Here is a 257,850-nt window from a genome sequence, read left to right as displayed (position 1 = left end):
GATTATTAAGGATGAGGTTCCGGGGTACTTGGAGGCACATGATAAAATAAGCTGAAGTCAGCATGGTTTCCTCCGGGGAAAACTTGCCTGACCAATCTGTTGGAATTCTTTGAAGAAATAACAAGTAGGATAGACAAAGTGACTCAGTTGATGCCGTGTCCTTGCATTTTCAGAAGGCTTTTGATAAGGTGCCACACATGAAACTGCTTTACGAGCCCCTGGTGTTACAGGAAAGACTCTAACATAGATAAGACAGTGGCTAATTGGCAGGAGACAGAGAGGGAGGCAAAGAGTGGGAATAAAGGGAGCCTTTTCTGGCTGCCTGCCAGTGACCAGTGGAGGGAGGCTTGAAATATATTTAAGGCAGAGGTTGACAGATTCTTGATTGGTCAGGGCATGACGGGATATGTGGAGAAGGCAGGAGATTGGGGCTGAAAGGGAAAATGGATCAGCCATGATGAAATGGTGGAGCAGACTCGATGGGCCAAATGGCCCAATTCTGCTCCTGTGTCTTATGGTGTTATTCACACACACACACACACACACTGCCACTGACACATATTGACACACACACCCATTGACACACTGACGCATATCGACACACACACACCGACACATATTGACACACTGACATGTATTGACACAGATACACAAGCATTGACACATATTGACATATGCACACTCTCACCCATCAACACTGACCCATATTGACACAGATACACACCCAGACATGCTGACACATATTGACACACACAGCCCCATTGGCACACTGACTCATATTGACACAGATACACAAGCATTGACACATATTGACATATGCACACTCTCACCCATCAACACTGACTCATATTGACACAGATACACAAGCATTGACACATATTGACATATGCACACTCTCACCCATCAACACTGACTCATATTGACACAGATACACACCCATTGACACACTGACTAACAGACAGTTTTATTTTACTTCCACATTCAGCTTAAAACAAGCTGTGCCACTCAACAATCCCCGATTTAACCCTCGCCTAATCACAGGAGAACTTACAATGACTGATTCACCTGCCACCCGGTACGTCTTCGGACTGTGGGAGGAAACCGGAGGACCTGGAGGAAACCCTCGCGGTCACGGGAAGGAACATTGACATATCGACACAGTGTCTGACACACCCATTAGCACAAACAGCAGCTCATTTTACTGACACACATACACTCAAACTGACGCCAGTCCACGTGCACAGTCACACTCACTTTCACTCTCAAACGCTCACACGCGCGCACACACACATCAAGTGCTGGAGCTCAGAGCACTCGGGACCAGCCTGGGATGGGGAATGTGGGACAATAATTCTCTCCGACTAATCCGTACTCCAAACATCCCAACAACCGTCCAAGTGCAACAGGCACCCACCCAGGTGTCAAGACATTTACCGCGACAGGTGCCTAAAAAGGACCCGAAAAATCATTGGGGACCCGAGTGACCCCAACCACAAACTGTTCCAGCTGCTACCATCCGGGAAACGGTACCGCAGCATAAAAGCCAGGACCAACAGGCTCCGGGACAGCTTCTTCCACCAGGCCATCAGACTGATTAACTCACGCTGACACAACTGTATTTCTGTTATATTGACTGTCCTGTTGTACATACTATTTATTATAAATTACTACAAATTACACATTTAGTCGGAGACATAATGTAAAGATTTTTACTCCTCATGTATGTGAAGGATGTAAGAAATAAAGTCAATTCAATTCAATCTCATAATATTGATAGAATAAATCAGGACACCGACATGGGACCAAGGAGATACCTCTCTTAGTTCCTCTGTACTTACACCAGGGTTTGGCTCCTGTCCCTCAGAAACTTTCATAACCAGATCAAATTCAGAGTCATTCAACCCATGTATATCGAAATATCGGGTGGCGGGGTGGAGATACGTCTCTACCAAAGGAGGTGGAAGGAGTTCCTTCCCTCCGCTGGCCTACAGGTCACCCTTGGGCGAGGTGTAGCACCTGCTTAGCCCCCCGATCAGGGTGAAGCCAAGGGGGCAGGTGGCGGATGGTCGTACGAGCAGCCGGCGCAGATCACAAGTCCTGGTTATGCGACCACTGACGCCAGGCTAGACAATCTCTGATAGCGGCTGAGGGTCACCCGGCTCGTAAAGACACTGCCCAGAAGGCGGCGATGGCAAACCGAGGAGCGATCGGGATGGCGGAAAGGCGGGCACGGCACCCGAGGAGCGGTCTGAGGATGTGCTCGGGGGCAGGCCGCACGTGTCACCGTGCTCGCAGCACCGACGTGATGCTTCCACCATGTTCAACAGAATCAGAATCAGGATCAATATCATGTCTGGAACGTAGAAAATCTACAGCACATTACAGGCCCTTCGGCCCACAATGTTGTGCTGACCATGTAACCAGAAACAGCCTAGAATTTCCCTACCGTATAACCCTCTATTTCCCTAAGCTCCACGTACCTAAGAGTCTCTTAAAAGACCCTATTGTACGTCATGAAATTTATTAACTTTGCAGCGGCGGCAAAATGCGATACATTGTAAATATAGAATGAAACCCACTAAGTATGTATATGTTAAATAGTTAAATTAAGTAAGTGGTGCAAAAACAGAAATAAAAAGAAGTGAGGTAGTGTTCATGGGTTCAGAGATCGGACGGCGGAGGGGAAGAAGCTATTCCTGAATCGTTGAGTGTGTGTCTTCAGGCTCCTGTACCTCCTCCCTGATGGCAGCGATGAGAAGAGGGCATGTCCTGGGTGATGGGGGTCCGTAATGATGGATGCCACCTTCTTAAGGAATTGCTCCTCGGAGATGTCCTGGATGATACGGAGGCTGACGCCCCAGAGCGACGGCTTTTCCACTTTAAAAACTCCCCGGCACAGGTCACCCATCCTCGTCGGACACGACCATCGTCAACACACAGTATCGAATTAAGCGATGTCATCGACTCACCTATTGATCTGCCAGGGTATAAAACTGTGAAGTGCTTTTGGGTTTGTGAGAGCCTGCAGAGAGGATATAAAGAAGACTACCTACTTGTTGGAATGGAAGCTGGTCGCCTGTCTCATCCGGCGGTGACAGGAGGCCTGTGCGGGAGAGCTGGTAAGCGGGCACTGGACGGCTCCACTCTCCCGACCTCGCAAGTCCAGGTCCAGTGGGACGATCGAGCGTCACAAACCGGGATCTTCCCTGGTTGCAGTGGGTGACCGTGACGTTTTCCGTGCCTCGTCGCGCCCTTCGCTCTCCACACGGGGCGTTACAGAACCGGCTCCCTGGCCGTTGGGTCTCACCCGCCCAGTCCGCATGGAGCCGACTTCACCTGCTGGGACGGGCACATCCCTGTCTCCCCGGGGTACGAGGCCCGCCGGCTACCCTCATCCAGTTCAGCCCGCCTGTCGAAGCGGAGTATCGGGGTGTGGACGCTGTCCTATGCAAACTTGGAGCCACCAGTGAGAGCCAAGTGTCCGGTGGGGTCCGAAGGCGAGTGAGCTGCCCTAGAATGGACGCAACGATCACCCCCCGCCCCACCCTCAGTTCCATGGACACCCCTGTAACGAATAAAGACTTAATTATCACCCGGTTCAGTGTCTGCCCGGTGACTCCGATCACAGCCACGACACCCGCAGGATCTCTCCCGCCGGCCTCCCAAACTCCCCGTGAGCTGCGCACGTGACGGGGCTCCCAGACCGTGGCCGGAGGGCGCACAGAAGTGAGAGGGGTCGGGGTCGGGGTGGGCTGGTAGAGGGAACATGCGCAGGATGCCGGCCGAACATGGAGAAGAGCTAAGGTACCGGTGACCCCTGTTTCCATCCAGGGGGTCAGTGTGGACATGGTGGAGGATTACAAATACCTGGGGATACGAATTGACAATAAACTGGACTGGTCAAAGAACACTGAGGCCGTCTACAAGAAGGGTCAGAGCCGTCTCTATTTCCTGAGGAGACTGAGGTCCTTTAACATCTGTCGGATGATGCTGAGGATGTTCTACGAGTCTGTGGTGGCCAGTGCGATCATGTTTGCTGTTGTGTGCTGGGGCAGCAGGCTGAGGGTAGCAGACACCAACAGAATCAACAAACTCATTCGTAAGGCCAGTGATATTGTGGGGATGGAACTGGACTCTCTGACGGTGGTGTCTGTAAAGAGGATGCTGTCTAAGTTGCATGCCATCTTGGACAATGTCTCCCATCCACTACATAATGCACTGGGTGGGCACAGGAGTACATTCAGCCAGAGACTCATTCCTCCGAGATGCAACACAGAGCGTCATAGGAAGTCATTCCTGCCTGTGGCCATCAAACTTTACAACTCCTCCCTTGGAGGGTCAGACACCCTGAGCCAATAGGCTGGCCCTGGACTTACTTCATAATTTACTGGCGTAATTTACATATTACTATTTAACTATTTATGGTTCTATTACTATTTATTATTTATGGTGCAACTGTAACGAAAACCAGTTTCCCCCGGGATCAATAAAGTATGACTATGATTATGACTAGAAGAGTAAACAGTGGACGTTTTGGGCTGAACCTCTTCATCGAGGCCGGAGAAAGAGGTGAGACATCAGATTAAGAAGGTGGGGGGAGGGGGGAAAGAAGTACAAGGTGACAGGTGACAGGTGGAACCGGGAGAGTGGGACAGGGGGGAAGTAAAGAGCTGGGAAGTGGATTGGTGAAAGAGATAACGGGCTGGAGAAGGGGGAATCTGATAAGAGAGGACAGAAGACCGTGGGAGAAAGGGAAGGGGGAGGAGCACCTGAAGGAGGTGATGAGCAGGTAAGGAGAAGGAAATGGAAATGGGAATGGTGAAGGAGGGGCGGACGATCAATTACCAGAAGTTGAAGAAATCGATGTCCATGCCATCGGGTCGGAGGCTGCTCAGACAGGATACGAGGGGTTGTTCCCCCAACATGACAGTAGGCCTCATCGCGGCAGTTAGAGGAGGCCGTGGACTGACACATTGGAATTGAAATGAACGTCCATCGGAGGAAGATTCCGCTTTTTTTTTGTGGTGGACCGAGAGCAGGAGCTCGGCGAAGCGGTCTGCTGGTAGAATACCGTCAGGGCAACAATCTCACACTCAGCAGGACAAGGAACTGACTGTGGACGTTAGGAAGAGGAGCTCGGGCGGACAAACAGCAGTCCTCAACAACGGAGATCAAAGGTGGTGTGGAATTCCCGGTGAGGCGAGGATGACTGTGGAGGGGCGTAGTCAAAACCCAGACAAGGCAGATATTTGAAGTGAGACCGTGGGAGCCAACCTTGCCCACTGTGGACAAGATAGATGAGAATGACTGTGTAATCAGCCTAGAAGAACACAGCTTCCCTTTACACAGTAGGGGGCGCCAGAGGCAGACGAGATAAGAATAACTGAAGGATGTGAAATCCACCCAGCGACTGAGGACTAACTTCAAAGTATCATCGGCTGTCAGCTTGTAGTTTCTATTGACTTTCAACACCTGTATCATCGGCTGTCGGCTTGTTTCTATTGACTTTTAACACCTGTAACGTGAATGGCGATTTGTCCTTCAAGTTGACTCAAGTTTAATTGTCATTCAGCTATTCACAGATACTCCTGAATACAGCCAAATGAGATAGGGTTACTCTGGGGTCAAGGTGCAAAACGCAATACCAACAGTAACACACAGCACAAAGCACACACAAGATCACAATCACGGAACAGAAGAGTTCCCTGGTGACAACACAGCTTGAAGGACAGTACTCGCATGTACAAGACAACAAACCTGTATAGAATACCAGTAAAATACAACCATGCTGAATATACATATATGTAGTCCGGACTCCCCAGGCCACCGAGATCATCTGTCAACCAGGTCCTGACGCTTACCAGGTGACTCCGTGGTTTTGAGGCCCAGTCTTCACATAAACAAGCACATATGGAATATGAGTAAAAACACAGCCAGACAGATATACAGTCCAGACCCCTCAGTCCACTTGAAATCTTCAGTCGACCACAACTGGCTCGGACACCTCTCCCCCAGCGGCAGGTGAAGCAGGCGACCCCGCGGCTTGAGGCCCCGAGTCCATTGAAAACCTGCAGTTGGCCAATGCAGAGTTCGAGATTACACAACTTACCATGTGGCCAATATCCATAATACATGAACTCTATATAGAAATAGCAGTCTCGTGCCCCGACTCAGGGAGACAGGGGCCACCCTCTTCTCCTTGTGCACAGATAAAATAAAGTCTGGTTGAGTCGTAAGAGATTGTGTGTTCTGGGCCCAGTTAGTTTATTTTATTCTTGGTGACATCGGTGGAAAGCGTGAGCAGCGTCAGGTTCCTGGGTGCCACCATCTCAAAGGATTTATCTTGGGTCCAATGTTGTAAAGATTCTTGAAAATTTCTACAGATGTACGATGGCAGAATACAGCATCAATGGTAAGGACTCTGGGCAGTGTGGAAGATCAGAGGGATCTTGGGGTCTGAGTCCATAGGACACTCAACGCTGCTGTGCAGGTTGTCTCTGTGGTTAAGAAGGCATACGGTGCATTGGCCTTCATCAATCGTGGGACTGAGTTTAAGAGCTGAGAGGTAATGTTGCAGCTATATAGGACCCTGGTCAGACCCCACTTGGAGTACTGTGCTCAGATCTGGTCACCTCATTACAGGAAGGACGTGGAAACCATAGACAGGGTGCAGAGGAGATTTACGAGGATGTTGCCTGGATTGGGGAGCATGCCTTATGAGAATAGGTTGAGTGAACTTGGTCTTTTCTCCTTGGAGCGACGGAGGATGAGAGGTGACCTGATAGAGGTGTATAAGATGATGAGAGTCATTGATCGTGTGGACAGTCAGAGGCTTTTTCTCAGGGCTGAGATGGCTATCAGGAGAGGACACAGTTTTAGGGTGCTTAGTACAGAGGGGATGTCAGGGGTAAGTTTTTTTTTTAACGCAGAGAGTGGTGAGTGTGTGGAATGGGCTGCCGGCAATGGTGGTGGAGGCGAAAACAATAGGGTCTTTTAAGACACTCCTGGATATAACTTTGATATGTGTAACCCTAGGTAATTTCTAAAGTAAGTCCATGTTCAGCACAGCATTGTGGGCCGAAGGGCCTGTATTGAGCTGTAGGTTCTCTATGTTCTACGTACGGCGGAAACTATTCTGCCTCGTTCCATCGCGGGCTGGTGTGGGGCCTCCAAAGCACGGGGAACTCTCGGTGCTACAGAGAGCGGCGGGACAGCCAGTTCTGTCCCACGTACGGCTCTCCCCGCCGTCAAGGAACATCCACGAGGGCCGATGTCTCAGGAAGGTGACGTCCATCCTCAGGGACCCCCCATCCCGGCCGTCCCCTCTTCTCAGGCAGGAGGAACTGGAACCTGAAGACCTTCACACCTCGAGGTTCCCAAACAGCCTCTTTCCCCGCCGCCGTCAGGTTCTGAAACCCGGCTGAAAAGCCCGGGCACGACCTCAGAGAGCATCTCCCTCAGCTTGCACTAATGTCATTATATTTAGCCCACTCCGCCTTTCCACCGCCTTTGTTAATGATCCATTTTCCTGCCTTCGCCTGGTTACATGCTTCCCGTAGCGGGAGTGTCTGGGATGGATGAGCCTCAGAACAAAAGCACGCCACAACCTGGAGCCCAGGGACCCCTTGCTTAATGGCATTGGTCCGCAGAATAAAAAAAGGTTGGGACTCCCTGCTTGAGAACAGAGATGAGGAGGAATTTCTTTAGCCAGAGGGTGGTGAATCTGTGGAATTCATTGCCACAGGCGGCTGTGGAGGCCAAGTCTCTGGGTACATTTAAAACATCGGCAGTTTATTCCCCTCCACAGACGCTGCCTGACCTACCGAGTTCCCTCCAGCATCTTGTGTGTGTGTGTTGCTCTGGATTTCCAGCATCTGCAGAACCTCCTGTGTTTATAAGCTCCAGTTTTCAGATCCTTCAAATCAAATCTCTAAGGGAGGATGTTCGGCCCCGCTGTTGGATCTGGAGGAAACAGGAAGGGTCTGGAAGCTGTGGGCTCCAGTGGCGCAATCGGTTAGCGCGCGGTACTTATACAGCAGTGCAGGCAGCGAGCGATGCCGAGGTTGTGAGTTCGAGCCTCACCTGGAGCACTGATTTTTCATCAGAAATAAAGTCTGTCCGGACCCGAAAAGGGTGAAACAGATGGGGCGACAGTGTCACTTTTTCGCAAAAGGCAGACTGATATTAAATTTAGCACATGACGCTAGTGTCTTTGACAAAATTTTCCATTTAGCTTTGTGATACACTCAGTGGCCACTTTATTAGGTATATCTGCTCATTAACGCAAGTATCTAATCAGCCAATCACATGGCAGCAACTCAATGTATAAAAGCATGCGGACACGGTCACGAGGTCCAGTTGTCGTTCAGACCAAACATCAGAATGGGGGAAGAAATGTGACCTCAGTGACTTTGACCGTGGAATGGTAGTTGGTGCCAGATGGGGTGGCTTGAGTATCTCAGAAACTGCTGACCTCCTGGGATTTTCACATACAACCGTCTCTAGAGTTTGTAGAAAATGGTGTGAAAAATAAAAAAACATCCGGTGAGTGGCCGTTCTGGGGGTGAAAATGCCTTGTTGATGAGAGAGGTCAGAGGAGAATGGCCAGACTGATTCAAGCTGACAGGAAGGCGACAGTAACTCAATGTTACAACAGCGGTGTGCAGAAGAGCATCTCTGAACACACAACACGTCGAACCTTGAGGTGGACGGGCTACAACAGCAGCAAACCACACTGGGTTCCACTCCTGTACCTAATAAAGTGGCCCCCGAGTGTAGCTTAATAACATTTTCACCGAAGGGTCTTGGCCCGAAACATCGCCTGTTTATTCCCCTCCGCAGACTCTGCCTGACCTGCTGAGTTCCTCTGGCGTTTTGCGCATGTTACTCCAGATTTCCAGCATCTGCAGAATCTCGTCTTTATCAATTCTACACTTCCAGAGATGAAAACGTTAATAAAATTTTTGTGTGCACAGATCTGGGGACCCTGCGGAGGCTTTGGAGAGGTTCTCTGGGATGCAGCCTGGAGAAGAGGCTTCCATTTAACATCAGGGAATGTATACAGTATACAACCTGAAATTCTTACTCTTCACAGACACCCGTGAAACAGAAGAACCCATAAAGAATGAATGACAGGAAACGTCCTCCCCCACCTCACACACAAGAGGCAATAAAGCATTAACCCTCCCCTCGCTTGTTCCAGCAGGAAATATCAGTGCCCCCAAAGCAAGCAACCGCAAAGCCCCCGAAAGAGAGACCGTGACCTGCAGTCCAACAAAAACCATTGTTCACCCAACGTTTCGACATACCACAGTCTCTCTCTCTCTCTCACACACACACTAATCGAGGTAGTCACTCCTCAGCATGTGCTACGAGGAGAGGTTGGACGACCTCGGGCTGTTTTTCACTGGAGCGGCGCAGACTGACGGGAGATCTGATGGAGGCTCATAAAACTGTGGAGGGCGTAGAGGGGAAGAGAGATCAGCTTTACGCGTTGCGGGAAAGGCAATCGCTTGTGTCAACGGCCAACGCAGTCCGAGGATGTGCTTGGGGGTGGGGGTGGGGGGGGCAGCCCACAGGCGTCGTCGGACTTCCGCGCCAATGTAGCATGCCCCACAACCCCCCCAACCGGAACCCGCACGCTGTTGGAACGCGGGAGGAAACCCACGCGGTCACGGTGGGCGCATATAAGCTCCTCGCAGACAGCGGCAGACACCGAAGCCCGTGGCCGACGCGGTAAAAGTGCCACGCCAACCACTACTTAAAGTTCTCCCGCCCCCACCGTCGGGGATACGGTCACGGGGCGGCACCTCAAGATGGCAGCGTCCCGCCGGAAGGACCTTCGCCACCCGGAGCGTGCCCTGTCCTCACTCCAGAAGCAGCTTCTTCCCCTCTGCTGTCAGATCCCCCGAATGGTCCTCATGATCTTATTTGCTCTACGTGCTTATATTGTGATTCATTGTTTGAAATTTACAGTAGTTTTATGTTTTTGCAGTTTCTTCGTCTCTGATACAGACCTCTGAGTCCCCGGCTGCCGGGGGCACAACCCTCCCGGGGGCATTGAGGACACTGGTAGGGCAAATGCAAGGAGACAGTACACTATTAAGGGCAAGATCCTGAGCAGAGAGATCTTGGGGTCCAGGTTCATAACTCCTGTAAAGTGGCTGCACAGGTCGATAGGGTGGTGAAGAAGGCTTATGGAATGTTTGCTTCTGTTAGTCGAGGCTTTGAGTTCAAAGGTCAGGAGGTTATGTTACCTTTATAAAATTCTAGTGAGGTTGCATCTGGAGCATTGCACACAGTTCTGGTTACCGCACTCTAGGAAGGATGTGGAGGCTTCGGAGAGGGGGCAGAAGAGGTTCACCAGGATGCTGTCTGGTTTAGAGAGCGTGTGGTGTCAGGAGAGGCTGGACAAACTTGGGTTGTTTTCTCTGGAGCGTCGGAGACTGAGGGGAGATCTGATCGAGGTTTATAAGACGATGAGAGGCATAGACAGAGTGGACAGGGAGTATCTGTTTCCCCAGGGTTGAAATGTTTAACACCAGAGGGCTGGCATTGAAGGTGAGAGGGGGTCAGGTTCAAAGGGGATGTGAGGGGTGAGTTTTTTACTCAGAGAGTGGTGGATGCCTGGTGTGGTGGTGGAGGCAAATACATTAGAGGCTTTTAAGAGACGTCTGGCTAGGCACATGGACGTGAGGAAGATGGAGGGATATGGACATGGAGGAGATTAGTGTTTGGATGTTTTTGATTTACCTTTTAGCTGGCTCAGCACAACATTGTGGGCCGAATGGCCTGTTCCTTAAACATAGGAACATAGAAAATAGGTGCAGGAGTAGGCCATTCGGTCCTTCGAGCCTGCACCGCCATTCAGTATGATCATGGCCGATCATCCAGCTCAGAACCCTGTACCTGCCTTCTCTCCATACCCCCTGATCCCTTTAGCCACAAGGGCCATATCTAACTCCCTCTTAAATATAGCCAATGAACTGGCCTCAGCTGTTTCCTGTGGCAGAGAATTCCACAGATTCACCACTCTCTGTGTGAAGAAGTTTTTCCTCATCTCGGTCCTAAAAGGCTTCTTCCCCTTTATCCTCAAACTGTGACCCCTCGTTCTGGACTTCCCCAACATCGGGAACAACCTTCCTGCGTCTAGCCTGTCGAATCCCTTTAGAATTTTACACGTTTCAATAAGATCCCCCCTCAATCTTCTAAATTCCAGCGAGTATAAACCTAGTTGATCCAGTCTTTCTTCACATGAAAGTCCTGCCATCCCAGGAATCAATCTGGTGAACCTTCTTTGTACTCCCTCTATGGCAAGAATGTCTTTCTTCAGATTAGGGGACTAAAACTGCACACGATACTCCAGGTGCGGTCTCACCAAGGTATTGTTCTGTGCTCCACGATACTTTTAAAACGCGGTGTCGCAAGACAGACCCTCCCCATAAAGCCCGGACTCCAGCCAGCGTTGCTCTCCGGGTCACCGAGGCACGCAAGCCTCCAAACCCTAGCGCGAGGTTGTGGTCGTTTTGGAGGGCACAGAGACTGGCGTGAATTTAACTGGCGTGACGGACTACCGGGATTGGCTCCTGATTGCAGCAGTTTCGACCTGAAGTGCCAACGGTGACAGCTTAACCTTCCAGGAGCGTTTGACGGCCGTGGGCCTGTACTCACTGGAGTTCAGAGGAACAGAGGGGGAAAGCTGTCGAATATTGAAAGGCCTCGACAGGGTGGATGCGGAGAGGATGTTCCCTTTAGTGGGGGCTTCCGAGACCAGAGGACACAGCTTCAGAATAGAAGGACCTCCCTTTAGGACAGAGACGAGGAGGAATTTCTTTAGAGGGCAGTGAATCTGTGGGATTCACGTCCACGGACGGCTGAGGAGGCCGAGTCACTGGGTGTATCTAAAGTGGGGGTGGATAGGGTGTGTGTCAAAGGTCACGAGGAGAAGGCAGGAGAATGGGGTTGGAAGGGATAATAAATCAGCCCTGATGGAACGGCGGTGCAGACTCGACGGGCTGAAAAGCCCAATTCTGCTCCTCTGCCTTCAACAACTCAAGTTGAAACCTCGCGTCAGAACGGAGTCAATGTCTGAAGCCCGGGTGCAGGTCCCGCGTGCTACCGGCTCCCTCCCCCGGTGCGTTGCTCCAGATTCTTCCATCGGCCCTGTTTTGCGCATCTCTCGCAGAATGCAGTTTGCCTTTCTGTTTTGTTTAAGCTGGGTGCAACGGGGCCAATCGTGTTGTTGGCCTGTAAGCAGTCGGCAAGCTCCAGGGATTCCCCGTGCGCCTCTCTCCCCAGCCCCACCACCCTTGGCTGGAGGAGGCGGGCGGATTTAGGAGGGGCTGTCGGGGCAGCCCAGTGGGTTTTGTAGACGGCTGTGCGCTGGTGGCGGAGGGAGGGAGGGAGTGCAGAGGGTGGATGGGGTGCCGACTGAGTGGGCAGCTCGGTCCCACGTGAAACCGAGAAACACTTGCGCTTCCGCAGGGACGCGGTAGTTAGCGCAAAGCTGTTACGGCTCGGCGCGCTGGAGTTCAGGGCTCAATTCCAGCACCGCCTCTTCGTAAGCATTTCCTCCAGAAGCACAGAGAAGTACGGGTAGGTTAACGGGTCATTGTAAATTGTCCCGCGATTTTGCCTGATTTACATCAGTGTTGTCGGGAGGCTGTATCTCTAAATAAAATAAAATGGAAATAAAAATTATTTGGGGCTGCACGTATCCCACACGAGTGCAGGTACCATTTTAGAATCGGGGTTTTAATGTCCCTGAGAATATGCCGCAGAACAACAAATTTCACATCGTATGTCAGTGATGTTGAACCTATTTCTGATGTCACCCTGTACCTTGTGCACGCCGAGGTGCAGGGAGGAGAATCACTTAGAAAACCTACAGCAGAATACAGGCCCTTCGGCCCACAATACTGTACCGAACATGTACCTACTTTAGAGATCACCTAGGGTTACCCATAGCCCTTTATGTACCTGTCCAGGTGCCTCTTAAAAGACCCTATTGTATCTGCCTCCACCACTGTCGCCGGCAGCCCATTCCACGCTCTCACCACTCTCTGCGTAAAAAAACTTACCCCTGACATCTCCTCTGTACCCACTTCCAAGCACCTTAAAACTGTGCCCTCTCGTGCTGCTCATTTCAGCCCTGGGAAAACTCCTCTGACTATCCACATGATCAATGCCTCTCGTCATCTTATACACCTCTATCTCATCCTCCGTCGCTCCAAGGAGAAAAAGCCGAGTTCACTCAACCTATTCTCATAAGGCACGCTCCCCAATCCAGACAACATCCTTGTAAATCTCCTCTGCACCCTTTCTATAGTTTCCACATCCTTCCTGTAGTCAGGTGACCTTGTTACCGGACCCTCAATCCCTGACCGACCCTTGTAGACATGGAATATGTATTTTTATTTTTAGAAATAGAGTGCGGAACAGGCACTTTCAACCCAACGACATCTATTCGACACCAGCTTAATCACAGGACAATTTACGATGTGTCCGGTACGTCTTTGGACTGTGGGAGGAAACTGGAGCACCCAGAGGAAACCCCTGCAGTGTGAGGGGGCGTGCAGCTGAGCTTCTGATCAGTGGTGACCCCCACCCCCAGGAGCTGATGCTGGGGCCTCAAGTAGTGGTCATGCCATTCACTGCCGGTGGTCTTTGCCCAGCAGTTCAGTCGCACCGTGGAGATCTGTGGGGATCTTTGTTCATGGACCACACTGGGAGTATTGTGTTCAGTTCTGGTCGCCTCATCATAGGAAGGATGTGGAAGCTTTAGAGAGGGTGCAGAGGAGATTCACCAGGATGCTGCCTGGATTAGAGAGCATGTATTATGAGGAGAGGTTGAGTGAGCTCGGGCTTTTCCCTTTGGAGCAAAGGAGGGTGAGAGGTGACTTGATAGAGGTGTACAAGATGATACAAGGTATAGATAGAGTGGACAGCCAGAGACTCTTGGGAATGGAAAGTATCGAGGGGTTATGTCAGAGGTAGGTTTTTTACTCAGAGAGTGGCGGGTGTGTGGAACGCCCTGCCAGGGGTGACGGTAGAGGCTGATACATCAGGGACATTTAAGGCACTCTTACATGGGCATACGGATGATGGAAAAAGTGAGGGTTATGTGGGAGGGAATGGGTAGACTGAACGTGGAGCGGATAAAGGGGTCGACACAGCACCATGGGCGGAAGGTCCTGTACTGTGCTGTGCGTTGTTCTATGTTCTCCTCAGCAGGGGCTGATGATATCTTGTCATCTTCATAAGTTTTCGGATGACTCTGCATTGTTGGATGCATCAGTAGGGGAGATGAGGTTGAGTACAGGGCTACGGTGGGAAACTTTGTCACATGGTGTGAGCAGAATTTTCTGCAGCTTAATGTGAAAAAGACTAAGGAGCTGGTGGTAGACCTGAGGAGAGCTAAGGTACCGGTGACCCCTGTTTCCATCCAGGGGGTCAGTGTGGACATGGTGGAGGATTACAAATACCTGGGGATATGAATTGACAATAAACTGGACTGGTCAAAGAACACTGAGGCTGTCTACAAGAAGGGTCAGAGCCGTCTCTATTTCCTGAGGAGACTGAGGTCCTTCAACATCTGTCGGACGATACTGAGGATGTTCTACGAGTCTGTGGTGGCCAGTGCGATCATGTTTGCTGTTGTGTGCTGGGGCAGCAGGCTGAGGGTAGCAGACACCAACAGAATCAACAAACTCATTCGTAAGGCCAGTGATGTTGTGGGGATGGAACTGGACTCTCTGACGGTGGTGTGTGAAAAGAGGATGCTGTCCAAGTTGCATGTCATCTTGGACAATGTCTCCCATCCACTACATGATGTACTGGTTGGGCACAGGAGTACATTCAGCCAGAGACTCATTCCACCGAGATGCAGCACAGAGCGTCATAGGAAGTCATTCCTGCCCTTGGCCATCAAACTTTACAACTCCTCCCTTGGAGGGTCAGACACCCTGAGCCAATAGGCTGGTCCTGGACTTATTTCCTGGCATAATTTACATATTACTATTTAACTATTTATGGTTCTATTACTATTTATTATGTATGGTGCAACTGTAATGAAAACCAATTTCCCCCGGGATCAATAAAGTATGACTATGAGAACTACAAAGAAAATGGGGTGGGGTAGGAGGGTCCGGTGTTGTTAAATGCTAAAGATGGCCATCTTTACAATATATCGGATGGAAGGGTCCCTGACATTTCCGAATGACACCCTGGGGCTCGGACGGTCGATCTGCCTCTCGCTGCCTGAGCTACAACTCTAGCTGGGTGTCAGCTCCATGCTCTCTGCTGTCTTGGGTCCACCAACACATTCTGCCTCTGGCAACCCCGTTAAACTTTCCTCTGTTCACGTTTAAAGGACATCCTATGGTACTAGCCGTTTCTGCCTTGGGGAAAGGGTCGCGGGCTGTCCACTCTATCTATGCCTCTTGTCTCGTCAGAGTGCGATCACACAAGTTGAGTGTGATGTTCTCCCAAGGGGTTATTCCCTTAATGTTGACACCTGTGCATGACTTCGCTTAACGTGGGGGGGGGGGAGAGACATCACACAGTCCTTGACAGATGGGGGCATGGAATGCAAGACGACTCGGGACCCTTCACTGCTGTAGCCTTTCTCCACCTTCACTGCCGCCGCGATGTGTCGTCACCTTCTGCCAGCTCCACCGTTGAGATCTTGGTTGGATCGCTCTTTGTCTGGAACCTCCTGTTAACCTTTCCGCCAAAGGTGACCCTACCAGGAGCCAGTCTCTCTCAGGATCTCACAAGACTCTCCGCCACAACACGGTGATGATCCTCGGAGAATTATCATCTTCGTTCCAGTCCCTTCACCCCCAGGCTTCAGTTTGGTGGCCCGCGTTGGGACCCGGGCTGCGATGTGGTCTGGAGCCCAGTGTAACTGGCGAGACCCGGGCTTGGCAAAGGCGGGTCATTAGACACACAGAGAGACCCAGCTCCTGGCAACAGGCCATTTGGCCCATCACATCCACATTTCTAGAACCTCATGCTCATCGCCGCAGTCCTTAGATCCAAGCTGGAATTGGAGGTCGCAAGGCTGAGGCTAACATAAAACACAGGAGCAGAATTAGGCCATTCAGCCCATCGAGTCTGCTCCACCATTCCATCATGGCTGATCCTGGATCCCACTCAACCCCCATACACCTGCCTTCTTTTCATATCCTTTGATGCCCTGGCCAATCAGGAAAAGATCAACTTCCACCTTAAATACACACACAGACTTGGCCTCCACCGCTGTCTGTAGCAGAGCATTCCACAGATTTACTACTCTCAGGCAAAAAAAAATCCCTCATCTCTGGTTTTATGGGTCGTCCCTCAGTTTTGAGGCCGTTTCTTCTAGTTCTGGATACCCCCACCATAGGAAACATCCTCTCCACATCCACTCTATCTGTGTCCTCTGGTCCTAGACTCCCCCACTATAGGAAACATCCTCTCCACATCCACCCTATCTGTGTCCTCTGGTCCTAGACTCCCCCACTATTGGAAACATCCTCTCCACACCCACTCTATCTGTGTCCTCTGGTCCGAGACTTCCCCACCATAGGAAACATCCTCTTTACATCCACTCTCTCTGTGTCCTCTGGTCCTAGACTCCCCCACTATAGGAAACATCCTCTCCACATCCACTCTATCTGTGTCCTCTGGTCCTAGACTACTCCACGATAGGAAACATCCTCTCCACATCCACCCTATCTGTGTCCTCTGGTCCGAGACTCCCCCACCATAGGAAACATCCTCTCCACATCCACTCTATCTGTGTCCTCTGGTCCTAGACTCCCCCACTATAGGAAACATCCTCTCCACATCCACTCTATGTGTCCTCTGGTCCTAGACTCCCCCACGATAGGAAACATCCTCTCCACATCCACCTTATCTAGTCCTTTCAACATTCACCAAGTTTCAATGAGATCCACCCCCCCTCCCACACTCTTCTAAATTCCAGCGGGTACAGGCCCAAAGCTGCCAAACACTCCTCATATGTTAACCCCTTCATTCCCTGGAATCATCCTCATGAACCTCCTCTGGACTCTCTCCAATGAAAACACATCTTTTCTGAGATATGGGACCCAAAACTGTTGACAATACTCTAAGTACAGCCTGACTAGTGTCTTATAAAGGCTCAGCATTATCTCCTTGCTTTTATATTCTATTCCCCTTGAAAAAAATGCCAGCATTCCATTTGCCTTCTTTACCACAGACTCAACCTGTAAATTGACCATCTGGGAGTCCTGCATGAGGACTCCCAAGTCCCTCTGCACCTCTGATCTTTGAACCCTCTCCCCCATTTAGATAATAGTCCGCACTATTGTTCCTTTTACCAAAATGCATTATCGTACATTTCCCATCACTGGATTCCATCTGCCAGCTGCCAGCCAGTTGGTGAATGGGGAGAGTCTCAGCACAGCAGCAAGAAATGTGGATTTACGCCTCAGTGGGAATGATGTCAAGTCCAGTGCTGGTCTGGGCCAGTCACCTTGAGACAGAAGTTCAAACCCCACCCGGGCTGTGGCTGGATTTAAATTGGAGCCCGTCTTTAGTGAGCAGAAAACCAGGCGAGTGATGATGTAAAACCCATACCCCAGAGTGGGCCAGTGGCTAACGCAGGAGAGGGCAGTGGGTAGAGCCACCGCCCCCCAGTTCGATCCTGACCTCCGGCACCCTTGTGTGAGAGCGCGTCTGGTCGTGTTTGTTTTACTTAGAGCCTGAGGCACCCACCACATCCCTGTGACCGGTCAACCTACGAGCCCGCACGTTGTTGGAATGTGGGAGGAAAATCTCACCGTCACGGAAAGAACAAAGTGTCTGTGTGTGTGTGTGTGTGCGCCCACACGCGCGTGTAGTTTGCACACTCTCCCTGTGACCATGTGGGATCTCCCCCCCTCCCACCCCGTGCTCTGGTTTCCTCCCACATTCACATTCCAACTGTGTGTAAGAAGTTGGTGGGTTAATTGACCACCCCCCCCCCCGTGCGTGGGTGAGGGAGTTGCTGGGAACGTGCGGCTAATAAAATAAAAATATGAAGGTGTAGGGTCAATGTAAAAAAGACCCTAAGACAACGGAACATAGAAACATAGAAAATAGGTGCAGGAGTAGGCCATTCAGCCCTTCGAGCCTGCACCGCCATTCAGTACGATCATGGCTGATCATCCAACTCAGAACCCTGTCCCTGCCTTCCCTCCATACCCCCTGACCCCCATAGCCACAAGGGCCATATCTAACTCCCTCTTAAATATAGCCAATGAACTGGCCTCAACTGTTTCCTGTGGCAGAGAATTCCACAGATTCACCACTCTCTGTGTGAAAAAGTTTTTCCTAATCTTGGTCCTAAAAGGCTTCCCCTTTATCCTCAAACTGTGACCTGTGACCCCTCATTCAGGAATCAGGCCATTTGGCCCATCAAGTCTGCTCCACCATTCTGTCATGGCTGATTTATTATCCCTCTGAACTCCATTTTCCTGCCTTCTCCCCGTAACCCTCGACACCCTGACTAATCAAGAACCTATCAACGTCTGCTTTAAAAATACACAATGACTTCACAGTCCTCTGCAGCCGTCTGTGGCAATGAATTTCACAGATTCTCCACCCTCTGGCTAAAGAACTTCCTCCTCATCTTTGTAAGTAGATGCCCATCTATTTTGAGGCTGTGGCATCTGGTGCTGGATCCCCCCACTTCTCTGCATTCACTCTATCTAGGTCCTCCAGCATTGGTGGGTGTTTCTTGGCCAGCATGAACAGTGGGCCAAAGACAGACAGCAGAGACTGACCCTACGATTACCACCACCTCATAGGGAGGAGAGCCGCTGGTGGATAAGGTCTCCAGGGAGGCGGTTCATGGAAAGCAAAGGGCATGACGAGACAAAGTAGTCATGGTCATCCACTACAAGCAAGGAAGATCCCAATTAGTGACCACTTGTACCACTAGACCTGGACTTCCCGGATCGAGGAAGTGGAACTGCCCCAGTCTACTGGATTTCCACTTTAAAATCTCTCCCACACAGGTTTTCTGTCATCCACCACCTAAATGAACACAAGCACGTCATGGCTAGAGTGGAAAAAAAAACTTTAATTGTTTTTTTTTACAAAAATGGTTGCCATATCTGGACTCATGTCTAAAAACCTCCAGACAAGTGCACTCAAAAATCCCCAAGTGCCACCTTGGGCACCGCCCGACATCCCAATCGAGCGAGTGGGAGGAAACTCTCCCTCGGTGGCGCAGACAAACCGGGAGTATTTTTTTTAAAAAAGCATAAAGGAATTAAAAAGCACACAAAATATTACCACGTGTCAATAATCCTGATATCAAAGCGGTCAGCACTTCTAATTTTCAACTCAGTATTTTTTTTGTTAGAAAAAGAATTCACTGCAAGTTTTTCCCCAAAACACAATCATTCAGAAATTCATTATTGAGGGCCTGGAGGGGTAAAAGCAGGGTTGGGGGGTGGGGGGGGGGCAGAAACAATAAAACAATAAAAAGCTGGAAATCAGATACTATGATTTATGTACATTGCTTTACACGTTGTGCATTATCGGGGGATGCTGGCTACCAGAGGAGTGCATGGTGGTTTCAGCCCCTGCACTCCCACAGCCCAGGTACAAGACCCAGAGCATCCCTTTCTGTCCCCACATGAATCCCTGAAGATTTGAGAAGGGCTTGAAATGGGCCCATGAGAGAGCAAGAGTGCCTGAGAGAAACAGACAGACACACGCACAGAAAATGAGACGCAGAGTATTCAGGAGGCAGAGAGAGAGAGGGAGCACATGCCTGAGAAAGAGAGTGAGTGTGCTGGTGTCCCAGAGAGAAAGAGAGAGAGAAAATGTGTCCATGAGAGCGTCCAAGAACGACTGTGTCTGAGAATCACTGTAAGAGAGAGAACGCCTGTATCTGAGAACGACTGTAGAGAGAGTCCATCCGTGAGAGTGTCTGAGAACGACTGTAAAAGAGTGTGTCTGTGAGTGTTCAAGAACGACTGTGAGAGAGTGTCTGAGAACGAGTGTAATAGACCGTCCATGAGTGTATGGGCTCGAGAAAGAGAATGTTAGTGAGTGTGGGCTAGTAGGCATGCACACCAGTGCATGTGATTAAGTGTGCACGTGTGCCTGCATACTTGTGCATATTATACTCTGGGAGGGGAGAGAATGTGCAAGTGCGTGGTCAATCCTCCAGGACAATGGGCTCCCCCAGGACTGCTGGGCGACTTGCACCAGTGGATTTAACGTTGACTTGCACACACGGTCTCCGTGCAGCCCTCCTCATCTCTGACTGTGTCAAAGCTTTCCGAATGGCCCTGCAAGAGAGAAAGGGTGGGGGAGATCAATTAGTCCCGTTAAAAAACCACGTTGAAGTTGGGGGTTGGGGGGCAAGCAAGACTGGTGTTGTGGACATCCAATGTTGATACGCAAAGCATGGTAACACTTGCGGGGGCTGCCCAAGCAAACCCTCGGGGGGGGGGAGGGTGTTGGTCACTGAAGCAACACGGTGCCGTTCGCTGTATGTTCTGATGTACGTGTGTCTTGGGGGTGGTAGTTTCCTGCTGTCTGCGAGCCTCAGTTTTCTACACCTGTCAGTGTCCTCCTCCCAACCACAACAGTCCACGTGAACAATATCGCTCCGGTTCAGCGAGGTTATCGAGCAGCCGGGTCACACGCAGGTCCAGATTCCCTGTGAGGCTTCCCTCACCACAGACACCGCCTGACCGGCCAATCTGTTTTGATTTCAGATTTTCTGTTGCCAAAGTGTTTCATTTGCCACAATCTGGTTGCTGTTCAATCATCATCGTTCTAGTGAGCTCAACTCTAAAGTGAGATAAGATATAGGAGCAGAATCAGGCCATTTGGCCCTTCTAGTCTGCTCCACCATTTCATCATGACTGATCCATTTTCTCTCTCAGCCCCCATCTCCTACCTTCTCCCCATATCCCTTCATGCCCTGACTAATCAAGAATCTATCAACCTCCACCTTAAACATACGTAAAGACTTGGCCTCCACAGCCACCTGTGGCCACAAATTCCACATATTTACCACTCTCTGGCTAAAGAAATTCCTCCTCAACCTGTTCTAAAAGGATGCCCCTCTATTCTGAGGCTGTGTCCTCTGACGTTAGACTCCCCCACCATAGAAAACATCCTCTCATATCCACTCTTTCCAGGCCTTCCAACATTGATTTCAATGAGGTTATCCCTCATTCTTCTGAGTTCCAGCAAACAAGGCCCAAACACCTCTCATATGACAAGCCAATCAATCCCAGAACATTTTCGCGAACATCTTTTCAACTCTCTCCAAAGTCAGAACATGCTTTCTTAGATCAGGGGCCCACCAGTGCTCAACATTACCATTTAACTAAGGTTAAATATCCCTGGCCCTGGTGAATTTATCTTCTGCCTTTCATTGCCTCTGAATTTTGTACATCCATGAATGCCCTTGGGCCACTGGCTGAGGTGATCAGGTCATGTGTACTGATGTACCCTTTTGAGACCGACACTCCATCACCTAGGCCCTCAACTCCACAAGAAGGTCCACATACATTTGTTCAAAGCCCTGATGCTGTTCTCAGTAACTAGACATACAGAACATGGGACATTTGAGCACAGGGTGGGGAAGCTAACTGAAATGCACTGCATATTCAAAGCCCTAGAGTGGATGTGGAGAGTAGGTTTCCTATAGTGGGGGGAGTCCAGGACCAGAGGACACAGATAGAGTGGATGTGGAGAGGATGTTTCCTATAGTGGGGGAGTCTAGGACCAGAGGACACAGATAGAGTGGATGTGGAGAGGATGTTTCCTGTAGTGGGGGAGTCTAGGACCAGAGGACACAGATAGAGTGGATGTGGAGAGGATGTTTCCTATAGTGGGGGAGTCTAGGACCAGAGGACACAGATAGAGTGGATGTGGAGAGGATGTTTCCTGTAGTGGGGGAGTCTAGGACCAGAGGACACAGATAGAGTGGATGTGGAGAGGATGTTTCCCGTAGTCGGGGAGTCTAGGACCAGAGGGCACAGATAGAGTGGATGTGGAGAGGACGTTTCCTATAGTGAGGGAGTCTAGGACCAGAGGACACAGATAGTGGGTGTGGAGAAGATGTTTCCTATAGTCGGGGAGTCTAGGACCAGAGGACACAGGTGGAGTGGATGTGGAGAGGATGTTTCCTATTGTGGGGGAGTCTAGGACCAGAGGACACAGATAGAGTGGATGCGGAGAGGGTGTTTCCTATAGTGGGGGAGTCTAGGACCAGAAGGCACAGATAGAGTGGATGTGGAGAGGATGTTTCCTATAGTGGGGAAGTCTAGGACCAGAGGGCACAGATAGAGTGGATGTGGAGAGGATGTTTCCCATAGTGGGGGAGTCTAGGACCAGAGGACACAGATAGAGTGGATGTGGAGAGGACGTTTCCTATAGTGAGGGAGTCTAGGACCAGAGGACACAGATAGTGGGTGTGGAGAAGATGTTTCCTACAGTGGGGGAGTCTAGGACCAGAGGACACAGATAGAGTGGATGTGGAGAGGGTGTTTCCCATAGTGGGGGAGTCTAGGACCAGAGGACACAGATAGAGTGGATGTGGAGAGGATGTTTCCTATTGTGGGGGAGTCTAGGACCAGAGGACACAGATAGAGTGGATGTGGAGAGGGTGTTTCCTATAAGAGGGGGAGTCTAGGACCAGAGGACACAGATAGAGTGGTAGTGGAGAGGGTGTTTCCTATAGTGGGGGAGTCTAGGACCAGAGGGCACAGATAGAGTGGATGTGGAGAGGATGTTTCCTATAGTGAGGGAGTCTAGGACCAGAGGGCACAGATAGAGTGGATGTGGAGAGGATATTTCCTATAGTGGGGGAGTCTAGGATCAGAGGACACAGACAGAGTGGATGTGGAGAGGGTGTTTCCCATAGTGGGGGAGTCTAGGACCAGAGGACACAGATAGAGTGGATGTTAAGAGGATGTTTCCTATTGTGGGGGAGTCTAGGACCAGAGGACAGAGATAGAGTGGATGTGGAGAGGATGTTTCCTATAGTGGGGGAGTCTAGGACCAGAGGACACAGATAGAGTGGGTGTGGAGAGGATGTTTCCTATAGTGGGGGAGTCTAGGACCAGAGGGCACAGCCTCAGGATACAAAGACATTCCTTTAGAACAGAGATAAGGAGGAATTTCTTTAGTTGCTACAGATGGCTGTGGAGGCCAAGTGATTGGGTATAGTTAAAAGGGAAGTTGATATGTTCTTTGTTAGTCAGGGTGTCAAAGGTTATGGGGCGAAGGCAAGAGAATGGGGTTGAGAGGGATAATAAACCAGCTGTGATTGAATGGTGGAGCAGACTTGATGGATCTTGAAGCACTTTGATGTTTCTATGCTTATTTGACAAATAAACCTCATCTCTATCACCTGTTACTTACATTCACAGTGAAATGTGTTGTTTGCATTAACAACAACAGTCTGAGGATGTGCTAGGGGCAGCCCACAAGTATCTCAGCGCCTCGAGTGCCAACACAGCACAACCACAATTCACTAACCCTAACCGGTACATCTTTGGAATGTGGGTGGCATCAGGAGGAAATCCACGTGAACATGGGGAGAATGTATAAACTTTTTATTTATTTAGAAACAGCATGGAGTAGTGGGCCCTTTCAGCCCTTTGAGCTGTGCTGTCCAGCAACCCCTGATTTAATCATGGGACCATTTACCATGACCAATTAACCCACCAACTGGTGGGTTTTTGGACTCTGGGAATAAACTGGAGCATCTGGAGGAAACACACGCGATCACGGGAATTGTAAAGCGTTATTTTATAGCTCTGCCCTTGTTTGGCCAGCTCCAAGACCAATGTCCCACCTCACGCGCTCTCTTTCCACCTCATCATCTCCCATCCCACCATATTCAATTGGATTCATTCAAGGAAGCCTGGGATTTTGCTGCTCCCTCCGACCTAACTTTGCTGATTCTCTCACACCTAGTCCCACCTCTTCACCCTCAGGGCACCCACCTGGTATGGTCGGTGGCCACGAAGACAATCGGGTCAGGGGCATCTCCAGGGTTTAACTTCTGCCGTTTCAATGCTGGCTCGCTGCTAACTTGGTCCGTCTTCATCCCAGATGAGAAAGGTCTGCTGGTGGTCAAGTGGGGGCTGGCAGTCTGCAACAACCACAGGGACATCACCAGAATTAGATATTGCTTGCCTTGACACCTCCAAAGGAATGAATGATTATAACAGCATCATGAAGGAGTTTATGAGAATGAAAGGGTTAACGCGAGGAGTGTTTGATGGCTGGAGTTTAGAAGAATAAAGGGTGACCTCACTGAAACCTACTGAATATCGAAAGGCCTAGAGAGTGGACGTAGAGAGGATGTTTCCTATAGTGGGAGGGTCTAGGACCTGAGGGTACAGATAGAGTGGGTGTGGAGAGGATGTTTCCTATAGTGGGGGAGTCTAGGACCAGAGGGTACAGCCTCAGAATGGAGGGGCATCCATTTATAGCAAGGATTATGAGGAATTTGTTCAGCCAGAGGGTGGTGAATCTGTGGAATTCATTGCCACAGACGGCTATGGAGGCCAAGTCATTGTGAATGCAAATATCTAATCAGCCAATCATGTGGCAGCAACTCAATGTATAAAAGCACGTAGACATGGTCAAGAGGTTCAGTTGTTGTTCAGATCAAACATCAGTATGGGGTAGAAATGTGGAATGATTACTGGTGCCAAGTAGAGTGGGTTGGGTATCTCAAACAGCTGATCTCCTAGGATTTTCATGTACAACAGTCTCTAGAGTTTACAGAGAATGGTGCGAAAAACAAAACACATCCAGCGAGCAAAAACATCTTGTTAATGAGAGAGGTCAGAGGAGAATGGCCAGACTGGTTCAAGCTGACAGGAAGGCGACAGTAACTCAGATAACCACATGTTACAACAGTGGTGTGCAGAAGGGTATCTCTGAATGCACAACACGTCAAACCTCGCAGTGAATGAGCAACACAGCAGAAAACCATGAACGTACACTCAGTGGCCACTGTGTGTACATTTGACAAATAAAGCTAATCTTTAAAACCTCTCAATTGCTCCTTGCTATTCCATGAGTTTTGGAATGGGACAGAGGGATTGTGACTTGGACAGGGAGAGTGAATGCCCGGAGAAAGTTGCAACACCAGCTTCCGTTCGAGGATTGTGGCCAGAGTTGAGTAACGATCCCCCAGATACCCCTCACCACTCTGCACCGAGCCCTACAACTATCACGTTTCCACCACACCATGCTATGAGCGAGCATATGAACACCACCTGTGCACTCAGTAACCGCGAAACCAGATACAGAGCTACTGAAAACATTTCCCGTCTACTGAGAATCGAGTTGTTCTTGCAGTTACCCACTGTGAAAGTGGTACTTTGACATATGGGTTGGTCTCTTTGATCTGTCGGATTGGAGTGTAAGACTGTTATTTTTCAGTTTAATTTTTCCTATCCTTTTTTGTATTAGAACATAGAACAGTACAGCACAGGAACGGGTCCTTCGACCCACAATGTTGTACTGAACCAGTTAAAAAGTAAATCACAACCCCCGCCCCCCCAGCAAAAATGAATCCCTCCTTCCTACACAATGTCCACATCCTTCCATCTTCCTCACATCCATGTGCCTATCTAAATGTTTCTAAAAAGCCTCTAATGTATTTGCCTCCACCACCACACCAGGCATCCACCACTCTCTGAGTAAAAAACTTTACCCCTCACATCCCCTTTGAACCTATCGCCTCTCACCTTCAATGCATGCCCTGTGATAGCAGACATTTCAACCCTGGGAAACAGACACTCCCTGTTTACTCTATCTATGCCTCTCATCGTCTTGTAAACCTCTATCAGATCTCCCGTCAGCCTCCGGCGTTCCACAGAAAACAACTCTAGCTTGACCAGCCTCTCGTGATAGCACATGCCCTCTAAACCAGCCAGCAACCTGGTGAACCTCTTCTGCAGCCTCAACATCCTTCCCACAGAACTGTACGTGATAACTCCAGATGTGGCCTAACCAGAGTTTTGTGCTTTATATAATCGCCCATGTGTGTTTAATTGTCCAGTGAATTTTCAGTAATTCTCGTATAGCTGATTCAGTGATCCTTCCTACTGTCAGAAGCTCAGAGAGATTATCTCTATTTGTCACACATACAGAGAAATGCGTTGTTTTATGTCAATGACCAGCAAGTCCGAGGATATGTTGGAGGCAGACCGCAAGCATCACCATGCATCTGGCGCCAACGTGTAATGCCCACAACTCACTAACCCTTACCTGTACGTCTTTGGAATATGGGAGGGCACCGGAACCCACCCAGGCATGGAAGAATGTAACAACTCCTGACAGACACCGATGGAATTTAAATTGAGTTCCTGGTGGCGTAAGGTGCTATGCAAGTCGCTATGATACCGTGCTGCCCAGTAAGGCTCGTCTCACCCACTGTGGTGTGGGAAATGCTCTCAGTTGAAGACAACAATGTGAAAAAACAGTGCATGGCATTAAAATGAAATTGCGATACTGAGGGGGTGATACTTGATCTCTCAACATCTGGTTTGATCAAGAGGCTGTTTCCTACGTCAGTGTATGGTAGGGGACCTAAGGAATGCAGTAGCAACAGTGGGATCCGGGAATACTGATCCATAATTCCTTGAAAGTGGCATCACAGCAAGATAGGGTGGTAAAGAGAGCTGTTGGAACATTGGCTTTCGTAGATCAGACTACTGACTATGGAAGTTGGGATATTATGAAGCTGTGTAGGATGCTGGTGAGGTCCAATTTGAGGTATTTTGTGTGCTTTTGGTCACCTACCTACAGAAAAGATGTAAATAAGATTGAAGGAGTACAGAAAAAAATTTACAAGGTTGTTGCTGGGATTTGAGGACCTGGGTTACGAGGAAAGTTTGAATAGGTTAGGCCTGTACAGTGCTCACATACTTACCATCTGCCTTATGTGAACAGGACTCGAAGCTCCTGAGGGGAAAACAGGAAAAGGAAAATCATTATTAGAAGAATAGATCAAACCACCATGAAAGCTGAACAGGCAAAAACACCCTCCCACCTTCAGAATTAGTCTCTAACAGACCCTTCGGGACCTGCCCGATAGAACGCTAAGTGAGAAAATGTGAAATTTCCCATTACAGCAAGAAAAACAAAAAAAAAAACAGCCAACGACAGAGCTGAGATGCACAGGAACTTGTGTGCCTGAGTGCATGCCTCTCAAAAGGTAAAGGAGGTCACCTTCAAAGATAACAGAGTTATTATGTACCAGGGAAATACTAAATAAAACAGTAGGCTATCTGGACATTTAAGCCTGTTCTGCCTTAAGACCATAAGACGCAGGAGAAGAATTAGCCCATTTGGTTCATTGTTTCTGCTCCGTCATTCTATCATGGCTGATTTATTTTCCCTCTCAACCCCATTCTCCCGGCTTCTTCCTGTAACCTTTGCTATTCTGACTAATCAAGAACCTGCGGATTACAATAGGGTCTTTTAAGAGACTCCTGGATAGGTACATGGAGCTTGGAAAAATAGAGGGCTATGGGTAACCCTAGGCAATTTCTAAAGTAAGTACATGTTAGGCACAGCACTGTGGGCTGAAGGGCCTGTATTATGCTGTAGATTTTCGATGTTTCTAACCCATCAAGCTCTGCTTTGACTTAGCCTCCACAGTAGGACCATGGCTGGTCTCAATCCTCCCCACAGCCCTCAATTCCTTGACCTTTCAGATGTTCCTCTACACCCACATTAAACATCTCTAGTGATCCGTTCTTTACTGCCTTTGGGGAACGAAATTGCAGAGATTCATCACCCCATGACAGAAGTAGTCTTGACAAGCCTGCTTTAAATGACTTACTTTGTAACGACAGCCACCGGCCACTCTTTGGGCACACCCGTTCATTAGTGCAAGTATCTAATCAGCCAATCACGTGGCAGCAACTCATTGTATGAAAGTATGCAGACACGGTTAAGAGGTTCAGTTGTTGTTCAGACTAAACATCATAATGGGGAAGAAATGTGATCTAAGTGACTTTGACCACGGAATGATTATTGGTGTCAGAAGGGGTGATTTGAATATCTCAGAAACTGCTGATCTCCTGGGATTTTCACGTATGACAGTCCCCAGCGTTTACAGAGAATAGTGCAAAAAACAAAAAAAAAGTGAAAACACCTTGTTAATGAGAGAAGTCAGAGGAGAATGGCCAGACTGGTTCAAGCAGACAGGAAGGTGACTGTAACTCAAATAATCATGTATTACAATGGTGGAGTGCAGAAGAGCATCTCTTAATGTGTGAAATGTCGAACCTTGACGTGAATGGGATACAGCAGCAGAAGACCACAAACGTACATAATACAGGGCACAGAAGGTACGTGACAAATTGTCCAGTGAGAGTATCTTGAATAGGGTAATGCACATACCCTCTCTAACATCCTCACAGCATACCATTCTCGTCAAGTCAAAGACAGCTAAGCCCAGGATGATTCCAACAGGAACACAAGAGATTCTGCAGATGCTGGTAATTCAGAGCAACACACGCACACAAAACGCTGGAGGAACTCAGCAACAGGCCAGCCAACATCTACGTAGCGGCATAAACAGCGGACTCTCCTGACCATCCTGATGATGAGTCAAGGCCCAAAATGTTGTCTCCATAGTTGCTGCCTGGCCTGCTGAGTTCTTCTGGTGTGTGCTGCTCTGGTTCCAACAGGAACCCTGATCTTTGGCCAGCCAACCTTTGAAAGCTGCAGGTTCACAGTAACTTACCCTGAACCCCATTCTGCTTATTGAAGCTGCGTTTGCCCAGCAAGGACACCGTTCCACGGTTGATATTCAGCAGAGTGCGGTTCGTCTCACTCCCTTTCAGAATCCTCGGCTTCATTAGACCTCGTGCTGCTGCAGATCAGATGGACACAGTGTGAAATACAAGAGGTGGCTAAAAGAGAGAATCATCAGGGTCTCTCTTCCACCCATCCCAGATATTTTTCAGGACTGCTGCGTACGCAGGGCCCTTAACATTATCAAGGCTCCCTCCCATCCGTCCCACAATCTCTTTGATCCCCTACCATCAGGGAGGAGGTATCGTAGTATTAGGCCAAGGACTGTTAGAATGGAAAACAGTTTCTTCTCCCCAGGCTGTAAGAATACTGAACTCCCTGTCACCACCCGGGTCTTATCACGGGTGAAGCGCCAATAGCGTTATACTGTTTACTTTTTAACTCGAGTCGTAAATGCATCTTATGCTAAACGTTGGTCTTCTGAAATAAATTTTATAATTTATTAATTTGTTGTTGTTCCTCCAAGCCTTGTGGCACACTGGGTGGCAACCTTTTGAGTGTCGAGTTGCTACCTCGACATTCAACCCAGCATGGATAGGAAGTGTGCAAGGAGCCGGCCAGATTTGAACCCAGGCCCACTCACCTCGAAGTCCAGTGCAGATGCTGCCACACCACTGGACCGTGGTAATATTACTTTACGTGTTGTGTGTGCTATACGTACTGTGTTGTGCACCACGGTCCGGAGGAACATTGCTTTGCTTGGCAGCATACGTGTGTAATGTTGAATGACAATAAACTCGACCTTTGAAACATCTGCCCTGGGGAACTGAGATCTGCCTCGCTCCTTCCTACAGCTGCTTTGGGTACTTTATTTTTTAAGTGACCACACAAGAGGGTGGAGAGCACACCCTGTCACATTCTTTTGTTGCAAAGTTTGCAGACGATATGGAGGTAGGTGGAGGGGCAGGTAGATTTGAGGACGTAGAGAAGCTACAGAAGGACTTAGACAGATTAGGAGAATGGGCGAAGAAGTGGCAGATGGAATACAGTGTCAGGAAGTGTATGGTCATGCACTTTGATAGAAGAAATGAAAGGGTTGACTACTCTCTAAATGGAGAGCAAGTACAAAAAACTGAGGTGCAACGGGACTTGGGAGTCCATCTGCAGGATTCCCTAAAGGTTAATTTGCAGGTTGAGTGTGGTGAGGAAGGCAAATGCAATGTTAGCGTTCATTTCAAGAGGACTAGAATATAAATAACAAGGATGTAATGTTAAGACTTTATAAAGCACTGGTGAAGCTTCACTTGGAGTATTGTGAGCAGTTTTGGGCCCCTTATCTTAAAAAGGATGTGCTGAAACTGGAGAGGGTTCAAAGGAGATTCACGAAAATGATTCCAGGATTGAACAGCTTGTCACATGAAGAGCATTTGATGGCTCTGGGTCATCACTGGAATTCAGAAGAATGAGGGGTGAAAGACCTTGACAGAGTGGATGGAGAGGAGATTTCCTATGGTGGGAGTGTCTAAGACAAGAGGACAGTGCCTCAGAATAGAGGGGTATCATTTTGAACAGAGATTGGGATCAATTTCTTTAGCTAGAGAGTGGTGAACCTGTGGAACACAGGTAGTTGTGGAGGCCAAGTGTTTATGTATACTTTAAGGCAAAGGTTGATAGATACTGAATTGGTCAGGGCACAAAGGGATACGGGGAGAAGGTAGGGGACTGGGACTGAGAGGAAAAATAGATCGGCCATGATGAAATGGTGGAACACGTCTCTGAGGCAAATGGCCTAATTCTGCTCCTATATCTTATGGTCTTTTATTCTTACTGTGCTCAGTGGTTTGGAATCATTTATTTGGTTCTCCAACTTAAGTCTGAGAGGTTACATCTACATGAACAACAACTTGCTGGGTATACTTAAAGCAAGGGTTCATAGGTTCTTAATTAGTAACGGCATCCAAAATTACAGGGTCAAGGCAGGAGAACGTGGATGACAGAGATAAATCAGCCATGATGGAATGGCGGAGCAGACTTGATGGGCAGAATGGCCTAATTCTGCTCCGATGTCTTCTGGTCTGAAAAGGACCACACAGTTGTGTCAGTGTTTGTGTGGCCCATTCACTGCCCCTCCCCACCCAGGACAAACGCCACAAACCTTCAGCCTGGTTTAAAGTTCAGGGAAACAACCTCAGGTTCATGTGTTTGAAGAGGTGGAATGGACGTTGTTACGAGAATACACATAAAATTAAGATGTTTGCTGGCCTGGGCTAGCATCGGTGGCATCAGCAGTTGGTCTGCCACCTGCCCTCAGGGGAAGGAGAGATAAGGAACAATGGAGCAGCGTCTGGAGATGTGTAATGAAGGGATGTGGGAGGAAGAGCTGTCTGGAGCGGCTCCCCCCCTTTGAACCCTGAACTGTTTGAAGTGATGGACAGGCGATACCCCAGCAGGGGGATAAAAAGGGACAGGTTCGCTAAGACAGACACACACGCCACCCGAGGTAACGAGACCCTGGAAGCGGTGCGCCTCTCACGAGTGGGTGAGAAGTGCCAGACAACGACAAGGGTGGAAAGGTACGATCAGCGGGAACCCGGTGTGTGTCCGCCCTTGCCTGGGTGCCGGGTTCACTGCAGAGGATCGACCGCATCTGGAGGAGGGGTCACAGTCGGTGACCTCAGGTGACATCACCAAGGACCCGCCCAAATGCTGTTTGTGAGCCATCTCGCTGGTCTGTGAGTGAAGCTGTGCTGAATGATGAGTTGTTCCTATTCTATGTCTCTCTTCCCCCACCTTGTCCATCGCCATGGCAACGATTACTGCGAACTGAACTTTGAGTCATTTTGAAATTGGTCATTTACCCCTAGACAACGATAGAGCTTGATTGATGCTGTTATCTTAATTCTGTGCACATGTGTGGTTATCATTGTTGAATTGTTGCATTTATTATCCTTTCGATTACTGTGTTGCTTGTTTCTTTAATAAAACTTTCTTAGTTCTAGTACTCCAGACTCCAACTGAGTGATCCATTTCTGCTGGTTTGGCAACCCAGTTACGGGGTACGTAACATAAGTGGGGTTCTCGTCCGCGATTTTGAACGCTAAATTTGGGACGGAGTAAATTGATTGGGTTAAAATTCCCGAAAGAAAGAAAAGACAAACAGCAGAAATGGAGGTTGAGGAATTTATAAAGGCGCCGACCTTGGAGGCATTAGAGGATGCCAGGAAATCGGAATTGATAGCTGTGGCCAAACGGGTGAATCTTGCTAAGGTGAAGTCGACAATGAGGAGAGAGGAGATACACAGAGCTATTGTAGAGCACTATGTATCTAAAGGTGTGTTTCCCCAAGGTGAGCTGGGGGAGGTGTCTATTGAAAAACCTGCTGGAGACGCGGTACAGGTACAGCTTGAAAAACTGAGACTCGAGCACGAGTTCCGGGTACGGCAGTTAGAACACGAAGAGAAGCAGTTAGAAAGGCAGGAGAAAGAGAGAGAGTTAGAAAGGCGGGAGAAAGAGAGAGAGTTAGAAAGGCAGGAGAAAGAGAGAGAGTTAGAAAGGCAGGAGAGAGAGAAAGAGGTAGAAAGGCAAGAGAGAGAAAGACAGTTGGAGAGAGAAGAGAGAGAGAGGGACAGGCAGTTGGAGAGAGAGGAGAAACAGAGGGAAAGGGAATTTGAGCTGGAGAAGTTAAAGATAAGGGCCGAGCAGGGGCTCGTGCCGAACCAAGGTGGAGGGTTCCGGGCGACCCAGGAGGTTAGGCTGGTTCCCCCTTTTGACGATACCGATGTGGATCGGTACTTTCTCCACTTCGAAAAAGTAGCTATAAGTCAGGACTGGCCGAGGGATAAGTGGGTTGTCTTACTTCAGAGTGTACTGAAAGGGAAAGCCCAACAAGCTTACTCCGCTTTATCCGCGGAAGATGCCCAGAAGTATGAGGTGGTGAAGGAGGCCATCCTCAGGATTTATGAGTTGGTCCCGGAGGCATACCGGCAGAGGTTCCGGAATGCGAGGAAGCGGTGGGACCGCACGTATTTGGAGTTTGCTCGTGAGATGCAAACATATTGTGAGCGTTGGTGCGCCTCGAAAGGGGTAGAGGGGGATTATGACAGACTGCTGCAACTGATTCTGATTGAGCAGTTTAAAGGTTGTGTCCCTGAGGGTATGAGACCCTACCTCGATGAGAAAGAGGCAGCCACGTTAGCCGCAACTGCTAAGTTAGCGGATGAGTATGCGTTGACGCATAAAATGAAGGTTGCCCCGAGTAAAGGCTACCAGAAGGGTAGTCAGGACGGCGGGGAGAGTCCGCCGGAAAAGTCAGAAAGTAAGCCGGGGACTAGTGAAAAGGATAAGGTAGACCGGGAGCAGTCTGGTAGGAAGTCTCCTGGGGTCGTCTGTTATAATTGTGGGAAAGTCGGACACTTTGCGTCCAGGTGCTTTGCCCCAAGGAAGGAGACGGGGAAAGGAAAAGCGGAAATTTTGAATGGCTGTATTGAGCTGTTAAGCGAACCGCTAGGGAAGGACAGGTCTGAAAAAGTCCAGGAAGGGCGCGAGAGGTTTATCTCGGCCGGACTGGTGTCAGTGAAGGAGAGGTTAAAACCAGTTCCAGTGCGGATCTGGAGAGACACGGGAGCGTGTCAGTCACTAATACTGAAGAGTGTATTAGAGTTTAGCTCAGAGACCCAGACTGGGGAGGTAGAGGTCAAAGGTGTTGGGGAAGGGACAGAGTCAGTCCCTTTGCACCAGATACATTTGCAGAGCAACCTGGTCTCTGGACTAGTCACGATCGGGGTGAGGTCCGAATTACCGATGAAAGACGTGGAAGTCTTGCTCGGTAATGACATCGCCGGAGGAATCGTGTTCCCAGTCGTGAGATTGACGGGTCAGCCTGCCAGCATGGAGGCCCCGCCCGCGATGGTGAATTTGGCTGAAACATTTCTGCCAACCTTGTATGAGACAGGGTGTAGTGAGATAAGAGGTAGTGAGGGAGCTGGGACGGACGTAGCAGTAGCCAGGAAAGAATTTGTGCAGACGCAGGAGCGAGACGAGGGGCTGATGGTTTTTGCAGAGACAGCTCTCTCTGACACAGCCTTGACAAGCTATTGTGCGGATGAGGAAGTGCTAAGGAAGAAAGGGAAATCAAGTACAGCATCCGCAGATGAGGAGTGGGGGGTGGTGCAAAAGAGTTATGGGGATGAGGTTTTTAACATGGCCCACGAGGTACCCCCCGGTGGACATTTTGCGGTGCTGGAGGAAACAGTTGGTGGAATCATGAAAGAGATTTACCGGCTGCCCAGGGGGAAAAATGTTATTGATCATGACCGACGCGAACTGAGACGGTCACCGGCTTTTGATATGCTAACAAACCTAGTCGGTGTTAGCGTGGAAATCAATGAAGCTAGGGGCCCCTTGATAAGAGGAAAAAACCATTTTGAAAAGATTAGGATGGGATCGGTCAGATGGGAGAAGGCTATTGTTTTGGCCAGGTCTACTGATAAGGTCTCTCCCTTAATCCCCGAAGGAGTAATTAAACGACTCGCACCCATGTGTTTGATTGTCCCGAGGAAATGCAAAGAACTGGGACGTTGGGTTATGTCTGTTACAATAGGGCGGCCAAGTAAACAACACCCATATTTTTTGAGTAATTCAGTGACTAAAGGGCTGATGAACACAGAGGTGTGTATTGGCAATTTAACACGGCTGTCTGAAGCCAGCTTGATAGTGAACCTTGGAAAAAATGAATTCGGCCACACGAATGTCACTTACCTGGGAATTGTGGTGACACAGGGGCAGCTGGCAGTGATGCAAGCTACAGTGCAGGCTATCGCTGACCTCCCAACCCCGACAGACAAGAGGGCCCTCAGAAGGCTTTTGGAGATGGTGGGGTACTGCAGGAAGTTTTGCAATAACTCTGCGGTCAATACCCGTCCCCCTCCTACTAAGCCCTTGCGAGGGAAAATTGAGTCGGAATGGGACGACCCTTGTTGTTGTGGTCCGGGACAAAACCAAATGAGAGGTTACATTGGTCGCAATTCATCAGTGTTTTTGGCCACTATGAAGTTTGCTGAGTTGGAGCCTGGTCTAAGGGATTATTAATAACACGTGTAAAAGGAACAGAAAATGTGATGACTGTCTGTCAAGGTGTTGACAGCTTCAAATTCTCTGTATTAGCTAAATAACTGTTAAAGATGTATATTGTGTATGTATCAGATAATGTAGTCATGTTTGTAATTTTTACCTCCCGGTAAAAATCCTTAAAGGGGGGAAGTGTTACGAGAATACACATAAAATTAAGATGTTTGCTGGCCTGGGCTAGCATCGGTGGCATCAGCAGTTGGTCTGCCACCTGCCCTCAGGGGAAGGAGAGATAAGGAACAATGGAGCAGCGTCTGGAGATGTGTAATGAAGGGATGTGGGAGGAAGAGCTGTCTGGAGCGGCTCCCCCCCTTTGAACCCTGAACTGTTTGAAGTGATGGACAGGCGATACCCCAGCAGGGGGATAAAAAGGGACAGGTTCGCTAAGACAGACACACACGCCACCCGAGGTAACGAGACCCTGGAAGCGGTGCGCCTCTCACGAGTGGGTGAGAAGTGCCAGACAACGACAAGGGTGGAAAGGTACGATCAGCGGGAACCCGGTGTGTGTCCGCCCTTGCCTGGGTGCCGGGTTCACTGCAGAGGATCGACCGCATCTGGAGGAGGGGTCACAGTCGGTGACCTCAGGTGACATCACCAAGGACCCGCCCAAATGCTGTTTGTGAGCCATCTCGCTGGTCTGTGAGTGAAGCTGTGCTGAATGATGAGTTGTTCCTATTCTATGTCTCTCTTCCCCCACCTTGTCCATCGCCATGGCAACGATTACTGCGAACTGAACTTTGAGTCATTTTGAAATTGGTCATTTACCCCTAGACAACGATAGAGCTTGATTGATGCTGTTATCTTAATTCTGTGCACATGTGTGGTTATCATTGTTGAATTGTTGCATTTATTATCCTTTCGATTACTGTGTTGCTTGTTTCTTTAATAAAACTTTCTTAGTTCTAGTACTCCAGACTCCAACTGAGTGATCCATTTCTGCTGGTTTGGCAACCCAGTTACGGGGTACGTAACAACGTGGAAACCATCTCTCGGAGATGGCTGTCACCCAGTTTTACTCCCTGGCAGCAGGAAAAGGGCCGGAAACAGAAGGCAAACCACGGCCTCACTGCCACAGTTCAAAAGTCGGCAAGAAACGTACCTAGATCCGCCAAATCCTTCACAATAGTGGCTAACGACGGCCTCGCGACAGGCCGGATCCTGAGTGGCTTTAACGCTGCTTTTGGGAGTCTGACGGCACCTGTGTGGAGGAAAGAAAATGGAAAGGGTTCATGAAATCTCGGAGACAGTGGGAGCTGCTCAGAATGGAATTGCTCTGAAGGAACCGACCATCTGCACAAGAGGCGGATGAAAGGTGCCTGGAAGGAATGCTCTAACCGTTAATAATTCAGCAGGACCAAACAGCCTCCTCTTCTTCCACAGTAGACGTCCAAGGGCTTCTGCCCCAGACCCCACATTAGGTGTACCGGTCTTAACAGATCACACAGCGGGCAGGCACTTTTCTCTTAAACATACAAAGAGGCTCATGCGCAGTACACAAAGAGGAGCATTTGACAGCTCCGCACTCCTGAAGTTTAGAAGAATGAGAGGTGGGTCTTATTGAAACCTATTAAATATTGAAAGGCCTGGATAGGCCTGAGTAGATGCGGAGTTAGTGGGGGAGTCTAGGACCAGAGGACACCGCCCCAGAATAGAAGGATGTCCCTTTAGTCCCTTTTGCCTCCTCTCAGCTGCCTAGCACTTCCCCTGGGTCTCTTCCTCCTTCCCTTTCTCCTATGGTCCACTATCCTCTATCAGATTCCTTCTTCTCCAGCCCTTCACCTTTTCCACCCAGCTGGCTTCACCTATCACCTTTAGCCTCCTTTTCCTCCCACCCCACCTTTTCACTCGATGTCTTTCCCCTTCCTTCTCAGTCCTGAAGAAGGGTCTTGGCCCAAAGCATCGTCTGTTTATTCACTTCTGTAGATGCTGCCTGGCCTGCTGAGCCCCTCCAGCATTTTGTGTGTGTTGCTTTGGATTTCCAGCATCTGCAGACTTTCTCATGTTTATGAGGAGGAATTTCTTTATGCCACAGGTGGTGAACCTGTGAAATTCGTTGCCGTCTGATTGTTGCTGCCTTTCACTGAGTGATGCCAGGTTAAAGAGGTTGGTGATGTCATCCTTCTGACGGCTGGGAACTCACATCCTTCACCCACCTCCTCCCAATATGGGGGCAGCGGGAAGGAACACAAGTAGAGAACTTTGAAAACTTGATCTACTGCTCCGTTTTGGAGTTTAGCCTCAACACAAGCTTCCTCCCACTCCTCTATGTCCCCTCTGTTGGATTAGACCTTATCATGAGAGGCTAGATAAACGGGTTGTTTCCTATGGAGGGCCAGAGGCTGAGGGGAGATCTGATAGAGGCTTGAGCAACACACACAAAATGCTGGAGGAACTCAGCAGGCCAGGCAGCATCCATGGAAAAAGTACAGTCGACATTTCAGGCAGAAACCCTTCGGCAGGACTGGAGAAAAAATGCTGAGGAGTAGATTTTAAAGGTGGGGGAGGGGAGAAACACCAGGTGATAGGTGAAACTTGGAGGGGAAGGGATGAAGTAAAGAGCTGGGAAGTTGATTGGTGAAAGAGGCAGAAGGCCGTGGAAGAAAGAAGAAAGGGGGGAAGCACCAGAGAAGGCAAGGAGATAAAGTAAGGGAGGGAAAAGGGGATGGGAAATGGTGAAGGGACTGAGGGGGCGTTACCAAAATTTCAGAAATTGATGTTCATGCCATTAGGTTGGAGGCTACTCAAACGGAATATAAGGTGTTGTTCCTCCATCCTAAGTGTGGCCTGATCACGATAGTGGAAGAGGCCACAGACGGACATATTGGAATGGGAATGAGAAGTGGTGGGCGGCCACTGGGAGATCTCACTTGTTCTGGCGGACAGAGCGGAGGTGCTCAGCGAAGTTGTCTCCCAATCTATGCCGGGTCTCACCGATATACTGGAGGCCATACTGGGAGCACCGAACATGGTATGTGACTCACAGATGAAGTGTCGCCTCACCTGGAAGGACTGTTTAGGGCCCTAAATGGTAGTGAGAGAGGTGGTGTAGGAGGAGGTGTAGCACTTGTTCCGCGTGCAAGGATAAGTGGCAGGTGGAAGATCAGTGAGGAGGGATGAATGGACAAGGGAGTCACGCAGGGAGCAAGTGGGCGGGCTTCTGCGGACAGAGTGTAGAGGCTCGGTGAAGTGGTTGATTGAAATGTCTCACATCAGAGGGCAAGCATTGAAGATGAGGGGGGTAGGATCAAGGGGGGTAGGATCAAGAGGGGTAAGTTCAAGGGGGATGTGAGGGGTAAGTTTTTTAGTTAGAGAGTGGTGGATGCCTGGAATGTGCTGCCTGGTGTGGTGGTAGAGGCAAATACATTAGAAGCTTTTAGAGACATTTGGATAGGCACATGAATGTGAGGAAGGTGAAGGGATAGAGACATGGTGTAGGTAGGAGAGATTAGTGTTTGGGTGTTTCTGATTTGCTTTTTAGCTGGTTCAGCACAACATTGTGGGCCGAATGGCCTCTTCCTGTGCTGTTCTCCTCTATAATTGTCATTTCCTTGTAGTTTAACTTTTCTCTGCTTGCTTACACTTTTAGATAATTAATTATATATATATAATATAGATAGATAAAAAATGTTTCAATGGTTGCAGTTCCTCTGCATCTTTCTGGTGCAGGTATCACATTAATTGAATAGGGCTATCTTGGTTAACTGTTATCCATGAAAATCCAATGGAATGAGCAACCTGGTACAAGACGACCACTTTGGATCTTTTCTCTGTTCTTTTCCCTGCCACTAGGGTCTCTCTTTCTCCCCCTTGTTCTTTGTCCTTTTTACTCTTAACTAAGTGATCGTGACACAAGTTTTATGCCTCATTCTTGACTTCTGAAGAGCCTCGGATCAAAAACATCAGGATCCAACACCTCTATCATCACGTCCTCGACTCGTCCAATTTCCCTTTTGTTGTTTCTCCCGGGTGTGCAAGTTTCCTCTGAATTCCAAACTGGATTTATTACGACTGCCAAATTTGACCCCTAACTCTGACCTTCCCAAACTGTACCAGACCTCTTTGTAACTATTTATTTCTTTCCAGATACAGCATGGTGACAGACACTTCCGACCCAATGAGCCCACGGTGACCTGTACGTCCTTGGGATATACGTCGCTGGTGCTACGCTACCGTGCCGCCCTGTGACTAACGGATGTTCTGAACAGGGTGGACATTTACCTTACTGTCCTTGCTGTCTGTGTTGTGATCAACAGCATGAAGTGGAAGACCTTTAAAGTTAGAATTAGACAAGAACATACGAAATAGGAGAAGTTGACCCATCAAACCTACTCAGCCATTCAATGATCGTGGCTGATGTGGCCGTGGACTCAGCTCCATCTGCCTATCTTTTCCCCATAACCCTTAATTCCCCTGTAATTCAAAAATCAATCTAAACTGTGCCTTAACTATACTTAACGAGGTACCTCTACTGCTTCCCTGCGCAGAGATTTCCAGATTCACTGCTCTCTGGGAAAAGCATTTTCTCACCTTCATCCAAAATCCATACCCCCAAATCTTCAGGCTAGTCTCACTCACCATTGGAAGCCTCTCGAAGTCCAACCCTACATCTCCATCGTGAGAGACAGGACAAGGCTGGCCAACAGGGCTCTGTTGAAGCTGTACTGACCTGTACAATGGATGCAATGGATTACAGAAACATTGATGAAGCCCAAACATGTCATCGACTCCAGAGGACAATGGAGACAGGAGGTCATCAATGGCCTGTGCTCCACTTAGGAGAAAAGGGCCCAAGTTACCAGCGGAAACAACCTTCCTGCCCCTATCTCATCTATCCCTTTCATAATTTTATGCTCCTCTCATTTTTCTGAATTCTGAGGTTGAGAGCGTGGAACTGCCCCAATGTAACGGCTTTTCCACTTTAAAAACTCTCCTGCACAGGTCTCCCGTCATCATCGGACACGACGGATGCCATCACCACCTTAAAAACTTTTTCTGACAGCTTGCTCCATACATGCACAACCCTCTGTGTAAATAAGTTGCCCCTCAGGTCCCTTTTAAATCTTGCCCTCTCATCTAAAACCTATGCCCGCTAGTCTTTAAGTCCCTTTTCCACTGGGAAAAAGACTGGTGTGTATACACACTATCCTCATGATTTCAAACACACCTACAAGGTGAAAGTACACCTCTGTTTGGTCCTGAAAGAGGCATCAAGTGAACCCTAAATACTCTTCAATAAAAAGCCCCACTTACACTCGGTCTTGATGGCACCGATGTTGACGGGGAAGTAGGGGCGTCGTGCAGCCCTCTGCGGCCGCAGGATGTCCTCGCAGAGCCGCCGGGCGATGCGGGTCAGCTTGGTCGTCTGTAGGAGGAATGTCTGCCGGTTCTTAGCCAGGAGCTTGGAGCTGTTGTAGGACAGAAAGCCTTGGCCGTCCTGGCGCCCACACAGGCCCTTCGACCTGGGCTCCTGAAAGCAAAGCAAAAGGAGCAGAAGGTTCACAATGTGGCAATTCAAGAAAAGACAGAAGACAGAAAGCACCCTACCACAGCAACTAGTCTGCTTAAAGTGTCAAGACATTGTCCATAAATCAGGAGCAGAATTAGGCCATTCAGCCCACTGATCACGGCTGATTTATTTTCCCTCTCAATACTATTCTCCTGCTTTCTCCCCACAACCTCCTGCTAATCAAAAACCTATCAACCTCCGACTTAAATATATCAACCTCTGCCTCTCCCTTAATGATTTTGCCTCCACAGCCGTCTGTGGCAACGAACTCCTTTTACACACCCGCTGGCCTTGGGAAAGCAGCCAACGCAATCGAAGACCTGCCTACTCCCTGGTTATTCCCTCATTTCCCTCTCCTGTTAGGGATAAGACACAAGCTTCAGAACACATACCACCAGGCACAAGGACAGCTTCTACACCTGTTATAGACCTCTTGAACCGATCTCTGGTACAATAAAAATGAACTTGACCTCGTGGTCCTCGGACCTGTTTGTCTGCGAAAGGGTGAGAGCTGAGGTGTCCTGTAGAGACCCAGAGCTACACAAACGCTAATGGGAGCTCCAGAGAACTTGTGCCTGGGAGAGGAAAGAGCTTCGAAGGTGGAGTAACCTGGGGACAACCCGAAAGACTGGCCCAGGACAGAGAAGTCTGGCGAGCTGCAGTCGCTGACCTATGCCCTAGTAGGGGCGATGGGCTTAAGAAGAAGCATTGTACTTTCTCTGTAATACATCCTGCATTGTTTTCTCCTTGTAATACTTGGCATGCTTCTCACTGTGTATTAGTACATGTGAGAATAGTAAGCTGATTATCGAATAAATGCAAGGGAAAAGATGAAAAAAAAACCTCATTGTGTAGAAATTTAAACGTGCCAGAGTATCCAGCATCTGAAAAGACTAATAAATGTCACAACATCAGGATGGAAGATACCCTTCCTCACTCTATCAGGTGCTGGCCAGTCCATTCATTTCACATTCCTTCTCTTGCCTTTCCTAGTTTCATTAAATGCAGGCACACACAGAGGTGGGGGAGGGTGGAGTCATACCTATTTAATGCTCCCGATAGTGTGTGTCCCAAACAGCCTCTGACAACCAAGTCCAGCTCCTGGCCTTCACGTGTGGCTTAGCTACTAAGCCCAGCGGAACCGTTTCTACTGACAGGAGGAAGGGGCAAAGGCAGATTACTTGCACCTTAAAACCAGTCGCTTCGGACAGATGGGGCTCGTCAGCTCGTCTAGAAGGAAAACTCTGATCTCAAACCTCCGCGGCCTTGCAGCCATACCCACTCATGGGGGAAGGCTTTGGCAGTAAGCCCCGAGGAAAAATCCAGAGCTGGAGTCCCTCAGGCAGTTTGACATTGAGTTCAGCGCTGACTAGCAACTCCTGCAACACTGCTGGTGCCAAACTGTATCGGTTTCTGCCATTCCTTTGGGTTCATCAGCTGTGTGGAGAGGGGGAGCCTGCTACAAGGGCATCAGCTTGCTCTCTGTATTGTACTGCCCTGGATGCAATATCTATGGCTGACCCCCGACCAACGAAGGGCCCCCAACAGTAGTCACAGACTTACCGAGGGAAGGCGCTGCTTGTCGCCGTCCAGTGCTGTTGGAGTCTTCAGGCCACCATACTTCTTCCAGTAGATCCAACAGGACGCACACAGCCTGCATTGCATGTTGGGAGGTCCCCAGGCGTACCACTGCTGAGACTGCGTGGCTGGAGGACAGAACGGTTTAATGCAGGTTAGGGTTAGGAAGCACAGAAACCTATGGCTTTGTGTTCATGAACCTCCCCTGCAGGCCTGCCACCCCAGCCCCCATCCCTTGGGGCACTAACCCTTCCAGTTATTGTAGGAGAAACTAACACTGGGCTCGTTGACTGAGTATACCCACTCCCCTCCTCTACATCACCCAAAGTTCTTTGTGAGCTGAAGTACCCCGCAGCGCAGGGAGGAATCATGGGTTTGGTACACTTAGGGATGGCAAGGGAGGAGGGTGGCAGAGTAGTGTAGCAGTGAGCACAATGCTTTGCCATTCCTGCTGGCTGTGAGGCGCTTATATATTCTCCCTGTGACTGCGTGGGTTAGGGTTAGCGAGTTGTGGGCATACTTAGTACCTGAACTGTAACAACACTTGTGGGGTGTCCCCTAGCTCATTCTCAGGCTATGATGTTCGTCAATGCAAATGACGCATTTCACTGACTGTTTCAATGTGGGTGTGACGAGTAAAGCTAACCTTTATCCAATCTTTACCCCCCACCCACACTACCCAGGGGAGTGATTCTAGGTACGGGCACAGGTCAAGGTCCTTGGTCTCAAATTTAAGTTGAAATTTATTGTCACCTCGCTGTACAAAAACAAAACAATGTTCCTCTGAACCACAGTGCAGAACAAGACCTATACACTCAGCAGATCATTAAAAACAAAATATTAACAACTCAGCACTTAAGCCTACATGATCCCTGTTCATGGAGCATCAAAGCAAAATAACCCCTGAGATTCCCCTCACCAACAGGTCTGATCAATTAAGCTCAGCGGAACCATCTCCACCTCCAAGATAGGTTGATCTATTCAACACTCACTACAGGCGTAGCTGATATGACAATAATCTCACTGGTTTGATATGGTGATTTTTCGTGTCTGTTTTCACAGAAGCAGACTGGTCACTAATAGAGTTATCACACAGCAATCCAATTAGTTCCCACTCTTTCCCCATGGACTCTGCCAAATGTTTACACCATTTCACCAAAGGAAGGGAGGGATTCTGCTCCAGGCTCCTGGGTATGGCGAGAAAGCAGATTATGATCTAATAACTATCGCATGGCTGACTGCAGATGCTCCCTGTGGCACAGTAACCATTTTGGGTCACTGCAGCACAGAAACAGGCTCTTTGGCCCATCTAACCCATGCTGCACTGTTATTCTGCCCAGACCCACCAAGCCACACCCAGACCATAGCCCTCCATATGCCTCCCACCCACATACTTATCCAAACTTCTCTTCAATGTTGCAATTGAAGCCGCATCTATCACTTCTGACGGCAGCTCGATCCATACTTGCACCATCCTGAGTGATGAAGCTCCCCTTAAATATTTCACCTTCCACCCTTAACCCATGACCTCTAGTTCTCACCTCACCCAACCTCAGTAGAAAAGCCTGCTTGCATTTACCCCATTTACACCCCTCATAATTTTGTACATCATCAACTCTCCCCTCATTCTCCTACACTCCAGGGAATGAAGTTCTCACCTATTCAACCCTTCCCCATAATCTGTACGAGGAGTGGCACCCCACACAAGCTTCCAATCTGCGCTTTGTAAGGCATCAAAATGCCCGACGCAGGCCTCCCATGGTCTGAGTCGACATTCCCTCCCTCCCTCCATAACTCAGGCCCTCAAGGCCCAGCAACATCCTTGTAAATTTTTTCTATACTATTTCAATTTTATTGATGTTTTTCCTGTCAAAGACAAATGGTCTTTGCTGAAAATATAATTTTACTATTCTTTCTCTGTCTTTTAAAATTTTGAATCTGACACTATGGAAGTTGCAGTAAGGTAACTTCTTGAGTCGGTGGTGAGGAAGGTAAATGTGATGTTGGCATTCATTTCAAAAGGACGAGAATATAAAAGCAAGGATTTAATAGAGGCTTTATAAAGCACTGGTGAGACCCCACTTGGAGTATGTGAGCAGTTTTGGGCCCCTATCTAAGAAAGGATGTGCTGACATTGGGGAGGGTTCAAAGGAGGTTCACAAAAATGATTCTGGGATTGAAAGGGTTATCATACGAGAAGCGTTTGATGGCTCTGGGTCTATACTCACCGGAATTCAGAAAAATGAAGGGTGATCTCACTGAAACCTATCAAATGTTGAAAGGCCCCAAAAGAGTGGATATGGAGACGATGTTTCCTATGGTGGGGTGAGTCAAAGACCAGAGGGCACAGCCTCAGAATAAAGGGATGTCCTTTCAGAATGGAGACGAGGATGCATTTCTTTAGCCACACAGTGTTGAATCTGTAGAATTCATTGCCATAGGTGGCTGTGGAGGCCAAGTCGTTGGGTACGTTTAAGGCAGTGGTTGATAGGTTCTTGATTGGTCAGGGCATGAAGGGATACGGGGAGAAGGCAGGAGATTGGGGCTGAGAGGGAAAATAGATCAGCCATGATGAAATGGCAGAGACTTGATGGGCGAAATGGCCTAATTCTGCTCCTATATCTTATGGTTTTATGGTAAGGGTAAGATAACGTCCACGCAAGGATGGTTTATATAGATGGTGTGCAGTCAGTCCAGGCAAGAAAGATCTTTGACGAGCATAGCTTCTCTTTGTACAGCAGGGGACTGGACCCATTTGGCATATAGAAACAAAATAAGGGTGTCACAGAAGAATGCAAGGCACATGCACCAACTAAAGGACAATTACTTTACTAACTTCAAAGTATCAAATCGGTTGTTAGCTGGCAGTTGTTACTGACTTATCATATTCACTGTGAATGGCAACTGATCTTGCAAATACGGAATTTGAACATACACAGTTTTAACAAATGGTCAGTCTCCGTAATCTGCTAGTCAATCTGTATAAGAATGACATTTCTCTGTTCAGACTTCAGAGCAGCTTGATGACAGGGGCCGGGCACAAATAAATAAAGTGCGATTGAAGAACGAATGAGAGTTTTCAGACTCCAGTTCATCGGTGACGACGACACCACTCTTAACGCACGAGTGCAAATCGCGACCCTCTCCTTCCCCCCAATCCTGGTCTCCAATGCTCAGCGCTATGCACAAACAGCTGGCCGCTTTATGTACTTCAGTGTTTGCATTCCAAAAGCACTTTCCTGATTAGGAGTTGCCAGTGAATGATCTGATTATCACACGAAGTGGCGTACAGTTTAAGCTTTACAATCCATGCAGGACACGATAAGAGGGAAGCCCCAGCAACACCATCTTCACTTACTGTGACAACTCTCGCAAGTCAGGCCAGCGGCTGGCTTCTGGTATCCTGTGGCGCCATTCATCAACCCTCCTTTTGACCCCACGGACACAATCTGATTGGGATTTGGTTTTGTGCTGTGGAATTGGGGGAAAAAGATAAAACAAATACATTGTTGCATTTAGACCACTAGCAAAAGATAGGAAAATAAAAATTCTCCCTGGTTTAGAGGGCATGAGCTATCACGAGAGACTGGACAAACTTGGGTTGTTTTCTCCGGAGCAGTGGAGACTGAAGGAAAGTCTGACTGAGGTTTATAAGATTGGGAGGTATAGATAGAGTAGACAGGGGGGTATCAGTTTCCCGGGGTCAAAATGTCTAATACCAGAGGGCATGCATTGAAGGCGAGAGAGGGGTAGGCTCAAAGGGGATGTGAGGGGTAAGTTTTCTTTTACTCAGAGTGGAGGATGCCTGGTATGTTGATAGAGGCAAATACATTAGAGACATTTGGATAGGCACATGATGTAAGGAAGATGGAGGGATTAGTGTTAGGGTTTTAAAAATTTATTTTTTAGCTGGTTCGGCACAACATTGTGGGCTGAAGGGACTGTTTCTGTGCTGTATTGTTCTATGTTCTAAGTACAAGTGAGAGAAAGCCACAGTAAGTGGGTCAAGATGAGGAAGGAAAGGGTGAGGTGGAACACAAACATTGACAGCGATCATCTGGGTCCCCCGTGCACTTGAGATCTACAACAAACATTGTGGAAACAAAAAGGAGAATCCCCAACAGGGTTATAAACGTTGAGGAAAATATTACAAGTAATGATGAAAAGATAAGCAAATGCAATGTTTGCATTTATTTTGAGAGGACTAGAAAACAAAAATCAAGGATGTAATGCTGAGGCTTTATAAGGCGTTGGTCTGAAAGCACTTAGAGTACTGTGAGCAGTTTTGGGCCCATTATCTGAGAAAGGATCTGTCATTGGAGAGAGTCCAGAGGAGGTTTATGAGATGATCCCAGGAACGAAGGGGTTAACATATGAGGAGTGTTTGCTGTCTCTGGGCCTGTACTTGCTGGAGTTTAGAAGAGTGAAAGGGCGATCTCACTGAAACCTATCAAATATTAAAAGGCCTTTGATAGAGTGGATGTGGAGAGGATGTTTCCTATAATGAGGGAGTCTGGGACCAGAGGCACAGAACAGAAGGATGTCCCTTTAGAACTAAGATGAGGAGGAACTTCTTTAGCCAGTGGATGGTGGATCTGTGGAATTCTTGCATCTCCACAGATGGCCGTGGAGATCAAATCATAGAAACATAGAAAACCCACAGCACAATACAACCATTGAGTATGTTTAAATGAGTTTGATGGCTTCTTGATTCGTCAAGGCATCAAAGGCCCAATTCTGCTCCCATGGCTTATGCCTTATGAAACGTGGTAAGGGATGTGTGCTCCAGTGATTTAGTATTGATGATTCAAGGTCTCAGGATTAATCATTCACTTACTCTCAAAAATAATTGGGGCAGAATATTAGTGACTGGTGCCCACAGATTTAACATTGGGTCAGTAACATCCCCAGGAGGGCACTAACAGCCACAGTGTGCTTTCCTGTGGTAGTTCTAACTTGGGTCAAGGATCAGCTTTACTCATCAAATACACTCCATGGCCACTTTATTAGGTACCAGAGTGGAAACTGGTGTGGTCTTCTGCTGCTGTGGTCTATCCACTTCAAAGTTTGCTGTGTTGAGCATTCAGAGATGTTCTTCTGTACACCATTGTTATAATGCATGGGTATTTGAGTTCCTGTCGCCTTCCTGTCAGCTTGAACCAGTCCGGCCATTCTCCTCCGACCTCTCTTATTAACAAGGCATTTTCACCCACAGAACTGTCGCTCACTGGATGTTTTTTGTTTTTTGCACCATTCTCTGTAAACTCTAGAGACTGCTGTGCGTGGGAAATCCCAGGGGATCAGCTGTTTCTGAGATACTCAAAGCACCCCGTCTGGCACCAGCAATCAGTCCACAGTCAAAGTCATTTAGATCACATTTCTTCCCCATTCTGAGGTTTGGTCTGAACAACAAATGAACCTCTTGACTATGTCTGCATGCATTGAGTTGGTGCTGCATGATTGGCTGATTAGATATTTGTATTAACCAGGTGTACAAGTGTTCCCAATAAAGTGGCCACTGAGTGTACATTTACGTTCAATAGAGTTTACTGTGGGGTGTCAGTCAGGGTGTGACACGCAACTAAAACAGCAACTTTCAACAATTATAAAGAATAAAGAATTATATAAAATAAGTTTAAAAGTTAGGATATGGAATAAAATGTGCATCAATATAAGCATATATTTATACTACATTGCACTTTAAGCCACTTCCAAGCTAGTATAAAAAGTGGTTAAAAGTGTTTACAGTGCAGTGCCTGAGATAATCGATAGAGGGGGCTGGGGGCTAACTAGAATGATTGATCAGATTAAAAGCCTGTGGAAGGCAACTTTTTAAGATGGAGTGAAGTGTGTGAAAGTCCCAGGAGATCAGCAGCTTCTGAGATACTCAAACCACCCCATCTGTCACCAACAATTATTCTGCCGTCAAAGTCACTTCGATCATGTTTCTTTCCCATTGTGGTGTTTGGTCTGAACAACTGAACCTCTTGACCATGTCTGCATGCTTTTATGCCTTGAGTTGCTGCCACATGGTAACCTTACAAGATATTTGCATTGATGAACGGTGTACAGGTGTCCCAAATGAAGTCGTCACTGAGTGCATTTTCGTAGCAGTGTTAATTGAATCATACAAATCTACAGCACGTTACAGGCCCTTCGGCCCACAATGTTGTGCCGACCATGTAACCTACTCAAGAAACTGCCTAGAATTACCCTAGCGCATAGCCCTCTGTTTTTCGAAGATGTTTTTGAGAGGAACTCTAATGAGTCAAGGTGTTAAGGAGAATTCTAACTTTTTTTTAAACTTTAGGATTTTTTTTGCAAGGACTGGGCTTAACGTCCCTCCACAACGATCATACCTCATTGAGCCAGGCCCTTCAGCCCACTGAGATTGCACTGACCATCAAGTGTTCATTTTTACACTAATTCTACCCTCGTAATTCTCAAAATGGTGCAGGGTCTCGGCAGCATCGATGGAGAGGAATAGCTTAAAGAAGGGTGTCAGCCTGAAACATTGACTGTTCATTCCTGTCCATCAGGCTGGTGGCGGTGGTGTAATGGTGTGGGGAACGTCTTCTTGGCACAAACAAGGTCCTTTAATACCAATTGTGCATTGTTTAAATGCCACAGTTTACCGGCAGATTGTTGCTGACCATATGCACCTGTTTATGGTCACAGCCTACCCAGCTTCTAATGGCCACTGAGTGTAAATTATCCTGTCATTACCTCTATGTTTTGGGATCTTGTTGGGTGCAAATTGTTCTACCATTACAGGAATGAAAACATCTGATTATCCAGGTTTTTTTTTAAAAAGTCACTGGAGAAACATTTAATTTATCACATGCTCACAGAAGTCACGATAGTGCAGAAAGCCACTTACTAAGTGGGGATGTAGACCTGCTTCAACTTGCTGTCGGCTTCAGCTACTTTCAACCGTTTCTGCAGTAAAAGGAAAGAAAGCTGATTAGAGACTGCACAAGACAAAAATCGTTCCAGAGCCAAAGAGCAGCTCTTGTGGAAGCCGTCCATGCTTATCTGAGGCTGTGGATATATCCATTGATGTGTCGGAGCCTTACAGGCTGGTGGCGGTGGTGTAACGGTGTGGGGAATGTTTTCTTGGCACAAACGAGGTCCCTTAAAACCAATTTTGCATTGAAAATACCAATCATGTGCCACAGACTACCTGAGGATTGTTGCTGACTATGTGCACCTGTTTATGGTCACAGTCCATCTAGCTTCTAATGGCCACTGAGTGTAAATTATCCTGTCATTACCGCTATGTTTCAGGATCTTGTTAGGTGCAAATTGCTCCACCAATCTTTCCAGGAAAGATGTGTTCACAGTCAACAATGCTGCAGCTAATAGCAACTACCGATGTCATGAGTGACCCTGCAATGAGACTGATCTTAGAACAAATACAGAAAGACCCACACGCACTAAGTGACCATTCGGAGAATCCTCTTTTTATCCCAGAAGATACAAAAACTCATTGATGTTGCCTCATTGCAATCCAGTGATGACCAACCAGATTCCACTAGAGATGCAAGGAGTGCCCTCCAGGGATTTGTGTTGAAGTAGGTTGGGGAAAACCAAGATTGAAAAAAAAATTAAAACAGCCAAATTAAATTGTACAACATCTCATCTTGTCACATCTAATTATTTAGTGAGATTTGATATTAGTGTAATCTTGATGCAAAAAAAGATCTATGCACTTGTAATTTTAATGTGCTTTCATGGGCACCCTGGTTAGATGTGGTAAGGCAAAGTGCATTGGAACAGGAAAGAACTCTGAATGTGGAGAGGTTTTTAAAATGATGCAGGGCGAAGAATTCACCCTCCAAAAAAAAACAGTAGCACTGGCAATGACAATGCAGAAGGGGGTGCTCAAGGAAAACGCGCACCAGTGGGTTTTTCATCTAGAAGGAAGGAGTTAACAGGAAAGGATGTTGTTCCTGGTTATTATTACAATATGCGAGAGCTGGCTTCGGGCCATCACCTGTGCTTTTATCAGATCTTTCAGCTCAATGGAAAGGTGAAAGTGTGGGGAAAATTGGCAAAATGAAAAACAGCAACCGTTACTTGGAACGAATGTTCTTTGTGTGGCAGTAGCACACAGCAGCTACGGTTCCTTTCCTTGGGGCGGCCAGATCTGGTGATGGGGCACCTTGTCAGGCCCAGAGGAGACTTTGCAGAAGTTCACATTATGCACCCATCCTGGGACACTATATATAATGCACCTGCTCACCTGTTGGATGTATCTGTCCGTGGTCTTCCACATGTAATAGAATTGGACGATGCTGGCCAGTGATTTCCAGGGCAACTGTGTAAAGGAGATAAATAATTAGGAAGTGAGAGCAAGTTCACGCGAGGAGAAGTAGGAATCGGAGGCATGCAGGCCATTGTCAGTACGGGCGAATGAAAGGTACAAAGTAAACAACCTTGTCTTAGCCTTAGTAAATTATTCTGAAAGGTGGAACAGATGGGTGACAAATACTATAATCATCTGGCACACAAGAGATTCTGCCAAGGCTGGAAATGTTGAGCAACGAATGCACAAAATGCTGGAGAAACACAAAGTTCAAAAGTTCAAAGTAAATTGTATTATCATAGTACACACATATCACCACATACACCAGTGAAATTCATTTTCCTACGGGCATACTCAGCAAATCTATAGAATAGTAGCTATAACAGGATCACTGAAAGATCAACCAGAGTGCAGAAGACAACAAACTGTGCAAATACAAATATAATTGCAATAAATAATGAGAATGGGTCAAACAATGTTTTTGCCAAAACCTAATGAAATTGAAGTTTTAATTCAAAAAGGGAAAATTAAAAAATTATTTCTTGTATGTATAATTTGATTCAAGAACAGACAATTAAACAAGGAACCCATAAGTCAAAGCAAAAATGGGAAACAGATCTGAATATTATTATTGATGAAACAAATTGGTCAAGACTTTGTCTTGACAGTATGACAAATACAATAAATATTTGACTTAGATTAGTACAATATAATTTTTTACATCAATTATATATTACACCGCAAAAAATAAATAGATTAAATTCAAATTTATCTGATAAATGTTTTCGGTGTAATCAAGAAATTGGTACTTTTTTACATTCTACTTGGTCTTGTTTTAAAATTCAACCCTTTTGGATAAATTTAAGAATCTTATTGGAACAAATTACTGCAATTCAACTTCCACATAACCCTGTATTATTTTTATTAGGTGATATTGAAGGGATAAAACCGAAACTTAAATTGAATAAATATCAGAAAGAATTTATAAAAATTGCATTGGCAGTAGCTCAGAAGACTATAGCAGTTACTTGGAAATCTGATTCGTATTTAAGTATGGATCGTTGGAATAATGAAATGGCTAGTTCTATTCCACTTGAAAAAATTACTTATAATTTAAGAGATAAATATGTAACATTTTTGAATATTTGGCACCCTTATTTACAAAAGATAGGATGGCATATTTAAGTGCTTCGATAAAGACTTTGGTCACTTGGAGAAAGTAACGAATAATTATACCAAATTCATTTTGAATCCCATGGAGCATGTGGAAACCTTCCAATAACCAGGCGGTTCTTTTCTTTTTTTTTTCTTTTTAGGTAGGACTATATATGAGGCGGGAGGGTAGATTCTTTTTTTTTTATGTATTCTTTTTGAAAATTCAATAAAAATTATATTACCAAAAAAAAATAATCAGAATATGAGATAATGAGATAGAGTTCTTAAAGTGAGACCACTGGTTATAGGAACATCTCAATGAATGGACAAATGGGTGTAGTTATCCCCTTTTATTCAAGAGCCTGATGGTTGAAGGGTAGTAACTGTTCTTGAACTTGGTGGTGGAGTCCTGAGGCTCTTGTACCTTCTACCTGATGGCAACACTGGGACAAGCTTGGGCTGTTTTCTCTGGAGCAGCGGAGGCTGAGGGGAGATTGATAGAGGTTTATAAGATTATGAGAGGCATAGATAAAGTGGACAGACAGGATCTCTTTCCCAGGGTTGAAGTGCCTAACACCAGGGGGCCTGCATTTAAGGTGAGAAGATGGAAGTTGAAAGGAGAGGCAAGTTTTTTTGCCACCAGCTAGGCCTCAGCTGATCACTCTGCAACTGGGTCCTGAATTTCTTGTCAGAGCATTCATAGGCAGTGGGACTGGGCCCTCACTTGTACTCCACTACTATCCTGAACACTGGTACACCACAAGGTTGTGTATTGAGTCCCATACTCTACTCCCTCTTCACCTATGACTGTGTACCTGTATTTATCACCAATACCATCGTCAAATTCACAGGTGACACAACAGTGATCGGGTTGATCTCCAACAGAGACGAATCAGCGTACAGAGCGGAGGTACAGAACTTAGAGAGCTGGTGCTCAGAGAACAACCTGTCTCTTAATACAGCAAAGACTAAGGAGCGAATTATCAACTTTGGAAAGTCACGGGATGACGAGTACGCTCCAGTCTACATTAACGGAGACATAGTGGAGAGAGTGTCCAGTTTCAGGTTTCTGGGAATACACATCTCAGAAGACCTTACATGATTCACTAACACCACTACAATAGTTAAGAAAGCACAGTAACATTTGTTTCTCCTCAAGACGCTGAAGGAAGCTGGTCTACCTGAACAGATGCTAGTGACCTTTTACCGCTGCACCATAGAGAGCATCTTAACATACTGCATCTCTGTGTGGTACAGCAGCTGACAGGAAAGCACTTCAGTGGGTCATCTCTTGCGCACAGAAGATCATCGGGACACAGCTCCCAGCCCTGGAGGACACCTACAGCTCTCGCTGCCTAAGGAAAGCTACAAGCATCTGTAAGGACAATGCACACCCATGCAATCATCTGTTTGAACTTCTTCCATCTGGCAGATGTTATCTATGCCTGCACTTCCAGACTGATAAATAGCCTTTTCTCCAGAGCTATAATTGCTCTGAACCAATCTATCAAGCATCATCCATAAATTTGTTATATTGCTACTTTAATACTGGTTTTATGGCTGTCCTGCATCTGAGTTGTGCTTTTGTACTGCTGGATGTTGCTTGTACTGGCTGGTTACTTGATTTATTTATTGTTTTTATATTTTGTTTGTTGTTTTATAGCATTGAGTACGAGAGTTGCAAACTCATTTTCGCTGTATTGGTGCATGACAAATTGTAATGACAATAAAGATATTTCATTTAAACACAGGGAGTGGAGGATGCCGGGAGTGTGCTGGACTTTTAAGGGATATTTAGACAGACACATGGATGTGAGGGAAACTGAAGATATGGACAATATGGACAGCTTGTTGTTGAGCCCACTAGATCAGCTGTGCTGGATTGGGTGTTGCACAATGATCTGGAGGCGATAAGAGAGCTTAAGGTTAAGGAACCCTTAGGGAACAGTGATCACAATATGATCGAGTTCACTTTGAAATTTGAGGAGATATTGTTTCTTGAACAGAAGGAAGATATAAAGTTGCTGCAGGCCCTTTTAGCGGCAAGTAAGAAATCAATCACTAGAAAGCGGCTAAATCCAATATCACCTACATCAGAAGATTGGCACGAAACTATCTTGGAAATATTTAAAATGGAAAAGATGACTTACTCCCTGAGAATTCAAAAAGAAAAATTTTATCAAATTTGGAATAAATGGATTGAATATATAACCCCAAAGCGAGCAGACTTTAGATGACTCTCCTAATGATTTATACTGCTCTTCTCATCAACACAGTAATATCGCTAACGTAAGCACCCCTGGTCTAAATGTTTACTGTTTTTGTTTTTTTTTGGAAAGTAAAGGAAAAGATTTGGGAAAGGGATAAAAAATGATAAAATTAAGTAAATAAGTACATAGGGATTGGATAATTATATTTGGGGGTAGGAGCAAACATGAACAAGTTAGGATATAAACACCTACAATGGTTGTTACATAGGATTACATACAACATCTTGGACCAGAAAGAAATGGTCCAGAAGAGATATATGGAAATTATTACTAATCCACTATTATTACTATTTTTCTTAACAACTAATATCATTACTTAGCCTAATAGATTAGAATTTCAACTGCACATAATTATCTATTTAAGTGTCTAATTTCTTTTTATATCATCTTAATGTGTACTTAGGAATGTATAAATAATTATAGTTTTATACATATATAAAAAAATGGAAAAGGTTATACATGTGAAAAAAGTTCATGATACTTGTGAATTCCTCATCCAAATATAAATAAAAAAATTTAAAAAAAAAAGAAATTTGAGGAGAAACTAATTCCAATCCTTTTTTCAGTGGAATAAAGGAAATTACAATGGCACTAGAGGGGAACTGGCCAAAGTTGAGTGGAAAGGGACATTTGCAGGAAGGGCAGCAGAGCAGCAATGGCTGAAGTTTCTGTGAAAAATGAGGGAAGTGCAAGACAGAAATATTCAAAATAAGAAGAAATTTTCGAATGGAAGAAGGACGCTACCATGGCTGACAAGTGAAGTCAGAGCCAAAGTACAAGTAAGAGGAATCCAAAGCTAGTGGAAAGATAAGAGGATTGAGAAACTTTTTAAAAACTTGCAGAAGGAAACTAAGAAGGTCATTAGGAAGGAAAAGAAGAAATATGAAAGGAAACTTAATATAAAAGAAGATACTAAAAGCTTTTTTAAGTATATAAAGGGTAAACGAGAGTTGAGGGTAGATATACAACCAATAGAAAATGACGCTGGAGATATTGTATTGAGAGACTCAGAGATGGCAGAGGAACTGAATGCATATTCAGTGGAAGACATTTGCAGTCTACCAGACATTCTAGAGTGTCAGGGAAGTGAAGTATGTGTAGTGAAAATTACGACTGAGAAGGTGCTCAGGAAGCTTAATGGTCGGAGGGTGGATTAATCTCCTGGACCTGATGGAATGCGCCCTCAAGTTCTGAAGGAAGTAGCTGGAGAGATTGCAGAGGCAGTAACTATGATCTTTCAAGATTCGATAGATTCTGGCATTGTCCCGGATGACTGGAAAATGGTAAATGCTACTCCACTATTTAAGAAAGGTGGGAGGTAGGAGAAAGGAAACTATAGACCTGTTAGCCTGACATCAGTGATTGAGAAGTTGTTGGAATTGATTGTTAGGGATGAGATTACAGAATACCTGGAGACACGTGACAAGATAGGTCAAAGCCAGCATGGTTTCCTGAAAGGAAAATCCTGCCTGACTAACCTACTGCATTTTTTTGAGGAAATGACAAGCAGGGTAGACGAAGGAGTTGCAGTGAATATGGTGTATTTGGATTTTCAGGAAGTCTTTGACAAGATGCTACACATGAGACTGCTTAGCAAGATAAGAGCCCATGGAATTACAGGGGAGTTACTACCATGGGTGGAGCATTGGCTAATTGGCAGAAAACAGAGAGTGGGAATAAAGGGATCCTATTCTGGCTGGCTGCCGGTTACCAGTGGAGTTCCACAGGGACTGTGTTGGGACTGCTGGTTTATACGATGTTTATGTCAATGATTTGGATGATGGGATTAATCAATTTGTGGCTAAATTTGCTGATGATATAAAGATAGGTGGAGGAGTGGGTAGTGTTGAGGAAACAGAGTCTGCAGAGAGACTTAGATAGATTAGGGGAATGGGCAAAATGGCAAATGAAATACAATGTTGGTAAATGTATGGTCATATACTTCGGTGGAAGAAATAAATGGGCAGACTATTATTTAGGTGGGGAGAGGATTCAAAATGCAGAGATGCAAAGGGACTTGGGAGTACTTGTGCAGGATACCCTAAAGGTTAACCTCCAGGCTGAGTCAGTGGTAAAGACGACAAATGCAATGTTGGCATTCATTTTTCGAGGTATAGAATATAAGAGCAGGGATGTGATGTTGAGGCTCTATAAGGCATTCGTGAGACCACATGGAGTATTGTGTGCAGTTTTGGGCTCCTTATTTTGAAAAGGATATATAATGACATTGGAGAGGGTTCAGAGAAGATTCACGAGAATGATTCCAGGAATGAAAGGGTTACCGTATGAGGAACGTCTGGCAGCTCTTGGGCTGTATTCCCTGGAGTTCAGGAGAATGGGGCAGGGGGATCTCATAAAAACATTCCAAATGTTAAAAGGCCTGAACAGATTAGATATGGCAAAGTTATTTCCCATGGTAGGGGAATCTGGGACAAGAGAGCACGTCCATTTTGAACAGAGATGAGGAGAAATTACTTCAGTCAGAGGGTGGTAAATCTGTGGAATTTGTTGCCACAAGTGGCTGTGGAGGCCAAGCCATTGGGTGCATTTAAGGCACAAATAGATAAGGTTCTTGATTATCCAGGGCATCAAAGGAGATGGGAAGAAGGCAGGAGAGTGGGGATGACTGGAAGAATTCAATCAGTCCATGATTGAATGGTGAAGCAGACTCGATGGGCCAAATGGCCTACTTGGGCTCCTGTATTTTATGGTCTTATGGTCCACCCACCTTAATATTAAAATCTTTCAATGCTATCAACAGGAGCTTTAAAGCACCATTGAACACATCTGCATGGAATGCAGCATCCATCATCAGAGACTCCCATCATCCAGATCATGCTCTCTTCTCATGGCTGCCATCAGGAAGGTGGTACAGGAACCTCAGGATCAGATTTAGGAATAGTTATTACCCCTCAAGTTGAATCAGAAGGGATAACTTTACTCAACTTCATTCACTCCAAAACTGAACTGCTCCCGCAACTTATGGAATCACTTTCAGGAACTCTTCATCTCATGTGCCCAATATTTATTTCTTACTTATTATTATTGTTTGTGTTTTTTTTTGTTTCTTTGTATTTACTTTGAATGCCTGGCAGAAAGTGAAATTCTAGGTCATGTATGTATTTTGATAATAAATTTACTTTGAACTTTGAAAGCTTCATGAGGTCCCCTGAGCTGTTATAATCCATTGAAAAAGGATCTAGTGATTTCCTGGGGTATATGGCGAATAAACTCTTCTCGGGCTTCCTTCCATTGGGACAGACTACAGGGGATTGACTTTGGCACAAAACTACTGTGCCGATGGGTTTTGGCACTGCCTGGTAAAGAAAGCCATCGAAATAAAACTAAAGGAAAAGAACTTTAACAAAGACGAAGGTCTCAATCTAAATAAAAACTGGAATTCGATTATAAACAAGGTGAGAGTGCGGAAACCTGATTGGATGAGAAATAGCCAATCAGGAGGGATGGACTACAGGGGCATAAATACCACCCCTGCCCAGGCATCATCGCTGGAGAAGATGGCTGAGTTTGTCATCGAAACAGTGGTTATAATCGATGCTTGTACACGGCTGGAAGCCCAAGAAGAGTTTGCCATATTCCTATTATTTACCAGATAGCAGTAAAGACAATAGCAGCTTGGAGCAACCTTGCTAAGATCCATAATGTTCAAATACCAGAAACCAAGAAGGCGAAGTAGAGTAGCAGATTGTGTAACACCTTGGAGCACCAGCAGCCATCAGGGTTCAATTCTTGCCACTGTCTGTAAGGAGCTTGCAAGTTCTCCCTGTGACTGCGTAGGTTCTCTCCCGCATTCAAAGGTGCACGGGTTAGGGTTAGTAAGTTGTGGGCATACTATGTTGGCACCAGAAGCATGGCAACACTTGTGGCTTGTCCCGAGCACATCCTTGGACTTTGTGGGCCGTTGACGCAAAAGCTGCTTTTATGTTTCATTATGCATGTGCAACTCTCCACTAACTTCGTTGAACGAGATTCAGTCCGTAGACAATCCCCGTTCCCCTCTTACACCATCTGAATTTCAACATTCTTCTTTCGTTTTTAAAATCACTCAATGCACATTTCTCCAGCCCTCCCAGATTCTGGACTCCTGACCACCCCAGTTTCCGGAGTGGAGCTCAGAGCTCAGGGTTTCCAAACATTTGCTCTCTCTTCCCCCAGCAGCTTTTCAAAACCTGCAAGCGTTTGGTCATCTGCCTCAACTTTCGTTATGCAACCTAGAACATTACAGCACAGTACAGGCGCTTTGGCCCATGATGCTGTGTAGATTGGTTAACCTATTCTAAGATCAATCTAATCCTTCCCTCCCACAGAAGCCTCCATTTTTCCTTCATCCATGTGCCCATGTGACAGTCTCTTAAACGTCCCTAAAGTATCTGCCACTACCAGCACCCCTAGTATCTTGTTTCATGCACCCACCACTGTCTGTGAAAGAAACCTGCCCCAGATATTACCCCTATACTTTCCTCCAAGCACCTTAAAATTACTCCCCCTTGTTGCATCAGCAAGGGAGCTGAGGGGTACTGTAGGAAACTTTGTCACATGGTGTGAGCAGAATTATCTGCAGCTTAATGTGAAAAAGACTAAGGAGCTGGTGGTAGACCTGAGGAGGGCTAAGGTACCGGTGACCCCTGTTTCCATCCAGGGTGTCAGTGTGGACATGGTGGAGGATTACAAATATCTGGGGATACGAATTGACAATAAACTGGACTGGTCAAAGAACACCGAGGCTGTCTACAAGAAGGGTCAGAGCCGTCTCTATTTCCTGAGGAGACTGAGGTCCTTTAACATCTGCCGGACGATGCTGAGGATGTTCTACGAGTCTGTGGTGGCCAGTGCGATCATGTTTGCTGTTGTGTGCTGGGGCAGCAGGCTGAGGGTAGCAGACACCAACAGAATCAACAAACTCATTCGTAAGGCCAGTGATGTTGTGGGGATGGAACTGGACTCTCTGATGGTGGTGTCTGAAAGAGGATGCTGTCCAAGTTGAATGCCATCTTGGACAATGTCTCCCATCCACTACATAATGTACTGGTTGGGCACAGGAGTACATTCAGCCAGAGACTCATTCCACCGAGATGCAGCACAGAGCGTCATAGGAAGTCATTCCTGCCTGTGGCCATCAAACTTTACAACTCCTCCCTTGGAGGGTCAGACACCCTGAGCCAATAGACTGGTCCTGGACTTATTTCATAATTTACTGGCATAATTTACATATTACTATTTAACTATTTATGGTTCTATTACTATTTATTATTTATGGTGCAACTGTAACGAAAACCAATTTCCCCTGGGATCAATAAAGTATGACTGACTGATTTTAGTCACTTCCACCCTGGGAAAAATTCTCTATCAATGCCTCTTTATTAATCACATCTCATCTTCCTTCAATGGTTCAATTTAATATCAGAGAATGTATACGGTATACAACCTGAAAGTCTTGCTCTTCGCAGACATCCACAAAACAGAAAAAATCCCAAAGAATGAGTGACAAAAACCCCAAACCGCCCTCCCCCTCACAATCTACCATCCCCCCTCCCCTTACTTGCTCCAGCAAAAGCACCGAATACCCCGCCACACCACCATGCAAGTAATAGAAAAGCCCCCAAAGAGATCATCATCTCGAATCCCCGTCAAAAAACTACTGTCCATCCCAACACTTCCAAAATCTCAGACAGACTCTCTCTCATTAGTGAAGGAAAAATCCCCAGCTTGCTCAAACTGTCCTCATAAGAGATGTTCTCTAATCCAGGCAGCATCCTGGTAAATCTTCCCTGCACGCTCTCTAAAGCTTCCACATGATTCAAAGCTTCTCGTGAGGCAGCCAGAACTGAACACAATACTCCACATGTGGTCTGACCAGTATTTTATAGAGCTGCAACATTACCTCACGGCTCTTAAACTTAATCCCCTGACTAATGAAGGCCAACACACCATATGCCTTCTTAACAACCGATCAACTTGAGGGATCTGTGAATGTGGACCCCGAGATCCCTCTGTACCTCCGTACTACTAAGAATCTTGCCATTAACCCTGTGCTCTGCCTTGAATATCAACCTTCCACTGAATCACTTCACACTTTTCTGAATTGAACTCCATGTGCCAACTCTCTTATGCGATACAGAAGATGGTTTACTGTAGTTAAGGCAGCAGGAAACAAAAGGGGGTTGAGGAGATGATCTGTGAGGAAGTCAAAGGGTTTCACCCCATTCCCTGCTGCTCGTTTCCCACCAGACTTTACGCCCATTGGCTTACTGACCAGTCCAGTCTACACATCGGCAACAGGCCAAGAGAAGAAACTCACAAAGTCCTGCCGAATGTCAGTGAAATCCTTGCCGTATTTCTCCAGCGCCTCTTCAAAGAGCATGGCCTCAGAGGACGACCACTCCTCCATCTCATCCCGACATAGTACAGGCCCCCCCTGGGGAACGAGAGTTGACATGGCTTTGGCGAGGTCGTAGCAGTTACGTTGCAGCGTATCCATAGCGTGGAACTGGAATACCAACCAGAGACGAAGTGTCAGACAGGAAAGGGCCAGAGTGCATTGAAGAAGAAAAGCAGTCCCTTCTGTTAAACCATTGAGACACTAACGTGATGCATCTGGTCGCAGGTTTAATCAATAAATCACGTGCACAGGGAGGGAGGTGGGAGAATCAGACGGGGCAACCTCGTACCACAGTCACCATTCCAATAACTCTGACCAAAACCTCCCAGCGCGGTCCCAAGAAGTTTCCCCGCCAAGCTGAGGTCGTTTACCAGTGTGATGTCCCTGGAGGCCGCGGCTGCACTCATGTGTAGGCTCGGCTGCCGGATGGAGCTGCTGCAGTCTAACGCACGAGCAAAGGTCCCCACCGCCCTGCCGAGAGAGGATAAGTGAGCTAAACGTACATGAGAAGTCAGCAGACATTTACCTGGACACTCTAGACACAACAATGTTGACCGCAGACTGAAACTATTCCTAGCAAATCCATCTCTCAAACGCCCTCGCCTCTGTCCATCCCTAGGTGTTTGATATGGTGGCTGGGTGTGATTTCTATCCACATGCTGGAGCTGTATTTCTCCAGAACTTTACTGGCTGCATAGCATTTCGGAAATATGTTAGCTGGTTTTGTCTACTGGAACTTATTATTATTTATTGAGATACAGTGCCCTTCTCACCCTTCAAGCTTCGCTGCTGCAATCCCCCGATTTAATCCTAGCCTAATCACGGGACAATTTACAATGAACAATTAACCAACCAACCTTCACGTCTTTGGACTGTGGGAGGAAACCGGAGCACCTGGAGGAAACCCACAGAGTCACGGGGAAAACACACAAACTCCTTAGAGGCAGGGGTGAGAATTGAACCCGGGTCAGGCTAACCACTACACTATCATGAAGGAACAACCTGGAGGAACAAAACTTCATTTTATTCGGGCCATGGGTGAGACCACAGTCGAGTGTCTCCTAGACTGTGGGAGGAAACTGGAGCACCAGAAAAAACCCACACATTCACGGGACGATGTACAATTTGGAAAGATGAGAGGTGTTGTAATTTTTTAAAATTCTCCAAGATTTTAACAGGATTAACATTCTCCCCATGGGCTGGCAAGAACCACAGATTGCACCCAGAAAACACAAAACAAAATATTACCATAAGTTAATAAGGTAAAATAAATCATTCAAAATGAATGTAGTGAGGAGTAAACAGTTTGCTGTCCTAGTGACGAGACCTCGGTGGTGGCAGGGTATTCAATAGTCTCACAACTTGAGGGAAGATGCTGTTACTCAGTCTGACAGTCCTAGTCCTGATGCTCTTGTACTTCCTTCCTGACTGTAGTGGGTCAAAGAGATTGTGGGATGGGTGGTCGGGATCCTCAACAATGTTTCGAGCTTCATATACCACACTCCCAGTAAATGTCACAAATAGTAAGGGGGTGGGGGAAGATAGACAACCGTGATACTCAGCAAAACACTGAGAATATTCAGGGCAGAGTTTTTATTTAGGTGATTTTAGGGTGTGGGGTAAGTGTAGGGAAGTGGTACAGAGGGGGAAGGTCAGCCCTGGAGCAGCGGGTGTGAATGGCTTAATGGCTTCCCTTTCATACACAGGCCATGGCTTTTTCCTCATGGGAGATGGACACAAGCTCCAGGAACTTCAGCACTAACTCAGGCTCACGAGCTAGGGGACTGCTGAACTACAGGGTGAGAGGAGGTAGCAGAACGCCTGTACATGCAAGCTTTAACGCCAGCGGACTCACCGAGCAACAACGAGAAACTGGTCAATTTGCCGATCGGTTAGTGGATTGTCCGGATCCCACACCTTAGTTTCCATCTTCATCTGGTTCCTATTATCAGACTCGCCTGAGAAGCAAATAGAAAAAATATTGTGATAGACTGCTACAGGGCAGAAACAAACTGTTTTTGTACGAGAGTGTTGGATCCAGCAATTTCCTGAACTAGAGGTTCCTTGGAAGTCAAGAGTGAGGGAAAAAAATGGCTGTTTATTAAATTTTATGTAAACAAAGAACAAACAAAGAAAACAAGACAAAAAACAAAGAAGTTGTGGTCGTCTTATAAAAAAATCTACTTCTGTCTAAAAAGATAACAAGATAATCCATGATAACAAATTGCCAACGAAAGAGCTAGATTCAAGTGGTAAGACACCTGCTGCAGAAAAACTAAGAAGCTTCTAGAAAAATACAGAAGCAGCTATACAATTACAGGTCAGTCCACATATGGAATATTGTGTGAATGGTTTTGGGCCAGATATCTAAGAAAGGATGTACTAGCATTGCAGAGGGTCTAGTTTTATGAGAGGGATCCTTGGAATGAAAGGGTTAAAGTACGAGTAGCACTTGATGGCTCTGGGCCTGTACTTGCTGGAGTTTAGATGAATGGTGGGGGGGGGGTCTCATTGAAGCATATTGAATATTGAAAGGTGTAGATAGAGAGGACATGGAATAGACATTTCCAATACTGGGAGAGTCTAGGACCAGAGAGCACAGCCTCAGAATAGAAGGACATTCATTTAGAACATAGATATGGAGGAATTTCTTTAGCCAGAGGGTGATGAATCTGTGGAATTCATTGCCACAGTTGATTGGGTATATTTAAAATGGAGGTGAATAGGTTTGTGATTAGTAAGAGTGTCAAACGTTACTCAATAGGGATAATAAATCAGCTGTGATGGAATGGCAAAGCAGACTCAATAGGCCAAATGGCCTAATTCTGTTCCTATATTTTATGGTCTTATGGAAAATTCACTGAACAATTACATGTATATGGGTGATTATATAAAAATATAAGCAGGCACAAGAAAGATTAAACTATGAGAAAAATAACAATTTTAAACTTTAACCCAACAACAGATTGGGGTTGGCTGCTGAAGTAAAGGGGACTGCGAGATTGTGGATACGTGCATGTATGATTTCCGCTCGTTACCTTCTTTCAACTTGTCAGGGATGTCAGCCTGGTATTTGGGCCCAACTCTTATGTCGCCCTGGTCAGCGATCAGCGTCTTCTGCAAGGGGTCGAACACCAGCGAGTAGTAGAAACAGTCCTGCGGGAGCACAGAAAGCGGCTGACTCAACGAGAAAAATGTACAAGGGCAGGTTAGAGATAGCAGAGCTGTGCAGAACACTTGTCAGTTGTCAGCTAGAGTGGCGGCCAGCACACAACAGGAAGGCTCTGAAAGCGCTGGAGAAAGCACAAGGGAGATTTGGGAGGATGTCACCAGGGCTGGAGAATTAGGATTATAATGAGAGAACAGAAAAAAACAACTGAGGGGACCCTTCATTGAGGTGTATAAGATGACATGGTGTGAACCATACAGATGGACTTCTTTCAGCAGAACATAGGTGTAAATTATAAACACAAGGGATTCTGCAGATGCTGGCAATCCAGAGCAACATGCACAAAATGCTGGAGGAACTCAGCAGGTCGGGCAGTGTCTATGGAGAGAAATAAACTATGAAGGTTCTGGGCTGAGATCCTTCATAAAGACCATCCTTTGCACATCCTGAAGATGGGTCATGGGCCCAAAACGTCCACTGCTTATTCCCCTCCATAGATCCTACCTGAATGGCTGAGTTCCACCAGCATTTTGTGAATGTTGTTTTGGTGTGTGTTGCCAGGTGTAAATTATTTAGTGGAAGGATCACAAGGAAGTTAATTTTTTTTTACATCCAGAGTAGCAGGGACCTGGAAGACACCAGATGAAAGTGTTGGGAGTAAGAAACTGTCATAATATTGTACTAGCACGTGCACCTGACTTTGAGATTATGCCAATGATCGTAAATAGCCACTTGACAGCCAGCATGTGTAAAATGAGGCAAATGGACTTCTCCACAAAGATTCGCTGCCTAACCTGTTGATGATTTTTGCATTTTGTTTTATTTTTGATTTGCAGCACTCTGCTCCTGGGGTAGTTACAAACAATGAACTTTTCATCTTCTGAACTTGCATTCCGAGCTGACCACGTTTGATCATATAGAACAGAACGGTAATAATGACTGTTAATAATAATGTATTTTACCCAGCAAACGTATTATGGTCTGGGTTTGAGAAGGGGTACTGTATTCTCAAGTTGGAGAAATAAAAGTGGCAATGCAGACTGTAACATTAAAACAGCGAGCTGTTGGTCTCCCCTCTTGCTTGGAAAGAATGATAGCCCTCTCTCCCACTGAGAGAGCCTGTGGCATGTCAAAGTGGACTACAGTTTTTGGTGGACTCAACTCTAGACCCTGGTCTCTTTGAGGCTTTGCTATTGCTTGCTCGGTGAGTGGGGGTGGGGTCTGTTGCTTCCTGCTGGATGGTTGGGGAGGGGGCTTTGGGGTTCAAACATTTTTCTGTCATTCACTCTTTGGGTTTTTTTTCCTTCTGTTTTGAAGAGTAAGAATTTCAGGTGTGTTTACATTCTCTGATATTAAATGGAACCATGGAACCACTGGGAACTGAATCAGTGTAGCATAGCTGTCAGTGTAACCCTTTCCAGTTCAAGTGACCTGGGTTCAGCTCCTCTGCTCTCTGTAAGGAGTTTGCACGTTCTCCCCATTTTCGTTCTGGTGCTCTGCTTTCCAGAGACGTATCGCAAAGGCCAAGTCATTGGGTATCTTTAAAGTGGAGATTGATAGGTTCCTGATTAGTCAGGGCGTCAAAGGTTATGGGGAGAAGGCAGGAGAATGGGGCTGAGAGGGATAATAAATCAGCCATGATAGAATGGCAGAGCAGATATAAAGAGCTGAATTGCCTAATTTTGCTCCTATGTCTTATAATCTTATGGGTTATTAAGTTGTGAGCATGCTATGGCGCTGGAAGCATGGTGACACTTACAGGCTGCTCTCAGCACGTCCTTGGATTGTCGACACTTTTCACTTTATTTATTTTATTTAGAGGCACACCGCAGAACAGACCCTTCCGGTCCAACGAGCCTCACTGCTCAGCAACACAGCGAGTTAACACTAGCCTAATCACAGGGCAATTTACAATGACCAATTAACCTACTAAGCCGTATTCTTTGGAATGTGGGAGGAAACGCACATGCGAAAGGGAAGGATGTAGAAACTTCTTACAGATGGCGCGGCGCCCCTTGTGTTTTGATGTACACGTGACAAATAAAGCTGATCCAATAAGGTAATTTATGCGATGCAGCGCCAGTTAGCTGGTGGAAAACAGTCTCAACCCAGCACCAGCAGCACAAAACTCCAGTGGTTTTAGCATCGAGAAATGTCCGAAGCCACTTTTAAGGGTAAAACATACTGACGTAGTGGCGCGAGGTGGGTATTAGGGCAGTCAATCAACGATGTGAGTTTTAAGGAGAATCTTAAAGGAGTGAGGGGTAGAAAGCTTCAGGGAGGGAATCCCAGAAAGGTACGTTGTCAATGAGGCAATGAGTATCCACTGCAAATCATGGATGCTCCTAAGCTCAGCTGCTAAAGGAGGAAGGGTTAGGCATGGCGGTAACAACCCCATCCTGTACAAACCCAGAGCCACACAAAGACCAATGGAAGCTCCGGAGAACTCACCCACAGGACAGGAGGGATCTTCAAGAGTGGACAGAGGACTCTGGCGAGCTGCTGCCAGTGGCCTACACCCCAGCAGAGGTGATAGGCTTAAGTAAGCAAGCAGGTGAGGGAGCACGGGTGGGGATAGGTGAATGAGAGTTAGGTCACAGGCAGAACTTCAGAGGAGGACAGGTTTACATAGGTTCGAAGATGGGTATGTGGTTGGGAGGGTGTTGCATCTGAGATGGGAAGTTACAGAGGCACGGGTGAGGAGTTCATCTACTGGGCTGAAGCAAAGGGATAATTGGTAGATGAAAACCGGAAATCACCTCTCTATCCAGGTATTCGCTCAACTTCTCCGTCTCATTCAACAAGGCCACATTACACTTCCCCCTGAGAAACAAAATGGTACAATTAGACTGATCCAGGTCCGCAGTCAGCTTTGTCAAAATCCTCGGGAACATACACACAAGAGATTCCGCAGATGCGGGAGATCTAGGCTAACAGGCACAAAATACAGGATAAACTCATGATCTCAGCAGGTCAGGCAGCATCTATGGAGGGGAATACACAGTCGACATTTCGGGTCAAGACCCTTCATCAGGACTGGAGAGGAGTAAAAGCCAGAATAAGAAGATGGGGGAGTACAAGCTGTCAGGTGATAGGTGAGACCCGGTGAGGGGGAAGGTGGGATGAAATAAGAAGCTGGGAGTTGATAGATGAAAGAGGCAAAGGATGAAGAAGGAATCTGATAGGAGAGGAAGGTGAACAATGGGAGAAAGAGAAGAAGGAGGGGAAGCAGAGGGAGGAGATGGACAGATGAGGAGGAGAGAGAGTGGCACCAGAATGGGAAATGAAAAGAAAAGTATAGAAGGGAGGATGGAGAACATATTCACCAATCACCTCCCAGCTTCTTACTTCTTCACCCCTCCCCCACTCTCCCACCTTCCCCCCTCACCTATCACCTGCCAGCTTGTCTTCCTTCCCCCCTCCTCACCTCCTTATTCTGGCTTCTGTCCCCTTCCTTGCCAGTCCTTATGAAGGGTCTTAGCCCGAACAGTTGACTGTTTAGACCCCTCTGTAGATGCCGCCTGACTTGCTGAGTTCCCCCAGCGTTTTGTGTGTCGCCATGGGAACACGTCACCAACCTGGACATTCATTTCCAACGGGTATTTAAATATCATTGGCAACAGAGTGGATTCCGTGTTGCCCAGGTTAGGCTTTTGAAAGATGAAGGTTTGTCGGTTCTGGTAGGCACTAAATTGAGATCCTGGCTACACATTACTCAGCGCCAATGGGTTTCTAACAGTTCTAGATTTTTAAATCCCTGAAGCTTTGCACTGCCCTCTCTCTGTAACCTCATCCAGACCTTGTGATCTTATGCATTCCTCCAGTTCTGGTCTCTGGGTCATCCCCAATTTCCATTGGTCCAGCACTGGCAACCACATCTTCAGCTGCTGGAGCATGCTCCCTATATTCCTTTTCTTTCCTTTGAGGCTCCTCAAAACCTATGAATTCAGTCACCACCACCCACCCCCCCGTCCCCCAATACTTCCATTTTTAAAATTTAGACATGTCCTTCCAGTCCAAGAATCCTGCGCCGCCCAATAACACCGTGACCAATCAACCTACTAATCCGTGCGTCTCTAGAAGGTGGGGGAAACCCAGGCATCACGGAGAACGTACGAACTCCATACAGACAGTGGAGAAATTGAAACCAGGTAGCTGGCACTGTAATAGCGTTATTCTAATGTTTCACCCCAAATATCTCCCAAGCAGTCCAGCATCCTTAAGCATGAAGTAAAAAATTGGCCTTTCAGTAATTAGCGTCTGGTTCATAACTCTGAGACCAATGCTATGAAACCAAAAGAAATGATAGCCCAGCAGTTAGTTAGCATGATGCTATTACAGCTTGGGGCGTCAGATTTCAGAGTTCAGCTCTGGTGTCTTCTGTAAGGAGTCTGTACATCCTCCCCATGACTGCCTGGGTTTTCTCAGGTGCTCCGGTTTCCTCGTACATTCCAAAGGTACACTGGCTAGTAGACTAATTGTAAATTGTCTTGTGATTAGCTTGGTGTTAAATAGGTGGGTTGCTGGGTGGGGCAGCTTGTTGGGCGACAGGGCTACATCTCTGAATAAAAGGAGGCTGGTCAGCTTTTTATCTTAAATAAGGACAGGAAAGGGCAAGTAAAACCATGAGCTTGATGCTCATCTCAAACTACAATTGATGGCAGACTGTTTGGGGTACCTAAAGCATCTTATTGAACTGGAGTCAAAAGATTATGGAAGACGACATGACATCTACTACCAGCCAAGACTCTTAAAACATAAGATACTGTGTAAGAAATCTTTCCTCAGGAGCCTTGTGTAATTGGTGGCAAAATGCCTCGGTGAACTGAAAATCGGCAATTGCCAGTAAGTGTTGGTGGATTTGGACCTACTTAGAGACCTGCTACTTGGAGGTCAACTATTGGTCTCCAGGTCCCAGTGGCACTCCGCAAGAATGGTCCCTGCTACTTAACACTTCATTCATACTTTGGAGGAGTTTTGAGAGAGAAGACCTGTAAGTTGGCCTATCGTAGCAAGATACATGCATGAGGCAGGAATGCGGTGGGTGTGCAATGTCAGTAAACACTAGGGTGTGCTACAGGACTGGGCTGGCCTTTGGCTAAACACCAAGTTACATGAGGCAATGATACTATCCCCTTATGTAAACAAATTCAAAGCATCACCAAGAAAGAGTTAGCACTTGGTGCATTACTGTAAGTCTGGAGGACACTTAGTGGTGAGTATTCGAGTGTAATGGAGAGTGTATTGACTGGCTGCATCACGGCCTGGTATGGAAACAATGCTTTTGAATGGAAACTCCTACAAAAAGTAGTGAATTAGGCCCAGTCCATCATGGGTAAAGCGCCTTCCCACCCACTGAGCACATCTACATGAAATGCAGCATCCGTCATCAGGGACCCCCCCCCCCCGCCTTCTCGCTGCTGCCATCAGGTAGAAGGTACAGGAGCCTCAGGACCCACACTACCAAGTTCAAGAACAGTTACTACCCCTCAGCCATCAGACTCTTGAACAAAAGGGGATAATTACACTCACTTGTCCACCTGTTGAGATGTTCCCAAAACCAATGATCTCACTTTAAGGACTCATTATCTGGTTACTTCATGTTCTCGTTATTTATTGCTATTTATTTATATTTGCATTTGCACAGTTTGTTGTCTTCTGCACTCTGGTTGATCTTTCATTGATCCTATTATAGTTATCATTCTGTAGATTTGCTGACTATGCCCACAGGACAATGAATCTCAGGGTTGTATGTGGTGACACATATGTACTCTGATAATAAACTTTACTTTGAACATTGAAGTTAATGCTATGACATTAAAACAAATCTTTATTGACTGTATTTTAAAAGGATGGTTTGTTACGACACATAACAAGACCTTGATTGGACCTCAGCTGAACAGCGTGATCAGTTTTAGTTTCTGTGTATGACGGATAGCCGAGGCTTTTGAAAGATTAATTCCTGGTTTAAAATGCCACCTCATTGCCAGTTTGGCATGGTGACATAGCAATTAGTGTAATCGTGGAGATACATCCAGTCAAGATGGCGCCAGCGTACAACGTTCCCTTCCAGACTGCCCACACAAATATCTTTTTTTAAAAACTTATTTTATGTCTGTTTTCCACCTTAAATGTGTTTCGGGGACTGTTAAAGCCTGCAATTTACATTTTGGAGATCATTTGAGTGATCCAGCGCTTCGCTGTCTCTGAGAAGACTCCATGAAGTGAGCATGTACTTGGTCTCGATGTGAAGAAGCTTCGAGACAGGGCACAAGACAATGTTCGACTCTATTTCACCGGTTAAAGTGCCCATTCATCGCAGATTAAAGCATCCAGGAAGATTGAGACATCGAGGCGAACGTGGAAGACTACTGAGAGTTCAGCACCGACTGCCTTCCTTTTGATTGCTGCCGGAGAAGGAATCAGTGAGCAGCCTATAGCTGTGCGGCTCGCTGTGGCAGGCTGATATGCCTCTCTGCCTCGTGTGGTATCCCTCTCTTTTCTTTCGATGAACATCAGCGATATCTTGATTCTGTGTTTGGAGGATGCTCTACTGCATTTATGGTCTGCGGACTTTTTCAGACTTGTGGGTTTTATATTGTGTTTTAATCACCCATTCCTTTTCTGTTTTGTTGTGCGAAGGTTGTTTTCTGGGGGTCGATGTTCCTGTTCTGTTTTGTGCAGGGAAGGGAGCGGGGGTTTGGGTGTTGATGATTGGGATGCCGTTCTTTTTCTCCTGTGTGTGTGGGGTGGGTTTCATGTTTCTCGCTGAACGACTTTCATGCTCTTTCTTTGCTTAATGGCTATTTGGAGAAGACAAATTTCAGAGTTGTATATGGACACATGCTTTGATAATGAATGAACCTTTGAAACTTTGTGTTACAGTGCCAGTGATCAAGGGTTCAATTCCCGTCACTGTCTGTAAGGAGTTTGTATGTTCTCGCCCGTTTCTTCCCACGTTCCAAATGCCAGAATCAGAATCAGGTTTAATATCACTGGCATATGTCGCGAAACCTGTTAGCACTGTCCTGGATGATGGGGGCCCTTGATGATGGATGCCACCTTTTTGAGGCACCGCTCCTTGAAGATGTCCTGGATACTGAGGAGGATCGTGCCTATGATGGAGCCGACTCTCTTGCAGCTTACTTCGATCCTGTGCCCACCCCATACGAGACGGTGATGCAGCCGGATAGAATTCTCTCCAAAATTGTTACGGAAACAGCATTTATGTATGGGTTAGGAAGTTGTGGGCATACTACGTTGGCACCGGAAGTGTGGCGACACTTGCAGGCTGCCCCAGCACATCATCGGTGTTGCTCGTTGACGCAAATGGCACATATCACTGTATATTTCGAGCTTCACGTGACAAATAGAGCTATTAATGTAAATAAAGCTCCTCCAAGAGGACCACAACCTTGTCGTAGGGTTTGGAGGCTTGCCTGTCTCAATGACCTGCAGAGCTGTGTTGGCTGGAGTCAGGACTTTATGCTTTGGCTCTTGGTAGTGTTACCCATGACAAACAGGTCAAAGGGTAGAGGCCAGAATAAGAGTGGTCCACCAGTCCTCTACGTTTGGGGGTTCAGCTTAGGGCTGACAACCCTGACTGGTAAAAGAAAATTGTTTTGGAAACAGCAATGAAGAATTCTTCTACATCTGAGTGTGACAGTATTCCTGAGTCTACATCTGGGACTTAGGTGACTGACAGTAGTGAAAACTAAGCTACTGATATGATGAAAGAAGCCAAGAATACCGCCAGAGATGGAGGACCTTCATCACTGCTCTAAATGTCAGTGGGCAATAATGGGAAGTAAATAAAGCCCAACTCAAATGAGCTGGTCCGATACACCCCATAGAAAAGTATAGACACAAGAGGCACTGCAGATACTAGAACGATGCTCTCTTTTACCCAGAGTGCGTGCAATGGGCTGCCGGAAACTGTGTGGAGGCAGATACGACAGGGTCTTTTAAGGGACTTTTGGATAGGTACATGGAGCTTAGAAAAATAGAGGGCTATGGGTAACCCTAGTAATTTCTAAGGTAAGGACATGTTTGGCTCAACTTTGTGGGCCGAAGGGCCTGTATTGTGCTGTAGGCTTTCTATGTTTCTATGTTTCTAAATCTACAGCAATACACACAATGTGCTGGAGGAGTTCAGCAGGTCAGGCAGCATCTGTGGATGGGAATAAACAGTCAACGTTTCGGGCCAAGATCTTTCATGAAGACTCATCAGGACTTGTCTGTATTGCTACAGAAAAGTAAGTCTAAGCTTTATAAAATAATAAGATTACATATTCTTTATACATTAATAGCAAGGTGTGGTAATAGTTATTTCATACACCCTCTCTGGATCTTCTCTAGTGCCAGCACATCTTTTCTTAGGTATGGAACCCAATGCTGCTTATAATACTCAAAGTACGGTCTGACCAATGCCTCGTGACTTTCAAAAGGGGTATGGGAGAAAGAGGTGGAGGTGGAATTGACAGGGATCCAACATGGATGGAGGGCCAAGTGGGCTCAGAAAGAATATACTACCCATCACTGACAGGACTTATTGCTCCAATGTCGTTATCACCTTGTCATAAAGCAGTTTATTAATTGGGGATTCCCGGGCCCACTGGAAGAGGTCATTACGTTCTTTAAAGAATCTGTTCCCCTTGAATATGGGCTACCACACAGGAATGACAGGTCAAGTGAGAAGGAAAAAAGGTAGGCTTGCTGCCCTGCCCTGTGTACGAGTACAAGAGCACAGGCTTTGGGGAATGTCACAATTGCAAACAGAAGAGGTTAAAACCGCTCTCTGTGAAACAGTTTTTACATTATTCCACTCTGCACCCATCTGTGCAAGACCAACAACTTCACAGATCCAATCCTCTGACAAGCTATAATTTCTGTGCCCTTCCGGCGGATCACGCCAGTTGACGAGAGTTGCCTGGTTACCTGATGTGTGTGGCCGGTAGCGATTCGAACTGACGAGAAAGGAAGAGCTCTCGGTGTTTGAGCTGATGCCGCTCCTGATCCACCAATGTGGGCTGCTTCGAGTCTTCTTCAAACTCTCCTATAGGAAGACACTCAAATTACACAGAATGTACAGCAGAGAAAGACTATTCGGCCCCTCTGGCTGTTCCAGTGTTATACTCCTCCCACATCTTTCCTCATCATGTCTTTTATTCCTCGCCATATCTTGCAGCACATCGGGCAGCAAACTTGCCATCTCTTTACCATTTGTCTGCTTTTTTTTTTAACAAGGCTGAGTTGCTAGCTCGACACTCAACCCAGCTCAGATGGGAAGCGTGCAAGGAGCCGGCCAAATTCGAGCCCAGGACCGGGACCACTCACCTCGAAGTCTGGTGCCGTCACAGCACCAGCTGGCATTCATCTATCTATCTATCCATCTATCCCTCTCCCTCTCTCACGTTTATTCACCTTCTCTCAAACACACCTCTGCTGTTCACCTTAACCACTCCCGTGATGAGTGGGGGAGCGGGTCCACACTCCCGCTCCCTCCACTCCCCTCTTACCTCTCCATTACCTCCCCTAATGCCTCTTCCCTTTCTGTTTCTCCCACAGTCCACTCTCCCCTTCTAACAAGAGTCCTTCTTCTTGTCATTTAACTTTTCCACCAATGACAGTCTAGCTTTTTCCTTCCTCACCCACCTGGCTTAACCTATCACCGAGCTTGTCCACCTTCCCCTCATGCCCCCCCCAACCTTATTCTGGTTTCTTCCAACTTCCTTTCCAGTCCAGATGAAGGGTCTCAACCCGAAATGTTGACAGTTCATTCCCCTCCATAGATACTGCCTGACCTGCTGAGTTCCTCCTGCACATTCACATTCCTTTCTAGGGAAAGCTGCTTCTTCTGAATACTCATGGATTTGTGAAAAACCCTCTTATGTAGCGGCCTATAGTCCTGGACTTCCCCATATGAGGAAATACTTCCCCCAACTCTACCCTAGATAATACCTTAATTTTAAATCCCTTTATCAAGTCTCTCCCTTGTGATCTCCTCATTCAAGAGGGGAATTTACCAATCTAAACAGTTTGGTGTATTCTTGTAATCAAAATGAAACCAAGTAATTTCTCCCATGCAAACACGAGGAATTCTGCAGATGCTGGAAATTCAAGCAACACACATAAAAGTTGCTGGTGAATGCAGCAAGCCAGGCAGCATCTCTAGGAAGAGGTGCAGTTGACATTTCAGCCCTCCATCCTGACGAAGGGTCTCAGCCCGAAACGTTGACTGTACCTCTTCCTAGAGATGCTGCCTGGCCTGCTGCGTTCACCAGCAACTTTAATTTTTCCCATGCCTCAAAACCACAAGGACATGAACCTAGTTGTGCGACTGATACAAATTCTATTGAAACAGGCACCATTTTTCTATTTTAAGTCATGAATCTACTGAAAAATGTTTCAACAGGAAGCTTTTATTTATTTATTTAGAGAGACAGTGCAGAATTAGCCCTTCCAGCCCACTGATTTAATCCTAATCATGGACATTTTACAATGGCCAATTAACCTACTAATTTCTGGACTGAGGGTGGAAATCCACATGCTCAGAGGACATCAGAACTGAACTCCGAACCTTGATACCCCAAGGTGTAATAGTACCACACTAACCTCTATGCTAACTCTTTAACTTGAACGCTCCTCCCGAATAAAAATGGAGCATTGTGAAAGCTTTGCATAGAATTGAAAGAACATTAACATTGATAAAGCAGTAGTAAAACACACAAGATGCCTGAGGAAATCAGCAGGTCAGGCAGTATCGAGGGGAATGAACAGTCAACATTTCAGGTTGAGACCCTTCATCTGGACTGGAAAGGAAGGGGGAAGAAGCCAAAATAAGATGGGGCGGGGGGGGGTGTGAGGGGAAAGAAGAACAATCTCCAGAAATATAAGGTAATATTTTGGACTGCACTGTACAAGTGAAGAGTAGATTCCAGTTTCATTCTCATCACAAATGATGTCATCTCTGGGTCTAACGACGGCACACACTTCCTCTATTCAGGATGTATCACTCCAGAGCCCAAGTGCAACGTTCTAGGCAGATGAAGTGGTACAGTTGGTGCATTAAATGTTAAAGATTAGCTTTATTTGTCACACGTACATCAAAATGTACAGTGAAATACGTCATTTGCGCCAACGACTAACAGAGTCTGGCGATCGCTGGGGTCAGCCCACAAGTGTCACCATGCTTCAAGCATTAACAAAGCATACCCACAACTTAATAACCCCGACAGTATGCCTTTCAAACTGGAGCTCCAGGAGGAATCGCATGCAGTTGCAGGGAGAATGTACAAACTCCTTACAGTCAGCGGCAGGAATGATAATTGCTGCTGCTGTAAAGCCACTGTGCTAACCACCACACAGCTGTGCAGGCCTGAAGTTCACCCAGAAGGTCCCAGTACTGCTCTCAGATGAGCAAGAGAGCTCACCCTGTTGATTTGGGGCTCGGTTGACATGACTAGACATTATCACTTGGAGCTTGTGGAAACTTACTTGGCATGCCCCTCAGTATCTACATTAACAGTAACATGGGGGGGGGGGCAGTGGTTTAGAATAACCCAATTCTGAGTGAAATGTACAATTAATCCTCAACCCATGCTCGGGGGGAAGCTGTAGTCATGATAATGGACTTGTGCTCTATCATTGTGCCAGTACAGCAACAAGATCAAAGTTTGAGTTATTCACAGATAGGGGGCAAGACAAAGTGACCCACAGCCCCAAAGTGCAATATCGCCAAAATAAATATTCTAAGGTAACTAAATGATAGTGATGCAGTGAGGAGTGGGTTGAGAGTCTCCAGGCTTTTGGTGGTGGTCAGGGGCGGGTGGGTTTGGGGAAGAGAGGGAAGGGTAGTGGCAGGGGCTGTGTACATCGGATGAGGTTGGAAATGGTGTTCCTAGCCCCAGCGCGGTGAAGTCAGGTCACAGGGAGACTGTGCAGTGGTGAAAGGCTGAGTGGAAATCGATATTGTCAGGAATTATCGAAGGTGATCAGTGCCTGTGAATGGAGGAGTTTTTTTTAAATAAGCAATTTTATACATGATGTACATATTTGAAACATACAAAAGGTTAACATGCATTCACGCATGCTAACCCCACCCCCACCCTCTAGTCTAACACGGTTCAATAGTGATGACGTGCCTGGGACGATGTTTATTTGGGGGTGGGGAGGGTGGCGCGAAGAGATTTTAAAAAGTCTTGACATTGGAGTAACAAAGGCCCCTGCTGACCCTGATCAGGAAACCCTGTTTTAAACTGGGCGGAACTTCTCTTCAAAAAAAATGTGTCCTTAACCCTTTGCATGCTGTCAGCCAACAGACTAGGTACGCAGTGTCGTCAGGCGGTGCCCCTGCTGACGGGCCCGGAAACCCCGGGGACCTGAGCCCCAATCCCTCCTGCCACGCCTCTCCGAGCAGAAAAAAGGACTGTGTGTGTGCTGTTAACCCTTAAACCGGAGATCAATACAGTTGTACCTCCCATGCCACACGCACACACACACACACTGCAGGCGAGCTACATCCAGGCCAGCTAAAAACCCAATACGTATCATAACCTTCAGTATCCTGTGCTGCAAGAGGTTCCCTGAACAAAAGCATCTTAAATCTTTTTTTTAAAATAGTCCTTTCAGATTAAAACAGGTTCTCTTCTCATTGCTACCATCAGAGAGGAGGTACAGGAACCTGAAGAGAAAATCTCAACATTTAAGGAACAGCTTCTTTTCCCCCCTGCCATCAGATTTCTGAATGGACAATGAACCAACTTATAAACACTACTTTATCTTATCATTTTTGCTTTCTTACATATACACACCATGCTCATTTTATTAGAAATACTTTCTAATACCCCACTTTGCTCTCAAAACAGCCTGAGTACTTTGTGGTAGGGAATTTAAATGATACTCAATTGATATTAAAGGGTCAAAAGTGTGCCAAGAACACATTCCCCACACCATTACACCACCACCACCAGCCTGACACAAGGCAGGATGGATCCACGGATTCACATTGTTTACACCAAACTCTGACCCTACCACCTGCACGCCACAGCAGAAAGTGAGATTTGTCAGACCGGGTGGTGTTTTTCCAATCTTCAGCCGTCCAGTTTTGGTGAGCCTGTCCCCGCTGCAGCCTCAGTTTCCTGTTCTTAGCTGACAGGAGTGCAGCATGGTGTGATCTTCTGCTGCTGTAGCCCATCCACTTCAAGGTCCGGCGTGCTGTGCGTTCAGAGATGCTCTTCTGCACACCACTGTTGTAACCTGTGGTTATTTGAGCTACTGTCGCCTTCCTGTCAGCTTGAACCAGTCTGGCCAATCTCCTCTGATCACCTTCATCAACAAGGCGTTTTCGCCCACAGAGTTGCTGCTCACTGGATGTTTTCTGCTTTTTGCACCATTCTCTGTAAACTCTAGAGACGGTTGTGTGTGAAAATCCCAGGAGATCAGCGGCTTCTGAGATACTCAAACCACCCCATCTGGCGCCAACAATCATTCCGCGATCAAAGTCCCTTAGATCACATTTCTTCCCCATTCTGATGTTTGGTCTGAACAACAACTGATCCTCTTGACCATGTCTGCATGCTTTTATGCATTGAGTTGCTGCCACATGATTGGTTAATTAGATATTTGCATTAACGAGGTGTACAGGTGCACAGGTGCACCTAATAAAGTGGCCACTGAGTGTTTTTTTTTATCTTGCACTGTACTGCTGCTGCAAAACAACAAATTTCATGGCATATGTCAGTGATATTAAACCTGATTCTGATTCTAAACAGGGAGTAGAGCAGCAGCCGAGGGGATCCGTCAGCATATTAAAAACATATTCAGTCAAGCGTAAAAAAGATCTTTATTTTTAACCACAGCGACAAATTAACTGCTCTGGTGCCTATAGTCTGCTGTGAGTCAAGGCGGCTGTGGTCAAGAGGGACAGGAAGAGGCTGTGTATGATCGAGCTTTCTGCACACGTGGAGTGATCAGGACTGCCCCAGGGCAGAGATCCACCTGGTTTCTTTCCCTAAAGGCAAAACCTGAAATTTCTAAATGACCCATCAGCCTCAAGTATAATTTTTTTTCCAAAAAGGAGCTGTTGGAGGGTGGTGGAGGGGAGTGTCCTACATCCCTTTGTATGGACCAGCGCAACCTGACATCACCCTGATGGAATAACACAAACACAAAATGCCAGAGGAATTCAGCAGGTCAGGCAGCATCTATAGAATTGAACGAACAGTTGACGTTCCGGGTCGAGGCACATATTAGGACTGTAAAGGAGAGGGAGGGGGCTCCAGAGCAGGAAGGTAGGGAGAGGAAAGGGGAGGGGAATGAGGACACGTTACCAGGTGATAAGTGAAGCCAGGTGGGGCGGGGGGGAAGAGGATTGAAGTAAGAAGCTCGGTAGAGACAGGCAGAGAAGGTGAAGGACTGGAGAAGAAGTAATCTGACAGGAGAGTGGACCATGAGAGAAAGGGAAGGAAGGGCACCAGAGGGAGCTGATAGGGAGTTGAGGAGAAGAGGTAAGAGGCCAGAGTGGGGAATTAAAGAAGTGGGAAGGGGGAGGGAGAGAAGTTGGAGAAATTGACGTTCATGCCATCAGGTTGGGCGCGACCTGTCAGGATGGGAACAGGGACAGGACAAGGTGGATTGGGCCTAGCTGGGGGTGTAGGGTATGGAGGGAGGTGATGTTCCCTCACTGAGGCAGCAGTGCTGGTGGCAGGAGGGCATTTACCCTGCACAGAGAGGGAACATGTTGATGAGGCAGGGGTTGTTAGAGAAACAGTAGATGGCTGCCTGGCTGAGTTACCCTCAATATTAAGCCATGTGCATATCCAGCCTTTTAGTATAGGCATAAAGCAGGGGACATTTCTGGGGCTGGTGTTAATCCCTCAACCAAATACGCTGAAAACAGGACCTTTCTACATTACGGGGTAAGTTACTTCCGCAGCGTCACACGTCTATAAGTTCTTTTCCACACATTTATGCCAGCTGGCTTTATATATAAAAAAACAAAAGTATGTTTATTACAAATCACATTCTACAATACTACATCAAACTCAGATATAGTAACAGTGGCAACACAAACACCAACTGGAAGTAAATTAAATTAAAATATTCCCATGTTTATCCCGTGCGGTGCTCAACTGTCCAGGAATACCTCCATGATACCCGTAGACATCGATGTGTCCACTCCACTGTTACCCGGGCATAAACATGCTCCCGGAAGATCAGCAGGGCAGAAACTTCTGCTCCCGCTTCCAGGTCACACCAGGAGCAAGTTGACTAGGACATCCTCATTCCACGTCCCCCCACCCCTTACTGTTCTGGGGCTGCAGTCTCATGTCCCACCATGTTCGGTGTCTGCTGTGCATTCAAAACAATTAAGTGAGGGCTCTGCACAGCTCTAAACGAGGCCATAAGATGTAGCAGCAGAATTAGGCCACTCAGCCCATTGAGACTGCTCTGCTGTTAAGTCATGGCTGATTTAGTATCCTCCAATCTCCACTTTAAATATACCCAGTGACTTGGCCTCCAGATTTTGTGGCAATGAATTCCACAGATTCACCACCTTCTGGCTAAAGAAATTCTTCCTCATCTCTGTTCTAAAGGGACCTCCTTCTGCTTGGAGGCTGTGCTCTCTGGTCCTAGATTCTCCCGCTGAGGGAAACATCCTCCTCATGTCCACTCTATTGAGGCCTTTCAGTATTTGATAGGTTTTAATGAGAGCCCCCCCCACCCCGATTCTTCTAAACTCCAGCAAGTACGGGCCCCGAGCCGTCATCTCTCCTCATACATTAACCCTTTAATACTCAACAACAGGGTAAGTGGGAGCAGAATCACTGGCAAATGTGAAATTTGTTGCCTTTCCGGCAGCAGAATATAATAATAGAAAAAAATGTAAATTAAGAGTATATATACCAAATTAAATAAGTAGTGCTAAAATAGAAATCAAAAAGCAGTGAGATAGTGTTCACGGGTTCAATGTCCATTCAGAAATCAGATGGCCGAGGCGGAGGATGTTTCTGGAGATGAGTCAGGCCCCCAGATCCATCACAATGTTTTTGGTCACTGAATACGAGAAGCAGAGACACCTGGATGTGGTTGAGAATCAACAAGCTGGAAAAGGTGCTTCCCCCCTCTCCTCCACCCCACCCACACAGGCAAGTTAACAGAGAGCTCTGCCATCTGCTTGCTTTCAGCCCACCCCCACCTGCCACAGTGACAGAGGTTGGCGCGTGGGCAGCCTGCCTCCGCCTTTAGCCACCAAGGGGAGTGTCCTGCGTGTCTGCTTTCCTACCAGGAACAACCGGGGGCAAACCACATGAAAGGTCTGTGCTGAGAAGGCAGGCTGCTGAGAGGCTCCACACGCAGACGGTCTTTTTAAACAGCGCAGCCCCCTACAATTAAATATTCTAACATGCCTGGGGCACCAACTGATAACTCCAGAGAGACTGGGCCTATACAGTTCTCTAGAATCAAGCTCCCTCTGCCACAGCCTTCGTGCTACATTTGCAGAGCCTGTTTTACTTAAGACCTGTGTTAATGAACACGAGAAAGTCTGCTGACACTGGAAATCCAGAACAACACACACAAAATGCTGGAGCAATTCAGCAGGTCAGGCATCATCAATGGAGAAGAACGAACAGTTGAGGGTTGTGACTCTTCTTCACGATTGAAATGGAAGGGGGACGAGGAAGGTGAAGGTGACTGGCAAAGCCAGGTGGGTGGAAAGGTAAAAGGGCTGGAGAAGGAGAAATCTGATAGAGAGGAGAGTGGACCATAGGATAAAGGGAAGGAGGAGGTGATAGGCAGGTGAGAAGAGGCAAAAGGCTGGAGTAGGGAATAGAAGAGGGGAGGGGGAGGGGAAAAATAATTACTAGAACGCAAAATGGATTATCACGTCATCAGGTTGGAGGCTACCAAGCCAGAATATAAGGTATTGCTCTTCCAACCCGAGGGTGACGTCATCTTGGCACAAAAGGAGGCCATGGACCAACATGTTGAAATGGGTATGGGAATCAGAATTAAAACATGCGGCAATTGGGAAGTTCTGCTTGTGGCGGATGGAGCAGAGGTGCTAAACAAAGCAGCCAACCCCCAATTTAAGACGGGTCTCGCCAATGTAGAGGTGGCATTGGGAGCACCGGATACAATAGACAACCCCAGCAGATTCACAGGTGAAGTGTCGTCTCACCTGAAAGGACTGTTTGGGGCCCTGAAAGGAGGTGAATGGGCGGGTATAACACTTGGGCTGCTTTCAGAGGGATTAGTGGGGAGGGCCAAATAGACAAGGGGACCACAGAGAAAGCGATCCCTGGGGAAAGCAGAGGGGAGGGGGAAGTAAAGATATGTTTCGTGTCCCTTCACGTGGCAGTGTCTAGCACTGGTCTGCTGATTTTGCTCTCTCTAAAGAATGAGCAATCATCAATTACTCCACTGACTTTCAACATCTCAGGACATTAAATATTTTACATTACAGCACAGTACAGGGCCTTTGGCCCATGATGTGCCGACCCTTTAACCTACCCTCAGACCAACCTAATCTATCTGCTTCTATCACCAGCCCAGGCAGGGCATTCCACACACACACCACTTGCTGTGTAAAAAAAATACTTCTGACATATCCCCTATACTTTCCTCCAATCACCCTAAAAAAAACGGATATCACAAACCTCACTTTCAAGGGGAGTTTGGCTTGGGAGATTTAAAAAGATTAAAAATTAACTTTATTGGTCACATTTACATCGAAACAGGGTGAAATGCCCTTTTGCATCAAATCAAATCAGGGAGGATTGTACCGAGTACCCCACAAGTGCTGTCACACCTCCGGCCCACAACTCACTAACCTTAACCCATACTGTGGGAGGAAACCAGATCACCCAGAGGAAACCCACACGGCCATGGGGAGAATGTACAAGCTCCTTACAGGCAATGGCGAGAACTGAACCCCGATAGGTGACTGGTGGCACTTTATAGCAATGTGCTTATTCCTCCTCACATCTGTTCTGAAGGGACGTCTCTCTACTCTGAGGCTGCGCCCTCTGGTCCTGGACTCCCCCACTATAGGAAACATCCTCTCTGCATCCACCCTATCTAGGCGGGGGCCCCCTACATTTTTTTTTAAATGCCATGGACGCCTGCCATTAACCGACGGAAGAGTGGACCCCAGGTTGGGAACCCCGATCTCAGTCTTGCAATATTCAACAAGGTTTCAATGAGGACCCCCACCTCCACAATTTCTCCAAACTCCAGCGATTTATAGGCCCAGAGCCATCAAACACTCCTCAGGCATTCCCCCCTCTTTCATTTCTGGAATCATTCTTATGAACCACCTCTGGCCCCTCTCCACTGCCAGCGCATCTTTACTTAGACAATGGGCCCAAAGCTGCCCACAATACTCCAAGTGCAGTCTGACCAATTAAATCCCAATGTCACATTCTTGCTTTCACATTCCCGCCAATGCCAACATTGCGTTTGCCTTCCTTACCACCAGTGGTAGCATCATGTTGACAAGCTGTCAGGAGTCAAACAACAAGGGATAAATACAGCTGATTCTCCATTCTCACCAATCTGCAGCAGAAGCATTTGCAAACGGCGCAGTTCACTTTGCGTTTCAATGTGCGTGTGACAAATTAAGTAAATCTTTAAATTATGAAACATACAACAGGGTCTCATTCCAAAGAGAGTCATCGCAACCACACAGCACTGTTATAAAAAAAAAGCACTACACACAGAAACAGGCCCTTCAGCCCATTAGTCCATGCTGAAACCATTTCAACTGCCTTCTCCTATTGACCTGCACCCAGACCATAGCCCTCCATAACATCCCCACTCATACTTATCCAAACTTCTCTTAAACGTTGAAATCGAGCTCGTATCCACCACTTGGCTGGCAGCTCGTACTGTGCTCTCACCACCCTCTGAGTGAAGAAGTTCCCCCCTCATGTTGGATCCATGATCCTGTCTACTGGAAATGAAGGGATCTGAAGTTGGAGGAGATACACACAAAATGCTGAAGGAACTCAGCAGGTCAGGCAGCATTTACGCAAATGAATAAACAGTTGACTCTTCAAGTGAAGACCCTTCATCAGGACGTTGACTGTATATTCAATTCCACAGATACTGCAGAGTTGCTCCAGCATTTTGTGTGTTTGCTCTGCATTTCCAGCATCTGTAGAATCTTGAGCTTATGGGGTCAGAGGCAGTTGTTCCACCTAGTGAACTCCTTTTCTAGATCTACATCCACAACATTTGCTACAGAGCAGGGTTAGGTGGACCTTCAAGAGGACCACAACCTCGTCGTAAGGTTTGGAGGCTTGTGTGCTTCAGTGACCCAGAGAGCTACGTTGGCTGGAGTCAGGGCTTTGTGCTTTGGCTCTTGGTAGGGTCACCCAAAACTGTTACAGAAATAAGCAATGAAAAATCCTTCTACATCTGAGTGCTCTCCAGAAGCTCCACCTGAAACATGCAGGACTGACAGTAGTAACAACCAAGCTACTGATATGATGAAAAGACTCCTGAACACTGACAGAGATGGAGGACCTTCATTGTCGTGCTAAATGCCAGCGGCATTAACAGGCAGCAGAGAGGGGCAGGGAAAACCATTCCCGTAAAGTCACACACTGTTGGAGATGCACACCACAAGTTGGTGAGGGCAACTTATAATTCAGCAACAGCCTGAAATTCATTTCCTCATCCCTCTGATTAGCACTGGGGCAGATTCGCAGACGTGTATTGTTTAAATAGACAGGCCAGCTTGCTTGTGTGGCAGTGGACCTGAGACTTTCTGTAACATTCTGTAGAGGCCTTTGGCATTTAAAAGTTAGGGTGGCATTTTGCATGGAACATGAGAGATTCATCTTGCAGATGCTAGAAATCTAGAGCAATACACACAAGATGCTGGACGAACACAGCAGGTCAGGCAGCATTAGTGGAGAGGAATAAACTAGTTAATATTTTGGACTGAGACACTTCATCAGCACTGGATAGGAACAGGGAAGAAGCCTGAATAAGGAGATGTTGGAAGGGAGGGGGAGAAAAGGGGAAGGAGTTTCATCTGGAAACTTCACCTGAGAACTGTGTCACCAAGAACCAGTCAAAACAGGGAAACCCAACACTAAGGATGGAAAAGCAAATTTTAGCACGAAAGGCTGCAGGTGCTGGAAACCCAGAGTAACACACACAAAATGCTGGAGGCACTCAAAGTCAGGAAAAGTAATAAAGAGTCTACATTTTGTGCTGAGACCCTTCAACAGGGCTGGCTGTATCACTTGCACTACAAACAGGTCTTGATTAAAAGCAGACAAAGCAAATTAAAAAAAAACAATGCAGCGGCCTAACATGGAAATTTACAGCAAAATAGAATTAAATGTCCTTACTAGAGGGAACTGAGCAGCTATGCTGTGCGATGCAGATAGCTTCTCATAACAGAAAACTCTAGGACAAGTTGGTGAGCAAGTCCCAACTTGTTTTACACCATATCATAAAACAATTATAAACATCAACAATGCACGAGTTTGGAGATTGTGTATTGGCAAATTGATTGAGGGGTGCTTTACAGAGAGAAGGCAAACAGCAGGAGTAAACAGGTCATCTTGGTAATGGTGCACCACAGGGAGTGGTGCTTCAACCTCCGCTCTTCTTGGAGATTTTGATGAGTCAACGAGAAGGGAGGAGAGGTAAAAAGGCATGAAGGTAATTACTGACGAGGCAAGTGTGTGGGTGAGAACGTAGCTGGTGGAACACCATGTGAAAAATACAATGCCATTCACTTTGGTGTATGAAGGAAGGTTTATTTTTGAAATGATAACATTAGCAAAGTATTGATGTTGAAGTGGGACCTGGGCATCTGTTTACACAGTCACAGAGCTGATAAATCAGAAATCAGGTTTATTATCACTGACATACACTCAGTGGCCACTTTATTAGGTACATTTGCCCACTTGTTCGTTAATGCAAATATCTAATCAGCCGATCATGTTCAAAGTATATTTATCTCATAACTGTGTAAATCATGTACAACTTTGAGATTCATCAATCTCCAACTCAATGGATAAAAGCATGCAGAAATGGTCAAGAGGTTCAATTCAATGCAACACACCACAAAATGCTGGAGGAACTCAGCAGGTCAGACCATCTATGGAAATGAGTAAACAGTCAACATTTCAGGCCGAGACCCTTCATCAGGATTGGGAATGAAGCGGGGATGGGGGAAGATGCAAGAATAAAAAGTTTGGCGGGGGGGGGGGAGAGACCAGCTGGAAGGTCATAAGTGAAGCCAAGTGGGTGGGAAAGGTCAAAGGCTGGAGAAAAGGTAATCTGATAGGAGAGGGCCGATACTTCAGAACAGGAATTGGAATTAAAATGTTTGGCCATCAGGAAGTCTCACTTGTGGTGTATGGTATTTACAATGGGTCTCACCAACGTAGAGGAGGTCGCTTTGAGACCCCAGCAGATTCGCAGGTGAAGTATTCCTTCTACTTGTTGGGGTTCAGTTGTTGTTCAGACCAAACATTAGAATGGAAAGAAATATGTGGAAGAAATCTGAATTAAGTGACTTTGACCATGGAATAATTGTTGATACCTAACGGGAGTGTTTTGAGTATCTCAAAATGCTGATCTCCTGGGACTATCATACAGTCTCTGAAGTTTACGGAGACTGGTGCAATAAACAAAAAACATCCAGTGAGTGGCAGTTCTGTGGGTGAAAACACCTTGTTAATGAGAGGTCAGGAGAATGGCCAGATGACAGAGAGCGAAGTTCTGCAGGAGCTGACTAAAGTATCAGATACACTTCTGAACTACGATCACTGCAATATGCAGCCTATAATTTTCCTTTAAAAAAATGTGCTTTTGAACAATCTAAACGAACTAGTAATTTTACGATCTCTTGAAGGATTCGGCGAACGTGAATCTCAAGATTGCAGGCACGGCTTCCGCTAGGAGCAGACGCTGCGTTAAAGCCGGAGAGCATAAAACCGACTAGGGTTCAGGGCCGTCTGCCTGTGTTTGACCCATCTCCTTCTCTTAATTCTGCTACTGTTGTGCAGGAAGTGCAGGAGTCTTGGGTCCCACGTCACCAGGTTCGGGAGAAGTTGTTGCCCTGCAGCCATCACTCACCTCAACACTTCATAGACTCCACAACTGTGGACTCACTTTAGGGACTCTGCAGCTCATGATCCCAGCATTATTTATTAATTATTTGCCCTAATTTACACATTGGAAGATGAATGTCCAAGGTACATATCAGGTATACATACTTTAATAATAAATTTGAACTTTGAAGCTGACAGGAAGTCAACAGTAACTCAAATACCACAAGTTACAACAGTGGCGTGCAGAAAGGTATCTGTGGATGGGCTACAGCAGTACAAGACCATGAACATAAACTCAGCGGATAAACTTTATCAAGTACAGCAAGCAACTAATGAAGTGGTCACTAAGCGTGTATTGCAAAATATGCTGGTTTGCAGCAAAGGTACAGTGCAATACATAAAGTAGTGCAAAAAGAAATAGTGAGTAGTCTTCATAGACTGTTCAGAAATCTAATAGCAGAAAGGAAAAAGCTGTTCCTAAAACACTGAGTGTGTGTTTACAGGCTCCTGTAACTGCTCCCTAACGGTGGCATCCCCTCCCATCATCCACCTGCTCTCACCTACTACTCACCAGCTTCCTCTCCTCCCCCTACCTTCTTTTACTAGCTTCTGGACCCTTCCTTTCCACTCTCCGTGAAGGGTCTTGGCTCATAACGTCCACTGTTTATTCCCCTCCATAGGTGCTGTCTGACCTGTTGAGTTCCTCCAGTATTTTCTGTTGCTCTTCAAGGCAGTTCAGCTATGAATAAGCCACCCCCCACCAATTTTCAATGGATTTCTACTGCTTTCCAATCACGTTCTCGCCCAGATCCACTGAGCTCCCCCAGGCTGCATGTTTTACAAGCTTCAGATCCCAGCGTCTGCAGTCTCTCGTGTCACCTTTGGCCTGAACCACTGATGGTGTTTCTCTCTGATCTGTTTAACGTTTCCAACCACGTACAGTTATTACAGCCAGTAGAAAAACTGTGGTGAACGACAGTGAGTGACAGATATTCAGGAGAAACATTGGCCCCGTTGTGCAACTTTGAAAAGAAAAAAAATTAATCAAATCTATTTCTAATGAACTGCTAATAATCCCAAGAGTGTATGTGCGTGTGCGCGCACGTGTGTGTATTTGTTTTTATGTGTGTGTACGTGTATATGTGGGTGTGCGTGTGCGTGTGTGTATGTGTGTATGTATGTATGTGTAGTTTGCTGACCTAGTGATAAGACCTCGGTGCTGGCAGGGTACTCAACAGTCTCAGCCTGAGGGAGGAAGCTGTTACCCAGTCTGACACTCCCAGTCCTGATACTCCTGTACCTCCTTCCTGACAGTAGTGGATCAGAGATTGTGGGATGGGTGGTAGGGATCCTCAACAATGCCTTCAGGCCCTTCACCTGCTTCTGAAACAAACACAACAATGCAGTGCAGCACTACACGGTAGCATAGCAGTTAGCGTTAATGCTATTACAGTGCCAACGACCTAGGTTCAATTTCCACCGCAGAGTTTGTACGTTCTCCCAATGACCTTGTGGGTTTCTTTGCACATTTGGACTAGTGAGTTGTGGGCATGTGATGTTGGCTCTGGAAGCCTGGTGACACTTTCGGGCTACCCAGCACAATCCTCGCTGATATGATACAAATGACGCATTTCATAACCTGTTTCGATGTTTCAATGTACATGTAACAGATAAAGCTAACCTTTTATCTTTTCATAATGCCATTGTTCTTGGTTGGGATCATTTTTAAGTGGAAGAAAACAATAAAATAGGAGGGGCAGTAACCACCAGGCCTTTCAATAACTGCTACACCATTCTCCAGAACCTTGAGTAGAACACGTTTCTCTTAAAGACTAGCTTTATTTGTCACATGTACAGTGAAAAATGTAGTGAAATGTATTGCTTGCATTAATAACTAACAATCCGAGGACGTGCTGGGGTCAGCTCGCAAGTGTCGTCATGCTTCCAGTACCAACACAGCATGCTTAATCTTCACTAACCCCATCGTCTTTGGAATAGAAACTGGAGCAACTGGTGGAATCCCACATGGTCATGGGGAGAACATACAAACTCCTTAAAGACATTTCCAGGAATCAAAACCCAAATACTTTATTTTTTCCCCAAATATGAGAAACTCTGCAGATGCTGGAAATCCAAAGCAACACACAGAAAATGCTGGAGGAACTCAGCAGGCCAGGCAGCATCTATGGAAAAGAGTAAACAGTCGAAGTTTTGGGCCGAGACCTTGCATCGGGACTTTATTTATTTTTAATTTAGTGATAACAACGCAAAATGGGCCCTTCCAGCAACCCACCCATTTAACCCTAGCCTACTCAAAGGAGAATTTACAATGGCCAATTAACCTACTGACCAGTATGTCTTTGGTTTGTGGGAGGAAACTGAAGCACCCGGAGAAAAGCCACATGCACATACAAACTTGCTTACAGAGAACACTGGAATTGAACTCCGAACTACGACGCCCTGATCAGGTAACAGTGTCCTGTTAACCGCTAAGCTAATGTGCCTTTAAAAGGAGAGTGGTCAATGCACAAATGTATCATACTGCCTTGATGGAAGTCGTGGAGGTCCAAGATGTTTGCAAACTGCATTCCTGTTCACAGCTTTGAATTGCATGTGTATACACCCACCGGCACCTACTCACACTTTAACCAAATATCAAGGCATAGGTACTAGACACACAAACCTACATCTACACTTCCTTCCTTGCCTGACCTCCCAAGAATGACGACCAGCAGAAAATTCAGTCACACCGCCAAGTGTACGTGGGGACAGATCCTTTGGTTGAGGGAGAGTTTGAAAGGTAAAAAAATAGAAGCTCGCTGACAAGAATGCAAGCCCATGGATAACTTTGGCAACTGAGGGAATGAAGTTCACTTCCAACAAATCACAACGGAAAGAAACAATGTAATCTGAATGAAATGACCTTATAGAACAACTATTTCATTGATCGAAATTGAACATCCATTTCTCAAACTTCCGGTAATTAATTCAAATACCGGCTTAATTTTTCCATCCCCCACTCTGGCCCCCCAACCTCACCTGCCTATCACCACCCCTCGACTCCCTCCTCCTTTCTTTTCTCCCATAGTTCACTCTCCTTTCTGATCAGACTCCTTTTTTGACTTTAATATATAGGAGCAGAATTAGGCCATTTGGCCCATTGAGTCTGTTCTGCCATTTCATCATGGCTGATCCATTTCTCTCAGTCCCAATCTCATGTCCTGACCAATCAAGAATCTATCAACCTCTGGCTTAAGTATACCCGATGATTTGGCCTTGTGGCAAAGAATTCTTATCCAACACCTTTCCTTTTCCACCCGTCAGGTTTTACTCTGTCCCCTCCACCCACCTTATTATTCTGACTTCTGCCCTCTTTCTTTCCAGTTTTGATGAAGTGTCTCAACCCGAAACGTTAACTATTTGTTCCCCTCCATAGATGCTGTCTGACCTGCTGAGTTCCTCCCGCATTTTGTGTGTTACTCTGGGTTTCCAGAATATCTTGGTTATATCTGTTGCACCACTTTTACAAGTGTTGCAGGCTCCCCGCACAGAGATTACACTGATACAGATGAGAAAACAATGCACTGGAACTTCTAAGACCCGCAAAATGTAGATGAGTTAAAATCTGCAAAGTCTCTTCAGCATAAAACAACTGGATTGAGAGAAACTAGATTAACTTTATTTGTCACAGACACATCAAAACGTGTGTTTTGCACCTTGGCCCCAGAGGAAAGTGGTTTCATTTAGTTGTATACATGTGTATAAATGACAATGAACTTGAACTTAGCCAGTGATTTGTGTCATTTGCTTCCACAACCTACCCAGGCCGAGGATGTGCTGGGGCACAGCCCACTCGTGTTGCCACACTTCCAGTGGCGACAACTCACTAACCCTAACCTGCACGTCTTTGGAAACCTAAAGGGTCAAACTCCTTTGAGGTGGGAATTGGACCTTGATCAGTGATCGTTAGTGTTGTAATGCATTGTGTTAACCACCATACTACTCTGCTGTCCTAGAGTTATAATGCCTGTTCATTAAACTACAGTGTTAAAAAGGGAACACAGATCCACCTCAGCTGAAAGTGGCAAGATATGACATCCCAGCCAATGTACTAGAGAGCAAAGTACATGTGAAGACAATGGCGCCGACAGCAACACCTTTGCTTGAATCTTCAGGAATAGCTCTATTTCTATCTTTAATATTTTTCCCCTTCTTTTGAAGACCCTGACCTGGAGTTACAAGCTGACTTTGGTTCTTTGCTAGAATGGGACCTGCTCTCGGGGTCTCACAACTGACTGCTATTCGATATGCCAAGGACGCAGCCTAGAAGACAAGTGATCCTTCAGGGTTCTGGGGTTTTGTGGCTCTGGAGACGGGCGGACTTGAGGTCAGTGCCACCACAGGAAACTGGCGTGTGGTGGGAGATGGAAGAACGAAAGCAGCAAGCTGGCTGCGTGCCCAGAGACCAGAGTTCTTTGGATGCAGAGCTTGGAAGAAGCGACGCAACAGACTTTTAACATCGTAAATCAGCGAGTTGTTTGTTATGTCTCCCTTCTTGCTGTGAAACAGGGACAGCTCTTTCTCCCTTATTGGGGGGGAGAGAGAGAGAGAGCCAGCCTGTGGTATGTTGAATTACCGGGTGAACAAGTAGTCTTTGAGGTACTGCAAGTCTGTGTCTTCATTGCTGCACGCTTGAGTGCTTGGGGTGGAGGGTGGGTGGTAGTGTGCTGGTGCTTTTTGCCGGGGGGGGGTGGTGTTCATTGCTTTGCTGCTACTTATGCATGGGTGGGGGGAGCTAGGGGGACTTGGGGTTCTAACATTTAACTGTCATTCATTCTCTGGGGCACTCCTCATTTTTTGTGGATGTTGGTAAAGAAAAAGAGTTTCAGGATGTACAGGTTTTCCCTGCCATCCGAAGGTAGAGCGTTTCTATGAAACGGTTCGTGAGCCGGAATGTCGTAAAGCGAAGAAGCAATTACCATTTATTTATATGGGAAAATTTGTGAGCGTTTGCAGACCCAAAAATAACCTACCAAATCATGCCAAATAACACATAAAACCTAAAATAACAGTAACATATAGTAAAAGCAGGAATGATATGATAAATACACAGCCTATATAAAGTAGAAATACTTTTCCACAATCATTGCCGCACTGTTCTCCGTAGCGAAAATCTCACGCAAGCGCTCTCAGCAGAAACACTCTCTCCAGTAACCTTTAAGCTATGAAGCTGCCAAATCATACCAAATAACGCATAAAAATACAGAGCCAATATAAAGTAAAAATAATGTATGTACAGTGTAGTATCACTTACCAGAATTGGGAAGACAGCACCGAGCACACTGATGATGGTGTGTTAGGCTGAGTTGTTGGAGGTTGGGGTGGTACAGTGGCCCCTAACCTCCAGGCTGCCGACCAATACCGATACGCAGAGAATGCAGTGGCAGCCGGAACGCACCCGGCACATCTTTAAAAAAAAAACGCCGAAATAAACAAGCTAATTAATTAGGTGCTGCCTGGCACGTAAATGTCGGCCCAGATCAGAGGCGATGCAATCGGCAATCACCTCTGATCTGGGCTGACATTTATGTGCCAGACGGCACCCAATTAATTAGCTTGTTTATTTCGTCTTTTTTCTTAAAGATGTGCTGGGTACCGCTGCATTCTCCACGGCAATGTATTGGTCTGCAGCCCGGGGGTTGGGGTGGTGGGACACTGGGATGTCATCTCATCGTCGTCTGTTTCCATCAGGGCAGGCAGGTCATCTTCTCCTATGTCTGCCTGCCTCGATGGCAAAGGTCAAGGTTCGTCGTCTGCTGTGTAAGCACTCAACCCATCCTGTAAATATGCCCTAAACCTACGTACCCTTTCAAAATTAAAGTCGTACTTTTCTGCAATCATTGCAGTGAAAATCTCACGCAGTTGCTTCATGTTCAGTTCCTGGACGACTTCACTTTCGGTCCGTTCTCTACTGCATTCGGTTTTGATTGTTATCTTTTCCTCTTCCAATTGCATCAGCTCTTCATCTATCAGTTCTTGGTCATGGGATACCAAAACGTCTTCAACATCATCTTCGTTAACTTCCACAAGCCAAACTCACTTGCTTCCCCAAGCAGCAAGGTTGATCAACACCTCCACTCAATGACCAACACAGCCAGAGATTGTACTGGAGACAGGCCGCCAATGTCGCCACACTTCTGGCACCAACAAAGCCTGCCCACAACCCACTAACCCTAACCCATATGTCTTTGGAATGTGGAAGGAAACCAGAGCATGCGGAGGAAACCCAAACAGTCATGAAGCCAACTTACAAACTCCTTTCAAACAGCGCAGGAATTGAACCCAAATCGCTTGCGCTGTAAAGCATTATGCTAGCCACTCAGCTACCGTGCCCCCTCCCGCAAAAGTCTTAGTCACACACATATAGCTTGGAGAAACACACTCAAAATGCTGGTGGAATGCAGCAGGCCAGGTAGCATCTATAGTTAGAGGTACAGGCAACGATTCAGGCCGAGACGAAGGGTCCGAAACGTCGCCTGTACCTCTTCCTATGGATGCTGCCTGGCCTGCTGCGTTCCACCAGCATTTTGTGTGTTGTTTGAATTTCCAGCATCTGTAGATTTCCTCGTGTACAGCTCGGAGAGCCAGTTTGTAAATCTGGCAGGAGCAAACGATGCTGTGAATGGTGAGGATGGAGTGCTTCAGGAGGGGTGGGGGACAGGCGTCAGAGCAGGAGTGCTGGGGTGGGTGTGAGGTGACACGGCTGCAGACACACCCAGCCCTGAGACGCCAGGAAAGGTCATTTGATTCCAAACAATTGGTTTATTGATCTTTACAGAATGTCTCTCTGGTGGCTTCCTGCTCTCTCCCTCTCTCTCCCCTTTTTCCCCAACCATGATTCCCCTCTCACTGCCCCCTTCCCCCCCTCAGTCCACAATAGAGACCCATATCAGAATCAGGTTTATCATCACTCACATCACGAATTTGTGTTTTTTTGGCAGTGCCATACATAAAATTACTACAGTACTGCGCAAAAGTCTTAGGCACCCTAGCTTCACATAGGCACGGTACTTTATTTCTTTGGAACGCGAGAGGAAACCCACGCGGTCATGGGGAGAATGTACAAACTCTTTACAGATGGCAGTGGGAATGAACCCCAATTGCTGATGCTGTAAAGTGTTGCGCTAACCGCCAACGAGAAAGAGCAAAGAAAGCAATAGAAAGAAGCACGTGTATGGAGATTGGAAGCCAGCATGGCAATATTAAGTAGAACAAAGTTAGATAAAGTCTCAAGGTTTCAATGTATTCAGAGTTGCATTGGGAGCCTAGAGCACAGGTCTAAGAACCGGGGAAAATGGCAAAAAAAACTCTGCCACCTTTGAGCTGATCAGAAACCTTTTGTGAAAGAATTTGAAATGGTAGCAGTGTGGAGGGGCAGAGGGACCCAGGGTAAAATAACTTAATACGAGGGGGCATAATGTTCAGGTGGCTAGAGGAAAGTATATTTACTTAAACAATGCAACTGAACTTGCATCCACCACTTCTGTTGGAAGTTTGTTCCACCCTTGCACCATTCTCTGACTGAAGATGATAGCCCTCAGGTTCCCATTAAATATTTCACCTTTCTCTCTAAGCCTATATCCTTTAATTCTAGCCTCACCTAACCTCAGTGCAAAAAGCCTGCTTGCATTTACCCTATCTATACCCCTCATCTTTTTGTATACCTCTATCAAATCTTCCCCCATTCTCCTACGCTCCAGGGAATAAAGTCCTCACCTATTCAACCTTTCCCGATAACTCAGGTCCTCAAGACCAGCAAATCCTTGTAAATTTTCTCCGCACTCTTTCAATGTTGTTGATATCTTTCCTTTAAATAGGTGACCAAAACTGCACACGCTACTCCAAATTTGGCCTCACCATCGTTTTATAGAATTTCAAAATAACATCCAAATTCCTGTACTCAGTATTTTGATTTATGACAGCCGATACGTCAGGTGCTCTTTTTGCAACCCTGATTTATCCGTCTGAAGTGAAACACCTCACACTAGAAATTTTATGTATTCCACTGTACTGCTGCCTCAAAACAACAAACTTCACGACATACACTCAGTGGCCACATTATTAGGTACATCTACATGTCAATGTGAATATCTAATCAGCCAATCATGTGGCACCAACTCAATGTACAAAAGCATGCAGACATGGCCCAGAGGTTCAGTTGTTGTTCAGACCAAATATCAGAATAGGGAAGAAATGTGACCTCAGTGACTTTGACTGTGGAATGACTGTTGGTGCCAGACAGGGTGGACTGAGTATCTCAGAAACTGCTGATCTCCTGGGATTTGCAGAGAATGGTGCGAGAAACAAAAAACCATCCAGTGAGAGACAGTTCTGTGGGTGAAAATACTTTGTTAATGAGAGAGGTCAGAGGAGAATAGCCAGACTGGGTCAAGCTGATGACAGTAACTCAAATAACCGCACGTTACAACAGTGGAGTGCAGAAGAGCATCTCTGAGCACACAACACATAGAACCTGGGAGTGGATGGGCTACAGCAACAGAAGACCACACCGAGTTCCACTTCTGGACCTATTAAAGTGGTCACTGAGTGTAAATCAGTGATAACCCGTTTCTGAATCATCTGATTTAACACACCCCATCCAAGATGCAGGACATGAAGAGGTGGTAAGTGAGATTGCAGAGGGAATGCTCCTGGTCACACTGTACAAGCATTTGTAGAAGGCATTATTCATCGTAATATATTGCAGGTTAAAAGCAAACATCAGATGGAAAATCCCCACGGGCTTAAATAAATCCTTTTGTATACTATTAGCTGAGAGACACTACAGCATCAGACAAGTCACTGGTGCTGGGTGGAACTCTGCTAAAAATAAAATGTTGTCTGTAGCTGAGATGCTCCTTGAGTTTCCTTACAACACTATTTTTGCAGGACCTGTACACACCATTCTTCCCAAACTACTGCTGGCCTGGATAGAACCACAAGCTACTCACGTGCGTGGTTGTCCGCCAGTCCATTGAGGCTGCTGGAGATGTCCCGTCTCCGGTACAGGCACACAACCTTGGCTTCTACGTTCCCACTGCCGGTCTGCTTAAAGCAAAATAAATAAATAAATCACACTCTGCAACCAATTCAGACGCTCAATTTGATCAACTCCCAGGTTGGAAGGTTGTGGACTCGTGTCCCTTTCCAGGGTGACACTTGGTGTGAGTGGGCAACATGTTACCAGAAGGGCATAGGGCATCTTTTGTACAGTCCGAGTCTCTCAGATGGCAGGGAAGGAGCCCTGAAGCAGGGTCTCGTCTGGCCGAAGATGTCAAGTGTTTGTTCCTTTCCATAGATGCTGCCTTACCTGCCGAGTTCTTCTAGCATTCTGTGTGTGTTATTTTGGATCTCCAGCAGCTGCAGAATTATTTGGAGTTAGAGTGCAGCATAGGCCTCTCCAGCCCTTCAAGCCACGCCACCCAGAAACTCACCAGTTTAACCCGAGTCTAACTATGGGACAACTTACAATGACCTAGCCGGTACATCTTTGGCCTGTAGGAGGAAACTGGAGCACGCGGGGGACAACCTCATGGTTCATGGGGAGAACATACAGACTCCTTACAGAGGACAACAGCATCGAACTCTGAGCTGTAATAATGTTGCACCAACTGTTATGCTACCGTGGCACCCTAGTGCCACGTGATTCTGAAAGGAGTTAATGTGGTCTGAACAGGAAAGTACGTCACTTCAACACAAAAGTTCTAATCTGTGCTGTCCCGCAAGAACTCCATGAGGAGTAATTTCTTGCCAGTGGGTGGTGAATCTGTGAAATTCGTCATCACAGTGTCGCTGAGGCCAAGACACTGGGTATAGTTAAAGGGAAGGTTGATAGGTTTTTGATTAGTTAGGGTCTGGAAGGTTATGGGAAGAAGGCAGGAGAACAGGGTTGCAGGTGATGGATGGCTTCATAGGCTGAATGGCCTAATTCTGGTCCTGGGTCTTATCATGGCTCATCAACATGCTCCTAAAATTATTCACTCAATGCACCAATGCTACCCAGGAAAAGACAGATGCTGGTTGGCATATCAAAACATCTGTGGTAAGGTGGGAGGGTTAGGGTCTGGGTTCAAGACATGAACTTTATTTTATTTAGATGTATAGCATGGAGCAGGCCCTTCTGGCCCAACAAGCAGCCTACTCTCAGAACAATTTACGATGTCCAATTAACCTACGAACCAGTATGTTGTTGGGATGTGGGGGGAGCCCCACACGCTCACAGAGAGGACATGCACGATCCCTACTACTCATAGAACTGAACAAATGCCGACACCCTGAGCTGTAGTGGCGACACACTAACTGCTACACTACTGTGGCACTTCAGCTAGAATGGAAGAACGTTTTTTTTTAAATGACAGATGTGCAGCAGGAACAGCGGGAATAAGATCAAGTTAATTCCCAGGAGAGTCAACAATCTTCCCTTCCTTACTACAGGAAAAACAAAATCGGGCAAGGCAGCAGGTCAGCTGGGAATGCCAACAGCTGGCATGGGAGCAGCAGTGGGAAGGCAATGTGTAAACGCGTAAGCAAATAAAGCAGCAAGGAATGGCTGAATAGGTCCAGGTTTGAGATTAAATGTTGACCTGAAATAGGAGTTTTAATGTAGGGGAAGACCAAAACTAGGGACACAAACATGAGATAAACGCAATTACAAATTTGCAAGGCAATACCTGCAGGGAGTGGTGGTGATAAAACTGTAGGTTTAGTTTTGGTACCCACACCACCAGGCTCAGGAACAGTAGGTTGAGTTTCAGTACCCACAACCATCAGGCTCTTGTCCTGATGAAGGGTCCCTGCCGGAAATGTCAACTGTTTATTCATTTCTATAGACGCTACCTGACCTGCCGAGGTCCTCCAGTATTTTGTGTGCATTGTTCCAGATTTCCAGCATCTGCAGATTTTCTCAAGTTCTTGAACTAGAGGGGACAACTTCAGTCACCCCAACAGTGAACTGTTCCCACACTCTCTGGACTCACTTTCCAGGCCGTCACTTGATATTTATTGCTGATTTATTATTGTTTTTTTTCTTGCTTTTTGTATTTGCACAGTTTCTTTCCTTTTGCACATTGTCTGTTTTGTTGGGTACGGTCTTTTATTAATTCTATTCTGTTTCTTGTGAATGCCCACAAGGAAATGATTCTCAGGGTTGTATATGGTGACATATGTATTTTGATAACAAGTTTATTTTGAACTTTGAATCTGGATGAAAAGAAGGAGAAGGGGACAGCTGTCACTTGATAGGAAAGAGGCAAAGGAGGGGAGAAAAGGCGGCAGGCCTGTGGTTTCATTGGAACATCAATTTTTGCACAAATGAGAGGGGAACAAATAAATGTTTGTTCAGCACAGAACTGAAACCAGCTTTAGTACAAATGTTATGAAGCAATAATTCTTATTCATGGCAATATTATTCTGTGGGTTTCTGTTCATGTGGTCCTTATATAAACATGAGCTTCGGACAAGATGCTGAATTCCAGCTCACCGGAATGCCTGCCTGAACCATAACCACATAATCATTTCCACCACACCGACTGAAGATCAGCTTGACATCATGGCAGTGAACAGTGGCAAATGGGTTACAAGCCACCCACACAGAGCTTTCTTAAAGCTGGTGGAGTGGATTGAAAAACCAGGATTCACGGGCACTTTTAATGTGTTTAGGTGGGCTGGTGTGCAGGGGGAATCTCACGAGACAGCAGTGGCATATCAGGTGAAATGACAGGGGGATAAATATTGCGTCTAGCATGTCAGGGAACCTGCCTTGCTTTTCCAATAGAGACTATGAGAATGCCTACATTTTCTGAAGGGACTGATGACGACACTGGTTTTAACTTCCTTTTGCAGAATCAGTATGTATTGTTTAGTGGTAGTAGTACAGTGCAATACAGAAAAATGTCGTATACATTGCAGTAAAACTTTGAGTGGATCCCTTCAGGTCGGTCCTGGGTGATTGGGGCGGGGGGGGGTGGTGGAGGGTCCTTAATGACAGATGCTGTCTTCTTCAGAAATCCACTTTTGAAGGTGTCCTTGATGGTAGCGAGGCCAGTGCCTGTGATAGAGCTGGCGAGTCTGCACCCTTCTGCAGCTAATAGATTATACCTGTGCGCTAGTGACATTATAGCAAGGTATTTACCAACTGCAAGCTCCTCTTTCATCTTCCATGGCTTATATGATGAGAATAAAAAGTTTGTTATGTGCCGCGTCGTATGACGTGGGCGATCATGGTCTTTCCATGACCACAATTGTTCCTGGCACATTCTTCCACAGAAGTGGTTTGCCACTGTCTTCCTCTTCACGAGACAGCTGACTCCAGCTATTATCAACATGTTTCAGAGATCGTCTCCCTGGCGTAACCAGGACGTGATATGCACCAGCTGGTCATACGACCATCCACCACCTGCTCACATGGTTTTACGTGACTCTGATTGAGGGTGGGGAGTGGGGGGGGGGGTTAAGCCGGTGCTACACCTTGCCCAAGGGTGACCTGCAAGCTAGTGGAGGGAAGGAGCATCTTACACCTTCTTTGGTAGATGTATCGTCACCCTGACACCCAAGATGAAATGTTAAGACTTCCAATATTTTAGTTTTTTTTTAAGTTTATTTAGAGATACAGCATGGTATTGACCACAATACTGACCAGTCCCAAGGGCCACTGGCCACTTGCTGTTAAAAATGTGTCTGTGGACATTAAGACTTGGCGTAGACAGGGCAGAGCTAAGTTTAAATGTAATTGTGATGTGTGCTTTGAGATCAAATGGTGCTCTCTGCCTGCTGACCAGAGAATTCACTGATAGGTGGTTCTGGGGTGACACTGTTTGCCAGCTATCACCGGCTCAATGGAGAGGTGCAACGTAGAGCAGCCACAACCACCAAATGCTCTCTGGAAATAAATCATTAATCTTACACCCGTCTCCCCAAAATTTGAAGAACCTGTACCTTATTTAGTTCCTCTATCCTTCTGATAAGATATGGATTACTTGAGGAGTTTTCAAAGTAAACATAATCTGAAAGAGAATGCAGAGGGACAAAATCAGAAAACACACACTTCGTAGACAAACGTGCTTTATATTCCCCTTGCACTTCATGGAATGGATGGAATCATAAAACTCATCTCCGAATCCCTCACTCCCCTCGATTATTTCTCCAACTCTATCACCCCATCTTTAGCTCTAACTCTGGCTCCACTCCCTACATCTCTCCCCCTCCCAAAACATCCCAGATCGGTCTTGGCTATCTACCATATTAGACTGGTGACAGCTCTTCAAACTGGTAGCAGCAGTCTCCTGGTAAGTGCTTTTGTGATGCTTCAGAAATGCAATATGCTGCTGTGACCTCCTCCCATTACTCCTGGATCCGTTGAGGGTGAAGAGCACCAAGTTCCTCAGTGTGTACGTTAACAGACAATCTAACCCGGACCCACGCTTCCTCAAGGAGGCACAGCAGCATCCACACTTTGAGGAGATTAAGGTGAGCAAGGCTACCAGCCCTCATTCTAACAACTTTCTACAGGAGCACCATCAAGTGCTCCTGTCAGGCTGCATCACTGTGTGGTATGGAAGCTGCAAGACATTGGACCACAGGGCGCTACAGAGAATATTAAAAACCGCCGAGAAGATCATTGGGATCTATTTACCCCTTGTTTGTAACATTTACCAACAGCGTTGTATACGAAGGGTCTGAAATATTGTTAAGGATTCCTACCACCCATCTCACAATCTCTTTCACCTACTACTGTTGGGAAGCTGGTACAGGAGCATCAGGACTAGGACTGCCAGATTAGGTAACAATTTCTCCGCTCAGACTGTGAGACTATTGAATACTCTGCCATCCCAAGGTCTCATCACTAGGACAGCAAGCTGTTTACCTGTGCTGCATACTAGATACACTTTGAATGAGTTTATTCATTTATTTTTGGCAATATTTTGATTTATCTGCTGTGTGTGATATATGCATTGTGGGTGCACAGTGGTCTGGAGGAACATTGTTTTGTTTGGCTGTATACATGTACCGTCATATGACAAATTTGAACTTAATTCCTCAGACACAAACCTTGGAGCCCACATTCATCAACAGCTGATTCCTAATGCTTCCCGCACCTCAGATTCCACAAACACCACCTTACACAGCAAGGTGTCACCCAATCCAAAGTCAGTGACCAGCTTTCTTTCTTGGGAATGCCAAAGACAGAGAATGTGGTATTATGAAAGTTAGCTAAACCACTGGTGATAAGCAATCATACCAGGGGTTTCTACACCATCACCCACCAAGCCATGCGCAGCATTAGATTGATTACATATTCTGCGTTGGGGGCGGGGGGGCACAATAGTGTAGTGGCTAGTGTAATACTTTTCAGCACCAGCTGTAAGATCAGGGTTAAATCCTCGATGCTGTCTGCAAGGACTTTGTACGTTCTCCCCCGAATCGCGTTCTTTCCTTCCAGTGCTCGTTTCCTTCCGCAGTCCAAAGACCTACAGCTTACGCTTAGTGAGTTGTCCTGAAAGTGTGTCGACACTTGTGCATCCTCGAGCGTGTTGGTCATTGGCACAATTCACCGTGTGTTTCGATGTGCACGAGACAAATAAAGCTAATCTTTTATCTATAAGGGAGAATAAAACAAGGTGGACAGGCAATCTTTTGCCTTCCTAGATTCTGCTTGACCTGCCAAGTCTTTCCAGAATTGTTTCTGTTCTAGATTGCAGCATCTAAAGTTCAAAGTAAATTTTATATCAGAGTACATATATGTCACCACATAGAACCCTGAGATTCATTTTCCTGTGGGCAGACTCAGCAAATCCATAGAATATTAACCTGTGACAGGATCAGTGAAAGATCAACCAGAGTGCAGAAGACAACAGACTGTGAAAATGCAAATATAAATAAATAGCAATAAATAACGAGAACATGAGATAATGAGATAAAGTGTCTTAAAAGTGAGATCATTGGTTAGAACATAGAACATATAAATTTGCAGCAAATTACAGGCCCTTCGACTCAAAACGAGGTGACCAGAACTGAACACAGTACTCCAGGTGGGGTTGGACCAAGGTCTTGTATAGCTGTAACATTACCTCACGACTCTTGAACTCAATCCCACGGCTGATGAATGCCAACACACCACACGCCTTAACAGCAATGTCAACCTGTGCAGCAGCTTTGAGTGTCCTATCGACACAGACCCTAAGATCTCTCAGATCCTCCACTCTGCCAAGAGTCTAACCATTTATATTATATTCTGTCTTCAAATCGGACCTATCAAAATGGACCACTTCACACTTATCTGGGTTGAAGTTCATCTGCCACTTCTCAACTGTTCTGCACCCTATTGATGTTCCACTGTAACCTCTGACAACCCTCCAGACTATCCACAACACCCCCAACCTTTGTGTCATCAGCAAACTTACTAAACCACACTTCTACTTCTTCATCCAGGTCATTGATAAAAATCACAAAGAGGAGGGGTCCCAGCGGAACACCACTGGTCACTGGTCATGGTTGTGGGAACATCTCAATGGGTGAGCAAGTGAGTGTAGTTATCCCCTTTTGTTCAAGAGCCTGAAGGTTGAGGGGTAGTAACTGCTCTTGAACCTGGTGGTATGAGTCCTGAGGCTCTTGTACCTTCTACCTGATGGCAGCAGTTAGAAAAGTGCATGGCCTGGCATGCTCACACTCCAATCTTGCATAACAAGTAGTCATTACACAGACATTAGAGCCAAATTCCAGGTGACTCCATGACCCTTTGCTCCTGCACTCTGCTCCACCAGGATGCATCTCAGGTATCCTGCCTACCACTGGACATGGTAGTGCAGTGAGGACCTGTGCAGGTGGCACAGCACAGCACATCCAACAAGGAAAGAAGCTGAACCACAAACACAAAAGATTCTGTAGATCAACACAGACAAAATGCTGGAGGAACTCAGAAGGTCTATGGAAATGAATAGATAGTCAATGTGTCAGGCTGAGATTCCTGATTCAGACAGGAAAGGAAGTGGGGAAGATGCTAGAATAAAAAAGTGGGGGGAGGGGAGGGGAAGGGAAGGAGGACAAGCTTGAAGGAGATGGGTGGAGCTGGGTTGGTGGCAAAGGGCTGGAGAGGGAAGAATGTGACAGGAGAGTGGACCATAGGAGAAAGCGAAGGAGGAGGGAAGCCAGATGAGAAGAGGCAAGAGGTCAGAGCTGGAAATAGAAGAAAAGGGGAAGGGTAAGGAGTTTGTGTTTTTAATCAGGAGAAGTTGATGTTCATGCCATCAGGTTGGAGGCAACCCAGATGCAATATAAGGTGTTGCTCCTCTAACCCTAAGGGTGGCCTCATCGTGGCACAAGAGGAGGCCACGGACTGACAAGTTGGAACGGGAATGGGAATTGGAATTAAAATGTTCGGACACTGGGAAGCTCCGCTTTTGGCGGATGGAATGCCAAATCAGTAGATGCTGGAAGTCTTGAGCAAAATGCTGGAGGAACTCAGTAGGTCAGGGAGCATCAACGGAAGGAAATAATGTCTCTGGCCAAGACCTCTCATCTGGGCTGGAAACGAAAGAGACAGAACCCAGAATAAAATGGGGGGAGGGAAGGAGTACACGCTGGCAGGTGATAGGTGAAGGGGAAGGTGGGTGGGTATAGGTGGAAGTGGTAAGGGGCTGAAGAAATCTGATAGGAGAGGAGAGTGAACCATAGAAGAAAGGGAAGTAGGAGGGGAACCAGAGTGATGATGGGCAGACGAGGAGAAGAGAGGGGGAGGGGGAGTGGTGTGGAAACTACCAGAAGTTAGAGAAAGCGATATTAATGCCACCAGGTTTGAGGCCATCCAGATGAACCACCCTGCTTTCCTGGCCCGCCTTCATGATGACTGCAATTCCTGGCAAATTGCAGGAGAGATAAACCCCACCTACCACAGTTTACCACGTCAGAAAACTAAGACAATATGGGCGAATCAGTATGCCAGTGGTGACTCAGTTAAGGTATTAGTAAGCAATTCCACACTATCCCTTCAGAAGGCTCCCAGGTGAAAAAAATCACTCACTGCGGGCACCTCTACACCCTGTATACACAAGCAAGGACAAACCATAAAGAACCAATGAAGTATTTACATGTCTCTAGTGTCATGACTGCTGAGTTTCACCAACTTGCTTATGACCAGGTATGAGCACTGTCACAAATACCAATGTGATAATGAGCAATACGATACCGGAGGATAAATATTGACTACAGGACACTGGAGAACTCGTCCCTCTTATAAAACAAAAAACACACCACCTGGCCCCTTGTGCCCTCACCACCATTAAGACTATGGTTGGCCCTGCACTTTCCTGGGGGCGTCTGTGGGATTTTATTATCACCCGATGGGGGAATGGAGTGCTGGTTTATAGTTTACCTGGAAGTCAACACATTCTTTGGTAATTTTCTGACAGTATTAGCTTTGAATTTGTTGGCGTGTCTGGAATGGGGTGTTGGACAGATGTCAACTCTGCTGACTCAGACACCAAAGACTGAAAAATGAGTTGAAGGGAAATTGCCAGAGGGAGAATCAAACCAGAAGTTGACTATTGGGGGTGGTAGAAGAAAGGACGTGCAGATGACGAGGCTGAACTCAGGTTGAAGGAGTAACACCTCATATACCGTCTAGGTAGTCTCCAGCCCCTTGGTATGAACATAGAATTCTCCAAATTCCGGTAATTCCCTCCCCCTCCCTTCCCCTATCCCTATTTCACTCTACCCCCTCCCCCAGCTGCCTATCACCTCCCTCATGGTTCTGCCTCCTTCTACTACCCATTGTGTTTTCCCCTATTCCTTCTTCACCTTTCCTGCCTATCACCTCCCTGCTTCCTCTCCCCCGCCCCTTTATCTTTCCCCTTACTGGTTTTTCACCTGGAACCTACCAGCCTTCTCCTTCCTACCCTCCCCCACCTTCTTTATAGGGCCTCTACCCCTTCCCTCTTCAGTCCTGACGAAGGGTTCCGGCCTGAAACGTCGACCGATCTTTTCCACGGATGCTGCCCGACCTGCTGAGTTCCTCCAGCGTGTTGTGAGTGTTGCTTTGACCCCAGCATCGGCAGAGTATTTTGTGTGCAGAGACAGGAAACTACACTACAGTTTATTAACTGGACAGCAGGATCAACCAAGTATTTAAGCCTTACAGTCAGTGACATGGTAGCATAATGCTTTACAGTGCCAGCGATCCAGCTTCAATTCCCGTCTCTCCGTGACCATGTGGGTTTCCTCCTGGTGTTCCGGTTTCCTCCCACATCCCGAAGGCGTATGGGTTAGTCATTAAGTAGTAGGCTTGCTATGTTGGCAATGGAAGTGTGATGACACTTGTGGGCTGCCCCTGGCACATTCACGGACTATGTCGGTCGCTGATGAAAACAACGCATTTCACTGGGCGCATAATAACTAAAGCCAATCACTCCAAACTCATTACTGCCCATATACTCAACAATATTTTATATATAATAAATGTTGCACCCTGGCACGGGCGCTGGGCATTTCTTGGCATGATCTATTCCATTTTTTTCCCTCAACCACCAACCTACGTGCATCACAATCCCTCAGAGCAATTCATCCAGTTATGTGAAAACGCTCAAATTTTAAACAATAGTGTTTTTTTTTAAAAAGAAGATACACAACAAGGAACGGTTACTTCCTGCTGGTTTCTGACCTTGTTTACTGATACTAGCACTGACAGCCAAAAGAAACTTCCAACTATAATTAGCCTCTTCCTCGACATTGGAACCTACAAGGCTCAGAGTACCTGGGCACGAGTTTAAAGGTACAGGCCAGACTAACACTATCACAAGTTACTTGCAAGCATCACAGTAAATAATCTTGGACAAACATCTAACGAGTTGGGAGGTAGAATGGACTCAGGGATCAAGGGTAGATAAAAAAAATACTGGAGGAACTCAACAGGTCAGGCAGCATCGACTGTTGTTACTTTCCACGCCTTGTGGTGTAGTTCTGCCATTTTGTTTGCATTGTCTGTTTTTTTTTGAGGCCGAGTTGCTAGCTCGACACTCAATCCAGCACAGATGGAAAGCGTGCAAGGAGACGGCCGGATTCAAAGCCGGGACCACTTGCCTTGAAGACCGGTGTGGTTGCCACCAGCCAGCATCTATGGAGGGAGATAAACAGTCAGTGTTTCAGGTTGAGACCCTTCTGGACTGGACTGGTGGGGGGGGGGGGGGGGAATTGCAGGACAGAAGAGATGGAAAGCCAGAATAAGAAGGTGAGTGGAGGGCGATGTTCCGTCTGAGGTGTGTGCATACACATATTTTTGCTACCTGCACATAAAGGAATTTAAACTTCACACAAAAGGTCATCACCCTCTACCTTCTTCGCATAGTAAGTATATTTCACGATCGTACACAATCACATTTCCTTCTGTGTTGACAACATGGAGTTTGTGATGATTTGTCTGGAGGTTTAGAACTGGCTTATTTACATTATTGTTATTGAAATTATTCAGTGAGCACGTGTTGTCACTGGGCAAAAAATTGCACAGCACAAGATTTTTGTGCACACTGGTCATTACAAATTAGAGGGAACATTGGTGGAGGGGGAGGACGACAAGCCAGCAGGTGATAGGTGAGACCAGGTGAGGGGGAAGGTGGGTGGGGGACAGGGGGGAAGAAGTGAGACACTGGGAGGTGATAGGTGAGACCAGGTGAGGGGGACGGTGGGTGGGTGGGTGAGAGGAGGGATGTAGTGAGACACTGGGAGGTGATGGGTGAGACCAGGTGAGGGGGAAGGTGGGTGGGGGAGAGGGGGGATGAAGTGAGACACTGGGAGGTGATAGGTGGGTGGGTGGGTGAGAGGGGGGATGAAGTGAGACACTGGGAGGTGATGGGTGAGACCAGGTGAGGGGGAAGGTGGGGGAGAGGGGGGATGAAGTGAGACACTGGGAGGTGATAAGTGAGACCAGGTGAGGGGGAAGGTGGGTGGGGGAGGGGGGGATGAAGTGAGACACTGGGAGGTGATAGGTGAGACCAGGTGAGGGGGAAGGTGGATGGGTGGGGGAGAGGGGGGATGAAGTGAGACACTGGGAGGTGATGGGGAAGGTGGGTGGGTGGGGGAGAGGGGGGATGAAGTGAGACACTGGGAGGTGATAAGTGAGACCAGGTGAGGGGGAAGGTGGGTGGGGGAGGGGGGGGATGAAGTGAGACACTGGGAGGTGATAGGTGAGACCAGGTGAGGGGAAGGTGGGTGGGTGGGGGAGAGGGGGGATGAAGTGAGACACTGGGAGGTTATAGGTGAGACCAGGTGAGAGGGAATGTGGGTGGGTTGGGGAGATGAAGTGAGACACTGGGAGGTGATAGGTGGAAGATGGAAGGAGGAAAAAATATTGAGAATATGATTTTAGAGTCCTAGAAGCAGAGTCCATAGGGTGTGGAATCAGTTCGCTGTTGGGATGAGAAATTATCCACAGTGGTTCAGGAGCCTGATGGTTGAAGGGTAATAACTGTTCCTGAATCTGATGGTGTGGGATTAAAGCTCTTGTACCTCCTTCCTTCCTGACGGCAGCAGTGAGAAGAGAGTATGGCTTGGATGCTGGGTGTCCTTGACGAAGAATGCTGCTCTCCTGCTACAGCGCTCCTTGTGGCGAATGAGGGCAAATCTACAAGGTTGGCATAAAACCCCATCTGGTTCACCATGGCCCTCTCTGACCCATGGAGCATTTGCAGGTCTCACAATTCAAAGACCTGGCAAACCCCAGTTCAGCTATCAGCAATTAAAGATGGGCAATAAATGCCAGTGACGCTCAAATCCCAGGCTAAATAATAATATAATAAAAAAATTCTGTAAGTCTAAAGATCAAACTGGAAAGATAAGCTGAGATAGCTCTCCTGCACACAGTCCAAACCTCTGGTTCAAGACTAGCCTTACTGGATGGGAAGTAGCCAGAGAAATACAAGGAAGTCTAAATCTACAAGGAGTGCTGTCACAGGAAAACAGCGCCCATCAAGAACACGGAGCATCGAAGCCACGCTCTCTTCTCGCTGCTGCCATCAGGAAGGAGATACACGAGCTTTAGGTCCCACAGCACCAGATTCCGGAAGTTATTACCCTTCAACCATCCATCATGAAGGACACTCCCACCTCCCCCAAAACATTCAGGCCATGTCCTCTCCTCTCTGCTGCCATCAAGGTGGTGGAACAGGAGCAGGACTCACACCACCAGGTTCAGGAACAGTTATTCCCTTGAACCAGAGTGGATAACTTCACTCACTCCAACACTGTTCCCACAACCTATGGACTCACTTTCAAAGACTCTTCAGCTCATGTTCTTGATATTTATTATTTCCTTTTTTTTGCTTTTGTGTTTGCACAGTTGTTGTCTTTTGCACCTGCTGGGTGTGGTCTTTCACTGATTCTATTATAGCTGCTGGATTCAGCAACCAATCTCAGGGTTGTATACAAATCACAATCTGGTTTAATATCACTGGCATACGTTGTGAAATTTGTTGTCTTTGTGGCAGCAATACAATGCTATACACGATAATATACAATAAAAACTGAATTTACAGTAAATATATACAAGTCCATTCATATATGAGTGTCCATTCAGAAATCTGAAGTCAGAGGGGAAGAAGCTGATACTGAATCGTTGAGTGTGTGTCTTCAGGCTCCTGTACCTCCTCCCTGATGGTAGCAATGAGAACAAGGAATGACCTAGGTGAGGGGGGTTTCTTAATGATGGATGCGGCCTCTCTGAGGCTCCTTGAACATACCTTGGATACTACAGAGGCTAGTGCCCATGATGGAGCTGTCTAAGTTTACAACTCTCTGCAGCTTACTTTGATCCTGTGAAGAAGTACCCACCCATATCAGATGGTGATGCAACCATTTAGAATTATGGTGACATGTATGTACTTTGATAATAAATTCACCTTGGAATTTGAACTGCGACATCTTTCTTTCACAGAAGCACACGTTGGAGAGTGAACAGTGAAAGTCGGTGAAGATGACATTACATCAGGCAACCAAGGAGTTGCTACTGAGGGTTTAAGTGGACAGGAGGTCAGAGGAACGGTCAGCTCAAATAACGGCACCACTGGATCCTTTAAAGACAATTATACAAGCCGAGTGCTGGGATAAAGTGCCTTTATAGAACAGCCTGGGTTTCCTGCTCGCAAGGCCTGCATAATTCCTTGCAAGTGGCATCACAGGTAGAAAGAGGAGCACACACAAAATGCTGGAGGGACTCAGCAGGCCAGGCAGCATCTATGGAAAAGAGTAAACAGTCAATATTTAAGGCCAAGACCCTTCTTCAGGACTGGAAAGGAAAGGGAACAGGAAGACGGCAGAATAAAAAGGTAGGCAGAGGGGAAAGAAAATAGCTAAAAGAGGATAAGTGAAGCCAGGTGGGTGGGATAGGGATAGGGCTGCAGAAGTGGGAATCTGATAGGAGAGGAGAGTGGACCACATAGTTTTTCAAGGAGGTTACCAGGGAAGTTGATGAAGGCAAGGCAGTGGATGTTATCTACATGGACATTGCCCTGCATGTGAGGCTGGTCAAAAAGGTTCACTTCCTTAGCATTCAGGATGAGGCAGTGAATTGTGGGAGAAACCAGAGAATGTTTGAAGATGGTTGCCTCTCTGATTAGAGGCCTGTGATTAGTGGAGATCAGTGCTGGGTCCATTGCTTGTCGTCAGTATCAACAATCTAAGCAATAATGTGGTTAACTGGATCAGCAAATTTGCACATGAAACCAAGTTTAGAGGTATCGTAGACAGTGAAGAAGGCTATCAAAGCTATTTAATGCAGACAAGTGTGAGGTTTTGCACTTTGGGAGGACCAACCAGGGGAAGGCCTGAAACGATAAATTTTAGAAAACACTATGTACACTAGAACACAGTTAGATTGACACTACCTGGCAGAGAGGAATAACCAACAACATACAGAACAGTTGGATAAAACGTTTAAGGATATGTTTTCATCAAGAAAAACAGGATTCAGCATAGGTCTTACACAATGAACAGGAGGGCACTGAGGAGCGTGGTAGAATAGAGAAATCTGAGAATACAGGTCCATAATTCATTGAAAGTGGAATCACAGGAAAATCGGCTCATAAAGAAAGTTTTTGGCACGTTGACCTTAATAAATCAGGATACTGAGTGTAGGAGTTGGGATGTTATGTTAAACTTGTACAAGACAACGGTGAGGCCTAATTTGGAGCATTGTGTGCAGTTCTGGTCGCCTACCGACAGGAAAGATATTGATAAGATTGAAAGGGCACTGAGAAAATTTAAAAGGATGTTGTCAGGACTTGAGGATCCGAGTTGTAGAGAAAGGTTGAATAGGTGAGGACTTTACTCCCTAGAGCGTAGGAGAAGGGGAGATTTGATAGAGGTGTACAAAATGAGGAGTATAGATAGGGTAAATGCAAGCAGGCTTTTCCCCACTAAGGTTGGGTAAGACTAAAACTAGAGGTTACAGGTTAAAGATGAAAGGTGAAACATTTAAGGGGCATCTGAGAGGGAACTTCTTACTACAGAGGATGGTAAGAGTGTGAAACAAGCTGCCAGAAAAAATGGTGGATGGGGGTTGTATTTAAATATTTCAGAGAAGTTTGAACAAGTACATGTAAAGTGAGGTATGGGGAGGGGGGGGCTACGTTTCGGGTGCAGGTTGACGGGACCAGGGAAATAGTTCAGCATGCGACTAGAAGGCCAAAGGCCCTGTTTCTGTGCGATAGGACCCTATGACTCCTAATGCAAGGGGAAAGGGCATTGCCACCAATCTGCTATGCTTGTGTTGGAGAAGCAGCAGACCGCAATTATGGAAGATTCAAAGCCCCCCCTCTCTAAGCTGTTACTGGAAGCAGACCAGCATTTACAGCTGATTAGTTCGCACAGCCAGACATGGTGAGGCTAAAATCAGAGGTGCATGGCATAGTAGAAAGAGAAACAGAGAATTTTTAAAAATCTAATTTAAGGCCTAAAGAGGATTGACGTTTGATGCATTAATCACCGAATGTCATGGACAGGCACAGGAAAATTTATTTTGTTCAGAGATCCAGCAGGATAACAGGTCCTTCCGGCCTAACAAGCTTGTGCTGTCCAATGACACCCATGTGAACGATTAATTTACTTTGGAATGTGGGAGGAAACCGGAGCACCCAGAGGTTACCTATGCGAGCACGGGGACAAGATACAAACTTGGGAACTGGAATTACAAAGGTGGAGGACTGGACCTCCAGGCAGTGACGCAATGGCAGGGTCGTACAAAGCTCTGGTTTGAAGATGCTGGAATGAACTTTGTGTGCTGTTTTCTTGGATGTTGTGGTCACGCAAAGTGCAACAAATGTTGAAGGTTTAATCTCCATCATTAAGGACCCCATCACCCAGGTCATGCCTTATTCTCATTGCCACCATCAGGGAGGAGGTACAGGAGCCTGAAGACCACACTCAGTGATTCAGGAACAGATTCTTCCCCTCTGCCATCCGATTTCTGAATGGACATTGAGCCCATGAACTCACAACTCCTGTATTTCTATTTTTGCACTACTTAATTTAACTAATTAACACACATTTTTCAATTTTGTATAACTTTGTACTGCTGCAGCAAAGGCAACAAATTCCGCAACACCTGCCTGATTCGGATTCCTGCCCATCAAGCTGTACCACCCAGCAACCCCCCTTTAACTCTGGCTCAATCACAGGGCATTTTTTTTTGATGTGTGCCTGCGTGCGTCCGTGATGATGTCTTTTTCATGGCTTTTACAAGGCGTGGAGCGAGAGAGAGAGACTGTGTGGGACGTCACTCCTCACATAGACGTTTCCGCAGTATTTCCCCCTTAATTTTACCAGGTCGAGTTGCGATCTTGACACTCAATCTGGCACAGATGGAAAGCGTGCTCGGGAGCGGACCCGACTGGTTTCGAACCCGGGTCCGGCGCCGATGTCATTCCGCCACCAGCCGGCCCCACAGGACAATTTACAATGACCAATTAACCTACTTTGGAGCACCGAGAGGAAACCCACGCGTTCAGCGGAAGGACATACAAACATCTTACAGGTGATGTCAGAATTGAACTCTGAGCTGTAATAGCGTCACTCTAGCATAGCCTCCTATATGACCAATTAACCACTAATCCGTATACCTTTGGGATGCGAGCAAAACGTGCAGCGCCCAGAGGAAACTCACGGGATCAAGGGGAGGATGCAGGATAATGTGGAATTGAACCCGGGTTACCGATACTGTAATAGTGTTCTGCTAACGACCGTGCTGCCTTCTTTAACTGATCGCAACAGTCTCCTGCATTCCAAGAACACCTATTTCTTCTCCTGTCTGTCCTCATAACTAAAGTCTCTCATCCCCAGGCGAAAGTGGACCATGAGGAAAAAAGGAAGTGGGGGAGGGTGCCAGGCAGGTGAGGAGGAGAAGAGGAGAGGAGAAGAGGTGAGAGGGGAGCCAGGGTGGGCAATGGAAGAAAAGGGAAGGAAGCGGGGAAAAATTACTGTTATACAAAACTTGTATGGACCTGATGGACTGAGCATCCTCCTGCTCTGTAGTCCTTGTGTGATTCACACTGAAGAGGGCGAGAGGAAACTGGTCCTCACAAAAACTATGTTACATAGAACATAGAATAGTACAGCACAGTACAGGCCCTTCGGCCCACATTGTTGTGCCGACCCTCAAACCCTGCCTCCCATATAACCCCCCACCTTAAATTCCTCCATATACCTGTCTAGTAGTCTCTTAAATTTCACAAGTGTATCTGCCTCCACCACTGACTCAGGCAGTGCATTCCACGCACCAACCACTCTCTGAGTAAAAAACCTTCCTCTAATATCCCCCTTGAACTTCCCACCCCTTACCTTAAAGCCACGTCCCCTTGTATTGAGCAGTGGTGCCCTGGGGAAGAGGCGCTGGCTATCCACTCTATCTATTCCTCTTAATATCTTGTACACCTTTATCATGTCTCCTCTCATCCTCCTTCTCTCCAAAGAGTAAAGCCCTAGCTCCCTTAATCTCTGATCATAATGCATACTTTCTAAACCAGGCAGCATCCTGGTAAATCTCCTCTGTACCCTTTCCAATGCTTCCACATCCTTCCTATAGTGAGGCGACCAGAACTGGACACAGTACTCTTAAATGGGGCCTAACCACAGTTTTATAGAGCTGCATCATTACCTCGTGACTCTTAAACTCTATCCCTCGACTTATGAAAGCTAACACCCCATATGCTTTCTTAACTACCCTATCCACCTGTGAGGCAACTTTCAGGGATCTGTGGACATGTACCCCCAGATTCCTCTGCTCCACCACACTACCAAGTATCCTGCCATTTACAATCGCTGGATTATGAGGTTAGGGTTAATCGGGGCTGTGGGGTTATTTGGGCGACGTGGATCAAAGGGCTGGAAGGGTCGACTCTGCGGTGTATCATTAAATACTCCGACTTTTCATTTTTTTTTCCTAGTCCTGAGGAAGGGTCTTAGCCCGAAATGTTGACTGTTTACTCTTTTCCATAGATGCTGCCTGGCCTGCTGAGTTCCTCCAGCTTTTTTTGTGTTTTGCTTTGAAATTAGCATCTGCAGATTTTCTTGCGTTTGAAATACAAATCTAGGTTGAAGATCTACTTTGATGTATCTGGTCTGGGTAGCACAGGAGGAAAGGGGAAGTACAATTGGATAACATTCTGCATGGGCAACAGGAAAACCAGTTATACCACCTCTCACCACCCAGAAGGCTTGCTAAGAACCCGGTGGACATAACATTGAAGAGTGGTTCAAATATGGAGGAGAGGGGCATTGAGGGCAATGGCCTGGGTGTGATAGATGGGACAAGGCAGAAGACTGGACCAACAGATCCATTTCTGTGCTGTAGCGCTCCATGACTCTATAAGAGTTCAGGCATAGCTAAATGGTTGCAGAATCTGAAGAGCCCACTGTAACACACCATGCAGACCCACACATCAATGACTAAGGACACACCAGAAAAATTATCAAGACAGCACTGAATCTTCAGGAGAGGAAAGAGAGAAAACACAAACTGGGGGGAGAGGGGAGAAGGGAGGTGGATAAGGCTGTCTCTTTGCCATCTACCCCACCCCCCCACCTTTGTCCTAGTTTCCTTCATGGGATCACGTTGAATAACCGTAGCAAACGTACAGATCAAGGCAAATTAGAGCCAGCGGTCATAAACAGAGAATCTGCAGGTGCTGGAAATACAGAACAACACACACACAAAATGCTGGAGGAACTCTAACAGGTCAGGCAGCATCCATGGAGAGGAATAAAATTATGACCTTTTGGGCCAAGATCTTTCATCAGCACTGGAAAGCCCTGATGAAGACTAGATCAGGCTTTGCAGTCCTGATGGGAGGTCTTGACCAGAAACGTTGACTCTCCGTTCCTTTCCACAGACGCAGCCTGACCTGCTAAGTTCCTCCAGCACTTTGTGTGTGTTACTCAGAGTCAATGGTGCTTCATTCAGAACTAATGGAAGGCCGACACCTGACTATACTTGGTGACTGAAAACACCACACTCTGGAAGGAAATAGATGCTCCAGCACAACCAGACTCACCAAACCAGCAAATAGAATGCACACACATGCACTGGGCCCTGCTCGTGCCTAGAAACAAACAAGGCAACCATTTCATGCACTGCGGAACAAGTACAGGAAGCCCTCTTTTCATCCCCATCCTCCCCGATGTGAAACCAACCCAGCTCACTAACTGAGTTAGTCACACGGCGACACCGCCTGCTCCCACTTCACACACAACACATCCCCGTCACGGCCACGCCGGGGAAAAGCAACAAGAGGATGTCGGGGCAGTGTAGCGGTCAGCGTGACACTATTACAGCTTAGTACGTTCTGGAGTTTGAAGCTCAATTCCAGGGCCGTCTGTGAGTAGCTCGTACGTTCCCTTTCCTCCCACAGCCCAAAGACCTGGTTAGTAGGTTAATTGATCACTGTACAGTAGATTGCCCTGTGATTAGGCTAGGGCTAAATAGGAGGGTTGCTGGGTGGTGGACCGGAAGGGCCAGTTCCACGATTATCTCTAAATAACTAAGTACTTCTTTAGCCTTTCCAAAAATATAAAAGTGTATTTACGTATTATTTCTTATAGATTTGTATTCTACATTGCAAAGTACTGCTGCCACAAAAACAAATTTTATGACATGTCAGCTTTGGAATAGAAGCACACCCCTTTAGAACAGAGATAAGGAGGAATTTCCTCAGCTGGGAGTGGTGAATCTGTGGAAAGCAGAAGTTGATAGGTTCTTGATCAGTCAGGATGTTGAAGGTTACAGGGAGAAGGCAGGAGAATGTGGTTGGGGGGAGGGGGGGCTAATAGATGGAATGACAGAGCAGACTCAATGGGCTGAATGGCCTAATTCTGTACCCTTTACCACACCTGATTCTGATTCTCACAGCACATTGTAGGTTACTAGCATTCAGCTCCCACCCCTAAAATCAATTCCTCCCCCTCAACAAGGTTGTGACTCATGACTCCACAGCCACGCCCAGTTTTGTCCAAGGCCATCTAGATACGCAAACCGAGAATGGGCATGTTAACAGCAGTAACCTGAGGGTGTTACAGTCAGACCTGCCCCACGGCCATCAGTCACGCTGCTGTACGAGGCAATGTCGAACACTTAACAGGTTAGGAGTCACTTCTGGGCAATGTACTTTTGGAAGGACGTCAAGCAGGAGCAGGAATGAGAAATCTTCCTCGAATATTCCAAAGCAAAAGGGACTTCATGAAAAGCTGAAAATGCTCTCTTCAGTAACCAAGATTTAGGAGGATTATAATAGACTAGCTTTATTTGTCACATGTACATTGAAACATACAGTAAAATGAGTCGTTTGCAACAACGGCCACCAAGGATGTGCTGGGGGCAGACCACATGTGTCTCCACACTTCCGGCACCAACGTAGCATGCACACAACTTACAAACCTTAACCTGTACATCTTTGGAAAGTACCAAGTAAATTTATTATCAAAGTACGTACATGTCACCACATACAGATTCAATTTCCTGTGGGTATACCTAGCAAATCTATAGAATAGTGACTGTAACAGGATCAATGAAAGATCAGCCAGAGTGCAGAAGACAACAAACTGCGCAAATACAAATATAAATAAGTAGCAATAAATAACAAGAACGTGAGGTAACGAGATAAAGAGTCCATAAAGTGAGCTCACTGGTTGTGGGAACATCTCAATGGATGGGCAAGTGAGTGCAGTTATCTCATTTTGTTCAAAAGCCTGATAGTTGTGGGGTAGTAACTGTTCTTGAACTTGCTGGTGTGAATCCTGAGGCTCTTGTACCTTCTACCTGATGGTAGCAGTGAGAAACGAGCATGGCCTGGGTGGTGGGGATCTCTGATGATAGATGCTGCTTTCCTACCACAGTGTTTCATGTAGATGTGCTCAATGGTCGGAACCCGGAGCACCCAGAAGAACACGCATGGTCTCGGGCAGAACATACAAACTTCTTACAGACATCAGCGGGAATGGAATCCCTATCTTACAGCTATAAGTGTTACGCAAAGTGCTACACTACCGTGCTACCCAATATCCTTACACTGCGGGTTGTCATCTGCAAAGCTGCTTGAAAAGGTGGTTGGAAGTTGAATCGACAGGAACTTTCGGAAAAGCTTTGGTTACATACTCGGAACAAGCAGTCCTTTTAGCACAACTGGCCATTCTGCTGGTGCTTGCACTTGCAACGACCAGTGCTGTTTTATTCCCAAATTATTCACCCAGAACCCTCACATAAACTAGGTCAGAGTCATACAACATGAAACAGGCCCCTCGGCCCAACTGGTCCATGCCATCCAAGCCAATTCCATTTGCCAGCCTTTGGTCCAAGCTCGAATCTGCTAAGGTGCCAGTAGACGGAATGTTGCACTGTTGAAGGGACAATACTGAGAACGTGCTTTACAGGCAGGCGGCCACCCTCCCCCCCAACCAGGTTACGACAGGAGTCTGTCCCTGAGAGATTTTTCCACAAATCTGGAATTGACAGAGGAACACAGAAACAGCGGTGACAGGAGAGTGAAACCATCACCCTTCCTCACTATCTCCAGTGAGTGTGTGGGCCTGGTTAGTGCTCCCTGCTCTGCTTGACTCCATCCAGCACTCCAATTATTGCAGCTCAAGGGGGGCACGGTTGGGAAGGAAGGCTGTGGTCCCACCTGGGCCTGTAGCCCTCCAGCAGCCAGTAGATCCAGCCCACTGGCTTGCCAGACACTTGTTCCTACGACAGCTACCCATAAATGAGTGATGGTAACCCAGCGAGGCCCGTACGTGACTTCTTTCAGTGAGAGTTAAAACAAAGCCCCAACTACCTTCTTGGTTGATGATCAGCAAGGGTGATCTCCTGGGTTACTGGGGCCTAATACAGGTCCTCTCCTGGTTTTGACAGGTTTCTGCCCCCGTGAACTGTTCATAATCGAAACACCCCCATAGTCATACAGCACTACAACACAGAAATAGGCCCATTGACCCATCATTCTGCCTAGTCCCATCGACCTGCACCTGGACCACTGCCCTCCATACCCCTCCCATCCATATATCTAACCAAATTTCTCTGAAATGACCCCAAATTCACCACTTATGCAGGCAGCTTGTTCCACATTCTCACCACCCTCTGAGTGAAGTCATCCCTCCCTCAGGTTTCTTTTAAACTTTTCACCTTTGACCCTTAACCCATGAGCTCTATCACCCAGCTCAGTGGTAAAAGCCTGCTTGCATTTACCCCTATCTGCACCTCTCAGAATTTAGTAAACCTCTATCAAATCTCCCAGTCTTCTATGTTCTAGAGAATAAAGTCCTAACCTATTCACTCTTTCCCTATAATTCAGAGCCAGGCTGTCCTGACTGAGCACTGCTGTGACATTTTCCCTCACTAGTAACACCACCCCTCCTCCTTTCATCCCTCCCGCTCTGTCAGAGGAGTTTCGAGCTGCCAGTCCTGCCCCTCCTGTAACCAAGTCTCACTAATGTCGTATTTCCACCTGCTGATCCATGCCCTGAGCTCATCTGCCTTTCCTACAATTCTCACTGCGTTGAAATATACGCAGTTCAGAACATTAGTCACACCATGACCTTGCACGTAGGCTTAACAACATCTTTCTCCATGACCATTACACACTCTGCTCTGGTGTTCTGGTTCCCATTTCCCCTGCAATTCATGTGTCTACACCTCAGCCCCACATTCCTCACCCGGTACGGAGGGGAGAGGGCCACGGCCACTCGGGATATTTGGTCTGTTTGCTCCCGGGTCTTGCCAAGTTGGTGTGGGATAGTCAAGGGCTCTGCATGAGCCCACTGCCTACCCCTCTTCCGGGATTACATCCGCACCCGGGTGTATCTGACGAAGAAGCCCGCAGTCTCTATGAGCACAATAACGATTTCTGGGAACAGTGGGCCCCCAAATCTGTTGCAGATGGTAATAATCGTATTTTAATTTGAAACTGTACATGGTTTATGAAGAGACAAGACATTCCACAGATGCTGGAAATCCAGAGCAACACATACAAAAAAAAACGCTGGAGGAACTCAACTTCTCTGGAGTTGATGTTTCAGGCCAAGACCCTTCATCAAGACTCACAATAGTTCATGACGTCCTGATTAGTGCATAGTTGTGAACTTTTTTTAAAAAAATCAAAAATTTATTCACAGTCAGAAATGTAGCACAAACACAAAAGACCAGCAAACCTTTCCATCTTTTCCCACTGGTCTTCAAAAACACTTTGGGAATACACGGGTCAAGTATTCATAAACTGGGTGGGGTGGTGGCTAGATTAATTCCTCTACAAACCACTGAAACTGATATACATGCAAGCTACCAATGGAAGAAATGTGATTGAACTGTTCAATGTTCCATATTACAACAGTAACAGCAATGAAGAAAGTTTTTTTAAAGCAGTTTGAACGCCTTGAAATGAAGGGAGAAACCTTTCTGTCATGTGTGAGGTCTGAAAACTGCCCACATGATGGGATAAGATTTCCAGAAGGGTCAAAATTCTGGAGATTTACTGTTTAGATACAAGATAAGGTAGCCACTGCTGGGCACTGCCTGGTGTGCAGCCAGGAAGAAACTAATGAGTTCCATGGGTTTACATTGTACTTGCCTGATTATGAATCAGGTTTACTACCAGTGATAGAAGTCGTGAAATTTGCAGCAGTACAGAGCAATAAATAAAAAGTTACGTTAAGGAATGTATAAAAAAAATAAGTAGTGCAAGAGAAAAAAAAGTCAGACCAGAAACAATTATTCCACAATCTGGTCCTTTCTTTCCAATCCAGGAGGGACAGGATTAAAACGGTGCATGGGCCAGAAATCCTGCATGGAATTTATACCAGTTCTGATCTCTGGAGAGGCCACTAACTTTCCACCATCAACAATACGCGCAGAACCGAACTCACTGACCAGGTTCTCATCTTTGCAAAGTCCTGTCCTAAACCATCCAATCTTCCTAAATCTCCATAAGGCACAGGAGCAGAAACAAGCCATTCAGCCCATCGAGTTATTCCATCACAGCTGGTCTATTAATTCTAATAACCCCATTTTCCTGCCTCCTCCCCGTAACCTTTGATGCCCTGATTAATCAAGAACCTATCAGCCTCCACTTTAAATATAGCCAATGACTTGGCTTCCACAGCCGTCTATGGCAATGAATTCCACACATTCACTAGCCTCTGGCTAAAGAAATTTCTCATCTTGGTTCTAAAGGGACATTCTTCGCTCCTGAGACTCCCGCATTTTTAGAAATATCCTCTCCATGTCCACTCTATCTAGGCCTTTCAATATTCAAATTTTCAATGAGATCCCCTCCTCATTCTTCTAAACTGCAGGCCCAGAGCCATCAAACACTCCTCATACGTTAACCCTTTCATTCCTGGGATCATTCTCCTGAACCACCTCTGGATCCTCTCAAATAAGGGGCCCAAAACTGCTCATAATACTCCAAATGCAACCTGACCAACGCCTATAGAACCTCAACATCACATCCTTGCTGTCTTCTTGAAATAAATGCTAACATGCATTCACCTTCCTCACCTCTAGTTCTGGCAGATCTCCTACACATCTATCTTTACATCTCTCTTGCACTTGAGATTATCGCTTCAAGTGCTCAGGTTGAAGAACAACCACATTATCATCTCCTTCCCCCACAAAATACTCATTAAAACCCCACCTTTCACTCTAGAGTATCAACTGTCCTGCTACACAGCTCAGAAGCAATCTATATCCATTTTCAAGTCAAATCAATTTATTGTCATTTAGCAATATACATGTATACCGTCAAACAAGAGAATGTTTTTCCACACCAGGGTGTAAAGCATATAACACACAATAACTTAGGAAAGTAAGGATTAAACCTACAATTCTATATGAATTCCATATGGAATATTTTGGACCAAGTTCAAAAGTCAAGAAGTTACTTTGCAATTTTATAAAACTCTGGTTACGCCACATCTGGAGTACTGCATATAGTTCTGATTGCCCTACTATAGGAGGGATGTCAAGGCTTTGGAGAGGGTGCAGAAGAGGTTCATCAGAATGCTGTCTGGTTTAGAGGGCATCTGCTATCATGAGAAGCTGGACAAACTTGGGTTGTTTTCTCCAGGCGAGGGGAGATCTGATCAAGGTTTATAAGATTATGAGAGACATAGATAGAGTAGACAGGGAATATCTGTTTCCCAAGGTTGAAATGTCTAAAAGAGGGCATGCATTGAACGTGAGAGGGGGGGCAGGTTCAAAGGGGATGTGAGGGGTAAGATTTTTGCTCAGAGAGTGGTGGATGCCTGGTGTGGTGGTGGAGGCAAATACATTAGAGGCTTTCAAGAGATGTTTGGATAGGCACATGGATGTAAGGAAGATGGAGGGATCTGGATATAGGTAGGGTAGAGGGATTAGTGTCTGGGTGTTTTTGAGCAACACACGCAAAATGCTGGAGGAACTCAGCAGGCCAGGCAGCATCTATGGAAAAAAGCAGTCGATATTTCAGGCAAAACTTCGGCAGGACTGAAGAAAAAAATCTGAGGAGTAGATTTGAAAGGTGGGAGGAGGGGAGAGAGAAACACTAGGCGATAGATGAAACTTGGAGGGGGAGGAATGAAGCAAAGAGCTAGGAAGTTGATTGGTAAAAGAGACAGAAGGCCATGGAAGAAAGAAAGGGGAGGAGCACCAGAGGGGGGCGATGGGCGGGCAAGGAGATAATATGAGAGAGGGGAAAGGGGATGGAAAATGGTGAGGGGATGGGGGAAGGGGAGGCGTTTCTGGGCGTTCAAGAAATCAATGTTCATGCCATTGGGTTGGAGGCTACACCAACGGAATACAAGGTGTTGCTCCTCCAACCTGAGCATGGCCTTATCACGACAGCGGAGGAGGCCATGGATAGACATATCGGAATGGGAAGTGGAATTAAAATTACAACCACTGGGAGATCTTACTTGTTCTGGCAGACGGAGCATAGATGCTTGGCAAAGTAGTCTCACTGATATACTGGAGCCCACACTGAGAGCACCGGACACAGTATATGACCCCAACAGACTCACAGGTCAAATGTTGCCTCACCTGGAAACACTGTTGGGGCCCGGAATGGTAGAGTGTAGCACTTGTTCTGCTTGCAAAGATAAGTGCTAGGAGGGAGGTCAGCGGAGAGGGACCAATAGACAAGGGAGTCACATAGGGAGCTATCCCTGCGGAAAGCAGAAAGCGGGAGGAAGAGAAAGATGTGTTTGATGGTGAGATTGAGTTAGAAGTGGCGGAAGTTTCAAAGAATTATGCATTGAATGTAGAGGCTGGTGGGGTGGTAGGTGAGGACAAGAGGAACCTTATCCCTGAGCAAATGTACACGAATGGAAGAGATGTGGTTGAGGGCAGTGTTGATGGTGGAGGAAGGGAAACCCCTTTCTTTGAAAAAAGACGACATCTCCTTCACTCTAAAATGAAAAGTCTCATCCTGAGAGCAGATGCAGTGGAGACGGAGGAATTGAGAGAAAGGGATGGTGTTTTTACATGTGGCAGGGTGGGATGAGGTATAGTCTAGGTAGCTGTGAGAGTCCGTTGGTTTATAATGGACATCGGTGCATAAGCTGTGTCCAGACATGAGACAGTGAGATCGAGAAAGGGAAGGGAAGTGTTGGAAATGGACCAGGTGAATTTGAGGGTTGGGTGGAAGTTGGAGGCAAAGTGGATGAAATCGACGAGTTCAGCACGGGTGCAGGAAGCAGCACCAATGCAGTCGTCAATGTAGTGTAGGAAAAGTGTGGGACGGTCACCAGTGTAGGCTTGGAACATAGACTGTTCCACGTAGTTGACAAACAGGCAGGCATTGCTGGGACCCATGTGAGTGCCCATAGCTTTCATTTCAAGGAAGTGGGAAGAGCCAAAGGAGAAATTACTTAGAGTGAGGGCAAGTCCGCTAGGCGGAGGGGAGTGGTGGTGGAAGGGAACTGGTTGGGTCTGGTGTCTAGAAAGAAATGGAGAGCTCTGAGGCCTTCCTGGAGGTGTCTGGGACTGGACATCCATAGTAAAAATATGATGGGGGGGGTGGCCAGGGAACCCTAGATGCTGTCTGGCCTGCTGAGTTCCTCCAGCATTTTGTTTTAGTGTGTTGCTTGGATTTCCAGCACCTGCAGATTTTCTCTTGTTTGGGTGATTCTGATTCGCTTTTCAGCTGGTTCGGCACAACATTGTGGACCAACTGGCCTGTTCCTGTGCTGTACTGCTCCAAGTCCTTTGTTGTTCATTTAGTTAAAGGAGCTCAGAAGGAACTGAGGGGACAAGGACATGTCTCGGGAAAACGAAAACTACTGAGAAGGAGCACACCAGAGAGGCAAACCAGAAATAAAATTTTTAAAAAACACTAGAGATTCTGCAGATGCTGAAATCCAGAGCAACGCACACAGAGTGCTGCAGAAGCTCAGGCAGTATCTATAAACAGTAAACCTCTTGGGTTAAGACCCTTCATCAGGACTGAAATCAAGTTAACACTAAGTGTTTTAAATTGAGGCTGCCCCAGTTCCTCACTGGAGCCATAATGAAGCCACTTTAGTTTTACAGATCATCTGACTCTTATCTGATTTTCTGAAGGGGAATTTTCAAGTGCAGGTTTCCTGCTATTGGGCCTTGGGGGTTCTGTCCCCTCTGACAGGAAATGACAAGGCAATCACGTGCGGAGCTCAACTCTGCTCCACCCAGTACACTTTGAAAGCATTTCTGAGTTAAAGTTGAAAGGAAGAGGAGAGAGAAAATTCGCTGCATCTTGAGCAACAGTGGCCAGTTCTCTAAATTCAAAGTTAGGGGCAGCGGAAGGGAAACGGTGGACACGGGTCCAATTTCGACAATTTAATCGAACTTTGGGCAAGCACGTGGAGGAATGGAAGCTTACAGTCCAGGTGCCAGTTGACAGGACGAGGCAGATTAACTGCTGAAATGGACTCAAACGGCTGAAGGGCCTATTTCTGTGCTGCAACAATCTATGACTCTATTACTTCAAATCCAAGGCTGACAAACCCAAGTCCCAACATGCAGGAAAGGGGAGGCTTGGGAAGAGGGTCACACTCCCCAAGCTTTCTCTTTCCCAAAAGGAGGTCAGGTTAACACAAGGCCTACAAACCCTATGGAAATACAACAGGACGCTGTCCTGGGATCCCAGCAATTTTCTGGGTCCATCCCTCACCACCATGCCTTTCACCATCAATCTAATGTTCTCAGATAGCTTCCCCTCTTTTACCAACTCTTGCTAAACCTCATCTCACCCTTGACCCCAACTCCACCAGCCACATTACTCGATGTTCGTCCAACATACCCTCGAACCTCATTCGTTACCACAGTCCTGACCTTCGCCAAAGTAGAACCTGTATTTCTACACACATTACCCAGATTACCATCCCCAACACACACACACACCCCAACCATAGTGAGAATAACACATTACAGGTTCCTGTGTCCCAACACCAGAGTAGTCCTCAGAGATGCCCCTCCTTGTCAAATTCACACAAACCCCATCAACAATTCTAAACCAAACCATTTTCAGAAATCGGTATTACCATGGAAGTAGCAGATCCTCTTCCTCTGCTCAAGGAAAACACCCCCTCCCCTCCACCTGAGGACAGATTCCCAACCCTCCAACCACAGATGCTCCCCTCCACCTGGCACCTTCCTCCCCTGAAACACTCCTTCCCCCTCCCAGCCTGACTTGTTATCCTCTCCCACAATGAAATCCCCCAATCACAAACTCCTCTCTCCTCTCCTCCATCTCAGCTCTCACAACCTTAATTCGTCCAACAAACTTCAGAGGCTTCTCTTCCTGTCCAAGCCGCCCCCTCCAACCACCACATACTCCGCAGGGTGTGACTGTCCCAGTCTACCACAGACTTCTACACCCCGCAACCCTTGCTGAGCCAATGACCCCAGTCACAGCCTCCTCTCACCAGACAAGGCCCCCACAGTCAGAAACTCCCTGTCCAAAAATCTCCTCTCACGCACTTGTACCCACTCAAACTCCCTCCCCAACACTCAGGACCCGGAACACCTCCTCCCACACCCACTTGGGACCCTGACCCCCCCACCCATCTTCTCAGACCCCCGGCAACGCTTTCCCCCTCCATCTACCCACATTCCTCCATTCCCTTAGGTGCCCTTCTTCCTGCTGGGAACCCCAATTCCAGACAACATCCCCAACCCTCAGACTCACTGATATCCCCCACCCACTCACTCTCATTCTCTCCAGACGGCTCGCCCTAACTCACAGACCCCACATTCTCGGGACTCTCAACACCTCTTCCCACTTGGAACAACTCCCAACAACTCCTTCCCCTCTTGGAACCCCGACCACCTCTCTCACCCTCTCAGGAACCTACACTCTGCCCCAAACCATCAGACACCCTGACCCTTCCCTCCCCATTCACTATACCCAATCTGCCTGCTCCCCTCCCGTCCCCATCCTTAGACCCCCTGAACCCTCCCCCCCCACCATCCAAATCTTGCCCTCTCCCAACTCTGGGAAACCACTAACGACACTCCCCAAACCCCTCCTCGGAAACCACATCAACACATACACTCAATCCTCTATTTAACCCCCCCCACCTCCTCAATCACCCACCTCCACCTTCCCCTGGGCTCCTCCAACTCATTCCCCCCACCAAGACACTGCATCGCTACCTTCCCATGGGCCCCCCAACCCACCTTACCGCCTGAGGTCTCCAACTCACTCTACACCTCCAATATCCCTGGGGCCCCACAACGCACCCATTCCACACCCCTCAGGACCCCACACAACCTCCTGTGCACAACTACCTTCCCTGGGGCCCCACAACACCCTCAGATCACTCACACACACACACACACTCTCCCATTCCCCAAAAACATTCCCCACCTCAGGATCCCAGACAACCCACAATGCACCCCATACCCCTCAGAACCCACTCTGCACCCCAAGCACATCCCAGACCTCTCAGGAACCCAGACAACTCACTCTGCACCCCCAATCACACCCCACACCCCTCAGAATCCCACACAACCCACTCTGCACCCCCAATCACATCCCACACCCCTCAGAATCCCACACCACCCACTCTGCACCCACAATCACACCCCAGACAACCCACTCTGCACCCCCAATCAAATCCAAGACCCCTCAGGACCTCAGACAACAAACTCTGCACCCCTAATTACACCACACACCCCTTAGTACCCCACACAACCCACTCTGCACCCCCAAACACACCCCACAGCTCTCAGAATCCCCACATAGCCCACTCTGCACCCCCAAACACACCCCACAGCTCTCAGAATCCCCACATAGCCCACTCTGCACCCCCAAACACACCCCACAGACACCCTCAGGACCCCAGAGAACCCACTCTACACCCCTAGACCCCTCAGGGTCCCGCACAACCCACTCTGCACCCCTAATCACACTCCACGCCCCTCAGGATCGAACACAACCCACTCTGTACCCCCAATCACACTCCAGACCCCACAGGACCTCACACAACTCACTCTGCACCCCCAATCACACCCCAGAACCCTCAGGATCCAACACAACCCACTCTGCAACCCCAATCACACTCCAGACCCCCCTCAGGACCCCACACAACTCACTCGACACCCCCAATCACACTCCAGAGCCCACACAACTCATTCTGCACCCCCAATCACACTCCAGACCCCTCAGGATCCAACAGAACCCACTTTGTAACCCCAATCACATCCCAGACCCCTCAGGATCCAACACAACCCACTCTGCAACCCCAATCACACTCCAGACCCCCCTCAGGACCCCACACAACTCACTCGACACCCCCAATCACACTCCAGAGCCCACACAACTCATTCTGCACCCCCAATCACACTCCAGACCCCTCAGGATCCAACAGAACCCACTTTGTAACCCCAATCACATCCCAGACCCCTCAGGATCCAACACAACCCACTCTGCAACCCCAATCACACTCCAGACCCACCTCAGGACCCCACACAACCCACTCTGTACCCCCAATCACATCCCAGACCCCTCAGGATCCAACACAACCCAGTCTGTACCCCCTTCTCCTGTCGGGACCACCCCACACACACGCATTCTCTCTCTATAACCCCGACCTCCCTCCCCCCTCATTGCTGAATCCGACCCCGACCTCCCTCCCTCTCGCCCCCGCCGGGCCGTCCGGACTCACCTCCGACCCGGTACATGTTGGCCGCCATCGCCACCGTCGCCGCCGCCGCCGCCCGGGGCTCGCTCGCCCTCCGCTGCTCCCGGGCTCCGCTGGGAGGGGCCTCGGGGCCCCCCTCGCCTTCCCTTCCCTCCTGCCCCCTCTTCCTCCTCAAACTGAATCAAACACCCTGCCGGGTCCTCCCTCCCTCCCTCCCTCCCTCTCTCCCTCTCTCCCCTCCCCGGAGCCGGACCGAGCGAGGGCTCCGGGCTCCCGGCGCCCCGCCGCCGCCGAACGAGCGCTGCTGACCCGGGAGCGGGGTTGTGTGTGGGGGGAGAAAGAGAGAGAGTGTGTGTGAGTGTGAGTGTGAACGCGGGCGCGGGGGCCGGGGTGGTCGGGGGCGCGCACACCCCTCCGTCCCTGTCACACGCCGGGCGCGAGCACGCGCAGGGAGGGAGCGCGGCCACCGGTTATCCTCTCCCTTCCCCCCCCTCGGGGGTGAATGGACAGAGTCACGTGCCGGGGGCGGGAGGTAGTTATCGGACGTTCACGCGGGAAAGGGGCCGGTGGTCGCGCGGGGAGGTGGGGGGGGGACCGATGGCCAACGACACGACACGCGCGAGCGTTGGGTTCAGGTTGAAGGGGGGGGAGGGGGAATGTCGGTCACCGGCGCGCGCGAGGGGTCCGCCGACCGTTGAACTGTTGACCGTTGGCGTGCACGCGCGCGTGGCGGGAAGTCCCGGCGGTGGGATTCGCGGACGCGCGCTCCTCACAGTTGTCTCTCGCCTCGCCGCGGCTGCTTATTTGGGCTTTAACTCCCCTCACCCCGTCCACCCGGCCTTTCGTCACGCCCGGCTGTTCCGGGAAGCCGGCGTGCCAGGGGTTAAACTCCCCTCCCCCCTTCCCTCACACTCACACCGGCGGAGGTCATGACCCGGAGCACGTGGTTTGCATGGGGGGGATTAACCCCTTCAGCCCCGGCGCGCAGGCGGCTCCGTCACTGAGCGACACCTCCCCCTCCCCCACCTTCCGATCCCCCCTCCACTCCCCTCCCCCACCCTCCGATACCCCCTCCATTCCCCTCCCCCACCCTCACCCTCTGATCCCCCGCCCACTCGCCTCCTCCACCCTCTGATCCCCCTCCCTCCCCTCCCCCACCCTCACCCTCTGATCCCCCTCCATTCCCCTCCCCCACCCTCACCCTCTGATCCCCCGCCCACTCGCCTCCTCCACCCTCTGATCCCCCTCCCTCCCCTCCCCCACCCTCACCCTCTGATCCTCCCCCACTCCCCTCCCCCACCCTCCGATACCCCCTCCATTCCCCTCCCCCACCCTCACCCTCTGATCCCCCGCCCACTCGCCTCCTCCACCTCTGATCCCCCTCCCTCCCCTCCCCCACCCTCCGATACCCCCTCCATTCCCCTCCCCCACCCTCACCCTCTGATCCCCCGCCCACTCGCCTCCTCCACCCTCTGATCCCCCTCCCTCCCCTCCCCCACCCTCACCCTCTGATCCCCCTCCATTCCCCTCCCCCACCCTCACCCTCTGATCCTCCCCCACTCCCCTCCCCCACCCTCCGATACCCCCTCCATTCCCCTCCCCCACCCTCACCCTCTGATCCCCCGCCCACTCGCCTCCTCCACCTCTGATCCCCCTCCCCTCCCCCACCCTCCGATACCCCTCCATTCCCCTCCCCCACCCTCACCCTCTGATCCCCCTCCATTCCCCTCCCCCACCCTCACCCTCTGATCCCCCCCACTCCCCTCCGATACCCCCTCCATTCCCCTCCCCCACCCTCCGATCCCCCCTCCACTCCACTCCCCCACCCCCGATACCCCCCTCTTCCACCCTCTGATCCCCTCCATTCCCCTCCCCCACCCTCGCCATCTGATCCCCCACGCACTTGCCTCCTCCACCCTCTGATCCCCCTCCCTCCCCTCCCCCACTCTCACACTCACCCTCCGCTACCCCTCCATTCCCCTCCCCCACCCTCACCCTCTGACCCCCCTCCACTCCCTTCCCCCACCCTCACACTCCGTTCTCCCCTCCCCACCCTCTGATACCCCCTCACCCCTCCACCACCCTCCGATTCCCTCTCCTCTCCCTCACCCTCCAATACCCCCTCCCTCCCCTCCCCCACCCTCACCTCCGATACCCCATCCACTCCCCTCCCTCCTCTCTCAGACCCTCCAGTGCTCTTCCCCTCCCCCACTCTCCAATATACCACTCCCCTCCTCCACTCTCTGCTACTCTCCTGTCTTACCGTCCACTCCCCTCCCCCATATGTCCACCACTGCCTCCCCCCCTCCACCTTCACTCCCATCCCCTTCCCCTCACTCTCCCTCCTCCATTCTGCTCCCTGCTTTCCTCCTCTACCCCTCCTACTCCTTTCCCCTCCCCTCCCCCTACTCCCCATCCCCTCCTACTCCTTCCCCCTTCTTTCCCATCTTCCCCTCCCCTCCCTCTTCCTACTCCTTCCCCCTCCTCCCTCCCCATCCTCCTGCCACTCCTCCTCAGCCCCTACTCCTCCCCTCCCTTCACCTCTCCCGCACTTCGTCACCCTTCCCTCCCCTCCCCTCCCTCATAGCCCCTCGCCTACCTCCCTTTCCCCTATTGCCCTACCTTCTTCACCACTCATCCCCTACTCTTCCCTCACTCTCCATCCCTCTGACTCCTACCCCCTACATCCCTCCCCTCCTCTTCCCCCTCATCTCCTACTCGTTCCTCCCTCCTCTCGAATCTTCTCCCTACTCCTCTCCTTCAATCCCCCCGCCCACTCCTCCAACCTCCTTTTCGCCCTCTCCCCCTCTCCACTTTCCCTCCCCTTCTCCACTCTTCCTCTTCCTCCTCCAACTTGACCCCCCTCCCTTTCCCCCTCCTTGCTCCTTCCCCTGCCCTCCCCCCTACTCCTCCACCTCCACCCCCTCCCCCTGTGTTACAGAGACAAGGAGGGGCGTAGTTGCCAGAGAGGTCTACTGAGACCACTACAGAGTGATTCACCACGGACTAGATGGGCTGAAGGGCCTGTTTCTGTGCTGTACTTTTCTATGACTCTGTCCTTCCACTCTCAGGGATGAGATCTGTTGAGTTTCTGTTGCTCTGGGTTTTTACGGGATGGGGCCGCTGGTTGCATGCCAGGCCCTCCTTGATTCACAGCCAGGCTCGGGACCCTCTGTGCTCGAGTTGGATGTTCAGGGTCCTTTATGAATTATTTTTGCTTCCCATTCTTCTTGGTAGGCTTGGAGTAGCCTTGGGTGAGTAAATGCGCTGCGTTCTGTCGACAGCGCAGACTGATGGCGAGGACCGTAGAACATAGAGCAGTACAGGCCCTTCGGCCGCAATGTTGTGCTGACCCTTTAACCTACCCCCAGATCAATCTAACCCTTCCCTCCCACATAACCCTCCATTTTTCTATCATCCACAGGCCTATCTAAGTAAATGTCCCAAATGTATCTGCCTCTACCACCACCTCTGGCAGTACATTCCACACACCCACCACTCTCTGTAAAAGACATCCCCCCTCCCTGATAATTTCCTCCAATCACCTTAACATGATATTGCCTTGTAGTGTGTATATACACACACACACACACATAGACAAACATACATAAAAGCTATAAGAAAGTAAAAGATGAAATATGAGGGTGGACTAGCCAATAATATAAAGCAGGGTTCTAAAAGTTTTTTCAGTTATATAAAGGGTAAGGGGGGGGGTGAGAGTTGATATTGGACCACTGGAAAATGATGCTGGTGAGGTAGTAATGGGGGACATAGAAATGACAGATGAACTTAATGGGTACTTTGCATCAGTCTTCACTGTGGAAGAGTGTCAAGGCAAACTCAAAGGTCTGAAGGTAGATAAGTCACCTGGACCAGATGGACCACATCCCAGAGTCCTGAGAGAGGTTGCTGAAGAGATAACGGGTGCATTGGTCATGATCTTTCAAAAATCACTTGATTTTAGCATGGTCCTGGAGGATTGGAAGATTGCAAATGTAACTCCACTCTTTAAGAAGGGAGAAAGGCAAAAGGGAGGAATCTTTAGGCCAGTTAGCCTGACCTCAGCGGTTGGAAAGGTGTTGGGAGTTTATTATTAAGGATAAGGTTTCAGGGTACTTGGAGACTAATGGTAAAATATATCAAAGTCAGCATGGTTTCTGTCAAGGGAAATCTTGCCGGACAAATCTGTCAGAGTTCTTCGATGAAGTGACAGCAGGGTGGACAAAGGAGAGGCAGTGGATGTCATTTAGTTGGATTTTCAGAAGGCATTTGATAAGGTGCCGTGACAGGAAAGATACAGGCAAGGATAGAGAAATGGCTGACAGGCAGGAGGCAGTAAGTGGGAATAAAAAGGGCTTCTTCTGGTTGGCTGCCGGTGACTAGTGTTTCTAGGGGTCAGTATTGGGACCGCTACTTTTCACATCGTTTGTCAGTGATTTAGAAAATGGAATTGATGGCTTTGTGGCAAAGTTTGCGGATGGTACAAAGATAGGTGGAGGGGTAGGTAGTGCTGAGGAAGCAATGTGATTGCAGCAGGACTTGGATAAATTGGAAGAATGGGCAAAAAAGTGGCAGATGGAATAGTGTTGGGAAATGTACGATGATGCATTTTGGTAAAAGGAACAAAAGTGCAGACTATTATCTAAATGGGAAGAGAAGGTTCAAATATCAGAGGTGCAGAGGGACTTGGGAATCCTCGTGCAAGACTCCCAGAAGGTTAATTTACAGGTTGAGTCTGTGGTAAAGAAGACAAATGCAATGTTGGCATTTATTTCAAGAGGAATCGAATATAAAAGCAAGGAGATAATGCTGAGCCTTTATAAGACACTAGTCAGGCCGCACCTGGAGTAGTGTCAACAGCTTTGAGCCCCTATCTCAGAAAGGATGTGTTGTCATTGGAGAGAGTCCAGGGGAAGTTCGTGAGGATGATTTTGGGAATGAAGGGGTTAACATACGAGGAGCATTTGGCAGCTTTGTGCCTGTACTCACTGGAATTTAGAGGAATGCGGGGGGGGATCTCATTGAAACTTACTGAATGTTGAAAGGACTAGATAGGGTGGATGTTGAGGGGGTGTTTCCTATGTTTGGGGGTATCCAGAACTAGAGGCCACAGCCTCAAAACTGAGGGGCAACCTTTCAGAACAGAGGTAAGGAGGAATTTTTTTTTTTAGCCAGGGAGTAGTAAATCTGTAGAATGCTCTTCCACAGACTGTAGTGGAGCCCAACTCGGTGCATGTATTTAAGGCGGAAGTTGCTAGTTTCCGGATTGGTCAGGGCATCAAAGGATAAGGCGAGAAGGCAGGTGTATGGGGGTTGAGTGGGATCCAGGATCAGCCATGATGGAATGGCAGAGCAGACTTGATGGGCTGAATGGCCTAATTCTGCTCCTACATCTTATGGTGTTATACAGTGCCTTGAAGCAGGGTTGGTGTGTTACCTGGCTGATGCGCAGTATTGGATTTACATCACGCATGCTGCTTAGTGTGAAGGCAGAAAAGTTCCACTTTAGTCTCATCCTACCACGAGACCATCTTCCATATCTTTACATTGTCTAAGTGAGGCTTTTGCAAAGTCTTCACGTGCAAGGAAATCCGTTTTTTATTGAGCGGTGCAGGTGGCGTAAGTCGAACACCATCCCTGTGGTGGAGGTCGCACCCCGCAATGGGGATGTTTTTCAGCAGCAGGGACGCGATTGATGGGAAGATCGGTGCTGCGAAATACAGAGAGATCCTGGAGAAAAACCTGCTCGCCTCTGCCAGAGATTGAAACTGGGGAGGAAGTTCCTTTCACAGCAGGGCAACCATGGAGCGGCTTCAAATGAAAACCAATCTCCTTGAGTGGCCCAGTCAGAGTCCCGACCTCTAACCCGATCGAACGTCTCCGGCAAGACCTCAAGATTGCTGTCCACCGCCGTCCTCCCAACTAACCTGGAAGAATTTTTTGCGGGGAGGAATGGGCAAATCTTGCTCCATCGCATTGTGCGAAGCTGATAGAGACTTATCCAAAAAGGCTGCTGGCAGTACGAGCTGAGTGAGATGGTTCAACTAAGTACAAGGGGAGGAATACATTTTACTTTCTTTCTGGCAAGTAAATATAATCTCATCTTAAAGATCAAGGGCAGATTTGATGGAGGTGTACAAAATTATGAGGGTTTCAGATAGGGTAAATGCAAGTAGGCTTTTTCTACTGAGATCGGGTGGGACCACAACCAGAGGTCATGGGTTAAGGGTGAAAGATAAAAAAAGTTTAAGGGGAACACGGGGAAACTTTTTCACTCAAGAAGGTGGTGGGTGAGAATATGGATCGAAGTGGTGCAAGCGAGCTTCTTCTACATTGAAGAGAAGTTTGGATAGGTACGTGGATGGGAGGGGAATGGAGGGCCCGGATGGGTGGTGCCGGAGCATGTCAATGGTTCAGCCAGGACTAGATGGGCCGAAGGGCCCGTTCCTGTGCTGTACTAGTCTCTTTAGTGGTCCTGTGGTAAGGAATGTCTCAAGCAAAGCATACGCAGTCCTCACATGAACTTTAAGCAGAATAACCAAAAACACGATTTACTGCTGAGCCAAATATTGTTAAAGTCAGATTTATTTAAAATTTTAAAAACCGAAAACAAAAAAAAATACATATTCTGTGCAGTTTACAATCATTTAGTCTCTGTGTACTGTGCTCTGTTCCTTGTGACACGTCAGTGTCCTAATTCCCATATATAAAAAAATACCTCCCAGAACAAAGCACTTTAATTAAAACATAAATGACAACCTGGTAAGAATCAGGACTTTTCTTTTGTTAGACAACAACAAAAAAGACGTCGAGGAATGTTTTGCAGTGTGGCGGACTGCTTCCTGATACTCCGGAGGACAGCCAGTCGCCCTGGGTCTTCAGGGTCCAGGGTGGTTTAGGGGGAAATCGGGTCAGTTCCTGAGCAACACACACTCACAATGGTGGAGGAATTCAGCAGGTCAGGCAGCATCGATGAGCAGTCACCGTTCAGGGCTGAGACTCTTCATGGGGACTGGAAAGGAAGGGGGTGGAAAAGGGGAAGAGGCTCGGTTGAATGGTTGGGGGCACCTGGCCGACCGCCCGCCAGTCCTGTTAGTTAGATGTTAATAGGCCTGGGGCTCTGTGTAAACTCTCTGCAGCCACCACGGCTGGCACGCTGCCCAGGCTGGGCCCTGCCTGGTCATTTCTAAGCGCCCCGCCAGGCTGACCCATACACACACACGCAGCTGTCCAGCTGTCTTCGAGCCCCAGGACACGGGGGGGGAGGGGGTGTTATTGTCAGAGAGGGCTTCCCTAACCCTTTCAAGCAGAGAACAAGAAAAGAGTGAGAGGGCTGGAGAGCAGCAGGAAGCCCTGCATGGGCAAAGCCAAGTACTGCAGACGATTGAAATCCATCCTGCCCCCGCTGTTGCCGGTCGGGGTGCCAGAGGCAGGAGGGAGTTGGGCGGGTTAGAGCTGGTGAGAGTGGGGCAGGCAAAAGGGCACAAGGTGAAAGAGAAGGGGGGGAGCGGAGAGGGAAGGTTGAGATTAGATACAGACAGCAGGGCAGTCACACCCACCCCCCACCACCCAGCCTGAGCCCCTCAGGTGTTGCTGCCCGTGGCGATATCCAGCGAGGAGGCAGAGGCAGAAGAGATGGACGTGCTGCGCTCCAGGCCGCCGTTCAGCACCCGCCACTGCATCACCGTCGTGTCCTTGCCGCCCGTCGAGATGAGGTGGGTGTCGTTATGGGTGAAGCACACGTTGGTGACGTGGCTGCCGTGGCCGCTGTACACGTGACTGGGAGCCTACGGAGAGAACGAGGCCGGGCGTGAGACATTCCCACCAGACGGCGGAGGGGAACAGACCCCTCGACTCTACTCGTCCCACACCAAGCTCAAAGTTCTAGTTTGTTGTCATGTGCACAGCTGTAACGTAAAACTTACTCACCGCAGCACCAGATACACGATGTTCACAACAAAAACATCAATTAAACAAAAAGGCAAAAACTTCTGCAGATGCTGGAAATCCAGAGCAACACAGACAAAAATACAGGAGGAACTCTGCAGGCCTACGGAGAAGATTAAGCGGTTGATATTTTGGATTGAGACCTTCGATGACTTCAAAGGTTTCTGAGGTTTCGAGGTCTATTTACTAACACAGTATACAACCTGAAATTCGTCCTCTTCACAGACATCCACAAAGCAAAAATCCCCATGAAACGATACAAGCGTCAAAACTGTGAAGACTCCCTGCCCCCTCACTTTGCAAAATCAGCAGGAGAAGCATCGACACCCCCCCAGCAGCGCCAACAGAAGCACCAAAGGGTCCATTGAACCCCACCCACACCAGTAGAGGTATCAAAGAGTCCATTGACCCATAGTCCATCAAACCAGCACTTCAGTATCTCTCTCCAGTGAGGGAGAGAGGTCGCTCCTGCAACGAGAACGGTGACCAGCAAGAGCGGAGACTTTCCTCCGGCATTTTGTATGTGTTACTCATAAATTAAACAGTTTGCTTTGCAAGAAAACACAGACAGAACAAAACTAAGTCCTTCGTAGTGCAAAGGCATCAAAGTGGTCATAGCGCTGCTAATTAGTGATGCTTGGTCCAAGAACCGAATGGTTGACGGAGCATCTTGGAGCCACCAAACACAATGTTTGGACAATTTAAGCACCAGGGTGAATCGGAAAGGTCAGCATTAGGCTGAATCAAGGTGGCAGGGTCCAGGCCCCCGAGCATATGGAAACAACTGAAACCATTGATCGGAGGGCAGTTTAGGTGCTGGGCCAGACTGAAAAGGTCAGGATGCTGGGGTTCAGCTCATTGAACTAAGGGTCTATGGACAGGCTCTCTTTGTGGATCTCGTTTCAGATCAGAACGCTATTTGCTTGCGTTTATTGTTTGCACGATTTGTTCTTTTTCCTGCACGTTGGGGTGTTTGATGGTCTTTTTTTTAATGGGTTCTTTGGGTTTCTTTGTTTTGTGGCTGCCTGTAAGGAGACGAATCTCAAGGTTGTATACTGTATACATACTTTGATAATAAATGTACTTTGAACTTTAAAGTAGCTTCTTCTGAACCTGGAGGTATGGCATTCCAGGCTTCTGTATGGGGGCCTTGAGAAGATATTAGTCCTGTTTGTCTGTGTTTGGCCCAAATCCTTCCATCGTGAGAGGTGGAAACGAGTAAGGCTGGCCAACAGGGCTCTGGTGAAGCTGTTTAGGCCAATCCCCTGTACGGTGAGGTACAGAAACTTCGAAGAACTCCAATTATTCCATCAACTCTGGTCAATGGAAACAGGAGGTCACCAATGGCCACTGGTCCACTGAGAGTGGGAGATGAGGGCCCAATAAGAAGAAAACCGTTATGCTATCATACATACTAACTGGGGAATCTTGATTAGGAGATTCCAAGGCCATTCATTTTCTAAGAGTGTCCTTGGTATAATTATCCCTTGGTGCGTTTGCATTCCTTGCAAGGGATGTAGACTTTATGATTTAAAACTCAGAATTTCAATCTAATGAGTACAGAACGGATCACTGAACGTTTCCAAAACGTAGTTACATTGCAGGAAGGTGCAATGATAATAGGATTTCTTGGGGCTTTCTCTCTGGAGCTTAGGAGGATGAGAGGTGACTTGACAAGAGGTGAACAAGCTGATTGACACAAACAGAGTGGACAGCCTGAGACTTTTTCCTAGGATGGCAGGATTAAAATGATGTATTAGCCATTTCCGCTCTGAGAGTTTAATGTGATCAGAGGAAAGTATAGTGTGTGTGGCGGGGGGGGGGGGGGAATGCCAGGCTTAAGAGTTTTTTTTACACAGAGAATGGTGGGTGTGCGGAATGCCCTGCCAGGGGTGGTAGTAGAGGCGGATACATTGGGGCATTTAAGAGGCTCAGGCACATGGATGATAGAACCATGGAGGGCTGTGTGGGAGGGAAGGGTTAGATTGATCTAGGAGCGGATTAAAAAGCCAAAACACACCAGTTATTTTCCTAACCAAACAAACTTGCGCGGCAACTTTCGGAGATGAGTGGATGTGTACCCTGACGCCTGCTCAGCACTGCGCCCTGCAGGCCCGGAGCGGTAACTGCAGGTAGCGAGTGGACGCTGCTCGGCACCGCTCCCTGCTGGCAGGGGCGGAAACTGCAGCCACGTGGACGCTGCAAACCTTCCCCGGCGGGGTAACAAAATCAGACGGCATTTGTGTAAAAGACAGAGGATGGTGAGAATTCAACTAGGAGGTGAGTATAAAAGGAGGGAAGAAGTTATACTTACACAGATTGGACATACGAGGTGAATAATTCTTTGTTCAGGATTAATAAGCAGGCTACGGGTATTTGTCAGGAAGCGGTATTTGCATGAGATGCAAAGGAAACATCTTCCTGTCTCCAGTCTCCACGCTTCATCTCAGCAGGTGGCGGTAACGCACCTTATGTTGGTCTGCCTACCGCCTTTAAACTGCACGACAAGGAGAAACCGACCCAGACTGCCGCTTGGGTCCGGTTTCCATATGCCGCCGCAGGTCGGAAAATCACTCAATACGGTAACCCAGGGAAAGAGGGACAGTGGTTGAGGGAGGAAGAGAGTGTGGGGGGGGGGGGGAGAGAGAGGGAGGTAGAAACAGTGGGGGAGAGGAAGAAAGATAGTGTGGGCAGGGAGGGAGCTAGAGACAGTGGGGGAGAGTGAGATGATCGTTTGTATGTAGGGGTGTTCGTAACTTGAGGACAGCCTGTGTGTTTAGCCAAATCTGACTGTTAAAGCCACAATCCAGAGAGGGATGCTGGAGGAACACAGGGGTTCAGGTCTCCGCCCAGCAAGACAGAGCCTTTTTCCCCAGGGGAGGGGTCTAGACCCATGGGGCACAGGTTTAAAATCGGAGGGGAGGGATTTCAAGATGTGAGGGGGTTTGGCTTTTCACACGGAGAGTGGCAGAGACAGTACGATTACAACAGAACCACACCAAACCATTCCAGGCCAGCAGGGGCTCCGGACCGTCCCGCGCCAGCAGGGGCTCCGGAACGTCCCGCGCCAGCAGGGGCTCCGGACCATCCCAGGTCAGCAGGGGCTCCGGACCGTCCCAGGTCAGCAGAGGCTCCGGACCGTCCCGCGCCAGCAGGGGCTCCGGACCGTCCCGCGCCAGCAGGGGCTCCGGACCATCCCAGGCCAGCAGGGGCTCCGGACCGTCCCGCGCCAGCAGGGGCTCCGGACCGTCCCAGGTCAGCAGGGGCTCCGGACCGTCCCAGGTCAGCAGAGGCTCCGGACCATCCCGCGCCAGCAGGGGCTCCGGACCGTCCCGCGCCAGCAGGGGCTCTGGACCGTCCCAGGTCAGCAGGGGCTCCGGACCGTCCCAGGTCAGCAGAGGCTCCGGACCGTCCCGCGCCAGCAGGTTCCACACCGTCCCGCGCCAGCAGGTTCCGGACCGTCCCGCGCCGGCAGGGGCTCCGGACCGTCCCGCGCCAGCAGGGGCTCCGGACCGTCCCAGGTCAGCAGGGGCTCCGGACCGTCCCGCGCCAGCAGGTTCCACACCGTCCCGCGCCAGCAGGGGCTCCGGACCGTCCCAGGTCAGCAGGGGCTCCGGACCGTCCCGCGCCAGCAGGTTCCACACCGTCCCGCGCCAGCAGGGGCTCCGGACAGTCCCAGGTCAGCAGAGGCTCCGGACCGTCCCGCGCCGGCAGGGGCTCCGGACCGTGCCGCGCCGGCAGGGGCTCCGGACCGTGCCGCGCCGGCAGGGGCTCCGGACCGTCCCGCGCCGGCAGGGGCTCCGGACCGTCCCGCGCCGGCAGGGGCTCCGGACCATCCCAGGTCAGCAGGGGCTCCGGACCGTCCCAGGTCAGCAGAGGCTCCGGACCGTCCCGCGCCAGCAGGGGCTCCGGACCGTCCCAGGTCAGCAGAGGCTCCGGACCGTCCCAGGTCAGCAGAGGCTCCGGACCGTCCCGCGCCAGCAGGTTCCACACCGTCCCGCGCCGGCAGGTTCCGGACAGTCCCAGGTCAGCAGAGGCTCCGGACCGTCCCGCGCCGGCAGGGGCTCCGGACCGTGCCGCGCCGGCAGGGGCTCCGGACCGTCCCGCGCCGGCAGGGGCTCCGTACCGTCCCAGGTCAGCAGGGGCTCCGGACCGTCCCAGGTCAGCAGGGGCTCCGGACCGTCCCGCGCCGGCAGGGGCTCCGGACAGTCCCAGGTCAGCAGAGGCTCCGGACCGTCCCGCGCCGGCAGGGGCTCCGGACCGTCCCGCGCCGGCAGGGGCTCCGGACCGTCCCGCGCCAGCAGGGGCTCCGGACCGTCCCAGGTCAGCAGGGGCTCCGGACCGTCCCGCGCCGGCAGGGGCTCCGGACCGTCCCGCGCCGGCAGGGGCTCCGGACCGTCCCGCGCCGGCAGGGGCTCCGGACAGTCCCAGGTCAGCAGAGGCTCCGGACCGTCCCGCGCCGGCAGGGGCTCCGGACCGTCCCGCGCCAGCAGACCAGCAGGTTCAGAAACAGCTACTTCCCTTCAACTATTCGGTTTTCGAACCAGTTCCCCACCCATCCGAGACACTTATCAGGATCACTTGATACGCAGGGCCCTTAGCATTGCCAACGATCCCTGCCATCCGTCCCACAATCTCTTTGACCCCGCCGGCACCATCAGGCAGGAGGTACTGTAGCATTAGGACAAGGACTGTTAGGATGGGAAGCAGCTTCTTCCTCCAGGACTAGAGATACTGAACTTCCCGCCACCACCCAGGTCTCATCGTGTATGAAGCACCAGTAGTGTTATACTGTTTACTTTATAACTGGTGTCGTAGATCAACGACATGATTGTGGTAGGGTTTGGAGGCTGGCGCGTCTCAATGACCCGGAGAGCTACGTTGGCTGGAGTCAGGGCCTTGTGCTTTGGTAGAATCACCCCCACCAAACAGGGTCAGAGGGCAGAGGTCGGACTAAGAGTGGTCCACCAGTCCTCCAGGTTCGGGGCCGACAACCCTGACTGGTCAAACAAAGACAGCGATGAAGAATTCTTCTACATCTGAGTGGCCGTGGAGAGAGAAGGAGGACGTCCTTTGCTGCCCTAAACGCCAGCAGTGTTATTTGCCGTAAGTACATCTTACGATAAATGTCAATCTTCAGCAATAAAATTTATCATTTGTTCACTCATGAGTGGTAATGTAGGTGCTTGCGGGTTTGATGTACCGTGAGGGTGGACCTTGGTCTGGAGGAACACCGTTTCATCTGCGGGCAGTAAACCTGGACTGGAAGTTGAGCTCAGCGTAGCCACGTTGTGACCACTTTGCACTGGGATTAGAATCGGTTTAATGTCGTCACGTGTACCGAGGGACAGTGAGGAGCCTGTCTCGTTCACACACAGCGCACCGGCGTGAAACAAGGTAAAACCGTGACAGAGTGCGGAACGAAGTGCTGAGAAGGTGCCACGCAGGCAGACGGTCAAGCGGAAAATCAGTACAAAGCAACACACACACAACACGCCCAAGGGACTCGGCAGGCCAGACAGCACCTACGGAAACGAGTGAACGGTCGACGTTTCGGGCCGAGACCCTTTCGTGTGCTTTGCTTGGATTTCCAGCATCTGCAGATTTTTCTCTTGTTTGTGAGGTGATCGTAACGGCGTAGATTGCGAGGCCAAGATGAGGTAGAATGGACGTTGTTTCCTTCTCGTAAGGTGTGTGTGTGTTTTTAAAGTCTGCTTTCCTTCTCGGTGTCGTGTCCCGGACGCTCTGTGTCCGACGCTGCTGGGAGTTAAGTTTCTCATCGCGCCTGCGCGCAGGTGAATGTGTGCGGTCGTCGACAAACTCGACTTGCTAATACTTCAGACAAAACTTGGGCAGGGTATGCGGTTTAGGGGGAGACAAAGTGAATACAAGCAAATGGGGATTAGCGGAATGGTCAGCATGGCCAAGATGGGCCGAAGGACCAGCTTCTGTATTGTACCGTTTTCTCCTCACCACCACCCCCCACCGTCCACCCCACCAACTCTCTCCAATCTGTCTGCAGTCTCTCAGACTGGGAGATAAAACACACATGGATAGACAGAAAGACACACATTTAGACAGGCAGACACACGGACTGACAGACACACACAGATAAACACACATACAGACACACAGAGATGGACAGACACACAGACTGATAGACACGTAGACACACATATAGACACACACACACACACACACAGATAGACAGACAGACATAGACACCATATAGGCAGACACACACATATAGACACAGACACACATATAGACAGACACAGACTGACAGACGCACAGATAGACAGATACACACACACAAACACACACACACCCAGACTCTCAGAAGTAAACACAAAATAATCTGTAGATGCTGGGATCAAAGCAACACTCACAACACGCTGGAGGAACTCAGCAGGCCGGGCAGCATCTGTGGAAACGATCAGTCAACGTTTCAGGAAGGGTCTCGGCCCGAAACGTCGACTGTTCATTTCCACGGATTCTGCCCGACCTGCTGAGTTCCTCCAACGTGTTGTGAGTGTTGACCCTCAGTGGGGTGACTGGAGTTACTGGATATGGATCAGCGATGGGGGAGAGGAGGTGGAGGACGATGGAGCCATGGACACGGTGACACAACGCGCCCCCCCCCCATCACTGAGTCACTGACCTTGGCTTTGGAGCACGGGTACTGGAGACGGGGCAGTGGGAGGGGGTGGGGGGAGAATATAACTGAGTCAAGGACACGACGCCCCTCCCTCACTGACCTTGGCCTTGGAGCACGGGTACTGGAAGAGGTGAACCTTGCAGAAATCATCGGCCACGGCCACCAGCCGCTCGTTGTGGGAGCGGCACAAGGCGTTGATGTCCGTCCCGTCGGAGCCGTCCGGCCAGACCCCTGCAACGAGACACACGAGGGGCGAGCTCGGTTCGTTATCGGCGCACACACCAAGGTACGTTGCAAAGCAGTGTTTCTGACGGGCCCTCCCGTTCGTTTCTGTGCACAAGTTCAGCACGTTGAAAAGATACCGACTGCAGAACGAAGTGTTGTGCAGCTACAAAGAAGAGACAGCGGCTACATCTCACTGGGAGTTTGAGGAGGTTCGGTTTCTCACCAAGGACACTCGGAAGCTTCTACAGATGTACTGTGGAGAGCATTCTGACAGGGTATGCAGGGGCCACTGCACAGGATTGGAATCAACTGCAGAGAGTTGTAGACGCAGACAGCTCCATCGTGGGCAAAATTCTCCCCAGCGTCCAGGACATCTTCAAAAGGCCATATGCCTCAATCCATCATTAACAACCCCCACCACCCAGGACGGGCCCCCTTCTCACTGCTACCATCAGGGAGGAGGTACAGGAGCCTGAAGACACACACTCAGCGATTCAGGAACAGCTTCTTCCCCTCCGCCATCCGATTTCCGAATGGACATTGAACCCATGAACACTACCTCACTACATTTTTATTTTGCTCCTTGAAGATGTCCTGGATTTTTACACATAACCTGTAATTAATTATTTAAACGAACAAGGATGCTTAATCAGCCAATATATACACAAGATGACTCAAATATTATTGAAATATTACACAACAGCTCGATTCAGACAACTTTGTACAATTGATTTTTTTTGAACCGGAGTCAGATATAATATCAGCGGCATATGTTGTGAAATTTGTAAACTTTGCGGCAGCGAAGAAATATAGAAAATGATCTGCGAGTTACAGTTAAAGTCTGTCCCGAGCCTTGTGGCCCATCAGGCCGGTGTTTATGCCGGTTTCCGTGGCGTGAAGCGACTGAGAGTACGAGACTCCCCCCACCCACCCCCCGGATAGGATGCCAGTCTATCTCGAGGTTAACCCCCAGCATTTGCCGGTACCCATTCTCAGCTGGGTGGACTGGAGCCGTGTGTGGTTAAGTGCCTTGCTCAAAGACACAACACGCTGCCTTGGCTGGGGCTCGAACTCACGACCTTCAGATCACTAGCCCAACGCCTTAACCACATGGCCTCGTGCCACCACTGTGAATTACAGTAAATATATATTTAACTAAATAAGTAGAAACAAAAAATACTGAGGTAGTGTTCATGGGTTCAATATCCATTCAGAAATCGGAAGGCGGAGGGGAAGAAGCTGTTCCTGAATCATTGAGTGTGTGTCTTCAGGCTCCTGTATCTCCTCCCTGATGGTAGCGATGAGAAGAGGGCATGTCCTGGGTGATGGGGGTCCTTAATGATGGATGTCGCCTTTCTGAGGCATCGCTCCTTGAAGATGTACACCATACCTTATACTTTTTTGTCGTCAAACAATTGATACTAGAATGTACAATCATCATAGTGATATTTGATTCTGCGTTTCCCGCTCCCTGGATTACGAATTTTAGATATCAAAAATATAAAAAATAGTAAAAATTAGTAAATATTAAGACATTATCATAAATATTATATATATTTAAATATTAAATATTTAATATTTTAAATATTATCATACTTTGATAATAAATTCACTTTGAAATCCGGCAGTAATCTGCACGAGTCCCGTCCCTGCCCACCTCCTGTGGCCCACCCAGCCTGACCACTCACCCTACGGACCCCCCCTTACCGAAGACGTGGAAGCCCAGGACGCAGGTGTACGAGACCCACTCCAGGTCCTTGCACTCGTAACGGTTCCTGATGAGTTTACAGCCCGCTGCGATGTCCCCTGTAACACAGAGGGTCCAGGGTCAGACAGACACACACACAGACGCACAAACAGACAGACAGACGGAGAGAGAGAGACAGAGAGACAGACAGACAGACACACACACACACACACACACACACACACACACACACACATACACCGGGAAGAACAGACTGCAGTCGCCCCTCTTACACTGAACACATGTGGACCAGAGAGGGGAACTGCATAACGGGAGGAGCAGTGAGGAGGGAGCTGCTTACTGTAGGAGAGGCAGGAGGAGGGAGCTGCTCACTGTAGGAGAGGCAGTGAGGAGGGAGCTCCTCGCTGTAGGAGAGGCAGGAGGAGGGAGCTGCTCACTGTAGGAGAGGCAGGAGGAGGGAGCTGCTCACTGTAGGAGAGGCAGTGAGGAGGGAGCTGCTCACTGTAGGAGAGGCAGGAGGAGGGAGCTGCTCACTGTAGGAGAGGCAGGAGGAGGGAGCTCCTCGCTGTAGGAGAGGCAGTGAAGAGGGAGCTGCTCACTGTAGGAGAGGCAGGAGGAGAGAGAACCTCATTCAATCTAGGGTTTTTTTTTTCTGTTTCGTGCGTGTCTGCAAAGAGTAAGAATTTCAGGCTGTATACTGTATACATTCTCAGATATTAAATTGAACCATTGACAAGCGGGAGGGCTGGAGAGAGGCTCCTCAGGGTCCTGGGGTGACGGCAATGCATCGTCCTCTCCACAGGCCACTCTCAGCTGTGGGATCTTGCTGTGCACAACTTCTCTGCCCCGTTACAAAATCCTGCATCAGCTTGGGGAAACCTCGAGATGCAATAAAACATCGAATAGTACAACACAAGAACAAGCCCTCTGGCCCGTCGTGTTGCTCTGAACTAATTTAACCAGTACTTACACAGCTAACTAAACTAACTCCTTCTGACGACATGCCTGTAGCTTGACCCCGGTGTGGGCTGGGAGACAGCGTTCCATGCGTACGAGCAGTGACTGGGCAGTTCCAGTCCCCATCTGCCCACCCAGTCATTCACCAGAACAGGCCCTTCGGCCCGCATTGCTGTGCCTGACCAATCAAGAATCTGCCATCCTCTGCTTTAAATACACCCATCAGCGTGGCCTCCACAGCCGTCTGTGCCAAGGAATTCCACAGATTCTCTACTCTGCATAGAGAAATCCCTCCTCATCTCTGTTCTAAAGGCACAGCCTTGTAAACTGAGGCTGTGCCCTCTGGTCCTAGACTCCCCCACTATAGGAAACATCCTCTCCACATCCACTCTATCTGTGTCGTCAGTCCTAGACTCCCCCACTATAGGAAACATCCTCTCCACATCCACTCTATCTGTGTCCTCAGTCCTAGACTCCCCCACTATAGGAAACATCCTCTGCACATCCACTCTATCTGTGTCCTCTGGTCCTAGACTCCCCCACTATAGGAAACATCCTCTCCACATCCACTCTATCTGTGTCCTCAGTCCTAGACTCCCCCACTATAGGAAACATCCTCTGCACATCCACTCTATCTGTGTCCTCTGGTCCTAGACTCCCTCACTACAGGAAACATCCTCTCCACATCCACTCTATCTGTGTCCTCTGGCCCCAGACTCCCCCACTAAAGGAAACATCCTCTCCGCATCCACTCATCTGTGACCTCTGGTCCTAGACTCCCCCACTATAGGAAACATCCTCTCCACATCCACTCTGTCTGTGTCCTCTGGTCCTAGACTCACCCACTATAGGAAACATCCTCTCCACATCCACTCTGTCTAGGCTTTCAATATTCGAGGCCCTCAGGCACATGAGTGCGAAGGGAACGGAGGGATATGGACATTGTGTCCAGAGAAGGGATTTGGAATCAGGTTTATTATCGCTGATATATGTTGTGAAATTTGTTGTTTTTGCAGCAACAGTACAATGCAAAGACATAATATTAGTTTTTTTGGGTGTCTAATTACCAGATTAACACACACAAAATTCTGGAGGACCTCAGCAGATCAGGCAGCCTCTGTGTAAACAGTTGATGTTTCGGGCCGAGACCCTTCATGGGGATTATTTCACCCAGCGTCTGCAGAGTCTCTTGTGTTTATAATTAGCAGTTTGGAGATTAGTCTCGGATTAGCTTTATTTGTCACGTGCACATCGCCACGCTCAGGGACTTGAGTCGTCGGCGTCAAATCAAATGAGCAAGGATTGTGCAGGGGGGGCAGCCCGCAACTTGCTGACCCTCACCCGTACGCCTTCGCAACGTACCGGAGGAGCCCGGGGGTCACGGGGAGAACGTACGAACTCCTCACAAACAGTGGCGGGAATTGAACCCGGATCGCCGGCGCTAGGGGGCATTTATGCTAAAAGATGCACCATCAGGCCAACCAGAGGGCAGCCTGCCTCAGAAGGACGCGCATTCAGAACAGAAATGCTGAAGAATACTTCGAGGCCGGAGGGTGGTGAATCTGTGGAACTCACCGCCACAGACGGCTGTGGAGGCCAAGACATTTGGGTAGGTATTAAGTAGAGGTTGATTAGTCAGGGTGTCCAACCATCTCGATGGGCCAAATGGCCTAAGTCTGTTTTGCAGTAGATCATATGGTTTTATGTGCAGGCAGAAAGGGTTCAGTTTGATTTTAAATCACGGCACAGAGACAATGGGCTCTGTCCCACACTGTCTGAAACCAACCAACACCGACCAAGATGCTGTAACGCTGCGATAGAGTGGACGTGGAGAGGATGTTTCCTATAGTGGGGGAGTCTAGGACCAGAGGACACAGATAGAGTGGATGGGGAGAGGATGTTTCCTATAGTGGGGTAGTCTAGGACCAGAGGATACAGATAGAGTGGACATGGAGAGGATGTTTCCTATAGTGGGGGAGTCTAGGTCCAGAGGACACAGATATAGTGGATGTGGAGAGGATGTTTCCTATAGTGGGGGAGTCTAGGACCAGAGGACACAGATAGAGTGGATGTGGAGAGGATGTTTCCTATAGTGGGGGAGATATGAACCAGAGGACACAGATATAGTGGGTGTGGAGAGGATGTTTCCTATAGTGGGGGAGTCTAGGACCAGAGGACACAGATAGAGTGGATGTGGAGAGGATGTTTCCTATAGTGGGGGAGTCTAGGACCAGAGGACACAGATAGAGTGGACATGGAGAGGATGTTTCCTATAGTGGGGGAGTCTAGGTCCAGAGGACACAGATATAGTGGATGTGGAGAGGATGTTTCCTATAGTGGGGGAGTCTAGGACCAGAGGACACAGATAGAGTGGATGTGGAGAGGATGTTTCCTATAGTGGGGGAGTCTAGGACCAGAGGACACAGATAGAGTGGATGTGGAGAGGATGTTTCCTATAGTGGGGGAGCCTAGGACCAGAGGACACAGATAGAGTGGATGGGGAGAGGATGTTTCCTATAGTGGGGTAGTCTAGGACCAGAGGACACAGATAGAGTGGACATGGAGAGGATGTTTCCTATAGTGGGGGAGTCTAGGACCAGAGGACACAGATATAGTGGGTGTGGAGAGGATGTTTCCTATAGTGGGGGAGTCTAGGACCAGAGGACACAGATAGAGTGGATGTGGAGAGGATGTTTCCTATAGTGGGGGAGTCTAGGACCAGAGGACACAGATAGAGTGGATGTGGAGAGGATGTTTCCTATAGTGGGGGAGCCTAGGACCAGAGGGCACAGATACAGTGGATGTGGAGAGGACGTTTCCTATAGTGGGGGAGTCTAGGACCAGAGGGCACAGATAGAGTGGATGTGGAGAGGACGTTTCCTATAGTGGGGGAGTCTAGGACCAGAGGACACAGATGTAGTGGATGTGGAGAGGATGTTTCCTATAGTGGGGGAGTCTAGGACCAGAGGACACAGATACAGTGGATGTGGAGAGGATGTTTCCTATAGTGGGGGAGTCTAGGACCAGAGAGCACAGCCTCAGTTTACAAGGACGTTCCTTTAGAACAGAGATGATCAGAAATTTCTTTAGCGAGAGGGTGGTGAATCTGTGGAATTTGTTGCCACAGACGGCTGTGGAGGCCGAGTCATTGGGTATATTTAAAGCAGAGGTTGGTAGATTCTTAATCAGGACGTCAAAGGTTATGGGGAGAAGGCAGGAGAATGGTTGAGAGGGTTAATCAATCAGCCATGATGGAATGGCGGAGCAGACTTGATGGGCCGAATGGCCTTATGCTGTTCCTGTGTCCAATGGTCTTGTGGCCCAGAGTATCTGCCTCCACCGCTCTCCAGGCACCCACCACTCTCTGTGTAACAAAATCTTACCCCTCACATCCCCTTTGAACCGACCCCCTCTCACCTCTGGTGTTAGACTGGGGTAAAAGATGCTGGCTCTGCTCTATCTGTGTCTCTCACAATCTTATAACCCTCTACCAGATCTCTCCTCAGCCTCGTCCACTTCTGCACCCTCTCCAGAGCCTCCACATGCTTCCTATAATGGCGTGACCAGAACCGAATGCAGTGCTACAGACACGGCCTCCCTGCCTGTCCCACACCCAAAGGCCCTTCGCCCTCACCGCAGCTCCCATTAGCCCCCCACCCCACCCCGGTACGCAGGCACTCACAGTAGAGGATCTCGTAGTCTCCGGAGTTCGACATGATGAACCGGCTGTCCTGAGACCAGTCGAGGTGAGTGATGAAGCTGGAATGGCCCTGGGAGACAGAGGGGGAGAGAGAGAGACAGACACGGTTACAAATGGGGGCACAAGTGGCATCCTGCAGTTACCGCCCCATGCCTGTAGGGAGCAGTGCTGAGCAGACACCATTGGCACTGTTCCCCCTGGTACCTGCAGTTACCGCCCCATGCCTGTAGGGAGCAGTGCTGAGCAGACACCATTGGCACTGTTCCCCCTGGTACCTGCAGTTACTGACCCGTGCCTGTATGGAGCAGTGCTGAGCTTCCCCCTGGTACCTGCAGTTACCGCCCCATGCCTGTAGGGAGCAGTGCTGAGCAGACACCATTGGCGCTGGGAGACTGAGTTCAAGAGCCGCGAGGTAATGCAGAAGCTATGAATCTCTGGTCAGACCACGCTTGGAGTATTGTGTTCCATTCTGATCACCTCATAGGTTCCTTAAGGTTGTTATGGCCAGGGAAGGTAGAGGGGATAAGGTCCCGCTACCTATTAAATGCTCCCTATGGCGTGCACCTCAAATCGCCTCTGACAACCCAGTCCAGCTCCTGGCCTTCATGTGTGGCTTAGCTACAAAGCCCAGCGGAACTGTTTCTAGACAGGAGAAGGGGCAAAGACAAGTTATTGGCACCTCAAAGCCAGTCGCTTCGGGCAGATGGGGCTCGTCAGCCGTGGTTGGCAGCTCATCTAGGAGAAAGAAATCTCTGGTCTCCGCTACCTTGCGGTTGCACCCACTGATGGGGAAGGCTTCGGGAGTGAATTCTGAGGGAAAAATCCGGAGCTGGAGTCTCCAAGACAGTCCTACGTTGAGTTCAATGCCGACTGCCAACTCCTGCTGGTGCCAAACTGTGTCGGTCTCTGCCATTCCTTTGGGTTCATCGGCTGCGTGGAGAGGGGGAGCTTGCCACGTGGGGAACCGCTTGCTCCCCATATCATACTGCCCCGGCTTGTGTATCACGTAGAGAACCAGCATGCAACATCGATGGTCGACACTGACCCACAGAGGCCCCCATCACTGGAAGGATGTGGAGGCTTTAGAGAGGGTGCAGAGGAGATTTACCAGGGTGCTGCCTGGATTAGAGAGCGTGTCTTATGAGGAGAGGTTCAGTGAGCTGGGGCTTTTCTCATTGGAGCGAAGGAGGGTAAGAGGTGACTTGATAGAGGTGTACAAGATGATAAGAGGCACAGATTGAGTGGACAGCCAGAAACTTCTCCTCTGGGTGGAAATGGCTGATATGAGGGGGTGTAATTTTAAGGTGATTGGGGGGGAATGTCAGAGGTAGGTTTTTTTTTACACAGAGAGTGGTGGGTGTGGGGTAGAGGCAGATACATTAGGGACATTTAAAGACTCTTAGGTAGGACCCCAAAAGCAGCTGATGAAAAGAAATTGACAGCATTCGAGATGTGGACATACAGACGGATCCTCAGGGTATCATAACGTTGAAAGGAGATCCTGGAAAAGATTGGCACGACACCAATACTTCTGGAAACTGTTATCCAAAGGAAGCTTCGCTATTTTGGACACATCTCAAGAGCTGATGACACACTGGAACGCCCTGTGCTTGAAGGCAGAGCAGAAGGAAGCCGTTCCCAAGGCAGACAGAGGACAACCTGGATCGAGAAGTGGACCAGCCTCATCACCAGAGATGCGAGAGGTCTGACTGCCGACAGATTGCAGTGGGAGAAAGCGGCCGCCGAGGCTCTGGCAGAGTGTGGCACGTGATGACGATGAGGTAGGCACAGGGATGGTGGAAAAAACGGAGGGCCATGTGAAAGGCCCGAGAAAGCATTCCTCTGGGGTGCATCACAACCTGGTATGGAAGTTGTCCTGTCCAAGACCGGAAGAAGCTGCAGAAGATTGTGAACACAGCGCAGTGCATCACACAAACGAATCTTCTGTCCGTGGACTCACTTTACACCGCACGCTGTCGGAGCAGTGCTGCCAGGATAATCAAGGACACGACCCACCCAGCCAACACACTTTTCGTCCCTCTTCCCTCCGGGAGAAGGCTTAGGAGCTTGAAGATTCATACGGCCAGATTTGGGAACAGCTCCTTTCTAACTGTGATAAGACTGCTGAACGGATCCTGACCCGGATCTGGGCCATACCCTCCAAATATCCGGACCTGCCTCTCGGTTTTTTTGCACTTCCTTACTTCCCATTTTTCTATTTTCTATTTATGATTTATAATTTAAATTTTGAATATTTACTATCGATTTGTACTCCAGGGAGCACGAAGAGCAGAATCAAATATTGCAGTGATGATTGTACGCTCTGGTATCAATTGTTTGGCGACAATAAAGTATAAGGGAAGGGTTAAACTGAGCTTGGAGTGGGTTAAGGTGTTGGCACGAGATTGTGGGCTGAAGGGCCTGTACTGTGCTGTGATCTATGGTTTATACAGAGAACGGCAGGGCACTGCGGAGCGTTGTGGATTTTGGGAATACAAACGTATGGTTCTCCGAAGGCAGACGGGCCAGCGAAGGGTGCGATTAGCAGGCTGGCCTTCAACAGTCAGCTCATCGAGCTCAGGATAAGAGGGGAGAGATTTGAACGAGGCCGGGGAGGTTACGCGGAGGATGGTGAGAAGATGCAGGAAACAGCCGAGGCAGGCACAGGAGGCATTTGGGTGGAGGGAGGGGCTTGGGGTGGGGGATTATGGGCCGACTGGGGCTAGCAGCGAGGATGTGGCACCAATTGGGCCGAAGGGCCTGTTTCTCTGCTGTAGCACGGGCAGCGGACCATAATCCTGCCACCGCTGCCGGCCGAGCGGACCGCTACTCCCGGGAGATGTAGCAGGATCCCACCAGAGGAATAATGGCCGAAGTGAGGGTTTCCTCGTTCCTCTTTGTGATTGTAATTTTGGTCCTTGCCCTCCCCACCCCATCTCACAGCAAGCTGTGGGATCTCCTCACTGGTCGGAGGGCTGATGACACTACGGAACTCCCTCCTCGCTGCCCCTGTCATGGCAAAGCACTCCCTCCCCTCCTGCAGTTCAAAACACCCTCCCTGCCTCCCCTCACTTGGGGCGAGGCTCCCTTTCACCTCCCCACTCTAGTCACCCCTCTCTCTTTGCCTCCCTCTCGTTGCCCGTCTCTCATTCATCCCCCCTCTCCCGTCACCCCTGTTGCTGCCCATCCCTCCCTCTCCTGCCCCTCCCTCCCCCCGCCGCCCCCGCAGAGTTCCGCCGCCGTGGCGGGCTCCGGCCCGGCTCGCCACTCACCGTACACCTGCCGTAGCGGGAGTACTTCCGGCCGCTGTCGCTCACGGTGTGCAGGTAAATATAGTTGTCGTGGGAGCCCACCGCCAGGAAGTTCCCGTCTGCCGGAGGAACGGAGAGGAGGTTCAGGCTCGTCGTCCGCTAACTGCGCACACGCGCAGAGCTGAGCGAAACGTCGCTCCTCGGGGACGCAGAATGTACAGTGTGTCACATCCAAGTCATAAGATAAATACAGACAACTATACTGGGCGGTCTGCCATTTTGGTTGGGGGAACTCACTCCCTGACGAGGGATCGCCGGGGGTTCAGGAGCAGGGAGAGGCAGCAACGGGGGGGGGACATTTGGCCTCATTCATCCCCCATTCCCCCCTGTCCCGCTGCCGGGGGGAACCGTGCCTCCTGACTCCAGAACCCCCAGTTCAGTCCTGACGTGCGATGCTCTCTGCGAGTGTGTCTGCGTTGGTGTACAGCGTTGGGACATTCTCCCTCTGACTATTCTGAGTTTCCCCCGGGGCCTCCTGGTTCCCTTCCCCATCCCAGCGACTGCGAGGTTAGTGGGTTAACCAGCCTCTGTCATTTTCATCCCCCGTGAGGGGTAGAAACTTGAGGGAGGTGATGGGACTGTTTCATTCTCAAAACGTATGCTAACTTTGCGTTTGCCTTCCCTGTCACCAACTCTACCTGCAAGGTAACATTTAGGGAATCCTACGCGAGGACTCTCAAGTCCCTTTGCACCTCCAAATTGTTCCCCATTTAGAAAATAGCCCTTCTACCAAAGTGCATGACCATACATTATATTTCACCTGCCACTTCTTTGCCCATTCTCCTAATCTATCCTCCTGCCAACTCCCTACTTCCCTAATACCTTGTAGAATGGGGAAATGTAATGAAGCGGATGTGGAGTGCATGGACTAACTCAAACAGTGGAGAGTCTGGACCCCTGTAGAACGGGGAAAGGTAATGAGGCGGATGTGGAGTGCATGGACTAACTCATCCAGTGGAGCGTCTGGGCCCTTGTAGAACGGGGAAATGTAAAGTGGCAGGTGTGGAGTGCATGGAAAGTGGGGGTCTGGACCCTTGGAGAACAGGGAAAGGTACTGAGGTGGATGCTGAATACATGGACTAACTCAAACAGAGAAGAGTCTGGAGCCTTGTAGAATGGGGAAATGTAATGTGGCGGGTGTGGAGTGCATGGACTAACTCAAACAAGTGGAGAGTCTGGAGCCTTGTAGAATGAGGAAAGGTAATGTGGTGGATGTGGAATGCATGGACTAACTCAAACAGTGGAGAGTCTGGACCCTTGTAGAATGAGGAAAGGTGATGTGGCGGATGTGGAGTGCATGGACTAACTAATCCAGGCAAGTAGGGAAAGTCCCATCACACGCCTGATGTGAGCCATGTGGATGGTGGGAAGTCTTTGGGAAAGTACGAGAAACTTCCTCGCCACAGGATCCCCAGCGTCCGATCTGACTTTGCAGTCTCACTGTGTACATGATACTCCAGGCCAGTTCAGTTCAGCCCCTCCACCATCCCTGCTGTGCGGGGGGGGGGGCAGAATTGTGTGTACACTGATCCTCCTCGAGAGAGAGCCCCCCCCCCAGCCCCAGGACCCTCGCCGACCCAGTCTCGTTCCCCACCCCCAGCCTGTCCCTCCCGACGTGACCACAGACAAGGTGGTGGGGGGGGTAGGAGGTTACCTGGGGAGTACCGGACCACTGACAGCTGCTCGTTACCATCGACTGAAGTCCACACGTCCTCCTTTGTCTGGCAGTCCAACACCACCCACCTGAATGCCGGGGGGGGGGGGAGGAGAGGAGGAAGCAGAGAGATGTGGGAGAGGGAGGGGACGGAGAGGGTTTGGGAGATGAGGGAGAGGGGTGGGAGAAATGGAGAGGGAAAGAGAGGGAATGGGGAGGGAAAGAGGGGATGGAGAGGGTTTGGGAGATGAGGGAGAGAGGGGGAGGGGTTAGGGGGAATGGGGAGGGAGAGAGGGGGATGGAGGGGGGTTAGGGGATGAGGGAGAGGGGTGGGAGAAATGGAGAGGGGAAGAGAGGGAGGGGTTGGGGGAATGGGGAGGGAGAGAGGGGTGGGAGAAATGCAGAGGGAAAGAGGGGGAATGGGGAGGGAAAGAGGGGGATGGAGGGGGGTTAGGGGGATGAGGGAGAGGGATGGGAAAAATGGAGAGGGAAAGAGAGGGAGGGGTTGGGGGAATGGGGAGGGAGAGGGGATGGAGAGGGGGATGGAGGGGGTTTGGGAGATGAGAGAGAGAGGGGGAGGGGTTAGGGGGAATGGGGAGGGAGAGAGGGGGATGGAGGGGGGTTAGGGGGATGAGGGAGAGGGGTGGGAGAAATGGAGAGGGAAAGAGAGGGAGGGGTTGGGGGAATGGGGAGGGAGAGAGGGGTGGGAGAAATGCAGAGGGAAAGAGGGGGAATGGGGAAGGAGAGAGGGGATGGAGAGGGGGATGGAGGGGGGTTAGGGGGATGAGGGAGAGGGGTGGGTGAAATGCAGAGGGAAAGAGGGGGAATGGGGAGGGAGAGAGGGGATGGAGAGGGGGATGGAGGGGGGTTAGGGGATGAGGGAGAGAGGGGGAGGGGTTAGGGGGAATGGGGAGGGAGAGAGGGGTGGGAGAAATGCAGAGGGAAAGAGGAGGAATGGGCAAGGAGCGAGGGGACGGAGAGGGGGATGGAGGGGGGTTAGGGGGATGAGGGAGGGGGTGGGAGAAATGGGGAGGGAAAGTGGGGGAATGGGGAGGGAGCAAGGGGATAGAAGGGGTTGGGGGTTGAGGGAGAGGGAGGGAGAGAAAGAGGGGACAGGGTGGAGCGGGAGCAGGTAGAGGTAGACACCATTTCATTGGGAGGTGAGAGAAGAATAAGCCCCCCCCCATCCTCCCCCTCTAAATAACCTCGCTCCCCCTCCCTCCCGCCCCTTCCCTCACAGAGGGCTCCCAGGAACCGACACCCTCCCCCTCGTCTCCCTCAGTGACACAGCAGTGACACTGGCTGCCCCTCTCTATCAGACCCGCGGGACGGGAGCGAGATCCGTGAGCGTTTGACTGTTACGGGGGGGGGGTGGTGGGGAGGTCACTGCAGCCAAGGGCCCGCATTCCCGGGGTGGGGGGGGGGAGCGTGGGAGGTGAATGGCGGGGAGTTACCTTCCGTCCTGGAGTCCGACCACTACCACCGAGCCACTGCCGTGAAAGCTGGCACAAAGCCCCGTCCCCTGTGGAAGGGTGGGTAGGTTAGTTCCCTCGTACATCTGGTATCGTGTAAACTCCGGCCGGTAACGTACAGCGCGCCGCCGCCAGGGGCTCGCGTTTGCGGCGTTTACACCCTGGGCGCGTGAGTCTACCACACTGAACTTCAGCCAGTCATGATCGGCCCCTCCCTCCTCACTGCCCGCCCCTCATCAGGAGGGAGCCTCAGGTCTCACTCCACCAGGTTCAGGAACAGTTATTACCCCTCAACCATCAGGCTCCTGAAACAGAGTGGATAATAGACAATAGACAATAGGTGCAGGAGTAGGCCATTCAGCCCTTCGAGCCAGCACCGCCATTCACTGTGATCATGGCTGATCATCCACAATCAGTATCCAGTTCCTGCCTTATCCCCATAACCCTTCACTCCACTATCTTTAAGAGCTCTATCTAACTCTTGAAAGCATCCAGAGAATTGGCCTCCACAGCCTTCTGGGGCAGAGCATTCCACAGATCCACAACTCTCTGGGTGAGAAAGTTTTTCCTCAACTCCGTTCTAAATAGCCTACCCCTTATTCTTAAACTGTGGCCTCTGGTTCTGGACTCACCCATCAGCGGGAACATGCTTCCTGCCTCCAGCATGTCCAATCCCCTAATAATCTTATAATCTTATATGTTTCAGTAGGATCCCCTCTCAGCCTTCTAAATTCCAGAGTATACAAGCCCAGTCGCTCCAATCTTTCAACATATGACAGTCCCGCCATCCCGGGAATTAACCTTGTGAACCGACGCTGCACTCCCTCAATAGCAAGAATGTCCTTCCTCAAATTTGGAGACCAAAACTGCACACAGTACTCCAGGTGTGGTCTCACCAGGGCCCTGTACAGCTGCGGATAACTTCACTCACCTCAACACTGAACCGTTCCCACAACCGAGGACAACTTTCAAGGACTCTTCATCTCATGTTCTCGATATTTATTGCTTATTTATTTATTATTATTATTTCCTTCTTTTTGCATTTGTGCAGTTTGTTCTCTTTTGCATGCTGGTCGAACACCCAAGTTGCTTTGGTCTTTCATTGATCCTGTTGTGGTTATTATTCTATGGACTTGAGTATGCCCGCAAGAAAATTAATCTTGGGGTTGTGTATGGTGACATATTTGTACTGTGATAATAAATTTGCTTTGAAGTTCTGTTCTTGAATGTTGAGGAGGGTTGTGGATATTTATTTTGAGACTTAAGTTCCTTTAACATCTGAGAATATATACAGTATACAACCTGAAATTCCTACTCTTCACAGACACCCACAAAACAACCAGCATAGAATAATAACCACAATAAAATCCGAGAGCCCCCAGTGAAAGGATGATAGAACATCAAAGCCCTGAATGCCCCCTTCCCCCACCCTTCACCAAAACGGAGGAGTATAGGGGCTGGAGAAGGTTACAGAGACGGGGAGGGGTGTAGGGGCCGGAGGGGGTTACAGAGACAGGGAGGGGTGTAGGGGCTGGAGGGGGTTACAGAGACAGGGAGGGGTGTAGGGGCTGGAGGAGGTTACAGAGACAGGGTGGGGTATAGGGGCCCGAGGAGGTTACAGAGACAGGGTGGGGTATAGGGGCCCGAGGAGGTTACAGAGACAGGGTGGGGTATAGGGGCCGGAGAAGGTTACAGAGACAGGGTGGGGTATAGGGGCCCGAGGAGGTTACAGAGACAGGGTGGGGTATAGGGGCCCGAGGAGGTTACAGAGACAGGGTGGGGTATAGGGGCCGGAGGAGGTTACAGAGACAGGGTGGGGTGTAAGGACTGGAGGGGGTTACAGAGACAGGGAGGGGTGTAGGGGCCGGAGGAGGTTACAGAGATGGGGAGGGGTGGAGGGGCCGGAGGGGGTTACAGAGACAGGGAGGGGTGTAGGGGCCGGAGGGGGTTACAGAGACGGGGAGGGGTGTAGGGGCCGGAGGGGGTTACAGAGACAGGGAGGGGTGTAGGGGCTGGAGGGGGTTACAGAGACAGGGTGGGGTATAGGGGCCCGAGGAGGTTACAGAGACAGGGTGGGGTATAGGGGCCGGAGGGGGTTACAGAGACAGGGAGGGGTGTAGGGACCGGAGGGGGTTACAGAGACGGGGAGGGGTGTAGGGGTCAGAGGGGGTTACAGAGACGGGGAGGGGTGTAGGGGCCGGAGGGGGTTACAGAGACGGGGAGGGGTGTAGGGGCCGGAGGGGGTTACAGAGACGGGGAGGGGTGTAGGGGCCGGAGGGGGTTACAGAGACGGGGAGGGGTGTAGGGGCTGAAGGGGGTTACAGAGACAGGGAGGGGTGTAGGGGTCAGAGGGGGTTACAGAGACGGGGAGGGGTGTAGGGACTGGAGGGGGTTACAGAGACGGGGAGAGGTGTAGGGCCGGAGGGGGTTATGGAGACGGGGAGGGGTGTAGGGGCCGGAGGGGGTTACAGAGACGGGGAGGGGTGTAGGGGCTGGAGGGGGTTACAGAGACGGGGAGGGGTGTAGGGGCCGGAGGGGGTTACAGAGACAGGGAGGGGTGTAGGGGCTGGAGGGGGTTACAGAGGCGGGGAGGGGTGTAGGGACCGGAGGGGGTTACAGAGACAGGGAGGGGTGTAAGGACTGGAGGGGGTTACAGAGGCGGGGAGGAGTGTAGGGGCCGGAGGGGGTTACAGAGACGGGGAGGGGTGTAGGGGCCGGAGGGGGTTACAGAGACAGGGAGGGGTGTAGGGGCTGGAGGGGGTTACAGAGACAGGGAGGGGTGTAGGGGCCGGAGGGGGTTACAGAGACAGGGAGGGGTGTAAGGACTGGAGGGGGTTACAGAGACAGGGAGGGGTGTAGGGGCCGGAGGGGGTTACAGAGACAGGGAGGGGTGGAGGGGCTGGAGGGGGTTACAGAGACAGGGAGGGGTGCAGGGGCCGGAGGGGGTTACAGAGACGGGGAGGGGTGTAGGGGCCGGAGGGGGTTACAGAGACGGGGAGGGGTGTAGGGGTTGGAGGGGGTTACAGAGACAGGGAGGGTGTAGGGGCCGGAGGGGGTTATAGAGACGGGGAGGGGTGTAGGGGCCGGAGGGGGTTACAGAGACGGGGAGGGGTGTAGGGGCCGGAGGGGGTTACAGAGACGGGGAGGGGTGTAGGGGCCGGAGGGGGTTACAGAGACGGGGAGGGGTGTAGGGGACTGGAGGGAGTTACAGAGACAGGGAGTGGTGTTGGGGCCGGAGGGGGTTACAGAGACGGGGAGGGGTGTAGGGGCCGGAGGGAGTTACAGACACGGGGAGGGGTGTAGGGGCTGGAGGGGGTTACAGAGACAGGGAGGGGTGTTGGGGCCGGAGGGGGTTACAGAGACAGGGAGGGGTGTTGGGGCCGGAGGGCGTAACAGAGACGGGGAGGGGTGTAGGTTGGGGTGGGGGATGAAGCCCCCACATCTCAGGTCGGGGGTCGGGGGTCAGGGTTTGTACTCACCTCCAGCGTCCTGCTCCAGGCCAGTGTGTGTTGCTCGTGGTTCCACACACACACCTGCCTGTCGTGCGCGCAGGTGAGGAACAGGTCGTGGAACGGGTGGGTGGCCAATCCCCACAGCTCGTCCGTATGACCCTGCGGACACCGGGAACACAGAGCGCGGATCAGGAAACGTGCAACAGTACAGGAGCAGGCCATTCGGCCCATCACACCAGTGCTGAACAGAATGCCAAATGAAGCTAATCCTTTCTGCCTGCACAATGTCCGTATCCACTGGCCTGTGTAACAGTCCTTTAAACACCTATACCAGCACCCCCAGCACTCTCTGTGGGAAAAACCTGCCCCTCTCATCTCCTTTAAATTTACCCCTCCTCACTTCAAATACACGCCCTCCGGTCTTAGACACTACAACCCTTGGAAGAAGATTCCGCCTGTCTACTCTGTCAAAGCCTCTCATAATCTTATAAATTCCAATCGAACCTCCCCTCTAACTAACAGGTCTCCCCTCTGCTCCGCCAATCCAGAGTTCGTCCGGCCTCTCGTGAGAGCGCACGCTCTCTAATCCAGGCAGCATCCTGGTGAACCTCTTTCAGCAGCCTCTCGCGAGCCTCAGTGTCCGTCCTGTAACGGGTGGAGCAGGACTGCACGCGATACTCCCGAGTGCGGCCTGGCCGAAGTTGCACACGGCTGTGGAGTGACTTCCCGGTGTTTGCCCTCAACGTACCGACCGGTGAAAGCCCGCCAATCTATCAAGCCACTTTTCAAAAAGAAAATTGAGATACAGAGACCCTTCGAGCTGGGCCTCCCAGCAGTACCCTGGTTTAATTCAGGACCCCGGTAGCTCCTTTGGACTGTGGGAGGAAACCGGAGCACCCGGAGGAAACCCACGCGGTCACGGGGAGAACGTACAAACTCCTTACAGGCAGTGACGGGAATTCAACCCGGGTCTCCGGGACTGTAAACCGTTGTGCTAACCACTACCCCACCGTGCCCCACAACCCCCAGTGATCCTTCTGTTCTTCAGCGCTGTTAAGGGTCCTACCTCCCCTTTACATTTGAACCTTCCCCCCCTACCCCCCACCAAGTGCATCAGCTTTTGCAGATGATCTCGACACTGGGGCGGCTGGTGCCCACGTTCAGGCAGAGGAATGGCGGGTGGGAGATGCCCCTTCTGCCATTCCTCTGCCCACGTCTTCAACTGAGCGTGGGCCCCAGCCTCCCACAGCACCGGGGACATCTTCAAAAAGGCACCATCCATCATTAAGGACCCCATCACCCAGGACGTGCCCTCTTCTCATTGCTACCATCAGGGAGGAGGTACAGGAGCCTGAAGACACACACTCAACGATTCAGGAACAGCTTCTTCCCCTCTGCCATCTGATTTCTGAATGGACATTGAACCTGTGAACACTATCTCACTACTTTTTCCTCTTTTTGCATTAATTATTCATTATTATCACAGATTGCATCCGTGTTGTACTGTCTCTGTACTTTTATATTTGTGTGCTGTAGCACTTTTTTAAAATTCGCAGTTATTTTGTAAATAACACTGTTCTTTGCATTTCTGGTCAGATGCTAAATGCATTTCATTGGCTTTGTATCTGTACTCAGCACAATGACAATAAAGTTGAATCTAATCTAATCTAATTATATGAATCTCACGACGTAGGTCAGTGATGATGAACCTGATTCTAGTCTATATCCCACTGCGTTCCCTGACGGCCCCCCACATTGTCAGCAGCTCTGCCCATCTTGGAGTCGTCTACAAACGTTCCTTTGGAGATGCAGAAGAAAACGGGCCCTTCCGGCCCTTTGGGCACCCACCGATTTAACCCTAGCCTAACCATGGGACCTCTGAACCCATCTTCCGACTGTGTGGGAGGAAACCCGCGCGGTCACGGGGAGAGAGCGTGCAGATTCCTCAGAGGCAGCGAGGGGGAATCGAACCGCGAGCTTTTATCACTGACCACTACACTACCGTGTCGCCCTTACTGATCTACGTTTTCATCCAAGTCAGAGAGTCACAGGACACAACAGGCCCTTCGGCCCATCTAGTCCATGCCGAACTGCTATTCTACCTACTCCCATCGGCGCCCCACCTGGATCAAAGCCCTCCAGACCGCTCCCATCCATGTACCTTTCCAAACTTCTCTTCAATGTTGAAATCACTTCCGCCGGGAGTTCATTCCACTTGCACTGAGTGAAGAAATTGTCCCTCTGGTTCCCCTTAAACTTTTCAACCTTTCACCCTTAACAAACAACCTCTAGATGTAATCCCACCCAATCTCGGTGGAAAAAGCCTGCTTGCATTTAGCCTATCTATACCCCTCAGAATTTTGTGTACCTCTCTCAAATCTCCCCTCATTCTCCCATGCTCCCAGTGAATAAAGTCCTAACCTATTCAACATTTCCCAATAACTCAGGTCCTCCAGTCCCAGCAATATCCTGGTAATTCTCTCTGCAATCTTTCAACCTTGTTCACATCTTCCCTGTAGGTAGGTGACCACATGTGCACACAATACTCCAAATTAGGCCTCACCAAAGTCTTTTACAACTTCATACGTCTTTAAATAATGTAGAGGTCCCAGTTTGGACCGTCCAGCCAGAATAAATCCCAATTGACCACTACTCTGTTTTCTCTGTGGACAAGCCCATTCTGAATCCCATGCGTCTTGATCTTCTGGATGAGCCTCCCATGAGGGATCTTGTGAAAAACGCCGTACTATGATCCACGTAGACAACATCCACAGCTCTACCTTCATTGGTCATCCTCGTCCGCTCCTCATGAGCACAACATGGTCTTGTCTGCACCGAGCTTCTCTCAGCGTTCCGAAATCCCATCCCCAGGGATCTCCCGCGACGGTTTCCCCCACCCCCACTGCCGTGAGACTCGCCGGCCTATCGTTCCCAGGATAGTCCCTGTTTCCCTTCCCGAATCACGGAGCAACTTCGGCTGCCTCCAGGACAGGGAGAGGCCGGGGTGGGGGGGAGTGGAGGGGGAGTTTGGTGGGGGTAGGTAGGAGGGGAAATGGGGGTGTCAAATTGGTGGGGGAGTAGGGGGGGGATGAGGTGGAGGAATGTTTGGGGGAGTGGAGGTGGTTTCTACCACATGGGTGACCCCCACCCCTACCGACTGACCTGTACGATGGGGCTGAGGGGCTGCTCCAGACCCCCGCTCAGGATGGCATTCTTCGTGGTTCCGATTAGCAGCTGCCCAGCTGGAGCCTCCAGTAACGTCCTCACCGCCCCAAAGCACTCCGGGACCTGCGCACGGGACGGGACGGTTACCGGGAGGATCATATCCCCATGCATCCCAGAGCCCTCCGCCCTCCCCGCCCCTCCGGAGCTTCCTGGAACCAGTCCGTGACCTGGGTCACAGGATGGGGTTTGGGAGGGGGTCACCGAGAGGGATAGAAAGCCCCCCCACCCACGTGCACCTCCTCTCACTCCCTTCCCCTCCCTCCCACTCGCTCTGCTCTGACCTCGTCATGGGACGGGGGTGGTCACCGAGTGGACACACCTCACCCCTCCCCAGGCAGACTCTCCCCACCTCCACCACCCCGAAAGGCTGGGGGGGGTTCTTCAGAATGGGGCAGTGACGATGCCCCCTGCATACCCCTCCCACCCACAGCACCCTGAAACTCATCCACACCATCACCCCCTCCCTATCGTCACCTAGCCCACCTACACTCCCACCTCGCCTCCCTCCCACCTCAATCCCCTCGCTCACCTCGGTCTCGCCCTGGGGGCTGAGGTTCTCCCCCCACAGGATGACCTTCCGGTCCTTGCCGCCCCCACTCAGCAGGGCACCGTCGCCGCGGATGCACAGGGTGAAGATGCTGCCCTCGTGGGCCCTGACCTGGCGGGCGATCTGATAGGTCTCTGCTCAGGTAACAGGGAGAGTCAGCGTGAGACACTCCCTCCTCACCGACCCTCCCTCAGTGAGACACTCCCTCCTCACCGACCCTCCCTCAGTGAGACACTCCCTCCTCACCGACCCTCCCTCAGTGAGACACTCCCTCCTCACCGACCCTCCCTCAGTGAGACACTCCCTCCTCACCGACCCTCCCTCAGTGAGACACTCCCTCCTCACTGACCCTCCCTCAGTGAGACACTCCCTCCTCACCGACCTCCCTTCCTCAGTGTGACACTCCCTCCTCACCGACCTCCCTTCCTCAGTGTGACACTCCCTCCTCACCGACCTCCCTCCCTCAGTGAGACACTCCCTCCTCACTGACCCTCCCTCAGTGAGACACTCCCTCCTCACCGTCCCTCCCTCAGTGAGACACTCCCTCGCACCGCCCCTCCCTGAGACACTCCCTCCTCACCGACCCTCCCTCAGTGAGACACTCCCTCCGCACCGCCTCTCCCTCAGTGAGACACTCCCTCGCACCGCCCCTCCCTGAGACACTCCCTCGCACCGCCCCTCCCTGAGACACTCCCTCCTCACCGTCCCTCCCTCAGTGAGACACTCCCTCCGCACCGCCTCTCCCTCAGTGAGACACTCCCTCGCACCGCCCCTCCCTGAGACACTCCCTCCTCACCGTCCCTCCCTCAGTGAGACACTCCCTCCTCACCGACCCTCCCTCAGTGAGACACTCCCTCGCACCGCCCCTCCCTGAAACACTCCCTCCTCACCGTCCCTCCCTCAGTGAGACACTCCCTCCTCACCGACCCTCCCTCAGTGAGACACTCCCTCCTCACCGACCCTCCCTCAGTGAGACACTCCCTCCTCACCGACCTCCCTCCGTGACGCTCCCTCCTCACCGCCCCTCCCGCAGTGAGACACTCCCTCCTCAACGCCCCTCCCTCAGTGTGACATGCCCTCCTCATCCCCTCCCTCAGTGAGACACTCCCTCCTCACTGACCCTCCCTCAGTGAGACACTCCCTCCTCACCGTCCCTCCCTCAGAGAGACACTCCCTCCTCACTGACCCTCCCTCAGTGAGACACTCCCTCGCACCGCCCCTCCCTGAGACACTCCCTCCTCACTGACCCTCCCTCAGTGAGACACTCCCTCCGCACCGCACCTCCCTCAGTGAGACACTCCCTCCTCACCTCCCTCCCTCCCTCAGTGTGACACTCCCTCCTCACCGCCCCTCCCTCAGTGAGATACTCCCTCCTCACCGCCCCTCCCTCAGTGAGACACTCCCTCCTCACCGACCTCCCTCCCTCAGTGTGACACTCCCTCCTCACCGACCCTCCCTCAGTGTGACACTCCCTCCTCACCGACCCTCCCTCAGTGTGACACTCCCTCCTCACTGCCCCTCCCTCAGTGAGATATTCCCTCCTCACCGTCCCTCCCTCAGTGTGACACTCCCTCCTCACCAACCCTCCCTCAGTGTGACATGCCCTCCTCACCCCCCTCCTCAGTCAGACACTCCCTCCTCACCGTCCCTCCCTCAGTGTGACGCTCCCTCCTCACCGACCCTCCCTCGGTGTGACACTCCCTCCTCACCAACCCTCCCTCAGTGAGACACTCCCTCCTCATCAACCCTCCCGCAGAGGGACGCTCCCTCCACACCAACCCTCCCTCGGTGTGACGCTCCCTGCTCACAGACCTAGCCCCACAGTGAGTCGCTCCCTCCTCACCAACCCTCCCCTCATACACCCTCCGCTGTTAACCCCTTTTGCTTCCCCTCCTTCCTAATGCCCCCATCCTTGTTCCTTCGCCTTCCACTACCCCTCCCGCCTCATTCCCTCCCTGATCCCCCTCCCGCCTCATTCCCCCCATCATGTACTGCGGCGCTCCCTTCTCACGGCGTGCCCTCTTAACTGCCCGGAGCTCACTGTGGCGCTCTCTCCTCCCCATCCCTCCCACCGCGTGGTACTCCCTCTTAACCGCCCCTACCTCCTAGCATCCTCTCCCTCCCTCCACCCTCCCTGACTGCTCCTCCTCCACTTCCTTCCCACACCAAGGCTCACCCTCATCCCTCGCCCCCCCTACTTCCTTTGCCCTCACTCACTCCCTCCCTCCGCTCACCCCCCACTCCCCCCGGGGCACCCGGTTACCTTTCGCCCCCTTGCCCAGAGTTTTGATGTCGGCCGCTGCCTTGCCCCACACCAGGATGTTCCCCTCAGAGTCGCCAGTCAGCACCTCGCCGGTCCGCATGAACACGAAACACTGGATGAACTTTGGCTTCTTGTACTTCTGCAGAAACGGGGTGGGGGGGTGGAGACAGGTTCAGTTACCCTCCCCGGGGGCATCGACCGCCAGCACGGAATGAAGCACGCGAGAAGCTCAGAGAATCAGACTTCCGTGCAGTACTGCAGTAATTTTATGTACCGTTGCCGCAAAAAATATAAAATTTCATGACGTACAAGTCATAGGAGCAGAATTAGGCCATCTGGCCCATCGAGTCTGCTCCACTATTCAATCATGGCTGATCCTTTTTTAAAATCTCCTCCTCAACCCCAGTTCCCGGCCTTCTCCCTGTAACCTTTGATGCCACGTCCAATCAAGAACCTATCAATCTCTGTCTTAAATACACCCAGTGGCCTCCACAGCTGCACGTGGCAACAAATTCCCCAAATTCTCCCCCCTCTGGCTAAAGAAATTTCTCCACATCTCCGTTTTAAATGGACACCCCTCTATCCTGAGGTTGTGCCCTCTTGTCCTAGACTCCCCCACCATGGGAAACAACCTTTACACATCTACTCTGTCTTGGCCTTTCAACATTCGAAAGGTTTCAATGAGATGCCCCCTCATCCTTCTGAATTCCAGTGAGTACAGACCCAGAGCCATCAAACGTTCCTCGTATGATAACCCTTTCATCCCTGGAATCATCCTAGTGAACCTCCTCTGGACCCCCTCCAATGCCAGCACATCTTTTCTAAGATGAGGGGCCCAAAACTGTTCACAATACCCAAGGTGAGGCCTCACCAGTGCCTTATAAAGCCTCAGCATCACATCTTTGCTCTTGTATTCTAGACCTCTTGAAATGAATGCTAACATGGCGTTTGCCTTCCTCACCACTGACTCAACCTGCAAGTTAACCTTCAGGGTGTTCTGCACAAGGACTCCCAAGTCCCTTCGCATCTCAGATTATTGGATTTTCTCCCCAGTTAGAAAATAATCTGTACGTTTATTTCTACTACCAAAATGCATGACCATGCATCTTCCAACATTGTATTTCATTTGTCACTTTCTTGCCCATTCTCCTAATCTGTCCAAGTCCCTCTACATCCTACCTGTTTCCTCAACACTACCTGCCCCTCCACCAATCTTTGTACCGTCTGCAAACTTGGCAACAACACTGTAATTCTCATTTTCTCTTTGTTATGAATTGCGTGACGACAAATTTCACCGCTTGTCAGTGACATGAAACCCTGGTCGTGACTGCGAGTCGGCGCCTCAGAGGGGTCTAACCTGGGGCCAACATCTTGATGCAGCCACGGAGGCGGCTTGGCCCGGCTTCACTCGGAGCTTGAGGGGAATCAGCATGGCAACGACGACACCGGCGGGTTTCCGCGTACAAAATGTCAGTCTGACCACAGTCGGAGTACAGCGTACAAAATGTCAGTCTGACCACAGTCGCGGAGGGCGGCGGGCTGAGCCAGCTCTGCCGCCAATGAGGACGTCCTCGAAAGGCGGCGCCCACCACCAAGGACGCTCCCCACCAGCAGCACCTCCTTGGGACCCGCTTAACCGCGTCGTCAAGTCGTCGCGGGGAGCGTATCTGATCCTGATAGCGTCCCGCTGCTGGAGCGCCGCTCGCCCCCACCCCCCTCCCCGCCCAGCCCCACCCCACTCACCCCGAAGATCCCCTGCTTCTTGGTGAGGCTGGACCCGCTCCAGGTCCAGAAGTAGACGTGCGACTTGCCGCAGGACACGATGCAGGAGGAATCTGTCGGATTGAACTCCACCTGCAGCACCGCCTCGTTGGTGGCCTGCGGGCCAGACGGGGGGAGGACATGGTCAGTGTCCGCACGCTCCCAATCGGCCCATCCAACCCTGCTAGCCCTCCCGTGAATCCCCCGACTGGGCGACATGCTTCCCTCCCCCCTCCGTCCTCCCCCTCCGTCCTCCCCCTCCGGAAACGAGCCTTGTCCCCTCGTGGTGGTACAGATGGACACCGGCCGGTCAGAATGGAGAACAATGGGCCAAAGGGCCTCCTTCGGACCCCATCCCCTGAGACTTTGCTCGGTTCCCGAGACACGCACACACAAAACGCTGGAGGAACTCAGCAGGTCAGGCAACACCTATGGAGGGGAATCGACGGTCAACGTTTCGGACCGAGAGCCCTCTTCAGGACTGGAAAGGAAGGGGGCAGAAGGCGGTCGAGAGGGGGAAAGAGCACGGGCTGGCAGGTGACGGGTGAGACCAGGAGAGGGGAAGGTGGGTGATGAAGTAAGAGGCTGCGAGGTGGTTGGTGGAAGAGGTAACGGGAGAAGAAGGAATCTGATAGGGGAGGGAGTGGACCATGGGAGAAAGGGGAGTATGGTGTACAAAATGTCTGACAACAGTTGGAGAACAGTGTAGAAAATGTCAGTCTGACTACATTCAGAGTATGGTACAAAATGTCATTAGATTAGATTCACTTTATTGTCATTTGCCGAGTACAGATACAAAGCCAATGAAATGCATTTAGCATCGACAGAAATGCGAAGAATAGTGTTATTAAAAAAAATAACTGGGAATAAACAAAGTGCTACAGTACACAAATATAAAAGTACTGAGACAGTACTGACCACATCAGTACAGGTACAAAATGTCATCTGAACACATTCAGAGTACAGTGTACAAAATGTCATCTGAACACATTCAGAGTACAGTGTACAAAATGTCAGTCTGACCACAGTCGGAGTACAGTGTACAAAATGTCAGTCTGACCACAGTCGGAGTACAGCGTACAAAATGTCAGTCTGACCACAGTCGGAGTACAGCGTACAAAATGTCAGTCTGACCACAGTCGGAGTACAGCGTACAAAATGTCAGTCTGACCACAGTCGGAGTACAGCGTCAAAATGTCAGTCTGACCACAGTCGGAGTACAGCGTGCAAAATGTCAGTCTGACCACAGTCGGAGTACAGCGTACAGTCTGAACAGTCGGAGTACAGCGTACAAAATGTCAGTCTGACCACAGTCGGAGTACAGCGTCAAAATGTCAGTCTGACCACAGTCGGAAAATGTAGTCTGACCACAGTCGGAGTACAGCGTCAAAATGTCAGTCTGACCACAGTCGGAGTACAGCGTCAAAATGTCAGTCTGACCACAGTCGGAGTACAGCGTCAAAATGTCAGTCTGACCACAGTCGGAGTACAGCGTCTGAGTACCACAGTCGGAGTACAGCGTGCAAAATGTCAGTCTGACCACAGTCGGAGTACAGCGTGCAAAATGTCAGTCTGACCACAGTCGGAGTACAGCGTGCAAAATGTCAGTCTGACCACAGTCGGAGTACAGCGTGCAAAATGTCAGTCTGACCACAGTCGGAGTACAGCGTGCAAAATGTCAGTCTGACCACAGTCGGAGTACAGCGTGCAAAATGTCAGTCTGACCACAGTCGGAGTACAGCGTGCAAAATGTCAGTCTGACCACAGTCGGAGTCAGCGTGCAAAATGTCAGTCTGACCACAGTCGGAGTACAGCGTGCGTCAAAATGTCAGTCTGACCACAGTCGGAGTACAGCGTACAAAATGTCAGTCTGACCCACAGTCGGAGTACAGCGTGCAAACATGTCAGTCTGACCACAGTCGGAGTACAGCGTGCAAAATGTCAGTCTGACCACAGTCGGAGTACAGCGTGCAAAATGTCAGTCTGACCACAGTCGGAGTACAGCGTGCAAAATGTCAGTCTGACCACAGTCGGAGTACAGCGTGCAAAATGTCAGTCTGACCACAGTCGGAGTACAGCGTGCAAAATGTCAGTCTGACCACAGTCGGAGTACAGCGTGCAAAATGTCAGTCTGACCACAGTCGGAGTACAGCGTGCAAAATGTCAGTCTGACCACAGTCGGAGATCACGTGACCACAGTCGGAGTACAGCGTGCAAAATGTCAGTCTGACCACAGTCGGAGTACAGCGTGCAAAATGTCAGTCTGACCACAGTCGGAGTACAGCGTGCAAAATGTCAGTCTGACCACAGTCGGAGTCAGCGTGCAAAATGTCAGTCTGACCACAGTCGGAGTACAGCGTGCAAAATGTCAGTCTGACCACAGTCGGAGTACAGCGTGCAAAATGTCAGTCTGACCACAGTCGGAGTACAGCGTCAAAATGTCAGTCTGACCACAGTCGGAGTACAGCGTACAAAATGTCAGTCTGACCACAGTCGGAGTACAGCGTACAAAATGTCAGTCTGACCACAGTCGGAGTACAGCGTACAAAATGTCAGTCTGACCACAGTCGGAGTACAGCGTACAAAATGTCAGTCTGACCACAGTCGGAGTACAGCGTACAAAATGTCAGTCTGACCACAGTCGGAGTACAGCGTACAAAATGTCAGTCTGACCACAGTCGGAGTACAGCGTACAAAATGTCAGTCTGACCACAGTCGGAGTACAGCGTACAAAATGTCAGTCTGACCACAGTCGGAGTACAGCGTACAAAATGTCAGTCTGACCACAGTCGGAGTACAGCGTACAAAATGTCAGTCTGACCACAGTCGGAGTACAGCGTACAAAATGTCAGTCTGACCACAGTCGGAGTACAGCGTACAAAATGTCAGTCTGACCACAGTCGGAGTACAGCGTACAAAATGTCAGTCTGACCACAGTCGGAGTACAGCGTCGGAGTACAAAATGTCAGTCTGACCACAGTCGGAGTACAGCGTACAAAATGTCAGTCTGACCACAGTCGGAGTACAGCGTACAAAATGTCAGTCTGACCACAGTCGGAGTACAGCGTACAAAATGTCAGTCTGACCACAGTCGGAGTACAGCGTACAAAATGTCAGTCTGACCACAGTCGGAGTACAGCGTCAAAATGTCAGTCTGACCACAGTCGGAGTACAGCGTACAAAATGTCAGTCTGACCACAGTCGGAGTACAGCGTACAAAATGTCAGTCTGACCACAGTCGGAGTACAGCGTACAAAATGTCAGTCTGACCACAGTCGGAGTACAGCGTACAAAATGTCAGTCTGACCACAGTCGGAGTACAGCGTACAAAATGTCAGTCTGACCACAGTCGGAGTACAGCGTACAAAATGTCAGTCTGACCACAGTCGGAGTACAGCGTACAAAATGTCAGTCTGACCACAGTCGGAGTACAGCGTACAAAATGTCAGTCTGACCACAGTCGGAGTACAGCGTACAAAATGTCAGTCTGACCACAGTCGGAGTACAGCGTGTCAGTCTGACCACAGTCGGAGTACAGCGTGCAAAATGTCAGTCTGACCACAGTCGGAGTACAGCGTGCAAAATGTCAGTCTGACCACAGTCGGAGTACGTGCAAAATGTCAGTCTGACCACAGTCGGAGTACAGCGTGCAAAATGTCAGTCTGACCACAGTCGGAGTACAGCGTGCAAAATGTCAGTCTGACCACAGTCGGAGTACAGCGTGCAAAATGTCAGTCTGACCACAGTCGGAGTACAGCGTGCACAGTCGGAGTACAGCGTGCAAAATGTCAGTCTGACCACAGTCGGAGTACAGCGTGCAAAATGTCAGTCTGACCACAGTCGGAGTACAGCGTGCAAAATGTCAGTCTGACCACAGTCGGAGTACAGCGTGCAAAATGTCAGTCTGACCACAGTCGGAGTACAGCGTGCAAAATGTCAGTCTGACCACAGTCGGAGTACAGCGTGGAGTACAGCAAAGTGTCTGACCACAGTCGGAGTACAGCGTGCAAAATGTCAGTCTGACCACAGTCGGAGTACAGCGTCAAAATGTCAGTCTGACCACAGTCGGAGTACAGCGTCAAAATGTCAGTCTGACCACAGTCGGAGTACAGCGTAAAATGTCAGTCTGACCACAGTCGGAGTACAGCGTCAGTCTGACCACAGTCGGAGTACAGCGTACAAAATGTCAGTCTGACCACAGTCGGAGTACAGCGTACAAAATGTCAGTCTGACCACAGTCGGAGTACAGCGTACAAAATGTCAGTCTGACCACAGTCGGAGTACAGCGTACAAAATGTCAGTCTGACCACAGTCGGAGTACAGCGTACAAAATGTCAGTCTGACCACAGTCGGAGTACAGCGTACAAAATGTCAGTCTGACCACAGTCGGAGTACAGCGTACAAAATGTCAGTCTGACCACAGTCGGAGTACAGCGTACAAAATGTCAGTCTGACCACAGTCGGAGTACAGCGTACAGTCTGACCACAGTCGGAGTACAGCGTCAAAATGTCAGTCTGACCACAGTCGGAGTACAGCGTACAAAATGTCAGTCTGACCACAGTCGGAGTACAGCGTACAAAATGTCAGTCTGACCACAGTCGGAGTACAGCGTACAAAATGTCAGTCTGACCACAGTCGGAGTACAGCGTACAAAATGTCAGTCTGACCACAGTCGGAGTACAGCGTACAAAATGTCAGTCTGACCACAGTCGGAGTACAGCGTACAAAATGTCAGTCTGACCACAGTCGGAGTACAGCGTACAAAATGTCAGTCTGACCACAGTCGGAGTACAGCGTACAAAATGTCAGTCTGACCACAGTCGGAGTACAGCGTACAAAATGTCAGTCTGACCACAGTCGGAGTACAGCGTACAAAATGTCAGTCTGACCACAGTCGGAGTACAGCGTACAAAATGTCAGTCTGACCACAGTCGGAGTACAGCGTACAAAATGTCAGTCTGACCACAGTCGGAGTACAGCGTACAAAATGTCAGTCTGACCACAGTCGGAGTACAGCGTACAAAATGTCAGTCTGACCACAGTCGGAGTACAGCGTACAAAATGTCAGTCTGACCACAGTCGGAGTACAGCGTACAAAATGTCAGTCTGACCACAGTCGGAGTACAGCGTACAAAATGTCAGTCTGACCACAGTCGGAGTACAGCGTACAAAATGTCAGTCTGACCACAGTCGGAGTACAGCGTACAAAATGTCAGTCTGACCACAGTCGGAGTACAGCGTACAAAATGTCAGTCTGACCACAGTCGGAGTACAGCGTACAAAATGTCAGTCTGACCACAGTCGGAGTACAGCGTACAAAATGTCAGTCTGACCACAGTCGGAGTACAGCGTACAAAATGTCAGTCTGACCACAGTCGGAGTACAGCGTACAAAATGTCAGTCTGACCACAGTCGGAGTACAGCGTACAAAATGTCAGTCTGACCACAGTCGGAGTACAGCGTACAAAATGTCAGTCTGACCACAGTCGGAGTACAGCGTACAAAATGTCAGTCTGACCACAGTCGGAGTACAGCGTGCAAAATGTCAGTCTGACCACAGTCGGAGTACAGCGTGCAAAATGTCAGTCTGACCACAGTCGGAGTACAGCGTGCAAAATGTCAGTCTGACCACAGTCGGAGTACAGCGTGCAAAATGTCAGTCTGACCACAGTCGGAGTACAGCGTACAAAATGTCAGTCTGACCACAGTCGGAGTACAGCGTACAAAATGTCAGTCTGACCACAGTCGGAGTACAGCGTACAAAATGTCAGTCTGACCACAGTCGGAGTACAGCGTACAAAATGTCAGTCTGACCACAGTCGGAGTACAGCGTACAAAATGTCAGTCTGACCACAGTCGGAGTACAGCGTACAAAATGTCAGTCTGACCACAGTCGGAGTACAGCGTACAAAATGTCAGTCTGACCACAGTCGGAGTACAGCGTACAAAATGTCAGTCTGACCACAGTCGGAGTACAGCGTACAAAATGTCAGTCTGACCACAGTCGGAGTACAGCGTACAAAATGTCAGTCTGACCACAGTCGGAGTACAGCGTGCAAAATGTCAGTCTGACCACAGTCGGAGTACAGCGTGCAAAATGTCAGTCTGACCACAGTCGGAGTACAGCGTCAAAATGTCAGTCTGACCACAGTCGGAGTACAGCGTGCAAAATGTCAGTCTGACCACAGTCGGAGTACAGCGTACAAAATGTCAGTCTGACCACAGTCGGAGTACAGCGTGCAAAATGTCAGTCTGACCACAGTCGGAGTACAGCGTGCAAAATGTCAGTCTGACCACAGTCGGAGTACAGCGTACAAAATGTCAGTCTGACCACAGTCGGAGTACAGCGTGCAAAATGTCAGTCTGACCACAGTCGGAGTACAGCGTACAAAATGTCAGTCTGACCACAGTCGGAGTACAGCGTACAAAATGTCAGTCTGACCACAGTCGGAGTACAGCGTGCAAAATGTCAGTCTGACCACAGTCGGAGTACAGCGTACAAAATGTCAGTCTGACCACAGTCGGAGTACAGCGTGCAAAATGTCAGTCTGACCACAGTCGGAGTACAGCGTACAAAATGTCAGTCTGACCACAGTCGGAGTACAGCGTACAAAATGTCAGTCTGACCACAGTCGGAGTACAGCGTACAAAATGTCAGTCTGACCACAGTCGGAGTACAGCGTACAAAATGTCAGTCTGACCACAGTCGGAGTACAGCGTACAAAATGTCAGTCTGACCACAGTCGGAGTACAGCGTACAAAATGTCAGTCTGACCACAGTCGGAGTACAGCGTCAAAATGTCAGTCTGACCACAGTCGGAGTACAGCGTCAAAATGTCAGTCTGACCACAGTCGGAGTACAGCGTACAAAATGTCAGTCTGACCACAGTCGGAGTACAGCGTGCAAAATGTCAGTCTGACCACAGTCGGAGTACAGCGTGCAAAATGTCAGTCTGACCACAGTCGGAGTACAGCGTACAAAATGTCAGTCTGACCACAGTCGGAGTACAGCGTGCAAAATGTCAGTCTGACCACAGTCGGAGTACAGCGTACAAAATGTCAGTCTGACCACAGTCGGAGTACAGCGTACAAAATGTCAGTCTGACCACAGTCGGAGTACAGCGTACAAAATACAGCGTCTGACCACAGTCGGAGTAAGCGTACAAAATGTCAGTCTGACCACAGTCGGAGTACAGCGTACAAAATGTCAGTCTGACCACAGTCGGAGTACAGCGTACAAAATGTCAGTCTGACCACAGTCGGAGTACAGCGTGCAAAATGTCAGTCTGACCACAGTCGGAGTACAGCGTGCAAAATGTCAGTCTGACCACAGTCGGAGTACAGCGTGCAAAATGTCAGTCTGACCACAGTCGGAGTACAGCGTGCAAAATGTCAGTCTGACCACAGTCGGAGTACAGCGTACAAAATGTCAGTCTGACCACAGTCGGAGTACAGCGTACAAAATGTCAGTCTGACCACAGTCGGAGTACAGCGTACAAAATGTCAGTCTGACCACAGTCGGAGTACAGCGTACAAAATGTCAGTCTGACCACAGTCGGAGTACAGCGTACAAAATGTCAGTCTGACCACAGTCGGAGTACAGCGTACAAAATGTCAGTCTGACCACAGTCGGAGTACAGCGTACAAAATGTCAGTCTGACCACAGTCGGAGTACAGCGTACAAAATGTCAGTCTGACCACAGTCGGAGTACAGCGTACAAAATGTCAGTCTGACCACAGTCGGAGTACAGCGTACAAAATGTCAGTCTGACCACAGTCGGAGTACAGCGTACAAAATGTCAGTCTGACCACAGTCGGAGTACAGCGTACAAAATGTCAGTCTGACCACAGTCGGAGTACAGCGTACAAAATGTCAGTCTGACCACAGTCGGAGTACAGCGTGCAAAATGTCAGTCTGACCACAGTCGGAGTACAGCGTACAAAATGTCAGTCTGACCACAGTCGGAGTACAGCGTACAAAATGTCAGTCTGACCACAGTCGGAGTACAGCGTACAAAATGTCAGTCTGACCACAGTCGGAGTACAGCGTACAAAATGTCAGTCTGACCACAGTCGGAGTACAGCGTGCAAAATGTCAGTCTGACCACAGTCGGAGTACAGCGTGCAAAATGTCAGTCTGACCACAGTCGGAGTACAGCGTGCAAAATGTCAGTCTGACCACAGTCGGAGTACAGCGTACAAAATGTCAGTCTGACCACAGTCGGAGTACAGCGTACAAAATGTCAGTCTGACCACAGTCGGAGTACAGCGTACAAAATGTCAGTCTGACCACAGTCGGAGTACAGCGTACAAAATGTCAGTCTGACCACAGTCGGAGTACAGCGTACAAAATGTCAGTCTGACCACAGTCGGAGTACAGCGTACAAAATGTCAGTCTGACCACAGTCGGAGTACAGCGTACAAAATGTCAGTCTGACCACAGTCGGAGTACAGCGTACAAAATGTCAGTCTGACCACAGTCGGAGTACAGCGTACAAAATGTCAGTCTGACCACAGTCGGAGTACAGCGTACAAAATGTCAGTCTGACCACAGTCGGAGTACAGCGTACAAAATGTCAGTCTGACCACAGTCGGAGTACAGCGTACAAAATGTCAGTCTGACCACAGTCGGAGTACAGCGTACAAAATGTCAGTCTGACCACAGTCGGAGTACAGCGTACAAAATGTCAGTCTGACCACAGTCGGAGTACAGCGTACAAAATGTCAGTCTGACCACAGTCGGAGTACAGCGTACAAAATGTCAGTCTGACCACAGTCGGAGTACAGCGTACAAAATGTCAGTCTGACCACAGTCGGAGTACAGCGTACAAAATGTCAGTCTGACCACAGTCGGAGTACAGCGTACAAAATGTCAGTCTGACCACAGTCGGAGTACAGCGTACAAAATGTCAGTCTGACCACAGTCGGAGTACAGTGTGCTCTTCTGGTCTCCACACTATAGGGAGGGTGGGGCAGCAAGGGGGAGAGTGCAGACGAGACTCACCAGGACACTGTCTGCAAGGGAGAGCTGAGGTTATAAGGACTGACTGATTTTCTATCTATCCATCTGTCTATCTAAGTATCTGTCTATCCCATCTATCTGCCTGTATACTATCCCTCTAGCCATCTCTCTGTCTATTTATCTATCTGTCTATTTGTCTATCTGTTTCTCTATCTGGCTATCTATCCACCTGTCTCTATCTATTTATCTATGTCTGTCCATCTGTTTATTTGTCTCTCTATCTTTCTATCCATCTGTCTCTCTATATATTTATTCATCTGGCTATTTGTCTATCTGTCTCTTTATCTCTCTATCTATCAATATATCTGTCTATCTATCTGTCTCTCTCTACCTATCTATCTCTCTGTCTGTCTATTCATCCATCTGTCTATCTATTCATCTTTCTATTTGTCTATCTCTCTCTCTCTCTCCATCTATCTATCTATCTATTTAGACATAAAAACAGGTCCCAAGGATTTTGCAGGGCAGCCTAACCCCGGGACAGCTCATCGTGACCAATTCATAGTCATGGTCATACTTTATTGATCCCGGGAGAAATTGGTTTTCGTTACAGTTGCACCATAAATAATTAAATAGTAATATGTAAATTATGCCAGATGGAAATAAGTCCAGGACCAGCCTTTTGGCTCAGGGTGTCCGACCCTCCGAGGGAGGAGTTGTAAAGTTTGACGGCCACAGGCAGGAATGACTTCCTGTGACGCTCTGTGCTGCAGCTCGGTGGAATGAGTCTCTGGCTGGACCTTCTAATGGGTAGGCCTGCGGACTGCGGGAGGAAACCGGAGCACCCGGAGGAAACCCACGCGCCAGAGGGAAGGAACGTACAAATTTCTCAGAGAGGATGTCGGAATTGAACTCCAATCTGTAACATCGTCGCGCTAACCGCCCGCTACGGTGGCACCCGGCACATCTTTGACTTCTCCAGCCACCCCAGGGGCACAGGCCAGGGTGGAGCCACTACACGCACCCCCCCCCCAATGAGAATGGCTCCTGTGGGCACTTGGCCGCCGAGGATTCAGGAGGGAGTAAATCCAGCCCACCTCCACCCCCGTCTCGGCTCCTCAATCCCAGAGGCTCTCACCTTGGTCTCGGCCTGTCTCGTTCCGCGGGTACAGTCCCACACGGACATCAGGTGCTCGCTTGAGTCGTCGATGACACACAGGAAGGCTCCTTTGTCCTGGAACGGAGGCCGGGAGGGGGCGTGAAACAAGAGGGCGGGCGGAGAGAGGGAGATGGCATGAGGGAGTGAGGGGGGACGGAGGGAGAGGGGGCGCGGGGAGAAGGAGGGAGAGGAAAAGGAAGGGGAGACGACCAGAGAGAGGGGGAAGGGGAGATGGAGGGAGGGGAAAGGGAGGGAGACAATCAGACAGAGGGGGAAGGGGAGATGGAGGGAGGGGAAAGGGAGGGAGACGATCAGACAGAGGGGGAAGGGGAGATGGAGGGAGGGGAAAGGTGAGAAAGAGAGGGAGGGGACGGTAAGAAGAGGGGAGTAGTGGGTGATGGAGGGGTGGATGGGGAGAGTGGAGAGACGATGATATAGATAGCCCTGTTCTTCACAGAGAGAGGGAGGGAGGGAGGGAGAGAGGGAGAGAGGCCTTTAAAGTAGTGACTCGGAAAAGAAGGAGACACATGGAGGGACAGAGCGAGACGATGAATGGGGATGAGTTGGAGAGAGGAAGAGAAGGCAGCTGGTTGGGTTGGGTGGGGAGACAAGGCTGAATAGGGTAGTGTGTGTCAGGACAGAGACAAAGGTGGGGAGAGAGAGAGTGAGAGAGGAGGGGAGAGGGGTGGGGAGAGGACAGTGTTGGAGGGTGGAGGGTTGAGGAGGTTGGAGTGAACTCACGGCCTTGGAGAAGGCGAGGGACCCAACTCCTCGCTCGAAGCTGCCCAGTCCGATGTGCTGTAGTGTTTGGAGGGTGACCGAGTCCCAGATGTGCACACACGGCAGGAGTGGCTGGAGATGAGGTGGGGGGACAGAGCACAAATGAACGGCCACAGCACTGCTAAGGGCCCCCTCCCCAAACCCCTGCTCCCCCTTCTCTCCCATCCCTCACCCTCCTCCCCCACACCCCGGTGACCTTCCACGCCGTCGCCGAGGTGAAAGGTCAGAGGTCAGCTCGCGTTCCGCACCTTGCCGTCCTTGTCCACTCCTGCGGCTTGACCAGAAGCGATGCGCACTCCGTCCGGGTGGACAGCCAGGCTGAGAGGGGGTGGGCGGTGAGACAGAGAGAGGAAGTGAGTGCGTGTGGGGGGGTGAGGGGTGGAGAGATTGTCCCAGGCAAACCCCAAACTGAGAATCAGCCCGAACCCCCGCCAAATCCCAACATACCCGCTTCCCATTCACTCTCACTGGCCGGGAACCCGTCTCCCCGCATCCTCAACGATCCTGAAAACCATTCCAAGGCCCCTCCCTCATGCAGACCCCAGCACCCTGTCCCTGCACATCTCCAGGGCAGCTGGACACCCACTTCAACCGAACAACCCCTCAAACCCTCCCTCAGGGTCCACAAAGGAGCTGGCCACTGGCAGCGGGGGCAGACAAGATGCCCCCCCCTCAGCCCTGAGGCTGTGGAGGCAATTGAACCCCGATCGTTTGTGCTCTAAAGCGCACGATTCACCCCGCCCTGCCCAAGACGGTGGTGCCCAGCTGGTGCCCTTGGCTGGGCTGACCGAGCCACCAATGGCCGCCCTCACCAGCGGACGCAGTCAGTGTGCTTGAGGTAGTGGCGCTGAGTCTGATCTTCGATGCTGTAGAGGACCACGACGCAGGCGATGAAGTACACCACCTCGCCCGACGGCAGGAGGTGCAGGTTGTCCCGCGAATCTCGGCCGCGGTAACCGTAACTACGCTCCGGTTAAGGTGAACAGACGGCAGAAGACAGTCAGGCAGAAACAGCGTATCCAGACTAGGGGGGAGAGAAATAGGAATGACGAGAAACTGGGAGGTGATTGGTGGATCCTGGTGAGGGGAGGGGGGTGGAGAGTAACCGGGAATAATGTAAGAATCTAGAAACATAGAAAATAGGTGCAGTAGGCCATTCGGCCCTTCGAGCCTGCACCGCCATTCAGTATGATCATGGCTGATCATCCAACTCAGAACCCTGTACCAGCCTTCCCTCCATAACCCCCCCCTGATCCTCGTAGCCACAAGGGCCATATCTAACTCCCTCTTAAATATAGCCAATGAACTGGCCTCAACTGTTTCCCGTGGCAGAGAATTCCACAGATTCACCACTCTCTGTGTGAAGAAGTTTTTCCTCATCTCGGTCCTAAAAGGCTTCCCCTTTATCCTCAAACTGTGACCCTTTGTTCTGGACTTCCCCAACATCGGGAACAATCTTCCTGCATCTAGCCTGTCCAATCCCTTTAGAATTTTATACGTTTCAATCAGATCCCCCTCAATCTTCTAAATTCCAACGAGTACAAGCCTAGTTCATCCAGTCTTTCATCATATGAAAGTCCTGCCATTCCAGGAATCAATCTGGTGAACCTTCTTTGTACTCCCTCTATGGCAAGAATGTTTTTCCTCAGATTAGGGACCAAAACTGCACACAATACTCCAGGTGTGGTCTCACCAAGGCCTTGTACAACTGCAGTAGTACCTCCCTGCTCCTGTACTCGAATCCTCTTGCTATAAATGCCAGCATACCATTCACCTTTTTCACCGCCTGCTGTACCTGCATGCCCACTTTCAATGACTGGTGTATAATGACACCCAGGTCTCATTGCACCTCCCCTTTTCCTAATTGGCCACCATTCAGATAATAATCTGTTTTCCTGTTCTTGCCACCAAAGTTGATAACCTCACATTTATCCACATTAAATTGCATCTGCCATGAATTTGCCCACTCACCTAACCTATCCAAGTCACCCTGCATCCTCTTAGCATCCTCCTCACAGCTAACACTGCCGCCCAGCTTCGTGTCATCCGCAAACTTGGAGATGCTGCATTTAATTCCCTCATCCAAGTCAGTAATATATATTGTAAACAACTGGGGTCCCAGCACTGAGCCTTGCGGTACCCCACTCGTCACTGCCTGCCATTCTGAAAAGGTCCCGTTTATTCCCACTCTTTGCTTCCTGTCTGCTAACCAATTCTCTGTCCACATCAATACCTTACCCCCAATACCGTGTGCTTTAAGTTTGCACACCAATCTCCTGTGTGGGACCTTGTCAAAAGCCTTTTGAAGATCCAAATATACCACATCCACTGGTTCTCCCCTATCCACTCTACTAGTTACATCCTCAAAAAATTCTATGAGATTCATCAGACATGATTTTCCTTTCACAAATCCATGCTGACTTCGTCCGATGATTTCACTGCTTTCCAAACCTGGGTGGTGATTTGTCGATCCAGATGAGAGGAGGGGGAAGGTAGGGAGGTGGGGATGATGTGCGAAGCTGGGAGGTGATTGGTGGAAGAGAGAAGAGGTCTGATTTTAATCCTGCTGCCAACTTTCATGTCACTTCTCATTTTAATTCCACTTCCCATTCCCACACGAACACATCTGCTCATGGTTTCCTCCACTGCCCAGTTGGGACGAGCCACAGATTAGAGGAACTACGCCTCATAGTCTGTTTGAGCGGTCTCAACCAAGATGGCATAGACTGTGACTTCCCTAACTTCTGGGAACCATCCTTCTCTGTCCCCTGCCCCCACCCCTTGTCGTCTTTTAACAGTCTGTCCTCTGTAACCTCCTCCAGCCCTGATGATTACCTCTTCACAAACCTTAGCCCCCCAACCCCCACGATGCTCGGAAGGATACACCCAGTCCAGTTTGAGTTTCTCGGCTGGTAGTTCCATCCTCAGCTCGTCGTAGTTGGGGAACTGGAGTGGGACGTACATGGTGATGGGCCGTCCCCGCAGAAACACCTTGATGGAAACGCCCTCTGCAGGGGCGAGAGGAGGGGACCGGGCTCAAAGCAAGGATCGAGCGTCTGCCCGTGGTCACCTGTCCGTCACCCCTTCTGTCCCCTACACCCCTCCCTGTCTCTAAAACCCCCTCTGGCCCCTACACCCCTCCCTGTCTCTAAAACCCTCTCTGGCCCCTACACCCCTCCCTGTCTCTAAAACCCCCTCTGGCCCCTACACCCCTCCCCATCTCTGTAACCCCCACCAGCCCCTACACCCCTCCCCGTCTCTGTAACCCTTCTGTCCCCTACACCCCTCCCTGTCTCTAAAACCCCCTCCGGCCCCTACACCCCTCCCTGTCTCTAAAACCCCTCCAGCCCCCACACCCCTCCCCGTCTCTGTAACTCCTCCAGCCCCTACACCCCTCCCCGTCTCTGTCACCCCTTCCCTCCCCTACACCCCTCCCCATCTCTGTAACCCCCTCCGATCCCTACAACCCTCCCTGTCTCTGTAACCCCCTCCGGCCCCTACACCCCTCCCTGTCTCTGTAACTCCCTCCAGCCCCTACACCCCTCCCCGTCTCTGTAACCCCTCCAGCCCCCACACCCCTCCCCGTCTCTGTAACCCCTCCAGCCCCCACACCCCTCCCCGTCTCTGTAACCCCTCCAGCCCCTACACCCCTCCCCGTCTCTGTAACCCCTCCGGCCCCTACACCCCTCCCCGTCTCTGTAACCCCTCCGGCCCCCACACCCCTCCCCGTCTCTGTAACCCCTCCAGCCCCCACACCCCTCCCCGTCTCTGTAACCCCTCCAGCCCCCACACCCCTCCCCGTCTCTGTAACCCCTCCAGCCCCCACACCCCTCCCCGTCTCTGTAACCCCTCCAGCCCCCACACCCCTCCCCGTCTCTGTAACCCCTCCAGCCCCCACACCCCTCCCCGTCTCTGTAACCCCTCCAGCCCCCACACCCCTCCCCGTCTCTGTAACCCCTCCGGCCCCTACACCCCTCCCCGTCTCTGTAACCCCTCCGGCCCCTACACCCCTCCCCGTCTCTGTAACCCCTCCAGCCCCCACACCCCTCCCCGTCTCTGTAACCCCTCCAGCCCCTACACCCCTCCCTGTCTCTGTAACCCCTCCAGCCCCCACACCCCTCCCCGTCTCTGTAACTCCTCCAGCCCCTACACCCCTCCCCGTCTCTGTAACCCCTCCGGCCCCTACACCCCTCCCCATCTCTGTAACCCCCTCCGATCCCTACAACCCTCCCTGTCTCTGTAACCCCCTCCGGCCCCTACACCCCTCCCTGTCTCTGTAATCCCCTCTGGCCCCTACACCCCTCCCCGTCTCTGTAACCCCCTCCGGCCCCTACCCCCCTCCCTGTCTCTGTAACCCCCTCTGGCCCCTACACCCCTCCCCGTCTCTGTAACCCCCTCCGGCCCCTACACCCCTCCCTGTCTCTGTAACCCCCTCCGGCCCCTACACCCCTCCCTGTCTCTGTAACCCCCTCCGGCCCCTACACCCCTCCCTGTCTCTGTAACCCCCACCGGCCCCTACACCCCTCCCTGTCTCTGTAACCCCCACCAGCCCCTACACCCCTCCCCGTCTCTGTAACTCCTCCAGTCCCTACACCCCTCCCCGGCTCTGTAACCCCCTCCCACCCCTACACCCCTCCCTGTCTCTGTAACCCCCTCCCACCCCTACACCCCTCCCTGTCTCTGTAACCCCCACCAGCCCCTACACCCCTCCCTGTCTCTGTAACCCCTCCGGCCCCTACACCCCTCCCCGTCTCTGTAACTCCTCCAGCCCCTACACCCCTCCCCGTCTCTGTAACCCCCTCCGGTCCCTACACCCCTCCCTGTCTCTGTAACCCCCTCCAGCCCCTACACCCCTCCCCGGCTCTGTAACCCCCTCCCACCCCTACACCCCTCCCCGGCTCTGTAACCCCCTCCCACCCCTACACCCCTCCCTGTCCCTGTAACACCTCTGGCCCCTACACCCCTCCCTGTCTCTGTAACCCCCTCTGGCCCCTACACCCCTCCATGTCTCTGCAACCCCCTCCGGTCCCTACACCCCTCCCTGTCTCTGTAACCCCCTCTGGCCCCTACACCCCTCCCCATCTCTGTAACCCCTCCGGTCCCTACACCCCTCCCTCTCATGATCCCTGCCTCAGATGAAGGGAAGGTTGCCTGCTTGCATTACCCACCCCCCCCCCACCGTGTCAGAGTGAATCTCGGCTGGTTTTAACCCTTTGCTGTCAGATGTTACCCACTCAGCCTGGTCCTCACCCTGATTGTAGAATCCACGGCGGGATGTGGTCACTGCAAGGAAATAACACCCAGCTGAGTCCTCAGTTCTCACTCCCTCCCCAGTCTGAAAATCCCTCCTCACCCCCTCCCCAGCCCGAAAATCCCTCCCCAGCCTGAAAATCCCTCCCCAGTCTGAAAATCCCTCCTCACCCCCTCCCCAGTCTGAAAATCCCTCCTCACACCCTCCCCAGCCTGAAAATCCCTCCCCAGTCCGAAATTCCCTCCTCACCCCCTCCCCAGACCGAAAATCCCTCCTCACCCCCAGCCCGAAAATCCCTCCCCAGCCTGAAAATCCCTCCCCACCCCCTCCCCAGTCTGAAAATCCCTCCTCACCCCCTCCCCAGCCCGAAAATCCCTCCCCAGCCTGAAAATCCCTCCCCAGTCTGAAAATCCCTCCTCACACCCTCCCCAGCCTGAAAATCCCTCCTGTCCGAAATTCCCTCCTCACCCCCTCCCCAGACTGAAAATCCCTCCTCACACCCTCCCCAGCCCGAAAATCCCTCCCCAGCCCGAAAATCCCTCCTCACCCCCTCCCCAGCCTGAAAATCCCTCCCCACCCGAAGCTCCCTCCCCACACCCTAAATCCCTCCCCAGCCTGAAAATCCCTCCCAAGACCGAAAATCCTTCCCCAGACCAAAAATCCCTCCCCATACCCTCCCCAGCCTGAAGATCCCTCATCACACCCTGTCCAACCTGAAAATCCTTTCTCACACCCTCCCCAAGCCCAAAAATCCCTCCCCACCTCCTCCCCAGCCTGAAAATCCCTCCCCAGTCCGAAAATCCCTCATCACACCCTCTCCAAGCCCAAAAATCCCTCCCCAGCCTGAAAATCCCTCCTCACCCCCTCCCCAGCCTGAAAATCCCTCCCCACCCAAAGCTCCCTCCTCACACCCTGCCCAGCCCAAAAATCCCTCCCCAGCCTGAAAATCCTTCCTCACACCCTCCCCAAGCCCAAAAATCCCTCCCCAGCCTGAAAATCCCTCCTCACACCCTCCCCAGCCCGAAAATCCCTCCCCAGCCTGAAAATCCCTCCCCAGACCGAAAATCCCTCCTCAACCCCTCCCCAGCCTGAAAATCCCTCCCCAGTCCGAAGCTCCCTCCTCACCCCCTCCCCAGCCCGAAAATCCCTCCCCAGCCTGAAAATCCTTCCTCACACCCTCCCCAAGCCCAAAAATCCTTCCCCACCTCCTCCCCAGCCTGAAAATCCCTCCTCACACCCTGCCCAGCCTGAAAATCCCTCCCCAGCCGGAAAATCCCTCCTCACACCCTCCCCAAGCCTGAAAATCCCTTCTCACCCCTTTCCCAAGCCCAAAAATCCCTCCCCAGTCCGAAGCTCCCTCCTCACACCCTCCCCCAGCCTGAAAATCCCTCTCCACCCTCTCCCCAGCCTGAAAATCCCTCCCCACACCCTCCCCAGCCTGAAAATCCCTCCCCAGCCCAAAAATCCCTCCTCACACCCTCTCCAAGCTCAAAAATCCCTCCCCAGCCTGAAAATTCCTCCCCAAAGCAAAAATCCCTTCCCAGCCTGAAAACTCCTTCCCAGCCCGAAAATCCCTCCCCACCCCCCCCCCAGCCTGAAAATCACTCCCCACACCCTCCCCAAGCCCGAAAATCCCTCCCCACCCCCTCCCCAGCCTGAAAATCACTCCCCACACCCTCCCCAAGCCCGAAAATCCCTCCCCAGCCCGACAATCCCTCCTCACACCCTCCCCGCAGCCTGAAACTCCCTTCTCACCCCTCCCACAGCACTCCTTCCTCACCACCCCTCCCCACACTGTGAAGCTCCCTCCTCACCACCCCTCCCGCAGTGTACAGCTCCCTCCTGTAATGGGGAACCCACTCCACATGGCCTCGCCCAGAGTGCAAAGATCCCTTCACCCCGCTTGTCCCAGAGTGTAAAGACCCCCTGCTCACTGCCCCCACACACACACACACACACGGCACGAATATCCCTCCTCTACACCCCTTCCCAGTGCAGAGTACCCCCCTCACCGCCCCTCACGCACCGCAAAGATCCCTCCTCATCGTCCACGTGCACCACGAAGATCCCTCCTCTCCGCCCCTCCCGCAGGGTGAAGCTCCATCTCCGCCACCCCTCCTTTGCATCCCACACCAACCCACTTCCAGCTTTATAGATTGACTCCCCCCTAACCACCACTCACACTGGCCCCACCCTCCCCCCCATCAACCCACACCCTTTCCTCCCCTCCTCCAGCCACCACCGTCGACCGGCAGCCCTCCCCGTCGCACCAAGCCCAGGCTCGAGGAGAGGCCATTCGGCCCCTCCAGCCCAGTCATGCCCGGATCGCGGGTCCACGGGTGGGGAGCTGGGGAAGCAGCGGTTAGGACAAATCCTCACCTGGGCTCTGGGGCGGTTCCTTGTTCCGACTGTAGAGAGGGAGAAAGAGACGGGTTAGCGTGGGGGCAGCGTGCAGACAATCTAACAGTCCATCGGACACAACGCAGGCCACTAGCTCCTTCAGCTCTGTGCTGGAAATCCCGATTCTCACAACGGCATTCTGTGTTCACCCTCGTGACTTCATATAAAATTGCAGAGTGTCATGCCTCGGTCTCCTACACTCCAGGGAAAACAGCCTCCTCTTGCTCAGCCTCTCCCTGTTAACCCAAGCCCATCCTGAGCACAGCCTCGTGAATGTAGAATGTGAGTGGGGGAGTCTAGGACCAGAGGACACAGATAGAGAGGATGCGGAGAGGATGTTTCCTGTAGTGGGGGAGTCTAGGACCAGAGGACACAGATAGAGTGGATGTGGAGAGGATGTTTCCTATAGTGGGGGAGTCTAGGACCAGAGGACACAGCCTCAGAATAGAGGGGCATTCTTTAAGAACAGAGATGAAGAAGAATTTCTTTAGACAGAGAGTGGTGAATCTGTGGCAGCTGTGGAGGCCATTTAGCCCATCTAGTCCATTCGAACCATTTAAACTGCCTACTCCCATCGACCTGCACTGGGACCACACCCCTCCATACCCCTATCATCCATGTATCGACACAAACTATTCTTAAACCTTGAAATCAAGCTCTCATGCACCACTTGCGCTGTCAGCTTGTTCCACACTATCACCTCTCAGCTTGTCCCCCTTGCCCTCATCCCCAATCTTCTTATTCTGGCTCCTTCCCCCTTCCTTCTCAGTCCTGATGAAGGGTCTTGGCCCGAAACATTGACTGTTTATTCCCTTCCATGGACACTACCTGACCTGCTGAGTTCCCCCAGCGTTTTGTGTGTGTGTGTGTGTGTGTGTGTGTCTGAGAGTGTTCGTGTGTGTGTGTGTGTGTGTGTGTGTGTGTGTCTGAGAGTGAGTGAGTGTGTGTGTGAGAGTGAGTGAGTGTGTGTGTGTGTGTGAGAGTGAGTGTGTGTGTGTGTCTGAGTGAGTGAGTGTGTGTGTGTGTGTCTGAGAGTGAGTGTGTGTGTGTGTGTGTGTCTGAGTGAGTGTATGTGTGTGTCTGAGAGTGAGTGAGTGTGTGTGTGTGTGTCAGTGAGTGTGTGTGTGTGTGTCTGAGAATGAGTGAGTGTGTGTGTGTGTCTGAGAGTGAGTGTGTGTGTGTGTGTGTGTGTGTGTGTGTCTGAGTGAGTGTGTGTGTGTGTGTTGCTCTGGATTTCCAGCATCTGCAGAACCTCTTGTGGTTACAGTGTCTCCGCTGACTCCTCACAATCCCATCAGCCTCTCAGCCACGCACTAGGGAGGGCTATTTACAGCGGATGCTCACCCAGCACTCGCTGGGAAGTGTGGAGGAAACTGGAGCACTCTGGCTGGTAAAACCTCAAGCAAAGCCAGGAATCTAAAGGTCGAGCATGGTACGACCAGTGTCCTGAGCTGCGTCTATTTCAATGCAAGAAGCATCGTAGGAGAAGCAGATGAGCTCAGGGCCTGGATCAACACCTGGAATTATGATATAGTAGCCATTAGTGAGACTTGGCTGCAGGAGGGGCAGGACTGGCAGCTCAATATTCCGGAGTTCCGATGTTTTAGACACGACAGAGCAGGAGGGATTAAAGGGGGGGGGGGAGGGGCGGCGTTACCCGTCAGTGAAAATGTCACATCAGTGCTCAGATAAGACAGACAGGAGAACTCGTCCAGTGAGGTTTTATGGGTGGAACTGAGGAATAAGAAAGGTATGACCACACTAATGGGGCTGTATCATGGACCACACAACAGTCTCGGGATTTAAGGGAACAAATTTGTACAGAGATCGCAGACTGCTGAAAGAAACGTCAGGTTGTTGTAGTAGGTGATTTTTAACTTTCCACGTATTGACTGGGAATCCCATACTGTAAAAGGGCGAGATGGGATAGAGTCTGACAAAGGTGCTCCCTTCATCAGAGAGATTGTGTGATTCTGGATCTGCTGTGAGGGAATGAGACAGGGCAGGTGACTGAAGTTTGTGTAAAGGGAACATTTTGCATCTAGTGATTACAATGCCTTTAGTTTCAAAGTAAATATGGAAATAGACAGGTCTGGCCCACGGGTTGAGATTCTAAATTGGAGAAAGGCCAAGTTTGATGGTATCAGAAAGGATCTGGCAAGTGCGGATTGGGACAGGCTGTAAAAGTGGAAGTTTTGAGAGTACTAAGCTTGTATGTGCCTGTCAGAATAAAAGGAAAACATAACAGGTTTAGGGAACCTTGGTTTTCAAGAGATATTGAGGCCCTGGTTGAGAAAAAGTGTGTAGCAGGTATGGGCAGGCAGGAACAAACGAGGTGCTTATGGGGTATAAGAAATAGAAACATAGAAAACCTGCAGCACAATACGGGTCCTTCGGCCCACAAAGCTGTGCCGAACATGTCCTTACCTGAGAAATTACCAAGGGTTACCCATAGCCCTCTACTTTTCTAAGCTCCATGTACCTGTCCAGGAGTCTCTTAAAAGACCCTATTGTATCCGTCTCCACCACCGTCGCTGGCAGCCCATTCCACACACTCACCACTCTCTGCAGAAAAAACTTCCTCCTGACATCTCCTCTGTACCCACTTCCAAGCACCTTAAAACTATGCCCTCTCATGCTAGCCATCTCAGCCCTGGGGAAAAGCCTCTGACTATCCACACGATCAATGCCTCTCATCATCTTATACACCTCTATCAGAACACCTCTCATCCTCTGTCGCTCCAAGGAGAAAAGGCCAAGTTCACTCAACCTATTCTCACAAGGCATGCTCCCCAATCCAGGCAACGTCCTTGTAAATCTCCTCTGCACCCTTTCTATGGCTTCCACATCTTTCCTGTAGTGAGGCGACCAGAACTGAGCACAGTACACCAAGTGGGGTCTGACTAGGGTCCTATATAGCTGTAACATTACCTCTTGGCTCCTGAACTCAATCCCAAGGTTGATGAAGGCCAATGCACTGTACGCCTTCTTAACCACAGAGTCAACCTGCACAAAAGCTTTGAGCATCCTATGGACTTGGAACCCAAGATCCCTCTGATCCTCCACACTGCCGAGAGTCTTACCATTAATAAGATATTCTGCATTCATATTTGACCTACCAAAATGAACCACCTCACACTTATCTGGGTTGAACTCCATCTGCCACTTCTCAGCCCAGTTTTGCATCCTATCGATGTCCCGCTGTAACCTCTGACAGCCCTCTACACTATCCACAACAACCCCAACCTTTGTGTCATCTGAAAATTTGCTAACCCATCCCTCCACTTCCTCATCCAGGTCAATTATAAAAATCACAAAGAGTAGGGGTCCCAGAACAGATCCCTGAGGCACACCTCTGGTCACCAACCTCCATGCAGAATATGACCCGTCTACAACCACTCTTTGCCTTCTATGAGCAAGCCAGTTCTGGATCCACAAAGCAATGTCCCCTTGGATCCCATGCCTCCTTACTTTCTCAATAAGCCTTGCATGGGGTATCTTATCAAATGCCTTGCTGAAATCCATATACACTACATCTACTGCTCTACCTTCATCAATGTGTTTGGTCACATCCTCAAAAAATTCAATCAGGCTCGTAAGGCATGACCTGCCTTTGACAAAGCCATGCTGACTATTCCTAATCATATTATGCCTCTCCAAATGTTCATAAATCCTGCCTCTCAGGATCTTTTCCATCAACATACCAACCACTGAAGTAAGGTCTATAATTTCCTGGGCTATCTCTACTTCCTTTCTTGAATAAGGGAACAACATCCACAACCCTCCAATCCTCCGGAACCTCTCCCGTCCTCGTTGATGATGCAAAGATCATCACCAGAGGCTCAGCAATCTCCTCCTTCACCTCCCACAGTAGCCTGGGGCACATCCCATCTGGTCCCAGTGACTTATCCAACTTGATGCTTCCAAAAGCTCCAGCACATCCTCTTTCTTACTGTCTATATGCTCAATCTTTTCAGTCCGCTATAAGTCATCCCTACAATTGCCAAGATCCTTTTCCGTAGTGAATACTGAAGCAAAGTATTCAACTAGTACCTCTGCTACCTGCTCCAGTTCCATACACACTTCTCCACTGTCACACCTGATCGGTCCTATTCTCTCACATCTTATCCTCTTTCTCTCCACATACTTGTAAATGCAAGAGAACACTTAGGAAAGGAATCAGGAGGGCTCAAAGAGGCACGGGGTTGCCCTGGCCAACAAGGTGAAGCAGAATCCTAAGGGATTCTACAGATGTGTTAAGAGCAAAAAGATTGCAAGGGACAAAATTGGTCCTCTGGAAGACCAGAATGTAATCCATGTGTGGAGCCAAAAGAGATGGGGGAGATCTAAAATTGACTTTTTTTTCATTTATATTTACTCAGGAGATGGGTAGAGAGTAAGACATAGAACATAGAATAGTACAGCACAGTACAGGCCCTTCGGCCCACAATGTTGTGCCCAACTTCAAACCCGGCCTCCCATATAAGCCCCCACCTTAAATTCCTCCATATACCTGTCTAGTAGTCTCTTAAACTTCACTAGTGTATCTGCCTCCAGAAGTGACTCAGGCAGTGCATTCCATGCACCAACCACTCTCTGAGTAAAACACCTTCCCCTAATATCACCCTTGAACTTCCCACCCCTCACCTTAAAGCCATGTCCTCTTGTATTGAGCAGTGGTGCCCTGGGGAAGAGGCGCTGGCTATCCATTCTATCTATTCCTCTTATTATCTTGTACACTTCTATCATGTCTCCTCTCATCCTCCTTCTCTCCAAAGAGTAAAGCCCTAGCTCCCTTAATCTCTGATCATAATGCATATTCTCTAAACCAGGCAGCATCCTGGTAAATCTCCTCTGTACCCTTTCCAATGCTTCCACATCCTTCCTATAGCGAGGCGACCAGACAAAGCAGCTGTCTGCTCTATACCAATTACAGAAGAGGAGGTGCTTGCTGTCTCGAGGCATGTAAATCCCCAGGGCCTGACAAGATGTTCCTTTGGACCCTGTGGGAGGCTGGTGCGGAAATTGCTGGGGCCCAGGCAGAGGTATTTAAAACATCCTGAGTGACGGGAAAGGTACCAGAGGATTGGAGGGTAGCCAGTGTTGTTCCAGTGTTTAAAAAAAAGTCCCTAAACATAAACCAGGAAATTATAGGATGGTGAGCGACATCAGTTGTGGGAAAGTTATCGGAAGGTGTTCTCAGGGACTGGATATGTAAGTATTTGGATAGACAGGGACTGATTAAGGATAGTCGTCATGGCTTTGTGTGTGATAGGTCACGTCTAACCAATCCTGTAGATTTTTGTGGAAGTTACCAGGAAAGTTGATGAAGACAAGGCAGAGGATAGAGGATGTTGTCTACAGTGAGGCATTTGACAAGATCCAACATGAGAGGCTGGTCAAGAAGGTTTGGTCGCTCGGCATTCAGGGTGAGGTAGTAAATTGGATTAGACATTGGCTTTGTGGGAGAAGCCAGGGAGTGGTAGGAGAGGGTTGTCTCTCTGAGTGGAGGCCTGTGACTAGTGGTGTGCCACAGGGACTGGTGCTGGGTCCGTTGTCATTTGTCATCTGTATCAATGATCTGGATGATGGTGTATTTAACCAGATCAGTAAATTTTCAGACGACACCAAGATTGGGGGTGTAGTGGACAGTGAGGAAGGCTATCATGGCTTGCAGAGGGATCTGGACCAACTGTAAAAATGGGCTGAAAAATGGCAGATGGAACTTAAAGCAGATAAGTGTAAGATGCGGCAGTTCAGTAGGTCTTGCCCAGCGACCGGAAGGGCACAGAGGTGTGTGGTAGAACAAAGGGATCTGGGAATACAAGTCCATAATTCATTGAAAGTGGCATCACAGGTAGACAGGGTAGTTTAAAAAAAGCTTTAGCCACTTTGGTCTTCATAAATCAATATATTGAGTACTTTATTCCTTGGAACGTAGAAGATTGAGAGGAGCTTTGATAGAGGTACACAAAATTATGAGGGGTATAGATGGGGTTAATGCAAGCAGGCTTTTGCCAGTGAGGTTGGGTGGGACTACAACCAGAGGTCATGGGTTAAAGGTGAAAGTTGAAAAGTTTAAGGGGAACACGAGGGGAAACTTCTTCACTCAGAGGGTGGTGAGAGGGTGGAACGAGGGGCCAGCACAAGTGGTGGATGTGAGCTCGATGTGAAGGTTTAAGAGAAGTTTGGATGGGTACGTGGATGGGTGTGGTCCCAGTGCAGTTCGATGGGAGTAGGCAGTTTAAGTCGTTTTGGCACGGACTAGATGGGCCGAAGGGCCTGTTTCTGCGCTGTAGCTTTCTATGGCACCCAGAGGGTCCTAGTGGGGAGCGTGCATACTCATACCACACGCGCACACACAAACGTATACACACTCACAGGCGTCCATATACTGTATCAGGTGCAGAAAGAAGGCCTGGAAGATCATCGGGGACACCAGTCACCCCAACCAGAAACCATCTCAGCTGCTTCCGTCTGGCAAACAGTACTGCGGCATTAAAGCCAGGACCAACAGGCTCCGGGACAGCTTCTTTCTACAAGCCATTAGACTTATAAATTCACATGTCTGTACATTGCGGCGGAGTCATTACACAAAGATATCTACTCCCTCGCGTTGCGGGACGGATGCAAGATTTAAATAAATCCAAACTCAGATTCACGTACACAGCCACATAGAGACATGCTCACGCTGGCCACACACAGAGAGTCACACACAGACACACTCACAACACACATGGACACAGACACCACCCAGACAGGGGTTCAGGGGCGGGACTATCCACTGAACTCTTACTCTCCCTCCCCCACCTCCCTTCAGAGCGGCAATCACCCCACCCCCCACCCCCGAGAGGGTGACGAGACTTGCCGTGGCGGGGCTGCGGGAATCCACACAGACCCGCACAAGGGCTGAAGGGGCAGCGATCGCCGCTGCGCTCAAAATCTCGCCCTCCCACGCACGCACACACCGGCCAGAAACCCGGGCATTCAGCAACGAACAACAGCAACTCTTCTGCTGAAAGGTCAAATAAGAAAGCAGTGTGTGTGTGTATGTCCTAAACAAGGGACTCATTCTCGGACGCGGGAGGCCGTGCGCAATTTGCGCTCGCCTGGACACAAAGAGCCCTCTCATTTTCAGAACTGGCTAGCGTCTGCGGCTGTCAGCAGATCGCCAGTCCGTCGACACCCAGACCTCACGGCTCCGGAACGGCAATCACGCCCAGGATGATCTCAGGGTCCAACTGCCAAAAGCTGCCTGACGGGCGGACGGAGAAGTTCAATGTATGTCCGCCTTCACAATAGACAATAGGTGCAGGAGTAGGCCATTCGGCCCTTCACTGTGATCCTGGCTGATCATCCACAATCAGTATCCAGTTCCTGCCTTCTCCCCATAACCTTTGATTCCTCTATCTTTAAGAGCTCTATCCATCTCTTTCTTGAAAGCACCCAGAGACTTGGCCTCCACAGCCTTCTGGGGCAGAGCATTCCATACATCCACCACTCTCTGGGTGAAAAAGTTTTTCCTAAACTCCGTTCTAAATGGCCTACCCCTTATTCTTAAACTGTGGCCTCTGGTTCTGGACTCACCCATCAGCGGGAACATGCTGCCCGCCACCAGCGTGTCCAATCCCTTAATAATCTTATATGTTTCAATAAGATCCCCTCTCATTCTTCTAAATTCCAGAGTATACAAGCCCAGTCACTCCAATCTTTCAACATATGACAGTCCCACCATCCTGGGAATTAACCTTGTGAACCTACGCTGCACTCCCTCAATAGCAAGAATGTCCTTCCTCAAATTTGGAGACCAAAACTGCACACAGTACTCCATGTGTGGTCTCACCAGGGCCCTGTATAGCTGCAGAAGGACCTCTTTGCTCTTATACTCAATTCCCCTTGTTATGAAGGCCAGCATGCCATTAGCTTTCTTCACTGCCTGCTGTACTTGCATGCTTGCTTTCAGTGACTGATGTACAAGAACACCTAGATCCCGTTGTACTTCCCCTTTTCCTAACTTGACTCCATTTAGATAATAATCTGCCTTCCCGTTCTTACCACCAAAGTGGATAACCTCACATTTATCCACATTAAACTGCATCCGCCCACTCACCCAGCCTGTCCAAGTCACCGTGCATTCTCATAACATCCTCCTCACATTTCACACTGCCAGCCAGCTTTGTTGTCATCTGCAAATTTGCTAATGTTACTTTTAATCCCTTTATTTAAATCATTAATGTATATTGTAAACAGCATTGAACCCTGCGGTACCCCACTGGTCACCGCCTGTCATTCTGAAAGGGACCCGTTAATCGCTACTCTTTGTTTTCTGTCAGTCAGCCAATTTTCAATCCATGTCAGTACTCTGCCCCCAATACCATGTGCCCTAATTTTGCCCACTAATCTCCTATGTGGGACTTTATCAAAGGCTTTCTGAAAGTCCAGGTACACTGGCTCTCCCTTGTCCATTTTCAGCGGTCCAGGAGCTGCGTACAAGGGTCAAGAAGTATTTGGTTCGGCCACACTTGGAGTGTCGGGATGGCCCCCCCGTTACAGGAAGGGTGTGGGGGCTTTGAAGAGGGTGCAGACGAGGCTCACTGGGGTGCTGCCTGATTTAGAGAGCATGAGGGGCTTGGGTTGTTTTCTCTGGAGTGGCAGAGGGAGGGAAGGAGAAAGAGAGAGTGGGGGTGGGAGGGAGGGAGGAAAGAGGTTCGGCCCCATTGACCACTCACCCGTCCGCTTTCCTGCCCTTGCTCAGCAGGCTCTGCGAGGACGCCGACTTCTTGGCCAGCCTGGGCCTGTGGTTCTCGCCCGCCGCCCCGTCCCGCGGCCCCCGCAGTTTATCCGACGTGCTGCAGCGCCTTAGCCTGTGGGGGCAGGAGAGAGAGAGAGAGAGAGAGAGAGAGGAGGAAGAAAGTTCAGGGGGGTTGCCCGGGGGTGGGATCCTGGAAACGCCCCGTCCCGGGTTTGGGAAGAGAAGTTAATCTGTAGGTCAGAAGCCATGCAGGAGTTTGGGGAGGGAGGGGGGATTAATTCCAGAAATCCACAACGTGCCATTAGATCTGAGATGGAGAGGGATGGGTAATTCCGAGACCTCGGAATCTCCCAGTGCTCCCACGCCCACAGTCCCAGACGGTTAGTGAATTAGCAGCCGTCACCCTTGAAAGAAAATGGAGGCGGCGGTCTCAGCGAGGCCTTCTGGGCGAGATTCAGCCTCCGGAGATGAACACGGAATCCCCGGAGCTGTCTGACCCCCCCACCTCGCCGAGGAGTCTTCCATTTTCCAGCAAACGAAGCGCGGCGCTGCAATTTGGGGTTAGATTGGTTTGGGTCGACATGCACCGATCACCAGGTTACCAGGGTTAGGGAGGGAGTTAGTCAAGCGTCTCATTGGCTCGTGACAAGGTCCCGGTGAAATCACAGCGGCAGTGGCCACCAGCACCTCAGAATGCCGACGAGACAACTTCCTCCCAGACGGCAAACTTCGGCAGGGATCAAGATTCCTCGGGCAAATCCAGTCCTCATCCCAGGGATCTCTGCCTATGCTTCCCACCGCCTCTGTGAGCAGCCAACACAATCCAAGAGCCCCCCAACCCTGGGCATTCTCTTTTCTTCCCCCCTCTCCCATCGGGCAGAAGGTACAACAGCCCGAAGGCGCGGCAGGGACGGCTGTCAGACTACCGAATGGTCCCCTCGTTTGATAAGATAGTCTCTTCACCTCAAAAGCTACAGTTGCTCTGGTTTCCTCACCACATCCCAAAGACGCACAGGGGCAGGGTCAGTGAGTTGTGGGCACGTTACGCTGGCGCGCCGGAAGCCTGGCGGCATTTGCGGGCTTCCCCCGGCACGTCCTCACTCACTTGCTTTGACACGGATGACGCCTTTCGCTGCGTGTTTCAATTACGCGTGAGAAATACTACGCGCAGCAAAACCCAGATTCAACCCGAGTCCAATCACACGGCAATTTACAACGACTGATTAACCTACTGGCCGGGACGTGACCTTTTCGCGTTCCCGCCCATTCTCTCTTGTTGCGGATTGGCGGGCTGGGGGTTTGGGCGATCCGTTAGTTTGTGCAAGGGAGGGGTTGGCAAGCTTTCGTTTCTTTTTCTTTTCTGTGCCGGGGGAGGGCGGGGTGTTGCGGTTTGACGTCTTTCTCTCAACCACTTATGTGGTTTTCCGTATTCTCTGGCTATCTGAAGAAGGCAAGTCCCAGAGTTGTATTACGCACACACACTTTGATAACAAAAGGAATCTTCGAACCTTTGGACTGTGGGAGGAAACCAGAGCATCCGGAGGAAACCCACGCGGTTACGGGGAGAGAACTGTCCTTATAGACGGCGGTGGGAAAAGGTTTTCCCTTTCCCTACTTTGATACACTGATGCGATGAAACGACGGCAGGCGGAGGTTGCTAGGTTCTTGATTAGTCAGGGTGTCAAAAGTTACGGGGAGAAGGCAGGAGAATGGGGTTGAGGGGGACGGTAAATCAGCCGTGATGGAATAGTGGAGCAGACTCGATGGGCCAAATGGCCTGATTCTGCTCCTATGTGTTACGGAATGAAAAACAAAGATCTTTCTACTGTACCTGGGTACGGGTGACAATAATAAATCTCCTCTATTGGAGATGTGGGTGGGGTGTGGGATGTAAAATAGGGATTACTGACCCCCCATCTCTCTCATTGTCCTGCCAAGGAGGAGAGGCCACCTTCTGCTCCCCAAAAATCAGAGGGGCTCACCCCCAAATCCCATAAAACGATAAGACATAGGAGCAGAAGTAGGCCATTCAGCCCATCGAGTCTGCTCCACTGTTCCATCATGGCTGATTTACTATCCCTCTCAACCCCATTCTCCTGCCTTCTCCCTGATGCCCTGACCGATCAAGAACCTATCAACCTCCGCTTTGAATACCAGGCCTCCACGGCCGCTTGATTCCTAGTCCTCCTTATTCAAACTCGTGGACTCCTTGACGGTTCCTGCCTCCACCACCACCTCCGACAGTTCATTCCACACAGCCACAGTAAGAAAAACGCCTGCCCCGCGCGTCTCCTTTAACCCTCCCCCTCTGGTATTTGAAACTTCCGCCCTGGGGAAAAGGTCCCATCCACCATACTTAGGCCTCAGAGTTTTATAAATTTCTCTCGGGGGAGAACGCACAAACTCTTTTCAGGGAGTGGCAGGAGTTAAACTCCCAACTTACGGCTGGCGGCTGTGAGGGGGGGCACTAACCACTATCTTGCCTTTGGTGGGGGGCCAGGTCCCTTGGCCCTGGTAATTTTTTTGGGGGAGTCTTCAAGCCCTGGGAAGTTTTGGGGGTTCTCTCTGGCCCTAGGACTTTATTTGGGGGCATCTCTCCTGCGCTGAAGATTTCTCCCTGGCCCTGTTTTGGAGGGGCGGGGGTGAGGAATCCCTCTGTCCATTCTGGGAGGAAGTTGTCCAGGCAACAAAACACACTCAAGGCTCACAGGACGGTCTTCTTGCCGGCGTTGTCGAGCGGTGATCGTCCGAGATCCGGCAGCAGGGACCCCGGTTCTTCCTCGGGGACGGGCACCACTCTGTGTCCCAGGCAGGCCGCTGCCCTTCCCGGGCCCTGGGCGGCCTCGGGCTCGGGCGGGTCCGGCCGGCCGGGGTCAGGGATGCCCGGCTGGGACACTGCATCTTCCGGGCCGGCCTCCAGGGCCTGAGCAGGCAGCGATCCACCCGAGCCTGCCTCGTCTAGGGGCTTCAGTCCAGGCCTGTCTTCTGCCCGGGGCTCCTCACTTCCGCCCGACTCCGTCTCTGAGCTGGCAGGCTGGTCTGGGCCCAGACAGGCCTCATCCCGGGGCAGGGCCGGAAGGGGAGGATCCGCGGGGGCCTTGGGACTGCTGGCCAGAGCCTGGACCCCCGGGTAGAGAGCGGGGACACAGGGTACGGCTTCCGTCCCCGGGTAGCTGCTCTGCCTGGCAGAGGCACTGCTGCAAGATGGTGCGAGAGAGCAGAGAGCCCAGTGAGACTCCTCCCCATCCAAACTGGGAATTCCCCCCCCCAAAAAATTCCACCTCCAAAAGTCCCACTCCTTCCACCACAGGCCCAACACCTGCCCCCCTCAATCTCCAGAAACCCCCCCAGAGTCCCGTTCCTATCCCTCTATCCAACAGGACACCCCAAATCTCTCGAGTCACCTCAACCCAAATCTCTTCCTGAAGCCCCAACCTCCAAATCGGCCACCCCATCCAATTCCCTTGTCACCCTGAATCCTCTTCAGTCCCCCACACCCCTCCCACGCAAGAGGGTCTCCAGAGAACCCGATCTGATATAAATACTTCCAATCTCCCCCATTCCCTCGTCACTCTGAATCCCATCTCGTGCTCCTCTCCAACCCAAGTCCCCTCCAGAATGCTCATCCCAACCAAATGGACAGAGATCTCCAACAAACAGGCCCCTCCTGAACACATATCCCTTTCAGAACATGGGATGCTCTCCCTCGTCAACCGGACACCCGGATTTCCACAGAACCAGCCCTCTCCCAAAGCTAAATTCCCTCAAGAAAATGGGATGTTCTTCCTAGCCAACCAGGCCCCTCCCAAACCCACCTCCCCTCCAGAACATGGGACACTCTAACTGGCCAGCTGGGCACCCAGGTTTTCAGAGAACCAGGACTGTTCCCCAACCCACATCATCTCATCACCCTTCAAACCCCAGAGCACCCTGACAGTTCCCCCCCCTCACTGCCTCACCAGACACCACACGTCCCCCAGTCTATCGAGGATCCCGGTCCAGAGACCTGACACACGTCCCCACCCACAAACCCCCTCGGGGTACCAACCTCACCCCCCAACCCTCCCACAATGTCCCCACAAAGGGGCACCAGGTCCCGGGAGCCTCCACACAGACCGGGGTCACAAGGGGAAGGGTGGGGGCAGGCGTGGGCTCACATTCACCGCCCTGGGATGGGGGGGCGGGAGAGGAGCGAGAGAGGTTGGAGGGGGGAAGTGGAGAATGCAGGAGGGAAGGGAGAGGAGGGGGAGGGAAGGGGAGGGGTGCAGAGAGAGTTGGGGGAGAGAGGGGGAAGGGGACAGAGGGGGGAAGGGGAGAGAGGGAGAGGGGAGAGGGTGAGAGGGAGGGGGAGGGCTGAGGAAGAAGGGAGGGGAATGGAGCTGGAGGAAAGGGGATGGAGGAAGAACTCCTGCCCACACAGTACAAGGCAGTGGCGACAAGCTCCCCCCCACCCTCACCACTCTTCCTCCCTCGTCCATTCCTCTTCCCTCACTCCCATCCACTCCTCCTCCCTTGCCCTCTGCCCACTCCTCCTCCCTCACCCCTTGTCCACTCCTCCTACCCCACCCCGTCCACTCCTCCTCCCTCACCCTCCGTCCACTCCTCCTCCCTCACCCCATGCCCACTCCTGCTCCCCAGGCCCGCTGGAAGGGAACATACGCAGAGAGACCCCCAAATTCACCCCCTCACGCTGCTTCAAAAATGTCGAATTGCCTAGGCTCTGGGCAGTCTTGGGAAGGGGGTCTCGGACGAGGGGTGGTGGAAGAGATCCCAGAGGAAATTCCCTGGAGGGACTTATAGGAAGTGGACACGGGAGAAACTGGGGAAAGACGGCGGCTAGCACATGAGCAGAGGGACGAAGGGCCTGGGGCAGTAGGAGGTGGGGCAATCGTACCTGGGGCTGCCATGGAGAGCGAGAGACAACTCTGGAACGGGCGTCTGCGTCTGCGTCTGGTCATAGCTGACCATCATCTGGTCTGTCAGACCCAGGGGGGACGTAAATACAGCACCTCCTGGAGGGGGGAGGGAGAGGGAGAGGGTGATGAGGTAGGGGAGGGACAGAGGAATGAGGCAAGGGAGGGAGAGAGTGATAGGCCAGGGAGGGTGAGAGGGATGAGGGGAGGAAGGGAGAAAGGGATAACACAGGGAGAGGGTAGGGGAGAGAGAGAGGGATGAAGGGAGAGAGGAGGATGAGGGGAGGGAGGGATGAGGGTGAGGGAGGTGGGGTGGTGAGGGTGAGGTAGGGGTGGAGGGTGAGGGGAGGGAGGGGTGGAGGGTGAGGGTGAGGGAAGGGTGGTGAGGGGGAGGTAGAAGTGTTGAGAACGTTTCCTGTCACTGTCACCCCCCACCACCCATCCCATCCAGCATCACCCACCGCTGCCTCCCGTCCCGTCCCCGGCTGGGGTCTCACCATCTTGTACGCGGCCGAAGTGCCGGTCGTAGAAGGCGAGGCGCCGCAGGGCGTCTGCCAGGGCCGCCTTCACCACCGTCAGCTCGTTGTCCTGTTGCTGCAGCCGCCGCTCGACGGCCGAGAGGCGCGAATCCCGCTCGGCCCCGTCGGCCAGAGAACACTCGGCATCGTCTGCAAGGGAGGGGACCGTCAGTGGGGCGACGGAGCGGCGGGAGGGGATAGGGGATGGTGAGGGGGAGAGGGGGGAGATAGGGGAGGGGAGAGCGGGGCCGGGGAAAGAGGGAGAGGGGTTCGGGTGGGGTGGGGTGTGAGGGGATAGGGGATGGGGATGGGGAGGGGGAGAGGGTGTGTAGAGACCGGGTGGAGAGGAGGTAGAGAGAGGGGGGAGACGGGAGAGGGCGGTATAGAGGTGGTGGGGGAGTAGAGGGGGCACGGGGGGGAGTTGTAGAGAGGGCTGAAGAGGGGGATGGGGAGACAAGGGGAGGGGAGAGGGGGAGGGGAGAGGGGATGGGGAGAGAGGGGATGGGGAGAGACGGGGAGGGGAAAGGGGGGAGGGGAGAGGGGGAGGGGAGAGGGGATGGGGAGAGAGGGGATGGGGAGAGAGGGGGAGGGGAGAGGGGGAGGGGAGAGGGGATGGGGAAAGAGGGGGAGGGGAGAGGGGGAGGGAGGAAGGGGGAGAGAGGGACAGGGAGAGGGGATGGAAAGAGAAAGGGGAGAGAGGGATGGAGGAGAGATAAGGGGGAGAGAGAGGGAGGTAAGAGAGTGGGGGAAGAAAGGGGGAGAGAGAAGAAAGGGGAGGGGAGGAGTAGGGGAGAGAGGGGGAGGGGAAGAGAGAGAGGGGACGAGGGAGGGCGGCGGAGAAAGAGGGATGGGGAGAGTGGGAGGAGAGATAGGGGAGAAGGGAAGAGAGAGATAGGGGAGTGAGGGAGGTGAGAGAGTGAGGGGGAAGAGAAAGAGAGAGGGGAGAGGAATGGCGGCTGAGAAAGAGGGATGGGGAGAGTGGGAGGAGAGAGGAAGGAGAGAGGGAGAGGGATGGAGGAAGGTAAGAACTGTGGGATGTTTGTTGTGTCAGCATCCTCACCCCACAGTGCTCCCTCCTCGCTACCTCTCCCACGGTGCAGTCCCGTCCCCGGCCCCCCCCCCCCCCCGCCGCTCTTTGAAAGATAACCAGCTGGAGCACCCTCCACTGCCGGTCAGTGTCTCTGCCTTGGGGAGTTCCTCGGCGGGCCCAGCATGGACGACCTCAGATAGACGGGCTCACAGCCGCTGCCCAGCGCTCAACAGCGCCGGTGCTTTCTGAGGAGACCCCGTTCTGGCTACTTTCTACGGGAGGACCACCGACAGCGTCCTGCCTGGCTGCAGCGTTGGGCGTCGGACCGCAAGACCCTACGGGGGGGGCAGCAAAAAACTGCCGAGAAGATCACCAGGGTCCCCCCCGACGCCCTCCCCATTTGTGACATTTACGGGGAGTGTAGCACAAGAAGGGCCCGAACCATGTCGAGGATCCCGACCACCCATCCCACAATCTCTCTGACCCACTACCGTCAGGGAGGAGGTACGGGACAGTCACACTGGGTAACAGCTTCCTCCCGCAGGCTGTCAGACTCTGCCACCGCCGAGGTCTCGTCACGGGGACAGCGAGCTGATCAGGTTCGGCACCGACCCGGCGGGTTGTTCTCGTGATGCGCTGGAGGACGGAGTTTGTGACCGTGGGATTTGAATTGCAAACTCGAAGCCAACCCGGTGCCGCGAGTTTCAAACACAGAGCGGGCACTGCGGGGAACTTTCCGGCCCACGACGTTGGAGTAGTCTTTTGATCTACTCCAGGACCACCCTAACTCCTTGCCTCCATTTCCCTATCGGCGATTAAGCAGGGGTTAGATAGGGGCACTGCTGGGCCGAGATGTGTCTCGAAATAAAATCTGTCTCTTAAATGCATCGGCCTCTACCAGCACCGCTGGCAGCGAGTTCCACGCACCCTCCACTCTCTATATATTAAAACAAAACAATCATACAATCTCTTTGACCCACAGGAGGGAGGTACAGGAGCTTCAGGACTAGGAAGAGCTTCCTGACTCCAAATACCCTAACCCTCCACCGAGGTCTCGTCACCAGGACTGCGAGCTCTTTGCTGTTTGCTGCGCACTGCAAGCGTTTTGAATGATATTTTATTAACTTATTCGCGGTAATATTTTGTTTCATGCGTATTGTGTGTGTGTGTGTGTGTGTGTGTGTGTGTGTGTGTGTGTGTGAGAGAGAGAGAGAGAGAGAGAAAGGGATGTTTTGCGGGCGCGCCGTGGGTCGGGAGGAACTTTGTTTCTTTTGGTCGTATACATTGCACAGGTCAGCCGAGGTTGAATCCGGTTCACTTTTGCCCACGTCCGTGCGTGTGTCTGTCTGTCTGCCTGCCTGCCTGTCTGTCTGTCTGTCTGTCTGTCTGTCTGTTTGTCTGTCTGTCTGCCTGTCTGTCTGTCTGTTTGTCTGTCTGTCTGTCTGTCTGTCTGGGGGCTTTACAAGGAACTGGTCGGACCGCACTTGGAGTATTGTGAGCAAGCGCTGTGATCGAAGAGAGAACGTGCCGGCGTTGCGAGGCGGCAGAGGTTGTTCGCGAGGATGAGCCCGGCAATGAAAGGGTTAACGTATGGGGAGAGTTTGACGGCTCTGGGCCTTTACTCGCTGGAGTTTAGCAGAATGAGGGGGTGGGGGGGGGAAGAATTTCATTGAAACCTATCGAATATTGAAAGGCCTCGATAGACTGGACATGGAGAGGATATTTCCTATAGTCGGGGAGTCTGGGACCAGAGGACGCAGATAGAGTGGATGTGGAGAGGATGTTTCCTATAGTGGGGGAGTCTAGGACCAGAGGACACAGATAGAGTGGATGTGGAGAGGATGTTTCCTATAGTGGGGGAGTCTAGGACCAGAGGACACAGATAGAGTGGATGTGGAGAGAATGTTTCCTATAGTGGGGGAGTCTAGGACCAGAGGACACAGATAGAGTGGATGTGGAGAGGATGTTTCCTATAGTCGGGGAGTCTGGGACCAGAGGACGCAGATAGAGTGGATGTGGAGAGGATGTTTCCTATAGTGGGGGAGTCTAGGACCAGAGGACACAGATAGAGTGGATGTGGAGAGGATGTTTCCTATAGTGGGGGAGTCTAGGACCAGAGGACACAGATAGAGTGGATGTGGAGAGAATGTTTCCTATAGTGGGGGAGTCTAGGACCAGAGGACACAGATAGAGTGGATGTGGGGAGGATGTTTCCTATAGTGGGGGAGTCCGGGACCAGAGGACACAGATAGAGTAGATGTGGAGAGGATGTTTCCTATAGTCGGGGAGTCTAGGACCAGACGGCACAGATAGAGTGGATGTGGAGAGGATGTTTCCTATAGTGGGGGAGTCTAGGACCAGAGGACATAGATAGAGTGGATGTGGAGAGGATGTTTCCTGTGATGTGGGTCTAGGACCAGAGGACACAGATAGAGTGGATGTGGAGAGGATGTTTCCTATAGTGAGGGAGTCTAGGACCAGAGGACACAGAGTGGATGTGGAGAGGATGTTTCCCATGGTGGGGGAGTCTAGGACCAGAGGGCACAGATAGAGTGGATGTGGAGAGGATGTTTCCTATTGTGGGAGAGTCTAGGACCAGAGGGCACAGATAGAGTGGATGTGGAGAGGATGTTTCCTATAGTGGGGGTGTCTAGGACCAGAGGGCGCAGCCTCAGAACAGAAGGACGTCCCTTTGGATCAGAGATGAGGAGGAATTTCTTTAGCTACAGGGCAGTGAATCTGTGTTGAATTCATTGCCACCATCCACCACCTGCCCCTATGGGTTCACATGATTTGGGGTGGGGGGGGGCTAAGCAGGTGCTACACCTTTCCCAAGGGTGACCTGCAGGCTGGCGGAGGGAAGGAGGGCCTCACACCTCCTCTGGTAGAGACGCACCTCCACCCGGCCACCCGAACAGTGGACTGCTGCCACAGCGCAACTAATCTCACAACATGCGCCAGTGATAATGGACCCGATTCAGATTCCGTCTGGACACTTGCGCCCCACCCAGGGGAGAATGATACTTTCGTCTGCCTTGTCTGCTGATTTTCTAATCGCTGGGACCTGCCGGGGGGCGGGGGGTGGGGTGGAAGTTCCCGTTATTTCTGTGCGCGGATGCGTGACCCAGAGCTCGTCTCCGGGGCGGCCTGTTGTCTGTTCTCGGCATACACGCTCTCACCAGAGCCGCAGTGAGTCAGGAACCAACATCCTCCCCCAACCCCCCCCCCCCACCAACACTCCGAAAGAAAAACACGCTTAAAGCCACGCATCTGCAAACACCGAACACAGTTGGCCCCCGCCGTGATAAACCAAAAACACTCCATCACCTGGAAACGGTCCAGATCTCACTTCCTCGCAACCGCCGCCCCCTCACCGGCCCCTCTCTCACTTCCCCCTCCCGTGTGCTCACGGCCTCGCCTTCCGCTGACTCGGCCTCCTCTCCCTCCACCCTCACCCGCGACAGAATCGCAGTCTAGACCATTACCACCGACGTATGTCATGAGGCTTGAGGTCGCACTACAGCGAAAAGCGTACAAACATACTCTAAATTATAAAATACTTCTAAATAAATAAATAGAAATTAAACAGTAGTGAGGTCGTGTTCTCGGGTTCAATGTCCACTCAGAAATCGGATGGGCGAGGGGAAGAAGCTGTTCCTGAATCGTTGAGTGTGGGTCTTCAGGCTCCTGTACCTCTTCCCTGATGGTAGCGATGAGAAGAGGGTATGTCCTGGCTGGTGGGGGTCCTAAGGCGATGGAAAGCCGCCTTTTCGAGGCATCGATGCCGTGGGAGGCTAGTTCCCGTGATGGAGCGGGAAAAGGCCACGCAGCTCATCGAGGCCGGCCCCGCTGCTTAATCCTATCCGAGGAGGAATTCCAGCCGGATTTCCTGCACTAATTCCTCCCACCCACCTCGCCACCTCTCCCTCCCCCCTTAAAAATAAATAAAACTACCCCCTCCTCCTCTTTTGGAGGAGAATTCATCACGGAACAGGCTCTTCTAGCCCAGCAACCCATCGATTTAACCCCGGCCCAATCACCGGGCGGTTTACAATGACCAATTAACCTACCAACCCATACATCTTTGTGCGAGGAAACCCACGCGGTCACAGGGAGTGAACGTACAAACTCCTCGCGGGCAGCAGTGGGATTTGAACCCCGAGCTCTGGAATGGGCTGAGCTAGCATCAGGCCATTCAGCCCATCGAATCGCCTTCGCCATTCAATCATGGGTTGATCCAATTCTTCCAGTCGTCCCCACTCCCCTGCCTTCTCCCCATACCCTTTGATGCCTTGGCTAATCAAGAACTTATCTATCTCTGCCTTAAATACACCCAATGACTTGGCCTCCACAGCCGCTCGTGGCAACAAATTCCACAGATTTACCACCCTCTGACTAAAGTAATTTCCCCACATCTGTTCTAAATGGACGTCCTTCAATCCCGAAGTCGTGTCCGTTTGGCTTAGATTCCCCTACCATGGGAAATAACTTTGCCATATCTAATCTGTTCCGGCCTTTTAACATTCGGAATGTTTCTATGAGATTCCCCCCTCATTCTCCTGAACTCCAGGGAATACAGCCCAGGAGCTGTCAGACGTTCCTCATATGTAACCCTTCCATTCCTGGAATCATTCCCGTGAATCTTCTCTGAACCCTCTCCAATGTCAGCATATCCGTTCTAAAATAAGGAGCCCAAAACTGCACACAATGCTCCAAGTGTGGTCTCACGAGTGCCTTATAGAACCTCAACATCACATCCCTGCTCTTATTCTCTATTCCTCTAGAAATGAATGCCAGGATTGCATTCGCCTTCTTCACAACTGACTCAGCCTGGAGGTTAACCTTTAGGGTATCTTGCACGAGGACTCCCAAATCCCTTTGCATCTCTGCATTTTGAATTCTCTCCCCATCTAAATAATAGTCTGCCCGTTTATTTGTTCCACCAAAGTGCATGACCATACACTTTCCGACATTGTATTTCATTTGTCACTTCTTTGCCCATTCCCCTGAACTATCTAAGTCTCTCTGCAGGCTCTCTGTTTCCTCAACACCTCCCACTCCCCCACCTCCAATCTGTTCAGGCTAATGTCACACTAACCATGGTGCCCCAAATGAACAACTGTTGCTCCCCATTTCCACCTTAAGCAAGCCTGCCCCAATTTTTAAAACAGTGCCACTTTATTCCAGATTCCCCCCCCCCCATGGGATGAAACACCAGCTCCACACCCACTCTATCCCGCCTCCCTTGGGATTTTATACCTTTCAGTTAGAGGCAGGGTAGGTAGGTAATTAAAATCTTATTTCTCATGGTCACCATCATAGAACCATAGAACCATAGAACCATAGAAACTACAGCACAGAAACAGGCCCTTTGGCCCTTCTTGGCTGTGCCGAACCATTTTCTGCCTAGTCCCACTGACCTGCACACGGACCATATCCCTCCATACACCTCCCATCCATGTATCTGTCCAATTTATTCTTAAATGTTAAAAAAGAATCCACATTTACCACCTCGTCTGGCAGCTCATTCCATACTCCCACCACTCTCTGTGTGAAGAAGCCCCCCCTAATGTTCCCCTTAAACTTCCCCCCCCCTCACCCTTAACCCATGTCCTCTGGTTTTTTTCTCCCCTTGCCTCAGTGGAAAAAGCCTGCTTGCATTCACTCTATCTATACCCATCATAACTTTATATACCTCTATCAAATCTCCCCTCATTCTTCTACGCTCCAGGGAATAAAGTCCTAACCTATTCAACCTTTCTCTGTAACTGAGATTCTCAAGTCCCGGCAACATCCTTGTAAACCTTCTCTGCACTCTTTCAACCTTATTTATATCCTTCCTGTAATTTGGCGACCAAAACTGAACACAATACTCCAGATTCGGCCTCACCAATGCCTTATACAACCTCATCATAATATTCCAGCTCTCATACTCAATACTTCGATTAATAAAGGCCAATGTACCAAAAGCTCTCTTTATGACCCTATCTACCTGTGACGCCACTTTTAGGGAATTTTGTATCTGTATTCCCAGATCCCTCTGTTCTACTGAATTCCTCAGTGCCTTACCATTAACCCTGTATGTTCTACCTTGGTTTGTCCTTCCAACGTGCAATACCTCACACTTGTCTGTATTAAACTCCATCTGCCATTTTTCAGCCCATTTTCCCAGCTGGTCCAAATCCCCCTGCAGGCTCTGAAAACCTTCCTCACTGTCTACTACACCTCCAGTCTTTGTTTCATCAGCAAATTTGCTGATCCAATTTACCACATTATCATCCAGATCATTGATATAGATGACAAATAACAATGGACCCAGCACTGATCCCTGTGGCACACCACTAGTCACAGGCCTCCGCTCAGAGAATCAATTCTCTACCACCACTCTCTGGCTTCTTCCATCGAGCCAACGTCTAATCCAATTTACCACCTCTCCATGTATATCTAGCGACTGAACTTTCCTAACTAACCTCCATGCGGGACCTTGTCAAAGGCCTTACTGAATTCCATGTAGACAATATCCACTGCCTTCCCTTCATCCACTTTCCTGGTAACTTCCTCGAAAAACTCCAACAGATTGGTCAAACATGACCTACCACGCACAAAGCCATATTGATTCTCCCTACTAAGCCCCTGTCTATCCAAATGCTTGTAGATTCTGTCTCTTAGTACTCCCTCCAATAACTTACCTACTACCGACGTTAAACTTACTGGCCTATAATTTCCCGGATTACTTTTCGATCCTTTTTTAAACAACGGAACAACATGAGCCACTCTCCAATCCTCCGGCACTTCACCCGTAGACAGTGACATTTTAAATATTTCTGCCAGGGCCCCAGCAATTTCAACACTAGTCTCCTTCAAGGTCATCATTATGCGCCGTGTGGTATGACATCATCACTCCGTGCCGTGTTGCACGATGAGGGCGAACACGGTCTTTCTATGAATACGATTGTTCTTGGCAACTTTTTTCGACAGAAGTGGTTTGCCATTGCTGCCTTCTGGGCAGTGTCTTTACCGGATGGGTGACCCCTTCCCCCATTATCAATACTCCTCAGAGATCGTCTGCCTGGCGTCAGTGGCCACATAACCAGGACTTGTGAAACGCACCGGCTGCTCGTACGACCATCCACCACCTGCTCCCATAGGTCCACCTGACCCCGATCGGGAGGGCAGGGCAGGAACCACACCTTGCCCAAGGGTGACCCGCAGGCTAGCGGAGGGAAGGAGCAAACTGCGCCTCCTCTGGCAGGGATGAATCCCCACTCGGCCATCCAAAATCTGATACTGCCGCAGCAAAACAACTAATTTCACAACATGCGCCAGTGATAATGGACCCCACTCGGATTCTGTCCGGACATTTCCGCCCTGGGGAGTGAGGATTCTTTCCTCTGCCTTGTCCACGCCTCTGTTGATTGCTAGGGTCTATTGGGAGGGAGGGGGTGGTCCGCGTGAATCCTGGGCTCGGACGTGTGACTCAGACCTCGCCTCTGGGGTGGTCTGCTGTCTGTTGTCTGTTCCCAGGCTAGGGGAGGGATAGAGCACCTCACACTTCCTCCGGTACAGCTGTATCTCCACCCCACTACCCACGGTCTCATGGTGTGCTGGGGGAGGGGGGGTTAACGAAAATACAAGGGAGGAAGTTAAGCCACAGAGGGAGAAGATTAAAGTCGAAGGATTGGATTTTTTTTTTCCTGCCGTGTAAACTTCCAAACGCGCAGCAAAAACGTATCGCTGGCGTCGAACCAAATCCGCGAGGACTGTACGGCGGCAGCCCGCAAGCGTCGACAAGCTCCCTGCAGGTCCCATACCTGCACGTCACTAACCTGAGACCGCACTCCGGCGGAATGCGGGAGGAAAAAAGTCCAAAGTTCAAAGTAATTTTTGTTATCAAAGTTTGCATTCCGTACAACCCTGAGACTAATTTTCCTGAGGGCGTACTCAGCAAATCTGTGGAATGGTAACTATAGCAGGATCAACCAGAGTGCAGAAGATAACAAACTGTGCAAATGCAAATGTAAATAAATAGCAATAAATAATGAGAACATGAGATAAAGAGTCCTTAAAGTCAGATCATTGGTTGTGGGAACATCTCAATGGATGGGCAAGTGAGTGTAGTTATCTCCTTTTGTTCAAGAGCCTGACGGTTGAGGGGGAATAACTGTTCCTGACCCTGGTGGTGTGAGTCCTGAGGCCCCTGTACCTTCTACCTGATGGTAGCAGCAAGAAGAGAGCATGGCCTGGGTGGTGGGTGCCCCCGATGATGGACGCTGCTTTCCTGTAGATGTGCTAAACGGTTGGGAGGGTTTTACCCACAAGACCATAAGACATAGGAGCAGAATTAGGCCATTCAGCCCATCGAGTCTGCTCTGCCATTCAATCGTGGCTGATTCTGGATCCCACTCAACCCCGTACACCTGCCTTCTTGCCTTATCCTTTGACGCCCTGACCAACCAGGAAATGATCAACTTCTACCTTAAATATACCCACGGGCTTGGCCTCCACTGCAGTCTGTGGCAGAGCATTCCACAGATTCACTACTCTCTGGCTAAAAAAAATTCCTCCTTACCTCTGTTTTAAAGGGTCACCCCTCAATTCTGAGGCTGTGCCCTCTAGTTCTGGATACCCCCACCAAAGGAAACATCCTCTCTATATCCATCCCATCTAGTCCTTTTTACATTCGGTAGGTTTCAATGAGATCCCCAGGCATTCTTCTAATTCCAGTGAGTACAGGCCTAAAGCAGCCAAACACTCCTCATATGTTAACCCCTTCATTCCCAGAACCATCCCTCTGAACCTCCTCTCGACTCTCTCCAGTGCCAACACATCTTTTCTAAGATACGGGGCCCAAAACTGTTGACAATACTCCAAGTACAGCCTGACTAGTGTCTTATAAAGGCTCAGCATTATCTCCTTGCTTTTACATTCTATTCCCCTTGAAATAAATGCCAACATTGCATTTGCCTTCTTTACCACAGGCTCAACCTGTAAATGAACCTTCTGGGAGTCTTGCACGAGTCCCCCTGCACCTCTGATGTTTGAACCTTCTTTCCATTTAGATAATAGTTTGCACTATTGTTCCTTTTACCAAAATGCATCATACATTTCCCAACACTATTCCATCTGCTACTTTTTGTCCATTCTTCCAATTTGTCTAACTCCTGCTGCAAACACATTCCTTCCTCCGCACTGCCTACCCTCCACCTATATTCGTATCATCCGCAATCTCTGCAACAAAGCCATCAATTCCATTATCTAAGTCAATGACAAACAATGTGAAAAGTTGTGGTCCCAATATTGACCCCTGAGGAACACCACTAGTCACTGGCAGCCAACCAGAAAAGGTCTTTTTTATTCCCACTCGCTTCCCCCTGCTTGTCAGCTATTCCTCTATCCATGCCAATATCTTTCCTGTAACACCATGGGATTTTATCTTGCTAAGCAGCCTCATGTGTGGCACCTTATCAAATGTCTTCTGAAAATCCAAGTAAATGACATCCACTGCCTCCCCTCTGTCCACCCTGCTTGTTACTTCCTCGAAGAACTCCAACAGATTTCTGTTCTGCCTGGTTTGGAAATTGCACCATCTCGGATCGCAAGACCCTGCAGCAGATAGTGAGGTCAGCTGAGAAGATCTTCGGGGTCTCTCTTCCCGCCATCACAGACACTTACACCACACGCTGCATCCGTAAAGCAAACAGCATTATGAAGGACCCCACGCACCCCTCATACAAACTCTTCTCCCTCCTGCCATCTGGCAAAAGGCACTGAAGCATTCGGGCTCTCACGACCAGACTGTGTAACAGTTTCTTCCCCCAAGCCATCAGACTCCTCAATACCCAGAGCCTGGACTGACACCAACCTACTGCCCTCTACTGTGCCTATTGTCTTGTTTATTGTTTATTGTAATGCCTGCACTGTTTGTGCACTTTATGCAGTCCTGGGTAGGTCTGTAGTCTAGTGTAGTTTTGTGTTGTTTTACGTAGTTCAGTGTAGTTTTTGTATTGTTCATGTAGCACCATAGTCCTGAAAAATGTCTCGTTTTTACTGGGTACTGTACCAGCAGTTATAGTTGAAATGACAATAAAAAGTGACTTGACTTCACTTGAGATTTGTCAGGCAAGATTTCCCTTTACAGAAACCATGCTGACTTTGACGTATTTTATCATTAGTCTCCAAGTACCTCGAAACCTCATCCTTAATAATAGACTCTAACACCTTCCCAGCCACCGAGGTGAGGCTAACTGGCCTAAAACGTCCTCTCTTTTGGCTTCCACCCTTCCGAAAGAGTGCAGTGACGTTTGCTGTGATGGGCTGGGCCGATTCCTCTACCTGTTGTAGGATTTTCTGTTCAGAGGCTTTGGTGTTTCCCCTACCAGGCCGTGATACAGCCAGTCAGTACACACCCTCCATCACCTACACACCCGGAACATCCAGAGGAAACCCACACAGACACGGGGAGAACGTACAAACTCCTTACAGGCAGCGACGGGAACTGAGCTCCAATCGTAGCGCCCGAGGAGTAACGGTTTAAGGTATCCCTCCAGCCATAACAGAATTCAGACAGAATAGAGTGTCGCAGTCACAGAGAGAGCGCAGTGCAGGCTGGCAATACGGTTCAAGGGGCCACGACGGGGAGGATTGTATCCATAGGTTCCCTCGAGGGGGCCATCCGAGAGTCTGACAGCAGTGGGGTACAGTCTGGTGGGACGTGCTTTCGGGCTTTTGTATCTTCTGCCTGATTGGGGGGTGGGGTGAGAGAATAAAATGGGAGAAAGCGACAATCCACAAACACGAGAAGGCCCACCAACGGCGCAGGTTGCCCGGGGCGACTCGCACGAGGTGCTGCAGGAACTCAGCAGGTCAGGCAGCGTCAGCGGAGAGGCACAAACAGCTGGCGTTTCGGGCCGAGACCCTTCGTCGGGACTGGAAAGGAGGCGGGTGGGGGGAGATGCCAGAATAAAAAGGTTGAGGGGGGGGGAGGGGAAAGAGGGCAAGCTGGAGGGTGAGAGGTGAAGCCAGGCGGGTGGGAAAGGTCAAGGGCTGGAGAGGAAGGAATGTGAGAGGAGAGTGGACCATGGGAGAAAGGGAAGGAGGAGGGGACCCAGGGGGAGGTGAGAGGCCAGGGTGAAGAGTAGAGGAAGAGGGGAGGGGGAGGAATTTTTTCTTTAATGACTGGGGTGGGTGGGGTAGGCTGCTTTAGCGAGGCATTGGGAAGTGCAGACGGAGACCGCGGAGGATACCTGCACCGCGCTCTCTAACGGTAACACGGCAGCTCATGAAGAAAGCGTGTCCTCGGGAGCCTGCAGAGATTCAGCACAACGTCTAAAACTTCGACAGACTTCTATAGACGTGCGGTGGAGAGTGCATTGACCGGCTGCATCACAGCCTGGTACAGAAACACCAATGTTCTTGTAGAGAAAACCCTACAAAAAGTAGTGGATACGGCCCAGTCCATCACGGGTAAAGCCCTCCCCGCCATTGAGCACATCCACATGAAACGCTCTCGTAGGAAAGCAGCGTCCATCATCAGAGACCCCCACCACCCAGGCCGTGCTCTCTCCTTACTGCTGCCATCGGGTAGAAGATACAGGAGCCTCAGGACTCATACCATCAGGTTCAGGAACAGTTACTACCCCTCAACCATCAGGCTCTTGAACAAAAGGGGATAACCACACTCACTTGCCCATCCATTGAGATGCTCCCACAGCCAGTGATCTCACTTTAAGGACTCTTTATCTCATTATTTATATTTGCATTTGCACAGTTTGTAATCTTCCGCACTCTGGTTGATCCCGTTTACAGTTACTATTCTATAGATCTGCTGAGCATACCCATAGGAAAACGAACCTTAGGATTGTATGTGGTGGCGTATATCTACAGTAGTGTGGTAAGAAAATTTACTTTGAACTTTGAACTACATTCTGGTATTGTTTCACCTCGTGCTACCTCAAGGTATTGATGTCACAGGTGGGGGGGTGGGGGAGATGCCCTTAAGTTTTTAGCAGCTTAAATAACAACAGTGAACTAATGTCAATAACGTGGTCAGGTGACCATTAGATCACAGAGGCACAGGAGCAGAATCAGGCCATTCAGCCCATCCAGTCTCCACTATCAACCATCAGGCTCTTGAACCAGAGGGGATAGCTTCACTTGCCCCATCACTGAACTGTTCCCACAACCTACGGACTCACTACCAAGGACTCATTGTCTCATGTTCTCGATATTTATTGCTTATTTATTTATTATCGTTATTACTTTCTCTTTTATACTTGCTTTTTTTGCACATTGGTTAGAAAACTCAGGTTGGTGGGGTCTGTTACGGTTATTATTCGATGGATTTATTGAGCTTACCCGCAAAAAAAGGGTATCCGAAGGTTGTATATGGCGACATGTACGCAGTTTATCTCCGGCCACAACCTTGTCGCGCCTCAGCGACCCGGAGAGCTATGTTGGCTGGAGTCAGGGCTTTCTGCTTTGGTAGGGTCACCCACGCCAAACAGGGTCAGAGGGCAGGGGTCGGACTAAGAGTGGTCCACCGGTCCTCTGGGTTCGGGGGTTCGGCTCAGGGCCGACGACCCCGACTGGTCAAACAAGATCGCGAGGGGAACGGCAGCGAAAGATGCTCGGCACCTGAGCACGATGCCGTGGATAGGCAGATGGGGGACCTCCTAAATGCCAGCGGAGTGATGGGCAAGAAGTCAGCAGAGGTGGATCTAGATAGTAAAGTGACCTCGAACTTTGAGACCGCTCTGTCATTCCGTCACCATTTTATGATCCCTCTCGACCCCATACTCCTGCCCTCGCCCCGTGACCTTTGCCACCCTAAGACAAGACCCCGAGACATAGGAGAAGAACCAGGCCGTTTGGCCCAAATGGGATAGCACGGGTGGGTATAAGGGTTAATATGGAGGAGGTGAGGCGAAGGTCGGGCTTCTGCATTACCACTCTGCGACTCTGCTTGTGGTTTTGGAGCTGATTTGCATGCCTCCTGCGGGCTCCAGGTCTTATTTTTAATAAAAAAAATAAAACAGCGTGGTCACGCAGACCACAAGCTGAGGGCTTGGCAATTCTCGGGGGGTGGGGGGGGGGAGACTGTGTGCCAAGCCTGGCCTGCCAGCTGTGCCCTCTCCCCAGGCTGGCAGGGACGTCAGAGACTCCATTCTCGCCTCCTTGGCTGACCGCACGCGGGCTCCACGCTCCCTCTCCCCGCAGGAGACCAGTTCACCCACCCCGACACTGAACTGTTCCCCACAAGCTCTGGACTCGCTTTCAAAGACACTTCCTCTCACATTCTCAATGTTTACTGCTTAGGTTTTTAAAAAAAATTTCGTATTTGCACAGCTTGTTGTCTTCGCATACTGATTTTGTTTTCCCCCATCCTGTGTGTGGTCTTTCATGGACTCAATGGTGTTTCTTTGCAATTACTGTGAATGCCCACAAGAAAATGAATCTCGGGCTGGTATAGGGTCACACATGTGTACTTTGATAATAAATTCACTTTGAACTCCCCGTGACAAACTGCCCCCCATTTCACGCTGTAACAAAGAATGCGCTCACATTGGAGAGGGGCCAGAGGAGGTTCACGAGAATAATCCTGGACTGAAAGGGTGAATGTATGAGGCACATTTGATGGCTGTGGGTCTGTTTCTTGCTGGGGTTTAGAAGAATGCAGGGGGAGGGGGGAGGATCTCATTGAAACCTATTGAATATTGAAAGGCCTCAACAGAGTGGACATGGAGAGGATGTTTCCTATCGTGGGGGAGTCTAGGACCAGAGGACACAGATAGAGTGGATGTGGAGAGGATGTTTCCTATCGTGAGGGAGTCTTGGACCAGAGGACACAGATAGAGTGGATGTGGAGAGGATGTTTCCTATAGTGGGGGAGTCTAGGTCCAGAGGACACAGATAGAGTGGATGTGGAGAGGATGTTTCCTGTAGTAGGGGAGTCTAGGACCAGAGGGCACAGATAGTGGGTGTGGAGAAGATGTTTCCTATAGTGGGGGAGTCTAGGACCAGAGGACACAGATAGAGTGGATGTGGAGAGGATGTTTCCTATAGTGTTGGGGTCTAGGACCAGAGGACACAGATAGAGTGGATGTGGAGAGGTTGTTTCCCATAGTGAGGGAGTCTAGGACCAGAGGACACAGATAGAGTGGATGTGGAGAGGATGTTTCCTATAGTGGGGGAGTCTAGGACCAGAGGACACAGACAGAGTGGATGTGGAGAGGATGTTTCCTATAGTGGGGGAGTCTAGGACCAGAGGACACAGATAGAGTGGACATGGAGAGGATGTTTCCTATCGTGAGGGAGTCTAGGACCAGAGGACACAGATAGAGTGGATGTGGAGAGGATGTTTCCTATAGTGATGGAGTCTAGGACCAGAGGGCACAGATAGAGTGGATGTGGAGAGGATGTTTCCTGTAGTGGGGGAGTCTAGGACCAGAGGACACAGCCCAGAATAGAGGGATATCCATTTAGAACGAAGATGAGGAGGAATTTCTTTGGCCAGATGGTGGTGAATCTGTGGAATTCATTGCCACAGACGGCTGTGGAGCCCAAGTTATTGGGTATATTTAAGGCAGAGGTTGATAGGTTCTTGATGAATCAGGGTGCCAAAGGTTACGGGGGGAAGGCAGGGGAATGGGGTGGGGAGGGATAATAAATCAGCCATGATTGAATGGTAGATCAGACTCAAACTTGCGCTTTTCACCTTAAACGTATGCCCTCTATTGTCAGACATTTTGACCCTGGGATAAAAAAGATGCCGTCCGTCTACCCCATCCAAGCCTCTCAGAGTGTTGCCACTCGGGTTGGCACCAGAAGGCGTGGAGACACTTGCGGGCTTACCCGCAGCGCATCCCTTAACGCATTTCACCGCACGTTCCCATGCGCGGGACATAGACGAGCAGTTTCGGATCGGGATGTCCGCACAGGCACTGCACTTGAACCAGAATCTGGTTCATTACTGCTGACGTGCCAGAGGTTTGGCAGCAGCACAGTGCAAAGATTTAAAATTAATTTTAGCCAGGCACGGAATGGCGAGTTTAATTAGGCTGGCGTGACAGCTCGGTCCGAGGCCGGCTCCTGCACCATACTGTTTTAACGTGTGCCTTGTCCCCTCAGGCACACACGCCTCGCTCGCCCCAGCCCAGAGAGGTCCGCGTACCGACTCACCCGGGACCCCTCTCTATACCGCGGCCTCCCCCGGTCCCCAATCTACATGGGAAGATCCCACAGACGGAAACCTTACCACTACCCGGGGAGCGGGAGAGCGCACGGCTGTGTGGTGGCACGGTTTACAGTACCAGGTTCAATACCCACTGCTGCCCGCGAGGAGTTTGCACGTTCTCCCCGTGACCGCGTGGGTTTCCTCCCACACAGTCCAAAGACGTACCGGTCGGTGGGTTAATTGGTCATTGTAAATTGCCCCGTGATTAGGCAAGGGTTAAATCTGGGGACTGTGGGCAGCACGGCTCAAAGGGCCGAAAGGACTTGTCCTGTCTCTTAGTAAATAAATAAATACTATTTATTTCATTCAGAGACGTGGCGGGGAACAGGCCCTTCCCTCAACCGACTGATTTAATTGTCGCGGGACAATTTACAATGACCGAATTGACCCGCTGACCGGTAGGGCTTCGGACCGCGGGAGGAGACCAGGACACCCAGAGGAAACCCACGCGGTTACGGGGAGAGACCGTACAAACTCCTCACAGAGGGCGCCGGGAATGAACTCTGAACCCTGACCCCCCCCACCCCCCTCCCCAGAGCTGGAATAGAGTACTTATCACCTCACTGTCCTGGGGGAGGAGTGTGGGCATGCCTCCCCCTCAGAATCCCCTTCCGGGGGGGGGGGATGGAGGGATTGGCTGACCCACTTCCCCCCCCACACATCCCAACAGAGGGAGGACGCCCAAATGTCATCATTGTGGGGGTGGGTGCTCCATCCCGTCCAGAGGGGGTCAGGGCCCCTCTCCCCCCCTCACCCAAGACAGAACAACACTAACCAAGGGCGCTCTTCCCCACCCCACCCCACCCCCCCCGCACCCAGCCACGGCTACCGGTGCACGGGAAGATCCCAGTAGTTACCGGGCAAAAGGTGGGCGTGAGGCGGAGCGCTGGCCTCGCACGTGATTACCACCTGGCGGGATCTGCCCCGCGCCCTGGCGGGGATAAACTCCCACTTGCCCCGCCGGCTCGGACCCCGCCACCCCTCGGGGTCCCGACACGAGACAGGGGGACTGTGTCCGGGCCGGCGACAGCCAACGAGACTACTTCCTGTTCGGAAAACGGGCAGGAGGGGGTTAAAGTCGCCCCGCCGACCCGCAGGCTGTCAATTTCAGGATAGGAGAGCTCCCGATCCGGGACCGGGACCCGGACCTGACCCCCACTACTTTTAACCCCCTCCCTCCTTCCAAAAAAAACTTGTGCAAATCTTTTCAGTTGAGTTTACTCACGAAAACTGTGAGCTGTGGAGTCGTCCATTCCGGGCCGATTTCGGGGAGAGGGGGAAGGGGGGGAGAGGGAGGGAGTAGGAGGGGAGGGGAGCGGAGCGGGCCCTCGGGGAGATCAGAGGCACAGCAAGATCCCAGCTCAACGAGCGCCCGGCCGGGAGGGCGCCAGGGGAAGCGGGGCCATTGCGACAGGGCGGATCGGACGCGAGTGCGCGCCGCCCCTTCCCGGTGTCGGACGCTCCTCCTCCCCACCGCCCCCTCAGGTTCGCGCAACTCCCGGCCTCGGCCTTGGAGGGAGCGCCGCGCCGCTGCTGGGGAGGGGGAGGGGGAGTGAGGGATCCCCGCATTGTGGGTGGGGGGGGTGTGAAGATTCACGCAGTCCATGGGGACGGTGCGGGAGCTCCGCGCCTGCGGGGAAGAGGAGCGAGGGAGCGCCGCACCGCGGGAGCGGACGCCGTCCTGCGGGCGAGGGAGCGCCCCCGCCTTGGGAGTGGCGGCGAGAGAGCTTCACTCTGTGGCAGGGGCGCTCTGTGTGTGTGTGTGGGAGAGGCGGTGAGGGAGCCCTTTGCTGTGGGAGAGATTGTGAGGGAGAGTTGCATTGTGGAAGGGGCGGTAAGGGAGCGCCGGGTGGGGGAGGGGTAGTGAGGGAGCGACATAGTGGGAGGGGCAGTGAGGGGTCTCCACACTGTTGTAGAGATGGTGTGGCAGCTTCATAGAAAAGTACAGCACAGAAACAGGCCCTTCAGCCCCTCTAGTCTGTGCCCAACCATTTAAACTGCCTGCTCCCAAATGACCTCCATATCCCTCCCATCCACGCTACCTATCCAAACTTCGCTTAAGTGTTGAAATGGAGCTCGTATCCATCTATTGTGCTGTCAGCTCGTTCCACACTCTCACTACTCTCTGAGTGAAGAAGTTTCCCCTCATTTCCCCTTAAACTTCTCACCTTTCACCCTTAACCCATGGTTGTAGTCCCACCCAACCTCTGTGGAGAAAGCCTGCTTGCATTTAACCCTATCTATACCCCTCATAATTTTGTACACCTCTATCAAATCTCCCCTCAATCTTCTACGTTCCAAAGAATACAGTCCTAATCTAGTCAATCTTTCCTCATAACTCAGGTCCTCCCATCCCGGCAACAATTTCCTCTGCACTCTTTCAACCTGAATATGGATTGTAGGTTAAATTTTAACTGCAGCTCAGAGCATGAAGCATCCGGTTGACCTGAGATGTCTGCATATGCATGAATGCAATTTTTTTGAATCGTTGAGCTCTCTTCCAGGGGAGGTGGGACCTGTACAGAAGGGACGGTTTGCACCTGAACTGGAGGGGGGCTAATACCCTAGCAGGAAGGTTTGTTAATAGTTTAAACCCCACCGTGCAGGGGGATGGGAACCAGAGTGACAGAACTGTTGGCAGAGAGGCTGTGGAGGCAGATGCTGGTGAGATCTCAAAGTCAGGAATCAAAAGGTTGAGCATGGTGCCACTGATGTCCTGTGTGGGGCACATTTTAATGCAGGAAATCTCGTAGGAAAGGCAGATGAGCTCAGGGCACGGATCAACCCCTGGACCTGCGATGTTGCAGCCGGTAGTGAGACTTGGTCACAGGAGGGGCAGGACTGGCAACTCGGTACACCGAGATTCTGTTCTTTTAGACGTGACAGAGCGGGAGGGTTGAAAGGAGGAGGGGTGACATTACTAGTCGGGGAAAATGTCACAACAGTGACAGGACAGACTGGAGAGCTCATGGGTGCAAGTGAGAAATAAGAAAGTTATGACCACATTAAACGGGTTATATTACCGACCACCCAACAGTCCGAGGGATTTAGAGGAACAAATTTGTACAGAGGTCGTTGCAAGAAACACAATGTTGTTATAGCAGGTGATTTTAACTTTCCATGTATTGACTAGGAATCCCAGACTGTAAAAGGACTGGATGGGATAGAGTTTGACAAATGTGTTCAGGAAAGTTTTCTTCATCAGAACGTAGAAGTCGCAATGAGAGAGCGTACAGTACTGGATCTGGTATTCGGGAACGCAACAGGACAGGTGATACTTTGGGTACTTTGATACTTACACTTTGCATCCAGTGACCACACTGCCATTAGTTTCAAAAGTAAATTTGCGGGTTGGGATTGCAAATTGGAGAAAGGCCAGTTTTGATGGTATCCGGAAAGCGTGGACTGGGACAGGCTGTCCTCTGGCGAAGGTGCGCTTGGAAAGCGGGAGGCCTTCAAGAATGAAATGTTGAGAGTAGAAAGCCTGTCAGAATAAAAGATAAAGACAACAAGTGGGGGGAATCGGCTGCGGTCTTCAGAGCAGCAGTGAGGTCACGGACCCTGTACGGATGACAGAGGAGGAGGCGTTTGCTGTCCTGAGCAAATTAGGCTGGTTAAATCCCCAGGGCCCGACAAAGTGTTTCCTCGGACCCTGTGGGAGGCGGTGCAGCAATTACTGGGGCCCGAGCAGAGACTTTTAAAATCGTCCTGAGCCAGAGCGAGGCCCCGGAGGCCGGTGAGCCTGTCATCAGTCGTGGGAAAGTTATTGGAAGGTTTTCCAAGGGACCGGATACGGGAGCACTTGGATAGGCAGGGACTGATTAAGGATGGTCAGCCTGGCTTTGTGCCTGGTAAGTCCTGTCTATCCAATCTCACAGAGACGTTCGAGGAGGTTACCAGGAGAGTGGATGAAGGCACGGCAGTGGATGTTGTCTACATGGACTTCAGCAAGGTGTTGGACAAGAAGGTTTGGTCACTCGGCATTCAGGGTAAGGTAGTAAATTGGATTAGACGTTGGCTTTGTGGGAGAAGACAGGGAGTGGTAGTAGAGGGTTGCCTCTCTGACTGGAGGCCTGTGACTGGTGGAGTGCCACAGGGATCAGTGCTGGGTCTGCTGTTGTTTGTCGTCTATACCAACGATCTGGATGATTCTGTGGTTAACTGGATCAGCAAATTTGCAGATAGCACCAAGATTGCGGGTGGGGGGTTGGGAGTGTAGTGGACAGTCAGGAAGACTATGAGAGCTTGCAGCTGGAAAAAGTGGGCTGAAAAAAATGGCAGACGGAATTTAATGCAGACAAGTGCGAGGCGTGGCACTTTGGTAGGAGCAACTAGGGTGGGTCTTACACAATAAACAGTCGGGCACTGAGGAGTGCGGTAGAACAAAGGAACCTGGGAACACTGGTCCATAGTTCACTGAAAGTGGCGTCACAAGTCATACAGAAAGCTTTTGTCATGCTGGCCTTCATAAATCAAAGTATTGAGTACAGGAGATGGGATGTTATGTCGAAGTTGTATAAGACATTGGTGAGGCCTGATTTTAGATTATGAGAACACTCAGTCCTTGTTTATTGTCATTTAGAAATGCATACATGCATTAAGAAATGATACAACGTTTCTCCGGAGTGATATCACAGAAAACAGGACAAACCAAAGACTTAACACTGACAGAACCACATAATTATAACATACAGTTACAGCAGTGCAAAGCAATACCATAATTTGATGAAGAACAGACCATGGGCACAGTAAAAAAAAAAGTCTCAAGGTCCCGAGTCCCCGATAGCAGGCGGCAAAAGGGAGAAACTCCCTGCCATAAACCTCCAGGCACTGTCAATTTCCCGATGCCTTGGAAGCAGCTGACCCCAGCCAACACTGAGTCCGTCCATCCGAAAACTCCAAGCTTCCGAGCAGCCTCTCCGATACAGCCTCCCGAGCGCCATCCTCTGCCGAGCGCCTTCGACCTCTCCCCGGCCGCTGAAACACGCAAAGCCGGGGATTTCGGGGCCTTCAGCTCCGGAGATTCCGGTTTCCACACTAAATTTTAATTTAGAGTATTGGGTGCAGTTTTGGTCACTGACTTACAGTAAATAAGGTTGAAAGAATCCTGAGGAAATTTACAAGGAAGTTGCTGAACTTGGACCCGAGTTATAAGGAAAGACTGAACAGGTTTGGGCTGTATTCTAAATTTGACAGAGGTATACAAAATTCTGAGGGGTTATAGTTAGGGCAAATGCAAGCAGGCTTTTTCCACTGAGGTTGGGTGAGACTGCAATCAGAGGTCATGGGTTAAGGGTGAAAGGTGAGAAATTTAAGGGGAACATGAGGGGAAACTTCTTCACTCAGAGGGTGGTGAGAGTGTGGAACGGGCTGCCAGCACAAGTGGTGGATGTGAGCTCGATTTCAACGTTGGAAGAGAAGTTTGGATAGGTACGTGGACGTGCGATGGTCCAGGTGCAGGTCTGTGGGAGAGACACGGACTAGGTGGGCCAGAAGCCCTGTTTCTGGGCCTGTACTTCGCTATGTCACTCAACGCTCCATTGCATGAACAGGGCTCAGACCAGAGTAATTGGCACTCACTTGGACGAGTGTTGGCGGGGTGATCCAGGCATTTGTATAAAACAACTTGCAACTCAAAAGGAAGCATTATGAGGGCATTGCGACGATAGAAATCGTCCTCATACCTTTGTTCTTTAACATACGAGAATGTGCTGTAATGTTAAGACGGGGTGAATCCAGGGCAACTCTCACGAAACGCTGGAGGAACTCGGCAGGCCAGGCAGCATCCGTGGAGGGGAATAAACAGTCGACGTTAAAGGCCAAGATCCTTCATCAGGACTGGAGAGGATGGGGTTGAGGGGAGGAGGGAGGGGTACGAGCTGGCAGGTGAGGGGGAATATGGTTGGGGATGAAGTAAGAAGCTGGGAGGTGATTGGTGGAAAAGGTAAAGGGCTGAAGAAAGAGGAATCTGATAGGAGAGGAGGGTGAACAACATACACACGCACAAAATGGTGGAGGAACTCAGCAGGCCAGGCAGCATCTGTGGGAAAGAGTAAACAGTCGAGGTTTCGGGCCGAGACCCTTCGGCACGACTGGAGGGGAAAAAAAAGATGAGGAGTCAGGGTGAAAAGGCGAGGGAGAAACACAAGGTGGTAGGTGAAACCGGGAGGGGGAGGAGGTGAAGTACAGAGCTGGGAGGTCAATTGGTGAACGAGATACAGGGCTGGAGAAGGGGGAGACTGATAGGAGAGGACTGAAGGCCATGGAAGAAAGAAAAGGGAGAGGAGCACCAGAGGGAGGTGATGGGCAGGTAAGGAGGTAAGGTGAGAGAGGGGAAAGGGTGTGGGGAATGCTGAAGGGGGGGTCCATGAACGGAAATTGGGAGAAATCAATGTTCATGCCACCAGATTGGAGGCTGCCCAGATGGAATACAAGGTGTCGTTCCTCCGGCTGTTTGAGGCCCTGAATGGTAGTGAGGGAGGAGGTGTGCGCGACTCCCTTGCACATTTGTTCCCTCCCCACTGATCTCCCTCCTGGCACTTATCCTTGCAAGGGTAACAAGAGCCACACCTGCCCCTACACCTCCTCCCTCACCACCATTCAGGGCCCCAAACAGTCCTTCCAGGTGAGGTGACCCTTCACCAGTGAGTCTGTTGGGGTCACATACTGTGTTCGGTGCTCCCGGTGTGGCCTCCTGTACATCGGTGAGACCCAACATAGATTGGGAGACCGCTTTGCTGAGCTCCAACGTTCTGTCTGCAGAGAAAACGGGATCTCCCAGTGGTCACCCATTTTAATTCCACTTCCCATTCCAATATGGCCTCCTCCACTGTCAGGATGAGGCCACACTCAGGTTGGATGAACAACGCCATATATTCCATTTGGGTAGCTCCAACCTAACAACATGAACATCGATTTCTCAAACTTCCAATAATGCCTCCCTCCGCCTCACCATTTCCCATCTCCTTTTCCATCTCTCACCTTATCTCCTTACCTGCCCATTGCCTCCATCTGGTGCTGCTCCCTCCCTTTTCTTTTCTGTCCTCTCCTTCTCCAGCCCCATATCTCTTTCACCAATCGACTTCCCCCCTCCTTACTTCATCCCTCCCCTCCCGGTTTCACCCATCACCTCGCGTTTCTTCCTCCCCTCACCTTCCAGCTCGACTTCAGCATCCAGCCCTGCTGAAGGGTCTCGGCCTGAAACGCCGCCTGTGTGCTCTTTCCCGCAGATGCTGCCCGGCCTGCTGAGTTCCTCCGGCATTTTGTCTGTGTTGCCCCGGATTTGCAGCGTCTGCAGAACACTGGCGTCCAGCTGCCGCTGCCCTCGGTGGAGCGTTGCTGACCCCTGCAGGCCGAGCCGGTAACTGCAGCTCAAAGCCGAATCTGCAGCTCCCCCCACATACCCTGTCCGCCCTGCGCCAACGCAAACCCACGGAACAGCACCTCATCTTCCACCCTGTCCGCCCCTGCAGCCTTCAGGAGTCAGCACCGATCCCCCTACCTTCAGAAAACTTTCTCTCTGGTCAGTAATTGCATGCCGAGCGTACAAATCATTTCAACACGTCAGTACAGCGAGGTAACATAGAAATCTACGGGGAGGTAGAGTGGGAAGGCTTTGGCTCAACGGGGCTTCGGCGATAAGGGGTCGAGGTGAGGTAGGTTGCCTGTGTAGAATACAGACAGGAGGTATGTGCGTGAGGCTCCCATGCCTCCCATCCCATCCACTACATAATGTACTGGGTGGGCACAGGAGTACATTCAGCCAGAGACTCATTCCACCGAGATGCAGCACAGAGCGTCATAGGAAGTCATTCCTGCCTGTGGCCATCAAACTTTACAACTCCTCCCTTGGAGGGTCAGACACCCTGAGCCAATAGGCTGGTCCTGGACTTATTTCCTGGCATAATTTACATATTACTATTTAATTATTTATGGTGCAACTGTAACGAAAACCAATTTCCCCCGGGATCAATAAAGTATGACCATGACCATGACTATGACTATGGCTAGGCCAGTGTTCTGTGTTCAGTGTCAGATGTGGGAAGTCCGGGAGATTCCCAGCCTCCCGGACAGCCACGTCTACACCAGGTGTGTTGAGGTGAAGCTCCTTGGGGACTGCGTTAGGGAACTGGAGATGCAGCTCGATGACCTTCGTCTGGTCAGGGAGAGCGAGGCGGTGATAGAGAGGAGCTATAGGCAGGTGGTCACACCAGGGTCTCAGGAGACAGATAACTGGGTAACAGTTAGGAGAGGGAAGGGCAAGTGTCAGATACTAGGGAGTACCCCTGTGGCTGTCCCCCTTGACAATAAGTACTCCTGCTTGAGTACTGTTGGGGGGGACATTCTACCTGGGGGAAGCAACAGTGGCCGTGCCTCTGGCACAGAGTCTGGCCCTGTGGCTCAGAAGGGGAGGGAAAGGAAGAGGATGGCAGCAGTGAGAGGGGACGCTATAGATAGGGGGTCAGACAGGCGATTCTGTGGACACAGGAAAGAAACACAGATGCTAGTTTGCCTCCCAAGTGCCAGAATCCGGGATGTTTCAGATCGCGTCCACGATATCCTGAAGTGGGAAGGTGAACAGCCAGAGGTCGTGGTACATATTGGTACCAGTGACATAGGTAGGAAAAGGGAGGAGGTCCTGAAATCAGACTATAGGGAGTTAGGAAAGAAGTTGAAAAGCAGGACCCCAAAGGTAGTAATCTCGGGGTTACTGCCTGTGTCACGTGACAGTGAGTATAGGAATAGAGTGAGGTGGAGGATAAATGCGTGGCTGAGGAATTGGAGCAGGGGGCAGGGATTCAGGTTTCTGGGTCATTGGGACCTCTTTTGGGGCAGGTGTGACCTGTACAAAAAGGACGGGTTGCACTTGAATCCCAGGGGGACCAATACCCTGGCGGGGAGGTTTGCTAAGGCTACTGGGGAGAGTTTAAACTAGAATTGCTGGGGGGTGGGAAGAGGAGGTTGGCTCACAAATAGAGAAAGCTTGTAGACTGTGCGAGAGGGAGGATAGGCAGGTGATAGAGAAGGGACGCGCTCAGACCGATGGTTTGAGTTGTGTCTATTTTAATACAAGGAGTATTATGAACAAAGTGGATGAGCTTAGAGCGTGGATCAGTACTTGGAGCTATGATGTTGTGATCATTACAGAGACTTGGATGGCTCAGAGGCAGGAATGGTTACTTATGAGTGCCAGGCTTTAGATGTTTCAGAAAGGACAGGGAGGGAGGCAAAAGAGGTGGGGGGCGTGGCAGTGTTGATCAGAGATAGTGTCACGGCTGCAGAAAAGGAGGAAGTCATGGAGGGATTGTCTATGGAGTCTCTGTGGGTGGAAGTTAGGAACAGGAAGGGGTCAATAACTCTACTGGGTGTTTTTTTTAGACCACCCAATAGTAACAGGGACATCAAGGAGCAGATAGGGAGATGGATTCTGGAAAGGTGTAATAATAACAGGGTTGTTGTGGTGGGAGATTTTAATTTCCCAAATATTGATTGGCATCTCCCTAGAGCAAGGGGTTTAGATGGGGTAGAGTTTGTTAGGTGTGTTCAGGAAGGTTTCTTGACACAATATGTAGATAAGCCTACAAGAGGAGAGGCTGTACTTGATCTGGTATTGGGAAATGAACCTGGTCAGGTGTCAGGTCTCTCGGTGGGAGAGCATTTTGGAGATAGTGATCACAATTCTATCTCCTTTACCATAGCTTTGGAGAGAGATAGGAACAGACAAGTTAGGAAAGCGTTTAATAGGAGTAAGGGGAAATATGAGGCTATCAGGCAGGAACTTGGTAGCATAAATTGGGAACAGATGTTCTCAGGGAAATGTACGGCAGAAATGTGGCAAATGTTCAGGGGATATTTGCGTGGAGTTCTGCAGAGGTACATTCCAATGAGACGGAAAGGATGGTGGGGTACAGGAACCATGTTGTACAAAGGCTGCTGTAGATCTAGTCAAAAAGAAAAGAAAAGCTTACCAAAGGTTCAAAAGAGTAGGTAATGATAGAGATCTAGAAGATTATAAGGCTAGCAAGAAGGAGCTTAAGAAAGAAAGGAGGGCCAGAAGAGTCCATGAGAAGGCTTTGGCGGACAGGATTAAGGAAAACCCCCAAGGCATTCTACAAGTATGTGAAGAGCAAGAGGATAAGATGTGAAAGAATAGGACTTATCAAGTGTGACAGTGGGAAAGTGTGTATGGAAACAGAGGAAATAGCAGAGGTACTTAATGAATATTTTGCTTCAGTATTCACTATGGAAAAGGATCTTGGTGATTATAGTGATGACTTGCAGCAGACTGAAAAGCTTGAGCATGTAGATATTAAGAAAGAGGATGTGCTGGGAGTTGTTGGAAAGCATCAAGTTGGATAAGTCGCCGGGACTGGATGAGATGTAACCCAGGCTACTGTGGGAGGCGAGGGAGGAGATTGCTGAGCCTCTGGTGATGATCTTTGCATCATCAATGAGGACAGGAGAGGTTCAGAGGATTGGAGGGTTGCGGATGTTGTTCCCTTATTCAAGAAAGGGAGTAGAGATAACCCAGGAAATTATAGACCAGTGAGTCTTACCTCAGTGGTTGGTAAGTTGATGGAGAAGATCCTGAGAGGCAGGATTTATGAACATTTGGAGAGATGTAATATGATTAGGAATAGTCAGCATGGCTTTGTCAAGGGCAGGTTGTGCCTTACGAGCCTGATTGAATTTTCTGAGGATGTGACTAAACACATTGATGAAGGAAGAGCAGTAGATGTAGTGTATATGGATTTCAGCAAGGCATTTGACAAAGTACCCCATGCAAGGCTTATTGAGAAAGTAAGGAGGCATGGGATCCAAGGGGACATTGCTTTGTGGATCCAGAATTGGCTTGCCCACAGAAGGCAAAGAGTGGTTGTAGACAGGTCATATTCTGCATGGAGGTCGGTGACCAGTGGTGTGCCTCAGGGATCTGTTCTGGGACCCTTACTCTTCGTGATTTTTATAAATAACCTGGATGAGGAAGTGAAGGGATGGGTTAGTGAATTTGCTGATGACACAAAGGTTGGGGGTGTTGTGGACAGTGTGGAGGGCTGTCAGAGGTTACAGTGGGACATCGATAGGATTCAAAACTGGGCTGAGAAGTGGCAGATGGAGTTCAACCCAGATAAGTGTGAGGTGGTTCATTTTGGTAGGTCAAATATGATGGCAAAATATAGTATTAATGGTAAGACTCTTGGCAGTGTGGAGGGTCAGAGGGATCTTGGGGTCCAAGTTCATAGGACACTCAAAGCAGCTGCGCAGGTTGACTCTGTGGTTAGGAAGGTGTACGGTGTATTGGCCTTCATCAATCGTGGAATTGAATTTATGAGCCGAGAGGTAATGTTGCAGCTATATAGGACCCTGGTCAGACCCCACTTGGAGTACTGTGCTCAGTTCTGGTTGCCTCACTACAGGAAGGATGTGGAAACTATAGAAAGGGTGCAGAGGAGATTTACAGGGATGTTGCCTGGATTGGGGGGCATGCATTACGAGAATAGGTTGAGTAAACTTGGCCTTTTCTCCTTGGAGTGATGGAGGATGAGAAGTGACCTGATAGAGGTGTATAAGATGATGAGAGGCATTGATCGTGTGGATAGTCAGAGGCTTTTTCCCAAGGCTGAATTGGCTAACATGAGAGGGCATAGTTTTAAGGTGCTCGGAAGTAGGTACAGAGGAGGTGTCAGGGGTAAGTTTTTTACGCAGAGTGGAGAGTGCGTGGAATGGGCTGCCAGCAGCGGTGGTGGAGGTGGAAATGATAAGGTCTTTTAAGAGACCCCTGGATGGGTACATGGAGCTTAGAAAAATAGAGGGCTATGGGTAAAGCCTAGGTGGTTCTAAAGTAGGGACATGTTTGGCGCAGCTTTGTGGGTCGAAGGGCCTGTATTGTGCTGTAGGTTTTCTATGTTTCTATGTAATGTGGGTTGCACACAGGATCGATTACTGCTGTGGATACGGACCGGTGACTGTGGGGCTAAGCACGGCTCCAACGCCACGTTCCAGGTTTGCTGACCGACACCATTTTCGGCGACAAGTCAGCATGCAGGGCGGAGATTGAAACTCTTAACAACAGCCTCTCACTCAATGTCAGCAAGTCCAAGGAGCCGATTATTGACTTCAGGAGGAAGGGACCGGAGTCCTCATCGGGGGGTAGGGAATCAGAGGGGGAGAGGGTCAGCAACTTTAAGTCCCTTGGTGGTACAAACACGAGAGATTCTGCAAGTCAAGTCTATTGTCATTTCGACCATAAGCTGCTGGTACAGTACACAATAAAAACGAAACAACGTTCCTCCAGGACCCTGGTGCTACATGAAACAACACAAGACTACACTAGACTATGTGAGACAACATAAAAACTGCACTAGATTACAGATCTGTACAGGACTACATAAAGTGCAGGGCAGCACAATAATTAGTAAACAAGACAACAGGCACAGTAGAGGACAAATTACAATATAATAATAAATTATGTAGATGTCAGTCTACACTCTGAGTATGAGCTAAGGTGCTGGTGACCCCTGTTTCCATCCAGGGGGTCAGTGTGGACATGGTGGAGGATTACAAATACCTGGGGATACGAATTGACAATAAACTGGACTGGTCAAAGAACACTGAGGTTGTCTACAAGAAGGGTCAGAGCCGTCTCTATTTCCTGAGGAGACTGAGGTCCTTTAACATCTGCCGGATGATGCTGAGGATGTTCTACGAGTCTGTGGTGGCCAGTGCTATCATGTTTGCTGTTGTGCGCTGGGGCAGCAGGCTGAGGGTAGCAGACACCAACAGAATCAACAAACTCATTCGTAAGGCCAGTGATGTTGTGGGGATGGAACTGGACTCTCTGACGGTGGTGTCTGAAAAGAGGATGCTGTCTAAGTTGCATGCCATCTTGGACAATGTCTCCCATCCACTACATAATGTACTGGGTGGGCACAGGAGTACATTCAGCCAGAGACTCATTCCACCGAGATGCAGCACAGAGCGTCATAGGAAGTCATTCCTGCCTGTGGCCATCAAACTTTACAACTCCTCCCTTGGAGGGTCAGACACCCTGAGCCAATAGGCTGGTCCTGGACTTATTTCCTGGCATAATTTACATATTACTATTTAATTATTTATGGTTTTATTACTGTTTAATTATTTATGGTGCAACTGTAATTAAAACCAATTTCCCCTGGGATCAGATGCTGGAAATCCAGAGCAACACACACACAATATGCTGGAGGAACTCAGCAGGCCAGGCAGCGTCTATAGAAAAGAGTGAACAGTCGACATTTCAGGCCGAGACCCCTCGGCAGGACCGGAAAGGAAGGAGGGAAGACACCAGAACAACACCCGCTTGGAGTTAACCTATCGGAGGACCTGACGTGGGTCCAGCACATTACAAAGTGCCATTACAAAGTGCGTCCCCACTTCCTCAAAAGTTTGCGCAGTTTCAGCAGGTCATCCACAACTTCGGCAAACTTCTGTGTGGAGAGCAGTACAGTGCCATACAGAAAATTACTACAACACTGTGCAAAAAGTCTCCGACACATAAATAGCTAGGGTGTCCAAGTCTTTTGCAAGTTTATTTGAGATAATATCAACCTGAGAATCTAATTTAATAGCCTGGGTACTGGCAAAAAGTCTTAAGCATATATATATATATATATATATATATATATAGAGAGAGAGAGAGAGAGAGAGAGAGAGAGAGAGAGAGAGAGAAAGAGAAAGAATGAGAGAGAGAATGAGCGCTAGGGTGCCCACATGGCCAAGTGGTTAAGGCATTGGACTAGCGACACAGCATCCACACAAACCGGGGTTGAGAGCAGGAGAGCCATCTTGTTCTCACGAGTTCGACAGGACCAGGCAGTGTTTTCCCTCGACTTAGGCAGCCAAGGAAACCAGGGGGTTTCATATCTTTGATAATTTTTGTGTTAACCACCTGGTCCACAAGGGAACTTTCTGTTTATTTATTTATAATTATTATTAGCATTGGCGCATGGCCAAGTGGTTAAGGCGTTTGTCCAGTGATCTGAAGGTCACTAGTTCGAACCTTGGCTGAGGCAGCGTGTGTGTCCTTGAGCAAGGCCCTTAACCACACGTTGCTCTGCGACGACACCGGTGCCAAGCTGTATGGGTCCTAATGCCCTTCCCGTGGACAACATCGGTGTCATGGAGAGGGGAGACTTGCAGCATGGGCAACTGCTAGTCTTCCATACAACCTTGCCCAGGCCTGCGCCCTGGAGAGTGAAGACTTTCCAGGCGCAGATCCATGGTCTCGCAAGACTAACGGAGGGTGCCCAAGACTTTTGCACAGTAATTTTAAGTATTGCACTGTACTGCTGCAAAAAAAAAATCAAGACATGTGGGTGATAATAAACTTGATTCTGATATGGGTCTCTATTGTGGACTGGGAGTGGGAAGGGGGCAGGGAGAGGGGAATCATGGTTGGGGAGAGGGGAGGGAGTGGGAAGCACCAGAGAGACATTCTGTAATGGTCAATAAACCAATTGCTTGGAATCAAATGACCTTGCCTGGTGTCTCAGGGTCGGACACGTCCCACCCCACAACAACCCAGGCACTCCTTCTCTGCCACTTGCCCCACCACCCTTCCCGCAGTGCTCCACCCTCACCAGATTTTCAACTTGCTCACTGATCCACGTTGACAAGTACAGTACTCAGGCACCCTCGCTATACACAGTGCCCATAAAAAGTATTCACCCCCCCAGAAGTTTTCATGTTTTATTGTTTTACAACATTGAATCACAGTGGATTTAATTTGGCTTTTTCTGACATCGATCAACAGAAAGACTCTTCCAAGTCAAAGTGAAAACAAATTTCAACAAATTGGCCTATATTTATTACAATTATTAAACACAAAATAATTGATAGCATAAGTATTCACCCCCTTCAGATCAGTATTTAGTAGATGCACCTTTGGCGGCAATTACAGCCTTGAGTCTGTGTGGATAGGTCTCTGTCAGCTTTGCACATCTGGAGTCTGCAGTTTTCCCCATTCTTCTTTACAAAACTGCTCAAGCTCTGTCAAATTGCATGGGGATCGTGAGTGAACAGCCCTTTTCAAGTCCAGCCACAAATTCTCAATTGGATTGAGGTCTGGACCCTGACTTGTCCACTCCAGGACATTATCTTTGTTGTTTTTAAGCCATTCCTGTGTAGCTTTGACTTTATGGTTGGGGTCATTGTCTTGCTGGAAGACAAATCTTCTCCCAAGTTGCAGTTCTCTTGCAGACTGCATCAGGTTTTCCTCCAGGATTTCCCTGTATTTTGCTGCATGCATTTTACCCTCTACCTTCACAAGACTTCCAGGGCCTGCGGCAGTGAAGCATCTCCACAGCCTGTTGCAGCCACCACCATGCTTCACAATAGGGATGGTGTGTTTTTGATGATGTGTGGTGTTTAGCTTACACCAAACATAGCGTTTAGTCTGATGGTTGAAAACTCAATTTTGGTTTCATCAGACCATGGAACCTTCTACCAGCTGACTTCAGAGTCTCCCACATGCCTTCTGGCAAACACTAGCTAAGATTTCATGTGAGATTTTTTTTCAACAGTGGCTTTCTCTTTGCCACTCTCCCACAAAGCTGTGACTGGTGAAGCACCCGGGCAACAGTTGTTGTCTGCACAGTCTCTCCCATCTCAGTTACTGAAACTTGTAACTCCTCCAGAGTTGTCATGGGTCACTTGGTGGCCTCCCTGACTAGTCCCCTTCTTGCACGGTCACTCAGGTTTTGAGGATGTCCTGCTCTAGGCAGATTTACAGCTGTGCCATATTCTTTCCATTTCTTGATGATTGACTTAACTGTACGCCAAGCGATATTCAGTGACTTGGAAATTTTCTTGTATCCATCTCCTGACCTGTGCTTTTCAATAACCTTTTCACAGAGATGCTTGGAGTGTTATTTTGTCTTCATGGTGTAGTTTTTGCCAGGATACGGAATCACCAGCAGTTGGACCTTCCAGATACCAGTGTATTTTTACTACAATCAATTGAAACACCTTGACTGCACACGGTGATCTCCATTTAACTAATTATGTGACTTCTAAACCAATTGGCTGCACCAGTGATAATTTGGTGTGGCATATTAAAGGAGATATATACTTATACAATCAACTGTTTTTTGTCTTATATCTGTAATTAATTTAGATCACTTTCTACAGATCTGTTTTAACTTTGACATGAAAGATTTTTTTCTGTTGATCAGTGTCAAAAAAAGGCAAATTAAATCTACTGTGATTCAATGTTGTAAGACAATAAAACATGAAAATTTCTGGGGGATGGGGATACTTTTTACACACACTGTATGTTCCCAAGACTTTTTACAGTACTATACATTGATAATAAATTTAATTTGAACTTTGAGTGACATAGAACACAAAATATTACAGTACAGGCCCTTCGGCCCATCATGTTATGCTGACCCTTTAACCTACTCCAAAATCAATCTTGAAAGACTGGCTCAGGACAGAGGACTCTGGTGAGTAGCTGTCCGAGGTATGCCCCTGTAAGGGGTGGAAGGCTCGAAAGATGTTAATCTAACCTTTCCGTCCAAACGAGCCCCCCCTCCGCTTTTCTTTCATTCATATTCCTCTCTAAGAGACTCTTAAATGTCCCCATGGTACTTGACTCAGATTTTATGGATTCTGCGCTCCCCCTGCCTGCGTGACAGAGACATTGTTGCCTGGATCGGGACCTCCCAAATAATCAATATCTCCCTGCCCCTCACCACATGGAGCCCAGAACCCCACGGGGTGAAAGCGGCCTCATGTTATTTTACCCAAGGCTTCTCGGGCATCGCTCGGTGCTGCCTCTACTGCTCGCTCGGTGGACGAACAAACAGGAGCAAGGCCGCTCAGGGACTTGGGCGAAATTTCTTCTATTCCTCTGCGACTAAATGTTTTCCTGAAATCGTAACCATATGTGCTGTGTGCTGTCGGCAACATGTTTTGCACCTTGGCCCCCTGAGGAACGCTGTTTCGCTGGGGTTGAACGATAATTAATCTCGAAACGCAGGGTATCGACGTTCAAAGGAAATGTTATATCAAAGTGCATATGAGTCACCGTATACAACCCTGAATCATTTTTTCCTGGGCTTACTCAATAAATCCATCATAGAATAATAACCTTTACAGAATCAACGAAAGCCCGCATCAGTTTGGGTGCTCAACCAGCGTGTAAAAGACTGGTCCTGTGTCTCATAAAGAGGGACAATTCCCTTTGTATGACACCCTCCCCCCAATACTTCTCCCTGAGTATTTAAACCTCAGCGCCCACGAACTCTTTCCGTCTGCGGGAGCGTCCGGTGCGCATCTGAATTCAGCAGACAGGCTGAATTGTCCGGTCCGACCGGTGCCTGAGTCGCGGGGGGAGGGAGCGCCGGGTGATCCTGTTCTCACCCATCACCCAAATCCGCTGATATAATCTGACACACGGAGAAGAGAGAAGAGAGTTTATCGCTTATCCTATTTCGGCTGATCCCTGTCTGTGACATTGACCCGGACACCACCCCCCCTTCCCCTTTTCTCCCTCCCCCTCCTCTGCCTCCTCGACCCCTCTTCACACTCCCCTCCCATCCCACCCTTCCCTTCCTCAGTCCTCTGTCCTTTCTTCTCCCCTCCCCACCTCTGTCCTTCCTCCTCCTCCCTTCCTCGCGCCCCTCCCCTCTCTTCCCCTCCTGTACCCCTCATCCCCCTCCCCATGCTCTCCCCCTCCTCGCCCTCCTCTACCCCTCCGACCCTTTCCCTCCCTGCCTCTCCCCTCCCCTCCGCTCCCTGACTTCCTGAGATTACGCTGAAACCATGCACGCCCACCCCCAGACACACCTCCGCCCTCCTCCTTCCCAGCCACTCCGGGACAGGCGCGATGGACGGACGGACTGTCAGCCCCGCTCCCGCCTACCCCTGATCCCCCGTCGCCCACCACCCCCACCCCCGTCAGCGCCTCGCCTCCCCTCCCCTCAGCCGGTCGGGCATGGCGCTCCTCGGGGTGAGGTTCACCTTCCAGAAGCGGGTGCAGTTAGCCCAGACGCTCTGGGCGCTGAGCGGGTTCTGCGCGCTGGCCGGCGTCGCCACCTTCGGCCTGGGCGTCTACCTGAAGTGCGAGCTGAGGAGGCACGGCGAGGCGATGGACAACGCGGATGTCCACCTGGTCCCCCACGCCCTCATCGCGGCCGGCGCCCTCTCCGCCCTGTCCAACCTGGCCGGCGCCAAGCTCTGCCGGGACTCCATGGACCCCGAGCGCCTTCCTCGCTGGAAGTCGCTGGCGGGCCCCTACCTGTTCCTCTCTTCCCTCCTGTCCTGCCTCCTGCTCGCCTCCTCGCTCCTCAGCTACCTCATGCGGGGCAGCCTGGACGCCTCGCTGAGGGCCGGCCTCCGCGACAGCATCCGGTTCTACAAGGACACGGACACGCCGGGCAGGTGCTTCCGAAAGCGGACCGTGGACCTACTGCAGATGGAGTTCCGCTGCTGCGGCAACAGCGGCTACCGGGACTGGTTCGAGGTGCAGTGGGTCAGCAATCGCTACCTTGACTTCAGCAGCAGAGAGGTCAGAGAGTAGGTACCCGAGCGGGTGGGCGGCGAGTGGGGGAGCGCCCGAGGTCGAATTAAAAGTAACTTTAGCAAATTTGCCGATGACACAAAGCTGGGTGGCAGTATGAAATGTGAGGAGGATGTTATGAGAATGCAGGGTGACTTGGACAGGCTGGGCGAGTGGGCAGACGCATGGCAGATGCAGTTTAATGTGGATAAATGTGAGGTTATCCACTTTGGTGGTAAGAACGGGAAGGCAGATTATTATCTGAATGGAGTCAAGTTAGGAAAAGGAGAAGCACAACGAGATCTAGGTGTTCTTGTGCATCAGTCACTGAAAGCAAGCATGCAAGTACAGCAGGCAGTGAAGAAAGCTAATGGCATGCTGGCCTTCATAACACGGGGAATTGAGTATAAGAGCAAAAGGGGTCCTTCTGCAGCTGTACAGGGCCCTGGTGAGACCACACCTGGAGTACTGTGTGCAGTTTTGGTCTCCAAATTTGAGGAAGGACATTCTTGCTATTGAGGGAGTGCAGCGTAGGTTCACAAGGTTAATTCCTGGGATGGCGGGACTGCCATATGTCGAAAGATTGGAGTGACTGGGCTTGTATACTCTGGAATTTAGAAGGCTGAGAGGGGATCTTATTGAAACATATAAGATTATTAAGGGATTGGACACGCTGGAGGCAGGAAGCATGTTCCCGCTGATGGGTGAGTCCAGGGCCAAAGGCCACAGTTTAAGAATAAGGGGTAGGCCATTTAGAACGGAGTTGAGGAAAAACTTTTTCACCCAGAGAGTGGTGGATGTATGGAATGCTCTGCGCCAGAAGGCTGTGGAGGCCAAGTCTCTGGATGCTTTCAAAAAAGAGATGGATAGAGCTCTTAAAGACAGCGGAATCAAAGGTTATGAGGATAAGGCAGGAACTGGAAACTGATTGTGGATGATCAGCCAGGATCACAGTGAATGGTGGTACTGGCTCGAAGGGCCAAATGGCCTACTCCTGCACCTATTGTCTATTTTCTATTGACCCGAGGGCCCGGGTTCAATCCCGGCCCCGCGGTGCTGTGTGTGTGTGTGTCTGTGTCTGTGTGTGTCTCTGAGTGTGAGTGTGTGTGTGTGTCTGTGTCTGTGTGTGTCTCTGAGTGTGTGTGTGTGTGTCTGTGTCTGTGTGTGTCTCTGAGTGTGAGTGTGTGTGTGTGTGTGTGTGTGTGTGTGTCTGCCTATAGTACATTACAGCCCACGAGAAATCATCCTCAGCGACAGGAGAGGTACCAGAGGATTGGAGGATAGCCAATGTTGTTTCGCTGTTTAAGAAAGGCTCTAAACACAAACCAGGGATTGACAGGCTGGTGAGAGACATCAGTTGTGGGAAAGTTATTGGAAGGTGTTCTCAGGGACTGGATATATGAGTATTTGGATAGACAGGGACTGATTAAGGATAGTCAGCATGGAGTTTTTTCAATGAGGTTGTCAGGAAAGCTGATGAAGGCAAGGCAGTGGATGTTGTCTGCATGGACTTCAGCAAGGCATTTGACAAGGTCCCACATGGGAGTCTGGTCAAGAAGGTTCAGTCGCTCGGCATTCAGGGTGAGGCAGTAAATTGGATTAGACATTGGCTTTGTGGGAGAAGCCAGGGAGTGGTAGTAGATGGTTGCCTCTCTGACTGGAGGCCTCTGACTAGTGGAATGCACCGGGATCGGTGCTGGGTCCGTTGTTGTTTGTCATATCAATGATCTGGATGATAATATAGTTAGCTGGATCAATAAATTTGCAGATGACACCAAGATCAGGGGTGTAGTGGACAGCGAGGAAGACTATCAGAGCTTGCAGAGGGATCTGGACCAGCTGGAAAATAATGGGCTGAAAAATGTCAGATGGAATTTAATGCAGGCAAGTGTGAGGTGTTGCACTTTGATATGACCAACCAGAGCAGGTCTTACACAATAAACAGTTGGGCACTGAGGAGTGTGGTAGAACAGAGGGATAAAGGGATACAGGTCCATAATTCATTGAAAGTGGCGTCACTGGTAGGTAGGGTCGTAATGAAAGTTTTCAGCACATTGGCCTTCATAAATCAAAGTATTGAGTACAGGAGATGGGATGTTATGTCAAAGTTGTATAAGACATTGGTGAGGCCAGATTTGGGGTATTGTGCACAGTTTTGGTCACCTGCCTACAGGAAAGATGTAAATAAGGTTGAAAGAATAGAGAGAAAATTTACAAGGATGTTGCCGGGTCTGGAGGACCTGAGTTATAAGGAAAGATTGAATAGGTACGGACTTTATTCTTTAGAATGTAGAAGATTGAGAGGAGATTTGATAGAGGATAAAATTATGAGGGGTATAGACAGGCTTTTTCCACTGAGGTTGGTTAGAACTACAACCAGAGGTCATGGGTTAAGGGTGAAAGCTGAAAAGTTCAAGGAGAACATGAGGGGAAACCTCTTCACTCAGAGGGTTATGAGAGTGTGGAACGAGCTGACAGCACAAGTGGTGGTTGCGAGCTCGATTTCAACACCAAAGAGAAGTTTGGATAGGTACCTGGATGGGAGGGGTGTGGAGGGGTATGGTCCCGGTGCAGGTCGATGGGAGTAGGCAGGTTAGATGGTTTGGCATGGACTAGATGGGCTGAAGGGCCTGTTTCTAATGAAATGTACAGACACTGCACACAGTGATAAACACACACAACACAGAGACACACCATGACACACACACACACTCACACACACACACACATTAACACACACAATGATGCACACAGTGACACACATACACACTCACTCACAGACACACAAACACAGGCACAAACACATTCACAGAGACAGACAGAAACACCCCACAGAGACACACACATACATACAGGCACAAACACACACTCACAGGACAGACACAGAAACACACACACACCTACAGAGTGACATACAATGACATACAGGCAGGCAGACAGACACACAGATAAGCACACTCTCATACAGACACACAAACACACACATACAAACATACACACAGACAGCCATCACACACACACACACACACACACACACACACACACACAGTAATGCACATACATACTCAGTCACAAATACACTCGGACTTGCACACACAAACACTCCCACACACAGACATACACAGTGAAACTCACACACACATATACAATGATACACAGACACACATACACACACATCCAGAAATATACCACAAACATAGCAACACATACAGTCAGACACACACATAGTGGAACTCACAAAGTCACACCCACACAGTGGAACTCACAAAGTCACACACACACACACACAGTGAAACTCTCACACACAGTGACATACAGACACACACAGTGAAACACAAAGTCACACACACACATACACACAGTGAAACTCACACACAGTCACACACACAGTGAAACTCACGCACAGTCACATGTCACACAGTCAGACATACACACAGTGAAACTCACACACAGTCACACACACGGTGAAACTCACGCACAGTCACATGTCACACAGTCAGACATACACACAGTGAAACTCACACAGTCACACACACACTCACGCACAGTCACATGTCACACAGTCAGACATACACACAGTGAAACTCACACACAGTCACACACACAGTGAAACTCACGCAGTCACATGTCACACAGTCAGACATACACACAGTGAAACTCATGCACAGTCACACACACACCAACACAGACAGAAACGTACCACACACTCAGACATACACAGTGACACACTCACACGCAGTGAAGCTCACACACGCAATGACACAGACACAGAAACATACCTCATACACAGTGACACACAATGACTCTCACAGACACACACACCACGCATGCACAGGGTCACAGACTCACTCACATGCACACATACAAACAGACACAGACACACATACAATCATACACACATATAAGGAATTTCTTTAGCCGGAGAGTGGTGAATCTGTGGAATTTGCTGCCACAGGCGGCTGTGGAGGCCAGGTTATTGGGTATATTTAAGGCAGAGGTTGATAAATTCCTGATTAATCGAGGAATGAAGGGATACGGGGAGAAGGCAGGAGACTGGGTCTGAGAGGGAAAATGGATCAGCCATGATGAAATGGTGGAGCAGACTCGATGGGCCCATCCCGCTCCTGTGTCTTGTGGTCGACACGTGCACACATACACCCAAACTCTTTCCCGTCTCGCCGCAGCCGCGTCAGGAGCAACGTGGACGGCCGCTACCTGATTGATGGCGTACCGTTCAGCTGCTGCAACCCGGACTCCCCGCGGCCCTGCATCCAGCTGCACCTTGCCAACAGCTCGGCGCACTTCAGCTATGACGTGAACAGCGAGGAGCTCAACATCTGGAAGCGCGGCTGCCGCGAGGCGCTGCTCAACCACTACACCAGCACCATGGCCAGCATCGGCACCGCCGTCCTCCTCTGCTACATCGTCCAGGTGAGCCCGGGGACCGAGGGGATCTGGCCGGCCAGGGCTCCGTCGCCAGGTGGACGGCGGTCCAAGAGGGTGACTGGCCGGTTGGGGGCAGGTGGGTGATACTGAGAGCTTATAGAAACATATAAAATCATGTGTTGGTGCGTGGCCAAGTGGTTAAGGCGTCGGTCTAGTGATCTGAAGGTCGCGAGTTCGAGCCTTGGCTGAGGCAGCGTGTTGTGTCCTTGAGCAAGGCACTTAACCCCACATTGCTCTGTGACGACACTGGTGCCAAGCTGTGTCGGCCCTAGTGCCCTTGCCTTGGACAACATCGGTGGCGTGGAGAGGGGAGACTTGCAGCATGGGCAACTGCTGGTCTTCCATACAACCTTGCCCAGGCCTGCACCCTGGAAACCTTCCAAGGCGCAAATCCATGGTCTCACGAGACTAACGGATACCTATAATAAAATCATGAAAGGGGATAGGTAAGATAGAGGCAGGAAAGTCGTTTCCACTGGTATGTGAGACTAGAACTAGGGGACGCAGCCTCGAGATTCAGGGGAGTAGATTTAGGACGGAGATGAGGAGGAACTGCTTTTCCCAGAGAGTGGTAAATCTGTGGAATTCTCTGCCCAATGAAGCAGTGGAGGCTGCCTCAGTAAATATATTTAAGACAGTGTTGGATAGATTTTTGCGTAGTAGGGGAATTAAGGATTGTGGGGAAAAGGCAGGTAGGTAGAGATGAGTCCCTGCTCAGATCAGCCATGATCTTATTGAATGACAGAGCAGGCTCGACGGGCCAGATGGCCGACTCCTGCTTCTGTTTCTTGCGTTCTTATGAGATCCCGACAACGCGAGGGCGTAACCACGAGGAGGGCGCACCATTCGAGCTTCAGGAAGACTGGGCATTCTGTCGAAGAATGACTGACCCCGACAGATGTGCCTAGGAGAAGATTCGGACCGGTTGCATCTCAGCCCGGCGTGGAGATCTCCAGTGCACGGGAACGCAAGGAGCTACGGAGGGCGGATGGACCGGGGGGGGGCATCCGCAAGGGGCGATGTCTCAGGAAGGTAACATCCACCACCGCAGACCCCCACCACCCAGGCCGTACCCTCTCCTCGATGCTACTGACTGGCAGGAGGTACAGGAGCCTGAAGACCCTCACCTCGAGGTTCTTTCCCCCATCGCCCTCGGGTCCTGAAACCCGCCTGGAGAGCCCAAACGGGACCTCGGAACGTGCCTCCCTCAACTTACACTCATGTTATTGTCCCATGTGCTGAGATACAGTGAAAAGCTCGCCTTGCACAAGGGGCGCAGCGCTAGCTGGAGTGCGTCCGGCACCTCTTCCAGAAAAAAGCCGAAATAAGCAAGCTAATTAATGAGGTTCCGCCCAGGGTGATTTGTGTATCTCAGAAACTGCTGATCTCCTGGGATTTTTACGCAAGACAGACTCTGGAGTTTACAAAGAATGGTGCCAAAAAGAAAAAAAACATCTGTGAGCGAAAACGTTGGATTTTTTTTTGTTTTTGGCATCATTCTTTGTAAGCTCCAGTGTCTGTTGTGTGTAAAAATCCCAGCAGATCAGCAGTTTCTGAGATACTCAAATCACCCTGGGCGGCACCTAATTAATTAGCTTGCTTATTTTGGCTTTTTTTCTTAAAGAGGCGCCAGACGTGCTCCAGCTAGCACTGCACCCCCGTCCTTGCAGCCTGTTCAGATAGATTAGATCATTACTGAGGTAGAACATAGGTCACTACAGGCCATTCTGCCCACAATGCTGTGCTGACCTTTTAACCTACTCCAAGTTCAATCTAGCCCCTCTCTCCTACATAATCCTCCATTTTCTACTTCCTACGAGTCTCTTAAATGTCCCTAATTCTCTTAAATTAGAGTCTCCTAAGATGCTCTTAAATGCCCTGCCTCTACCACCACCCCTGGCAGAGCGTTCCACACCCCTGCCGCTCTCTTTGTGAAAAACTTACCTCTGACACCCCCGCTTATACATCCCCCCCCCCAATTGCCTTTAAGTGAGGCCCTGTCGTATGAGCCATTTCAACCCTGGGGAAAAGTCTTTGGCTGTCCACTCGATCTGTGCCTCTCATCATCTTGTACACCTCCATCAGGTCACCTCTCAATGAGAAAAGCCCCAGCTCGCTCAACCTCTCCTCACACAATAACAGGACAAGGGGGTCGCGTAGGGAGCGAGCCCTGTGGTTAGTAGGGGAGTCGGGTGGGGAGGGAGGGAAAGATGTGCTTGGTGGTGGGATCCAGTTGGAGGTGGCGGAGGATTATGTGTGGGACGCGGAGGCTGGTGGGGTGGTGGGCGAGGACAAGGGGAACCCTATCCCTGGTGGGGCGGCGGGAGGACGGGGCGAGGGCAGACGTGCGTGGCGTCTTTCAAGCACATCTTTCTCCCCTCACCCCCACTTCCCGCTTTCCGCGGGGATCGCTCCCTACGCGACTCCCTTGTCCATTCATCCCTCCCCACCGATCGCCCTCCTGGCACTGAGCCTTGCATCCGGAACAAGTGCTACACTTCCTCCCTCAGCCCTGTTCAGGGCCCAAACAGTCCTTCCAGGTGAGGAGACACTTCACCTGTGAGTCTGTTGGAGTCATCTACTGTGCCCGGTGCTCCTGGTGTGGCCTCCTGTATATCGGTGAGACCCGGCGTAGATTGGGAGACTGCCCTGCCGGGCGTCTACTCTCCGTCCGCCAGAGAAAGCGGGATCTCCCAGTGGTCACCCATTTTCATTCCACTTCCCATTCCCATTCCAACGTGTCCGTGGCCTCCTCTACTGCCGCGTTGAGCAGATGGAGGAACAACACCTCATATTCTGTCCGGGTCACCTTCAACCTGATGGCATGAACGTTGGTTTCTCCATATTCCGGCAATGCCTACCCCCCCTCTCTATTCCCCATCCCCTTTCCCCCCCGTCTCACCTGATCTCCTTACCTGCCCATTGCCGCCCCCTGGTGCTCCTTCCCCCTCCCCCACTTCCACGGTCTTCTGTCCACAAGACCATAAGATATAGGAGCAGAATTAGGCCATTTGGCCCATCGAGTCTGCTCTGCCATTTCATCATGGCTGATCCAATTCTCCCTCTCAGCCCCAATCTCCTGCCTTCTCCCCGTATCCCCTCATGCCCTCACCAATCGAGAACCTATCAACCTCCGTCTTAAATACACCCAAAGACTTGGCCTCCGCAGCTGCTTGTGGCAGGTCCTACTGTCTCACCCTTCTCCGGCCCTTTATCTCTTTCACCTATCAACTTCCCAGCTCCTTAATTCACCCCCTTCCCCTCTCCCGGTTCCACCCATCAGCTACCACCCTGTACTTCTTCCTCCCCTCCCCCCGCCTTCTCACTCTGACCTCCTCTTCCTTTCCGGTCCTGAGGAAGGGTCTCGACCCGAAACGCCGGCAGCTTATTCACCTCCATAGATGCTGCCTGGCCTGCTGAGTTCCTCCCGAACTTTGCGTGTGTTCCTCGGGATTTCCAGGCCTCCTCGTGTTGAGGTTGTTTTGTGATGTGCCGCGCAGCACGGCTGTTGGAAGAATTGACATTGGTTTTCACATCCTGGCTGGGACCAGTCGAGCTGAACTTTCAAGTTTATCGTCACTGGTAATAAGTTAACTAACATAGTCTTAAATTAGCACAATGCAAAAATAACTTCACGACGTTAACCGAAGTTGCAGGAGATACACTCCAAGATCGTGTGAGAGCATTTCATAAAGACAAGAGATCCTGCAAATGCTGGAAATCCAGAGCACACACAAAATGCTGGAGGAACTCAGCAGGTCCGATAGCACTTACAGAGAAGACGGTCTGGGCCAAGACCCTTCATTGGGTTGGATTCCAGAACCTGAGAAGTTGTTGCTGAACCTTGAGGTGAGAGTCTTCAGGCTCTCGTATCTCCTGCCTGATGGCGGCATTGAGAAGAGGATGGGAGACGTTCCTCGGCGGTGGGGAGATCCCGAAACTGGCCCCTCTCTGCTGCGCCCTGTGCTCCTGTGCATTGGGGACCTCGCACCAGGATGCATCTGTAGAAGTTAATGCAAGTCTTTCATGGCATCCCCATTCTCCTTAAACGGAGTTTACTTAGACATTACTCTAAAGTAGAGATGCCAGTCTCCCTACTTCCTCTGATAGGAAGCCCACCACCCCTCACGGGGCCTCACTCTTTCCCTCTCGCCTCTTACCCAAAAGACTCACCCGTTTAGAAAGCTTCTTGGACATCGCAGGCAGAGGACCCTTGGCCCATCTGATACCATTGGAAGGCCCAGATGGAGTGGGCGCACAGAGGATGTTTCTTTTTGCGGGGGAGTCAATGACCAGAGGCCACAGCCTCAGAAAAGAGGGACGATGAGGAGGAATTTCTTTAGCGATTCTGTGGAATTCACTGCCACAGGCAGCTGTGGAGGCGACGCCACAGGGTATATTTAAAGCGGAGGTTGATAGGTTCTTGATTAGCCAGGGTGTCAAAGGCAGAGGGATAATAAATCAGCCATGATCGATTGGCAGAACGGACTCAATGGGCTGAATGGCCTAATTCTGCTCCTCTGTCTTTGGGTCTTATCCAAACTGAAGATCATTCTCCATTCCTTGGCCCACCCTCTCAGTTAATCCAGACCCCCACCCTCACCTCCGTGGTTTAGGCGGACCTCCTTTCCTGTCAACGGGGGACGGCGGGTTACGCGGTTGGCACTGACCTTATCTGAGCCTGTTTTCTGTCTCTCTGCCCCCACCTCCACCGTTCCGCTCCGCCAGCTGGGCGTGCTAATCGGACTGCGTTACCTGAGCGTCTCGTCCCTGGCCGCGGTCGGGCAGCCGGAACCGGAGGCGGATACGGAGGGATACCTGCTGGAGAAGGGTCTGCTGGAGACGGTGTGTGCTGCCGCCAAGGCTGTCAGCAGCGCGTTCTCGTCCGGCCAGGTGCAGACCGAGCCGGCGCCGGCTGAGGAGAAAGTGGCGGATAAATAGACGTGCTTCTCCCCCCACTTCCCTCCCCATCTCCACCCGCCCGCCCCTCCGAGGCTGGACAGACACCGTGAGGCAGGGCCCCCAGCCGTTAGCATCGTCTTCCTTCAGTTGAGTCACGATTATGCCATCGCCCTCTTGGGGAGGGGTGAGAGAGAGTGGGGAGGAGCTTTTGGGTTCCTTCCTCTTCTCTCCCCCTCCCTCCACCCCCAACCTCCACCCTTCCACCCCTGTCCCGACCCCTTCGTGGGGTGAGGGGAGGGTGTCACCAGCTTGGCCAGCCTTAGTGCAGGAGAGTTTCAATGTCGTCTTCGCTCCTGCTCCCATTCCAAGGTGGCCTCTGTCGTTGTTGGTGGCCGCACCCAACATGCTTCCCTTTTTGACCGGTGGCCATATCCAACATGGCCACCCTGGTGACCCAGTGGCCACACCCAATATGGCCACCCTGGTGACCAGACACCCAACATGGCCACCTTGGTGACCAGAGGCCACACCCAACATGGCCACCTTGGTGACCCAGTGGCCACACCCACATGGCCACCCTGCTCACCAATAGCCACAATCACCATCACTGCCCTTCTGAGCGCCACTGGCCACATCCAAAATGGTTGCCCGGCTGACCAGTAGCCACACCTGAAATGACCACCCTGTTGACCAATTATCATACCCAACATAGCTGTCCTGCTGACCAATTGCATTACCACATGCAACATGGCCAGCCTTCTGACCAATGGCCACACACAACATGGCTACCCTCGTGAGCAATGGCCACTCTTCTGACTGGTGGCCACACGTAAAATGGCTGCCCTGCTGACCATCAACAAGCTAAGATGTCCGCCTGGGATAGAGGCCACAGAGTTAGGAATGGGATTGCGAAAATCGGGATGATCTCTGATTAGACTGTCTGTAGGTCTGGTGCCAGACTATGTACCCTAGGCAACGCTTGATAAACCAACTCAGGAGACGCCTTGAATAAAACATAAGAAAAGGAGACGCCGTGTGTTTTCGACTCTGAGTGAACAAATCTTGCCAAGAGTCAAAGGCAAATTGGGGTTGCGTGCAGTCGCCCTGCGCTGGGAGAGGTAAACGGTGGCAGAGAGCAGGGCAGTGGGAGGGGAGGGGAGGGTGGAGGAGGGAGGTCAGGGATTATCAATGGCAGAGGGAGGGGCTCTGGGAAATGAGGGAGGGAGGAGGAGGAGGAGGAGGAGGAGGAGGAGAAGGAATGAGGAGGGACACAAGGGCCGACGGGGAGCAGGGTTTTGCGGAGACCGGGAGGGAGGCAGGGGCTGGAAGGGAGGGAGTTCACGGCAGCAGGGGGTGGGGGGGGGAGAGCTTGGTGGCCAGAGGGGTTCATGGAGACAGGGAGGGGTGTAGGGGCTGGTGGCGTGGGTGCAGGGTGTTGGAGGGAGTTTACCAAAGCAGGGGCCGGGGGGATAGCAGATCGCAGAGACGGAGAGGGGAGTTTGGATGGGAGGGGTTGCTGGAGGTGGTGGTGCTGGGTCACCAAAGGGGTTGGGAACATCGGGAGGGAGGAGGCCAGGGCCACGGGAAGGGATGGGACCCAGGGGTGGCGGAGTTGCGGCAACAGGCACAGTGGGACAGTCTCCCTGCTCCCGCTTGTAGCCGGACCTGGTCTGGTCAGGCACTGGGACGTGGAGAAGGCCAGCGTCTGAGATTAGACCCCCTCTGCTAATCCCAGGATCAATACCCGTGGCGGCTAATCCATTTAACAGCGGCTGAGCCGATGAAGTCAAGGGCACGGCAAAGAGATCCGGCCCTGCCCCCTTGGCCGCAGGGCCACTCGGCCCGTCCAGACTGTCCCAGCGTCCTGCAAAACACCGGCCCGTTTCTGTCCGCGCCCCCCCCCCCAACCCCCTGGAAGGAGCGGAGCGCCCTAACATAACAATGCCAGCGACCTGGATTCAATTCTCGCCACCGGTTTGGAGTTTGTCCTCCCCGTGGCCGCCTGAGTTTCTCCCGGGTGCTCCAATTTCTTCCCACAGTCCAAAGACGTACGGGTTAGCGGGTTAATGGGCGTAATTGGGCTGGTCATTCGTATCTCTCAATAAAAATATTTAAAAACACGAGTGACCGGCAGCCAGGCCGAGAAGGCCCCCTTTATCCCCACTGCCTGCCTCCTGACGGTCGGCCAGTCTCCTATCCATTCCACTGGTGGCTGTCCATCACCTCCGGCGACGACAGGACACCTGTGCGGGAGAGTTGGTCAGGTGCGAAACCCGTGACACTCTCTCGACCTCGGAAGTCCGGGTCCAGTGGGACGATCGAGCGTCACAAACCGGGGTCTTCCCTGGTTGCAGTGGGTGACCGTGACGTTTTCCGTGCCTCGTCGCGCCCTTCGCTCTCCACACGGGGCGTTACAGAACCGGCTCCCTGGCCGTTGGGTCTCACCCGCCCAGTCCGCATGGAGCCGACTTCAGCAGCTGGGACGGGTACGTCCGTGTCTCCCCGGGGTACGAGGCCCGCCGGCGACCCTCACCCGGTTCAGCCCGTCTGTCGATGTGGTGTACAGGGGCGTGGCCGCTGTCTCATGCAAACGGCTACTCAGAGCCACGGGAGAGCTGACTGTCCGGCGCGGTGGGGTCCGAAGGTGAGTGAGCTGCCCCAGAGTGGTCACGACAAGCCCTTCACCAGAGGTAGCCCATCCATAATAGTATCTTTCCCGTAGTACCGTGGGCTCCCTCCTGTTCAACACCTCGTCAAAGGTCTTCTGCAAATCCAAGTAAGCAACATTCATCCCCATCTCTTCCATCTCTCCCCATTCTCCCCCATTCCTCCCCTGTCTCTCCCTATTCCCCCATCTCTCCCCATTCCACCCCGTCTCTCCCCATTCCCCTGTCTCTCCCCATTTCCCCCGTCTCTCCCCATTTCCCCCGTCTCTCCCCATTTCCCCCGTCTCTCCCCATTCCCCCCGTCTCTCCCCATTCCCCCCGTCTCTCCCCATTCCCCCCGTCTCTCCCCATTCCCCCCGTCTCTCCCCCATTCCTCCCTCATCTTTCTCCATTCCTCCGTCTCTCCCCATTCCTCCGTCTCTCCCCATTCTCCCCGTCTCTCCCCATTCCTCCCCGTCTCTCCCCATTCCTCCCCGTCTCTCCCCATTCCTCCCCGTCTCTCCCCATTCCCCGTCTCTCCCCATTCCCCGTCTCCCCCATTCCTCCGTCTCCCCCCATTCCTCCGTCTCCCCCCCATTCCTCCGTCTCCCCCCCATTCCTCCGTCTCCCCCCCATTCCTCCCCGTCTCCCCCCCATTCCTCCCCGTCTCCCCCCCATTCCTCCCCGTCTCTCCCCATTCCTCCGTCTCCCCCCCATTCCTCCCCGTCTCTCCCCATTCCTCCGTCTCTCCCCCATTCCTCCGTCTCCCCCATTCCTCCGTCTCTCCCCCTTTCCTCCCCTTTCCTCCCCTTTCCTCCCCTTTCCTCCCCTTTCCTCCCCTTTCCTCCCCTTTCCTCCCCTTTCCTCCCCTTTCCTCCCCTTTCCTCCCCCACCTCTCCCCATCTCTCCCCCTTGCTATCCATCTCCCCCCATGCCTCCCAGTCTCATCCCAATCTCCTCCCCGTCTCTCCCCATTCCTTCCCGTCTCTTCCCATCTCTTCCCGTCTCTTCCCGTCTCTCCCCCTTTCTATCCATCTCCCCCCATGCCTCCCAGTCTCCTCCCTGTCTCGTCCCCGTCTCTCTTCCATTCTCTCCCCCTCTCTCCCTGTTCCTTCTCCATCTCCTCCCATCTCCCCACATGTTCCCCCCATGTTCCCCTGACTCTTTCCATTCTCCACATTCTCCCCCATCTCTCCCCCATATTCCCCACCATCTACCCCTCTGTCTCGTCGTTACTCCATCTCCCAATCCCCCAGCTGCTTTGTGAATGTCCCGAGGGGAGAGGGGTTTGGAGGGGTTCCCAATCAGAGACTCTCAACAGTAAGGTGGGAGGGCCCGTGAGAAGGGAGCATTGTGATGTTGGAGGGACCATGAGGAGGGAGAACTGTGATGTTGGAGGGACCATGAGGAGGGAGAACTGTGATGTTGGAGGGACAGTGAGGAGGGAGCACTGTGATGTTGGAGGGACAGTGAGGAGGGAGAACTGTGATGTTGGAGAGACAGTGAGGAGGGAGCACTGTGATGTTGGAGGGACTGTGAGGAGGGAGCACTGTGATGTTGGAGGGACCGTTCGGAGGGAGCAGTGTGATGTTGGAGGGACCGTTCGGAGGGAGCAGTGTGATGTCGGAGGGACCGTTCGGAGGGAGCAGTGTGATGTTGGAGGGACCGTGAGGAGGGATTGCTGTAATGTTGGAGGGACAGCGAGGAGGGAGCACGGTGATGTTGGAGGGACCATGAGGAGGGAGAACTGTGATGTTGGAGGGACGGTGAGGAGGGAGCACTGTGATGTTGAATGGACCATGAGGAGGGAGCACTGTTTTGTTGGAGGGTCCTTGAGGAGGGAGCACAGAGTTGTTCGAGGGACCATGAGGAGGGAGCACTATGATGTTGGAGGGACCGTGAGGAGGGAGCACTGTGATGTTGGAGGGACAGTGAGGAGGGAGCACTGTGATGTTGGAGGGAAGTGAGGAGGGAGCACTGTGATGTTTGAGGGACGTGAGGAGGGAGCACTGTGATGTTGGAGGGACAGTGAGGAGGGAGCACTGTGATGTTGGAGGGAAGTGAGGAGGGAGCACTGTGATGTTTGAGGGACGTGAGGAGGGAGCACTGTGATGTTGGAGGGACAGTGAGGAGGGAGCACTGTGATGTTGGAGGGACCGTGAGGAGGGAGCACTGTGATGTTGGAGGGACAGTGAGGAGGGAGCACTGTGATGTTGGAGGGACGTGAGGAGGGAGCACTGTGATGTTGGAGGGACCGTGAGGAGGGAGCACTGTGACGTTGGAGGGACAGTGAGGAGGGAGCACTGTGATGTTGGAGGGACGTGAGGAGGGAGCACTGTGATGTTGGAGGGACCGTGAGGAGGGAGCACTGTGACGTTGGAGGGACAGTGAGGAGGGAGCACTGTGATGTTGGAGGGACGTGAGGAGGGAGCACTGTGATGTTGGAGGGACGTGAGGAGGGAGCACTGTGATGTTGGAGGGACCGTGAGGAGGGAGCACTGTGACGTTGGAGGGACAGTGAGGAGGGAGCACTGTGATGTTGGAGGGACGTGAGGAGGGAGCACTGTGATGTTGGAGGGACAGTGAGGAGGGAGCACTGTGACGTTGGAGGGATCGTGAGGAGGGAGCACTGTGATGTTGGAGGGACCATTCGGAGGGAGCAGTGTGATGTTGGAGGGACCGTGAGGAGGGATTACTGTGATGTTGGAGGGACCGTGAGGAGGGAGCACTGTGATGTTGGAGGAACCTTGAGGAGGGAGCACTGTGATGTTGGAGGGACAGTGAGGAGGGAGCACCATGATGTTGTAGGGACAGTGAGGAGGGAGCACCATGATGTTGGGGGGACAGTGAGGAGGGAGAACTGTGATTTTGGAGGGACTGTGAGGAGGGAGCACCATGATGTTGGGGGGACAGTGAGGAGGGAGCACTGTTTTGTTGGAGGGACAGTGAGGAGGGAGCACTGTGATGTTGGAGGGACCGTTCGGAGGGAGCAGTGTGATGTTGGAGGGACCGTTCAGAGGGAGCACTGTGATGTTGGAGGGACCGTTCGGAGGGAGCAGTGTGATGTTGGAGGGACCGTGAGGAGGGAGCAGTGTGATGTTGGAGGGACCGTTCGGAGGGAGCAGTGTGATGTTGGAGGGACCGTGAGGAGGGATTGCTGTAATGTTGGAGGGACAGCGAGGAGGGAGCACGGTGATGTTGGAGGGACCATGAGGAGGGAGAACTGTGATGTTGGAGGGACGGTGAGGAGGGAGCACTGTGATGTTGAATGGACAATGAGGAGGGAGCACTGTTTTGTTGGAGGGTCCTTGAGGAGGGAGCACAGAGTTGTTCGAGGGATCATGAGGAGGGAGCACTGTGATGTTGGAGGGACTGTGAAGAGGGAGCACTGTGATGTTGGAGGGACCGTGAGGAGGGAGCACTGTGATGTTGGAGGGAAGTGAGGAGGGAGCACTGTGATGTTTGAGGGACAGTGAGGAGGGACAACTGTGATGTTGGAGGGACTTTGAGGAGGGAGCAAGGTGACGTTGGAGAGACGGTGAGGAGGGAGCACTGTGATGTTGGAGGGACTGTGAGGAGGGAGCACTGTGATGTTGGAGGAACCTTGAGGAGGGAGCACTGTGATGTTGGAGGGACAGTGAGGAGGGAGCACGGAGAGGAGGGAGCGACCATGAGGAGGGAGAACTGTGATGTTGGAGGGTCCTTGAGGAGCGAGCACAGAGTGGTTGGAGGGAGCACTATGATGATGGAGTTACTGTGAGGAGGCAGCACTATGATGTTGGAGGAACCTCGAGGAGGGAGCACTGTGACATTGGAGAGACCGTGAGGAGGGAGCAGTGTGATGTTGGAGGGACCGTGAGGAGGGTTTACTGTGATGTTGGAGGGACTGTGAGGAGGGAGCACTGTGATGTTGGAGGGAAGTGAGGAGGAAGCACTGTGATGGAGGGACAGTGAGGAGGGAGCACTGTGACGTTGGAGGGACCATGAGGAGGGAGAACTGTGATGTTGGAGGGTCCTTGAGGAGGGAGCACTGTGATGTTGGAGCGACCGTGAGGAGGGAGCACTGTGATCTTGGAGGGAGCCCTGTGAAGTTGGAGGGAGCCCTGTGAAGTTGGAGGGACCATGAGGAGGGAGCACTGTGATGTTGGAGGGACCGTTCGGAGAGAGCAGTGTGATGTTGGAGGGACCGTGAGGAGGGATTACTGTGATGTTGGAGGGACTGTGAGGAGGGAGCACTGTGATGTTGGAGGAACCATGAGGAGGGAGAACTGTGATGTTGGAGGGACCGTTCGGAGGGAGCAGTGTGATGTTGGAGGGACCGTGAGGAGGGATTACTGTGATGTTGGAGGGACTGTGAGGAGGGAGCACTGTGATGTTGGAGGGACCATGAGGAGGGAGCACTGTGATGTTGGAGGGACCGTGAGGAGGGAGCACTGTGTTGTTGAAGGGACAGTGAGGAGGGAGCACTGTGATGTTGGAGGGACCATGAGGAGGGAGCACTGTGATGTTGGAGGGACGTGAGGAGGGAGCACTGTGATGTTGGAGGGACCATGAGGAGGGAGTACTGTGATGTTGAAGGGACAGTGAGGAGGGAGCACTGTGATGTTGGAGGGACTGTGAGGAGGGAGCACTGTGATGTTGGAGGGACAGTGAGGAGGGATTACTGTGATGTTGGAGGGACAGTGAGGAGGGATTACTGTGATGTTGGAGGGACAGTGAGGAGGGAGCACTGTGATGTTGGAGGGTCCTTGAGGAGCGAGCACAGAGTGGTTGGAGGGACCGTGAGGAGGGAGCACTGTGATGTTGGAGGGACGGTGAGGAGGGAGCACTGTGATGTTGAATGGACAATGAGGAGGGAGCACTGTGATGTTGGAGGGACTGTGAAGAGGGAGCACTGTGATGTTGGAGGGACCGTGAGGAGGGAGCACTGTGATGTTGGAGGGAAGTGAGGAGGGAGCACTGTGATGTTTGAGGGACAGTGAGGAGGGACAACTGTGATGTTGGAGGGACTTTGAGGAGGGAGCAAGGTGACGTTGGAGAGACGGTGAGGAGGGAGCACTGTGATGTTTGAGGGACAGTGAGGAGGGACAACTGTGATGTTGGAGGGACTTTGAGGAGGGAGCAAGGTGACGTTGGAGAGACGGTGAGGAGGGAGCACTGTGATGTTGGAGGGACTGTGAGGAGGGATTACTGTGATGTTGGAGGAACCTTGAGGAGGGAGCACTGTGATGTTGGAGGGACAGTGAGGAGGGAGCACGGAGAGGAGGGAGCGACCATGAGGAGGGAGAACTGTGATGTTGGAGGAACCTTGAGGAGGGAGCACTGTGATGTTGGAGGGACAGTGAGGAGGGAGCACGGAGAGGAGGGAGCGACCATGAGGAGGGAGAACTGTGATGTTGGAGGGTCCTTGAGGAGCGAGCACAGAGTGGTTGGAGGGAGCACTATGATGATGGAGTTACTGTGAGGAGGCAGCACTATGATGTTGGAGGAACCTCGAGGAGGGAGCACTGTGACATTGGAGAGACCGTGAGGAGGGAGCAGTGTGATGTTGGAGGGACCGTAAGGAGGGTTTACTGTGATGTTGGAGGGACTGTGAGGAGGGAGCAGTGTGATGTTGGAGGGACCATGAGGAGGGAGCACTGTTATGTTGGAGGGACCATGAGGAGGGAGCACTGTGATGTTGGAGGGACTGTGAGGAGGGAGCACTGTGATGTTGGAGGGACTGTGAGGAGGGAGCACTGTGATGTTGGAGGGAAGTGAGGAGGAAGCACTGTGATGGAGGGACAGTGAGGAGGGAGCACTGTGACGTTGGAGGGACCATGAGGAGGGAGAACTGTGATGTTGGAGGGTCCTTGAGGAGGGAGCACTGTGATGTTGGAGCGACAGTGAGGAGGGAGCACTGTGATCTTGGAGGGAGCCCTGTGAAGTTGGAGGGAGCCCTGTGAAGTTGGAGGGACCATGAGGAGGGAGAACTGTGATGTTGGAGGGACCGTTCGGAGGGAGCAGTGTGATGTTGGAGGGACCGTGAGGAGGGAGCACTGTGATGTTGGAGGGACCGTGAGGAGGGAGCACTGTGTTGTTGAAGGGACCGTGAGGAGGGATTACTGTGATGTTGGAGGGACCGTGAGGAGGGAGCACTGTGATGTTGGAGGGTCCTTGAGGAGCGAGCACAGAGTGGTTGGAGGGACCATGAGGAGGGAGCAGTGTGATGTTGGAGGGACCGTGAGGGGGGAGCACTGTGATGTTGGAGGGTCCTTGAGGAGCGAGCACAGAGTGGTTGGAGGGACCATGAGGAGGGAGCACTGTGATGTTGGAGGGTCCTTGAGGAGCGAGCACAGAGTGGTTGGAGGGACCATGAGGAGGGAGCAGTGTGATGTTGGAGGGACCGTGAGGGGGGAGCACTGTGATGTTGGAGGGTCCTTGAGGAGCGAGCACAGAGTGGTTGGAGGGACCATGAGGAGGGAGCACTGTGATGTTGGAGGGTCCTTGAGGAGCGAGCACAGAGTGGTTGGAGGGACCATGAGGAGGGAGCAGTGTGATGTTGGAGGGACCGTGAGGAGGGATTACTGTGATGTTGGAGGGACTGTGAGGAGGGAGCAGTGTGATGTTGGAGGGACCGTGAGGAGGGATTACTGTGATGTTGGAGGGACTGTGAGGAGGGAGCAGTGTGATGTTGGAGGGACCGTGAGGAGGGATTACTGTGATGTTGGAGGGACAGTGAGGAGGGAGCAGTGTGATGTTGGAGGGACAGTGAGGAGGGATTACTGTGATGTTGGAGGGACTGTGAGGAGGGAGCACTGTGATGTTGGAGGGACCGTGAGGAGGGAGAACTGTGATGTTGGAGGGACTGTGAGGAGGGATTACTGTGATGTTGGAGGGACAGTGAGGAGGGAGCAGTGTGATGTTGGAGGGACCGTGAGGAGGGATTACTGTGATGTTGGAGGGACCGTGAGGAGGGATTACTGTGATGTTGGAGGGACAGTGAGGAGGGATTACTGTGATGTTGGAGGGACCGTGAGGAGGGATTACTGTGATGTTGGAGGGACAGTGAGGAGGGATTACTGTGATGTTGGAGGGACCGTGAGGAGGGATTACTGTGATGTTGGAGGGACCGTGAGGAGGGAGCACTGTGATGTTGGAGGGACCGTGAGGAGGGAGAACTGTGATGTTGGAGGGACTGTGAGGAGGGAGAACTGTGATGTTGGAGGGACTGTGAGGAGGGATTACTGTGATGTTGGAGGGATCGTGAGGAGGGAGCACTGTGATGTTGGAGGGACCGTGAGGAGGGAGAACTGTGATGTTGGAGGGACTGTGAGGAGGGATTACTGTGATGTTGGAGGGACAGTGAGGAGGGAGCACTGTGACGTTGGAGGGATCGTGAGGAGGGAGCAGTGTGATGTTGGAGGGACAGTGAGGAGGGAGCAGTGTGATGTTGGAGGGACCGTGAGGAGGGATTACTGTGATGTTGGAGGGACAGTGAGGAGGGAGCACTGTGACGTTGGAGGGATCGTGAGGAGGGAGCAGTGTGATGTTGGAGGGACAGTGAGGAGGGAGCACTATGATATTGGAGGGACCGTGAGGAGGGAGAACTGTGATGTTGGAGGGACTGTGAGGAGGGATTACTGTGACGTTGGAGGGATCGTGAGGAGGGAGCAGTGTGATGTTGGAGGGACAGTGAGGAGGGAGCAGTGTGATGTTGGAGGGACCGTGAGGAGGGATTACTGTGATGTTGGAGGGACCGTGAGGAGGGATTACTGTGATGTTGGAGGGACAGTGAGGAGGGAGCAGTGTGATGTTGGAGGGACCGTGAGGAGGGATTACTGTGATGTTGGAGGGACAGTGAGGAGGGAGCAGTGTGATGTTGGAGGGACCGTGAGGAGGGAGCACTGTGATGTTGGAGGGACCGTGAGGAGGGAGCACTGTGATGTTGGAGGGACAGTGAGGAGGGAGCAGTGTGATGTTGGAGGGACCGTGAGGAGGGAGCACTGTGATGTTGGAGGGACTGTGAGGAGGGATTACTGTGATGTTGCAGGGACTGTGAGGAGGGAGCACTGTGATGTTGGAGGGACAGTGAGGAGGGATTACTGTGATGTTGGAGGGACAGTGAGGAGGGAGCACTGTGATGTTGGAGGGACAGTGAGGAGGGAGCACTGTGATGTTGGAGGGACCGTGAGGAGGGATTACTGTGATGTTGGAGGGACCGTGAGGAGGGAGCACTGTGATATTGGAGGGACAGTGAGGAGGGAGAATTGTGACGTTGGAGGGACGGGTAGGAGGGAGCACTGTGACGTCGGAGGGCCCGTGAGGAGGGAGTACTGTGAGGTTGGAGGGTCGATGAGGGAGCACAGTGAGGTTGGAGGGACGGTGAGGAGGGAGCCCTGTGAGGTTGGAGGGACGGTGAGGAGGGAGCACTGTGATGTTGTAGGGACAGTGAGGACGGAGCTCTGTGACGTTGGAGGGTCAGTGAGGAGGGAGCACTGTGATGATGGAGGGAGGTGAGGAGGGAGCACTGTGACGTTGGAGGGCCCGTGAGGAGGGAGCACTGTGATGTTGGAGGGACTGTGAGGAGGGAGCACGGAGCCGATGGAGGGCCCGTGAGGAGGGAGCACTGTGAGGTTGGAGGGCCGATGAGGAGGGAGCCCTGTGACGTTGGAGGGTCAGTGAGGAGGTATCACTGTCATGTTGGAGGGACAGCGAGGAGGAATCACTGTGATCTTGGAGGGCCCATGAGGAGGGAGCACTGTGAAGTTGAAGGGATTGTGAGGAGCGAGCACTGTGATATTGGAGGGACAGTGAGGAGGGAGCACGGTGACGTTTGAGGGACAGTGAGGAGGGAGCACGGTGACGTTTGAGGGACAGTGAGGAGGGAGAACTGTGATGTTGGAGGGACAGTGAGGAGGGAGCACTGTGATGTTGGAGGGACAGTGAGGAGGGAGCAGTGTGACGTTGGAGGGACAGTGAGGAGGGAGCACGGTGACATTTGAGGGACAGTGAGGAGGGAGCACTGTGACGTTGGAGGGACAGTGAGGAGGGAGCACTGTGAAGTTGAAGGGACAGTGAGGAGGGAGCACTGTGATGTTTGAGGGACAGTGAGGAGGGAGCACTGTGATGTTGGAGGGACAGTGAGGAGGGAGCAGTGTGACGTTGGAGGGACAGTGAGGAGGGAGCACGGTGACATTTGAGGGACAGTGAGGAGGGAGCACTGTGACGTTGGAGGGACAGTGAGGAGGGAGCACTGTGAAGTTGAAGGGACAGTGAGGAGGGAGCACTGTGATGTTTGAGGGACAGTGAGGAGGGAGCACTGTGATGTTGGAGGGACAGTGAGGAGGGAGCACTGTGATGTTGGAGGGCCAGTGAGAGAGACAAATGTCTGATCTGATAAACACACTGCGCACGTGTGTGTGTGTGAGATGGACGGAGAGATACGAGGAGAGCAGGATGAAGGAGAGTGGGGGAGAATGTGAACGAGAAAGAGAGATGGGGAGAGAGGTGGGGAGAGGGGGAAAGGGAGGAAGTCAGAGAAGGGGAGAGAGAGGAGTGATGTGTGTCATGGGGAGCGAGGGCAGAGAGGGAATGGGGAGATGGAGGTGGTGATGGGGGACCTTAATGATGGATGCTGCCTTTCTGAGTCATTGCTCCTTGAAGATATCCTGGATACTACGGAGGCCGGTGCCCGTGATGGAGCTGACTGAGTTTACAACTCTCTGCAGCTTACTTCAATCCTGTGCAGTAGCCACCCACACCCCTCATACCAGTCAGAATGCTCTCTACGGTACATCTGAGCATTTACGCCACATCTCAGCGGGTTTATCCTGGGCCCAGCGCGTCGCAGCCAGCGACGTCCCTTCAGGGGATTGGGTGTGTCATGAAAGACTGTAGTGAACGTCTACAGGGAGCATCCCGGCTGGCTGCATCACCGTCTGGAATGGGGGTGGTCTCCGATGCACAGGATCGAAGGGGGCTGCCGAGGATCACAAACTCAGCCATCTCAACCCTCCCCACCGTTACTGACATCTCCAACAGGCAGCACCCGAAAAAGGCACCGTCCATCATTACGGACCCCCATCTCCCAGGACGTGCCCTCTTCTCATCGCTACCATCAGGGAGGAGGTACAGGAGCCTGAAGACACACACTCAGTGATTCAGGAATAGCTTCTGCCCCTCCGCCACTCAATTTCTCAATGGGCATTGAACCCATGAACACAACCTCACGATTTTTTTTTTCAAAAAGTTCAAAGGAAATTTATAATCAAGGTATGGATTCACCCAGTGGCCACTTTATTAGTTACTTTCCTGTACCTAAGAAAGAGGCCAGTGAATGTATGTTCATGCTCTTCTGCTGCTGTAGCCCATCCATTTCATGGTTTGGCGTGCTGTGTCTTCAGAAATGCTCTTCTGCACACCGCTGTTGTAACATGTGGTTATTTGAGTTACTGTCACCTTCCTGTCAGCTTGGACCGGTCTGGCCAATCTCCTCTGACCTCTCTCATTAACAAGATGTTTTCGCCCACAGAGTTGCCACTGACTGGATGTTTTCTGCTTTTCCCACCATTCTCTGTAAACTCTGGAGACTGTTGTGCATGAAAATCCCAGGAGATCGGCAGTTTCTGAGATACTCAAACCACCCCATCTGGCACCAACAATCACATCGATCACATTTCTCCCTCATTCTGATTCTTGGTCTGAACAACAACTGGACCTCTTGACCGTGTCTGCATGCTTTTAACCTTTGAGTTGCTGCCACACGATTGGCTGATTAGATATTTGCATTAACGAGCAGGTGTACCTAATAAAGTGGCCACTCAGTGTAAATGTCACTATATAAAAGTCCAAAGTAACTTTATTGTCAAAGTACATATATGTCACCATATACAACCCTGAGATTCATTTTCTTGTGGGCATACTCAACAAATCTATAGAATAAAAGCCATAACAGAATCAATGGAAGTCGAGGGCAGTCAACCAGACTGACTGGACTGCAGAAGACAACAAACCGTGCAAATACACAAAGAAGAAACAGCAATAATAATAACAAATAAGCAATAAAATTCAAGAACATGAGTTGAAGAGTCCTTGAAAGTGAGCCTGTGGGTTGTGGGACGAGTGAAATAGAGTGAAGTTATCCCCTCTGGTTCAAGAGCCTGATGGTTGAGGGGTAATAACTGCTCCTGAACCTGGTGGTGTGGGACCTGAGGCTCCTGTACCTCCTCCTTGATGACAGTAGTGAGAAGAGAGCATGGCCTGGGTGGTGGGGGTCTCTGATGATGGATGCTGCTTTCCTGTTATAACGCTCTGTAGAGACGTGCTCAATGGTGGGGAAGGCTTTACCCATGACGGACTGGGTCTTATCCACTAATTTTTGTTAGGATTTTCCATTCGAGGGAATTGGTGTTCCTATACCAGGCTGTGATGCAGCCAGTCAATATACTCTCCCCTACACATCTACAGAAAGTTTGTCAAAGTTTTAGTTGTCATGCCAAATCTCTACAAACTCCTGAGGAAGTATTATTCAATTAGATTAGATTATGAGCACTCGCAGTCCTCTTTTATTGTCATTTAGAAATGCATGCATTAAGAAATTGATACCATGTTTCTGCAGAATGATATCACAGAAGCACAAGACAGACCAAGACTGAAAAAGTGAAAAAACCACATAATTATAACGTATAGTTACAACAGTGCAAAGCAATACCGTAATTTGATAAAGAGCAGATCATGGGCACGGTAAAAAAAAAGTCTCAAAGTCTCTCGAAAGTCCCATCATCTCATGCAGACGGTGAACCTCCAGCGCCGCAAACTTGCCAATGCAGCATCCCGGAAGCACCCGACCACAGTCCGACTCCGAGCCTCCGACCAGCCCTCCGACACCGAGCACCATCTCCACCGAGCGCTTCGAACCCGGCCCCAGCCCAGGCAACAGACAAAGCCGAGGATTTTGGGGCCTTCCCCTCCGGAGACTCTCGATTGCACGGGAGCAGCGGCAGCAAAGCGGGCATTTCAGAAGTTTCTCCAGGTGCTCCTCCGTGTTTCTCACGGCCGTCTCCGTCAAATCCGGATTGTGCGCGGCACCCCTCGTTACACATACGATATCAGGCTTTCTTTGTAATTGCACTTACATGCTGTGTCCAGCAGAGGTCCTCTGAAATAATAAATTAAAGTCGGTCACCCCTCTCCACCTCTGATCCCCCGATGAGAACTGGCTCATGGACCTCCTCTTTCCTCCTCCTGAAGTCTGCAATCAGCTCCCTGGTTTTGCTGACATTGAGTGAGAGGTTGTTGTGGAACGACTCAGCCAGATTTCCAATCTCCCTCCTGTATCCTGATTCATCACCAACTTTGGTTCCGCCAATGACAGCGGTGTCGTCAGCAAACTTGAACGTGGATTTGGAGCTGTGCTTAGCCGCACAGACATGGGTGTAAAGCGGGTAGAGCGGGGGCTAAGCACACTGCCTTGTGGTGTACCCCTGCTGATGGAGATCGTGGAGGAGAGGCTGTTGCTGATCCGAACTGAGCGGGGTCTGCAAGTGAGGAAATCGAGGATTTCCGTACCATCCACAGAATACTTACAGTACAATCAATGGATAAACCACACACAGACACTGACAAACAACCAACAAACGTGCAAAAGGAGACAAGCTGCACAAATACAAACAAACAAAACTGAGAACACAAGCTGTAGAGTCTTTTTAAAGTTGGTCCACAGGTTGTGGAATAAGTTCACTGTTTATTCTGAAATTTAAAGTCTTTTAGGTCTTGCACTGTACCACTGCTGCAAAACAACATGCTTTCTGATGTAGGTGGGAGAATTTGGCCATTCTGTCCATCGCCTGCGTCACCATTCCATCATGGCTGATTTACTATCCCTCTCAACCCCAATCACCTGCCTTCTCTGCAGAAGGGAGGAGAAGATGGCGGCGGGACGCAGCTCGCAGCGGCCACTCCGATGGTGATGTCTGTTATTTATCAAGTAGGGTGCCGTGCACAATCCTGATTTGATGGAGACGGGCGTGAGAGCACGGAGGAACATCTGGTGAGACTTCTGAAATGCCTGTTTCACTGCCGCTGCTACCGTGTGATCCAGAATCTCCGGAGGGGAAGGCCCCGAGTCCTCGGCTTTGCTTGTTGCTTGGCGGCCAGGGCGGGGGGGGGGTGCGGGGTCGAAGCGCTCGGAGGGGCTGTGTCAAAGGGGCTGGTCGGAGGCTCGAAGTTTTCGGACGGACTCAGAGTTGGCTGCGGTCGGGTGCTTCCAATGATGCTGCATCGGCAAGTTTGCGGCGCTGGAAGCTCATGGCAGGGAGAGTTTCTCCCTTCTACCATCTACGTGAGATGATGAGGCTATCGGGACTTTGAGACTTTTTTTAACCGTGCTCATGGTCTGCTCTTTATCAACAGCTTTGCACTGTTGTAACTATATGTTATAATTATGTGGTTCTGTAAGTTTCAGTCTTGGTTTGTCCTGTGTTTCTCATGATATCATTCTGGAGGAACATTGTATCATTTTTTAATGCATGCATTACTAAATGACAATAAACGAGGACTGAGTGTCCTCATAATCTAATCTAATCCCCATAACCTTTCATGCCTTCATTAATTAAGAACCTAGCAACCTCCTCTTTAAACTGTGTAAAAGTCTTAAGCATATACAGTGCCTATAAAAAATATTCACCCCCTGCCCCCGCTTGCAAGTTTTCATGTTTTATTGTTTTACAACATTGAATCATAGTGGATTTAATTTGGCTTTTTTCACACTGATGGACAGAAAAAGACACTTCTGTGTGAAAGTGAATACAGATCTCTACAAAGTGATCTAAATTAATTATGTAACCCGCAGGCTTGGCCAGCACGAGTTCGTCTGGGGAAAGCAACTCCTGGACCCGCCAAACTGAGAAATCTGGTTTGTGTGGATGCTGCGTTATTTGTTGCCTGGTTACAAATCCACACCGCAAAATATCAGACGGTACACCATATGCAATTAACTGATTGAACTTTATAAATCTTAATCTGGATAGAGGGTTAGTACAGAAAATAAAAAGTAAAAGGGCCTATTTTAAGGAAAAAGTCTATTGTGCATCGTTGGAGCTCAGTTCGTTCATTTGTTCCCGTCGACCTCTGAGCGTAGCCGACCCTCGGACCCTCAGTCCACTCCATCTGGGGGTCTTCCGACTCTCTCCATTCACATCCTCTCTCTCCATCGCTCCCCAATGAGAGACCGTAAAAAATTCTCTTCCGGACTCACAAGAAGGAACAACTTGGCTCCCATTGGATGACATACATTCCAAAGCCCCGTTATTTCCAGTCAGAACCCAAACATTGCTGCTGCAGAGAAACTATTACCTTAACAGTGGGACATTACATAGAAACCATTACATTAGCCTTAGCAGTGAAACCTT

General features: G+C 50.3%; 3 protein-coding genes and 1 non-coding gene across 9 annotated transcripts; 2 read left to right on the top strand and 2 right to left on the bottom strand.

Annotated features, from left to right (window-relative positions):
• The first annotated feature begins 7,995 nt into the window (after positions 1-7,995).
• Positions 7,996-8,090, top strand: trnai-uau (transfer RNA isoleucine (anticodon UAU)). The gene is made up of 2 exons: positions 7,996-8,033; positions 8,055-8,090. It is a non-coding gene; the product is annotated as a tRNA-Ile (tRNA).
• An 11,003-nt stretch (positions 8,091-19,093) lies between these two features.
• Positions 19,094-125,275, bottom strand: mta2 (metastasis associated 1 family, member 2). 3 transcript variants are annotated; one of them, XM_063036497.1, is made up of 19 exons: positions 125,076-125,275; positions 98,367-98,434; positions 94,385-94,481; positions 72,229-72,346; positions 66,051-66,114; positions 63,161-63,278; positions 61,978-62,080; positions 60,494-60,593; positions 60,042-60,230; positions 50,235-50,309; positions 48,870-48,928; positions 45,348-45,460; positions 41,975-42,117; positions 40,156-40,372; positions 36,005-36,103; positions 28,766-28,891; positions 26,942-26,973; positions 23,994-24,142; positions 19,094-20,312 (listed from the first exon to the last, which is right to left on the bottom strand). In XM_063036497.1, exons 1-19 carry the CDS (start codon positions 125,101-125,103, stop codon positions 20,180-20,182), a joined length of 2,031 nt encoding a protein of 676 aa, XP_062892567.1. In that variant the 5' UTR covers positions 125,104-125,275; the 3' UTR covers positions 19,094-20,179. The 3 variants fall into 3 exon arrangements, with proteins under 3 accessions (XP_062892567.1, XP_062892565.1, XP_062892566.1); XM_063036495.1 differs by having other exon boundaries at positions 19,095-20,312; positions 28,766-28,894; XM_063036496.1 differs by having other exon boundaries at positions 19,095-20,312; positions 28,766-28,894; positions 94,385-94,478.
• A 6,338-nt stretch (positions 125,276-131,613) lies between these two features.
• eml3 (EMAP like 3) lies at positions 131,614-214,376 on the bottom strand. 4 transcript variants are annotated; one of them, XM_063036487.1, is made up of 24 exons: positions 214,155-214,376; positions 196,647-196,817; positions 196,131-196,212; positions 193,945-194,433; positions 191,214-191,348; positions 182,464-182,492; positions 180,084-180,116; positions 177,718-177,841; positions 175,646-175,795; positions 175,082-175,151; positions 174,795-174,905; positions 174,033-174,128; positions 163,914-164,048; positions 162,171-162,309; positions 159,890-160,041; positions 159,298-159,423; positions 156,163-156,294; positions 152,666-152,733; positions 151,212-151,300; positions 149,519-149,616; positions 146,229-146,316; positions 141,589-141,687; positions 139,757-139,887; positions 131,614-132,838 (listed from the first exon to the last, which is right to left on the bottom strand). In XM_063036487.1, the coding sequence occupies exons 1-24, from the start codon at positions 214,180-214,182 to the stop codon at positions 132,635-132,637; spliced, it is 2,979 nt and encodes a 992-aa protein (XP_062892557.1). In that variant the 5' UTR covers positions 214,183-214,376; the 3' UTR covers positions 131,614-132,634. The 4 variants fall into 4 exon arrangements, with proteins under 4 accessions (XP_062892557.1, XP_062892556.1, XP_062892560.1 ...); XM_063036486.1 differs by having other exon boundaries at positions 196,131-196,248; positions 214,155-214,375; XM_063036490.1 differs by lacking the exon at positions 193,945-194,433 and having other exon boundaries at positions 214,155-214,375.
• Positions 214,377-230,903: 16,527 nt separating this feature from the next.
• On the top strand, positions 230,904-240,854 carry LOC134339566 (peripherin-2-like). Its single transcript, XM_063036191.1, has 3 exons — positions 230,904-231,484; positions 235,652-235,898; positions 240,642-240,854. The coding sequence occupies exons 1-3, from the start codon at positions 230,904-230,906 to the stop codon at positions 240,852-240,854; spliced, it is 1,041 nt and encodes a 346-aa protein (XP_062892261.1).
• The last annotated feature ends 16,996 nt before the right edge of the window (positions 240,855-257,850 follow it).

This window comes from Mobula hypostoma, chromosome 30 (assembly GCF_963921235.1).
Source record: "Mobula hypostoma chromosome 30, sMobHyp1.1, whole genome shotgun sequence".
NCBI lineage: Eukaryota > Metazoa > Chordata > Chondrichthyes > Myliobatiformes > Myliobatidae > Mobula > Mobula hypostoma.
Note: the sequence above shows the minus strand (reverse complement) of the source record. Positions and strands in the feature narration are given on the sequence as shown.

Bases quoted from the DNA above. Each gene is read 5' to 3' on its own strand.
- mta2 (XM_063036495.1), bottom strand. From the start codon at position 125,103: ATGGCGGCCAACATGTACCGGGTCGGAG. The intron at 66,115-72,228 runs GTAACCAGGCAA...TTTGTTTCTCAG, and splicing joins CTACCGGCCACACACATCAG to GGGGAAGTGTAATGTGGCCT. The intron at 48,929-50,234 runs GTGAGCAGGTGC...CTTTTACTGCAG, and splicing joins CGGACAGATACATCCAACAG to AAACGGTTGAAAGTAGCTGA.
- eml3 (XM_063036486.1), bottom strand. From the start codon at position 214,182: ATGGACGACTCCACAGCTCACAGTTTTC. The intron at 180,117-182,463 runs GTGAGGATTTGT...ATTTCCTTGCAG, and splicing joins GGAACCGCCCCAGAGCCCAG to TGACCACATCCCGCCGTGGA. The intron at 151,301-152,665 runs GTAACTCCCCGC...CCCGGCATTCAG, and splicing joins GTCGGACTCCAGGACGGAAG to GTGGGTGGTGTTGGACTGCC.
- LOC134339566 (XM_063036191.1), top strand. From the start codon at position 230,904: ATGGCGCTCCTCGGGGTGAGGTTCACCTTCCAGAAGCGGGTGCAGTTA. The intron at 231,485-235,651 runs GTAGGTACCCGA...GTCTCGCCGCAG, and splicing joins AGCAGCAGAGAGGTCAGAGA to CCGCGTCAGGAGCAACGTGG. The intron at 235,899-240,641 runs GTGAGCCCGGGG...CCGCTCCGCCAG, and splicing joins TCCTCTGCTACATCGTCCAG to CTGGGCGTGCTAATCGGACT.